This window comes from Tursiops truncatus, chromosome 4 (assembly GCF_011762595.2).
Source record: "Tursiops truncatus isolate mTurTru1 chromosome 4, mTurTru1.mat.Y, whole genome shotgun sequence".
Classification (NCBI taxonomy): Eukaryota; Metazoa; Chordata; class Mammalia; order Artiodactyla; family Delphinidae; genus Tursiops; species Tursiops truncatus.
In genome coordinates, this window is record NC_047037.1 from 121,247,849 (window position 1) to 121,536,206 (window position 288,358).

At 33.8% G+C, this 288,358-nt stretch overlaps 1 protein-coding gene across 1 annotated transcript; it reads left to right on the forward strand.

Moving 5' to 3' along the window:
* The first annotated feature begins 8,658 nt into the window (after positions 1-8,658).
* On the forward strand, positions 8,659-224,392 carry NCAM2 (neural cell adhesion molecule 2). Its single transcript, XM_073804651.1, has 18 exons — positions 8,659-8,710; positions 16,188-16,262; positions 20,030-20,236; positions 22,178-22,321; positions 28,697-28,834; positions 53,034-53,151; positions 58,354-58,514; positions 61,461-61,606; positions 94,743-94,893; positions 120,177-120,364; positions 123,723-123,819; positions 139,169-139,342; positions 173,021-173,140; positions 175,397-175,518; positions 185,962-186,142; positions 214,022-214,226; positions 222,146-222,265; positions 224,281-224,392. Exons 1-18 carry the CDS (start codon positions 8,659-8,661, stop codon positions 224,390-224,392), a joined length of 2,511 nt encoding a protein of 836 aa, XP_073660752.1.
* The last annotated feature ends 63,966 nt before the right edge of the window (positions 224,393-288,358 follow it).

Consider the following 288,358-nt stretch of genomic DNA (forward strand, 5'->3'; position numbering starts at 1 on the left):
TGTTCACATGTGAAATGCATGTTTGAATTTGAAAAACACACCCCCCCACACACAATTACTGAACAATCCATGGCAGCAAAACTTTTTACTCAAATGTCCCTTAATATGTCACTAATTTAATTTACGCAAACTTTTATAAATTTAGGAAATATACCTTCTCAAAAATAGAATAGTCTACAGAGAATAAAACTGATTTAAACTGCTTTTTATTGGATTCAACCAACAGAAACATTCATGGAGTGACACGAATAAGAAATTTTTCATTTGTTTCGGTTTACCATAGTATCACTTCATTTATGCACACATGTTTTAGCATGGACTCTCTTTAAGACAGTCTGCTGGGCGGACAGCCTAAGATGGATAAGCTATGCTCCTTTTTCCAAGTCTAGATACGTTATGGGCCCATCAAGGGTCTTTCTGCTTGGTGTTGCTCGCGCCAGTGCCAATAGAAGGAGTTTGGCTCAGAAGCAAAGGAAAGCTTTATTCTCTGACCGAGAATGCAGAGGAGCAAGCCGGCCCTAGACCACACTCTCTCCTGAACAGGCCGTAGGCAGGGCTGCTTTATAAGGATCCCCTCGGCAGGGAGAGGAAGGGGCGGAGTTCTCTCAGGGCCGCTGCGGCTGCGCTGGATTGAGTGTTGTGCGCGGCTGCGCTGCATTGAGTGTTGTGCGCGGCTGCTGCGCGTGGTCCCCAAGCTGAGGAAGGTATTGGTGTAGCCGGTTCACATGAGGAACTCCGGCCTGAAGGGTCGGGTGTGAGGTCTGTGCACGCAGCACCGTATGAGCAAGTGAGACTGGACTAACAACCAAGGAAAAAAAAAACAAGGTTAGACGTTATTACCTAGATCCTATTGTTATTCCCTGGGAGTTGTTCATGGGCTTTGCCAGTGACAAATCTCCCCTCTGTCTTTTATCCTGTTCCTCATTCTTGAGGGGCAGAGGTCTGTTCCCTGCTGATTTTAGGCCTGGTCATAACCCCAGGTAGAGCAGCAGAACTTCTCCCCAGCTGCCCTTCGAAGTGTTTGGTTGTCTGCACACCTCAGCCCTAACTCTTCATCTCCCTGAGCGGCCACCACTTGTCTAACCTTTTGGAGACAAAGGACACCAGACGATTTAGGAATTGCGGCCCAAATATTAGCAAGAATAATACATGTCAAATTTTTTTTCCTAAAAATGAAGTTATCTAGGTCCTTTGCCTGCAGGGAAGTGTTCCCTGATGTCGAGGCTCACTGCGGGGCTGAATCTCCCTGGTCACACTTCTCTTGTTTTTTGGAAGGAAAGCTTCAGATCAGAGAGAGGTTCACACAAGCAGTCAAGGGAGTCCATTGTCCCAGGTTGTGTCTTTGGAGTTTGGGGCTTGGAGGCCTCTTCCCTCGAGTGCGATGTGCCCACAGAGTGATCCCTGCAACATCAGGGCAGAATGGGCGTTGAGACTCACCAGGTGGGGTCTGTTCCATGTAGTAGTGAATTGACCCTGCAGCTGCCAGTTTCCCAGGTTTTTAGGTGTACCCAGTCTTCTGGCCGCAAGGGATGGAGGGCCAGGTTGGTGGGTGTGGGCAGCACCTGGTTACTGTATTCCGTGAGAGTTTCTCCTACCTGGAAGGCACACTTGAGTTGTTCCATTTCAAGGGGGCTCAGGTGTCCCTTCTCTTGGGCTTGGGTAATGGGTCTACCATACATGAGTTCAAATGCACTGAACTTTAACTTATCTCTTGGAGCTAACTGCATGCAGAGCAGAGGAATAAGGAGTAAGTTAACCCACTTTTCTTGAGTCTCCTGGCATAACTTGGCTAAGGTTCATTTTAAAGTCTGATTGGATTGCTCTACTTTCTCTGATGATTGGGGGTCTCCAGGCTGAGTGCAAGGTCTATTTTTTGCCTGGGGAACTTGCCATCCCTTTTGTCACTTGAGACTGGAATGCTAGGCCGTTATCACTTTGTAGGGATCCTGGGAGCCCAAATCTGGAGATTATTTCTTTTAGTAATATTTTAGCTACTTCGGCTGCCATTTCACTTCTAGTGGGAAACGCTTCTAACCGTTTCCCCCAGCACCAAGAGATACCTAAGACTGCCTGATGTTCTTGGCATGACAGTGAAGTCAACCTGCCAGTCTTCCCCAGGATATGCCTCTCAGATCTGAATGGGCCTTATCTAGGGGCCTCTGGTGGTGGTGGTGGTGGGGGGGTTCTGTGCAGATGGGGCATGTTTCAACTATCTGACTGATTATGCTTTTCATCCCAGGAGTTACTGTGACCTCAACTAACCAATTATATTGGGCTTCCTTCCCATAGTGAGTTCCTTGATGAACCTCCCTAATGGCTTGACAAGCTGCAGTTTGGAGAAAGAAGTATTACACATGTTCATTAATTAGTCACCCATGGCTTCCTAGATCTCTACTGAAGCCCCATTTCTGGACTTTGTCTAATTCTTTCTTTGTAGAGACTACGGAGTAATTGGATGGATTTGGCCTCTTAGTATGAGGGGTAATTGCCAAGTTACTTTGGGCCACCCTTTTGGCAGTTCTGTTCCCTTTGTTGTTTTCCTTTATTACCTCTGCATTCCCTTTTTGATGACCCCTACAGTGAATCACTGACACTTTTTTTTTGGAAGCTGCACTGCTTCTAGGAGTTTTAGTATGTTTATGCCACGTTTCACCTGCTTATTCTCTGCAGTAACCATACCCCTTTCCTTCCAAATACCCCTGTGTGCATGTAGGATGGCATACACATACCACAAAACTGTGTGAACATTTAAGATTTTCCCTGTCCAGAGCTTTAAGGCCAGGTGAGGGCTATAAGCTCCACCTTTTGGGCAGAAGTCCCTGGGGGTAAGCTTTGTGCCTCTATGAGTTTGGTTTAGGCGATTACTACATATCCTGCCAGCCTTTTCTCTCTCTCATAAAGCTTCTCCTGTCTGTGAACAATTCCTCCTCAGCATTTTGGAGAGGCTCACTTCCTAGGTTAGGGCAGTTGGAATAGATCATGTCTGTGGTTTCTACACAGTGATGCTCCAGGGGTCCCATTTCTGTGGGTAGCAGGGTGGCAAGATTTAGCCTGTGACAGTTTTTTATGGTAACCACTGTGCTGTCTAAAAGCATAGCAGGAACTTGAATCAGCCATCTGGGGGAGAGCCATTCTGTTCCCTTAGAGCTTACTTCCTCGTAAGTTAGTAAAGCCTCCCGGTGTGGAGTCCATGCAGTGATTGGCTGACCAAACATTAACTTCTCAGCCTCTTTTAGCAGGGTTGTAGTAGCTGCTACTGCTGTAGGCAAGGAGGCCATCTCTTCGCATTCTGATCTAATTGTTTAGAGAAATAAGCAACACCCAAGTAAGGGTCCACATTTTTGAGCTAATACCCCAAGGACAATTACCCTTCTCTCAGGAATATAAAGGTCTTAAGAATTTAGCTAAATCTGGGAGGGTTGGGAAAGGGGCATGAAGTAATGGCATTTTTAATACTTGAAAGGTCCTTTCACATTCTGAAATCCATTCAAAATTATCATCATCTTTCCTTTCACCTTTTCATGTAGAGGCCTAGCTAGTTAGGGATCCAGATACAGCAAAACCTGGCCATCCGCAGGAAACCCCGTAAGCTGTCTGCTAGTTTTAGGAGAGGCAAGGCTGCAAAAGGCTTCCTTCTTTTCCTGTGGTAGGCTTCTGTGACCTTCTGTGAGAATGAAGCCTAGGTGGGTCACCCTAGTTTGTGATATTTGGGCCTTTTTCTTGGCCACCTTATATCCCTTATCAGCTAGGTGGTTCAGAGTGGTTACAGTACTTTCATCAGAGGTCTCCTTAGTGAAGCTAGCAGTTAGAATGTCATCTACATCCTGGAGGAGGGAAGCCTCCTCCAGGATGTAGATTTTTTAGGTCGTCTTTAGCTAAAGTTTCCACAAAGACAATGGGGGTGTTTTTGAATCCTCGGGGCAGGACTGTCCAGTGGTATTGTTAATGGAATACAGAGGAAGGCATCTTTTCAATTTAATACACATTACTGGGTCCTGGTGGACAGTAGAATCCCAGCAGGGTATAGGAATTGGTAACTACTGAATGTATATTTTTGGTGGCTTCATTGACTGCCCTGAGGTCTTACCATCCAGTATTCTCCATTGGGTTTCTTTATGGGGAGAACAGGGGTATTACATGATGATTGGCATGGTCCAGTAAGAGTGGTCAATTAGGCCCTGTATAACAGGGACAATGACCAATAAGGCCTCTCAATGGAGAGTGTACTGTTTTCTGTCGGGCCATGGATGTCCAGGTTTTAGATGGACTGTCACAGGACTGGCTCCCATAGCTTGTTCCACCCATCCCTAGGCGCTGAGTTTGAGATTTACTCCTGGGAGATCAACCTGCTCTGTCCTGGAAGGTTTGTCCTCAGCCATTAACATTATTATCTTGTGCTCCCTGTCTAGGGGAACAGCAGTCTTCAGTCTGTCTCCCATTAGGTGGATAGTAGCTCCCAATTATATAAGGACATAGGGAACATGTGGGAAGGAATGGGTGAGAATATGTTCATCCAATTTACGTCCTAATGGCTCTGTGAATGCCTGTTCTTAGGCCTTCCCTGATACCCCCATAATTTTACAACTCTTGTGACTGAGTTTGCCTGATCTGGTGTTCAGAACCAGTTAAGTGGCAACAGCGTTGACTAAGAATTTGACGGGTGGGCATCCCTGGTGGTGCAGTGGTTGAGAGTCCGCCTGCTGATGCAGGGGACACGAGTTCGTGCCCTGATCTGGGAGGATCCCACATGCTGCAAAGCGGCTGGGCCCGTGCGCCATGGCCGCTGAGTCTGCACATCCAGAGCCTGTGCTCCGCAACGGGAGAGGCCACAACAGTGAGAGGCCTGCGTAACGCAAAAAAAAAAAAAAATAATAATAATAATAAAAAAAGAATTTGACGGGCTTTTTTCCTATGTCCAATGTCAGGCTGGGCTCCTTGGGGGTCAATTGGAGTGCCAGTTTAGGAGCCCCCTGGCCCCATCATTCTTCATCTATTTGGACCATCTGCCCTTGAGAATAGTAACCAGGATCTGCCATTTCCATCCCCCTTCGAGGGAGTGAGGGCATTCTTCCTTCCAGTGTCCCTCTTGTTTACATGTGGCACACTGATTGGGTCCTAATTTCCTTGGCTTGCTATCCCGGTGATCCAGGGGTCACTCACTGGAGTCGAGAGTCTCCGTGGGTGTTTAGTTCAGGTTTCCGTGTCAACCAGTTGATATTGGAGGGCAACAGCCGTTAGGCAGGCTTGCCTCTGGGCCTTTTTATCCTCTGACTTTTCCTCCTCTACGTCTCACGTACAAAACACGTGGTAGGCAACCTCCACCAGGCAGGAGGTAGGGGTATCTGGCTGTATTTTCAGTTTCTGAAGTTTACACCTAATGTTGAGGGCAGTTTGGGAACTGAAATACTACCTCAGGATTGCATTCCCTTCCAATGACTGAGGGTCATTAGTATAGAATCAGAGGCATTCCTTAAGGCTCTCTAGGAATGCCGAAGGGTTTTCCACTTGTTGTGATTGATTGCCTTTTTCTTATTCCAACTGACAGGTTTCTTTCCTGCTGCCTGGATTCCCTTTAGGATCATATTTTTATAATTGGGCAGCCTCTATTTTCCACCCCTTTCTCCATTGTCTCAGTTGTTATCTGGGACTGCTTGATTCTCTGGTCTGAAAATAGCATGACCTGCATTGCTTTTGTTCTCTTTGTCTGCTTCCTCTTGGGCTTTTAAAAGGATTATGGCCTTTTCTTCCCCTGTTAGGAGTACATTGAGGAGGCTCTGGATTTCAGCCCAGGTGGGGCCATGGGTCTGAAAGATTCCCCTAATCAGATTCAGGAACCCTTTGGATCTTCCCTCAACCCTTAATTATGACTCTTCTAGTTATGCAGATCAGAAGTGGTAAATGACAGGTATCTGTGTGAGCCCTTCTTCTCCATCCGGAACCTGCCTCACAAGGAGTATTTTCCTGGCAGGTTGTTGGACACTGGCTGGTAATGAGTCCCATTTCATATACTTACTGGACAGGTTCTGGGAGAGGGGACTGGTGTGGAAGGGACCTCTTGGGCCTGTGACCCAACTCGGGCTATATGAAGCAAATGGGTATGGAGGGAACAGTAGGAGGAGTGCTAGGGAGGAGATCAAGAAGGTCATCAGGGAGCAGGTCAAGCACTGATGGAAGGCTTAGTCTCCTTTACTATTACCTCAGTGGAGGAGAGCCCACATCCCTTCTAAAGGCCTGTGCTCTGATATAAGACCATAAAAAAACTAGACATAGGGAATTTCATCCCATTACTTTTGTCTCTGGCATAGCAGGTCCAATTGCAAAATGATGATATAATTTAGAGATCCAACTACTGAGGGGAGAGTTGGAGTGATTTGTTGGCATGCAAATCCTACAAAATTGGATCCAAATAGATTTTGGTTTGGGAAATTTGGAGCCAGCATTAAACTGTTAATTGATGCCTCAGCGACCAAAAAAGGAGGCACCCAAGTGCCCAAACCTTAGCCATCGTCCTGCTGAAGCTTGAGCATGTCTGTAGTCTAGTGGGTGAGTGCAGGCAGAAGGGCCACAGTCAGTCCCATCTGGGTTGTCAAAAATTTGTTACCAATCCCCTCCCCCAAACCTCCAATGAGTTGATCCTCAATAAGAGTCCTTCTTCTCGATGTTGCTTGTACAAATAGAAGAGATCAAGTTTGGTTCAGAAACAAAGGAAAGCTTTATTCTTTGATCAAAGAATGTAGAGGCGTGAGTTCATGCTTTAGAGTACACACTCTTTGCAAAAGGCCGTTGGTGGGGATGCTTTATAGGATTCTTGTCAGCAGGGGAGGGGATGGCATTCTTGCTGGCTGGGCACAGCTGTGTTGCTCAGGGCACTCCAGATCAGAGTGCTGGGTGCAGCATTTCTGCACAGGGTCAGCCAACTGAAGCGTCAGGTGCAGCAATTTCACACTGGGAATTCTGGTCTGAAGTGCCAGGTGCAAGCCTTCTGCACAGGGTACCCTATGAACAGGTGAAATTAGACTAAGCACAAAGGAAAAAAAAGGTTAGACTTCATTGCACAGATTCTATTTTTATTTCCCAGGAATTGTTGTGGGCTTTGCCGGTATATATAGTCCGGTGGAGAAACAGATGTGTGAACAAAATTGAGTATATGTTAATTGCTACTGGGAAATAGTACAGAAACTCAAAACAAACAACCTTCCTCAGTTTTACATTAATTTTAAATAAAATAGCAATAAGTTGACTTGAACAAGGGAATATAAAGTTTTTATAAATTACATATATTTATATAATTGCATATGAAGAATTTCTGCTTATTAAAAATTATAAAATACTTATTAACATACATCACTGTAATATTTTAAGTGCTCTAAGAGAAAATACTGCAGGATTTTAGAAGACATTGAAGTGTGTGGTTTACTGCCTGGAGGAGGACTCATATAAGTCTTTAATAGAAAGTAATAAGCATGCCCTTAGAGGAGAAAAAGGAGAAGGGCTCTATTGAATAAGAAAAAACAATTCAAAAAGAAATAGGAAAATAGAGCCTATTTGCAGAGTTTCTTGATATTTAACTATTGTGTGTGTTTTGTTTTGTTTGATTTTTCTCCCATACTTGGAATGTGGCAGGAAATAAAGTTGAATTAAGTCATATCCAGCTTGTTAAATATCTTTCATGTCAAGTGTGAAAGTTTGGATTTTATCCTACTCAACGGGAAATATATTGTACTACGAATGATAAACATGTTGGATTGTCACAACCCAGTGTTGACCACATTTTAATGCGCACATGGAACTGTTGGGGGTCTTATTAAGTTATAGATTATGATTCAGTCAGTATGAAATAAAACCTGAGATCCTATATTATAAACAAGTTCCTAATTGAGGTCAATGGTTTTGGACTGGCAACTACATTCTACATAGCAATGCTTAGCACCTGGAAGCTACTTAAAATAGAAAATCTTAGGCCCTACATCAGATATATTGAATCAGGATTTTCAGGAATGGGGCCAGAAGCAAATAAAAACAAAACACATGCATACATAAACACACACACACACACACACACACACACACACACACACACACACTCAGATTTTTCTGATAAACCCAATACCTGACCTTGTTCAATTTTACAGATCACTCACTATACCAGGCTAACAGTGGTGAGAAATAAAACTAAAGCAATGAGGATGCAAAACAAAAGCAGATTTGAGAGATATTTAAAGGAAGAATGAGTTGAACTTTATGAGTTTTCTATTAGAGGCAAGAGTGAGAGAACTTTTAGATATTTCTTTTTTTTCTGGCAAAATAGATTCAATAGATAATAATAGGATAATTTACAGTAAAGATTAAGCATGGGATAATACAGCATATCTTGAGTTTTAATATGCTGACTTTGAGAAATAGAAACTTTTTTTTTTTAAGTAAAGAGGCATAATAGCTATTAGCAAATATGTTTCTAGACCTCAAAAATGATGATAGGGGGATAATACACATAAATACACATTCTGTCTATAATTAATATATAGGAGATGGAATGGTGAGCAAATAGAAGCTGACTTTTGTTTGACGGCTTATAATAGCCCAGATTATACTGGGCATAATTATTTTTTTTTAATGAAGGATATAGGAAGTAGTTAAGATCATAGACACTGGGCACAAATGGCTGGATTCAAATCTGACTTCACCATATACATTGGACGAGTGACCTTTAGTAAGTCCTGACACCATCCTTTGCCTCAATTTTCTTATCTTTATAATAGGAATGAAAATATCTACTTAGTAGGACTGTTTAAGGATTAAATGAGATATTTTAGGTACACTGCTTAAACCAGTGCTCTGCATATAGAAAATAGTATTACACATGTGCTCAAAGTAGAAGAAGGTATACAGAATTCCAAGAAAATAAAATAAGTAAAAGATTACTAAGAAACACAAATATTTAAGGTATATGTGGAAAAAGAGATGTAACCAAAAAGACTGAAATAGAAATACCATCATCAGAAAAATGAGTCGAGGATAAATATGTAAGGGATCAAGGAATGGGACTGGTAAAGAACAAAATAATCAGCAGTATCTCATCCTTTATCAAATCAAATGTAAAAAGAAATCTGAAAATTGTTATTGGATTTGAAAACTAGAAGTTTGTGGTTGACCTTAGGAACAGCAAGCTTGTTAGTTGAATGGAGAATAAAGAGTAATTTGTGATAGAATAAAAAATGGGGACCTGGAGTGTTCTTTTTTTCTATTTTTTCTTTCTATTTTTTCCCTTTTTTGGGGGGAAATAATATAATGAAGCAAAGTAGAATATACCATAGTAATTTGAGAGACAAGAAGCGGAAAGATGTTTTTTCTCTTTATATTATTTGGCTGTTCTGTTTTCTTTTTCATTTGTTTCATTTATTATTATTATATTTTTTTTAGGATGGGAAGCTGTAGTGTCTATAGCTTAACAGGAAGGAGTCAATAGAAAGAGAAGCATTAAGGAGGTAGACCAGTTGCTCTTAAAAAGACCCACGTGATCTAGCAACTGAGACTTTGTTTTCCTAACTTCGTACAGGAAGATTGAAGACAATTGAGTTTAAATACGAAAAAAGTACAGTGATGAAAAGGAATTATACTAAAATGTTTAACTTTGTCTTGGTAAACTTAGGTGAACCAATTTATTTAAAAAATAGTTTTTAAAAAAAAGTTATTTATTTTTTTGGCTGCGTTGGGTCTTTCTCTAGTTGCGGAGAGCAGGGGCTACTCTTCTTTGCAGTGCGTGGGCTTCTCATTGCGGTGGCTTCTCTTGTGCAGGAGCATGGGCTCTAGGCACGCGGGCTCAGTAGTTGTGGCACACAGGCTTAGTTGCTCTGGGGCATTTGGGATCTTCCCGGACCAGGGCTGGAACCCATGTCCCTGCATTGGCAGGCAGATTCTTAACCACTGCACCACCAGAGAAGACCCTAAAAAATAGTTTTGATCAAATGTTCACAGTCGTCAGAGTTCCTAAAACGTTTGATGATGGAGTATTTCTCTCTTAAATGTTCCAAAAGTTCTGAATTTTCTTGAACATTGTAGCAATTAAAAAAAAATCAACTAGATCACACATAGACTGTTTTAATATATGGACATGAAAATTTAATAATAAAAAAGTGAGTAATTAATAAATTACATACATAATTTTCTTGAAGTGGGTACAGTTTAAAAGTGGGTACAGTTTTCAATGAAAAAATGAGGAAATCATATTCATTTGATATAATCAGTAATTTATAAGAACATTTTATGAGTAAGACTCTTTGAGAGTTTTTATAATTATTAGATATCTTAATTCTCTTAACTCCCTTGATGTGGAAGCCAAGGGAAAAAAAATTCTTGCTTTATAAATGTTACAAGTCATCCTACAAAAATAAATCAGTACCTTAAGTTATCTGTGCATGTCTGTTAGAATTTTAAGTGAATTCAACTCTGCTTTGTGTCAGGCATGTAGTAGACTAATTAAGTTGTCAGTTTTAAAATTTCTGCAGGTGATAAACTGGCCACTTTAAATGCCACTCTTAAATATTGTATCAAATTACAGTGGGCTCTCTAGGTCCCTTGATGGAACTTAGAAACACCAAACACTTCATTCTATTTATATTCCTGTAAATTAAGAAAGTCCCCTTTGAATATCTGCTATTTAATCTGCATGCTTACTTAAATTACAAATATTAATTTAAGCTTTGTTATGATAGCAGTTATCTTTGTTAAAATGTTATCTATGTTCTATTTTGAGAAGTAATTTTCATTTATGATATAAATTATGGCTCCATATTTTTTCCTCTATTCCTGAAATTCTTTACGTTGGTGACGCTTGTTTCACTGAAGCAGAAAACCTTAACATCTTTGACTTTTTCCCCTTTTTCAGTAATGTTCTAATTGATCCAGAGATAACTACTATTTTTACTTTTTTTGTTACATCCATTCCTACCTTTCCATGTTCTTTGCCACCAGCCAACTCAGATACTTATCATAACATACCCTAAATTTTCCCCTAAATTCAATTTGTCAGCCATCCTATCTTCTGACTAATCTTTACTAAATGCCAATTTTGTCATGTTGGTTTCTATTTATAAATAATTAATGGACAAAAATTTAAGTCCAGAAATTTTACCATGGCATTTGAGATCCTCCAATGTATTTTCAAAACTATTTCTCCAATTATATTACCAATATTCTACATGAGATCAACTTCATCTATATTGATCTACTAATTATTCCCTGAATATTCCTTGAACTTTTTTGCCTTACCTGGAATGTCTACCCTCTTTCTGTCCTTTTATTACAACATCTATTCCAACTTTTTTTTTCAAGTTTTATTGCCCTCTATGCAGCATTCTTGATCATAAAGCTCATAATGGTCATAATTGATAAACATCATCTTGTTTTATCATTCTTCTTTTTATGTAGTGTTGTTGCCTTACCAAATAAATTAGAAATACTTTGACATTAGGAATTGTAACTTATTATTTTTGTATACCATAGTATCTAAAAAGAGTGATTTGAAAAATTTATATATTCAATAAATACTATTGATTTTGGTAAACAATTTTTAATTTACCCAACTCTACATTTAAGGTTATTATTACATATATTTCTTTGAGGATAGTTCAAAAAAGACAGATTTATCATGCCTCTAACTTTTCATTCTATGAGTTTAAAATGATTTCTTACTTTAATGAGAATCTCTTGCGGAGATACTGACTATCCAATCCCAATTCTAATACAAAAATATGATTTATTGATTGGTTTTAAGTAATGCCATCATTTAATCAATAATGTTGCTAATATCAAGTGATTCAATCTATATAACATTATATCCTTCTCAATTTTCTTCAAAGTTATTGTATCTATTCCAAATACCTAAGAAGAGTAAAATATCAAAATTAGATTTTTCAGCATCAGTGAATGCCATTCTATTTTTCGAATTCCACCCAATCCTATATAGAAATTTTGATTAGAAATATTTAGTATCTTTTTTTCTAAATGACGTAAAGGCCCCACATCACATCCACTTTCATTTGTTGTGCCTAAATTGAAACATCAGAAATGAATGAGAGATTAACTGGATAGATATAAATATATCAGTCCTGCCCAGCTTTCTCTGAACACAACTTTTGGCATTAGAAAATTATTTCATTTTCTCCTGACATTTGGGTCCAAAATGAGTCTGTTGGAGGTGGCCACAGGTCAGGAATGATCACAAGAAATGATGTTAAATCACTAGAGCAATGATTAAGGCATGACCTTAAATTTTAGTTCTTCACGTTTTTCCTAATATGCACATGTTTTAATGTATCTGTAGAGGTCAGTTAGAGCAAATCTAGCCTTTGGGAAATGTATTAAACTAGAGAAATATGTTTTCTTTTTATTATATACTTTTAATCCCTGATTTATAACCATGTGCCCTGACACCAAAATGCCCATAAAAATATGGGCTTGATTAATGGGTGAATTGATAGTTTGTACTGAATAAAAAAAATTGCCAAGTATTTTAATATAAATTAATTAATTTCAAGCTTAATTTCATTGTATTGCAATGAATATAAGTTATTTATTATACCCATCAGCAAATCTGCGTAAAATTGTTCAGAACTCTATTTGAATTTTAAAATGCCTACATCTTTCAAGTTTTGTCTTTTCTGTAAGCTCCAAAGGTCAAAGGTGGGAATTACTTATATAATAATTGGCAGACATTTCTCAAAACCTCTGATATCTTTAAATTCAATTTAAGTCAATGAAGTAATTCCAAAATTTTATATTGTCAGTACTGTCTGTACCTAGTGTACAATAAGCTCTTGGTAAGTGTTTGTTCACTATTCTGCCATGCATTTATATATTATCAGTTTAGGAGAAACAGAAGTGAGGGTGATGAGCTTTCACTTCTAGAAATTCACATTTAAATATAGTAGAGAAGTGAATATCATTAACAACAATGTACGTTTCATTTGTTTAGTGAGCATGTCTCTGGATCAAAGATATTTATTTGTTGATATTATAGATGGAACTATCCAAGAATGTTTTGTAAATGTATTGATATTTTAGTTTTATTTTGAAGATAGAATGTAGCCAGCGATGGGGAGATAAGAGAAAGGGAGATGAAGGGAAAGGAAATATTTTGAGCAAACACACATTGGTGAGGAAGTGTGCGTCAGTGGGGAAGCGGGGGATGATTAATTGTAGCTGTCTATAGCCACAAAAGCATTAAGGAGTAATTGGAAATAAACTTGGAAAAGTTAGTTTTCTTTCTATGAAAATGTATATAATATTGATAATTAATTGGACAAAGCAAATGCACTTTGAAGATTTTTGAGTAGGCAGGTAAAATTGAACAGTTTAGAAACGTATGCTTGCAGCAGCCTGAAAAAATGCTCCCATGGGAAGAAACGTTGAAGAGGTAAACGTCAGAAAAAGAAATATAGAATTTGATACATCACTATCTCGGAGTAAAAGAAATATCTCAGGTTAAAATTAATGAGTGCATGTATTAGGGAAACAGTGTTGGAAATAAACAAGAATGCATACAAGTAATGTTTCAGAGGTTATATCCAAGATTTTACAATTGATTGGTGATGAACAAAAATGGAATAGTGAACAGTGAGCAATTTTTGGTGGAAGGGGAAGGGTTTAGTTTGCACATGGAGAGTTTGAAATTAAAATATGCTATCCAATTGAATGCTAGTTGAGGATTAGAAATTGCAGGATTAGACTTTGGGAAAGCACAGACTGAAGATCCAAAGAGAAAAGGAAGTTGATGCCATGAAATAAGGTGATGTCTAAAAGGAGAAAGTAAGAGGAGTGAAAAGAGAATGAGAAACTGAATCACAATTCCCTTTTTTCTTTCAACAATATAACCTCTTTTCTGCCTCTTTCCCTTCTATCCATAAGTATGAGTAAACTTTCCCCAATTTATAAAATCCCTGACCACATGCCCAGAATTGCGGATCCCCAAAACCCTGTACATCTTTATAGATTCAAGTTTCTTAAGAGGACAATCTCAAATTCCTTGACTTTTCTGCAGTTTTCCTCTATTGTCCTCATTACACTTAAGCTAAGTTCATCAAGGGGATTCGTTACTTCTCAAAGAAAAAGTCCTCTTCTGTCAATTTGCACTAGAATTGACATTGTTTATAGTAGACACTCTCTTGTTTCTTCTAGTTTTCTCCTTATTCTTTCTGAATTCTTTGCTCTTCTTTACATGTTTTTCTCTGAAATATTAGAGTTACTAGAACACTTTTTGAGCCCCTATAATGTGCCAAGTACCCTCTGAGTTTTGATGAAATTATCAATAAAAATAGGACCAAGACCGACATGAGAGAAGATAGCCATGCAGCCCATCCTGTTTCTCAGGGAGGTTTCCAGAAAAAGAAGGAATTCATCAATCAAGTATGGGACATTCAAGGAAATATTTTAAAGAGCTTAAATAGCATGTTTGACAAGTTTTTCTTGAGAAATATTTTCTTCTGTTCTCATATTTTTTGATTTCACATTTTATTTCTTTAAACATTGTCAACATAGCTATGTTACATTCTTAGTCTAATTCCCTGTTTTGAAATTTCATGGGTCTGTTTCTCCTCTAGGTTATTTCAACTAATTCTTGCTCACAGTGCCTTATTTCACCATGTATTTTATAATGTCAGAATGTGAGTTTAGGTTAAAGAGAGGTTCATTTATGAAAATCTTGGGGAGTCTGGGCCTATTAGATAGCTCTTCTGAATTTTCTGAAGGGCTTTTATGTTTGCTTCTGCCACTTAGCTGTGAGCCCTACATGTGAGAGTGCTTTTTAATTTAATTTTCAGCTTGGGGTTTCCCAAGGAACATGTATCTACAATTTTAAAATCCCAAACCTGGAATATGGCAGAACCATGGTTAACCTATTTAAGAAGAAACATTTGTCCGTTACATGGGCCAGAAAAGACAGCTCTCCTTGTCATTCCCTTTTGTCAGTAGGCTAATTTATTCTATACCCTTCTTATACTAAGGGTGAATCTTATCCTGGTCTAGTGTTTGGTGGTATTCTGTAGCATCCCCTCTTCTAGCCAAGCTTGGATCCATTCTCTGCAATCTGTGAGCCTTTCAGTTACTATGATCCACAAATTCCCAGTGTAGGCTTGTACTCTAGTTTTTAGATTTTTCTTCTTCTTTTTTTTTTTTTTTCCTTGAGGCACCATTACTTTCCTGAAAAGTTAGCTATGTATTTCGGGGGGAAAAGGATGGTGGAACAAGGTTTTGGGGAGTGGTAACACTATCTTGTCCACCATATTATTAGAAACATAAATAGTTTAATTAATGTTAAAACATAATTTTAATTATCTTCTAAAGTTTTAGGATATTCTGCTGTTTTATTTCAAATTTGACAACAAACTTTTTGAACATCTCCTCTATTTTATTGCCATTGCCCTGGATACTTCACTTAACTTATTTATCATGTGGAAAAAAAAAATGCTTATTCTGCTTTCCTTATGTGGTAGTACTCCCTCTCTTCCCTGTGTTTCTCTCCTTTTTTTTTTTTTTTTTTGCGGTACGCGGGCCTCTCACTGTTGTGGCCTCTCCCGTTGAGGAGGAGCACAGGCTCCGGACGCGCAGGCTCAGTGGCCATGGCTCATGGGCCCAGCCGCTCCGCGGCATGTGGGATCTTCCCCGACCGGGGCACGAACCCGTGTCCCCTGCATCGGCAGGCGGACTCTCAACCACTGCGCCACCCGGGAAGCCCTGCTTGTCTCCTTTCATGGAAATATTTTAGTAGGTAGTCAAAAAGTATTTGACTTAAATTTTTAATTGTAATAACAGTGTAGGATTTACTCTTTTTAAGCAAGTTTACAAAATTTGAGCAAAAATTTTACGTAGCTATTGTCCAATCTGGTAGTACACAGAATGCCTAGTCTGTGAATATGGAACAGCTGTCTATGAATTTGATCATTTTCTTAACTAAAAATTTCAACATAGCTTGAATGAGTCCTGTATTTGGTCTGTTTGTAAGGTGCATAATAATATAATGTATATAATTTGTTAAATTGTATTTTACAAAACTTTCATTTCTTTTTACAGGTAATAAAAGCATAAGAGGGTAAATAATTGCTATTTCAATCATGTGGTATAGACACCATGTATTAAAATCTTAGTATCCATGTTTAAAACCATAATTAATTTTACTCAAATATTTTTTTCAGCTCTTCTTCAAGTGACAATTTCACTTAGCAAAGTAGAGCTTAGTGTGGGAGAATCTAAATTCTTCACATGTACAGGTATGTATTTCTACAAATATTTTCAGATAACTTGTTTTATTGTTTATTAATATAATATATTGACTAAATTTAAGTAGTTAAATGTCAATTCTCTAGAAATAAAATTGTATATTATCATTGGGCTTATAATGATTGGAAAAGTGTTAATGAACATATTTTACCTATTAAACACTGAATTTTATTTGTTGCTTTCAAGTTACTAATTTTGACTACTAAATAAACTAGATTATTTATTTTGAAAATAACTTATCAAATATAGTGTATGCATGATAACTTTTACATCAATTTAAATATTATTTCTATCTAAATAGTAACCTTAGTATGAATGTAAATGTTATAATTTAACCATTTTCATAAATATGCTATGAATAAGTTAGATATGGTACCCTGCATTATAGTTTCACTTCAATGAAAAGTTTAGGACAAAGCATATCACATCCTTCCTTATGAAAAGTGACCTTTAAAAAGTAGATATTTAATCAGCAAAGGTTTTGCAAGATTTTTGTGACTATTAATTAGAAGTATTATATATCATAGTGCCTATGGGAAATTATTATGGACCTCATCTAGTTTAATCATGCACATGTAGAATTCTTCTAGAAGATATTAACTACTTAAGCAACAAATTCCTATTCAACATATTGTAAAACTCACAAATGAGCACATTCTACTGCTGTTTAGATTCATCGTATTCATTTTCATCATACAAGTCTTCATATATAAAGTTTTTCAAATATTCATTTAGTGCCAAAATTTAAATTCATCATATTCATTTTCATGCATATAAGCCTTCATATATAAAGTTTTAAAAATATTCATTTAGTGACAAAATTGCTTTTTAGTATATTTTAAAATTGTTTCCATTCCTGATTATACTTAGCAATTCAAAACTGGATTAAATACGCATTTCTGACATAAAATGCATTATAAAAGTTGTCTTCAGAATTGCATGGCTTATTTAAATTATTATGACAATTAAAAAAATAGAAGCAGTTATAATAACATATCTAAAAATAATATCAGATAATATGAACAACTAATTGAGGCCATGATTCTTCACATATTTGCCTTCTTAATAAAGGTCTGAATTGATAGGTCTTGTTGACACATGTTTTTATATATTGGCAAATATAAAAGTAGAGAGTAGGGGAGAGACTGGTTCAACATCATTTACTATGTCAGTACAGCTTTGGCATAAGAATATAGTTCATTGTTTCTAAACCCTATCCATATTTTATATGCACAGATGCACACACACAGCTCAATTAAATCACAAGATCACAGAATAATGAAATAGTTTAAAAATGAATTGAAAAATAAAATTGTATTATTTTCTTGGATTTGCATTATCTTTGTGATATAAATTATATGATGTATATAATTCATAAGGTCAAATTAAGACATAATTTAAAAGTACGAATTAACGTCATTCAGTGGTGCTGAGTTTTGCCCTTAATAATAAGGCAGAACAATTAAACATTTTTTCCTTTTATATAAAGACGTATAATCAAGAGCTGTACTGTTGTCATGTAAGTGGCCTTATTTATCTTAAATACAGTAGTAAAACAAAAATCTAAAAATAAAGATGTGGGAAACCAATGCAAATCAAAACGCTTGCATGTACTTTTCTATCACAATGGTGACTATGTTGATATGATTCTAAAGTTTCTTGAACACAGACATCTAAAATTCAATAAAATAAATATGTCTTAAAATTCAACTAGAAGTTAGTCATGTTACTGACCTGGGTTCTTGGACTCTTTAATCAATAGAAATTGGTAAGAGGCCAGAGGGGGAATTCAGGCAGGGCTTTGTAGGGACTCTTGATGCAGCACAAGGGAGTGAAAACAAGTAACAAGTTCCCTTGCTCGCTCCCTGAGGTGGAGTGAGCTGATCCCTTAAATGGGATGAGGGTAATGGTGGATCAGTGGGTCCGGCTGGTGGGCTGGCTTAGGTATAGTGGTCTGCCCACCCCCTTGGTGGTCTGCCCACCCCTTTGGTGGTGCTGTGTGCAGGAATCACGCATAGTTCGGCATAGTACCATGCTTTTGCTCCCAGCACCTCAGATGTAGCAATTGGGATTTGGCCTTTTTGTATCTTGTTCATAATTTGTCCCAGCTGGACATGCTTGCAGTTATTTTTAGTCCCTTATAGTTTCTTTGTATATTGTTGCTCCAGGAGAGGTTTGTTCAGGTGCAAGCTCTGCAGCAAAGTGTCCCAGGTTCCAGAACTCAGCCTAGTTCCGTCATACCCTCACAGAACTAAATAAGAATGTGTCATGTATAGCAAATGAATTTTTATATTACATTTTCAAGAAAATAAGTTTAATGCTACTTATTAATTAATCCAAGAGCTCAGTCTTTTCAGTAAAATAACATGCAAAGTTTTATTGGAAATTATTATTTGAGTTGCCAGAAAAAAGAGAATTATGACTGCTCTATGAAAATACAGAATAAACTCTCCATGAAATTTTATTCCGTATCATTAAGAATGAAAATGTCCAAAATATTTCACAGAATATCCTGCACAATTTACTGTATAAAGTGAGGTTTTCTATTGCTGAAACTTAAAGTAATGCACATTTAAATTATTCTTTTGTAACTTCTCGATAGAGGAGGGAATTAAAACAAATACCTCCCCCAAATGAATTATCCTGTAACTACTATGGTTTTATGGTTCTGTTCAGAAAAACTGAAGATAACATAACTAAGATTCATTTAAGATTTAACTAAACTTCTTTCATACTTTTTTCTCCATCATGTCTAATTTGATATAGGAAGGAAGACAATTTGTTTCTAAAGCCATATCTTGGAAAAAAAATGAGAAGGAATAATTTTCTTATAAAAGGTCCTGAAGATGTTATATAACTTTATGCATTTTCTCCTGATACTTTTGAGTTACTAGTGTATGCTGCTTCCACAAATTATCTCTCAAGTAATTAGGTGAAATACATCCTTTTGGTGACTAAAAGAAAACATAGAAAGCTTCAGCTTTTACAAAGAGGATAATAACCTAGATTCTGAATTGGAAAACTTAAATAAATGTTTACCCTGTAATGATTTGGTTGTAATTGCCTAGCACTATAAGTATCATTTCAATGCATTCTAATTATCATATGAGTAAATAGTTAACAGTTTTAGATTAAAATGGTGAAACTACTCATCTCAGTTGGGAAAAGAGAAGATTAGGGCTCCATTTAAAAAATAGTCATTGGCCTTATCTATACAAGTTTAACAACTTGGGAGATTAATTCAAAATTCTGTATTAACAAAAGCCAAAGTTTATTTCATAAATGATTTACGTTGTTATGAGCTCTGCTGTATCAGGGGAAAAAGTGCTATTTCCTGACCCTAGCAAAAAGAATTGAGCAGGTGAAATCACGTTAGTAATCGTGTTTCTGTTTCGATTATGCCTATTAAGTGGAATTAATGTTGGACTCAGTTGCCAAGGCACTTTCAGTACTTGTGTGGTAATAATCCATAGATTTCCGTGGTAAAGTTTACACTCTCATAGCTTAAATACCATACTGGAAGTTTCCTCTGGGTTTTGTTACTCAAACGAGATTGAAACCTCAATGTTGGATAAATAAGGATAACATGTGTGCTAGCATTTGTGTTTACTTTCAATATTGTAAGATTTTCAGACTTCCAGTCTTCCATTTACATTTTTTTCTAAATTGTTAAAATTGTTACACGATAGTAAATGCCAGTGTCAAAACAAACACTTGGAACATATTTTCAAAATTTCTTTTCCATGGCTCTTTGCAGCAGTTGGTGAACCTGAGAGTATAGACTGGTATAATCCTCAAGGAGAGAAGATAATTTCAACACAGAGGGTATCAGTGCAAAAGGAAGGTATTAGATCACGATTAACCATCTACAACGCAAATATAGAAGATGCAGGGATATATCGTTGTCAAGCAACAGATGCCAAAGGACAGACACAAGAAGCCACAGTTGTTTTGGAAATTTACCGTAAGTCATGTATTTATAAGTTTTATTGATTGAAATTATACGTTCTTATAAAAAATACAAATTAAAATGTACTTAACAATAGAAACTAACACTCATTAAGAACTAACTATGTGATGGACAATGTGCTAAGACTTTTACAGATATCAGCTTATTTCTATTTTACCACAGTACATCTCTAAAATAAAATCTATAATAGGTTATAGTGGATTATAAATACATAGATGGAGCCAATTCTGTTGGTTAAATAATATAGATGAAAATGTTTTAGTTTTTTGATGCCATTAAGAATCTGTTGGGTAAATAGAAACCAGTACTTTATTTAGTGATATAAAATTTATTGGGAGTGCTTTTTTTCACTTTCAAAAAAAAAGATCATGACTAGAACAAATAAAATTACCTATGGGATAACAGTGACCAATCTAGAATGAGAACTGGGGAAGGGTCAGCTGACAGGCTTTAGACAGAGTAAAAACTGAAAAACTCATCTAATGAAGAATAATATCTAACCAGATTCTTCAACTCCAGGCATTTTTAGTAACAAGGTTTTCTACACTTACACTTCATTTTACGACTTGAGATTGATTGCTTCCTACATTCCTTTCCAACTTCTCACTTTTAGGAATTGTTAACCTGTTTAGGAACACTGAAGCTCATTGACTCCCAGGGTTTGAAACCAGGCTCTATCACTTACACTTGTGGCCTTGAGCAATCGCGTACACTCTCTGTTTCAATTTCCTCATCTATAAAATAGATATAATTGTAGTACCCACATCATACATAGAGTTGCTTTGAGGACTACATTACCTCATGCTTAGAACTTTGCCTTACAATTAATTTGTAGTAGTTAGCATTTCTACCAGTGAAAAATTATAAAAAGTTTTAGAATATTAGCTCATAAGACATCTCTTCCTTATAGCTTTGTTTTTTGTTATTCTAGAAATAGCATACGGGGAAAAAAGGCCAAAGCAGCACCAGAGCAAGGCTTCCTCTTAGATGAGTGGGGCAATCTGTTGGAGTATTGTTGCCCTCATTTTTCCTGATTTGACCTCTTTTTTTTTTTTTCTTTTTCCCTCCTGTTAGTTTCTAAGCTCCTCAAGGAAAGATGTTTTACTTATTTATACATTTACTGTACCAATTTCATAAATAACAAAGAATTAAGTTGAAATCATCATTTCATAGACTAGTATCTGGAAAGAAGTGTCCTTTGAAATGACACAAAAGAAGATCCCTAGTGCTTTATTTGTGAAGGTAAAAAAAAATTGTTTTTTCTTAGCAAGAACAATGAATTACTTTTGTGAAAATGTCTCATCAAGCATAAATATCCATATTCATGCATTCATTCAATACACTTATTGTATGTCTACTGCATGGCAGACAATATTCTAATTCCTAAAGACATTAGTGACTGAAACAGAAAATATCACTGGCCACTTGGTGCCAACATTTTAGTGGGTAGAGACAGACAAAAAGTAAGCAAAAACTAATGCTTAAATGCTAGATATATATGCTATAGAATTCTATAGGAAAGAAATTAAGTGGTTTAGAAACGTAGGGAGATGGCTATTTTGTATGTGGAGGTTGAGCAGAAATTTGAAGGAATTTAAGAGAGTGCAAATGCCCCGGAATGAGAACAAATGTGGAGTGTTCAAGGAACTGCCCAAAGCAGCAGCTAGGAGGAGAGAAGAAAAATTGGGATCAGAATTGTGGGGCAGATTCCAGTTCATACAGGACTTAGTGTGGCATTGTAAGGACTTTGGATTTTATTATCAGTGAGTTGGAATTTATTGGGTAGGAGAATTAGATGATCTGGTTTAAGGTTTTAAAGGATCTAAATTTACCTAATTATTTTATTACAGCATCAATAAACACGGATTCTGAAATATGCTATGGGAAGAAATAAGCAATAATACTTGTATGGTTTGTTTTACTTTCTTCATACAGAAAAACTCACTTTCAGAGAAGTGGTGTCTCCTCAAGAGTTCAAACAAGGAGAGAATGCAGAAGTGGTTTGCCGAGTCAGTAGTTCGCCTGCACCTGTTGTCAGCTGGTTGCATCATAATGAGGAAGTCACCGCTATTTCCGACAGTTAGTATTTTGGTAACTCTCTAAGTTATATGTTCTAAAAATATTGCAATTTTTTAAAAGACTGAATCTACCTAAGTAAATATAGCAATTAGATTGTTTGACCCTAAGCCTCAAACAACTGTTTTTTGAGAACCTCAGAGCTCTAAACTAGAGGTTGGCAAACTATGGCCCTCAGGCTAAATTCAGCTCCTGTGCTGTTTTTTTAAGGTGTTATGAAAATTCGGCCAAACCCAATTGTTACATATTGTCTATGGCTACTTTGGGAACAAAGCTGAACAGCTGTGACACAGATGGTTTGTCCTACAAAGCCTACAATAGTTATTTTCTGAAGATTACAGAAAAAGTTTGCTGACTCCTGCTCTAGATCAAGAAAAAATTATATACAAACAGTTCAAGGATACTAAACAAATAAAGGAATCAATCCTGATCTATTGAAATTCTACATATTATAGTTCAAACAATCCCATGGGCTTATTATGTGTAAACTTATAATAATATCTATGTGAATCCTATTTATTTTTCTGTCACTGTTCTTTCAAAGATACCTACATATTCTAAATATTATAAGATGAATATGGATAATAGAAAGAAGAGTACATTCATTTCAATTGTCTTCATGATTTTGATTCAGACTGAGCTGAAATTCCAGAATAAAATGACATCTGAAATTGACGCATGATTTGCTTACATTATGCTACTTTATCATTGTGAATTGGGAGCATTTTCGATTTAGAATATTTTTCATTGCACTTACATTGCAGAGAGGTACAAAATAATTGAATCTTTTAAAATACTTTCTATCTTGGATGATTTTGTTTTGTGTTTCTAAGAGATAAAACTTCTACAACATAAAGGAGAGAAGGCAGAGGGTTTCTGTTTTTGAATATATACAGAGAAAGTATCATGATGATGATAGTAATTTTTTTTTAATTTTGAGAGAATTTTTCTGGACTTGGCATTTTCACTGCTTGTCAGTTATTTACTAAAACCCTCTTTTCTATTATAGTAAGTTAATGAGATATAATACTTTATTTCCTCTTACTTTATTTTCAGAAAACTGCTTTAGGTTTTACTAATAAATTTCATGAGTAAATTGTACAGTATATTTTCTGCTTTCTTCCCCTCAATAATAAAGAAAAGGCAATTCTTTCATAGCAGTTAAATGACAATGTCTAAACATTTTCAGATTACCTACATCTTAGGCTTCAAGTGTACATCTGGTTTACTGTAAACCATAATTACAAGATGGTTTTGAAATGAGTTTTATTTTAAAAGACAGTTAAGTCGATGCTGACTGTAGGCCTTTGGGCAGAGAGTGTGTGCAGCAGGCACTGGCAAGGTCTTGACTGAATGGGCCCAGGGCACCAATCAGCATCTCCATCTTCCCTGAGCAGATGATCCCTCCAGTTAAGTAGCCAGATGGAATTCAAGCCTAAAGACAGTTCATTCATTGGCATCCATGGACACTGGAGGTTGCCCTATAATATCTACTTTTTGTAATTTATTTGGGGATAAAATCTAATGATTAATTGTCTGAAAAAAAAAAAAAAGACAGTTAAATCCTCAAAGCAAAGATTGATGGTCAAGTACAGTGCTGATGGAGGAGTGACGCTTCTATTGCTACAGCTTACACATTTTTCCCAGTACCCAAGGATGAAATGCTGTGAAGTTGGAATTCCATTACGGCTCTACTCTTTCCTTGTCCCTAAAGCTTCAAACAACTTTTCTAACTGCTCTGTATCTAATTCGGATTCTTCATCTGTAAACAGTAAATTATTATATGCATTTTGAACAACGGTTTGAGTTTTAAGTAAGATAGGCTTATAAATATTTGTTAACTGAATGAATAAAATATTTGACTCTATATCAGATTCTCAATAAATAACATTTATTTTTCTTGTTCCTTCTCATTGAGCTTTTAATTCTTGGGAATCAGTTAAACATAGGAACTTAACGCTGAGTTGCAGGGAAGACAAAATCGATTTTTTTAAAAAGGACGTAAAATTTGTTCTGACTTTGGGATGTAAAGGATGTAGGGGAATTGTGAAGATGAACAAACTTTTCTAACCTTTTAATATTTGGGAAACTTGCCACATACTTCATTATCAAACACTTTGTACATTCATAACAGATTTATAAGAAGTAATATTCTTCAGATTTTTATACTTTATGTGATCCTTTTATTAAAACTAATGAAATAAGATTAGGTTTACAACCATGAAAGGAACATATATGGGGATTTAGAATAATGCAGTGTGTACAGATAACTTTCTGAAGCCTTAGTGTGGCATAGGAATAAAGTTTAAAGTCTCCATACAAAACAATGAAGGTTTGAAAATGTCCATCTTATTAACCATACTTTTGGTAGCAGCTGTGTGACAAATATGCATTATTAATGTTCCCACAGACTACTCAAAGTGGAGGTTTACCATGTTGTTTGTTGAAAGGAAATCCATATGCTAAAGAATCCAAGTATTTAGGGAGTAAAGGTGACATTTTGTTATAAAAGTTGAATATCCTGACTTTTAGTCTCAACCCTGATGGAAGGATATGCTATTGCAGTTGCCATTCTACCTCAGCCATTTTTAAAGTTATCTCTAAAACTTCCTAAATGTTTTGAGCATTTTCTAATGAAGTACCCTTTAGGCATCAAAAAACTATGGGTAAAATCATCTTGTTCAATAAAATTTGTATGAAATCTACTTCCAGTATAAAAAGTCATTCAACAGTTATTGAACACTTAGTATATTTCATCTAGTGTACTAGAAGGTGGCAATTCATGGTTTAAACGATGAACAAGTCCACTACCCTCAACATATTAATAATCTAGTGGAAAAATCAATCAATGAAAGCAATGTATATTGAGGTATATTATAAGGAAAGTGCAGTGATAGAAGATGATAAAGAAAGAGCACCTGAACTAGTTAGGGCAGAGGAGAGTGTTCAAGGTGTCTGCTGAGAGAGAAAAGCAACCCTTAAAAATGAAAAGGGATTAGCCAGCTAGAGAATGGTGGGGACTTTTCAAGAGGAGAGGACACCATATGCAATGGCCCAGAGGTGAAAGCATAAGTGACACATTTCAGAAACTGAATTAAGTTCATTATAACTAGAATTTATGAATAAGTACAACTAGAACACTTACAATAACTAGGATTTGTAAATAAAGACTAATAAGAAAGGAAACTGGAAAAGAAGGTTGAGCCAAGTCAATATGGCCTTGACGTCTCTATTGAGAAGTTTAGAATCTATCCAAAGGTGACATCACTAAAGGGTTTTAATTAAGGCAGTGACATGACCTAATATTTATTGAGAAGGATATCAGTGCTTCAGTGAGAATTAATTGGATGAGAGTCAAGGCCAAGCTCCAGGCAATGAGAACAGTTCAAATCCAAATGAAATAATTGCTGAGGGAAAAGTAGATTCTAGACTAAGAAATGATAAAGGGAGAAGTGATAGGATATGGGTTTGATTGGACATGCACACTAAGAGAGATGGAGAAGTCAAAGATGACTCAAGGAATTTGCCTTGGGCAACTAGCTCAATGTAAAGACCTGTGAAGACAGAACTGGAGAGTACCGTATGAGAAATTTCAGGTGGAGCTAGTGAGCCAAATTTTAAACATGCTGAGATTGAAGTATTTACAACCCTTCTAAGTTCATACATCTGGTTGACTCTTGCACAATTCTGGAATCACAGGAATCATCTGGTCTGAAGAAAAATTGTGAATCATCAAAATATAGGTTGAAGGCATAGGAGTAGATGAAGCAAACCATTCAGTGGCTGTGGAATGAGAAGAAGAGGGGACTTTTAAAAAATAACCTGCTTAAAGAAACATAAAGCAGACACCTTATTGTGTATTATTTGATTTCATTTATTTTCTTACTGCAATAATGAAAATGTGGATGTCTGTAAAACTGAGATAAATAGATCATCTCTAATAGTTAAATAGTTCCAATATCCATAGTTATGTGTGATTGATTGAAGCAGTGCTTTCTTCAAATGCTTTTTGTAAATACATATTAATAATGCTCTTTGGTTTGAGAGTTTGCTAACATCATTCCATGGACTTTACACATATACTTAGAATTTTTAGATACATATTTTAGTGAGTTAGAAAATATAATATTACAATGATTTAGTTATGACTCATTGCATCCCTCTCTAAATTTGAACTTTTTAATTCATACAGGTGACCCATGAAAAACACAGGGGTTAGGGTGCCGACTTGACATGCAAAAATTCAAGTATAATTTATAGTTGGTCCTCCTTATCTGAGATTCCTTCATATCTGTGATTCAGTTCTGCATCCTCAGATTCAGTCAACTTCGGATTGTGTAGTACTGTATTTACTATTGAAAAAGATTCCCATATAAGTGGATCTGCACAGTTCAAACCTGTGTTGTTCAAGGGTCAACTGTAATTGCTGCTCATTCTAATTTCCAGCAACACACTTGAATAGAGTTTTTTTACATTTACTTTGAAATATCATGCATTTTTAAGAGTTCTGAGTTATTCCAGGACTTATTATAAGTTATATTTCTTGCAGATTGCCTTTATTTCTCTCCAGCCTCTTCTTTGGTGAGAAAATTTACCAGGGGAAAGCATCTGCATAAACATTTTTGTATCTCTTCTTAGGGTCACCCAAAAGGTGAAATAAATATTTTGGGAAAGTTTATACTTCCTGGGCTGAAAATTATGTATCTGTAGACTTGTAACTGGTATTTTCTTTCTGAGGTAGCCTCAGAATCTACACATTTCCATGCCTTATTAACTATCTCTTAGACAATCAGTAACCACATGCTCACCTATTTTAATGACCTTCTATAGTCTGATAACTTCCTTATTTGTATATAAAACCCAAACTTCTACTTTGACTTAAGGAATTGCTGTGAAAAATGAACCCCAAATACGAATGGCTTAATGTCATAGCAATTTATTTCTCACTCACGCAAAGTCCAATTGGCAGCAGGGGGAGAGGCAGGATTCTACCCTTCCATCCTTTCAGTGATCCAGGTTGAGGGAGGCTGGACCATTTTCTCATGCGGCTTCTGTGTTTGCCCTAATACCTCTATTAAGCCAGCAAATAGGGGAAGAGCAATAAATACTGGAACAGTCCCCAAAAGTAGCTTTAACAGTAGATATCCAGAGGTGGGTACCTTAAATTAATGACATTTCTACCTTACCAAAAGTCCCAAAGGGGTCAAGGATGTTTTCTCTTATTCATCAATGTATCCAAATACAGTACCTAGCAAACAGATGATGTTCGATGATATCTATGGATGAATTGATTAATGAAATTTAGGATATTACATTTATAACATGTATCAAAACAACTGGATATGAGAACATTCTTTACTTGATAGGAAGGGGAAAGGTGTTAAGACTGCAAAGACTGCAACAAAATTGTGATGATTAAAAACTGAGCCAGGCATTATGGAAAATACTGTCAGGCTGAGATGCTACTTAGGCTAGCCAGGTTATTTTCAACAATCAGCTAATGCATGCCCTATAACAGCTTAGTTTTGTATTTCTGCATGTGCATATACTCACACATAAAATGGAATCTATGTAAAATTAATGAAGTCTAATCTGTTCCTTCCTAAAATGGATTATCTTGCATTTAGAAAAATAATTTTTCAAATAAATCTGAGATATGACGATTTTATATGCCCTCTACATGACTTGAATATTATTATATATTTTAGCTGTCTTCTCAGGGTATGTGCAATTATTAGTTTAATTATTGTGTGAGGAAGGATATTCAATCAATTTTCTAACCCTTTTCCTTACCCAAGTTGCTACATATTTACAGTCAAAACGTCTTTGTGTCTGCTATATCTGATCTCTCAGCTTTGTTCTTTTGTGTATCATTTCTGCGTTCAAAGCACCAAAGGCAAAATAATAGCCTAACCATTTTATGTGGAAATAAAGTCTTGAATGTTTTTTTTTTTTTTTTTTTTTTTTTTGCGGTACGCGGGCCTCTCACTGTTGTGGCCTCTCCCATTGTGGAGCACAGGCTCCGGACGCTCAGACTCAGCGGCCATGGCTCACGGGCCCAGCCGCTCTGCGGCATGTGGGATCCTCCCAGACCGGGGCGTGAACCCGTGTCCCCTGCATCGGCTGGTGGACTCTCAACCACTGTGCCACCAGGGAAGGCCTTGAATGTATTTTTGAAAAAAATGTGTAACCAGGCAGTGTAGAGTGGAAAAATTGAAGTCATGAAATTATATTTTACTTTCAAATTTAAATTTGTTTGTTGATGAAAAGTTTGATAGTGTCAGACAAGTTCCATATTTTAACACTTAGCAATTTAAAGCATGCTGGACTCTGCCTTCAATTACTGATATCATTTCCTCCCCTTTGCTTACCTTACAGATCGGTTTGCTATCTTAGCCAACAGTAATCTGCAGATTCTTAACATCAATAAAAGTGATGAAGGTATATACAGGTGTGAAGGAAGAGTGGAGGCTAGGGGAGAAATTGACTTCCGTGATATCATCGTTATTGTTAATGGTAAGCAGATAATAATTAGTATGTATCTTTGTGTTGCATTTAGCAATATGTTTATTAAAAGGGCAACCATGTAAACTCAGCACTCAAGACTTCCCTAATGAACCTCTTCTATACCTAGAGGAAATCTCCTCAGCTCTAGGGTAGAATCTGTTACATTGTATTATAGCCTCAAGGGCAGGATCTGTGACTTATTTAACATTGTCATCCTCCTTTACAAAGAGTCTATAAGGGAGTAGTTGCCTTTTTCTGGCTTTGTAGTTGTTGAAAGTATGTCAAATGAAATACAGTAAAGTATGATACTAGATTTTACTTTTAAATTACATTAATTACTTGCTTCAACTAATTAACAGTATTTGCAAGTTTTACCAAATTAAATAATTGAATACATGGTTACCCTTTGAAATATTAATGGACGTTATTAGCTAAGTTTATGACATCAAGATGACATCTCTTCCTCCAAATTTGGCTACTTTACTCTATTGCATGGCTGGGTTAACATGACATTCTGTGAGGCAGAAGATAGATTAATGTTATCCTAGTTATCTCCACTTTGGTAATTTAATGTGTCACCAAGATGCGCACTGTATTTCTTTGACATCTATCAAATATACTCTATTTTCCCTACCATGCCTTCCATGAGTGCTGCCCTTTACAATTCTTTTTTGTATTTTTCTTGTGTAGCTGTAAGTTGTTTGTTTTCTCTACTCTCAATTTCACAATTCCAACTTTCTGTCCTATCAACCTTTCAACACTTAAAATTGTCAGTGTTTCCCATTACCTTCAAGACAAAATAAAAACCACTCTTCGTGGCATAGGAAGTCTTTTATGATCATCAGCTACCTTCTCTAACCATCTGCTCATAGGTAGCCCGTGCTTCAGCCATATGGAAATACTAGTAGTAACACTACACAAATGCACTTTGACTTTTTTTTCTATTTTAAAATAAATTAGAAATAACCATAATCACAGGATTCTAGAAGCAGAATGTAATTTGTTCTTTCTGGAATAGACAAAATATGAATTTAAAGAGTTAGCCATGAGTTTTCTATCACTTAGGGCTGGGAAGGGGAAACATAAATCAGTATCTTCTTCCATATCCTATGCACCTCCCACCATGATCTATCTCTCCAGTTTCTTGAAGAGACTGGAGAACAACACCAGGAATAGCATATAGATCTAAAAGAGTTATTTGTTTTTTCCTTTCCTGGAGTGAAGGTATTTTAACCACAAAATTCATGCTGAAAGGTAAAGAGAATATTAAATCACTGAGATTTTTTTCTCTCCTTCTCTAAGTCTATAATTAATTGAGATGTATGGATAACATAATGGAATAGATCAGATGGTTATTAGGCAGGTGGGTAGAAACTGCACATGCTCATGGGTGAGTCCAAAGTGCCAGGCCTTCTGAGAGAAGACTTTGAGAGCCTTTTTTTGGTGTGCAGAATCTGGTATTTATCGAGTGCTATCGTTGATGGAAGTTTTGGCCTTCAGCCCAAGAGGAAGATTTCAGTGCATGAAGAATAGGTTTAAATATGGAGATAAGTACTATGTTTGTAACTGTATCTATATATCTATTTTTATATCTATAAGTATTTCTAATATCTTTCCCTCTTTATTATGTACAATAAACAAAGGTAACTTACAGTGGCTATTTAGTTTCTTCAGTATTGACTTAACCATCTACTGTCCTTTGTTTCCGAAAGAATCTAAGGTAGGAAATATACGTGTATTTTGTCACGGGCAAGACCTTGTGCTCAGTATGCTCTTATGAAAATGTGGGTTATAATATTAGTTAATAATATAAAGTTTTTTAGAAAGGACTAAGTTTATAGGAAGCAGTATATAAATATGTACTATGCTGTATGTTATATATGTATGTATATGTAAAATTATGCATATATTTTTACACTAAAACATTAATTTGAGTCTGATGTGAAAAAGGGAATGTCATCTGGCAGGTGTAGCATATTTAGCCTTTATTATCCATTCTGCTATTGTAATTTCTACTTTAATATAGTTATAACATGTTCTAATCTATCTCCACACTAGATTATCTGTGAGTGTTTAAATGTGATTACATTTTTCTTGAAGGATTATTTGGGTATGAGTGGGTTCAATTAACAAAGTTTGAATCTTCAAGTCTATCATGATCTGCATTCAATCTGGAATATTTATTTCTATGTCTATACTTATTATTTTGGGGTTCATAAGGAGATAAACACTGGAATGTGTTCTTTGTGCAACTCACATCAATCATGTATGTAATATCCTGTTGTGACTGCATCACACTGGCCTCCAAAGCAAACCATCCTCCTTCCACTCCCACTTTTCCTCTAACAGAATCAATTATATGTCCTAATCTGACCTTCTTTACTAGAACACTGCTTTATCTCCATTTCTTCTTATTAGTCACATTTCCCTGTTATGGTCACAAACTCCCATATCTTAGAATTCCTGGAACCAATTTCTTCAAAGTAACAGTGTTCACAAAATCAACCTTCGATTTATTCGCCTTTCTGGATGATGCATTTGGACCCTGTCAAGGGAATGCATTGACTAATGCCACCAGACAGCTGTGCTTTTCTCTCACATTTTGCCTTTACTTCAGTCAGAAAAATCATTCTCTCCAGTCTTATTGACTCTTGCCCTGCTTACCTACTCCTTTTAAATCTTGAGCCCTCTCTAAAAGTATCCTTTATTATTTACCTCCTACAAAACCTCTTGCAGACGTTCAATGAAAACTTTGAGGTTGCAAAAATTAATAATAAAATAAAAGCACCAACTTTATCCACATTATCTTATTTTTCTTCAGTTACAATATTTGACTTATTACATGCTTTTCTCCCCAGTTTATAATGCATACCTCTCTCTTATTTGATACTAATTTTTATTCTTGCTAATTTGGACTTTATCATGGACCTTTTTCAACCCCTTTCATCTCTAAGTATATTGAAGTCCCAACCAAATACTCCATTCAAATGTTTCTTCACATTCACTGCTTTCTTGCCAAGTCCTGCCTCTGGAAGAAGCTCTTCTTTTTTCCATTGTTTGCTCTTTGCAACTTTTCCCTCACATTTCCTTTCTTCCAATGCATAGTCTATTTTTTCAACAATTAGTTAAAAGGTATCCTTGCTAGTTTATAGTACCAGCCATACCAAATATTAAGGATCTTTTTTTTCCCTTAACTCCCTTTATGAATTTATTACGATATTTCTCAATGCCTGTGTATAGTTTTTCACAAATCTTTATCCCCCCTCCCTTTAAGAGGTTATACATCACTGCTCATTGCCATGTGAAGTGTGGTGCTTCCAGTGGAAGGATTTTGCATCTCCACCCAATTGATGATATGACTTGCTCTGGCCATTGGCATATAAGCAAGCATGATATACACTATGGATGAAATTAAGCTTCAAGAAGAATCACATATTACTTCTCTTGTACTTTCCTTCTGCCATGAAACTAGCATGACCCTAACAGAGACTTCTCCTTTACCTTGGGCATCATGGAGAAGACATGTGGAGCAGAGTCACAGCTGATCTGCAGGTGCAAACACATAACATAAATAAGAAGTAAAACACATTTTTAAGCCCTGAGATTTTAGAGTTATTTGTTATCACAGAAAAGCAGACAAATTCAATGCCAGTGGCTTTTTCTTACTTAAGGAATTTAAATGCTGTCTGACTTAGGAATACATTTGAAATTACTTCCCTGAGTGTGCCTCAGACATCTTATAATCCCACTTTCCCCTGACGGTGATCATTTCTTACAAATTTTTTAATTCCCTTATCAATATATTGGGAATTCAACTGAATGAATATTTTTGACTATAGTTTTGATGTTATTTTGTCTTGCACTTATATATTTATTCAGCAGATAAATGAGAAGTGCTGGCTATATTTTTCATACTTTGTTAGGCTCAGAATACTAACAGATCTAATAGCATTGTATCCCTCAAGGCACTTACAGTTTTATCTCAAACACTTAAAATAATCAACTTTCCTAAAGTCCCTGATTGTTTATGGTGCTGCTGAATACAAAAGCATATAGTAAAAGCATTTTTTATAGATATTTACAGCCTCTTTTATAATAATAAGGGGAACCTAATGTAGCACAAGAAGAGACTTGGTATTTGGGATAAATCTATTGATGAAAAAGTATTATTTTGTAGAACAAAGAGGGGAAATTATTGTAGACAGATAAAATAGCATCTGCAAAAGCAAAAACAGTGTAGGATGTGAGAAAAGATCTAATACCTTAACTGTTACAGGAATATGAAAGTTTTAGGGAGGGAGTGATGGTGATGTTAGCCAGTTGGTTTGGGGATTAGGTGGAGATGTAGCTGCAAAGCAGGAGGGGCCAGATAATGCAGGGCTATGGACTTTCTTCTAAGAGACAAAGATGAGCTGCCATTTAGGAGCAGGGTACCTGAGAGAGAGAGAAGGATGGAGGCAGGGAGAAGAAATGAGTTCAAGTCAGAGATAAGTAGGGTCTGTGCTGAAAGACAAAGAAATGAAGAGGAAGGTATATAATCAGATAGTGTTTGAAACAAAGTCGTCGTGTTTACAAGTGTGTCACAGAGGCAAGAGCAATAAAGGCTTAATTTCAAGACTTCTAATGTGGGTTCTAGGCTTCCAAAGTAGTAAATGCAAGCAGAAGTGATCAATAAGTAGTGAACTGAAATATATCTGGTGAATTTGGCAATTATGAGTTTACAAGAGACAGCATGGTGAACAATATCATTTGCATGGATGGGTAACATTCAGACTGCAATGACTTAAAGAATAAATTTGCATGTACATTAACTGAATAAGAAAAGTATTGAAGGTACAGCACCTATTACCTCAGCTTGTTGGAACCAGCTATTAAATGGGAAACATTAAAAAGTTGAATGAGGGGCTTCCCTGGTGGCGCAGTGGTTGAGAGTCCACCTGTCGATGCAGGGGACGCGGGTTCCAGCCCCGGTCTGGGAGGATCCCACAGGCCGCGGAGCGGCTGGGCCTGTGAGCCATGGCCGCTGAGCCTGCGTGTCTGGAGCCTGTGCTCCGCAGCGGGAGAGGCCACATCAGTGAGAGGCCCACATACCGCAAAACAAACAAACAAACAAAAAAACGTTTAATGAGGACCAGAGGAAGTGACTGGAGTGTTAGGACATTTGTAAGGAAGATATTCCTTGAACATAAAGAGGATATATTTTATGCTGAGCCTGGAGGAAATGAATCAAAAATGGGTGAGAATGTGGGTTAATTTACAGGTAGGTCTGGTTGATAATTTGAGAGAAATCTTGCCCCATGACTTCAGTATTCTGTTTCTAATCACTGACTTCACTCATCTACCAAACATTGATGTACTACTGGTATTTTCCCAATATTTTTCAACATATGTATATGTGTTCATACCTGCTTTTTACTGGATCTTAGGTAAGTTTTCCAAATGCCTAAAACCTTTCTTTTCATTAACTTCCCATTGGCTACATTGATTTTATTATTATACCTTATTACATTTTTATTAACTTGCTGAATTTGCTGGCCATCTTTTCTATACATTTCTGAACTCTTTTTACTAGATAATTGACTACACACACACACACACACACACACACACGCACACACTTATACACAAATCATGGGTAAATTTTTAAAAAGAGGATCAAAATTACTTCTCTTGCTTTAACCCATGCCCATCCTGCATCAGATTCCTAGCCCTTAGTTAAATAAAATGCTCTCCCAAACTACTCAAAAAATGATGAAAAGACCTGGAAATAACTTTTAAATTAAAAAATACAGCCAATAGAGTGTGTTTTTTTTTGTTTTGTTTTGTTTTGTTTTTGCGGTACGCGGGCCTCTCACTGTTGTGGCCTCTCCCGTTGCGGAGCACAGGCTCCGGACGCGCAGGCTCAGTGGCCATGGCTCACGGGCCCAGCCGCTCCGCGGCATGTGGGATCCTCCCGGACCGGGACATGAACCCACGTCCCCTGCATCGGCAGGCAGACTCTCAACCACTGCGCCACCAGGGAAGCCCTAGAGTGTTATTTTTGTAAAATGTTCTTTTAAAGTATAATGATTCATTATTTTCTGAATCTTTTGTAAATTTGTGAAGAATGATCCACTAACTGCTGGCTCAGACTTGGGATAATGGAAGCAGGGACAATTGAGAATAGATGAAAAACACCTAGAAGTATAATTTTAAAGCATTTGCGTCTTTAGTTTTCCTTCGAACATTAAAATCAACAGTTGATGACAATGGCCAGAGATATTTTTGCAAGTAGGTATCTCAATGTATACCTCTATTCCCTCAGACAGTGTATTTTATATTCCTAACTATTTCTAACCAGTTCTTAAAGTTAAGAAAATTAGGAGAAAATACTTTTCTTTTTATTAAAAATGAAAAGTCAGACTTTTTCTCTTTAACTTTTATGCAATGTTATATAATGTAAAACATATATACAAACATAAAAGACAGTAAACCAACCTCTTGTATATCAGTAATATAATTGACTCAAACATGCAGAGAGATATTTTAAGTCAGTTTAATGACTGCAAGTTATGAGAGGATTGGTAATTTATAACAATATTATATAATATATAATTCACCGAAAGGTCAAAAAGTAAGCATTTATCAAAACCAGAATATTTTCTAATTTGATAAAACATTTTTCTTCCTAATTATCCCACTTAATTTCAAAGATTAGCAATCTGGGAATACAAGGAAAGAAAAAATATATTTTTTTCTCCTTAATACTTATCCAATCATTATTTTAGAATTTTTAGATAATAGAAAATTAGGTAGATTGATAGATAACCTACAAATATCTAGGCATGTCTTTGTCTTCTCAGCACCAACAATTAGTTGGTGTGAACAGTTAATATAGCTTCTTACCTTTTCTTCTATCTTTATTTCTCTTCTGCCCAGAGTTTCCTGAGTACACTTAAAGTGGAACAATGTCATATTTGAAAGCCTATAGAGAAGTATGTATTTATTTTACAACATATTATTTTTAATCCCCAATTAAAAGAGAAGGCAGAATTTTCTCATTGTTTGAATCAGAACCCTACTCTGAACTCACCTATCTTCTGAATGGCACCTCTTGGTCATGTAGGAATTGTTCCTTTTTATTTTTTCTCTAACATTTGGTCAATAAATACAGAAGTGAATCCTATCATTTGTAAAATAATAACACTATCTGAACAACAATACCAACGACAACAACAAAACTTCAAGAAATCTGTAGAGGGCCAGGAGATATTGTAATAATGAAAATTTTTTAAATTCCATGGAATCAAACAGTAACTAAAAGTTACTACCAACCTACCACCTGACATTGTGGAAATGATTGACCTTCAGTACAATTAATGTCTAAATTACTTTGGAGAGACATGCTCTGGATACTTACACTTTTACAAAAATCATAGAATATGATGCAAATAAATAATAAAGTCAAGAGTAACTTTAGTAACGTTAGTTACCCTTTAGTGCAGCCCATTTTGAAAAACAAACGTCTTGAATGGTTCTCTTGCTCTTTTGGTCGGCCACACTCTCACTGTCCTTTATTCCCTATTTTCTGATCAGTATGGCCAGAGTTTTATCAGTTATATTGGTCTCTCAAAGAAACAGATTTAGTTTTTTTTTAATTTTACTTGTTTATATTTTATCAATTTCCAGTCTGATCTTTATTGTTTTATCTTATCTGTGATTTAACTTGATCTTCTTTTTATGTTTTTTTAAATTTAAACCTCAAGGCACTGATTTGAATCCTTTCTTCTCTCCTAATGAATACATTTGATGCTCAAGAATCCGCTATATGTACTGCTTTAATTTCCTTCCACAACTTTCAACATGTTGTGAACACTTTGCCATTCAGTTCAAAACATTTGTAATTTCCCTTTTATTATTTGTCCTATAGGTTATTTAGAATTGTGTTATTTAGTTTCCAAATATTATACATGGGGATTTTTCAAATACTATTCTGTCATAATTTCTAATTTGGTTCTAATGTTATCGAAAAGACACTTTTTGGATTTAGATCTTTTCAAATGTATTTGCTGTACAGTAGAACAGAAAGTGTAATCTGCTGGCTTGGTTGGAGTTTTGGTAACCATCAGTAGTTAGGGTCAATTGATAATGTTGATCTAGTCTTTTCTATCCTTTTTTAACTTCTTGTCTACTTGCTCAATAAGTTATTAAGAGGAGGCTGTTTACTCTCTAATGAAAGTTTATAGATTTGTCTATTTTTCCTTGTAATTATAGCAGTTTCTGCTTCATGAGTTTGGAAGCTCTGTTACTATATGCATAGAAGTTTAGAATTATATCCTCTTGACTTCTTTTTTAATAAGAAGTGATCCTGTTTATCCTTGGTAATATTCTTTGCTCTGAAACCTACTTTGATATCAGTAAAACTAACCACCTGTCTTTTAATTAGCATTTCCATGGCATATGTTTTTCCTTCCTTTTAATCTTAACCTTAACCTAATTGTTTCTCAAGGACAGTATATAGTTGGGTCTATTTCTTTTTTTGTATTAATTCTAACAGTCCCTGCCTTTGTATTGGAATGTTTACACAATTTATATTAAATATCTTATTGATTTAGTTGGATTTAAGTCTTGCTATTCTTCTTCTATTTTTCTTATCTGTTTTTTGTTCCCTTTTTCTTCTATTTCTGCCTTATTTAGATTTCAGAGTATTTTTAATCCATCATTAATTTTCTATTTTGGCTCATTAGTTATAGTTTATTGTTCTGTTATTTTAGCAGTTGATTTTCACAGTCATTTTTCAAGTGATATGATACTATTTCACATATTGAATAATAATACCCTCTTCTAGCCCTTGTGCTGTTGTCATCAGATTTTTTTATATCAAATCATGTATTAGTTTTCTATTTCTGTGGTAACAAATTACTACAGATTCAGTTGCTTGAAGCAATGCAACTTTATTATTTTCCAGTTTCTGTAAGTCAGAAATCCAAGTAGACTCATCTGGGATCTGCTCAGGGTATTAAAAAATATAATAATACTATAATTAGTTTTGCAATTTTTATAAAATCAAGGTGGTGGAAGGATTGTGTTCCTTGCTGCAGGCTCTTGGGAAGAAGCTCTTCTAAATATCATTTAGGTTGTCGGCAAAATTCACCCTCTTTCCACTGTGGGATGGAGGTTCTCTTTCCTTGCTGTCTGTCACCTGGAGGGCCTGTGCTTAGCTTTCAGAGGCTTTCCCCTGGGTTCTTCCTCCAGTGCCAAAAACAGTGCCTTAAAAGCCTTCTCAGACCTGGAATATTTCTGACTTCCCTTCTGCTGCATCTCCTGACTTCCTCTTCCAGCTGGAGTTCTCTTTGTTTTAGGGCTCATTGATTGAATAATATAGGATACTCTTCCATTTCAACGTCTAGGATCTTAATTATATCTGCAAAGTCCCTTTGCCCTGTAACTTAATGTATTCATAGATGGCTAAGCTTAGGGCACTGACATCTTTGCAGAGGAAGGGGCATTATTCTGCCTACCATATCTTCATACTATATGTTTCTTGTTGTTGCTGTTGTTGTTTTCTGCTTTAAATCAATTAGCTCTTAACATGGCTTAATTAATAAATAAAACAAGGCTTTTACATCTATCTACATAGTTACCATTTCCACAGCGCTTTATTTCTTTATGCATATCAAGATTTCCAACTGGTGTCTGTTCCCAAATGCCTGAATGACTTCTTTTAGCATTTCTTACAGTGAAGGTCTGCTGGAGATGATTAACTTCACATACTGAATGTATAAGAAAATGTTTATTTCACCTTCATATTTGAAATGAATGTTTGCTGGCTATAGAATTCTAAATTAACAATATTTTAAATTTCAGTAAATTAAAAATTCTGAGCCATTATTATTGACCTGTGTGATTTCAGATCAAAAGTTTGTTCTCATTCTTATTTTGTGCTCTGTACATAAAGTGTACCACCCACTTGGTCCTTGCAGATTCTTTTGTTTTTGTTTTTTGCGGTACGCGGGCCTCTCACTGTTGTGGCCTCTCCCGTTGCGGAGCACAGGCTCCAGACGCGCAGGCTCAGCGGCCATGGCTCACGGGCCCAGCCGCTCTGCGGCATGTGGGATTTTCCCGGACCGGGGCACGAACCCGTGTCCCCTGAATCGGCAGGCGGACTCTCAACCACTGTGCCACCAGGGAAGCCCCTTGCAGATTCTTGAATGTTCTTTATAACTTGTTTTAAGCAATTTGGATACAATATACCTTGGTGTAATTTTCTTCATTCTGGTACTTGGGTTTTCTTGACAAACTTGAGTTATACTTTTTACCAAATTTGGAAGTGTTTTGGTCATTAGTTCTTCATATATTGTTTTTTTGTCCCACACTCCTGTGAGACTCCAATTTCACATATTTGAGGCCACTTGAACTTATTCCACAGTTCCCGGATGTTCTGTTATTTGTTTTGGGGGTTTTTTTTAGTTAGTTTTTTTTTTTTTTCTTTCTGTATTACTTTTGGGATAGTTTCTATTGCTATATGTTCAAGTTCGTTAATCTTTTCTTCTGCAGTGTTTAATCTACTGTTAGTCCTATCTCATGTACATTTGATTTCAGACAGTAGTTTTAATATGTACAAATTTATTTTTTAATTATCTTCTAAGTCTCTGACATGATCAATTTTTCTGTAGATTCTTGAACATATGCAGTTATAATAATTTGACGTTTTTGTCTAATTCTATCATCTGTGTCATTTCTGGGTCAGTTTTGGTTGACTATTTTTTCCTCCGTCATCATGTCTCATGTTTCCTGCTTCTTTGCATGTTTCCTGCATCTTTTCATATGCTTATTTCTCACTTGTATATCCTCTTGAGTGAAATGTCTCTTCATATCCTTCCCATGTTCTAATTGGATTTTTTCACTATTATAGTTCAAGAGTCCTTTATAAATTCTATAAATGCATTTTTGCCTTCCAAACAGCCTCTTTAGTGATGTTTCTGTTTGTCTTTTGCACATTTTCTTACTGTTGAATTTAGATTATTTTATATATTTGAATACAATTCCTTGCTCAGATTTGTGATTTGTAGGTTCTTTTTCCCGACACTGTGGCTTATCTTTTCATTCTCTTAGTGTCATTCAGAAAGCAAGAAAAAATTTAATTTTGAAGTCCAATTATTAATCTTCTTCTTTTATGGACCATTCTTTTGGTACCATGTCTAAGACGTCTACACCTAACCCCAAGTTACAAAGACTTTTTTCTCAAGTTTCTTTTAAACTTTTTATACTTTCATGTTTTAAATTTAGGTCTTTGATCCATTTGGGGTTCATTTTTTGATGCTTCAATGATTTTAATAAAGCACAGTCAGCCAGTGAGACTGAGAATCCCCCTAAATGTTGCCTCCATGATCCACTCTAAAAAACTTCAGCCCAATACGGGGCAGTTCAATAATTAAGATTAGCCTTTTGGCTTTTTTTGTCTTCCAGAGTGGTAGTTTCTTATCTTCCTCACATGCATATAATGGGCCACTTTGTAGAAAACTTAGCAGGACTCTTGTCTCACGCATTATTATTATTTTTAATTGGTGTATAGTTGCTTTACAATGTTGTGTTAGTTTCTGCTGTACAACGAACTGAATCAGCTATATGTATACATATATCCCCTCCCTCTGGCACCTCCCCCCCCCCCCCCATCCCACCAATCTAGGTCACCACAGAGCACTGAACTGAGCTCCCTGTGCTATGTAGCAGGCTCCCACTAGCTATCTGTTGTACACTTGGCAGTGTATATATGTCAATCCCAATCTCCCACTTCATCCCCCCGTTCCCCCCTTCCTGTATCCACATGTCCGTTCTCTGTGTCTGTGTCTCTATTCCTGCCCTGCAAATTGGTTCATCTGTACTATTTTTCTAGATTCCACATATATGTGTTAATATATGATTGGGGCTCATTTTTATGTAAGAAATGAGTTCTGTGCTTCAATTCACCTATTTGCATATAGATATCCAATTGTGGAAAAGCCATTGTTAGAAGACTATCCTTTCTCCATTGAATTGCCTTTGCACTTTGTAAAATAAAACTTTTAAAACATAGTTGGATTATAGGCATCTATTTCTGGACTCTTCCATTCCACTAATCTATGTTTCTATCTGTGTACCATTATCATACTGCCCTAATTATCATAAGTTTACATATACCTTAAAATCAAGTAGTATGATTTGTATGACTTTACTCTTCTTCTACAAAAACGTTTTGCAAAATCTAGTTTCTTTGCCTTCCATTTAAACTTTAGAACATGTCTGTCTACGAAACAATATACTGCTGAGATTTTCATTAGAATTCTATAGAGTCGATATCAGTTTTGGAAAATTTTATACTTTTTTTGTTGATTCTACAAATGCATGAACAAGGTATGTCTCTCCATTTATTAATGTATTTTGTTCTTTTGCTTCTTCATTTGACTTTTTGTAGTTTTCAGCATTCAGATCCCATACATGAGTTTTGTTTGATTAGTATCTAAGCATTATATTTTTGGAACTATTGATATGTTTTTTTAAAAAAAGAATTGGTTTCAGTTGTTTCTTGCAAGTATGTATATTGAAATATGATTTTTTGTGTATTTTTCTTATATTCTGTGACTGTACTGCATACATTTTTTAGTTCTAGGAATATTTTTGTAGATTCTTGGATTTTCAATGAAATCAATAGTGCATCTGCAACTTGTATGAAAGTTATTTATTCTTTTCCAATTGTATGCTTTTTATTTTTATCTCTTACTTAGGACTGCATTTGCCTTCCAGTATGATGTTAAATAGGAGGGTTGAGTGAGGACTTCCTTACTTGTTCCCAATTTTAGAAAAAAAGTATTCATTCTTTTACCTGAATGTTGCCTGTTAGCTGGAAATTTTTGGCAAGATATCTTTTATCAGGATAAAGAAGTCTTTTCCATTCATGGCTTGTGAAGGGTTTTTATCTTGAATGGATGTTGAATTTTGTCAAATGCTTTTTCAGCATCAATTAACATTATTGAATACTTTTTCTTCTTTAAACTGTTAATAAGTTGAATTATATTAATTGATTTTTCAGTATCATGCCAGTTTTACAATTCACAGAATAAACCCCACTTGACGGTGATGTATTTTTTTGTATGTGTATTGCAGAATTTTGTTTTCTAAAATTTCATTGAATACATTTGTGCTTACCTAAATGAATGATATTGGTTTGTGTAGTTTTCTTTTCCTGTACTATCTTTGGTTAAGTTATCCTTATAATGCTGGCCTCATAAAATGAGTCAAGAAATATTCCCTCCTCATGTTTTTTAAAAGAGATTGTGTAGAAATTGTATTATTTCTTTAACTTTTTGATAAAGTTCAGAGGATAAACAATCTGCTTCTATAGATTTTTTTTCAGAAGGATTTTAGCCACATATTACATTCTTTTAGTAGTTAAAGAACTATTTGAGTTACCTATTTCATCTTGAGTTAGTTTCACTAGTTTGTGATTTTCAAGGAAACGTCCCATTTCTTCAGCATTGTTGAATTTGTGTACATAGGCTTGTCTGTATTATTCATTTTTTAAAATTCTTTTACTGTATGTTGTATCTGTAGTGAAATACCTTCAATTCCTGATATTAGCATTCTGTGTTATCTCTCCTTTTATCCTGGTGAGTCTTGCTAGAGGTTTATTAATTGTATTGATCTTTGAAAGAATCTTCATTGGTTTCTTTGAATTCTCTCTTGTTTGTTTTCTGTTTTTTATTTTACTGATATCTGTTCTTATTTGTAGTATTCTTTTTTCCTTCTGTTTGATATGGATTTATTGTGCTCTTCTTCTTCTAGTTTCTTAGATTTGAAGTCACAAAGAGTGATTGTGAATTCATCTAATTCTTGTTTCCGTTCTGTCAGTTTTTGCTTCATATACTTTTTTGTGAGATGAATGCACATGTAAAGATTGTCATTTTACTTCCTTTGGAAAATTGGCTCTTTTATCATTATGAAGTATTCCCCTTTATATCATGTAATTTTATTTGCTTTGAAATCTACTTTGTTTGATATTAACATAGCTCCTCCAACTTTCTTTGGATTGGTGTTTGAACGATATATATTTGTCCATTCTTTTACTTTTAATCTACCTATATTATTATATTTTAAATAGCTTCCTTATAGAGAACATACAGTTGAGTTAATTACTTTATTCATTCTGATAGTATATATTTTTTAATTCATGAGATTAGACCATTTACATTTATCTTAGACCTGCAATTTTTGTTTTGATTTGTTTTCAGTTTATTCTTTCTGTTTCCTATCCTTCTATTTCCCCTTCTCTGCCTTCTCCTGGGTTTTGTGAATATTTTTAGTGTTCTAATTTATTTTATCTATTATGTTTCTGTCTATACATTTTTCTGTTTTTTTGTGATTGTGCCTGCTATTGTGAATATGATGTGCCTCTTTAACTTAGAGCCAATGTTTTACCACTATAATTGGATTGTAAAAATTGTAGCACCATACAGATCCTTATACTCCTCTCTTCTTTATGTCTTAGTAGTCTTCTATATTACATCCGAATTTAGTGAAAACCTTGTAGGCAATGTTAAGTGTTTTTATTTCAATCATTAACTGTATTTTGAAGAACTCAAGGGGAGAATAGTCTATTATATTTACCTAGATATTTAACATTTCTCCTGCTCTTTCTTCATCCCTGAAGTCTGATGTTTCCTCTGATAGAATTTCTCTTTGTATGAATTTCTCTTTTGTCTGAAGAGGTCCCTTTAGCAATTGTTTCAGATCAGGTTTACTGGCAGACATTGTATTACTCATCCTTTTATCTGAGAGCTATAATGTCTTTACCTTCATTTGTGAAAGATATCTTCGCTGAACACAGAACTTTATTTTGAAAGATCATTTTTGACACTTTAAAAATATCATTTCACCTTCTTTTGGCCTCCATTTGTTTCTGATAAGAAATCCACAGTTATTTGAATTACTGTTGTACTATAAATAACACACTTTTGTGTTTGTATATCTTTAGTTTTTAGCAGTTTGATTATGCCATGCCTGCAGCATGAACGTCTTTGGACTTATCTGTTTGGGTTTCAAGGCTACAGCTGGTTTTGAATCTGTGTTTTCAAAATCTTGCCAATTTGGGAAGTTTTCAGACATTAGTTCTATAGATACATGTACATAGGTATACATATACAAATGTAGATGCATACATTTTCTATGATGTTTATTTCTCCTTTCCTTCTTAGATTTGATGACATTTTGGTGTTGTCTCACACGTTCCTGAAGCTCTGTTTTTTTTTTTTCTTTCTTTAATATTTTCTCCTTCTGTTTTGAAGATTGGACAATTTTTATTGGTAATTCATCAAGTTCAGAAACTCTTCCCTCTGTCATATCCATTTATCACACCCATGAATATCTTTGTTATTATAAATTTGGTTCTAATATTTATTCATTTATTCTTAATATACTGTGTGTCTTTACGGGAACTGTCTTTCCATTTATTCTGAGGTGGTTCACCCTTACCCTTTGGAAGATGTTTAAAATAGTTACTTTAAAGTAGTTTTTAGATAATAAAGCATGTTTCAATATGTCACTGGCATTTAACACTAACATGAGATTTTCCTAGTTCTACATAGGCCAACATTTTTAGATTATATCCTGGATTTTGAATATTATGAGATTCTGGGTTTTATTTCAGTTCTTTGGAGAATGTTGATATTTTTATTTTTGCAGGCGATCAATTGATTTAAATTCAGACCACTTACTGTGACCAGCCTTCTGTGGTTTGTGGATTCAAAATCAGTTTAATTTTAAAAACTTTTGCACTAATTTTCAGATCTGTCTCACATATGAACCAATGGCCATTCCAGGACCTGTGGGGTAAGATGTCTCTTAGTTCAGTTCTCAACGTCTTTGTGCTGTTTAAGATTATATCCACACATTGATAGCTCAGGGCTGAGCTCAAGATTTCATAAATAACTTGATGTGGTTCCTTTTCCAAGCTCTTCCTACTCTTTTTTTTTTTTTTTTTTGGCGGTACTCGGGCCTCTCACTGTTGTGGCCTCTCCCGTTGCAGAGTACAGGCTCCAGAAGCACAGGTTCAGTGGCTATGGCTCACGGGCCTAGCCGCTCCGTGGCATGTGGGATCTTCCCGGATCGGGACACGAACCCGTGTCCCCTGCATCGGCAGGCGGACTCTCAACCACTGCGCCACCAGGGAAGCCCTCTTCCTACTCTTTTATCTCTCACCTACTTACCTATTTTTGAGTCTTCATTTTTCAGTCCTATAATGAGAAAACTGGGGTTTATTTATCCCCTCTCTACCACCAATGTGCCCTCATTCAGGGTCAGTTAGCCAGAGGAAAGAGAAAGATAAAAGCAGTAGATATATTTGCTTTGCCATCTTGGGACCATAACTCTTCTGATTAAAGAGGAAGATGGTCCTGTCTCAGACAGACACTTACAAGCTCCCTCCCTGCTGCCATTGTCACTACCAGGAGACTTCTTTCCTGCTTGTTGAACCTGAACTAGAAGGCTTCTCTTGGACCTCTCTCAGGCCATGCTGATTCCCACTTCTGAGTTTTGGACTGCCTTCAGTTCAGTCCAGGGATTCTGAAGAAAAAAAAAAAAAAATTCTCTGATAGATTGTGTCCTAGTATTTCAAATTCTGATATTTTTCAATTAGCAATATGCCTGCTACCATTTATATTTCAGAATCCTCAAACAGATTATCCATGCATGTTTTCTAAGTGTTACAGACAAATTGAGTGATAGAGACAAATGTAGAGGAGATTCTCCAATTTACCCAGAACTGGAACTCTGTAATATTATTTTTAATCTTATTGACATGTATGAGATCGGGGTTTCTTCCTCATTTCTTAACTCTAAAGAATTATTAAAGACATTAACAGGAATGGTGTACAGCAGCTCTTTTTTTTATTTTACTTCTTCTTTTTTTAGGTTTTTTTTTTTTTTTAACATCTCTATTGGGGTATAATTGCTTTACAATGGTGTATTAGTTTCTGCTTTATAACAAAGTGAATCAATTATACATATACATATGTTCCCATATCTCTTCCCTCTTGCATCTTCCTCCCTCCCACCCTCCCTATCCCACCCCTCCAGGTGATCACAAAGCACAGAGCTGATATCCCTGTGCTATGCGGCTGCTTCCCACTAGCTATCTACCTTACGTTTGGTAGTATATATATGTCCATGCCTTTCTCTTGCTTTGTCACAGCTCACCCTTCCCCCTCCCCATATCCTCAAGTCCGTTCTCCAGTAGGTCTGTGTCTTTATTCCTGTCTTACCCCTAGGTTCTTCATGACATATTTTTTTCTTAAATTCCATATATATGTGTTACCATACGGTATTTTTCTTTCTCTTTCTGACTTACTTCACTCTGTATGACAGACTCTAGGTCCATCCACCTCATTACAAATAGCTCAATTTCACTTCTTTTTATGGCTGAGTAATATTCCATTGTATATATGTGCCACATCTTCTTTATCCATTCATCTAATGATGGGCACTTAGGTTGTTTCCATCTGTGGGCTAGTGTAAATAGAGCTGCAATGAACATTTTGGTACATGACTCTTTTTGAATTATGGTTTTCTCAGGGTATATGCCCAGTAGTGGGATTGCTGGGTCATATGGTAGTTCTATTTGTAGTTTTTTAAGGAACCTCCATACTGTTGTCCATAGTGGCTGTACCAATTCACATTCCCACCAGCAGTGCAGGAGTGTTCCCTTGTTGTTGAAGGTTGTGCACCAGTCACTACCATCCATCCTCATAACTCTTTTCATCTTGCAAAACTGAAACTGTATACTCATTTAACAGTAACTCCCATTCACCTCTCCCTCCAGCCTCTAGCAGCCACCATTCCACTTCCTGTATCTGTGTTTTTGACTACTCTAAGTGCACAATAAGTGGAATTATAGAGTATTTGTCTCTATGTGACCGATTTATTTCACTTAGCGTAATGTCCTCAAGGCTCATTCATGTTGTAGATACACTACAACAAGTAGTTAGAATTTTCTTTTCTTTTTCGAGGCTGGATAGTATGCCATTTTATGCATATACAAGATTTTGTTTATCCATTTATTAGTCTATGGACATTTGTATTGCTTCCACTTTTTAAATATTATGGATAATGCTGCCATGAACGTGGATGAGCAAATATCTCTTTGAGGCCTTGTTCAAAATCCTTTTGAGTATATACCCATAAATGAAATGGCTGGATCACATGGCAATTGTATTTTTAAGTTTTTGAGGAACCACCATACTGTTTTCCATTTTCCATTTTACCAATAATGCAAAAAGTTCCAATTTCTCCACATCCTCACTAACGCTTGCTATTGTATTTTATTTTTTTAATAGTAGCCTTCCTATTAGATATGAGGTGGTATTTCAGTGTAGCTTTGACTTGCAGTTCCCTAAGGGTGCTGTTGAGGATCTTTTCATGTGCTTATCTGCCACTTGTGCATCTGCTTTGGATAAATGTCTATTTAAGTCCTCTTGCTCATTTTTGAATTGAGTTATGTATTTTTTTGTTGTTGCTGAATTCTAGGAGTTCATTATCTATTCTGGATGTTAATCCCTTATCAGATATACAATTTTTAAATATTCCCCCATTCTGCATGTTGCCTTTTTACTCTCTTTTTTTTGTTGTTGCCTACACCTTTGGTATCATATTGAAGAAAACATTGCGAAATCCAGTGTCACGCAGCTCTTGCCTTATATTTTTTCCTAAGAGTTTTAGTTTGTAGGTCTGATTCTTTCTGAGTTAATTTTTTATAGTGTCCTCTTATAATCCTTTTCTATTCCTTTGGAATTGTTAACGTTGTTTTGTTTCTGATTTTAATAATTTGAGTTTTATCTTTTCAAATCTTAATCCATCTAGCTAAAGTTTTGTCAATTCTGTTGATCATTTTAATAAACCAACTTATAGTTTCATTAATTTTGTCTATTATTTTCTATTCTCAATTTAAAAAAAATTTGTTCTAATATTTATTATTAATTTTCTTCTGCTAGCTTGGGTTGTGTTTATTCTTTTATTCTAGTTCTTTATGTTAAGATTAATTTTTGACATAACATATGGGCTTTCTGGGGAATGTCCTACATGCTCTTGAGAAAATGTGTTTACTCTCTTTTTTTGGATAGAGTATGCTGTATATTCATGAGAACTAGTTGGTATATTTTCTTACTTATCTTCTGTCTGGTCATTCAATGCATTATCAAGACTGTATTGTTGAAGTCTCCAACTATTATTGTAGGACTATTTCTTCCTTCAGTTATGTCAGTTTTTGTTTCATGTATTTTGATGGTCTACTATTAGGAGCATAAATATTTACAATTGTTACATTTTCTTGCTATATTGAAACATTTGTTAATATACAATGTTTTTTTCCTCTTATAAACTTTTCGATTCAAAGTCTATTTTGTCTATTCGTATAGTCACCCCTTTTCTTTTTTGGTTATTATATCTTTATCTTTTCACTTTCAATCTATTTGTGTCTTCATTATTGACAGTGAATCTCTTATAGATAGGACATAATTTTGTCATGTGTTTTTAGCCATTGTGCCAATCTCTGTTTGTTTATTGAAAAATTTAATCTATTTCCATTTAAAGTAATTATTGATAAGGAATGACTTACTTCTGTCATTTTGCTGTTTTTCTAAATGTCTTATAGATTTTCTTGTCTCTCATTTCCTGCATTACTATCTTCTTTTTGTTTAGTCAATTTTTTGTAGTGGAACTTTAAAATTCTTTTCTCATTTCTTTTTGTGTATATTCTATACTTATTTTCTTTGTGGTTATTGGTGGTATTGCATTTAATGTCCTAAAGTTATAACACTCTATTTTAAATTTATACTAACTTAACTTCAATAAATATAAAAAACTCTGCTCCTTTAAAGCTTAACTCCATTCCTTTCAGTTGTTGATATCACAAAATTACAACTTTATGCATTTTGTGTCTCAAAACATGAACTGACAATTCTTTAAATTGCATTAATCTCTTAAATTATGTAGAAACCAAAATCTGGAATTATAAGACATAGTTAAAATCATACTAATATCTTTTTAAAATATATATTAGTCTCAAATCATATGGAAAAAAGTGCAGTTACAAACTGTTGTTGCAGTAGTACTAGCTTTTTTATTGCCCATATATTTACCTTTATTGAGCTCTTTATTTCTTTATATGGCTTTGAATTACTCTCTAGTGTCCTTTTATTTCATCTTGTAGGACTCCCTTGAGCATTTCTTGCAGGACAGGTCTAGTGGTAACAAACTCCTCCAGCTTTTACTTATCTGAAATGTCTTAATTTCTCCCTCACTGTTGAAAGACAGTTGTCCAGGATATAGTTTTCTTGGTTGACAGTTTTTTTTTTTTTTTCTTTTAGCACTTTCAATATATCCACCCAATGTCATCTGTCCTCCAAAGTTTTTGATGCAAAATCTGCTGATAATTACTGAGGATCCCTTGTATGTGATGAGTCACTCTTCTCTTGCTGCTTTCCAAGATTTTCTCTTTGCCTTTGCCTTTTGAAAATTTCATTATAATGTGTCTTGGCCTGGTCCTCTTTGAATTCATCTTAGTTGTAGTTTGTTGAGCTTCTTGGATGTTTATATACATAGCTAAACTTTTCAGCCATTATTTCTTCAAATATTCACTCTGTCCCTTTCTCTCTCACTTCCCTTCTGGGACTCCCACTGTGTGATTGTTGGTCTACGTGATTATGTCCCACTGGTCTTTTAGGCTGTATTCACTTTTCTTCAATCTTTTGTTTTTCTGTTTCTCAGATTCAAGAATTTTCATTGCCTTATTTCGTATTCACTGATTCTTTCTTCTGCTTACTCAGATTTGCTTGTGAATCCCTCTAATGAATTTTTCATTTCAGTGATTATAATTTTAAGATTCAGAATTTCTTTTTGGCTTTTTTTTAGGTTTTCTATATCTTTATAGGTATTTCCATTTTCTTCATATATTGTTTCCTTGAGTTTTTCCACTTCTTTCTTGAGTTCTTTGAGCATCTTTTAGACAGTTGTTTGAAAGTCTTTATCAAGCATATCTTCCCTCAGGTCTTTTTCAGGGACAGTTTCTATTGATTTAACTTTTCTTTTGAATGGGCCATACTTTCCTATTTCTTTGTATGCCTTGTGATATTTTTTTCTGAAAACTGGATATTTGAACATAATAAGTGCTTCCTATGGAAATCAGATTCTTTCTCAATCCCAGGGTTTACTGTTATTTATTATTATTATTATTATTATTATTATTGAAGGCTGTCTCTATGCCAAAGATCAGCCTGAGATGTAAATTTAAGGTATCCTCAGGTATTTTCTAAGCCTACACCTTTCCCTGGACATGCATGGTCACTTTCTAATATGTCCGTTATATGCAGTTGTTTTTGAATGTCCTAGTCTTTAATGTCTGCCTCCCAAAATGGTAGAAAGAGAAAAATGAAGTGGGCACTAAAAGAATGAGAGTTCATTAAATCCCCTGGATCTCACCATTGTGGGAGGTATAACAACAATGGCCACTACCTCTTTATCTGCACCTTTGTGATCAAAAGCATCAGTCAGTGATCAGTGCACAGATCCTTGATATCTGAATGACAAAGTCCTTTTTGCCTATCCTGGCTTTCTTTGTGCAACCTACTCTAGGAACACGTGCACAGCTTCCTGCCTCAGATGGGGAGGGGGATAGGTAGCTGCCAGTGTACTAACAGCTGAAACTGACCAGTATTAACAACAGTTTATCTTCCATGTCTTTGCCTGGAAGTTGTAAGCATTCAATAGACTCCACAGTTTCAAGATAGTTGCATTAGACAGATTCTGACAGTGCAGTTGCCATGTAGGTGTGGAGACAGATGCCTGGTACTTCCTACTCTGCTATCTTCCCCAAGTCCTCTCTTATGTGAATGTCTAAGTGTCATGCAGCCTTAAAAGTAAAAACAAGAAAAAGTAATTATGAAAAGGCTGAGTCTTAAGATGAGCAGTCCTCTGCCAGTTAAAGGATCTACATGTGAATATATTTGATGATATACATTTAGGACAGATCTGAATAATCAATAAATTAGAAAAGAGTTGCTTTCCTGACAATGGTAGAGTGGAGTTTGTTATCCCTATCCTGAATAAATTTGTAGAAATTATTGGTATTTGTTAATCAGAACCATACAAGTATTTCATGGTTAATACTGTATTCTTTATCTTCCAAAAAACATTTGAAGGAAAGTGGGTGGAGAAAAAGACTGCAAGGCACAGAAGACACATAGACTAGCTGGATTCCACTGTTGATGAAGGGGGGTTAAGATGTCAAGTTAGTGATGTCTTTGGTGCATAAGCAGCCAGTGAGGGGAATTATAACTTGAAGGTGAACCAAAGCTTCCATGTAAGTAAATTATGGAGCTACTTCTCTACGCATCCCCATGCTTCTTGAAGCTAAAATATAAAAACAGAAATTTACAAAGGATTGACTACTTAATGGGTACAGAACATAAATCTTGGTAAAGTTATTAAAACTGGACATTTCAGATATAGTCAAATGCCAAAAGTATTTTTAAAAAGATAAAATAGAGTAGATACTGGTCTTGTGAGAAAAAAATAATCAGATGAAATATAATTGTTACCTCTTTTGAAATTATTTAATCCAACTCAACAGTGAGTTCAGAAGCAATAAGGTAATATATGTAAAAATGCTGTACAGTCGAAACAGTAGCTAGCAAACTGCCTGAACATCTTGACATCTGAACTAGTGAAAACCTCTGCAGATTTTGATGCTATTTTTCTTCAGAATTACTAGAATTACTCTTCAAAGTACCTCAAAGTATCTAAACATGTAATATTAATATTTTTCTACTAATCTACACTACAAGTAAGAACACATATGTCATTAGCAGAGTCAACATATCATAAAACACAGAGATTAAGATTTGTTAATTCTTAGAGATTATCCAGCATATACAGTTCACTTTATAGATAAGAAAATTATGATAAAGAATAAATAACTTGTTTAGGTTAGTAACAATAACAGGAAAAGAACTGGAGCATATGGCTCTCCGTTTGAAAATGTTTCTATCTACATGAATACTATAGAATACTATAGTCAAATTTCAATGACTTAAAATGCAGAGTTAACATCTGAAAAAGAAAAGTCCATCCTACTGTAGTACTAGTAATTATTATGTTACTTTACAGACAGCATGACACGTCATGCACCTTGTATCTAAATTCATAAAGGCAGAAACTTGATTAATTGTGCTTAATTACTAAGATACATATCAGTTCCTATCCCCACCATCAATTGTGATAATCAACAACAGTGTTGACCTGAATGCTATTGTAGAGATATTTAATTAAAATCACATTTCTAAATGCCTGTCTGGTCATGTTGTTTAGGATATGTAAAATCAAATATATTAAATAATTATAGGAATATCATTTCATCATATTCAATTAAAAAATCATAAAAGTGTACATTAAATAAAAATTTATGCTTTACTTTGAAATTTTAGCTTCTGTTATGGATGTCATTGATTTGTTTATTGCAAACAGTGCATTTCAGTAACAGTTTCAACGTGTTCAAAATGTGCAACATATACAGTTTTTGCAATGTAATTAGTTAGAAATTGGGGAAGCTTAATTTTAAAATTGAATTGTTCATGAAAATCTATTTCATACTCTCTATGGATTAAGCAATTTCTCTTCATAAAATGTTCTATAGTTGTTTGAAGAAATTAAGTGTAGTTAATCAGAAAGAACATTATGGTTTGACACTTAATTTAAAAGCCCTGTCTTGAATGCTTGCTTATAGAAGTACATACACCGATGAGAACCTAAATAGGAAATCCATTTATGCTCCGAGTAGATCTCAGTATTTATGTAAGTCAGGGTGGTATTGTCTGTCTTTATGTAAGATATAGTTCATAAAAGTGTGTGTATATGTAAATATATATATATATATATATATATTTGCTAAAATGTCTATTTTTAGTCTAGTTTAATAGATTAAAAATAGTAAAACAGAATTACAGTGAATTATCTAATTATTGTACATTAGAAGGCAGATCAGTGATTTTAGTCATTTTACTATGCAACCAAGTCAGTCCTCTTGATATAAGTGCAGAAGTTGTAAAGCTTAGCTTTAAAAGAAAAAAAAAACAACAGTAAAAATGTCCCAGTGGTGTTGGTGAAATGTTTTTCATCTCTATTTAATCTACATTCATCTGTTTTTCAGTGCCACCAGCAATCACAATGCCTCAGAAATCCTTTAATGCCACAGCAGAGAGAGGAGAGGAGATGACATTTTCCTGCAGAGCCTCTGGCTCTCCTGAGCCCACCATTTCCTGGTACAGGTAGGTTATGCACCCACATCCCTTTGGCTTGTGTCCATAGTCAGGCTTCCGGAAAAATATTTACAGTCTTATCATTCTGTCCAGAATGGAAACATTGTTTTTGAATTTCAGTTGAAAATGATTTTTGTTTTCAGTTAAGTTGGTTAAATTAACTTGTTAAAGAGAGCAACAGAATGATTTAACACAAGTCAAAGGCTGCGCTCATAGCCCTGGTCATTTTATCTAAAAGACATGTTTCTGGCCAAAATGGGCCCAGGAGCCCTGTGACAAATTCATCCATTTTATTGTTCCTACTAGAGAGTACCCACAAGTGGGAATTCTAGTATGAATGGCACCACTGTTGTATGTGTACATAATTATATTTTATTAAATATAATTGTATATTTTATTTGTGTACCATATTATTACAGAAAAAGCTAGTTGTGTAGAGTTAAATTTCAATAAATTTAATGTTATGTAACAAAATGTTCAAATGAATAAATTCTCTATTCTAAATCTATTGTTTTACAGTTGACTTTTATATTTTTTTTGAATTTTAAATGCTATTTGATTTCTATTAACATCAAACAGATAACAAAATATTCCACTCTTTTAGGTTGTGTCTCACACTGTTAAAAGGGAGACAATTAAAGTTTAAAAATGGACAGTTTTTAAATATGTATTAGTTATTAATTGAGGTTACTACTCAAGCAAATATGTAAATATTTATAGAATCACTTCTATACTTCATAAATCATATACTATAAGAATAGTCACAAGAAAACAATTAGAAATTTATATTCAAATTGGCAAAAGTGTCCATAATAAGGATTAGGTTTAAAAAAAATGTTTTAAGGAGAATAATTGAAATTCAAAACTATTTTTTATTACTTTCTGAACATTTACTGATACTATCTTCAAGTTTCAAATCTTTATCGCTTTAACATAGCAGGTAGCAATAAACAAGATGTTTCTTCAGACAGGTGTTTCTAGAAGTTCTTTGCAGACAATAATTCCTTTCTGACTCACTGTTGGTATTTTTAAAGGGATTACACATCAAGCATTAACACATTCACCCCAGATAATTATCATGTATCTCAGAGACTTCTGGTTTCTAATGTGTATCCTTAACAGTCAATATTAGATCTAATCACAGCAAGGAAAAGCTCCTGGATCATTCATTACAATGAACAAATATTGGTCTAGAGTCTTATCCTCATCATTTTATCTTTCCGGAGAGACTGACTTTCAGTTTAGACTATTTTCTTAAAGTTTAACATTTGTTTAAAATTCTCATATGTAAGTGGAAATATAATTATCATACAGACTAGAATAAATCAGATTCAGAGGCTAATATAACTGAATAATTTAAATTCATGATTTTGCACCTCCATTTTTTCACATGGCATTAGCCTCATCGTTTGGATGGAATAAAATAATAATTATCCTAGTAGCTGGATATATAATATATAATGCGAGAATGGGAGTATGTGATAGTGTTCTTAACAGAGGTAAAATTGGTATCAGAGGGAAGTTTTCATTGTGACATATTTATCTGTAGATATAGACATGTTATCTTTGTGAAAAAAATTCCAAAAAGTATTAGGGCAGCAGTGCAGAGAGAAAAATCCAGACACTACCCATTGCATAGAGATAATATTTCCAAGAGGTATGAGTAAAACCAGTAAAGAAGGTAGTTGAAGACCAAACATTGAGGAAAAATAAGAAATTTTCACAAAGAGAACCGGGAAACCAAAGTGGGAGTAAAAGCAGAAACTCTTAATATCACTTTCTTCATTTCCATTCAAATGTTTCTTCTACTTCTTTTGAGAATACCATATGGATTTTTATTGTTAGCCCTTTAAATTGGTGAATTCCATTGATTTTCAAATGCTAGAACAACCTTGAGTTCCTTGGAATGAACTCACTTGTAATGTCTAATCTGATTTTAATCCCACCAGAGTATTTTTCTTCATTCTATTTTTTATGTCTATAAGTTTGATGAAGGCCTTTTTTCCTCTTCCATTTCTCTCTTACCATGCCCATATTTTAATTCCTTTAACATATAGAATTATTTTAATAGCTATTTTAATGGTCTTGTCTACTAATTCTATCATCTGTATCGTTTCTGGATTTTTTTAATTGATTGATTTTTTTTTCCTTGTTATAGGTCATATTTTCCTACCTATTTACTATCCTGTCAACTTTTTACTGGGTTTCGGACAAGGAGAATTTTATGTTTTGAGGAGTTGGATATTTTCATGTTCTTTTACTTTAGCTTTGAATGGAGTTAAGTTACATGGGGAAAGTTTGATCTTCTTGAGGTTGCTTTTAGGCTGTTTTAGGAGGATACAGAACAAGCTGCAGTCTAAGATTAACTTGGCTTCATTACTGAAGCAGTATTCTTGTAAGGAGGCAATTTAATGTGTTTAAATTTGTGTTTTAGGAGGTCTTTCTACTCTGGATGATAAGGATGCAAATTATTCCTGGTCTTTTATGAGCTCCTGGGATTGTTGTGCTTTATCTTTTCCAATGGTCCTTGCTTTACTCTTGGAAAATCTTACTGGAGTACACTCACTGATTAGTACTCAGAGATTGGTTGGAAACCTCTGCAGATCTCTGTAGTTCTCTTTCTTGTGCCTTCTTCTCACATTTTCTTACCTGGAAATTCTAGCCACTTTAACTTCTATCAACTGAGAATTCTGTCTTCCAATTCAGATACACTGCCTGACTCTGTATGGGTTCTTCCTCTCTAAGGGGCAACCTGGAAACTGCCTTCAGGTAGTAAACTATGGTGGTCCTCAGAGGTCACTGTCATGTGCTACCTGTTGACCAATGGTTGAAAACTGTTATTTAATCTCTGTGTCCAGTGTTTGTGTTGTTTAAAATGAGAGAGTAAATATGGTTTTGTTACTCCACTATGGTCAAGAGTGGAATTGTTCTCCCTTTTTTATCATTTCCATGAATCCTCTAATCCTAACCCTTACTTTCTTTTGCCTGGAAAAGTGGCATTTAGAGAAGTGGTTAGAATTTCAAAGGATGGCCCAGTGGAATTTCATCAGAATCCATTGGGAGTCTTTTTCAGACATTGACATTCCACAGAAATGTACTATGAATAACAATGAGTACTTTCTGTATAATGGGTTTGTTGAGAGAGAAGTATTAAGACCTATTACCTGAGTTATTATTCTTTAATGATGTTTTTAAATTGAACTCTTTAAGGGAACATAATCTTTACAACCTGACTTCCTTTAAATTCTTCAAGACCTAACTATCCACTTCAAAGCTCAGATCATGGATTATTTTCCCACGAAAATTCCCAGAGTATTCCAGCCATCATCTTTTCCATTCTCTTCTATTATAATAGATCTCCTACTCCACCCCTCCCAACACACACACAAAGTTATGAATAAATGCATTAATGGGATCTATATTACCCTCTATTGCTATCAATCAGACTGAATTCTTCATGATAGGTGACCCTGTCTCACTCATTTGCTATACTTCAGACCTTTAGCACAATATTTCACATGAAGTACAGAAATAATCTCTTTATCATAAAGAACACTAGAACTTAGTTAACCTGCTGATTATATTACAAACTAAACCTGTCTCTTCATCTGTGAATTGATGGGTGAGGAAATCATACTTAAAATTTAGTTATCTGATCTGTGAATGAAGGTGGAGAGGGAAAATGCACATCTGTGAGCTAATTGTATTTAACCAGGTTAATAATATAGGGAAAATGTTTCCTAAGCCACAAATTGCTGAAACTTCTAGATGATGATGATAATGATGATAATGAGACAAATTAATTCTTTTTTATTGACTAGATTAAGAAATATATTGTATCACTAATTGTGGTGAAAGCCTTATCCATACATAAAATTCTAGGCAAAATTCTGAAATCTTGTCATTATTTATACTTCTAAATATTTGATTAGTGAAAATATGAAAAAAAAAACAGAAAAGTACAGAGCACTATATACTTTTGTCACTAGTATTTATTAAGGCCTAATTTTTCACCACTCATGAATTTTTGCACATTTCATGTTGTATTTACACATGTCAATAAAAACTGGAAAAATAGATGTTACTGAGTCATAGAAAGACAAGGACTGTGTTAAGATATGTGGCAGTACTTTCTAGAAAGAAGAACTAGAATTCACTGCAAAGATCATTTAGAGTATCAGAAAAATATTCTGTTTCATTCTAGGTAAGATTTTTAATAATCCTTTTAGATATTCCTCTTTTTTAATTTATACTTGTATGGACAAGTAAATCCCCCTAAATTTTTACATTAGTGGGTCTTAAAATCAATTAATTGTCCATTTTACCATGTTGACAAGTAAAAAAGGAGAAAGAAAAGGAGAAGGAGGAAGTGGAGATGAGGAAAATAAAATAACATGAAAAAGAATGTACAATATAAGACTTCACACATATTAAGGGGAATTGTAGAAATTGTTTCAGATTTAAATGCATGTAAAATATTTTTTTTTACTATAAGTTATTGTAAAGTTCAAAAGATGTTGTTTTAATGAACAACAAAACTAGAATTGAAAAAAAAATTGAACACTATTTCAGTCCAGAAAGACCTTGGAAACTACTTAAAAATACTTATATCTGAGAAAAATTTCTTCTCCTCACTAATGAATTAAATTGTTATCACAGCATAATTTCTATAACTTTTTTCATGTAATTCTTTCCTCTTACCCTTTTATTGGCAGTACCTATGTGCAATATAAATTCACTATTTATTTAAATGGCATTTACTTTGTCTTTGAAGGGTGTTTCTGTAGAAATTATATTAAACATGTCCCTGGAACCTAGTAAAGAAGTACATTTCATAAATATGTGTTGACTCACCAACATGAAATGTGTGTTTGGAATTTAAATCAGAAAATAAAACTTTTTTTTTTTGCTAATAATCAAAGTGAAAATTGAATAAAAGTGTTTTTTGCCTAAGATGAGTGTCAAGATTTCAACACAGCTCAAACGTTATTTTTGTCTCTAAAGTCAAAACAACTTACAAGTATAATTTTAATATTTATGCATTAAATTCTGTTGAGCTAGTAAAAGTGTATGTTTGACTGGAATATAACTTTATCTGTCAATGACAGTAGCCATGAAATATTGACAGTTACAGGTCAAAAAGTTGAGTATGATCTGCTCTTAAGTTATGAAGTCAGGTTTATGAAGATCAACCTCTGTTTTCTTCTTTAGGAATGGCAAGTTTATTGAAGAAAATGAAAAGTACATACTGAAGGGAAGCAATAAAGAACTCACTGTCAGGAACATAATCAATAGTGATGGGGGCCCGTATGTCTGCAGGGCCACAAACAAGGCAGGAGAAGATGAAAAACAGGTACTTCTCCAAGTCTTTGGTAAGTATTATAGCATAGTAGTTAAAACTGTAATGTCTAGAGGGGGGTCTGAGTCAAATTCTACTCTGTCACTTATATGAACTGTTTAAATTTCTAAACCTAAGTCTCAGTTTTCTCATCTCTAAAATATATTTTAAAATTGCAGCAACCAGATAGAATTATTTTAAGAATTATATGAGATTATACATGTAAATTTTTGTAAAATATTTGCTGACTAATAACAGAGGCTGAAAGAAAATTCATTTAAATTACACATATTGGGATTTATTATATTATATATGGGTTGATCTTCATAAATCTTTAAATGACATATGTTGGGATCAGTTTTACTTTTAATATATTAATACTTCAAAAGAGCTCACCTATAAGGCTATAATTTGGAAACATTGACCTGTAACCATAATTAAATACTCCCTTTTCATTTTATTAAAAGGAAATGTACATAAATATCTTCCATATTTACCAAGAGCCATATTGCCTTCTTTGGGGAGCTTACAAAGAGTAGAAAACCGGTAAATTAATTTTTAATTATTGATTTATCCCCTATTATATTTGCAAGAGGAAAAAAAATTGCTGGTAAATGTTTAGAATGTGATTGTTCTCTTTAAAAAGCAAACACTAAAAATTATAGGCATTACTAATATTTAGTATGCTTTCTCCATTTTTAAAAACATTGTTATCAAAAAGCTTTCACAACAAAGAAAGGGGAAGGAAGGAGGGAGTACTCCATAAGAGTAAATGTTCTTTGGTGACCTAAATGAGAAGGAAATCCAAAAAAGAAGAGGGGATATATATATATGTATAGCTGATTCACTTTGCTGTACAGTAGAAACTAACATGGCATCGTAAAGCAACTATATTCCAATTAAAAAAAAGAATAAAATAATACATGAATCTGGTATTGAACTTTAAAAAAAAAAGAAACTACAGGACAAACAAACAACTACAGGATTTCTTTAACAAATAAATTGGGTGGGGGCAGTAACTAAATATGGGTCAAAGTAGACATAAGAGGAACCTCAATCACAATATATAGGCCTCATTTGGATCTTGATTCAAACAAATCAACTGTATAAGGTTTTATGAGACAACCGGGGAAATTTGAACACTGAGTAATTGGTTACTAATAAAGTTGTGTTATGTGTTATAACAGCAACAAAAAGAGTAAGAAGGACCAGTGGTTGCAGTTGGCAGAAGCAGGCATATTACTTAGACCAAAAGACAAATGGTAATACATGTGTGGACACACCCTCTGACAGCTGGTCCTGTAGTAGCTGTAACAGAAATGTTTTTCTATACTAGGGAGATTTTCATAAAGCTTATATTCAAACAAAATAAGACAGACAATAAATAATATACCAAAGTATATTAAAAAAGAAAATTGGAATAAGATGTTCTAAGAAGAAAGTAAAACTAGATTAATCAGGTAGTGTTGGGTAAAAAGAGCTGTTATTTTGGAGATCATGGTGTTGGAAAGTTACTCAGAAGGGTAATGTTTAGATGTGTTTACATAAAAATCTTTAATGATGAGAAATCAGCAAAGCTATGAGCCAGGAGAAAATTGTTCACATAGAGGGAAGAGTAAACAAACTTAAAATTATTAAAAATTATAGAAAGCATCTAATTTGTTCCATCAGTATTTCCCACTTAAGAAAATGTTCTCTATAAAATGTAAATGCTAAATATGACTCAGTATAAAAATAAATTAATAATTAGAAATGATAGTGTTTGAGATAATTCCAAAGGATAAATAATCTCAATCTATCTCAATGAGCTCATATGAAATATTTAGTTACTTTTAAAAATTAATCTGGCAGTAAGAACACAGACAAAGAAAGTTTCTAATATTTATGTCCTTTCAAATAGAAAATAATGAATGAAATATATATATATATATGTTATATATATGTAACATGCCATATCACTGTATAATCACTTTGTATAGTAACACTGAACAGATATGTATTGTGTTTGACACAAAAGCATGTATATAAAGTGGAAATAAAACTAAATCCATTAAAGTCAATGGAGTAAACACTGAATTGTAAAAATATATATGCCATGTTTCTGATATCAGGAATCTAATTTTCTAGGATTAAGAACAATTTATTTATATTTCATAATTGATTGCATTTGGTGATCAAAAAGAAACCTGTTACTTGTTCTGAAATAGTAAGTGCTGGCTTTTATCACTTTTAGGTTCAAACAAATAAAAACTTAAGAAATGCCAATAATACAGAATTTAAAAACTTAAAACTTTTTGGTATATATAAATTTGTGGAGGGATGTAACTTTTAATATTAATATAATTTAAATTACTAGACATGATGTTTTGGTTTTTATAGAAGTCATAACTGTAAAGAAACAATTATCTACAGTATGGAATAATATTAAGGTAGTCTGAGGTCAAAATAAATCAGCTAGAATAATAAAGGTAAATAGTATGTATATATATTTACTTGATAAATATTTTAAACATTGCACATAATTACACTTACTATATATTCAGAATACAATCATTATTTTTCTTCTTTGGTTTTTGTTTTTAAAGTTTAAGAGATAATCACTACATAAGCAGATGTCATACACAGACATACACACAGAAGTGCTCATGTGACTTTACAAGAGGAAAATTTTATTTTTTAGCTTGAGGAAAAACTAATAAAGTGGCTTTTAATTGACAAAATCTTGGAAGAGGAATTATACTTTTTTATGTTGGTTTCTAAACCACTTAAAATTATTTTTGTAATCATAATCAATAGCATTATTTTCTAGTTTTTTCTCCTACAATTTGCAACTCTCCTGGTGCTCTTATAAAGCAAAGCATGACACTAGATCTGCTCAAAGTTAGTAATTCCATCCTATGCTAAAGGGTACTTAAATTGTCACCATGAATAGTAATATTTTCCTCCAATACAGATTGAGTAATGTATATATTTTTTACAGTACAGCCTCACATAATACAGCTTAAAAATGAGACTACATATGAGAATGGTCAAGTCACACTAATATGTGAAGCAGAAGGGGAGCCTATTCCAGAAATCACGTGGAAAAGAGCAGTGGATGGCATCACTTTTTCTGAAGGCGATAAGGTAACAGCAATTTAATATATAGTGTTTTTCAAAACTATTGTATTGGATTGGCCAAAAAGTTCGTTCAGGTTTTTCCATACCATCTTAAGGAACTTTTGGGCAAAACCAATATTTTCAGTGTTTTGCATATAATTAAATATCACATTGGACTCCAATTTATCAAGTAACTTGTAGGAATGCAATAAATGGTTTAATTCTTAAAAAGGTGACTCTACCACAGTTAGCCTAAAAATAAATTCAGAGGAGAAAAAAGTCAAATTGTAATATTTAAAGTTGTTTTTCATTGAGCCAAAAATCTTAGGTTTTTAATATTGTTTCTTAAGTTTACCTACATGCAAACTTTTGGTATAAACTGTATCTATAAAATATCTTATTGCAATTTCAATTCCTCCACCTTGTGCTGTGAAAATGAAAATAATTTAAATTCACAAAATTCTGGCTGTCATTTACCTCTTAACTCTTTAGTATTATCTTTATGCAGTAGGACAGTAGGTTTCTGCCTTTATACAATCTATAACCTGATAAAGACCAATAAGTACAAACACAACAAAATACAGCATTTTGGTAAATGTCACTCTCATGTAAATTGGTGACTTTTCATCAAATACATTCAAGTTCCTAAGAAATCAAGTAAACATTATCATATATTTCACTGCACTCCATAGATTTTCATTATCGTTATTTTTTGTAACTATTTATATAAGGCCCCAAGTATAAACCAAACTGAAACAGAAAGAAAAAGGCAGTGGATTAATAATATGATGGAATTGGCATTTTCACACATGTAAAAATTATTGGATTAAACACATAGATCTCTTTTCTTTCTCAGTGTTAAAGAGCAACCTTTTAAAACCTCTTTGATTTGTTGAAATCAATTTCTGTTGAAGAAAATGATTTCTAAAATATAAGTACCTTTGACTTACCAACATTGATAGCAGTAAAATTTGAAATCAGTTTATTCAAAATATGCTTTCTATCCCTCCAACTCATCATGTAATTTTAACAACATGCTAACTCCATAAATTGACAAAAGAGGCTTCTCCCTGGCCATTTACTATTTATCATTTGAAATAATGTATTCCTGCATATCACCCTTCTTAGCCCCATTTCCTCCTCATGATGGCATTTTTAAGAGCATATTTCTTTTGGCAATAGTTACAGTATTTTGATATACTTGTTTTATATATGAAAGTTGAAAATCAAATTTATAAAATGTGAATGACATTGGCATTCTTCTGGCAACCCAGAAAAATGACATAGAGTTTGCTTTTATATTTTTTTAACTACTACGGTGCATTGCCAAATCTGGAAAGGAGTTATATCTCCATAAACTTCTTTAAAATTTTCCAAAAAAATTAGATATATGTATATATAACTGTAGATAACTGTTTTCATTGTCAGTTTAGTACTTTTCTTTGGACAAAATCACTCAAGAATAATGATTTTCATATTTAGGCACCCTTATTAATTATACGTTCATATTCCTAACTCATACTTTAATTATTTTTTTGTACTATATATTTCCTGAAAGTTCTCTTCTCAAACATAGCTTTTACTCTTCATTTAATAGATGTTTCCTTATGTTCATACCAATAATGAGAGGTACATTATATTCAGTTATTTTATCAATAAAAAGTTATCAAGTAACCAGAAGACCATGATATTTTATTCTATGCCCCAAGCCACCAAAACTACATACAGAAATTTCCTTGATAACAGTTGTGAAAAAATAATCACCTAGTTTTTGTTTGCTAAGGATTATGTCTATTAAAGCACACATCTTTTTGTTTTTCTTTTGCTTTGTCACAAAACCATTATAGAAGCCCTAATACACTTTTGTTTTTCCAAACACAACTATTATCCAGTAGATATACAAATTAAGACTACTCACTTCCTATCCTGACTTTTCTCCAAAATTTTTTTAACAACACTGCCTTATTTCCTGGATGGTAAGCCTCCTTTCTCCTAACATTCCTAGTTTCTTCAACAGCCGAAATTCAAAAATGGAAGAGTTGAGCTGAGCCTTGAAGTAAGTCACATGTAGTTTTGAATCTCAGCTCAGCCATTTATGTTGCTTCAGCTTTGGCAATACTATGTGAAGTCTTTTTAATATGAGTTTCTTCATCTTTAAAATATGGATAACAATACTTATTTCACTTATTGGTATTAGATGAAGAGTACATTGTAAAATGCATATGAAAGTCTTTAGGATATTGTAAATATTCAATAAACTTTGTTTCTTTATCATATTGCATAAATACTGAAGCATAATTTATCTTGTTTCTATTATTTTGAGTAAACTCAAATTGTTAATAGACTCCATAAAGTCTGATAACTAAAGTCTGATTAAACATTACCATAGAGTATATTGTGATTATATCTCTCTTGTCATGAAAAGTAACATGAGATTGTATTTGCCTTAAGAATCACTTGGAGAGCCTGTTAAAATGCAGACTCTAGAATCCCACTTTCTGAGGTTAATTTAGTATGTCAAGCACAGGACCTAGGAGTACTTTAATAAACTCATCAGTTGGTGTTATATGGATGCTCTCCAAGTCATCCATACATTGAAAAGCAGTTCTCAAGCTCTAAGTCAAATGAAATTGAACAACTTATCCTTTCAACAGAAAAATACTCTTGACAAATTACTTGGCACCTTGGCACCTTGATAGGGGCTTGGAAATCACAGAATAAAACAATCAAAACTTTTCATTACTATCAATGAAAATGATAATTGTGTAGGTCATAGTGAAATATCATCAATAATATACTTCAAACTAATAACTCCATCCAAAAATAGGAAAATATATTTAGCAAATATGTTCATCATTGTAGATTTTCAAAGAAAGGGGTCTCAATTAATGTAGTCACATGTAGATATTTTCTGCAGCTATAGTTCTGTAGCACTATTGGACTATGCATGTTAATGGTGTAGTGTAAAGTATCTTTGCATAATATATCCTTCAGAAACAACAACAAAAAGTATAGTGCTTAAAAACAGAACTCTTTTAAACTCATAACTATTTTCTCTATAATCCACTTTAATGCATCTTCCCTACATTTAAAATAATATATGTAATTTAAAAAACTCTCCTGAAAAATTAAAAAAATACATGTAATATGTAAGAAAAATACAGTATACACTTGCTTTGGAAATATTTTTGTAATATCCATTGTTATTTTAAGATATTTTGTTCATTTTACTTTTTAAAAAATTTACAGTTTTACCTCACTAACTTTTAATTATACATTTATTGAAAAAATATGGGCAATTTATTTTAGTGATAACTTGATAATTTTTCATTAAAATATCAATTTACTTGGGTTATCAAAAATTTTATTAAATTGATAGCTCAATTTTAGCACATTATTTTTTTGGAGTCATCCTAAGATACATTTGTGTATAAAAATTAGAAAGCCCTGACCTCTTCATTTAATAGATGCTATATACATAACTATAATAATAGTTAAATGCACACAATAAAGTTTAAGACAGAACCAAAGCTAATATCATGGAATGTGTTTAATTCAGCTATGACTCAAAAGTTGTAAATTGTTTTGCAATTTAAACACTAAGCAATCTAAATTTTTTACATTAAAAATCTTTATTTTCTAAATAAAACCATGCTTTTTCACAGGGTTGATTTGAGGATTATGTGAGATTGTATGACTAGAGTGTTTTGAAATCCCTGGTATAAACCTGTGTCATCTATTTTGAATCATTTTCCTTAAATGATCCCTTATTATCATTCTTATTGATCAATAAATATTAGTAGATGTACAATTATGAGTATTGTTAAATTAGTATGGGAAGGCATGAAGTGTCATTCAAGTCAAAATTTAATCCCAAATTTGTCACTTTGACGTGTCATTTACCATGTTAATTCTCCTGCCTGATTTCAGTTTCTGCACGTCTATATTAGGGTAATAATAAAACCTCCCTGGAAAAGTTTCTAAAGATGAAATGAGAGCATGCAGATCAATATCTTAGACCCAGATTTAACTTAAAAGTGTTATCTTCTCTTTTCCTTGGAGGTATTTAGTCTTTAGATACTTTAGAAATGAGACAATGATCATATTAATTCTGTGACAATGACTGCTGCCCCAAAGAAACCAGATAAAAACTAGTATGAGCATAGTCATATGTATTGTATGAATAATATCATCCACAAAACAATAGAATGTTGTTACAGTTGTTGTAGATTTTGCATCTTTGACATAGCTTTATGTAGAAGTTTACTATGATATAATCTCTAGCAATGTCATTTCAATGACTCATATATGAACTTGTTTTACCATACTAAATTCCAAATCTTGTAACTATATATTGCATTCCTCTTGGAAGTTGACAATGTTGGGAATCTGCATTTGAGTGTCATCTTAATCACTGTATGTGTCAATCTCTATCATTGCAGGGAAATACTACAGATGAGGGCTGTAACTTACTATCCTGCATAAGGATAGACTTTCAGATTACTCTGAGAGGTAAAGCCTGGTCTTTACTCGGTGAGACACAATATCAGACTAGAAATACCACAGATTTATTACATCATCATCTTCTTTTTCCCTCTTTCCCAGGTCTATCTTCTCCCACTCTCCCCAGAATTTTCCTTTGTAGGAAGTAGGTCATTTTTTTGCTTCCTCTTGGGCCCTATTTCACCTCCGATATTATGTAGAAATGAATATTGATTTGGAAGAAACACTTCCACATTCTAAGAAGTACCTAAACAAGTCATTAAGATAGGAAGAAAAAGAAATTGTACGCCCCACAAAGCCAGGTTGCTTAAGAATGCCAGTTCTTCATCAATTTTCAAGATATGATTTCATATTCATATGATAAAATTAGTTAATTTTGAACATTTTTTAGAAATTTTGTTGCTTGTCATTTTGGGAGTAAATGGAAGTAAAAGATCTACAGGAAGTGATTTTTATCTCTAAAATTTCTTACAAAAATGTAAACATAACAGTAACCAATCTCATCTATGTGAATAGACTGTTTTATGTAATAATTCTAAAGTGTTTATAATATTGTTTGGTGGATGACATCTCACATGAGTCGTGTATCTACTCTTAAGATACAGAATCTATAATTATTTTATTTCTGGTATATTTGTCCTACAGAGTAAATTTTAGTCCTACCTCCACTAGAAATTAATCTCACTCTACATTGAATAAGAAGTATTTGAACTGTTTAGCAATAATTTGTAACTGTTTTAAAGCAGAATTTCTCAAACTTCAGTCATTTGACCATCAGTTTCATTTCTTTTCCATATTCATGTGCATCCTGGACTGTTATACACTTAATTTTTTTTCTTTAAATTAAATTAGCTTTTTCTTCATTCTAATTCTAACCAAAAATATCAGTTACATTTTAAAGTGCACATCAAGGTAAATATAAAACTATAAAATAAAATTTGTTGTAGGGGCTTCCCTGGTGGCGCAGTGGTTGAGAGTCCGCCTGCCGATGCAGGGGACACGGGTTCGTTCCCCAGTCTGGGAAGATCCCACATGCTGCGGAGCGGCTGGGCCCGTGAGCCATGGCTGCTGAGCCTGCGCGTCCTGAGCCTGTGCTCCGCAACGGGAGAGGCCACAGCAGTGAGAGACCCGCGTACCGCCAAAAAAAAAAAATTGTTTTAAAAATAATACCTAAACTTAGCATGTGCACCTTTCCTGGTACACACACCATGCTTTTAAAACACTGCTTTTATTTCAAACATACTTTGAATTAACGTGATACAAAGTTTAGCTACAAAATTTTGAGGACAGACCCTGTTATGCTTTCTTTTATTTGGGGGGTCAAGCACTTCCCTCCAGTAAATAAATATGCTACATTTTTAGGAAAGTTCACAAATCATAGTAACAAAAACCCATTTAATTTCAATCCTTAACACCAAATGATCTTTTCAAAATGATGCTAATAAACTCAATAACTAAAGCATAGTGATTTAACTTCAAAAACAATGTTTTTCTATTTTGCTGAAGTAAAATATGAAATGCTGGTAATGGTCTAAGTTTAGATCAACTCAAACTTTGTGATTAAAATAATAGGACTTTCTGTTCTTTTACATTCATTTGAAAAATGTGTTTTTCTGTGTCAAAGAAAACAAGCCTACTGATTCAACATTAACTTTAGTACTTTAAGTCCATTTTGCTTTCTGTTCCTTTGAATAAATAGATGTATTTAAACTGAAATTTAAGATAAAAAAATACAAATTATAGTTTACTTTAACATTTAGCTTTGCACTTACATACAGAAGTCATAGTTGTACCAGAGTGTTTCTATTTTAATTGTATATAAGTAGTAAACATTTTTCTCCATGAATTGAGGCACTATGATCTGGACAATACTTACTTCAAATGTTCTTGCAGAATAAACTACCAAGACAAAAGGAATTTCTAGTAATAATAAAGATGGGCAGTTCTTTGATACAAGCACCTGAATAAAATATGTTTTAAATTTTATAACAAATTAAATTCCTAGTGTAAAAATATTTATAATTACATTACTGTATTCATTATTATATTGTTTTATGCTCTAGGATATTATTTTTTATTGCATAGGTACAGCTTTGGACCTAAGGAAAGTTCATGTTTTTAAATGATTTATTTAAACCACTTTTAATGGAGGGCAGAGGATAATGGAGTAAACTTTTCACATTATATGAAAATCTCTACTAAAAATTCTTAGATATTTTTATATATAAACTGTGAAAATTACATTAGCCTTTCTGTATTTCCCCCTTTTTTCATTCTAAAGCAAATACAAGTTCTTGAAAATTAAATTTAATAAAATGTAACAGTAAAATTATCTTTACAGTGACAGGAATTTATGTCACTAACGTTTCCTTTATCATTTGCCCAAGTTCTTTTGACAACCATCAACAAATATTTTTGAGGGATTTTGTGTTTACATGTGCTATACTATGCACAAAGAATATAGCAATGTAAAAAAAGTTTTCTGACTCATAATGCATACAATTTAGGAGAGGAGATGGAATCAAAGCATATTTAAAATTAGCAGTATTTTATTTATGAATATGCAATTTTGATATATGAAAACTCATATGCAAAATATCAATTTTAAGTATATAAGTAGACTTCTACAAGGCTACACATATAGCTGTGGCATAGTTTTCTGTGCTATCACAGACCCAGTTCAACTTGTTCTTCTGAAAGTCCTCTGTATTGGTGCATTTTGGAAAGTATATCTATCTACTCTCATTAGAATATCTCATTTCAATTTGCTCTAGGCTGAAAATTGCTTCGACTCTGATTTAAAAAGAAACTTTAAAAAATATTTAATGGTGTAATTGGCAACACCTTTGTATTACAGGAGACAACTTAAAATTTTCAACTTCTTTTTACTCTTTAAATAGAAATTACAAAATGAGACTAACAAATCCACAGTTACTGATTTAAGAAAGAGAGACTGTAGTGTTTCAGGTATCTGTGCATTATTATAAAAGCTCCAGTTCAAATATTTTAAAAACAGTCATGTACAGTTGAACTAGACAGATTGCTTGCTGTGGGTAGTAGTATGATAAAATAGTAGATGGAAGTTACAAAAATGCAGAAACTTTCGAAGACTCAGGGGTTATAGATAATGGAATGTATTAAATTCCAAATGACAGAATGTCCAGTCCCATGAACTTCTCTATCACAATTTGTAAGATCATCAATGTCTAAAAAAAAAAAATCCTTTCATTTGATGTGACATTGTATTAGAAGATCTTAAATAATCTTTGTTACCCTGATATTCTGCCTTGCTGTGAAATTAAATCTTTGAGTTAATATTTGGGGAAGGGGATGAGTGGTACTGAACCAAAGTTGTACATCAGAATCACATAAGGAGCTGTATACACATGTACCTGACTGAGCCTTACTCCCTGGGAAATGTCTGAGCCTCTCTCCCAGAGTTCTAACTGCACCTGACTCCTAGATATTCTTATCCAGTATCTTTGACAGGGATTAGAGAGTTATATTTTGAAAAGCCCCAGAAATTGCTCCTGTGTTTGTACCCTGTAGAGAACCACTACCTTTAAAATTACTATGTGTCTTGCATCACAAACCCACACACACACACACACACACACACACACACACACACATAAAAATACACACAGTCAACTTAATGTGATCTTGATATCCAATACATATATAAGATATATAAAAGGAATTAGTTTGTCTAACTCATGGATTTCTAGTCATGTTAGCATTGGTATTCCCAGTTGGTATAAAACAGAGCTTAATGAATTGAAATTATGTGGTAGTTGCAACACTGATTCTTTGTTTCAATTTCTGGATTTGCCATTTACCTTCTCTGTGACTTCAGGGAAGTTGTATTTTTCAGTTCCATCATTGATAAAATAAATCCCCTTCAAACTCTATTTCCCTATTCTATAAATCTTTCTATTGATTCAGTAGATAATCACATATTTTAAGATACAGTTTTTATTTCCATGCTAAGCCCTTTTTAAATTCATGTATTTACTAATTTTTCAATTCATAATTTTCTAATAACTTAATATAGTGAGGCAGTGTGTTTGCAATTTCCTTCTTCTATATAGCTTTTCCATATAACAATTATAAGAAAAGCTAAGATTACTTTGGCAATGTCTTTACATTGGAAAAACAATGTCAGTTTCTGGTTGTAGAGAGGAATGCTAAAGAGCATACTCCTGGCACCTGTAGATTTTAATGCCTGTATTATTTTTTTTTTTTTCTTTTCAGAGGTAATGGGCTTTTCTGAAGGATTTTGTATTTGAATGACATTTTTAAGGTCTTTCTAATGCAGTTTTTCCTACTAGTGTTCTGAGAGCAGTATTATAGATCCCTGCTGGGCAATAGGCAAAATGGATACTTCTATTCCTCATCTGACATACGTAGGGCGTAGATTATAATTAGGCATGTTGGAAATCTTCCTGGATGCTTCTGAGCTTGCTCAGAGGTGGGTTTTCAATCATTTACAACTCTCAGAAATTTCTTTTCCAGCCCACACCTCAAATAAAAATTATCAAAGAAGTCTAGTCATAAGTTCAACATGTAATTTTAAAAAAACATTTTTGAGAAAATTCTGGGAAATAGTTAAAAACTAAAAATTTCATTGTTCTTTTAAAAAAACATCAGTTATTAATGAACTATTATTTTAAAATATATATAAGTATATCCACTTGAAAGAAACTATCATCTTGTTTGTAGGATGATATGATATTAGTTCACAATTTTACCATAATTGTTCTGGGAAAAAAACATTATTTACATACTGAAAGTGATTTTTCTTTGGCTTTGTAGCAGAAAATATATTATTTTTTCTTGTAAATGCCATATTCTGTTACAGACTTCATGTGGTACTTACTTTATCTTATGAAGAAATTTACCACTGAAGAAAATATAAAATAATGTAGCTACAAAAAAATGTAGATTTTAATGAATATTAATCGACTGAACAAAAATAACAAATTTTCTGCTAAATGTAATTTTGATTTATTTATGTGAAATTTTAGTGGAAAACAGGAACTAAATTCAAAAAACAAAATGAAATAAATTTGAATGAAGTGCTGTACAAGTAGACACAGTATATCTGAAAATATTTCAATAAACATTCTAATAAACAACTTGCAAAAAAAATAATACATTTGATGACTTCCATTGTCAAGTTTAAGCATGAAGCAAAAACAAGTGCTTAAAAAAATGTTAGTTACACAATAATTAATTTGTAAAATTGAATACATTTTCATGAAAGGTACTTTAACACAGTTATTATAATGCCCTCATTGCTTTGACTAATGGATTAACAGATAATAAATTTAAATAAAATATATTAAACAAAGTTATCTTCAGTAATAACTCTGTTCAGCCATCTATTGAGTAGTTGTGTTTACTGAGGGGATAAAACCTTCTTAGTGAGGCTCTTCCTTGGCTACTATGTATTGTCATGATCTATATCTTAGAGCAGCATCATTGCTGTTGTTTTGTAATCCACAAAATTTCTTATTCAACTTTCTAAGTTCTTCATTCTTGGAAGCCAGATTATTTTGGATGCATATTTAATAGTGTATCTACTTATAAGAAAAACATTTATACTCTATCAAATATATAAAAATTATGTAATTTTAATATCTGTGGATCCTACCATCTTTTCCCTTGCCCAAATCACCCACCTTGTTCACTTCTTTTAGTCCCCAGCTTAAATTTCATTGTCTATTATAATCACTATCACATATATACTCCTGGATCTTTTTTTGCTTTGTGAACTGTTTCTAGCAAAATGTCAGTCATGGTTTAATTAACCTCAATACCTATTCCACACATGTTGCAAGACAGCTGAAGTTAGCTGGAGGAAAACTACAATCATTCTGAATGATCTTCCTTTAAAATTGTGACCCATAGCTTAATGCATGCTCTTTGTGTTTTGCAGTACTCATGCCACATTTTCCTGGCTCATTTTCTTCACCAGTTTTAGATACATTTCCTCTATCCTCAAGTTCATAAGCCTCCTCTGTTCTAAAAAAGCTCAGCTGGTGAACTGGTTCCTCTTTACTAAGAAAATAAAAACAATCAAAAGAAAACTGTAACAAATTCCTATTACTACATCTACATCAAACATAGCTGAACCTATATATTACCATGAAGGTAATATTCAAGTTTTTATGTGGATGCTAGTTCCAATCCTCTCTAACATATTATAGACATTAATCCAATAATTTATCTCTCTATTCCCAACATTTTTTTACTCTCCACCTTATTTATTATTCCCATCAACATTCAAAAATATTTTATTTCTTTTATATATATTATAGCATATAATATATAATTAACATAATATGTAACTTATACACAACGTACATTTATGTATTTTTAAAATTTATTTATTTTAGTTTATTTATTTTAGTTTTGGCTGCATTGGGTCTTCGTTGCTGCATGAGGGCTTTTCTCTGGTTGCGGTGATGGGGGGTACTCTTCTTGGCCATGCACAAGCTTCTCGTTGCAGTGGCCTCTCTTGTTGCGGAGCACGGGCTCTAGACGTGTGGACTTCAGTAGTCGTGGCACACAGGCTCAGTAGTTGTGGCTTGTGGGCTCTAGAGTGCAGGCTCAGTTGTTGCGGCACATGGGCTTAGTTGCTCCACAGCATGTGTGATCTTCCCGGACCAGGGCTTGAACCCGTGTCCCCTGCATTGGCAGGTGTATTCTTAACCACTGAGCCACCAGGGAAGTCCCTTTTCCTGTATTTCTAATTTTATTTTTTTCTTCCAGTTTTATTGAGATATAATTCCCATACAGCACTGTATAAGTTTAAGTTATACAGCATAATTATTTGACCTATATACATCATGAAGTGATTATTATAATAAATTTAGTGAACACCCAACTTCTCATATAGATACAAAATTAAAGAAATAGAAAAAAATATTTTCCCTGTGATGAGAACTCACAGGATTTGCTCTCTTAATGTTCATATATAACATACAGCAGTGTTAATTACATTTATCATGTTGTATCTTACATCCTTAGTACTTACCTTATAACTGGACGTTTGTGCCTTTTGACTGCCTTCATCCACTCCTGCCTCTGGTAACCACAAATCTAAATATGAACTCTTTTTCTATGAATTTGTTTGTTTTTGAAATATAATTGACTTTCAATACTATGTTAGGTTCTATTAAACAATATAGTGACTCAGCAGTTCTACACATTTCACAATTATCTCCACAATAAGTCTAGTTATGGTCTGTACCCATACTTAGATATTACATAGTTATACAGGCACCTGTGGATCTGACCCCACCCACCAGTGTGCCAACACCAACTTTAGGACACCCTGGGCCCTGCAGCCAGCCATGACAGGAACCAACCCAGTGCACCAGGGGACTGAAACCAGCACTAGGGCCCCCAGGGTCCTGTAGCCAGAGATCCCAGGACATGACTCCACCCACTCACAGGTAAGCACTAGCCCCAGGACACCCTGGGCCCTGGCCCCACACATCAGCAAGTTGACATAGAGATCCAGGACCCTGGCTCAACAACCACTCACCCTAGACCCAGGTCTGCCAATCAGTAGGTCAGAACTACCCTCAGGAACCACTGGGTCTCTGTAGCCAGCCACCTTGTGACCCATCCTGCCCCAGAGGCCAGCATTCTCTGCACAAGGCAGAGCCTGGCAACCAACCAGACCCAAGCCAGACACACCTACCAGACCATTCACAGTAGTCATCCTACCATAAGAGAAGGACCCAGGCATCTCACATGGGGGCACCCCTAGAGCATATAGGTCTGGTGAATAGAGGGGAGTGTGCTGCTGGGACACATAATACGTCTCCTGCAAAAGGCCACTTCTCCAAGGTCAGGAAATGCAACCAACCTACCAAATACATAGAAATAAAAATAGAAAATTAGACAAAATGAGGTGACAGAGTAATATGTTCCAAACAGATGAACAAGATAACACCCCAGAAGAAGAATTAAATGAAGTGGAGATAGGCAATCTACCCTATAAAGAGTTCAAATTAATGATTATAAAGGTGTTCAAAGAACTTGGGAGAAGATTGGATAAACAGAATGAGAAGTTAGAAGTTTTTAACAAAGAGTTAAAAAATATAAAGAAGAACCAAACAGTGATGAAGAATATAATAATTGAAATGAAAAGTACAATAGAGGAATCAACAGTAGATTAGATGATGCAGAGGAACAGAAAAGCGAGCTGGAAGACAGAATAGTGGAAATCACTGAAGCGAACAGAAAAAAGAATAAAGAATAAAAAGAAATGAGGACAGTTTAAGAGACCTCTGGGATAGCATCAAGTGTACTAACATTTGCATTATTGGGATTCCAGAAGGAGAAGAGAGAGGGAAATGGGCATAGAATATATTTGAAGATATAATAGCTGAAAATTTCCCTATCTTGGGAAAGGAAACAAACATCTAGGTCCAGGAAGCACAAAGAGTCTCAAACAGGATAAACCCAAAAAGGATCACATCAAGACACATTGCAATAAAAGTGGCACAAATTAAAGATGAAGAGAGAATATTAAAAGCAGCAAGGGAAAAGTAAGAAGTTACACGCAAGGGAACTCATGTAGTCTATCAGCTGACATGAGTTTCAGCAGAAATTCCATAGCCCATAAAAGAGTGGCATAATATTTAAAGTGATGAAAAGGAAACATCTACAACCAGGAGTGCTCTACCCAGCAAGGCTTTCTTTCAGATTTGATGGAGAGATCAAAAGATTTTCAGACAAGCAAAAGCTAAAAAGGTTCAGCACCATCAAACCAGCTTTAAAATAAATGTTAAAGGGACTTCTCTAAGCAAAAAAGAAAAGTCCACAACTAGAAATATGATAATTCTAAAAGGAAAAAAATCTCATTGGTAAAGACATATATACAGTAAAGTAAGTAAACCAACCATGTATAAAGCTACTAAGAAGGTTAAAAGACAAAAGTAATAAAACCATCTAAATCCACAATAAGTAGTTAAGAGATACACAAAACAAAAAGATGTAAAATATGATGTTAAAAACAGTAAGCATGTGGGGTGGGGTGTAAAAGTGCAAGGTTGTTAAAATGCATTTGAACTTAAGAGATCATCAACTTAAAATAATGTATATTTATATATTGCTATATATAAAACTCATGGTAACCACAAACCAAAAATATCTATAATAGATACACAAAAAGCAACAGGAATCCAAACATAACATAACATAACATAACATAACTAATGGATCACTGAAGAAATCAAAGAAGAAATCAAAAGATACCTGGAGAAAAATGAAAACAAAAACATAACAATCCAAAATCCATGGGATGGAGCAAAAGTAGTGTAAGAGGGAAGTTTATAGCAATAGAAGCCTACCTCAGGAAACAAGAAAAGTCTCAAATAAACAACCTAACCTTATTTATAATGAAAGTAGAAAAATAAGAGCAAGCACAACCAAAGTTAGCAGAAGAAAAGAAGTCAAAATATCAGAATAGAAATGAATAAATAGAGAATAAAAAAATGGAAAGATCAATGAAGTTAAGAGCTGGTTTTTTGAAAAGATAAATAAAGTTGATAAACCTTTAGTCAGACTCATCAAGAAAAACAGAGCGAGGGCCCAAATAAATAAAATTGGAAATAAAAAAGAATTTACAACCAATACCATCAAAATACAAGGGACAATAATAAATTATAAAGAACAATTAAATATGCCAATAAAATATACAACATGAATTGGACAAGTTCATATAAATGTATAATCTTCCAAGACTGAACCAAGAAGAAATAGAAAATAGGAACAGACCAGTTATCAGCAATGAGATTAAGTGAGTAATAAAATAGCTCCCAACAAACAGAAGTCCAGGACCAGATGGTTTTACAGGTGAATTCTACTAAACATTTAGAGAAGAGGTAACTTTTATCCTTCTCAAACTATTCCAAAAATTTGCAGAGAAAGGATTGCTTTTGAACTCATTCTACAAGGGCAGAATCAGCCTGATACAAACACCAGACAAAGATATCACAAAAAAGAAAATTACAGACCAATATCACTGATGAACATAAATGCAAAAATACTCAACAAGCTATTAGCAAACTGAATTTAACAATACATTAAAAGGATCATACACCATGATCAAGTGGTATTTATCCCAGGGGTGCAAGGATGGTTCCATATCTGCAAATCAATGTGATACACCACATTAACAAACTGAAAAATAAAAATCATATTCTCTCAATAGATTTGGAAAAGGTTTTGAAAAAAACTCAACATCCATTTTTGATAAAAACTCTTAATATAGTGGGTTTCATGGGAACATACCTCAACATAACAAAGGCCATATATGGCAAGCCCACAGCTAGTAGAAAACCTGAAAGCATTTTCTCTAAGATTAGAAACAAAACAAGGATGCTTCTTCTCATCACTTTTATTAAACATAGTATTGGAAGTCCTAGACACAGTAATCAGAAAAGAAAAATAAGATCAACCCTAATTGGAAAGGAAGAAGTTAAGCTATCACTGTTTGCAGATGACATGATACAATGCATAGAAAATCCTAAAGATGCCTCTTAAAAACTACTAGAACTCATCAGTGAATTCAGTAAAATTACAGGACACATGATTAAATACAGAAATCTGTTGCACGTCTGTACACTAACGATGAACTATCAAGAAGTGAAATTAAGAAAACAATCTCATTCACCATTGCACCAAAAATAATAAAATACATAGGAATAATGTAACTAAGAAGATAAAAGATCTGTACTCAGAAAACTATAAAACACTGATGAAATAAATTGAAGATGATGCAAACGGATGGAAAGATATACTGGGTTCAGTATATCTTTGGATTGGAAGAATTAATATTGTTAAAATGACCATTCTATCCAAGGCAATTTACAGATTCAATTCTATTCCTATCAAAATATCAATGGCATTTTTCACAGAACTAGAACAAATAATTCTAAAATTTGTATGAGAACACAAAAGGCCTAAAGTAGCCAAAATGATCTTGAGAAAGAATAACAACGCTGGAGTTTTAATGCTCCCTGATTTCAATCCTACAAAGCTTCAGTAATCAAAACCATATGGTATTAGCACAAAAACATATACATAGATCAATGGAACAGAATAGAGAGCCTAAACAGGAACACACACTTATATGGTCAATTAATCAATGACACAGTAGGCAAGAATATGCAATACAGAAAAGATAGCCTAAATGGTTTTGGGAAAACTGAACAGGTACATGCAAAAGAATCAAACTGGACTACTCTCACGCCATGCCCAAAAATAAATTTAAAATGGATTAAAGACTAAATGTAAGACCTGAAGTCATAAAACTTCTAGAAGAAAATGTAGGCAGTAAACTCTTTGACATTGATCTTAGTAATATTTCTTTGGATATGTCTCTTCAGGCAAGGGAAACAAAAGCAAACCTAAACAAATGGGACTATATCAAACTCAAAAACTTTTGCACAGAGATGGAAACTATCAAAACCCAAAAAGGTCACCTGCTTAATGGGAGAAGATATTTGCAAACCATATATCTGATAAGAAGTTAATATCTAATACAAATAACTCATACATCTCAACATCAAAAAAACCCAAACAACCCAATTTTAAAAATGGACAGAGTACCAGAATAGACATTTTTCCAAAGAAGACATACAGATGGCCAACAGGCACATGAAAACATTCTCAACATCACTAATCATCAGGGAAATGCAAATCAAAACCACAATGAGATATCACCTCACACCCGTTGGAATGGCTGTTATCAAAAAGGCAGCAGGGCTTCCCTGGTGGCTCAGTGGTTGAGAGTCGGCCTGCGGATGCAGGGGACACGGGTTCATGCCCCGGTCTGGGAAAATCCCACATGCTGCGGAGCGGCTGGGCCCATGAGCCATGGCCTCTGAGCCTGTGCGTCCGGAGCCTGTGCTCTGCAACGGGAGAGGCCACAACAGTGAGAGGCCTGCGTACCGCAAAAAAAAAAAAAAAAAAAAAGGCAGAAAATACCAAGTGTTGGAGAAGATGTGTAGAAAAGGGAGCACTTGTGCACTGTTGGTGGGAATGTAAATTGGTGCAGCCACTATGAAAAGCAGTATGGAGGGTCCTCAAAGAACTAAAAATAGAACTACTGTATGATACAGCAATTCCACTCCTGGGTATTTATCCACAGAAAATGTAAACACTAATTTGAAAAGATATATGCATCCCTATGTTCATTGCACCTTTATTTACAAGAGCCAAGATATGGAAGCAACCTAAGTGCCCATCCATATATAAATGGATAAAGGAGACATGACATATCAATATTTCTTAGTCATAAAGAAAGAATGAACTCTTGCCAACATGGATGGCCCTAGAGGGTATCATGCTAAGAGAAATAATTCAGACAGAGAAAGACAAAAATACTATTTCACTTGTATGTGGAATCTAAAAATCAAAACAAATGAACAAACATAACAAAGCAGAAACAGACTTACAGATGCAAAGAACAAACAGGTGGTTGCCAGAGGGGAATTGGGTGGGGGAGGAAATAAATAGGTGAGGGAGATTAAGAGGTACAAGCTTCCAGTCCAAAATAAATGAGTCATAGATATGAAATGCACAGTGTGGTTAATTATAGTTATACCCACATATCCTTCATATATGAGTATATATTTTTGTCTGTGCAAATATCAGAAAGGTAGATAGCTACTACATTTGGCTTCCAAATCCAATCTGATTTCTATCCTCTATTCATAGCAAAATCCCTTGAAAATGTTGTTTAATCTTGTTCTCTCTAAATTCTTCCTAGAATTATCTCTTGAATATACTCCAGTCAGGCTTTGACCACATGGCTCCACTAAAACTCTTTGGAAAGCTTGTTACTAATAACATTCACTTTTCTAAATTTTATCACAAATTAGCAGTCCTGATTTTACTTTTCTGCTTAAGAGAAGCATTGATCCAATTAAATGATCTTTTCTGCTTGTTGCATGGTCTTTGGCTTATGGTATACTTTCCTGTTTTTTCTCTTATCAGTCTTTGTCTTCTAATTGATCTCTAAATTATCAAGGGCCCTAGTTTGGGGTCTATTCTTGGATTCCTTTCTCTAACTATGTTTATTCCCTTGACTTATTCATCTAGTCTCATCATGGCTTTAATTACCAGCTGGATTCAGTAAAATCCAAATTTTAAACATGAACCTCTCCACTAAATCCTAGTTGTCTGTATCCAGTGGTCTACCAGGTAGCTCCATTTGGATATTAAATAAGTATCTTGGACTGAAAGTATCCAGTCCAACTCTATACATTATCTCTACTTCTGCTTCTCCGTCAGTCATCCAAATTTCATTAAATGGTGATTCCTTCCCTCCAGTAATATAGTCTAAAATACTTTATGTAATCTTTGACTTACTGATTGTTATACACACATTCAAATTTTGTAAATCCTGTTAGCCTTGTTTTAAATATATTTAAAAAATTGATAATTTCTCAAAACACAGCTGTTACTGCTCTAGTCCAAGCCAGCATAGTGACTTGCCTAGACTATTGCAATAACTTTTAAGAGGTTTTAATGCGTTCACCTTTGCTCCCTGTTATTCTCATTAAAATATCTAAATTGGTCTATTTGAAATAAGTCAGATAATATCACTCTTTTTTTCAGAAGCCTCCAATAGCTTCTCATATCATTTGGAAATCCCTTTTATTACCTACACTGCTCTATATGATAGGCCATTCTTCAAATCTCTATTACCTTCACTTTTTCCTCAAATCCTACTATTAAGATCAATTAATTTCAACCAAATAAGATTTCACATTTCCTCCATCAATCCTTGGTGCTGGAAGATTTTCAATAGTGTATGTACTTTATCCATCTACAACTTTGAATGTACATTGTGAGTCATAAGTGTAGTGAAAACTATCACAAATCTTTGACGTACTAATTGCAGTTTCCAGCACTTTTGAGTTTGCTGAGAGAGTCCTTGATTGCCAACCTGAAGTCTATGTAGTAAGACTATTGATTTTTAACTATGTGTATGTTTAGGTTAATTGTTGAATTCTTTAGGTAAACTAAGTATAAATTGCAGACCACTATTCTTTTAATTACAAAATCTGAAACCAGATAAGAACTTAAACTGTGTACAGAACACTAGAGTTGACTTACTATATGGATATTTGCATTCAGTTTTGAAGTACACTGCATCTATCTGAATCATAGGAGGTGTGAAGCTACTGGGACAAAAATTTAAAAGAAAAAAAACATAATGCTAAAGACATAGTAGCATACTCAGTGATAATTTGAATAAATTTATATATCCTCTGATTGCTTAGTGAATTAATAGTTTGCTTATTCATAAATTAAATATCCTCTGAGACCAAATGAGAGAAATGGTGATAATTAAAGAGTTTCCATAGACAAATTTTATAGAAGCAGGAGGTTAGCAAGCAATAGAACTGCATACATTTCCTGTGTGTACCATAGAGAGATGTTGGATCTCCTTTTCCTATATTACAGAAACATGTCTGGCTGGCTCTTTGTTTTTTTTGTTTGTTTTTTTGTGGTACGCGGGCCTCTCACTGTTGTGGCCTCTCCCATTGCGGAGCACAGGCTCCGGACGCGCAGGCTCAGCGGCCATGGCTCACGGGCCCAGCCGCTCCGCGGCATGTGGGATCCTCCCAGACCGGGGCACGAACCCGCGTCCCCTGCATCGGCAGGTGGACTCCCAACCACTGTGCTACCAGGGAAGACCCTGGCTGGCTGTTTTGATCAGCATCTTGAGATAGCACATTGTGCTAAGAAGTATACTATTCTAACACCTTCTCATATAATTTACAACAAGCTGCCCTGTAGTATAATTATTTACTACACATCCCATACCTGCATATCCCAACACACAATTAGAAACTTGTTGAGGGCTGTTTCTTATCATTTTTGATTGTTGTAGCAAAGGTAATATAACTTCCCAGACCGTCTCTGCTTCTTGGCTCTCTGTTTACACCATGCCCCCCTTTAATGATAATGTCTGTAAATTTTTATCTCCTGATGATTGATACATATCAATGTAAAGATTCATCACAGACCTGTCTGAGCCATAATTTTGTTTTATTATAAAATAATATAATATAGAAATATAGGCTTTACCGTCTCTTTTAATGTTTTGACAAAGACCACACTGTATCTTTTCCTTTCTGTGGTTTAGAGTTGTATCACTGATTCATTTATTCCACACTTTGAAAGTGTCTTAATACACCATTTGGAGTTTGGTAAAAAATAAATTTTGTTAACATTTCCACCTTTCTTTCTCCTATGCATTATTTTATTATCTTGATAACTTAGATCCTTTCTGGAGAGTACCTTCTCATTTAATTGAAGACTTCTAAACTATAAAAAGTTTAGTTTGTATATGCAGTATTTGTTTTAATTTGTCTTTTCTTTATGAATAGATACTTTACCACAAAGCAAACAAAATCCAAAACCAAAACCAAACTAAAGCAGCTCACTGGATTTCGTGTATATTATACACAGTTTTAATTTTTAGCCATCTTTTAGAGGTAGCTTGTTTCTTTGTCTATGTAGCAAAATAATTTGATTAAACTGTGTTTTTATGTATTGTTAGTTTTTGGTGTTTATGTGCATGTATAATATAAAACGTTTCCAATAAATAAAGTGCTTTTTATTTAAAATAATTAGGTTAATTGCATAATTGTCAGACTGTAAGACAGCCTGAGAAGAGTTCAAAACACAGAGATAAGAAATATTTTTTATCTTCTTGAGCCTCCCACCTAAAATGAGGCACTGAAGTAAAGTATATGAGTCACTCAGCATAGCTCTGTGTTAAAAAAGGAGCATATATTTGCTATAACACTGCCAGTACATATGACAGTAATTATACACATTATTTTCATAACATTTCTTATATATCCTACGTTGTATATACTTTAATATGTATTTGAAATGATGTGATTTTTTAAAAGAAGGAAAAATATACACATACATTTCCAGGTACTATTCTGCTTTGTGGTATTAGTCTGATAAAAGCGATGCTGTTAATAGCGATGTGTTGTATACCATAAGAATTCTCATATATGTGACAAAAGTTGATCACTAGATGGTAAATGCATTGCATTTTCTGATGTTAAGTGTGGGACTAGTGACAATTTAAAATACTTGTTAGAACGTATATTTCCAGGCATATTAGATAAAAAAAGGGCTTGATTTATACTCTGACTTTAAACAATGACAACAGACAAAATTTATGTCATGATGGATAGCATATTGATCCATGAGAGGAGAGAACCAAATGACGTGACCCCTATGATTGGTAGAGTGTACTTTGTAGAGAGTTTCCAGGCTGTAGCACAGGGATGAAGAGTCTGACTCTTTTATTTGAGGAGACGGTGTTCTGAGTTTGAATGACTTAGGGTGCTAGAAATCACAGGATGGGGTACCAGAGAGGGAGAGCCCTGTAGAGAAGAAATTCACACAGATAGAGCTCCAGAGATCTTCAGCACTTTCCCCAAGAGCCTTTAGCTGAGTATTGATAAGTGTATGTGTGTGTGAGGAAACTATGCAAGGCCACAGAAAGAACTACTGGAATACTGAAGTATGTTGCTTCAGTAGTGTAGTCGAATTAGTCCTAAACTAAAGATTGCTCCCAGCTCGCCTAACAAAGTCTAAAAGCCTCAAAAGAATAAAACCGTTTTCATGTAACTCAAAGTATATAATTCACAATGTTTGGCATCCAATAAAGAATTATGAGGTATACAAGGTACATGAAAATATAACCCATAATAGGGAAAAAACCAAATCAATCAATAGAAACAGATCCATTGACACAAATAACAGTAGATAGGAACATCTTTTTTTTTATATATATATACTGCATATGTACTACAAGGTAAAAGGAAAGCAGGAACATAATACAGAGAAACATGACAAAGTAAAAGACTAAATCAAAATTCTAGAGATCAAAAAAATGTCAAGTAAAAAAGACATTGGATTGGATTAACAGAAGATTAGATACTGCAGAAGAAAACTCTAGTAAAATCAAAGACAGAAAAATACAATTTATCCAAATGAAACATAGACAGGAAGAAAACATACATATACTTAGAGCAGTCCTGTGTCTTTTTCATGCTTTGAGTGAGTGTTGGCCAAAGAAGGCTCAGAACAGGGCCCTTATTTGTCTCACTAGATAGAGCAAAGAAAGAATGTTCCCAAAATATTTTGTATTTCTTCACACTGTAGTTTTTCCCTTACAGAACATGTTGTAGGAATTTGTATAAAGATATACTGTAGGAAAAGGATAATAACTATTGTTAACATTGAATATATACTATGTGTCAGGCATTTTTTAAACATTTCATTTAACATTATTGTACTAATTGCTGTTGCATATTGTGCTTTTTGCTTTGCAAAAATCTTTCATTTGTCTCTAATTTGGACAAGATTGCCATACCGCTGAGACACTTGTTACTAACTACATCACTGATTATTAAAACATTTATCATGTATCTAGCACTGAGGCTACACAAACTTAAGTAATTCTAACCAGACCTAGGGAAAAGTAACAAAAGTTATGTACTGTGTATTAGGCAACTTGCACTGTGATAACTCTGTAAAATAATGAAAGCAAAACCTCAGGACTTTCAATACAAAAATCTATGGGTTTGTAAGTAGGCTGTAGCAGCATGCTCTAGACTTTAATTTGGGTTCTGCTCTGCTCTGTATGTTCTAACAATTGAGAAAATCGGATGAAGGAACATATCCCATCTTGGTTATGCTGTTTAAAAATTCCCATGATAAAATGTGTGATGTATATTTAAAACAAAGACTGGAGAATTGTATAATGAAACCCCACGTTCTATCACAGCCTCAGGCATTATCAATGTTATGCCTTTCCAATTCTAATATTTTTAGTATTGCACTTCATCTGTTTTCCAATTGGTTATGTTTGTTATAAAGAAAAACATTTTAAAATCTGAATTAAAAAAACATTGAACCAAACCTATGGCTTCTTCAAAGCTTTGAACCAATGGAGTCTATATTTTAGTCATTATGTTACTTCCAGAGCAGTATGGTATAATAATGTGATATCAGTATTCACAAGGTAAGTTCAATTATGTGCATAAATCACCACAATACACCTGACCATCTTATAATAAATGTTGAATAGGAAGAATTTCAGTGTATAATGTGCCTCATTCTTTCAGACTTCCTTTCTATCTTCTCATTTTTGTGTGCCATGAAACTAAATTTTAACTCAAGATAGGAGGTGACTTTTAGATTTAAGTTTCTTCTTGGCTTCTTTATCCCTTATTGATTTTTTAATAAGGAGCTTTCTTTCTTTGCTTATTTTCCATTATGAAGGATATACAGAAAAATTGGAAATTCAGAAACAATAGTGATCAACCTCTTTTTCATGGTTTCTTAACCTTGGGGGAAGCAATGACATTTTAAATGGATTGAAAGCCTACTGGCTTTCTACACTAGCCCCATACTTATGGCTTGAATTCCTATGTCCTGAGTTTTCTGAACAACACTCAAATATTTTGTTCTATTATCTTCATATTTTGTTCTGTTATCTTCATATTTGATTAAAATTGCACATACACTCAAGAAACAACAAAAAAATAAGTATCTTGTCATTCAGAGTCAACAACAGTGTTGCCAAAATTAAAATGATCAGCCATACTACAAGCACATTCCTCTCCTAATTTATTTGCTTAGAACTCCAATCACAATGAATGACCATAAGTAATAGTGATATAGACATGGGATCAGGATACTTAATACAGCTTTAACTAATATATACATTTTGGAAATGATACATAGTCATTAGAATCCACAAATTTAAAACCATTGAATAGTGACACAGAGCCTATGTCTGTATAAAGCCTACAAGACAAGGCTTTTGACACCAAAGTCATGGCATTTGAGCAGGGAAGGTACTTCTGATGAAGGGCAGGGTCAAGGATACAGTCAAACCATCCACAAACATAGTGGCAATTACAGATAAATTCAATATCTAGGGATTTGTTATTAGTATTATGGATGAAATAAAATATAAATCTCATTATTTGGCAATTTAATCATTTATATGTGAAATGTTTTATCATTTATTTAGTAATTTTGCTGTCCTATAGTAGCTTTTCATCCTAATTTTAATTTTGTTTTTTTTACTATCTTACATATTTTCATTGATAAAATATTATAAATATTTTATAACATTATAAATAAATAACTGGCATGTGGTTCAAGGAATCATGAGAAAAGTCTAGCAACAGTAATGCACTGTTAAGTAAGAAGATAGGAGAGGTGTCATTTCCCTTTGAGACAGAATGCCTTTGGACCTCACAATGAAATGGATATTGTGTAAACTCACATATTTATCTTTTAGATCTGGATATCAGATGTTTTGTGCCAATTTATTTGCCAGGTGCTGAGCTCTTTTCAAATATTCAAATCATTAATCTCCCTCATAATACTATAAAGGCTGTACTTTTAAACCCATTATACAGAGAGAGAAACTGAGGTACAGCTAAATTAAGTAGTTGACTCCAAGTTACAAAGCTTATAGATGGCGCGAACAGGATGTAAAGTTTCCCATTTGGTTCTGTAGTCTCTCGTCTTACCTACTATTAAGGTAAAGAAGGCAGCACGCACAGGCACCAATACAAAATATTCAGGTCATATTCTGAAAACCAGCATTTTGACAATTATCAGTTGGAATTCACCTTTTCTAATTTTTTTTAGTTAAAATATCTGAAAAGTTTATTCTGCTTTTGGTCTGATTATCATAGCATTTCAATTTCCAATAGTAAAGTACTGGGTATATGATATGGAATATAATGTATGCTGGTTATTAAAATATGATTTGTTATGGTCAAATGTGAATATATGCATATATATGTATAATTTTATATACCTACAGCAATCTACTAATAATAAATCAGATTTCCCATCCAGGGATCTGTGACAGAAACTTGAAAATATCCTTTTCCTCCTTTCTTTCATCACCAGCTCCCATCTAAACATTCACTGAATGCTGTGGATTCTTCCTCAGTATGTTTCTAGAATGCACTCACTTCTCTCCATCTCATCTACCTCTACCTTTTCCCAGAACACTATCATTGCAGTATGTTTCTTGGTGTTTTCTCTTCCCCTTTCAAAGTTATTCTCTACCCTGAGGCATGAATGATGCTCTCAAATAACAAATGCATTCTCCCTACTCCTTTGCCCGAAACCTTGCCTATCCTTTCCAGTTCTTTATAGAACACTCATTCTTTCTTTTGGCTTTAATATTTCCTAACATATAATTCACGTAGCATGCAATTTACCCATCAAAGGGTAAAATTAAATAAATTGCCTTTTAGTATATTCACAGAGTTGTGCAATCATCAATGCAATAAATTTGGGGACATTTTCATCACCTCAAAAAACAAGTCCCGCTCCACTTGACTGTCACTCCCCTGTCACCTTACCACCACCTGCCAGCCTTAGGCAATCACTTTCGTATCTATAGATTTGTCTGTTCTGGAAATTCTGTATAAATGGAAGCATTCAAAATGCGGACTTCGTTACTAACTTCTATTCACTTAGCATAGTGATTTCAAGGTTCATCTATGTTGTGGATTGTGTAAGTACCTCATATTTTTTATTGACAAATAATATTTCATTATATAGAAATAGTACATTTTATTTATCCATGCATTAGTAGATGGATATTTGTGTTGCTTTCACTTTTTGGATTTATTAATAATGCTCTTATGGACATTTATGTAGTACATGCTTTTGTGTGGACATAGATCTTTAATTCTCTTGGGAGTGTAATGGCTGAATCATACGGTAACTCTGTGTTTAACATTTTGAGTACCTGTCAGACATTTTATCAAAAGCACCTGCACCGTTCTACATTCCTATCACATGTGCACTAAAGTTCCATTTTCTCCAGATCCTATCCAATGCTTGTTATTACCTGTCTTTTTGTTCATAGCCATCCCTGGGGGCATGAAGTAGTATGGAGTTTTGGTATGCATTTTCATGATGACTAAGGATGTTGAGCATCCTTTCATGTTTTTGTCAATGTTCCTTTGACTTTTGAGGCTCTTTTGGGCATTCTTGTCTGTCTCTCCAGCCACTTCACATCTTACCTCTACTCCACCTTATATTGGATATGCCAGCTCTAGGGAGCTTCTTTCAACTCTTTGAACATGTCATTTTCCCCTCTAGTCCAGGCCTATGTAGTTCCCATTTCCTTCCTAACTTTCCTCCTATTTGCTTGGCCAGGGCTGACTTCATGGATATGTGACATGTACAGTTGCACAGAGCCCAACACTCAGCAGGGCCCTGCATTGGGTTTAAAGTGCTGCTGTGGTTGTCTTAAAATTCATAGTAACTTTTGAACAAAAGACCTCACATTTCAGTTTTCAGTGGGCCCTGCAAATTATGCAGCCAATCTGCTGCCTTACTTATCCTTCAGGACCCTGTTCAGGCAGAAATATCTGCAAGTAATTGTTCCTCACCTCTGTAGACTGTACTAGGTGTTCTTCCTTAATTTCATCTATGTCAGATGAAATTTATGATTTTCCTCTAAGCCTTTTAACCTTTGAGACTAAAGGCTTTGCCTTTCTTATCCATCTTTCTGTCCTCAGAACCCAGCATAGTGCTGGTCACATAGCTATGGTACAGTATGTAACTCAGCCACATAGTTATGGCCCAGGTAGTGAGCCATATGGCAAAAGGAATTCAGAATATGAACTCCAGGGCCGGACAGCCTGGGCATCCCACTGTTATCACTTATAAGCTGTGTGGGACCTGGGCAAGTTATCTAATGTTTCTGTGCCTCATTTTGCTCATCTTTAAAATGGGGATGATATTAGTCCCAATCTCATAGCACTATTAAGAGGATCATAGCAGTATTATGAACTAATAAATGTAAAATATTTAGTATGTATCTAACTATCACCTATTGTATGTGTTAGCAGTTATTCATTCCTATATTCAATTCCTATTTGTTGAATAAATTACTGACTGTATGTGCAAAGAGAAGAAAAGGGCCCTAGAGCCAGTGAAGAAACTACAAAAGTTAAGAAATTTTATTGGACATATTACTCTTTGTTTCATCAATTTACATTGCTAGGAGGAATGGTGATTGTACAAAAGTTTATTTCATGACATCAAAATAGGAGTACACTTAGGAAGGTGGGATCAAGCCCAGAGGAAAAAGACTTTAAAACTAAGAGTAAATGTAGAAATCTTAAAAGAGCAAGACAATCTTTCTGCTTAAATTTCTTTGCAGAAATTAGTGAATGTAATGAAACTTTATCATGATTTTGAGAAGTCAGTTTGGGTAAATTAATGCCAATAATGTTTGGAAAGAGTCTGTTTTCTTTTTTTATACATTTAGCAGTTATGCCTTGCTGCTACTGCTATGTATTTGAAGCTGTTTAATTTGCATTCAATAGAGATTTAATGCCATTGAAAATAATTCAAACATAATATATAATAAAAAAGAATCGCTCCCCCAAAACTGCATATCATACAATGAGAAAAAAATAACATTTAGTCAAAGGGTAAAATTTGTTGTGTGTCTGCATGTGTCTTGGGTCCTGCATGTGTTCTCTATCAGCCTGCCCAATGTCAGGAGAGCCCACGTTCTCACAGTCTCTTCTCTGCACCTACTGGGTTCTCTCAGTTCTCTCATAAGCCTTCTGGTGGCATATGCCCAGAATTCTCTGTACAACACTACCCCTCTTTCACCATTTCCAGATCCCAATCCACACTTCGGTTTAACAAGGAACATACCTCTGACTCTAACCCACCCCTCCATTAACACCCCCAAAATGAAACTGTGGTGTTCCCACATTGTATTTTTTTTAACATTTTTATTTTTTTTAACATTTTTTTTAACATTTTTATTGGGGTATAATTGCTTTACAATGGTGTGTTAGTTTCTGCTTTATAACAAAGTGAATCAGTTATACATATATATATGTTCCCATATCTCTTCCCTCTTGCATCTCCCTCCCTCCCACCCTCCCTATCCCACCCCTCCAGGCGGTCACAAAGCACCCAGCTGATCTCCCTGTGCCATGCGGCTGCTTCCCACTAGCTATCTACCTTACGTTTGTTAGTGTATATATGTTCATGACTCTCTCTCGCCCTGTCACAGCTCACCCTTCCCCCTCCCCATATCCTCAAGTCCGTTTTCCAGTAGGTCTGTGTCTTTACTCCTGTCTTACCCCTAGGTTCTTCATGACATTGTTTTTTCTTAAATTCCATATATATGTGTTAGCATACAGTATTTGTCTTTTTCTTTCTGACTTACTTCACTCTGTATGACAGACTCTAGGTCTATCCACCTCATTACAAATAGCTCAATTTCATTTCTTTTTATGGCTGAGTAATATTCCATTGTATACATGTGCCACATCTTCTTTATCCATTCATCCGATGATGGACACTTAGGTTGTTTCCATCTCCGGGCTATTGTAAATAGAGCTGCAATGAACATTTTGGTACATGACTCTTTTTGAATTTTGGTTTTCTCAGGGTACATGCCCAGTAGTGAGATTGCTGGGTCATATGTAGGTCTATTTGTAGTTTTTTAAGGAACCTCCATACTGTTCTCCATAGTGGCTGAACCAATTCACATTCCCACCAGCAGTGCAAGATTGTTCCCTTTTCTCCACACCCTCTCCAGCATTTATTGTTTCTAGATTTTTTGATGATGACCATTCTGACTGGTGTGAGATGATATCTCATTGTAGTTTTGATTTGCATTTCTCTAATGATTAATGATGTTGAGCATTCTTTCATGTGTTTGTTGGCAGTCTGTATATCTTCTTTGGAGAAATGTCTATTTAGGTCTTCTGCCCGTTTTTGTATTGGGTTGTTTGTTTTTTGTTATTGAACTGCATGAGCTGCTTGTACATTTTGGAGATTAATCCTTTGTGAGTTGCTTCATTTGCAAATATTTTATCCCATTGTGAGGGTTGTCTTTTGGTCTTGTTTATGGTTTCCTTTGCTGTATAAAAGCTTTGAAGTTTCATTAGGTCCCATTTGTTTATTTTTGGTTTTATTTCCATTACTCTAGGAGGTGGGTCAGAAAGGATCTTGCTGTGATTTATGTCATAGAGTGTTCTGCCTATGTTTTCTCTAAGAGTTTGATGGTTTCTGGCCTTACATTTAGGTCTTTAATCCATTTTGAGCTTATTTTTGTGTATGGTGTTAGGGAGTGATCTAATCTCATACTTTTACATGTATCTGTCCAATTTTCCCAGCACCACTTATTGAAGAGGCTGTCCTTTCTCCACTGTACATTCCTGCCACCTTTATCAAAGATAAGGTGTCCATATGTGTGTGGGTTTATCTCTGGGCTTTCCATCCTGTTCCATCCTACATTGTATTTTTGAGTTTATTTGTATTATATCTTAGAAGTAATATCTGTCTTCTTGGTTAATCTTAAATTCCATGAAGAGCGGAAGTTATTGTATTTTGCTCAGCTTATATCCCCAGCGCCTGGATGCTTATTGTGAAACAAGTGCACATATACAGAAAAAAATGTTGAGTAACTAAGTGACATGATCCACAATTTTCTCAAAAGGCCAAAGGGTTAATGACTCTAAAAAGGTTCAAAGACAAGAGTGTGAGGAAGAAGAAAGAAAGGAATACTGTCCAACTCAGATGTGTTGTGCACTACAATTGGATCCCAAATTTGACAGTAAATGTCTAGTCAGGTAAAGCCACAAAAAATAAACAGGACACATTATATAAATTCAAATGCCCAACAGTTAAAATTTACAACAAAATATTTATTTTTGAACTAAACTGAAGATGGTAGTTATCACATAGATATTTGATTAAGGGATTATTGAAAGGACGATAAACTCTATAAATAATTATTTTATCAAAATATTGAAATACTATTCAAGCAGTTCTTAAGCTGACCTTCCAGAAAGGCAAAAGATATAATATCAAGTTAAATTTCAGAGAGTCCTTCTGTAAAGGACTGGAATAATAATGTACAGTCAGACACTTTCTAATCATGTTAGTGCAGTGATAGAATCTGAAAATACTAGACGGAGAACTAATATGCCCATTAACCTGTCTCAATCAAATATCAGATGTCTTAAATGAATCTTCAGTAGGTAGTGAATCAAAGCCAAGATATAATGAATTTTCTTTCAGATATGTGTAATGCCTTTTTGTAGCACAAAGAGAAAGATGTCCTTTGGAATGTCAGAAATGAGGAGAAATGACTTTGGTTTTCTAGTCAATGCATATTGTGCATTATTACAAAGCCAATGCCAACTGTGAAAATGACTTACAATTTCTCAATGAATCACACACATTCCAGAAGAAATTCTATTCTTCCGGAATTTCTATTAATTTTAGATATATTATTAAAAACTTTTAAATAAAACCATTTTTACTGATAGCATGTTAACTTTACACACATGGATAGTTTTCCACAAGTCAAAAACCGTATCATAATAACAAAAGTACCTGTTGATTTTTAAGGTGGGTAAATTTACTTTTTAATGTGCAAAAGAACAATATTTTCCCTAATGAAAGAAGGAACAATTTGCTTCGCATCATTATTAATGTATCTTGCCACATTCTAATTAAGGTATTAAATGTCACGTTTTTAATCCATAGTAAAGTATAGCTGAAGGATTACATTTCCTTTATTCAATTATATGTACATTTCACTATATCTTAATTTGCTTTATAAAAATTTTAGAATGTAATGATTCTGTCCTAGGTACTAGTCCGGGTGACTTTCACACAAAGTACCATAAAAATATTCTCGCATTTGTACAACTATAATATCAAACTGCAGGATAAAATCTGAAGTTCCAGTAAGACTAGAAAAAGCAATGTGTCCCAAGAAAAGCACAGGGACATTATATCTGTATGTATAGTAGTCAACCAGGGATTATTTTGACTATAAATTGATATCTGGCCAAGAAATTGAAAGAATGATGGTAGAATACTGCCACGTAAATATGGAAGAGAGAAAGGAGGAAAGATTTGAGAAAGATGTGTGAAGGCTGCTTAGAAAGCACAGGACATTCATGACAATACAAATAATTCACATTAAATGGAATCCAAATTAACAATATCCAAATTGTAAACTGTGCTTAAACAGAAAGGTAATACCATATGGAAATCCGTAAACATCAGGCTAATGGATTGGGGTTTTACTTGGGAGGCAATACAATGTTATTTGTAATTATAGAGTATGAGGTCCAGGGATGTGAAACCTTCATAAAGTTGTTATGAGAAATAAAAGTTTGCTTTAAAAAAAAAAGACTTATTCTTAGTTACACAAGAAATAATTTCTGCAGCTGGAATGATTTTTTGCTAAGAGAAACATAGGAAATAACATAATGTTGAAGGCTTTTGCAGAGTCAGGGAGTCTTTTTTGGTCACATTCAGCCTGAATGTGATTGTTCTCTCTGAAATCCAGAGACGCCTGTCAATATCCTTCCAACTTAACAGCACAACTAAAACTGTAAATGGAGAGGCAGAGAGCAGATAGGTCTATGGAAACACAGTTGCTGAAAATTGGAAATCATAATGTCGAGAAAGATGATAAACTGAGATTTATCATTATTCAGAATATAAATAGATGAATAAATGTTCAGCAACTGATCCAAGACTGAGGACATGGTATAGCATGGGGCATGGGAAAGAATTAGTATCATTCATAGAAAGACAACTGGGAGAGGGCAGGTGATGCTGGGTAAGGCGTGATGTATTCATCTGCACATGCTAGTTTGAGATATACATCAAATGGACTTGCCCTGCATATGATATATCTAGTTATGTAGCTCCAGGGAAAGAAGGACCCTGGGTGGAGAAAGCGTGACTAGAGATCATCAGTGTAGATGTGGGCAGGGATAAGAGTGCCTAAGTGGATTGTATTGACTGAAAAGACACTAGAGTCCAGAACAGAATACAGAGGTCCCGAGGAAGAAAGGAGGCTGTAACCAAAACCAAACCCAAGGAAACTACAACCAAAACTGGGAGAAAAATCAGGATCATGTGAGTGTCTTGAAAGCCAAGGGAAGTCGGCACACAAGAAAGGAAGGATATAGTTCAATAGGATTTAATGATGAACAGAGTTGCAGTGAGATAAGGACCAAAGAATACCTATTTAGTTATGGAACAGCAGTTAGTTACCTTGTATAACAATTGTCCATTTTGCTTTTGGGTTTATTCATTCTGATTTTTAACTTCTGTGGATTCTTACATTTTGCTTTCTTTCAATTAAGTAAATGGGTTTGGCAACTGAACTTCTTCAAAATTGGCAGAAGAGAATGTCCTTCTGCTTGAAAACTTCACTTTACTATTTCTTTAGCAATACTTGGGAGGTGGGGAACATATTTTTGACATAGAAATCTTGATCTAAGTTGCATAATACATCCCTAATATGCTTTTGTTTATTTCTTTGTTTTTGAAGACCATTTTCCAGATAGTGAATTATGAGTGAGTGATAGGATTGTATAATGATTGCATTCCTATATAAAATTAAAAAGCAAAAAAAAGTAACCATATTGTGCCCCAATCAACATGTTTGAAAAAGAGCTTTAAGATAGTCTTTTAATATTAATAAAGGAAAATAGTTAAACATAATTTTAATAATGCAAAGTACACACATGCATTGAAATTTGTTCAAATCTGTCATATAGAAAATTAAACAACCATTATACTGTTTATAGTAACATACATATTTCAATTGAATGTATGATATACAATATTTTGTTGAACACTAAAACCTCAACTATTAAAAAGAATCAATTCAATAATGGTAGAGCAGATGTTTCCAATGAGTTATAAAGTGCTAAAAGTTCACTATATTTCTTGATAGTACAGAGTAAAATTCAATGAATAAACTATTCTTGTTTTAAATATGTGTGCTATAAAGGTATTTGATTTAAGAAAATTCTATAATTATGTTGCACACAATAATTCTTATTTGAAATATAATCTATATGTTATTGGATTATAAGCAATTCCTTGATTTGAGTCATATTTGTGGAGTTAAGTGATTAATAATTTCCATATTGTTTCCAATGACTTCCTAAGAATGCTGTGTTTTTAATAGTGTATCTATGATGCATATGGTACCAATTATGCTTATGAGCAATGCTGTTGCATTCATTCAAAAATGAAAACTATAAATTCCTCTTAAAGTCTTTAATTGTCATACATCTTGATACATTCTCCTTATTTAGTGAAATAGAAAACTAAAATACAGCAGGAATATCATTTTCACTGGTAGGTTTTAGCCAGAATTGAATAGGCATTATTGTCATTTTGCTATGTTTGTAAAGAACACAATTGAAAGACAACAAAATCCTTCCGAGAAGAACATACTAGCTTTATAAAAAGCAAAAAGCATAATAAATAAAAGAGGTTGATATAACTTATGTTTAAGTTTTTACTACTTACAAGTCAGTGTTCCTGTAAGCAAGTGGGCTGGTAAAATGGATTAGCTAAAAATAGTAAAGTATAAATAAACACTGCTTTTTTGAAATAAAAAATGAATACAGGTAAGAGTTTATTTTCATTTATTGTGTCTATGATAAATGCAATATGTTTCATCATCATTTTACACAAAATACGCATAAAATCTTTATTTTTCCTGAATCAATGTAAACAGAGCCCAGATGGACGTATCGAAGTCAGAGGGCAGCACAGAAGCTCATCACTGCATATTAAAGATGTGAAGTTGTCAGATTCAGGGAGATATGACTGTGAAGCTGCAAGTAGAATCGGAGGGCACCAGAAAAGCATGTACCTTGATATTGAATGTAAGTTATTTTCATTTTGTATGTTTATTAAAACAACTTTTCTGCTTTGAAAAACATGTATTTTTGTGGGAAAATCAAAATACAGTAGTTCATTTTGTAGTATGTAATGCATAACTTTAGAAGGAATGCAGCCAAAGTCAGTTATTAGAGACATCTAGTGGCGGTTATGGGAGATTTCACAGTGCTATATGTTTAATGGTCTTAATGTTGCTTATCCTGAAAATTGTGGCCTTTTATTACACAGCGTTTAACCCAAAACACAATGTAAACTGAATTATATTAGTTATAAGTAATTGATCAACATCACCTTAGATTTTTATCTGTTTATTCCTAATATTAATGGTCCTGTGTTTCACATATGTAGTGAGAATTTCATTTCTCATTTCAAGTTGTTTTGTTGAATTATTTTACATCCTCATAAGTTATTGTATAGTATTTAAAATACAGTACTTAGGATACTCTATTTTTCAAGGGCTGATTGCTAACAAACTATAAGTTGTTTTTTTGATCACAGATGCACTCCTCCTTTGCTGTTAAAGTCTTGCATATTGGTTTATTCAGCTTTTTCTGGAATTTCTCTCTAAGTAGCATTTTAACTGCATGCCACAAATAGTGATATGTTGTCTTTCTCTTGGCTTTCAGTTGAAAATATTTTCTACATTTCTTTGTGATTTCATCACTGGTCAATAGTTATTTATGAAGATATGTTTAGCTTCCAGATATTTATTGTTTTCATAGATATTTTGCTGTTACTTATTTCTAATTTAATACAGTTGTGCTTAGAAAATACATTCTATATGATTTTGATGTTTTCATATTTATTGAGGTTTATTTTATGTCCCAGCGTTATGATCTACCTAGTGAATACATAATGTGTACTTGAAAAACATATATATTCTGCAGATATTGTGCTCTATACATATACATTAGATCAAGGTGGGTGTTAGTGTTCTTTAATCTTCTGTGTCTTTACTGAATTTGTTTTGTTCTATTAGAGTGATGGTTGTTAAAATCCTCCACCATGATTGTGAACTTTTTTCTCTCTCTGTAATCCTGTTGATTTTTGCATCATATATTTTGAGGCTCAGTGACACAGTACACATTTATAGTTATCTTCTCTTAGTTTCCTATTGTCACTATAACTAATGACCAAGAATTTTATTGCTGTAAACAACACAATATATTATTTTAAGCTCTTGAGGTCAGAGGTTGGAAATGATTCTCACTGGGATAAAATCAAGTGTCCGTAGGGTTGTGTTTCTTTCTGGAAGCCCTACAGGAGATTCCCTTTTCTTGTCTTTTCCATTTCTAGAATCTGCCCACCTTCCTTGGCTTGCAGTCTCCTTCCAACTTCAAAGCCAGCTTTGGCAGATTGAGTCTTTCTCGCATCGTATCACTTTGACTCTGCTTCCTTCCTCACATCTTCTCTATATTTGACTTCCCTGCAATTACATTGGACCCACATTGGGTAATCCAGGATAATTCTCTCAACTCAACATCCTTTACATCACAGTTGCAAAGTTCTTTTTTCCCATGTGAAGTAACATGCTCAAAAGGTCTGGAGATTATGATATGAATATCACTGGGGGATCATTATTCTCTCTCCCATTCTCTCTCTCCATATGTCTTCCTCATGAATTATTCATTTTCTGCACTAATCTCTGACTCGATGTACTTTAACGTTCAATAGCTGTTCATGTTCTCTCAGAGTTAATTATCTGACACTTTACATTAAATGTAGAAACCTGACAACCATATAGGTGCCTTTACAAGCGCTCCACACTGATCTTTTTTTTTTATTATTAATATCATATGTATTATATCTGCATTCATATTAATTGAGAATCTCACCAGAAATTATAATGATTTTTGTTTTAAGAGTTATAGCTATATTAAGGAACTGAAGAGGAAAAAAAATGTTATTTACTCATCTCTTTACCATTTCCTTTTACTCTTCCTCCATCCTTAAAGATTCAGATTTTCCTCTGATATTATTGTCCTCCAGTCTGAAGAAATTTCTTCCCCATTTATTGTAGGTCATATTTGTTAGGGATAGAGTCTATTACTTTTTTTTAAATTTTCATCTGAAAATGGCCTCTCTGTTATTCCTGATGATTTTTTTTTTCCCCTGGGAAGAATTCTGGGTTGTCATTTCTTTAAAGATATGGCTCCACTGTCTTCTAGCCCCCTTGGTTTCTGATGATAAATCCGTGGTAATTTGAATTGTTTATCCCTGTATGCCATGTGTCTTTTTTTTTAATTTTTCTTTTTAAATTTATTTATTTTTGGCTGTGTTGGGTTTTCGTTGCTGCGTGCGGGCTTTCTCTAGCTGCGGCGAGCGGGGGCCACTCTTCGTTGCGGTGCGCAGGCTTCTCGTTGTGGCTTCTCTTGTTGCGGAGCGTGGGCTCTAGGCACACGGGCTTCAGTAGTTGTGTCCCGCGGGCTCAGTAGTTGTGGCTCGCAGGCTCTAGAGCACAGGCTCAGCAGTTGTGGTCCATGGGCTTAGCTGCTCCGTGGCATGTGGGATCTTCCAGGACCAGGGTTCGAACCCATGTCCCCTGCACTGGCAGGTGGATTCCTAACCACTGCGCTTCCAGGGAAGCCCATGTGTCATTTTTCTAAAGCTGCTTTCAAGTTATTTTATTCATCTTTGTTATTCATAGCTTTGACTAGGATATGCCCAGGTATGGTTTTCTTTGGGTTTATCCTGTTTGAGGTATACTGAATTTCTTGAATCTGTAAATTTTGTATTTGTCAATATATTTGGCAGTTTTTTATCATATGTCTTCAAACATCTGTCCTGTCCTAATCTCTTTTTCATCTCTAGGACTTTACTTACACACATTAGACGTTTTGGCTCAAAGATCTCTGAGACACTGTTCAGTTTTATCTATCTTATTTCTCATTGTTCTTCAGATTAGATGATTTCTGTTGTTTGCTTTTCAAGTTGACGGATTCTTTACTGCATTATCTCTTTTCTGCTACTGAGTCCATCCAGTAAGGTTTCTGTTTTATTTAAGATATTATTTTTTTAGCTCTAAATTTCTAATTTTGTTCTGTTTTATATTTTTTGTTTCTCTGCTGAGATTTCTTATATATTCATTAATTCTATATGTGTTTTTTCTTTACCTCATGTAACATAGTTAAATTAGCTGCTCTAAAATCTCTATCTGGTAGATTCAACATCTGAATCATCTTGGGATGTGCATATGTTAATTGTCTTTTCCCTTTAGAATTGGTCATATTCTCCTGGTTTGTTGAATGTTGAGAAATATTGCATCATGTCCTGGACACTGTAAATATTATGTTGTGCAGACTCTGGGTCTTGAAAACCATATGGGAAAAATGTATTTTTAAGTAGATAATCACCTCTAAGTTCTGTGTTGCCCCCTGTAATCAGGGATTCACATCTCACAGTTGATTTCTTAATGCCTTTGCTATACATTTTTGTATCTGCTCTATGCATGCCAAGCTCAGACTTTAGGCTGAGATTTCTGTGGTTTTATTTACAGAATTATGGCGTCTCCTTCTCTGACTCCTGTCTGGGATTACCCCCACAGTATTCAACCTGTATTGGCTTCTTTCCAGCATACCCTCTATATTTCTGGATGTGTTTTAGGTCCAGAATCACTTTGACGCTCCTTGTCTAGTACCTGCCCTCTAGACAAAGCAATGAGGGTGAAAACAAAACAAAACAAAACAAAGAAACTAGTTTTCATTCCCCTCCACAATCCCTGATTTTGTTTACTTTCCAGAAGCCTTAGGGGAGTGTTGTTGTTGTTGTTGTTGTTTTGCTTGATTTGTGCTATTTCTAGTCCTTTTAATTATTACCAGTAGGGGAGTTGGGCTATCACAGGCTTGTCCTGCCATTATGGAAACAGAAAGGTATATATATTCTGCTTTTAAGAAAACTTTGTCATAAGAATTTTTGGTTTCACTAGTTCCTGGAAACAAGAGTATGAATGTCTTAGTTTCAGTTTTCAGCAATTTTTAATTTATTTCCTCCCTTCATTTTCTTTTCAAATTTTATATTTATTTTTCATAATCATACATCCTTAAAGAAACCATTACCCTGATCAAAAGATTGTTCAATTGCAAAGTCCTGAAAAGTAAGTTGTTGAGCTTCTTTTTTCTCCTGCTGTATATCAATCTTCTGTGTAGTCAATTTTATTTAATTTGACATTTTTATCTATACCCACACTTAATCTACCTAGAAAGTATAGTAAGTTCTACATATGTGAATCATTTCAAATTTTAAATTGAGAGATAGGGGATTTCCCTAGAGGTCTAGTGGTTAGGATTCCCCGTTGCCTGGGTTCAGTCCTGGTCAGGGAACTGAGATACTGCAAGCCCTGCAATGTGGCAAAAAAAAATTAATAATAATAAATTAAAATAAATAAATAGAGAGATAGGATGGCTTTAGCTGAGTTTTAGAGTTTAGAGGTTCAGAATTTTAATAGTATCCTTTACCTATAAAGGGAATAATTCTCCTGATATAGGCTGAATTTCATGTGAAGCAAAGGAAAATGTTTTATATTTTAAGATTAATAAACACACTATCAAACTTTATTCGTGCATTCTATTGACATACTTCCTTTTTTGTTTTTTCAATCTTCAAATGAAAGGAGTTTCTCTTGTGGATTTAACCTATACATGAATCCTGTATTTAAGCTATGGCCTCTTGTTTTCTCCCCATGATGAATCTCTTTTAAATATCTGTTACAAATTACTTGAAAATCTCTGACAGTCTAGCTTCCTCTTTGATTAACCCAGACTCTTACAATATTGCTTCATATGCCTTACTCAAGATGCTCCATTTTTCACAATCAAATTTACTGATGAATTCCAGAACGCTGGGAGCCCAGCTCACTTTTCAAACTTTATGCTACATTTAGCAAGATACAAGTTTGCCCATATATGTGCCCAACGTCTACTCTATTGTAGGTAATGAGATTATTACCTTCTAAGTACTTAACGATAATTTATTAAAACTGAATCATGTAAAAAATGCTTAAAGTGGATGAATATTATGATGCAAATTTATTTATGTTATATAAATATTCTAGTAAAAGATACTTAAGTATCTTTTCTACTTAAGTAGAAAATAAAATAATTATTCATCTTAATATCATTAATAGCTAAGATTCAGATTTTATTCATGTGGTAGGAGCAGAGTAAATGCCATTATGTTATCTTTTGTCTATAGTTATTATTATTTTTGAGTATAGAATTAAATAATTGTTTGGAACATGTGACCATGGTTGTAATTTAAAATTTAGCCTGTTCTTCTCTTTCACTTGCAAGTAACTTCCTTGTTAGTGTCATTGTATTATGAAGGTTGGAACACTTTTTTATGCCTGCAGTGCTACTATTTGTAAAATATCTTATTATCTTCTCATATGAAGACTAGTAGAAATTTTGGTTGGATAGGGCAGCATAACAACCATGATAAATACTTAGCTTATCAAATAAGCTTATTTCTTGATAATTAAAGCCTGTGTTGTTATAAAATAGGATATTTTATTTAGTGACAAATTTATAGTAGTAATAATTTAATGCAATGACATGTAATACCTTGAAAAGTTATTGATGTAAATAAATATTTGTATGTTAGAAATAGTAAGAATGTTTTTATTTTCCATCTTTGATTCAAAACAGTACAGAAATTATGAGCATCACAAAGAAATTATACAATGTCACAAAACATTTACCATTCTTTACTATGTGATTCAAGAAACTACAGTGTAATATTGTTAAGAATGAGTGAAAAAGAACTGAGCCATTTATAATTTGATACCAACCACATTTATTATAGTACCACTAAACTTAAGGTGCTTAGGAGATTATCTCTTTTTTTTTGTTCAAAACCTCTTTTGTATTTCAGTTTAAGCAGACTCCTTGGCATCCTGCCAGTTCATTTTCAACATTCCAAAGGCATTACCCTTTCTAAGAAGCATGAGTTGAACTAAAGTTCCAATTTATAAAACAAAGGAGATAACAAGCATGTGATATGTAGTTGAATGCAATAAGCACCGATTACATAGTACATTTGATGGCAATTAGAATCAAGTTTTGTGAGTAGGTACTCATTACTTATTACCTATTAATTAGACTTAATTATTTTATGTGATTAATTTAAGAGTTACATGGTAAAAATGCCTGCTAAGAAATATTGAATTTTTAATTTGCATTTTTTTCTCATTGAGCTCTCTGCACCTGCTTTTATTTCTTGTTAGAGATAATAGCAATATTCAAATGAATTTTCTCCTGTGTAAAAGTTGTTAGCAATATCAGAAACCTCTTAAGGATATAGAGATATTAATTAACCTTATAACACATATTCATGTTACTTCTAGACTTAACATGTATTCCATATAATTAACAAAACTTTGTTTTATTGCACAATTATTTCCTCAAGTTTTGCAGTCTTTCAAAATAACTAATTCCAGTAGCATGCTCTGCTACATGTACAGGATGAAGTAGGTAAGATGTGACCATAGTTTTAACATTTAAAGAAAGTATCTCAATAACACTTAGGAAAACTCCTTGTTCATAGCAGACAAACATTTTATATCTGTGATTAAAATCTTGTCTTATGAACATACCCTATACACTCACCATAATACATTTAAATTGTTCAGACTTTAAAGAAGATGGCTTATTTGCAGAAGTAAATTGGTTCTAATGTCAGCAATTATTTAGATTTTATACCCTTCATGATAATTTCAAGGAACATCTGAAAGAAATATAAAGTCTATGTCTACATGCAGAAGATAAGAATAGATCATTAAAAGAGAAAGGTGAAAATATCTTTTACCGCTCACCTGTATTATTTTAACCCAGACTTTACATGGACCTCCTGGGGAAATTTGAAATATCACATTCTTCATGTGTACAGATACTATAACTTACTCTAGTTTTTTTTTTTTTTTTTTCTTTTGCATTACACGGGCCTCTCACTGCTGTGGCTTTTCCCGTTGCAGAGCACAGGCTCCGGACGCGCAGGCTCAGCAGCCATGGCTCACAGGCCCAACCGCTCTGCGGCATGTGGGGTCTTCCTGGACCCGGGCAGGAACCCATGTCCCCTGCATCAGCAGGCGGAATCTAAACCACTGCGCCACCAGGGAAGCCCAACTTACTCTAGTTTTATCACATTTTGTCTGTCTCTGACAGATATAATCTGATTCAGATTAAATTTTGTGAAAATGTACTTCAGAGATTATGATGATGAAAAGTTGTTAAGGAATTTTAGGAAATATCTAACCCTTGAGAGGATAAATCTTAGAAATGAACCAATATCAGACAAACAAATGAAATAGTCATTGTGTTTAACTACTGGATTTATCACTACCTCTTGGCACCTGCTTAACCTAATTGTCCCGAAATACCAGTCTCTACATCCAATTTGCCACAGCTTTCTGCCCTTCCTCTGGAATGAAGACCTTATGCAGTGATCTCACTTCCCACTAGTACAGTGAACGTCCTAGCTTGGGCAGCTGTAACTAAATATCTTAGACTGGGAGGCTTTCACAGAACCATTTATTTCTCATGGTTCTGGAGGCTGGAAGGCCGAGATCAGGATGCCAGAATTGTCAGGTCCCTGGTGAGTGCTCTTTTGCTGGTATGTCTTCACATGGCCTTTCCTTGGTGCATGCTCGCAGGAGATATACCTCCTCTCTCTTCCTCTTTCACTAAGGACATTAATCCCATGATGGGGATTTTACTCTCATGACTTCATCTAAAATTAATTACTTCCAAAGGCCCCACCTCCAAATACCATCACATTGAGAATTAGGGATCAACATATCAATTTGGAGGAGATACAAAAATTCATTCATAGGAATGAGCTTTATGTATTGGACAGAGAAGACCACCTCACAGATGGAACTAATGCAGAACTTCACAGGGTGAGGCTGCACATTGCGATCACATCATATCAAGCCTTTACTGACATCACTGAGTTGTGTCTTTTTTTTTTTTTTTTTTTTTTTTTTTTGTGGTACGCGGGCCTCTCACTGTTGTGGCCTCTCCCATCGCAGAGCACAGGCTCCGGACGCGCAGGCTTAGCAGCCATGGCTCACAGGCCTAGTCGCTCCGCGACATGTGGGATCTTCCCGGACTGGGGCACGAACCCATGTCCCCTGCATCGGCAGGCGGACTCTCAACCAAGGCACCACCAGGCACACCACCACCCAGTTGTGTCTTCTTGAAGATCCTGAAAACTGTGCTAAGACCTTGTGACAGACTGCTTACAGTCTGTCTTAGTCTGCTTGGGCTGCTATAATAAAATACCATAGACTGGTGACTTATAAAAAAACAGAAATTAATTTCTCACAGTTCTGGAGACTGGAAGTCTGAGATCAGGGGACCAGCATGTTTGGGTTCTGGTGAGGACCTTTTCCAGTTACAGACTGCTGTCTTCTACTTCTATCCTCATATGATGGAGAGTAGAGCAGAGGAAAAAGCTCTCTCCTGAGTCCTAAGGGCACTGATCCCATTCATGGTAGCTCCTCCCTATGACCTCATCTAATCCTGATCCCCTCTCCAAAGCCACAAGTCCTAATACCATCACACTGCAACATATGAATTTTGTGGAGGCACAAACATTCAGTCCATAACAGGGCTCTCCCACCTTCCTCCCCCTCCTTAGGATGTGGTGCCAGTAGGTTTACCTTGCTGGACTTATTACCTGACACCATAGTCCAGAATAGCATGACCATCCAAAGTCAAGGTACTTAATTCTTGAAAAAGACCAGTCCAACAACTTGAATCCAATCAGCCAGAACTCTGTGGCCATAAATCCTTAAATCCTCTAAATTTCATTATCTAACTTCAGTGGAGCAAAGGCAAGGACAGCTTTTCTTCATACTGTCCATGGGTTGTTGATACCTATCCATGGACTTAAGCCAGCTCACAGTTTGTGACGATGTAAACTAGTTTTTTATATATTGGGCTTTACTAAAATAATGTTTAAATGTCATAGTATTATGAGCTATTCTTAGATTTTAATGAATCTGCTGGGTCTAATCCTAGGACATTGGTCAACTCATTTAAATTACCCAAGCTTTAGTGTCCTGATGTGTAAAGAGGAAAAGATGGATCTAAACTTATTATTTTATGAATTTAAGCATACTAAAGTTAGGATCTTAATTATATTTTTTTCATTCAACAGTATTTATCAGGCATGTATTACACACCAAGCACTTTTTCAGGTGTTGAGCATGTAGAATTATAATAAAGCAAACAAAAACACTTGACTTTATGAACCTTACATTCTAGCAAGGAAAATCAATGATAAAAAAGACAAAATAGGGACTTCCCTGGTGGTGCAATGGTTAAGAATCCACCTGCCAATGCAGGGGACACGGGTTCGAGCCCTGGTCCGGGAAGATCCCACATGCCACGGAGCAACTAAGCCTGTGCGCCACAACTACTGAACCTGCACTCTAGAGCCCGCAAGCCACAACTACTGAAGCCCAGGCTCCACAACTACTGAAGCCCACGTGCCTACAGTCCGTGCTCCGCAACAAGAGAAGCCACTGCAATGAGAAGCACGGGCACCGTAACGAAAAGTCTGCAACTAGAAAAAGCCCGCATGCAGCAACAAAGACCCAACGCAGCCAAAAATAAATAAAATAAATAAATTTATGTTAAGAAAAACAGACAAAATAGCAACATACATAAGAATCAGTGAAAATGGCTAAGGAGAAGAAAATAAAGCCGTGCAGTGAGATACATCATCAGCTAATGTCACAATAAATATACATAATAAACATTCCCAAACTCAGTGACATACAGTAGTAATCTCATACTCAACTGTAACTGGCTGACCCAGGTGGTCCTTGAATAGGGAGCTCTGCTTCAAGCAGCAGTGCTTAACTCCATGTTATGGGTCCAGTAACACTTGAAACCAGACCAAAGAGGCAGCAACTGTATGGAAGAAGGCTACACCGTGGTGATGGCAGAAGCACAAGAGGACAACTGAATAATGAAAGGACATTTCAAGCGTTTGCTCGTGTCACATTCAAAAAGTCACATGGATAAGCCTAACATCAATCCAGCAGGGAAATGCACTCCTGTCCTACTGGGAGGGCTTTTGGAGAGAATATTCACTGAATAAAATAAGCCGTATCTGAAGTTCATGCCTATGAGTGAAATTTCAGATAGTTAATTTTAAAATAATATTTTGGTTGTAAAAATACGTGTATTTGCACGTTTCTCTAAATTGCTTTAGACTTGCTTGTATAGTCATCGCATATGGAATAAGAAAAAACAACATACTTTTCAAGAAGTTGTTTTAAAGACATTAAAGATGTAAATGACACTTTTGTATCTTCATCTAAGAAGCTTCATAATAATTACTTGATTTCATAATATTTATTGTATAACACTAGAAATAGTGTATTAATAGTGCTTTACAAAGATTCAAAATATTTGAAAGATATAAAATAATGCAATATATCTAGGAAGCTGGAATCTACTTATATGGAACAGCTTAGAAAGTATAAGACAACATATAATTTAATGCACCTATAATTAAATATGTGTCATAGAGATTATACAACTGAGCAGTTATATAAAAGCAGTTCTTTTATACAATAAAGAAAAAAAATCCTCTTAGAAATGTAAAATTTTCCACAGTATCTTAAAGAAGTGGAACCTGAAAATCCCATAATATTGATTCAGTATCTATGCAATTTTAAAACCTGTATGGCTCATTTGACGTACTCTGTTTATTCAGATATATCCCTTTATTTCATATTTATATGGTCATCTGGAGTAAAATGTCCTCTCTCCTTTAGTATTGATGACAAGATAAACTGTTTCTGTCCCAGTGATGAAGATGAAGCCTTGATAAGAGCAATTAACCTCTTTAAACAATTATTTTTATCACTATTAGTATCTCATAATGCTTCATAAGCAGTAGAATTTCAAATAGTTCTTGTTAGATACAAATAATTCCATGACAATCCTGTTTGTTTAGGAAATTTTGATTTTTCTTGGACCTCCTAAAAAAGTCTTTTAAGGTAATAAGAGCAATTACCAATGCAGTCAGTTCAATACCATAAAAGGTAGCCTATTTTTGATACTTTTATATTTTTCTGTGATTTTCTCAGACTTCATAATGTGACTAATTTTTGTTTCCAGTACTCTTGAGTCATCAGTGCTAAAACAATTGATTTAAACATTTTTCTTGCCCTGAGCAATATTCCTCAATATGATTGCTTATTTTATTCATTTAAAAAAGATCTTTATATTAGGTCTTTACTCAAAAATAAGAATTAGATGTGTAAAAATTCCAGCTCGTATCCTAATAAACCAAGATAAAAATTTCATTTGAATATATGCACATTTATTTTGAAATTTTATTTAAAATGTTTTGATTTCACACAACTACATGTTCTTTCCCAGAACGAGTAAAAACTTTTCCACTATAATGTAATGTCCACAGAGACAAACCTAATTTTTTCTAACATCTCTCTTTATTCTGAAGAAAAAAGAAACACATATTTGTGATTTTTCGGAAGCTCTTGGGGAAATCCCAAAGATGTTTTTGCATGTAATAGACATTCTAAAATGTTTACTTTGTTTTTTTTTTCTAAGTTTAGAGTTCTACTTTGGGAAAGCAAAATCAAAGTCACTTTCACAGATTTGTTCACTTGGTGAATTAAAATTGTAGGTGACTGAGAGACTATGTGGTTACCTATTTAATTAAACTGTCAATAAACTTTTTAAAATAAAAAAGGTTAAGGAAATGCTTCCTTGATTAATTTTTGTTATCTATGGTGGTTTTCATTCACACTATGGTTTACAATGGGTTCTTGCTTCTATATACTTTTAATTTAATTTAACTGACTTCTAAATCTAATTTAATTTAACTGATTTTTAAAACTATCAATTATTTGTAATATAAATGTTGTACATAATAGTATAGGACCAGCTGCTTTATATTTATTGGCAGTATATTCATCGTGGGGAAACCAAAAAAAAAGAAGAGTACACATTTTTTAGCTAAAAAAAAAAATGCTGTTAAAAGAGGAAACTCATATCAATAAACTGCTATTTTAGGAGAGGCTGTACATTTTTTGGTTTCATTTACTATAATTCAATGCTCTGAAAAGGTATCACATATGATTCATTTCTAATCATAACTTGAATTGCTTTATTTATTCCATCTGCACAAATTATTTTGCTCGATTATGTAAAAAATTAAATTTTGGTGATAGTTTATCACCCCTTTAAGTAAAATAGTGTTCTAATTAAGTATGCATTAAAGATATAAAATATTTGTCAACATAAACAATAGTTAAGCAGAAAGAAGTTGTGATCTAAGTCCTATTAAATAATACTGTGGTTGTTCGAAAGTTAAAAAATATGTGCCAATTTGTTACCAATTTTCAATTAAGAGACCTAAAGGGATGTAGAAAAGGTTTATATAATTCCTTACTTTTCAGTCTTTCAGTTAAAAGGGGATAAATTTAAAGGTTAAATGGTGATAATAATAATAATAATGTGATCTCATTGTGATTAAATTTGCTAATTATATAACATGCTTAAAATAATAACTAAGTCATAAGCACCATGTTAGCTATTATCATCATCATTATTTCCAGTCTTGTTTTTATTAGGATGATGATGATGATGATGATGTTGATGTTGATGATGTGATGATGATGAAGACAATAATACTGAGTTTTTCTTGCTTGTTTTCTACTGTTGTGACCTAGTCATTGCATTATGCATAAAATAAGCAACATTCTAGAATGCACAATCAAGGACTTTAAGATACAATAGTGGAAGTGTTTTTATTTGCTTTTGATTTTTTTTTTTAAGTCATCAGGGTTTGATAGACTTGGGGAGTTTAAGAAATGAATTAAATTTGTGGAGCTATTTTATTTTATTTTATTTTATTTTTTTGCGGTACGCGGGCCTCTCACTGTTGTGGCCTCTCCCGTTGCGGAGCACAGGCTCCGGACGCTCAGGCTCAGCGTTCATGGCTCACGGGCCCAGCCGCTCCGCGGCATGTGGGATCCTCCCGGTCCGGGGCACGAACCCATGTCCCCTGCATCGGCAGTCGGACTCTCAACCACTGCGCCACCAGGGAAGCCCTGTGGAACTATTTTTACCTCATATAAAATTAACAACCTAGACATGAAATTAAATCACTAGATAAACAATTTACATTTTACTTATAGTTTTCTTTTCAATTTTAATGATAGTGACCAACTTTAAATTTGTTTGACATTAATAAGCACAAATTACATAAGTTACAGAATGTGCTACTGCTAAATCAGATTCTGAAGAAACTAATATTATTGTTATTTGTAAAATGAATTTAATACTGTATATCTGTATGACCAATCATCCTTCTTTTGATAATTCAGAATTTTTTATGAAAGAGATTCACTTAAGCTTTGTATCCTAAATTTACACATGAAATTGTGCATAATAATAATAATAATATAATCTTTAAAATACTGTAGCCTTTTCTGGAGATTTCAATTATATAAAGCAACAATAGGGAACAGAATAGCCATAAGTAGTACAATACTTTTATTAGTATTTGTATGTATGCTTTATGGAGGAAAGAGATTAGGACAAGAGAAAAGAACAGTAATAGTAGAAGGAGGAATAATTCACCTTACTTATGATCAAACTTTTCTTATGATCAGTAGAAAAGTTAAACAGTGATTTAATACTTAAATCACTAACAACAAATTAAAGAGAAACCCAGCATATGCTAAGAAGTCACATATAGGTATATCTTAATATAAATGACACTTATGACTCCAGAGTTATAAAATATGCTGAGATTTATGCATAACTTGGCTGTTCAAATTTAGTACAGAAAATGCACACCCAGTGCTATGGTTAGTTGGCAGTAAGCACACATCTAATTTAGTATTCCGTGTAACCATTAGAATTCCCATGACACATGGACTGAACCCAGTTAATTGCCATAGCTGATTCTGCATATGAGTGAACATACAGTAGAACTGAATCTATTAAATTATTAATTGAATTATCCTCTAAATGTGCCAACGGATATATTAGTTTTCATTCCCTTGGTAGTTTCCTTCTGCATAAATTAAATGAGAAAATTCAATGACTGAAAAAAGTGTAAAAAAAAAGTGTCAAGGTATTTTAGACATTTGAAAGAAAAAACATGTGCAGTTAATTCTTAGCTAATTTAAAGGGCTGGCTTCTTCACAAAATAGGCAATAAGAGTCTGTGAAAAGCAAGGTATTACTGTAGATTAACGCAGGATTGAAGTACTAAGTTCTGTGATGTTAGGAGAGTCAAGCAAACATTGGCACACTTTTCTTCCTCTGTTAAATGGAGTGATAGTATCTAGAATACATACTTGTCCTGGGTTTTCATTCATTGAGTTAACTATAATTTACTGAGTATCTACTGAGTGTCAAATATAAATTCAGGTGCTGTACAGACTGTGAGAAAAGCAACATCATCCTTATTCTCATGGAACTTATGTTTTAATTAGGGGGATGGAACACACACAACCACATTAAGATGAAATATACAAAAAAGTGATTAGACGGGGTACAAAGGACTGAAAGCAGGAAAGAGTCAGGGATGGTTAGGGTTTAAGGAACAAAGTTAATTTGGATCTGGATGGAGACAAGGTCACAGAAGTAGGCATAGGCCAGCTAGTGTCGAACTTTATAAACCATCATAAATGTTTTTGATTTAAGAGGTGTGAAAAGAATCTTTCGGAAAGGTTTAAGCATTATCTTAAAATAGAAACTAGTAGGCCAGTAAGCCAGTAAGGATGGGGTTTCTAAAATTGACCAGGTAATGAATATGGCTTTGACCAGATATATAATAGCATGGAGAGAAGCAAATGGTATCTTTATATACTGTGATTTATGGTGAGGAATGAATGTCAAAACTTTTAAAATCGAAGATTCTATTACAAAATAAAAGTATTGTTGCTAGTATTTGTAGTTCTTAAACTTTAATATTAAAGAAAAATTTGAAAATTTTATACCATGAAGTATGATGACTACAAGAGAGGACAGTGTTTTCACTGAAGTCTGTAAATTTTCTGGAGAGCATGCAAGACAGATTTGCTGTAATCCCAATACTGTTTTACAAGGACCATACATATTTATGTTAACAATATGATTTTAAAAGACTTAAATTTATTTTTCATTGATTGTAAAGCTTACCCTAATAATGCTTTTCAATTTTATTCACAAAATGGATAGTACTGTAGATAGTGAGGTTGTAAAGTGAGCTGCCTGATTTAATTAATTATGAACCTGTAAAAATTCAAGTAAAAGATTTTTATATTTCAGTTCCCACAGCTTGTGTTGTGTTTTGTGATCAGCTCCAGCCTTCTCACGCACCGGCAGAATTCAGGAATCCAGCTAGCACTCAGCAAGAGCTAAAACAGGTCACAGGTACCAACCACCCTGTGTTTTCAGGAAAAAAGAAAAAAGAAAAAAAGACTTCAGAGCCTCAGAGGAAATGACAAGAGAAGGTGAAAAGATTGTATTAAGCAAGTAATCAAGTCAGCAAATCCTGTATAGTGACAGGAATGCAGTGATGACTGCTGTCAGCTCTAAGTCTCAGTAATAAGGAGAGAAAGAGAAACAGAGAGAGAGAGGAAAGGAAAGGAAAGGAAAGGAAAGGAAAGGAATAAAATAAGATAGGGCATTTATCAAAGCAGGAGTAACTCAGCATCAAGTCTGAAGGCAGTCTTAAAAGTTTCTTTAACGTCTCCTGATGTGCCTGGAATATGAGTTTCCTGGTTCCAACTTTGAGGAAGTGACAGATTCAGATCCTGACAAGCTTTGCTGTTTCTTCTTAGGCTGGCAACTTTAAATAGAGATTTAGTCAAGGTCATGGATAGAAGTATGTTGAAATGCTCTAGTCTATACAGCTACCATTTAATTAAATCTAAATAATGTCTCCTTAGCTCTTTCCATTGTGATAATAGCAAAGAGAACACAGTTCCTTGATTTTTAAAGTCTGTGTTCACTTTACATCCAATTTTACAAAATCTCCTTCTTACAATCTATGCAGTAATATGTACATTTTTATTAATCATATAACCATTAAGTAGAAGATATGGAAGCCTAAAAATAATCTACTTTCCAATATTTTCACCACCTAGGACCTCTTGTATTATTTTCTCTTGTGAATTCTCTGGTTTTAAAGATATTAACTTATTAAAATGATATTTAGTAAAGTGGGATTATTCTTCATTTTCATTATATATTCATGAATACATATATATATTCAATATATTCAATACCTATATATATATTCATATGAGTACATGTACCAGAGACTAAAAAACATGAAACAATTAGCATTACCCAAGAGATTTATATAATTCTAGCCAAAAGCAAATGTCACCTTTTATATGGTTCACTGCCAAAGATAATATTTACCAATATGTGGTAAATATAATATTGGTAAATATTATAACTCTCTCTACATTTTTAAAATTTGTGCCAGACTCACATTTTCTATGTTAGTAGATTCTTAGAGATTAAGGAAACCAGTTCAACTCAATAATTGTATAATAAAAAAGAAAGAAAGAAAAGAAAACCTAAAGTCCAAATTAATAAACAGAAAACAAAGGTAACTTCATTGTTATCTGGCAGAGGTGGAACTTAAATTCAATGGCAGGCCTGAAGCTATTTCTAATACAGTATTTTACTTATAAGCAGCAACTGCAAAATTCTCTTTTCCAGTGTAGTTCATCCACTATTGTGTGTGTGTGTGTCCAGATTCTGATTGTAAGACTTGTGACAATCCATGGGAAGCACTTAGCACTGTGTTCAACACATTTCATGTGCTCACAAATGTTAGAGGTTAAAATTCATACTCTTTCGGGAAGATTTCCCTGTGCCTCCTCTGCACATCCTAATTAGGGCCAATGCTAATGCCTTTTGAGACAGGAACCTTATGCATTCCACTTCAATTGTGCTATGCATTGCCTTGCCGTATAGTTATTTATTTTTGCATCTGCCTGATCCACTAGAAAGGATTCCCTGTTGGCCTGAATTCCCCACACTTAAACAGTGCTTAGTATAAAATAGACACACAATAATAATTTTGGATAATTAGTGCAGTGGCTGCCCTTCCCAGAGGTTCACATTCAGAATCTTTAAGAGGAAGCCTTAGGCATCTGATTCTTTCCCCTATAAACTCAAAGTACGCTGTTGAGGAAAAGCCAGGGTGACAAAACCTTTATAGATAAACAATTATATCCAGCATTTGCTAAGGGCTTAGTGTCAGTAGACACAAACTTTGATATTATTTTGATTAAAAATGTGTAATCAGTTCAATCATTAATATTTAGAAAATTTTTACTATTTTGTTTTGCAAGACACCTTACGATAGCAGTGTTTGAAATGGATGATGGAATAAATGGAAAAATAAACAGTTAAAATATCAAACCAAATACAACCAAAACATAAACAAAATGCAAATTACTCTCAATATCCTATAGAAAATACTTAAATTTTAAACCAGTTATTGTAAGAGTAAGGTATGTAGAAAAAACAGAATTGCATCACCCTTTTCATGGTAACATGGATCTAATTTAGAAATTCAAATAAAAATAAGGCCATTGTTTAAGGGATCGAGTACAATATATGATACCACTATACTGTCAGAATTAAAGATGAATTTAGCTTTCTTGAAAACATAAGAAAAAATATAATACTGTTTTTTTTTTCTCTCAAGCATATTACTTCATGTGCAGTGACTTAAATTTTTAAAACATGAAAATTAAAGCATTTACAATTTAATTCTGAATAATTAATGTCTCCCCAAAAATAAAACAGGTAACTCAAAATTCCCCTGAAATAATGCATATTTGTGTTCACTGTAGAATGAATTCATATATATATATGAATATACGAATATACATATATATTCATTTACATATGAAAGAATCAGAATTTCACTGCTGAGAAAGGTGCAGAATGAGAAACATGCTAGTATTTATTTTTGACATTTTTAGAATATGGAAGATATTTTTGCAGCTGTATCTAGCATTTTTTGCTATATCCTATGTATGGTATTTTTATTAACAAAATCCCCTTAGTCTTCATTATAGTCTAGAGCATTCTTTTAATAGGGGCAGTATATACTCAAGTAAAATACATGTGAAATATAATTTAACAAAATATCTATAAACTGTAACTATCAGGTTCAGATATGAAGACACCATACTCAAATTGGCGATTGCCCAGCACATGTTGGAATTAACAATGATGGAAACAATGTAATATATTTTCACATCTTAATGTTTCAACAGTGATTTGGAAACAGATAATAACCTAATTTATTAATCAATATCCTAATAAGTTGAATATTGAGCTCTACTTGGGAAATTCCTGTGAATTTTCTTGATGTAAAAATTATATAGTAAATTCATTTTTAAATAAAAAATATAATTAAGTGTTTTAAAAGGCAATTATATTTTAAGATATTAGTAAATATGCCCACTTGGGGATGAAATTTATTTTTTATTGAGCTGTCAGATGATAGCTTCCATTTACTTTAGGCAATTGTTTTTTTTTTTTGTTTTTTTTTTTTTTAGTGCAAGAATTTACTTGTCATGATCAAGAGCAAAAGTACTATGAGTTAGCGTATTCATAATTTCTTAATCACAAGAAAGCTAGACAGCACTATTTTAAAATTACCTTTGAAATACAAATATTGTATATAAGCAGTAACCAAATTAACTTTATACACTAGATTATATTTCTTATTAATTCAAAATAGATGGTATATTAAAGTTACCAAACTGGAATCTAGGGGATTGTCTTTGACTTTCTGATATGGAAACAATGTGTTATCTCTCTGCTCACAATCTTAAACTTATAGTTTATTATTTCAGTTTTTTGTGTCTTGTTGCTGAGATTGATGTAAACATACCTGTGAATTATCTCAAGTTACCTTCAGTTATAAAATAAATAATCTTGAGAGAACATATATAATAGAGTAAAACTCCAAGATGGTGAGGGAAACTTCTCTTTCATGTTCAATGTTTGATTCCCAATACCCAGAAGAGAACATAGAATGAAATCAGGAAATATTTGTAAAATGTAAATTATACAACTAGGCGAAAATATATTTTATTGTCTTCTTGTCCTGGTTCTTCTTTTCCTCCTCCTTTCTTCCCATCCTCCCTCCCTCTCCCTCTTTCTCTTTCTCCTACTCTAGTTTTAGATTATATTTTTTCATATGTAAGATTAATTTTCCTGAGTTTTTATCTAAGCACTGTTTATTCAAGGATATTTTGCCAAAACATGGTTCTAGCCATAAAATCCAGGGTGGGGAAAATGACTGGCATTCCCCAGAGTATATTTCTTTTTATATCTTAGCTTCTTGTACATCAGCATGGAAATTGGAAAACTGATGATTTTAATTATCTCACATTCTTGGCATCACCTGGACATAAGTGGGTGTACTAATGTGCAGTGTTTTCACTAAAATCATTCTAATCTGCATTAAATGTTTACTTTATTGCTTAAATATAGTATACAGAACATAATAAAATGCTTCCTTGGTTACTTGTTATAATCACTTCAAACATTAATTCCAATGTTGAGTAACATTGTTAATGATCTATAGAAACTAGTCCCTGAGAATATATTTATACTTAGTAATATAATAACTGGCATAGCGGTATGATTTCATGAAATGAATATAAAGAGCCAGAGTGTGATCTTGGTTCTGCCACAGCCTTCCCAAGTATCCCAGAACAAAGTTTCTCGTATGTAAAATAGAGATTCCCATGTTCCTTTCCAGATATTAGATCTTATGAGATCTGTCCAGTTCTGCAGAACTTACAATGACCGTGTGCACAAGTGTTGCAAGTTTAGCTTGGTTCACATTTAGATACTATAAATACAAAGATCTCTTCTTCTTGCAATGAGAACTTGGTGAATTCACTCAGTTGGGTATAAATCTCCCATCTTTCCTGTCTGAAAGTCTGGTTGGGGTATACTTTTTATTGTGTGTGTGATACATTTAAAAAATAATTCTAACTCTAACAAACACTTCACATGTACAAAATTACAGAAAACAACTCAATGGTTCTTATCAGGGTCACATTTGCTTCAGATCTGTCTTTGTCATTTCCTCTTAAAGAGAGGGAAGCAAGTATTTTTGTTTGTTTTTAATTACCTTTCTTGGGAGTACCCTTTCTTTTGTCAAAGAGAAATTATTCTGACACTTGTTAAAAATGGCAAGCAAAACTTTATTCAAAACTGTTGCAGTAGGGGTCAAGACTGCTGCAATGGAGCAGAAAGATTAAACACAACTTTGAGTACAAGGACAAGTAGGGATTTATAGCCAATGAGCAGAATGACAAGAGTCAATGGATGGAAAATTACTAACAGGAACTTGATTAAATTTCAAGGATAATGTTATTCTTATTAAACTGGCCTAATAGGATTCTTGCTAAAAGCAGGCCATGGACATAGACAGTAAGGAGCTTGAATGGCATATTTGGAATTTGTTACTTTTCAAGTTTCTCTTATTTTTCTTCTCAACTCTTCTCAGATAAAAAATTTGTTCTTCCAATAACGTTATTTATATTCATGATAATTTGTAAAATATTTTAATTTGGAAGTTAATATGATTGAGGGGACATACAGTACCTTAAGAGATGTTTCCATAACTTTATAGTTCATGTAGTCAGGAATCAATTTTCCCAATGCATAGAATACAGGGCACAAAACCTAGACAAAGAATGCAAAGAATGCAACTTCAAGGTGAAACTTTGTCTATGCCTATCTTCCTATCTGCATATATATATATATATATATATATATATATATATATATATATATATCATCAATTCTGATCTTTGCACAGTTCTACTCATGGCATATTCCTCTTCCTTCCTCTAGGCTTTTTGTTTTTCTTTTTAACCGCCAAAATGTATTTCCTCCATACAACATTTCAAGCCTCTCATGATGTGAAAGCCTTACTCTTCTGAAAAGACCTAATTTTCTGAAAATTACAATTTTGTGTTTACCAACCCGAGATCCGGCTACATTTGTTTAGCCTGAAGTCTTCACGTGTTGCCTCTGCCAGAGGCACATCCTTTTCCAAGAAGCGACCCAATATCAATTGTTCGATTTCATTAACATGCCAACCTTGTGGCAGTGACTACGGCTGCCTTGCTACTGGTTTGATATTTACAAAGCATACAATGTACAGGAATTTAGTTTCTGTTTTATTGTAGAGAGGAGTTATCAGTACTTTCCTGCCTCACACCTCAAATACATTTTTAAATGTAGCTTTCAGTATAGCATGTTTTGCCTGTAGCACGTTTGCATGCAGCATCAGTAATTCCAAATTAAATTCCCACTGAGATCATCAGGCAAGCAATTAGTGGCAATTGCTTGTTTTTACAGAAAAGCCAAATTATGCCCTAAGTTTATGGTTAAGTTATAATAATATAATACACATACACACAGATGCTATATTGCGGACAGAGTAGACTGTGAGTCAGGTATTAATAGTTACATTAATGTGTGTGATTTTCATATTGAGGTATATATATTACATGCAAATACATTATTTATAAACCTCTCTCTAGCATATTATAATGCTAAAGAGGTTATAGTTCATATAGATTAAGCAATAATAAAATATCTTATAGATAGAGCTAGAGCTAGAAATGGATATAGATATAGCTTAACTTTTGACTTTGAATATCGGGAAGTTTGGCTTCTCTTACGGTTGCACCCTAATTAGTTATACATTCTTAGGTTTTGCACTTAAGCTTCCCAGGTCTTGAAAAAGTTTTTCCTTTCCTTTTCTCCTTGAAAATACCTTCTGTTCAATTTAACTGAACCACTGAATTAAAAATTAACTGACAGTTTAATATCCAGTAAATTTAATGTACAGTTTTAGAGAACCAAGTAAGCATCTTACATCGTGTAAGCCATCAGGTATATAATTGTGACCAAGACAAATCTTATTTTATTAAAGTATAATTGACTTACAATATTTCATTAGTTTCAGCTGTACAACATAGTGATTTGATATTTTTACACATCAGGAGAAGATCACCAGGATAAGTCTAATTATCACCATAAAAATTACTATTAGATTATTACTACTGTCTATATTCCTCAGGCCATCCATACACACATTACATTCTTGAGACTTATTCATTTTATAACTTGAAGTTTGTTCCTCTTAATCTCCTTCCCCATGGCAACTGAAAATTTTTTCTCTGTATCTATGAGTCTGTTTCTGTTTTGTTATGTTTGTTTATTTGTTTTGTTTCTCAGATTTCACATGTAAGTGAAGTCATATGGTAATTGTCTTTTTCTGTCTCACTTACATCACTTAGCATACTACCCTCTAGGTTCATACATGTTGTCACAAATGGCAAGATTTCATTTTTTTATGGCTGAGTTATATTTCATTTTGTGTATATATATATATATATCAATAACATATCTTCTTTTTTTTTTTAAACGTAGTCAATTTTATTCTCCTTAAAGCACAAAATAGAGTCTTTGGTTGTACAAACATCACTAGTTATAGTCTTACCAGGAGGTCCTGGCTGGGGTCGGGCCGTTAGTCAGCAGCCAGAACTCCTGAAGGGACCTCTTTTTTTTTACATTTTTTTTGGAGTATAATTGCTTTACAATGGTGTGTTAGTTTCTGCTTTATAACAAAGTGAATCAGTTATACATATACATATGTTCCCATATCTCTTCCCTCTTGCATCTCCCTCCCTCCCACCCTCCCTATCCCACCCCTCCAGGCGGTCACAAAGCACCCAGCTGATCTCCCTGTGCTATGCGGCTGCTTCCCACTAGCTATCTATTTTACGTTTGGTAGTGTATATATGTCCATGCCTCTCTCTCGCTTTGTCACAGCTTACCCTTCCCCCTCCCCATATCCTCAAGTCCATTCTCTGGTAGGTCTGTGTCTTTATTCCTGTCTTACCCTAGGTTCTTCATGACATTTTTTTTTCTTAAATTCCATATATATGTGTTAGCATATGGTAATTGTCTTTCTCTTTCTGACTTACTTCACTCTGTATGACAGACTCTAGGTCTATTCACCTCATTACAAATAGTTCAATTTTGTTTCTTTTTATGGCTGAGTAATATTCCATTGTATATATGTGCCACATCTTCTTTATCCATTCATCTGATGATGGACACTTAGGTTGTTTCCATCTCCGGGCTATTGTAAATAGAACTGCAATGAACATTTTGGTACATGATTCTTTTTGAGTTATGGTTTTCTCAGGGTATATGCCCAGTAGTGGGATTGCTAACAGCTGGGTTAAACGACTTGAGGCAAGGGTGGCGTTGGAGCTGGCAGGGACCCCACCCCAATATACCATATCTTCTTTATCTGTTAAACCCATAAGATTCAGAATATTTGGTGGAGAAACAATCATATATCAATAGATCATTCAAATTTCTATGATCATGCTGAGGGAGAACATAGGATCTGTGGGAACACAAAGTAAGGGAACTAACCCACAATTGAAGGTTGTGGAAAGGCTGTGTTAAGTTAGCGTGGAGCTTAGTTTTGAACGCAGCCAGGTAAAGGGAAGGACAGACACATTGCAGCTAAGGGAAAACCATAAGCAGATACATCTGTGTAATATTAGCACACTTAAGTGCCAATATGTGTCACTATTTATTTGATCCTCTTTTGTGGGACATTAAGTTGTTTTGAGATTTTGTTATTAAAATAACAATGTGCTAAAAGTCCTTTATATTAACATTTGATAATATTTCTACTTATTTCTCTGGAGAGATATCTAAGACTAGTTTGCAGAATCAAGATTACAAAGTTTTTTTTAAGGCTTTTGTGTTCCTGAGGAATTGTCCCAAATATATTCTCCTCAATAATGTATGATAAAGTCCGCATCACCAACACATTGCTAGCAGTGAATATTATAATATTCCTGGGTTGAATAGAAATTCAATGGACCCTAGTTAAAATTGCCCCAGATTCACATACCACGCCTACAACTTTGTACTAGAATAAGCTTGATAGCTCTTACTCCGGATCCCTCATGCTTATGACAAAGTAACACCTTCCTCACAAAGTCATGAAAAAGATGAAATGAAATAAAATGTATAAGCTTATTGTCATATAGAAAGCATTCAATAAACATTTCATGCTTCTATGTGAGATTGGCATTTAAAACATACAGTAAAACATGTATAGGACAATAATATTTAAATAATTATTTGTGCGTTTGTACTGAAGATTATAATTCTTATATTACATATCTGATATATAATCTGTTGATGTAACAAAATTGGTAGAAGATCATCTTTAAGTAATTTGAGTAGTAAAACGAAAGGTTTAATTAAGGCAGTTTGAAATTGATAACTTATGAGGGATATTAAGTTTTAAATAGTTAATATTAGTAGCAACAATAATCTTTATAAATACCAGCAACGTTTTAGCTACCACTTAAGAGTATGTTATGTAGAAATTTGTAAAATGAATCCTCTCAATTATACAGTCAAGATATTGAGACTCAGAGAAGTTATGGTTGCTTGGCATTTGGGCTATGTCATAGTTCTTGAATGGAACATGACTAAAAACCGTGTCTGTGTCTTCAAAATTAGGTTTCTTCAATAAAATGATATAATGCATTTATAATGTCTTTTCTATTTTCTCTTACCTATCATTACAGAGGTCTGGTGTAGGGACCTGACAGTTGACACAGCATTATAGAAACTGATTAATATTCAAATTAAATTAAACATACCTGGTTATTAAAAACTGGAAATGACATTTCAGGAAAATATTTGTTGTTTAGTTGTGATATTGCCATTTCAATTTAGATTTTATATCTGCCTTAAAATATTTTATAGAAGAAATTATATGACTAGGACAAAGTTAAAAAAATGACACAAGACCACAAATTTTGTTTTATCCTAAACTCTTACTTTATGAGTTGTTTCAGAAATATATTTCACATATGTAGAGAGCCATTAATTTACTTCATGGAAATTTTTGTCAGATTATTAAAAGCAAACAACTTTGAGTGTCAATATTTCATATTTTAATAATTGGCTGACTGAATATTTTATATTAATATTAAAATGATTTGATGAAACAGTCAAATGATATATTTTCATTATTTCTGATATCACATATTAAATATATGAAATTAGAATTGCTGTGGCTTCTTTTTGTAGTCAGTAATGATTACTATTGTTTATACTAATTAAATGACTCTCTTAAATAAAAGGTCTGTAATGTTATATTATATTGCTTTACAGATGCTCCCAAGTTCATATCAAACCAAACAATTTATTACTCTTGGGAAGGAAATCCAATCAATATAAGCTGTGATGTGAAATCTAATCCACCAGCATCAGTCCATTGGAGAAGAGAGAAATTAGTCTTGCCAGCTAAAAACACCACTAATTTAAAGACATATAGTGCAGGGAGAAAAATAATATTAGAGGTAAGTCTTCATGTACATATCAACAAATTGTATTACTTTAGCAGTTATCTACTATTTTAGAACATGTTTAAATATCTTAGTATCTTAATATATAATATATATTTCTATCCTATAATATACATATACCCTATTGTATATATTTCATGTTTACTTACTCGAGGGAAATTTTATGCATTTGGATTATGGTTCATTAATGGTTAATGTCTCACTACTTATATAGTAATATGGGTATATAACAAAAGCCATTATTTTTCATGAATTTATTTTTGGAAAAAAAACACAATTATATCAGGAAAAATATAGGGAGAAGGAATGAGTAATTTGTCAGTTATTGAGTGCCAAATGTTTAATTTCAGTGTTGCTACTGGACACTGAGTCTGTGGTTACACCTTCCTGCTCCTTAGACTGGTATATATAAATGCTATCTACTGGCTACATATTTACACGTTCCTAAATAAACCAGATTTACTTGTTCATTGCCTCATTTTATTTTATTATTTTACATTAAGATTGTAGATAATTGTTTTTATACTGCCAAGTGCCTGGCCTTTAAATTCTGTTTGAATACAATACCTTTAATTTAATAATTGCAGATTATGTGTGTGTATATCAATTTCCAAAGTTTATATAAGTCTATGACAATGATCATCAAGCCTCCCAATTTATGATGCTTTCATAAAAATTAGGAATCTTCCTCAAACAACCTTTTTAGCTAAAAAGATGCTACATTTTCTCTACTAATTCAATATATATAAATTTTAAAGATGCATGTTTTCGAATAACATTTGAGATCCATACTACATTAACTTAAAGGTATTCACATTGGTGCCATATTAACACTTCCACCCGATAAATGGACTTAGTGAAACGTTTAGTTGATAGAATGATTTAGCTATCACGTCTCCCAAATGTTTGGATAGCTGACTGTTTGGTAATTAAGCCACTTTGTCTAAAGCTATTTCAATTTAAATTTTTTTTTTTTGGTTTGTTTGTTTTTTTGTACCTGTATTAGAAAAACTATTTGCAAATTGACAGGGAGCTCAATTTCACAAAGACTTTGGCCAGATTCAATTGAAATTTTAGGTATTTAACCATAGCAGAAAACTGAGGTTCTTTGATTAAATACATATACTCATTTTTTAATTTACGATTTTTTGAAAGTAACAAAACAGTCTATAAATCCTTTGGGTTATTGCCAATAAATGCATTTCTAAAGGACATCCAAATTTGTTCATTTGTTTTGCCTAGGCACTCCCCTGAGGTAAGAGGACAACTTTCAATATATGAACAAAATTTGATGCAGGAGGTTTCTAATAGGTTGATTGGAATAATATTCTGCTCTGGATCATCTGTATTGTTCCTTGCCCTGAGTAAAGATGCTAACTGTTAAATAAATGATTTTCTCACCATGGAATATACAAAAAGAGGAAATCAAGTTTTTGAAGGTTTAGGAAAAAGACTTGCAAACTCCTTTATTAACACTGTACTCTCAGTTTATATTTTGGTGTTCAAAACCACATTTGTTATTCTGTTATATTCTATCAAAGCCCAACATCTGAAGTAAACTTGAATTATTTTGACTGCATATTAAAATATGAATAAGTGGTATCATAAGTAGATGTTTATAGCACTTATTAGATAAATATCAACAATAATTTGCATATTTTAAACATTTAAATATTTAAAATAAATATATATTATGTATCTTTGTTGTATATTATTTTGATAAAATTATCTATTATTTCACTGTGCTGGAATTGAGTGTACAACCACTATTGGACTTTACTGCTTTCCTAGAATACACCAGATATACTGCAGGGCACATGATTTGGCCCAGGTGTCTAGATCTGTGTGTTTTTAATAGTCTGTGCTACTAGGGGTATTTTCTGTATTTGTTAATCATAAAACACGATAAAGAAATTATTTCAGATAGAATTATAAAGCTTTTATCTTTTGATAGGCAAACTCCCAGGAACAGAAAAAACAACTGAATTGAGCTTTTTAAAGTTTTATTCCAGTTAAAATAGGTATATTTACGTTACTTCATTAATCTTGAGGAGCTGTGCAATAGTCAGGATTCTTTGTCACGGCCATCCTGTCTTTGCATTGCATTGATTCAGTACACATTCTTCCCTATGGGGTATACAAATGACTTTCTCATATGCCTGTAGAATAAAGACATTTTTTTGGTCAAATTCATTTCTCAGTAGTAAAATTATTTTAGAGTTAAATTAACCTAATTTATTAAAACCTGAATGTATGAAAAATGAATATTTTAGTCACTTAGAAGTACTTATATAAGAGCTGATTAAGCCTCTAGTCCTTAAACGTATGATCTATTCCTAGATGGACAGCTGACTAGAAGATGAATGACACAGCTTTTTTGTACTCTTTCAGAATTATCATCTTCAATGGACCTCAAAATTGCACTTTTAGTTAATAGCCTTCCATTATCACAAAACCATTTCCCCCTTTGGGGACAGACTTGAAATTAACAGCAACTCTTGTTGTAAGCATATTCTCTCTTAATAATAGTAACTGGGATTGAAAATTATATCTTTACTATCATCAAATCTCTTTTCTGAATTGATACTTCAGAATTTCGGTACATTATAATTACAGGGTTGGTCCCACCATTCAGCAATAGAATCCCAGAATGTTAACTTAATTATGGATTTCAAATGTGTAAGGACTGAGGTCAGCTATTTTCCACCTAAACTGAAAGAGAATTATAGGAATTGAACAGAAATGGAGGCAAGATACTGTTATTAGATATCAAGATAATGTGCCTATCTACAGGAATTGCTACACAAGGGCAGTATTTCCTTGCAAAATGCCTTCCTGGAAAGATTTTTCTTTTCAATGGGTCCTTGTCTTTTGTTAGTATTTTATGTTCAATAAAGTCATAAGAGGAAGAGAAAGCTGACATATTTTGAGCCTTTCTTAACTTTAAATCTGCCTGATCTTAGGCTACAACCTAGAAAACAAAGAGTTAACAATGCTTTTAGTACAAGATTCCTATTTTCAAAGTCAGGTCTGTAGCAATTATAGAATACATATTTTCCAAACTGTGTACTACTTTCTGAACTTTCATAGGTAAATATCTAATGATTTTTCTTTTCAATATATGTAACAAAATACGGGCATTTACTTAATAAATTGGTAGACTATAATTTACCTGGGCCTATGGATAGTACAGATCCATGGATTACATCTTGAAAGGACAGAAAAAATAGTTACAGCAGGGAGTTGTGAATAATTGAATATGTGTAAAGATGGTAAGGCATGCTAGAGGCTATTTTAAAATTTCTGTGATATTGTTTTAAAATTGTGAATTTTTATTTTATAATTATTTTAGATTGCACCTACATCTGACAATGACTTTGGACGATATAATTGCACAGCCACTAACCGTATAGGAACAAGATTTCAAGAATATATTCTTGCTTTGGCTGGTAAGTATAGCACAGTAATTTCTGAGAATTCATAAAATATTTCTGGAAGCAAATAGAGTTTACATTTTGATAATCCTGATACAGGTTATTATTAGAAACAAAGAACTGCTGCTTAAAAATTTAGAACAGTTGTATCTGATATATAGTGAGGACTTCAAGATTAATTTTAACCCTGATTCTAATTCTCCTAACTTTATATATGACACATCTATGAAAGAAGTAGGAAACGTATGTCTTAAGACATCAAATTGCATTTCATGTAAAGTAAGAATCTTGTCAAAAAATAAAAACAAAAGATATCTTTAGAGAAAATGAAATTAATCTATTTTAAAATTCTAAATTTAAAAGAACAAATAGTAACCTTATTTTTAAGCTAAATAGAAAATTTAGACTTATGTAACTTACTGAAATATTTCATTTTGTATATATAAAAGCATTCCAGTTCTTCCCTTAAAACTTAAAGATATAAAAATAATATCATGTAGATTAAAATTTACTTTAACTAGAAACCCTGATATGTTTTTATTTATATTTATGTGAATATATACAAGCACATATAGTTATAGAATTTGCCATTATGTTTTACAAGACTGATTAGGAATCTGGAAATATCCATTTTTATGCTTTGCAGAGTTCAGATGATGCAAATATATGATCTGTTGTCTTCTAAGTCCAGGTCAAGAAATATCAGAAAATTACTGTAATCTTATATTTTGATAGAATAAATAACTTCCATGAAAATATTTTAAAACTTTTTCAGAGTTCAAATATGTAGCTATTCTTTTATATTGTTATGAATGATATTTATTTCTTTTGATTTGTAAATATATCTCAAAATAAATCATTAGTTGTAAAGTTCAAAAGGGAACTTTAAAAGTTACAAAGCTAATAATAATCAAATTATTATGTAACTGGAAAACCTGCTATACTCCAATTCAAGTTTTATTTTACTACACTGGGGGAAAAAGGAGAGAAAGATTGTGTGAAAGGGTTTTAGGGAAGGAAACAAGAAGGAAAAAGTTAAGATGAGAGGTAAAGATAGAAGGGAAAGGAGACCAGAGGGATGAAATAAGGAAGGAAATAAACCACTGTGCACTGTCTGCCAGGAAGTCATTAGAAAACTAATCTCAGTGAAAGTCATTGGAAGTAGATGCTACACATTTAGGCATCTGAATAAACCATAATACAAGCAAATTAAATTCAAGGAAAATGAAACATGTTAATCACATCAAATTCATTGACAGTAAATTGAAGTATCAACTGTAATGGTGAGAAGAATCTATTACTCATATTAATTCCAAACCTTAGTAAATTAGGCAATGTTCTTGTAATTAGTATGAACTTTTTATAAATAATAACTAAACATATGATTATTATATTACTATATATATTATGTATAATTATATTAATACTGATGTACTGTTATATATTGCCTTTTTTTATGAGGCAATGTATATGACCCAGTTTTCTATAAGGTAAAACTTGATAAATGACCAAATATTTTTTTTCAGTTTTTGAGAGTTCATAATTCTAAGAAAATATGAAAAATAGAGCATTATACTGTTGATATTTAAACAATCTTATTAAATTCAAGGAAATACTAATGTCTGTGTACCTTCATATCTCACATTACTTACAGTAGTATTTTTCATTAAAAAATATATTTTATACATATCTTTCTAATGAAGATATGAAATTAGTGAGTTTCCCTCTTTCCCACCATAATAAAAAACAGAAAATGTTCCTTCAAGATAAGAGTTATTATGTTATTGGAAATATTTCTCAAATACTGCAGTTATCCTCATATTCCAAAATTTTATGACTAATACAGGCTAAAATTTTGTTTCAGAAAATATATATTCAACTGAAATTGTTATGAAGATATAAAAATGAATTAGACACTGTATCTTAGGTGGGAAACATACCTTTAAATATCACTATTTATGAATATGATTCCTTTGAGCAGACTACTTTATTTAATGCTTATAAAATTAAATCTTTCCTACAGAATTGAAACACTAAAAGTATAATGTGATTTTAAATGAAATATTATGAGAAACATTATATAGAAATTTAAATATTTCAAAATATATGTTAATACCACCATTCAATATGTCATTGGCCTATTTGACCTAGTAAAAGGTCAATCTTATTTGACTTATTTTATTTTACACTGTAACATATTACTTTGTTCCCAAAGAGCAATAAATTAGGCAAAATTTAGCATGGAATTTTGTACTACATATTCAGTGAAAAAAGGAAAAGCTACATTTTAAATTATTTTGCATCAAAACTATTTTTTTCTTCCCTCCTTTCTTCCTTCTTTCCTTCCTTTTTTTCCCTCCTGAATAATTAAGTCCTACCTCTGAGCAAAGTAGGCATTTGTATGTGAATGGGGTACGGCATAGCAGCCTGGCATAGGGTGCTAGATCCTGAAGGGAGTGAAATGGAGTTAAGGGATCTTCAGTGGTTCAGTGTTGGAGCCCTGGCTGTGTGAAAAGGATGTGCCTGTTTTAAAACAGAAACAGCAACTCAGAGAGGAGTATTAGAACCTGATCAGAGTAAGGACAGTTTTAAATAAAGGAGTGGGGGCAGTGATGGATGATTCATTTCTGCAAAGTTGGTAGGGTTAGCATGGCTAATATAGCTATTTCACCTTTGGAGAAGAGATAGGGAAAAGGCAAAAATTAGAATGACCCTGGGCTGATGATTGGTTATTGGGGGTACTCTGGTCTTATGTACATAGATGAATAGAGAAAAGAAGTGAAGGTGGTGTGTGTGTGTGTGTGTGTGTGTGTGTGCGCGTGCGTGTGTGTGTGTGTTCAGCCACTTCTACAAGGAGCTTCCTTTGCCAGGAATGTGATTTAGAAAACAATTTCTGAGCAAATTCTACACACTGAGATGATTTGGGAGCTACAGCATCCCAATAACAAAAGAGCACACTTGGCAGATAGATCTTGGTTTCTAAGTACCCTTCTTCACTGGGAGTAACCAGGGCTGTTTGTAAAATTGGCTGATTCTAGGAGTGAGACAGAGAAGTACAAGATAAGCCTGGAATAATGTGTTGAGCCATAAAGAAAGGATTTTTTTTTAAAAAAAGGATGGCTGTATGTTAAAAACATCCATTATCCAACTTTAACAAACATCAGAATATACATTAATTCAGCTAAGGAACATCAATAGTTGGTAAAGAGGTTGTGAGAGTTAGAAGAGAAAAAAATCAATATAGTCTTAAAATACCTACTCCCAAATTATTAGTTAATTACAAAGGGAAAAATAGTAACTTTACAGTTGATAAAACTAGCAGATCCCATTTTGATTAAGTGATCAAAGTTAATGTCATTAGCAATGAGAAAATTAAACTTTCATACTATCAAAAAGAGGCAATGGGAAGAACACAGAATAACAGCTGTGATATTCTTGCCAAAAATGCATAATCAGAATATAGTGTGAGGAAATATAAGACAAATCCAAATTGAGGTACCATCTACAAAATAACTAGCCTTCAAAGTGTAAAAGCCATGAAAAGCAAGGAATGATTAAGGAAAAGACACATAACAAATAAATTCCATGCATACATCCTTTTGTTATAAAGGACATTATTGGAATAAGGGTAAAATTTGGTTGTGGTCTTTGGATTAGATGGCAATTTAATTATTTCATAGATCTTATGTAGGAGGATGTGTTGCAGAAAGTAAATGCTAAAGCTAGCATCATGTCAACTTTAAATAGTTCAGATTAAAAGGAAAAGTTCCATGTACTATTCTTGCATTTTTTTAATAAATATACATTTATTTTAAAAGGAAAAAGAATAAAAAGGAAAGAAACTAAGGCCAATAAACAAATATGCATAAAATAGAGCCGCTTTAGAAAAGCAACATAACTTGTGAACACAGGTGACTATCTTAATAAATAGCCACATCTTTTGCATATGTGCATACATACTTTGATATATGATCCTGTAAGTTGCTTCAAAATATTAAGAAGAGCATTTTTCATATTAAATAATCATTTATTCACACACTACTAATGTTTTAAAATATGCAGGTATAATTTTCACTCTAAAATATAGCAATTTATTTAGACATTTCTTTTAAATCTCTTAATAAGTGTGATGATAGCATTGTTCTTAACAATGGAGATACAGTCTTCAGTAACAGTGAAAATATAACAGGGTATAGAAATAGGCATATGGATGCCACTCATACTCATGAGCTGGATATTTCACCTCCATGCCTCCCACTTATTTTGCCATTATCTCTGTTGGGAAAGAACAGCTATATAAAGTTATAGTAAGAAGAGATAGAAATGATTAGCTAAATTGAATCATGAGTACTCATCTTCATAATTGTCATAGTAGTTCAATGAATTACGTGTGATATTTATACCTATTTTATAGAAGAAAGTTGCATTCACAAATTAGGAAAAAATATGTAAAAACACATTTGTTCTTATAGCTATCATTATAACAATTTAAATAATGAGTAGACTAAAATATTGGCTAGATCAAAGTGCTCCAGAGGGCAGCATTCCTTTTTATGGTACCATTTCCTACGTATGACCTTAATGGGTCAAGTCCTATTATTTAACCCCATCTTTGTTTTTACATTTTCACAAAAGTAATACCAAGGAACCTATGATTGTTCATTTCTAGAATGATTTTTTTTTAAATAAGAGATATTTCACTGTGCTTTGATTAAATCACAAAAACCCTTCTATTAAACTCTGGCTTCATATTCATGGGCAAAGATTGGTCCAGTCCTCTCTGGTCTAGTTCTCATCTTCAGAAAACTGAAATAAATACTTTTTTTCTATAATTTTATGGGAAACACAACATTTTTTACATGTGACTGATAACTAATTTTGTTAGATTAATGTTTTATCAACATGCCAAATAAAAATAAAATTAGATAGAGACTGAGACAGAAAGAGATTTTTTTTAAGGATTTCATCATAAAATTTTAAAAAATGTACCTCCTGGTGACTTTCTAGCTAGGAAGCATACTTTGGTTTTTTTTTTAATTTAAATGCCTATCTTGGAGCAAATTAAAAATGTAGAACACATAAGGATAAATGAAATTGCAACCATATAGTTAACAATTATCATTTCTTCTTTATAGTTTTCTACTTCCAATAGATCATAATCTGACAAGCCATTCTGCATATGTACATGTGTATTTTAAAGAGCTTTTCCTGAAAGACTTTATCTTTTCAACCTCATCAAATGATTTTATGCATAATTTTCTTAACTTTCTTAATTCATTTCATCATTGCTATACTTAGTTTTTAACTGTAAACTTTTCATAGTAAACTTTAATATGGAGATCTCACCTTTGCTTCATTAATTGACACCCTTTTCTGATCAAGTTACCTTCTCCTGGGCAGTTTCAGGGGAGGGACTCTGCTGTAAGCTGTCAGCAGTTAACACTTCCAGCACTGGGGAAAGGGAGCCTTGGATCTGAAGGGGGTTTCAGCATGCCACAGAAGCCTCTCCAAGATCTACCTGAGAAGACCATTGCGAGGACTAAGTGAGGAAATGCAGCCAAAGCACTAGCACACGGTGTGTGCTCGACAAGTGTTAGTGACTTACTATTATAGCCAAATTATAGTTTATATTTGTCACTTTTCTTATGGATATAAGAAATAAACTATAAACAATAATCCATATTGTGGAGGTCTCTTTAGATATAATACCCAGATCTGGACATCACAGATGAATGCACAGTAAAATCTGATAATGGGATAATGACCTTGTTTATTCTGAACACTGTATTTTATTAAGTAATATAAAATTTAATTTGATTTTGCCACATTTTTTCTTCCAGTGTTTTTTCCTACATCTTTTTCACACAAACTGCTATTAAATGAGGTCTCCTCTGCTATGTTTCACAATTGATTTCTTTTTTTAACCTCAGTTCAGGACTCTGTACTTACCCCTATTAAATTTCATCGTGCCTATTTGAGCTCATCATTTTAACCTACTGAGACCCTGTCAAATCCAATATTTTTGTTCTCTTTCTCAGATTGATTTAATTCAAAAATATCATGAAGCAGTCATCTTTATTTTCACCTAGGTCATAGGTAAGCCTATACAAGTCATTTTTGTGAATAGAGACCATCTTATAGGTTAAACTGGATCAATTGAACAGAATTCTGTAGATATGGAATTATAGTCAATCTACTTGCCCTTGTACCTGGACAGCGTTTTATCCAGACCCTTGTTCTGTAAAACTTGAAAGCAGGTTAAAAGTAGTTCACTTGAAAACACACTTTCTTCAACTGAATACAAAACTAGATTTCTCCTACATGATCAGTTTTATGATCTAGCCTGGAAAATCTTCATCTTTCTCTTTTTTTCCTATATTGTAAGGCAAGCTTTTATTTGTCTTCAAAAACTATTTATGACATCCTTTTAATTTCCTCATTCCCATACTCCTCTGAAAAAAATTAAACTAATATAACTAGATATTATTTTTAGGAATCCATGCTTGTATCAATTCTGAATCACTTGTTAATCTACTCACTCAGCATACATAAAGTGTGATTCTGGTAGGTGCTAAGCACTGGTTTAGATCTTGGGAATACAAAGATGAATAATACTTAGCAACTGATTTTCACAAGTAAGCTATAGTATAAAAGATATGAGTTGCAATAGAAGTGTGAATCAAATGCTTAGGAACACAAAATGATTGTAATTCTTGGGGAAAGCTTCAAACAGGTATCAACTTTTGAACTGAATCTGAAGGAGTAGAAACAGATCCAGTGAAGAAGTAGTAGAAAGATGGAAAGAATCAAGATGGGAAAAGGCATGAGCATTTAATGGAGTACTGGATGGCATATCCTGTGGGTGGGTCAGTGGTGGTGATATGAATAGAAAGTCAGTAAGAAAACAAATTATGGATCTCCTTAAAAACATTCATCATGTTTACATTCTGTTACATCATATATACAGCAAGGGAAGTTTGGAGTTTTTAGTCATAAAGCAACACGATCCATTTATCATGAAACAACTATCTTGATTTCTATGTTTCTATTTCTATCTTTCTCTAAATAGCCTAATATATAAATGTATATGTGCATATATATATATATATATATATATATAGAGAGAGAGAGAGAGAGAGAGAGAGTATATATATATATATTATATATATATATATAAAATTAGGGAATTGGATTGCTTTTCTTTTGCTCTGGTGAATGTCAATATAAAAAATAAGCCTTTTTTTCTTTCTTTTCTTTTCTGTTTTCCTATTTCTTTTTTTCTCCCTCCCTCCCTTTCTTTCTTTCTTTTTTTTAAATAAATTTATTTATTTATTTATTTATCTATCTATCTATCTACCTATCTATCTTTGACTGTGTTGGGTCTTCATAGCTGCTCGTGGGATTTCTCTAGTTACAGCGAGCGGGGACTACTCTTTGTTGCAGTGCGAAGGCTTCCCACTGCAGTGTTTTCTCTTGTTATAGAGCATGGGCTCTAGGTACATGGACTCAGTAGTTGTGGTGCATGGGCTTAGTAGTTGTGGCTCACGGGCTCTAGGGCGCACGCTCAGTAGTTGTGGCACACAGGCTTAGTTGCTCTGCAGCATGTGGGATTTTCCCGGATCAGGACTCAAACCCATGTCCCCTGCGTTTGCAGGCAGATTCTTGACCACTGAACCACCAGGGAAGTCCTTTTCTTCCTTCCTTCCTTCCTTTCTTCCTTCCTTCCTTCCTTCCTTCCTTTCTTTCTTTCTTTCTTATTCTAGAGTGGAAAATAATTCCTTCTGTCTTAAATAAAATTATTGTGACCTTATGAATCCTTCTGGCTACTGCATCATTTCTCCACTTCTGCATCATTTCTGTTAATAAAGTTCACAAAATAAGTGACTATATTTGCTGCACCTAATTACTTTCCTCTCATTCTGTCACAAACACTTTCAGTCTTGTTTTTACCTCCACTGCTCTGTAAAACCTACTATTATCAAGGTATCCACTGAGCTTATTATGCTCTATCCAGTGGTCAATTCTCAATCCTCATACTTCTTCATCTAGCAACAAATTACACAGTTGAGTGTGTCTTTCTCCTTGAGTCATCTCCCTAACCCACAACATAGCAGTCATGCTTTCCTGGTTTTTCTTCTTCCTCATCGGGCTCTTTTTGGTCTTCATTCCTAGTAGTTCCCTATTTCTCTGAACTTTAAAAATCACTGTACTTCAGTTTGGGGGTCTCTTTTACTTTATCTACACTCACACCTTTGTTATTCTAATTTTTATGATTTAAATACCACCTATACTCTAAAACTCCAAAATATGTCATCAGCTTGGATATTTTCCCGGAATTTTATACTTTTATATCAAGCTTAATTACCTCTCCACAAAGATGTTCTAGAGCCAATGCAGATCTCCAAATGTCCAGATATCAAAAGCTAATCTGTATTCACCTCTACATATCTTCCTTTGGCATTCTTTCCTATCTCAGTAAGTGGCAACTGTCTCCAGCTGTTCAGGTCAAGAGACTCACAGTCATCGTTGATCAACTTGTTTACTCAGACCATACACCCAACACTTTAGCAAGTTTTATTGACTCTTTTACCAACAAGGTGTTTACAGGGTCTTACTATTCTCATGAAATTTCTATATTCTATACTCTAGTTGTTTTTGTTGGTTTGGTTTGGTTTTGCTTTTAATGTATATTTTTGCATAAAGTCCTAAACTGGCTTTCCCATTTGGCTTATGCCCCCCCTGGAGTATAGCCTAAATAAAAGATCTCAAGGGCTTCTTATTATTAAACAAATAGTTAAGTAATTAAGGCATAATTCTCTTCTGCTGAAAGCATTCCAGTGGCTTCCTACTTTGTTCAGAGATGAAGCCATAGTGATTATAAGGACCTATCATGCTTCACAAGGTTTCTCTTCACTCCACCTCCAGTGGCCTTCTCTGAACTCCATCTCCTTTCCCCACACCTTGGTCATCTTGCTCTCCACAGACTGCCCCCCCTTCTTTAAACCCTCAAGGCACATTTCATCTTTGTACTTACAATTTTCTCTTCGTAGCAGTTTCATATGAGTTGTTTTCTTATCCTTTAAGTCCTTGATCAAATATTACTTTTTAAACAAAGAGATTTCTGTCCACAAAATTCAAAATTACAACACTCCAACTCTGCTCCCATCCCCACCTAAACTATCTCACTTGTCTGCTTAATTTTGACCACAGTGTTTGTACAAAATAATTTATACATTACAATTATTTTTATGTAGTTAGCATGTAATCTCTATAAGAGAAGTGATGGCTGTCTCAATTTTCATCCCAGAACATAGAAAATTGCCTGGCTTACAGTAGATTTACATGAATTATTGAATGTATAAAGGATTCAGTGTGTTTCATTTGATTTGCCTATGAATCATAGTTGAAATGCACAATTAATAATGGGACATGGGACTCCATGAATTTTGACAAGGGTCAAGACTTGGGTATAATTGAGGAAATCATTAATAATTAATACCTCGGATTAAATGGAGAATATAAGAGGTAAATGATGTAATCAAGGACAGATCCCTGGAGTACCTCAGTTTAATTGATGGATTTTTAAGTATATGAACAAATAAAATTGAAAACAATTATTTAGAGAGTTAGTGTAACTACCTGCGAGGAGAAAATTTTAAACATATGTGATCAAATTCTGTTAAAAGATCAATAGGATAATGATTTGATTTGGCATTTGGGTAATGAAGTGAGGAATTTGCAGGGTCTCAGATGTGCTACAGATTGGCTATAACATTAGATTAACCTCACAATTGAAATAGGAAAAAATATATAAAATTTATTGGAAATAAGGTGGCTGCTCCAAGCAGAAGTAGATGGAACCCATCTCAGCATCATCCCTGAGGTGCATGCAGTGATAGCTACACTCTGCATGTTAGGGTCTTGCTAAATCTAGGAAGTTCAATTCTTTATACAATAATTCCCTTAATATTTGAGACTTTTTATCGGGTGGAGACTGATGAACAAACCTAGGAGAAAAGAATTTAATATAGAGAATTGGGTGGTTATAAAGTCATTTGAGAAGCAGGGAAAAGGGAAGGCACGAGATAGCCACCAATCTTCTGGCTTCAAGGTCATAATATACCTCAAGTGAGGTGCAAGGTCAAGTCTGCAACTGCTAATCAGAGGTCAGAAAGCCCTGCAGCCAAGCTGTCCTGCTTCTGATATCACAGCCACCAGCACCATGAACTGTGTGATTAGACTGTGGAATAGGGAGTCCAGCTGCTTCCATCATCCACATCTGTAGGTCTCCTTGTCCATGGGCACCTCCTCAGAAGAGTAGGGATGTCACACACGCTCTTTCAGCGTGTTAAACCACTAAGATGTGCAGCTCATCCTAAGTGCCTCCATGGTTCTAACAACCTTAGCAACAAGTGAACCTGGGAAATAAAGATTTTAGCCTTCCATTTCTTATGATAAAGGGGAGTAGCATAGATGATAGAAATGGATGTGGAGTATCATTAGAAAATATTTAAGATAAGGTTTCAAACACCATTCTAGAAAAATATTCACTTCAGTACTTTCACTTGCAAAGGCTGACAAATATCAAACTGTTCCTATTGGTATAAGTTTAGCAAGACCACATCCTCACCTGTGGGGAAAGAGTTGAATCAGTGACTCTGAACCCTACCTTAGTTGCCAGCTTCCCAGCATTCTAGGAAACTAAAGTTCCAGAAGTAAAGATATTGGGACAGAAATTAGGAACAATCTATTCAAGCAGTGTGACAGGGAAACAAAAGAAGAGTTTGTTGCCTGAGAATGGAGTAGAACAGAAGAAAGTTTGTCATTTGGGAGATTTTTATAGTTCATGGTAATAAGGCAGAGAAGAAAGAGAGACTGAAACTCCAAAAGAGAAGAAAAAGGGATGAGAAGAACTACCTGGTGATGCAGTGTTCTGCAGAAGAAAAAAAGTAAAAGTAACACCATTCAGAGATGGAGGATTTGGCCTTGGGAAAGAGGAGAGTGTACGTCCATTAATCCAAAAGTGATAGAATACAATTTGAGTGAACTTACTTGATGATTTCTGTTTTTCACTTTTGATATCAAGGTCTATTTATTCTCTGATAATTGAGGACACAGTTGAGGAAGAGAGTTTAAAGATCTAAAATACACACACATGCATACACATCCACAAATCATCTTTTATATTGCTGTTGTATTCAACATTTTTGACTCTCACCTTATCCTGAATCCTGAGGAAATACTGTTTTGTAATCCGATGATTCATCTTCAATTTGAAATTTTTCAACTTAAAATATTTACTCATCCAAGATATCCTTTGCAGGTGCATTATATTCTTCAACTCTCTTTCTTTTCTTCTACATGAATATCTTTGGGCATATGCTTTCAGAATTTTGCCTTATAGGGGCATCTTCACTTTGGGATGCTTTTTTTTGTTAGACAGGGGAACATAATATTTGATGTATTATTTTCACTTTATTTCCAAACATCTATGCATATATCTGCTCATTGCCCCCTTCCTTTTTCATAAAGTTTCTTGTACTTTTACTTTACTTATTAGTTCTTTTTTATTTAATTGTATTCTTTTATTTTATCAGAATTAAAGTCAGAGGAGCAACTCCTCTTATTGTTCCTTTACCTGTTACAAGATAAAGTAATTACCAAGGCAGACTTTTTATAAGTTTTCTCATTTATACTTTGATCAAACTATGACTTAGGCATATGTTTAAATATCAAAATGCTTATCAATGTTATTTAGACCCTGAGAGTCATTTTAAAGAAAGGGTAACTGAGAATAATATTTGTAAATGTCCTGTGATGTATATCCATCAACTCACCCTTACAACAGCAGCTTTAATGTTATTATTATTAACATTTTGCTTATAAGAAAACTGGTACCCAATAAGTTTAATTTGCCTAGAATCATACAGCAAGTCCAGAGACTGTTCCTATCTGACTCTTAGACCGTGACACCCAGTCTTTGCTATTATACACAGCAAATATTTCTAAGCTGAACCTCAGTATTGTATCTTTTGCCTACCATTTGACTAAAATATTGATAGATGCCAATTAATACAAAATAAAGTGATAGTAAGAGGATGGTTACCAGAGAAGGATAGTTACCAGAGTTACCAGAGAAGGATATGATGACTAATATTTACTAAGTGCTTAGTATATTTCAAGTTTTGTTTTATGTGTTCTTCATTATTTAATACTCATAGCATCCTAGCAGTGGATATTATTCTAATTTCCATTTTAGGGAGAAAAATACTGATGATTGAAAAGATTAAGAGACTTGTCCAAGGCTGAAGTTGACAAAAGTAGCAAGACCAGACTTTGGATCCATAGATTCTGATTATATATATCCAGGCTCTTCATTGAACCCTATATTGGTACCAGTCGAGGTGAAAAGGAAGAGTAAATAAATACGTGTTTGCATCATTGTCCTATTTATTCATTCAGGGATAGGTGGCATTCATTAATTATTAAGATGGAAGGTGCTACGAAGTAATTTAGAAAAATATGCTAACAATGATGGGAGCACTGCATATGGAATTCACATCAACAAGCCCTATTTGAAACACTGGACTGCGTTTGATTATCTTTTACAATATGCTTGCATACACCCAGTGAAGTTAAATATTTCAGGATCTTGAAAGCCAGACTGAAAAGTCTAAGTTTGCTGTTGTAAAGAGGAGGAAGCTCCTGAATATCTTCTTCAGGGAAGTGACGTGATCAGAATGGTACTTAGAAAAATTAATTTTGCATTACCTGCCATATGGGTTGAAATTTGGTGGGCTGTCCATAGAAAAGGAAGCTGAGAGCCAATAATGGCATTGCAGGTAGAAGCAGATAGGGCCTGGGCTTGGGAGTTAACAGTAGAAACAGGAAGGAAAAGATGGATATAAGAATTATAATGCAGGAAAGATGAAAATAACTTTGTGACTAATTTTGATGTATATCAGAGGTAGAATCAAGGATGAATGTGATTACAAAACAATTGAGAAAGTGGAGAGAAGAATTAGAGATGTTGGTTCTACATCAGGCACTATTCACTTGGACATACTCTGTACCTTTGTGTACTGTTTTTAATTACTGAAATATTTAATACATCATGTATTTCCTGAGGACTGAGTATAGTCTATCAGTATTTTCAATGATACATGTATGTATATATGTATGTATGCATGCATGTATAAATTGTGTATATCAAATATTTTGTCCCTTTCTACAAGAAATTCATAATTTAGTAGTCAGTGGGTGGTTGGACATGTAAAATCAGAATGGAAACAAATATTTAGGAAGATTTTAGAGTTGCAAATCATAAGCACACTTTGCTTTTTAGTCAGGTAACAGAAAGAAGAGGCCAATAAAAAATAAATGTAAATGAAAAACCAAGGTAAGAGTCAACTGGTCTGAAAATAGACTATATGGCTAGAAAAAGATGCTCACTGGCTTATATTTTGGTGATGGTACTTTTGTGCTATGAATAAAAACCTGGTTGGTGTACAATATCAGGGTGTACAGCTTAGCAAATGGTGTATACTTCTGCCCTGAGGGTAAGAACCCAGAACCATGTACATGCCATATGGTCAAAAGTAAAAGCCCAGAAGAATCACATTTCTTTCTTCTTCCCTAGTACTTAAAACCTTTCCTTTTGAAGTGTATCCTCAAGCTAAAGGTTATCATTGCTGTGATGTCCAACCTAGACCTAGTTGACATTAGGGAGTCACTCAGCATGAGGTGAGGAATTGGTAGTGTTATTCAGAACAATCAATGTGTGTGTGTTTTTTCCTCCTCTTCAAACTTTAGATCAAACCTACAGATGAAAAGAACCTATAGTTATAACCCAGGGATTAAAGAAACTTTTAAAACTATGATCATGTTTATGACAACTTTAATAAATTATTAAGATAATTTAAAATGTTTACTTCCAGATAAGATTTTAATAGCAATAGGACTTTGGGATGCATCAGTATTCTGCACATTTATTTCTGAACCTTAGAGTTACAGCATAATGCACTTCATAGGATCTCCAAATAATTTACAGTTACTAATTAGAGCTGAACTATACACTGTTGCATTTCTTTACAATATTAATATCTAAAAGGCCATAAACCTGCCTTCTTGGCTCTTGCCCAGTACCATTTATAAGGTGTATTTTTATTTGACCTACAGTGCTCTCTTTTAACTTTAGCAAATAAGGCACATTTGACTTTTGACAGCCATTAGAGATTTTTATATGAATGTTTGGTTATATCAGAATAAAAATTTACGATTACTGCATTATTTTCAATCAAGTGTTTTTTTTCTTTTTGTAGAGCTAATTCTAGAGATGGAACTATATATTTTATTTACATATTTATATAACACATGCATATAATTTATATAAACTAAGTGTAAATTTCCAATCTTTATGATTTTCTTCAAATGTGATATTGAAAAAAGAGAGAGAGAGATTGAGAGACAGAAAGGACCGAGAGAAATTCCTTTAATGTTTAACATGCCTCTAATTACTCATGTTTCCAGAGCAAAGGTTTCATCGATTTCCTCATCAAGACTTTTTTCCCTCTTATTTTCTCCTGTTGCCTGTTTGACCTTTCAGATAATTCTTTATAAAGCTTTGCGTACTAGAAAATAAAATGAAATTTCACCCAGGATATCTTCTTGAGTTTGAAATAATGTGAGTAATGGATTAATACAAAAACACATAGAAGAAGAATTTTGTAGCTGTCTCCTTTAAATACAGGGATTAAACTTAAATATCTAATTTATTTTAATTAACTGATACTTAAATAAAATTTTAAAAGATAGTTTACAGTTTTATTTAGTTCATAATGACAATTTATCTAAACTTAACACTTGCCACCAAGTTATTAATATAATTTTAATAAACAAAATGGAAATAAATCTCACATTTTCACAAAAGATAATTCTTTATGCTAATGATTCAGTAAAATCTATTCTTATGTTTTAATTGTGCCTGCATTTTCTCTCTCACACACACAAACACACACACACACACACACTCACACATGCACACTCATGAGATTGTTTCCTTGAATGGAAATAAAATGTTTATATTGTATAGTAAAGGCAGAAGTAAAATTATTCTCTCAATAAATGAAATTTGATATTGAATATTTTACTCTTTATTTTCTATAGTAATAAAGATTGACTAATGTATACCTTCTTGCAATTTGAAGAGATCATTCAGCGGTTTATGCAAGCTTTGCGATTCAAATATATTAAGTGATATAGGCAGCAATTTTCTTTTATTCCTAGTGCTCAGAGCATCATAAGTCTTAATAATGGCCATCCACATTACCTGGGTTATATTTCCTTTGTTTTTATTCCTTTGTAGATGTGCCATCCAATCCCTATGGAGTGAAGATTATAGAGCTGTCACAGACCACAGCCAAGGTTTCTTTCAGCAAGCCGGACTCCCATGGAGGTGTGCCTATTAATCACTATCAAGTGGATGTTAAAGAAGTGGCATCAGAAACCTGGAAAATAGTACGCTCCCATGGAGTTCAAAGTAAGTCAATGATTTCAAAGTGTGTTGGTTAATTCAAGCTGATCTTCAACATACCTGTGTGATTAGCTTTTTAGTTTCCTTCAACATGCTATTTTTCTTTCTTTTCATGAGATAGGATTGGAAAGACGTTCCCACTGTCTTATTCTTCTTAAGAATACTTTAATAAAGAGTAGAAAAGTTTCCATCTTTAGTAAAGATTAAAGAGTTTTGGGAATTCCCTGGCAGTCCAGTGGTTTGGACTTGGCACTTTCACTGCCATGAGCCTGGGTTCACTCCCTGGTCAGGGAACTGAGATCCTGTAAGCCTTTTGGCTCGGCCAAAAATAAAATTAAAAAAAAAAAAAAAAAAGTTTAGCAAAATCACCAAAGTTTAATTCCAGGGGAAAAGTTAGTATTTAAAATTTGGGTGTTTGAAAACAAATTGCTGACATGTTACATTTGATGGCTGAATATTATCAAGTGTGTGTTTTCTATTTATTAATAATATTTCTTTCATAAGTAGGTGTGAAAGTCATACTGTAAAATGTATGTCTTGTATATATACTCATAAAGCCATCTATAAAAATTGACCTTGCATACAAAAATCTCCTTCAAAATTATGTTTTGAAAACTCAAATTTTTACTGTGTGTCATAAGATTTTGAATAATAGAATTAGCTAGCTATGAGAAGTTAGAACACTTTGCAACAGTTCTTTTCACTTACGTAGAATTTCATCATGTGAATATGTGATTTTTTTCTCCATTATTAGAAGAAACTAAATTAGGGAATAATACTAAATTACCAGAGTTGGACTCTGTTAATTGCACACACACTTATGAGCTTGTTTCCTTGAATGGAAATAAAATGCTTATATTGTACAGTAAAGGCAATACGTGGTCCAAAACGACAGTATAAAATAGTGAGGAAAGTACTGCTGCAGAGTGTTCCTCCTTTGCTGGCTCTGCCTTGACCCTAACATGTAGTGTGAAGGTTCTATAAAAGGCATGAGCCCTCCTGGGAAGAATTGTCCTAGTGGACAATGGAGACAGAACAGATAAAATCATTTGAGGCTCACCTGTGTTGGCACCTGTTTGTTCAGTTTTGACTAAGAGTAACTATAGGTTTTGATAGAAGTGTTGGGAATTTTGTCAATCAATCATGAATCATTTACACATTCTTCAAATAATGCCCTCAAACAGGTCAGCTCTTACCACTGCTTTTAATGATGAGAAATTCTGGATAGTTAATGTTCTTTGTATACATGCTATGTGGTTCAGGAGAGAAGATGCATAAAGGTCATGCCCAAAAAGAATGAATGAGTGAGTTCAAGGACGCTAGTAAAAGAAATGATTATCCTAGATGTAGGAGTCATATTTTTTTTAAGAAAGAGAAAACAAGAGAGGGTGAAAGGCGAGAGACAGAAAGAGAAGATATTTCTGACAGTAGAGAATATTTATAGTGAGCACTCCATCACAGACATGAAGAAACGGAATGTGAGGTCTGAACACGATAGAAATTACACTCGGCAGAATAGTACTGCCACACCCTGCCCCTCAACCCTGGGTTAGAGGGAGGAGGTGAGTAGATTTTCCCAAGACTTCTTACAAAGTTGCAACACCATGGAGAATTTATCATGGCTTTGGACTGGCCAAGTTTTTCAAGTTCAAAAACCTGATTTTGTACCCCATGTATACATCGCTCAGAAGCAAATTTCCATGCTTATAACAGTGGTATATAATAGCAAAGAACATTTGGTGATTTGCTGTGAGAAATCACTATCCCAGAAATGAGGCATTCAGAGTCTATACAATGAGTACGTGTGTATATTACATAGGAAAGAAAATGTGTCCGAAGCGTGTTTGGTGAGTCTCTAATGTCAGAAGCAAAGTTACATGAATATGGCATTTAATGGTTTCAGACTAGGACAGCCTAAAGCTTGCCAATAAGTCCAAAATACTTTAAGTCCCATGGCTGGAGCTTTCTCCCCTTTACATAAGGGAAATATCTGCACTGATACATTTTTTTTCTTTTTTGCGGCTTACTCTTCTTTCAAAGATATGTTAATAAGTTCCTTGAATCAGGTTACAATCATGTAACCAAACTACTGCATGATCTCAACTCAGTGTAGTACAAACACGATTTTTTAATCCAATTACTCATTTCATCATTTTTTGGGAAATCTCCCTTTCTGTTATTTAACATCTTTAGCAGACACTATAGATTTATGGTCCTCTTCAAGTACAAATACATTCAGTTAAATCCCGCACAACTTAAAACTTATAAAGTCCAGTTTAGCACTCATATTTTCTCTGGCCCCCATACAGCTGGGTCTTATCCTGGGGAGCTGAGAGTGGGAAGGTGGCATGAACTACATCTTCTCTCGGAGAGAAAAAAGGAGTCAAATACCTCTTATTTTTCTGTTGCTGTAATTCTCCTCGGGCTGTGCCTGCCACCTGTGCTCTCTGTGAGACCACATCTAAGTACCTGTCTCCTGGGGATGCATGTGTGGGGTGCAAGCACACCAGAAGACTTTTTGGAGAGAGAGTGTCCTCAGATGGAACACTGCTCAGCTTGACCTCCTCACCCTTGTCTCAGTAGGTTTTGCTCTGAGTGTAACTGTAGTCCATCAACTTTATGGAGTATCCATTTGACCTGGGGAAAAGTTCCACATCCTTATTAAGCTGAAATATAAGAACCTAGACTGCCTCACAGGTTTCCTCTTCCAGAAGACAGATTAATGTTCTGTAAAAACAAGAATTCCAAATGAGGATGGAAATGCCAAAGTCCCTCCACCTCCACTTTTTGCTGACAAATCCAATGGATCTGTTCATCCATTTGCGTTATCCTCACCTGCCAGAAGGGAAGAGAGATCTCTCCTGGGAGGAAGGTACACTATTCCAATGGAATTCTTCTCTGTGTCGCCTTCTGCTTATAGAGTGTGATGCAGTGAGCTTGGGGGTTGGAATGTTGGGACTGAGGTTCCAGAGCCAGTTCAGCCTCTTATTCAACTCTGCGGGGGATGCCTAACATTTTCTCAATTGCTTAGTATTTTCCATCTCTTTCTTCTCTTTATGAATTATCGCAGTTGAAAATTCCAAGACAGCAGAAGCAGGCCCATGCATTTCCACACAACTTCCTGTTGCTGGACTGGTGTCATTTTTTCTTCTTGAGATTAAGTGCACTTTAGTAATCTGATTTATTTAATGTTGAATTTACACTGTATATCTCAAATGAGAAGGTGATCTCATTTCATGTATAAAAACTCAAATCTTTAAGTGTTTCATCTTGTAGCCCTAGTATTTGGTTAACAGGCAGGAATGTAAATATGTAACTAAGAGAAAAACATAAATGCAAAGGTTAGCCAGGGACAAGCTGGACAATCCCACTGGAACCAATCCTAACAATCTAGAAAATGTGTGTCTGGCATTTGCTCTTCCTTTAGCTAAGAGATGTACCATTTTTGTAAAGATATAGTAAAGATATAGAATAACATAAAGAGATATAGTAAAGATCAGAATAGCAAATGCTTTATGCTGATAGAAATATGAAATATGGAATGCATAATCATAGTCATGTTTTCTGTAAAATTTAAATCAATAATTTGAATGTTAGAATATATAACATAGTTTAGATTTAAACTTTCTACCTTAAGCACACATATTTTCATTGAGTCACTACGGTTTCCTTTAAAAGTGATGCTTCAACCTTGCTCACATTTTTCCAACCAGACAGGCTTACGTCCTTTTAACAATGCCTAGAATTACCCTTTTACCCTGGCCAACCTACAATGTGCTCTCACAATCAGTCCTTCTTGGAAGTGCTTTCACACTAAAATTCTCTCTTCCCCCAGAATGAGTCTCCAGCAAGCAACAATATATTTCTTACATTATATTGTATTTATATTTTAATATATTACATTATATCATATTCTACTTCTTATACTACAAATCTCTGATTTATCTTTTCTCCTAGCTTATAAATTCCATGAGTGGAACTAGTATGCCCATTCATTTCAGTATTTCAAGTGCCAAAATATACAAGAGTAGAGGGTAGAGGGAATGATGAAATTTGGTAGAGGTGGGAGAAGGGAAAGGGTTATTTTATAGCACCTTATTATTGAGTCTCTGTAAGGTGAATCTGTTATATATCCCCCTTTCAATACATTTGTGTCTACAGAAGCAGCAAGGTGTTTATTAGAGATAGACATCTTTGAAAGAAGAGGGGAGAAAAAAAGCGGGGAAAATGGAATCATTGAACTGCAACGCAGGCTCCACAAAACCTCAATCAACTGGATGAGGATCTCTCAAGGCAACATTGTCCATCTTGGATGGACCACTTCACTTATAATAAATGGTTATTGAGCAACGTGACCTTAAGATGTAGTGCGTCAGTAGGCAGGTCTTGATGGGCAGCTCCAGTTACATGGCCATGTGGTCTGACTGTGATACCTTAGCCGGTCATTTCTTCTTGCTCAATTACATGCCAGGAATTTTTTAAAAAGGTATATAATTCTGCACAGAATATGGTATTACCTTGCTCATGAAATCTGGAGACTTCATTGTGATTCTCCCCTGGGAATGACCACAAATGCCACAGAATATTTCTTCCCATCCCTAATACATCAAACAACATTAGGTTCACTGCATCAGTCATATGACCCAAGTGGCAGGGCAACTTGAACCACTGCTTGGACCTGTTGCAGTGCCCTTTTCTGCTGAGGTCCCAGTTCAATGCTGGCATGGCAGCCTTGTGCACCATTTAGTGCCTAAGCTCCATTTTCCTCTGTACATCTCAAAAGCCTAATGCATCAAACTCACTGATGAATACCCTATCAAATCTCCTGCCTCATCAGAGACCTCTACTTTTGGTATCAACTGTTCCATATTTTATTATCCAGTAGCAGACACAGAGATCTAGTTTGGACTGCAGGGTATCTTGTAAAAGGAATTAGGGCTTTGATCAGGCAGGAGGGAAGTTGGACTGTACTGGAGGCATGATAATGCCTCAGCCCACCCATCAAGGAAGTCTGGAATGAGGAGTATTACATTCTGTATAATGTCCACCTTAGGCTAAAATGGCCAGTCCTTTATACCCTTGCTTCTTTCTTTACTCAGATGCAAGCTTGTCTGGGAACAGTACAACTGTGTTAGAGACAGCTTTTTGCACCTGAGACAGACCCTAACCGTCTGCAGCCTGAATTATCCCCAGCTAGGCAGCAAATGGGAATCTTAGCTGACAACTCCATATTTCCTATAATATCCTCTTTATTATGTATCTATTTTAAACAAAATCCCAAAAGCTGATCTAATTTCATAGATCAAAATCTTGTTGAAGTTTGAATTGTGAGGTATAATAAATTCTGCAATGTATGTATCTATATATAGTTATGAATATGTGTATACACAAAACTAAGAATTTATGATCTTATTTTATTTAGCACTATTTCTGATTTTTTTCTATTGAAAAATATTTCTGTCAAATAAATCATCAGAACATTTAAATATGGTTCCTTTGCCCTCAAAATGTTTTCTAGGATATTTCCAAGTCATCTATTAGCTGACTTGAGAAACAAAATTGGTTTATATTAATAAGCGAGCAAATTCTCATTTAGTACATGAAGATTTGTCAATGATGTTTTGAGTGAAATTACTCTGAAAATATATTCATTCCACCTCACACTGTATATAGATAGTCTTCTAAAATGATCATGTTGTTCCTCCTTGCTGAGGCAAAATATCAGTGATTAGGCAATTAATGTAACATTAAAGATAGCTAACATTTCTGTCTTAGTTTAGGCTGCTGTAACAAAATGTCTTAGATCAGGTGGATTAAACAACAGATACTTATTTCCCACAGTTCTGGAGACTGGGAAGTGCAAGATCAAGGTGCCATATGATTTGATTCCTAGGAGGACCCTCTCTCTGGCCTGCAGGTGGCCGCCTTCTCACCATGTCCAGACAGAGAAGAGAGAGGGAGACAGAGAAAGAGAGAGAAAGTGTGCAGCGTGCTCAGGTTTCTAGTCCTCTTGTTATAAGAACACTAATTTCTCCACCCTCATAACCTCATCTAAACCTAATTACCTCCCAAAGGCCCCACCTCCAAAAGGATCACATTAGGGCTTCAACATATAAATTTGGGGGGGAAGGAATACAATTCAGTCCCAAATATTCACTCTTTTGCAATCATTGTGGTGAGAACTGAAAATAAAGTCAATAGTCAACAAACTGAAGAATTTGGTAGTATCAATATATTCTGTTTTACAGAGAATAAAGCTGAGGGCAATCCATATAAAGGAGAAAACTGAGACTATAACGTGTAGTGTCTTATCCCTACGTCATATGGATGAATAATATTGAAACTAAAATTCAAACCCAGATAGGAAATCTGGTTCCAAAGCCTACACTATTAACTATTATGGACTTTGTATCTTTCATTCAGTTAAGACTTGAGAAAGTGGAACACAAATTACTGCCTTGTAGAATATGAGTTATATATGTGTGTGTGTGTGTGTGTGTGTGTGTGTGTGTGTGTGTGTGTGTGTGATTGTTGTGATGTGTTTTCGATAGCTAATGGGAGGTAGTTTTATAGATAATTTAAGGGGTAATTTGCCTGACAGAGTTAAATATGAATTAGAAAGGTGAAATATCACTGTTATTTGAAAGTTTATTATTAGAAAAGAATAAAGCTGAAGGGAAGGGAAGGGAGGAAAAACAAGGCAGACATTTTAAGCATGTTTGTTCATTCCACCCCATATATGGATGGTTGACTAGACTACAGCATGACAGTAAAGTCCAGAAAATATATGGTAAATATTGTGTGTGCGTGAGTTGTGAGACTATATGATGTAGTAATTGATGATTTCAAAAGGATATCAATTGAGACAAAAATAATTACATAGTAGCTTATTTCCTTTGTGCTTCAATGCATTACAGACATAAGAATCAGGGTACTTTACTAAAAACATTATTATAAGGGAGCTAGAGAATGTGGCCCAAGTACACCCTCTCTGGTGTAGCTTGATTTAAGGGTGAAAGTTATATGAACTGTAGCAGAGAACAGGCTTCAGAGATAGTGAGAATCTCAAAAATTGTATTCAACTTTGTAATTGTCCATATATACATATTCTGGAGGGGAGATCCATAGCTTTCATTCATTCTCAAAAGATTTATATTAAAAATGTTCTTATTTCAACTTTGTTTTCAAATTACAGTTCAGCTGAGTATACAATCAAACTTGATAGTTACTTTCCTTTTGTAATCTAAGGAGAATATTTTATTCTCTTCCGGCTTCCGTTGTTACTGTTTTGAAGTCTGCTGTTAGTTGTCATTTTTTTAATAAATAGTACATGTCTTAATGTGGATTTCTGTATTTGTTCTGCTTGGGGTTCAGTTTGATTTCTGAATCTGAAAATCCCTATCTTTCATCAGCTGTGGAAAATATTATATCATTACCTTCTTGAATATTCTCTTCTCCCATTCTCTCTATTCCTTTATTCTGAAAATCTAAGTAACATGCTAAACTTGTTATTTGAAAGCTTAGAATACCATATCTCCTTACATATATTTTATTATGTTTCATTCTTTTATTATGCTATTCAGCTCTGTCTACTAGCTCACTCATTCTTTGTTCACTTATGTTTAATCTGCCATTCAACCTCTTATTAAGTTTTTAATTCAATGATCACATTTTAATTTACATAATTTCTATTAGTTCATTGGCTTGTTTCAGCAGACTCTCACTCAGAGTGGCTTATTTACTAGTATATTTTATGGCTTTAGGTTGTGATCTCTTATTTTGCTTATCTTCTTTACTGGGAATCCTGCAAGGCCTTAGGTTTGGATGTATTCTTCCACAGAAGATATTGTTTGCCTCTGGAAATTACCCTGGAGCATTACAAAGCTGGAAGCACCAGAGCACCCTAAATTAATTTCTTGATTTGCGGTATTCTATGAGAGTACTATGAGACCAGGTTTATAGTTACTGATTGTCAAACAAATATTTATCTACCCACCTCACCCCGCCCAATCAAACTAGGATTTGGTTCAAGGCCAAGCCAGACAAATTGTAGTTGCCAGTAGTCTTCTGTGTGTGTGTGTGTGTGTGTGTGTGTGTGTGTGTGTGTTTTCTAGCTCACACTTTGAGTTTCATCCAAGAACTCAGACGTTCCTGGCTCCATGCAGGAGTCCCATCCTCAAATCTCTCTCATATCTTCTTTTCCCAGTGATGATATTCAAAATCAGTCTGTGTGAAAGCTCTCAGTTATCTGAATACCAGTGATGTTTTCAACAGGACTGCAGAATTGATAGAAATGCAGTTCCATTGCTACTCCTCTAGTTTCATATCTCCCTGTCCACTTCAATTTTGATAGTTTAGAGTTTGCCTTTCTTTTCTGTGAGATAATATGTACATTTACACAGACTTTTGAAAATGATATGTATAATCTGTAATTGTACTTAGAAAACTTGTTTCTCTGGCTGTGTAAGTAACCCTATGCTGAAACTCTGAAGATATATTTTAAGGCACTCATATACTTTTAAATAGTGAAAAAAATGCTAATTTTGTGTATTCGTTTTATAGTTTGTGCTAATCATTCATCTTAAACTTTAAGAGCTTTTTAAAACATAATTATACTCATTGCCTTTTAGGCATTTGTTAAAAGATAGATTTAGGTTTATCTATGAAAAGACACGTGCATATGGTCATGAACGTTTCAGCTACTACTTTTTTTTTGCCCTCAGAGTGGCTTTATGTTTTTCTAATTTACATTAGTTTAGTGGATGTTTAGTTACTTTTCCTTGTTCATAAATATCTGTAATTCATTATATACTGTTCATGTATCTGCTTCTAATTGCTGATATCATGACATAGAAATAAATATCAGTTCTCACTTGATTGTAATGTCATTCAGCAGGAAAATTTTAGCATCATAATTTTCCTGTTAGTAGATTCTGATTCTAAATGACTCACTAATTAATTTCCTATGAATTACACTTGCTCACTCTGTACCTGGTCCTAGGCTTAGGGGTCAGTTGAAGCCTAGACCTATTACTATATTCTCCAAGATTTAGCTGAAGCCTTACTGACCATCCCAATCACTGATGTGACACAAAACTAATTTTCAAAGCATAGATAATTGTGAATAAATCATAAATCAAAAACTTAAACTATTCAAATATAGAATGTGAGTCATTCTGACATTTAATTTTGAGTGAAAATCATGTTTTACAGGTGTAGCACTGTTTGGCTGGGAGGGCTACATGACATTCATTACCATATCATTTAACATTTTGTAAGTGTGTTCTATACACCTCATTGGGCACAAATGAAGAGAAAATCATAATCTTGCAAAACAGCTACTCATTTTTCAGTCTTCAAATTCAAAATGAAAAATTAATATTTTAAAATATCAAGTTATTTTTAACAGAACATAAAACAGTTCTCTCAAATAACATAATCTCTTTCTTTTGATTTGTGAAATGGTTAGCCAGCTAGAATCACACATAGAGGTCCTTCCATGTCTACCAAAATTATTACATGCTCTGCTTTATTTGGGTCTTAGCTTATAGCAGAATTTCCCTTTGTTCCTGAAAATAAGGGAGATAACATTTATTTGAAAATAAGAGCATTATCTAAATAAAATTCCATTGAAACTTTTATTTTTCCAAATTCTTGCCATTTTCACTAATAAAGGGATATAGTTATTGATTACAATTTGGAAATAAATACACAGTTGGATTTTTTAGTCCTGTCATTGTGTAGTTCCACTGAACCTTCAATGTGGCTTTGCAGGATGCAATTTCAGTGTGTATATTTAAATTTTAGATGTAATTTTAACATTATAGTATTTAGTTTGTAAACACTATAGTTAAAATTATGAGCATGCGGGCTTCCCTGGTGGTGCAGCGGTTGAGAGTCCGCCTGCCGATGCAGGGGACACGGGTTCGTGCCCCGGTCTGGGAAAATCCCACATGCCGCGGAGAGGCTTGGGCCCATGAGCCATGGACGCTAAGCCTGCGTGTCCGGAGCCTGTGCTCCGCAACGGGAGAGGCCACAACAGTGAGAGGCCCGCGTACCACACACACACACACACAAAATTATGAGCATGCTTCATTATTACATATAATTCCAAACTTTTTATCCAGGCTTTAATTTTAGCAAAGAATCTGTTTAAGTAAAATTTGAAAGAAAAAAATCAATTTATATGGTAGAGAAAGCCATTTTCTTTTTTTTTGAAAAGTAGTATTCAATAAGCATCTTTTCCAAGATTGTTTTGAAGTGTGTGTTTGGATTTATACAATACATGCCTGTGTCTGATAGATCAGCAAACTGGTTTTGAATAGAAGTTTAAATTGAAATAGGTTGAAGATTAGTGCTACTCTACTATATTTTTTTTCATTTTAACATTTATATTTTTCAATTTTTCTGTCAATTTTAAAATTTCTAAATCTTTCATTCTCTGATCATTTCATATTTCATGAGTACTATATATTCTCTCTCTGTTAATTGTAATTATAGTCTGTTTTCAAAGTTGTTTCTGTTCCCTAATTTTTTTCCTAGACTTATTTTGTTGTTATTATTGTTATTGATTTTATTCTCTGTCATTCATATTGGAAACTTTTCTCAAATATTTGGTGATCCTTGTCTGGATGTGTATACCTCAAAGAGAAAAAAACACCACTAGGCTCCGTTTGCAAGGGCAGGGCTTCTCAAGCTTTGTGATCAGATGGGTTTATGATTCCCCATCAACAAAGGTTTGTGAAGTGTCAGCTGTTTGTAGATATCTTTTTTGAGGATTTTTAGTTATTATCTACATATTTGACTACTGGAGCTTTGTGGAAAAGCAGTTTATGTTAGATGGTATCCCACAAATTTTTGCCAGCTCATCAGCTCCAAACTCCCTCATATTTATAACCCCATAGTCTAAGCTTTCTTGGTTCATTTTATCTAGTTAATAAACCTTTCATCTTCTGTTGAGAGAGAGGAATTCACCTTCCCTTAAATCTGAGACAAGAACGTGAAAGTACAGTTGTTCAAATGTTTGGTGATCATCCATTTCTTTGTTCCCATGTTTTGGACTTAAAATTTCTGAGACTTTCCTGAGTTCTGTAGGTCTAATCAGTTTACCTCCACTTGCCATCTCATCTTTATATACAGATATTTATTGTTTTTGTGTAATAATTTTTACATTTGGGCTTTTTCAAGTTTTAAAGCACAGACAATATTATATTAAAATTAATTCATTAATATATTGATGGTTATAATATTGACAATTCCCCTTTAGAAAAATGAGCATATCAATGTTTCTTACTGAGTAATGATTAGTACCTATAATAAGCTAAATTCCCTGCTTTATTGCGTGGCTAGTGAGGAAAAAATACCACAATTATCTTGGAAACTGGCTAGTGTCATATGCATACTCAGAGGAAATTTTGAATATAAGCTTAAACTTCAAAACTTGACAGTTTTTCTCAACAAGGACCAGAATAACAAAGGCCATTCGCTATGGACACAGTGTAAGGTTGCATATATTGTATCATATACAACTACAAGAAGAGCTATTTACATTTATTATGAGGTCAGTATTATTCAATATGGCAGCTCTGCTTATTGGTAGATATTTCTGCATTGCATAAAAGAACCTATTAGAATCCATAAAGTAATTTGATCCAACCAGTTCTATAATGGGAAGCATGCTATTTGATATCCACCTAATATTTTATTGTTTAAGACCCCACTAGTTATGCAGTAGATTTCAGGTTATTCAATAGCTCCTGGATTCTTCATTGGTAATTGAGGAACATGTTGTATATGTACAGTGCTACATCTCTAAACGGAGTACATAATAATGTAAGAGGTCATATTTTCATTAATTGTCAATTAATTTTTTAATGAAAATATACAGGATTGGGCTTCTTTTAATCTGAATTACAAAACTCAAAAAGAAAGTAATTGTTAATGGAAACATTTTGTGAAAGTTATTGCCTATAAAATTTCTTCCTTGATCATTGTTGAGTATGAAACATTTTGCTTTTGTTAGTATTTAAAAAGAAGGCCAGTGATTATTTAAAATATAGAGTAGGGCTTCCCTGGTGGCCCAGTGGTTGAGAGTCCGCCTGCCGATGCAGGGGACGTGGGTTCGTGCCCCGGTCCGGGAAGATCCCACATGCCGCGGAGCGGTTGGGCCCGTGAGCCATGGCCGCTGAGCCTGCGTGTCTGGAGCCTGTGCTCCGCAACAGGAGAGGCCACAACAGAGAGAAGCCCGTGTACCACAAAAAAATAAATAAATAAAAATAAAATAAAATATAGATTAAAAATAATGAGAATGAGTATCAAACTTTAACTAGAGTAAGCCCACACAAATATTTCTTCACATGCATTTTGCCATATTATGATGTTATCTAAGTTGTGACTTTCCTAAATTTATGGGGAGTTTTCTATGTTGTGTTATGGTGCCACTAAAAATAAAGAAATAATCGATATGTCTTTATGTTACTTAAAAACTTCCTTTTTAATTTTTTTTTGGAAATGCACCTCGGGAGATATCACTGCATATAACATGATGATACTTTTAGGTCTTTTCTGTCGCCTCTCCTTTCAAACCACACACACAGAGTGGTTTAACTATAAAAAATGAATTTTCTTTTTTTCTTTTTCTCTTATCTTTGTGTTTTTTCTTTTATGTGTGTTCTCAAAACATATATTGCTATACATTTTCTTTTGTGATGTATTAGCAGATATCTTTCATAAACAATGATTAAAGAATTCATGTGATCCAATGACATGAATCTGTGATAGCTACTTCATGTAATATATCATTTCTCAGCAAACTTTTTTGCCTACCACTTGTGATGAAATGGGTCTAAAAGGGTGTTCTGGTTTGCTTGCTTGTTTTCTGTTTTTTGTGGGTTTTTAAAAATAATTTTGTAGTTTCCCAATAGCTAAAAGATATTTTAACATCATTTCAAATTACACTTTAAGATTTTTATTCCAATGTTTCTTTGAATCCATGTTACTTATAGTTGCCTGAGTGAAACTGGATTTCCCTCCACATGTCATACTATTCAGTTTCACAATTTTAGAAATAATTTAAAATAATCATTATTTAGTGTCAGCTCTAAGCTGCTAAAGATTTTTAAAACTTAATAAGCTCCAATGCTTTTTTAAGATTCTTTACAATAAATATTTTTATGATTATACTATTTCCAACATAAATATGCCTAAATAAAATTGGCTATCATTTCTAAATGGCTATATTTCACATGGTGAAAGGCAAAAGAAAAATTGACTGCAAAAATCATCTATGTTAAATACAAGTGCAATAAACTCTTATGAATTGCAAAAAAAGGAAGAAAAATGTAATCCACAGTCATTTCACATTTTAAGTTAAAGGAAATCTGTTAGAATTTGCATGTAGGGGAAAGAGGTCTGTATGTTAAAATTCAAAACAAGAATGTCTTGGACTGTTTCCAGTGCGCCCATAAAAAGAACCCGAACTAAATTACAAACATATATAATTGAAATCTTAATGAATTTAAATTATGTAGAAAAAAGTATAGAGGGAACTAAACTAAGGGGAAAATTGTGTGAAATAGCAGTATTAAGTAAAATTACTTGTCTGCTGGAAACTTCCTCACATATGTCAAGATGAAGACACAAATTCATACAAAATTCTGTACTCAGCCTTGTCTCTGCTGTAATGACAGAGCTTTTATACAAATAATTAAAAAAATTTTTTTTAGTAAAATAAAGAGCTTTTCTGTGTAGTTATAATTTTATGAATCACAGATATAAAGGTTATGAAGAAATGAAATTAATTTATATAGGGAAGATGTTTGTGAGGAGTGAGAAAAGAAACATGAATATTTCATGAGTGCCTTATAGGAATTTAATCCACAGGTGGATGAAAGTATTCATAGATCCTAGACACTTTAAAACATTAGAACCCATCTCACTGCTGAAAAATACACTCTTCTGGACACTTTAGTGTTTAGTGTAAATAAGATCTTTGCTAGAATATAGCTTACAAATTCTTCTTAATTTCAGTGAGAAATCCCTATGGGCTAACCATCATGATTATTTGTATAGTGAATTTAAATGATAGGGATCTTTAGAAGACATATTTAAATTTTGTTCCCCTAAAATTTTTGAAATCATGTCCAACAATATTTAACTATATTAAAAATTATTTTATTTTATATTATTAAAATTTTTATTATGAACACTATTTTCTCTATTATTGTATATAAATATACTCAGAGTTTAAAGAGAGTATAGAGCTTTTCCTTTATAGACTAAATGGCTCAAGATTCTTTCATTGGAAATGTTCTAATGCCTTCTTCAGTAGTACCATCTTCCAAGGGGAGGATGAACACCGTGGACTGGCATGATCAGAAGTGGTTTCAGAGACTGGTACCACTCTGGTTCTCAGCTCTTTAGTATCATGTGTGTACCATGGAGATAATGCTCTTACTTTTTCCTACTGTTGCCACCTCATGTGCTCCTTTTTCTACATATTAAGGTCTGGTAAACATTTTAAACTACTAATGTACTGCTTTGATTTTTTCTCCTGTCCTTTTTTAAAAATCACTATTGTATACAGCAGTGATATTTAAAATAGGATTCTCATATTCAAAGAAATATAAAAGATCAGCCATTAGTATGCATAAAGGTAAGCTGAAAAATAATTCTCTTTCTCCAATTGAATGATATAAATTATGATTCAAATAATCACATTTAATAAATGAGTGGCAATACTAAGTATACATATATGTATATGCAAATATGTATTATGTGTTCGTGTGTATGTGTGTGCTTCATGTGTCTTTGCTTCTTTATCTCAAAATGTTCCCTTAAAAAAACACTTGGCACATCAAAACCAGTCCACTCATTGTGCCAAATGTGCATTCTACTTTCTTATGGCCATGCTTGAGTTTCTGTTACTCCTTCTACTCTTTTTTATCCATCCTTCAAGGCCCAATATAAATTTGAGCTTCTTTGTAACAATTTATTTGATTATCTTTTAGTAGAAATATTTTACATTCTTTTGCAACTCTTTAGTAAATATTGCTTATATCAGTCTTTTCCAGTGATCACCTCATAATATAAGTATTAAGATATGAGTCGTATCTCTCCATCTTGACTGCACATCTGAGAACCTGTGTACCATATTGTATAGACCTTTGAATATTCTGTATCACCTAAGATGAATTAATGTACCACTTAATTACGAACTTTGCTTATACTAAAATAAAATTATGTTATTAACTGTTTCCGAACATCTGTGAATTATCACCATAACCAAGCTAAATTAAATAAAACCACCTAAGCAAGTTGGTTGTTTTCTTCGTTCTTTGGAGTCTCCAGAGATTCCACAAGCTTTTCTGGGAATTAATGTTATGTAATTATAACCTAATTATCTGTCTTATAAAACCTAATTCTGTTTATATTAATAAACCTTCATGCCATCTACTAAAATTTTTAAAATACATGTTGTAGCATTTTTAAGTTTAGACTTAAGTAGACTATTGAGAAAATAGAGATAATTATCTTCCTCTAAAAAGCAGTCATAATTATTCCTAATTTTCTGCCCACTCTTCATACCAAAAGGCATTGTCCAAACACTTATGACATGTGCTGCTGCAACTGGCTCACCTAACATTAAAGAAGAAAGGAGATCTCCTTAGGTAAAAGATCATGCTTGTGCAATTGGACATGTCAATGGACAGCGTATTTTTCACAAGACAGAAAAATGAATGTATTCCATAAATCTGCCTCAATCTGGAGTATTTTGCCAGAGATCTTAATTTCCACAGCTGGTTCCTGTTGTGACACAGGAACACATAGAAAGAACTTTTCTTGCCTAATTGCTCTAGCTAGAACTCCCAGAACTGTGTTAAACAGACATGGTGAAAGCAGGCATCCTTGCCTTATGCCTCCTGATCTTAGAGGAAATATTTCAATCTTTTATCATTGAGGATGATTCACTGTAGGTTTTTAACATATGGCTTTTATTATGTTGAGTTAGTTTCTTTCCATTCCTAGTTTTTGAGTATTTTTATCATGAGAGAGTGTTGAGTTTTGTCAAATGATTTTTCTACATCAATTGAGATGATCATGGTGGGGTTTTTTTTCCTTCATCCTATAATTATGGTGTACTACATTGATTAATTTTTGTGTGTTGAAACATGCTTGCATTCCAGGAATGAATCCTGCTCGTCATTTTATATATTCCTTTTAATATGCTGCTGAATTTGATTTGTTAGTATTTTGTTGAGGATTTTTGCATCAATGTTCATGAAGAATAGTGGTTTGTAGTTTTATTTTGATAGTATCTGTCTGATTTTCTGTTTTGTGGTGGTTTTTTTTTTTTTGGCCATGCCATGCCGCATGTGGGATCTGTTCCCCAAACCAGGGATTGAACCCTTGCCCCGTGCAGTGGAAACATGGAGTCTTAACCACTGGACCACCAGGGAAGTCCCAATATCTGTCTGGTTTTGATATTAGATTAACGCTGGCCTCATAGAATTAGTTATGAAGTGTTTCCTGCTCTTTTTAAAGAAAATTTACCAAAAAATTAGTATTAGTCCTTCTTTAAATATAAATTTATCAGTGAAGCCATTGAGTTCACAGCTTTTCCTTTGCCATGAAATATTTTGTATTTCGGACTCAATTTTCTTACTAGCTATAAGTATTTTCATTCTATTACTTCATGATTTAGCCTTGGTAGATTTTGTGTTTCTAGGAATTTGTCCATTTCATCTAGGTTATCCAATTGGTTGACATACAGTTGTTCATAGTACTCTCTTATAATCTGTTTTATTTCTGTAGAATCAGTAGTAATGTCTCCACTTTCATTTTTAATCTTATTTTTCAACTATTTTTAGCCATAGTCTATGTAGCTAAAGGTTTTTCAACTTTATTGATCTTTTTTTGTGTGTGTGGTACGCGGGCCTCTCACTGCTGTGGCCCCTCCCATGGCGGAGCACAGGCTCCGGACGCGCAGGCTCAGTGGCCATGGCCCACGGGCCGAGCCGCTCCGCGGCATGTGGGACCCTCCTGGACTGGGGCACAAACCCGTGTCCCCTGCATTGGCAGGCGGACTCTCAACCACTGCACCACCAGGGAAGCCCTGTTGATCTTTTTGAAGAACCAATTTTGATAGCATTAATTTTCTCTGTTGTTTTTCTATTCGCTGTTTCATTTATCTCTCTTCTAATCTTTATTATTTCCTTAATTCTGCTAGCTTTGAGTTTAGTCAGTTCTTTTTCTTATTCCTTTTGTTGTAAAGCTAGGTTGTTGATTTGACATCTTCCCTGTTTTTTTTTTTTAATGTAAGCATTTAGAGCTATAAATTTCCCCCTTAGCTCTGCTTTCCCTATGTTTTTGGTATATGTTGTTTTCATTTACATTCATCTCTAAGTATTTTCTAGCTGCCCTTATGATTTCTTTTTTAACTCCTTGGTTTTCAGAATGTGATGTTTAATTTCCACTATTTTGTGAATTTTTGAGGTTTTCTCTGTTACCAATTTCTAACATCATCTTGTTATGGTCATAGAAGGTACTTTGCATGCTGTTTGTCTTTTTAAATTTCCTAAGTCTTAATTTGTGGCCTGACATATGGTGTATCTTGAAACATGCCCCATTGCACTTGAAAATGTTTTGCTGTTGTTTTGAGGTAGTGTTCTGTATATGTCTGTTAGATCTAGTTGGTTTATTTTGTTGTTTAAGTCCTCTATTTCCTTACTTATCATCTGTTTGATTATTCCATTATTGAGTAGTATATTGAAGTCTCCAACTCTTATTTTAAAACTATTGTTCCCTTCATTTCTGTCAGTTTTTGTTTCACATATGATGATATTTCAGTAGTATGTAAATGTTTATAATAGTTACATCTTCTTGCTGTATTGTAAATTTTATTAGTGCATAATGTCATTCTTTTTCTCTTGTAACATTTTTGGACTTAAAGTCTATTTTGTCTGATATTAATATAGCCATCCCTGCTCTCTTTTGGTTATTATTTGCATTGATAATCTTTTTCCATCCCTTCACTGTCAACCTAGTCTCTGTTTAGTCTTTGAATCTAAAGTGATTCCCTAGAGACAGCTTAAAGTTGGGTAATATGATGTTAGTCATTCTGCCTACTCTGTCATTTCATTGGAGAGTTTGATCCATTTACATTTAAAGTAATTACCAACAAGGAGTTACTTCTATCATTTTTCTATTTGTTTTCTATATGCCTTATAGCTTTTTTTGGTCCTCATTTTCTGCATTGTTGTCTTCTTTTGTGTTTAGTCAATTTCTTTTTGTACTGAGATATTTAAATTCCTTTTGCATTTCCTTTTATGTTTATCCTATAGCTATTTTAGTTTTTGGTTACCATGGGATTTCACTTATTCTAAAATTGTAACAGTCTAATTTGAATTCATACCAGCTTAACTTCAATAATGTACAAACACTCAGTTCCTTTACAGCTCCATCCCCATTCTTTTGATTGTTGATATCACAACTTTACATCTTTATACATTGTGTGCCCAAACATGAACTGGGATAATTATTTTAAACACATTAGTCTGTTAAATTGTGTAGAAAACAAAATTTGGAGTTACAGAAAAAAGTCACAATAATACTAGCTATTAGAAAAATATTTCTGAATGTAATAGTCTCTTAATGTCAAAAACAATCAGTGCAGTTACAAACCATTTCTACAGTAGTACTATTTTATAATTGTCCATGTATTTATCTTCATTGAGAACTGTATTTGTTCATATGGCTTTAGTTACTGTCTAGTGTCCTTTCATTTCATCTTGCAGGACTCCCTTGAGTATTTTTTTCAGGGCAAGTCTAGTGGTAACAAACTTCCTCAACCTTTGTTTATCTGGAATGTCTTAATTTCTCCCTCATTTTTGATAGACAGGTTTGCCAGATACACAACAGTTTTTTTTTTCCTTTCAGTGCTTTAAATAATTTATTCCACTGCCTTTTGTTCTCTAAAGTTTCTGATGAGAAATATGCTGATGATGTTATTGAGGATCCCCTATATGTGATGAGTCACTTCTTTCTTGCTGCTTTGAAGATTCTCTCTTTTTCTTTGTGTTTTGAAAATTTGATTATAATGTGTCTTGGTGTGGCCTTCTTTGAGTTCCTCTGCCATGAAATTCATTGAGCTTCTTGAATGTTAATATTCATGACTGAAATTTTCAGGAGTTATTTCTCCAGTATTCTCTGTCTCTTTCTCTCAGTTTTCTTTCTGGAACTCTTACAGTGTGCTATTTGTCCACTTGGTTGTGTCCATGTCCACTGGTCCCTGGGACAGTGGGCTCTGTTTACTTGTCTTCAATCTTTCATTTCTCTCCCTCTAATTCAAGGATTTCCATTGTCTTATCTTTAAATTCATTGATTCTTCTGCTCTTTCATATCTGCCTGTGAATCCATCTGATGAATCTTTCATTTCAGTTACTGCAGTTTTAAGCTTCAGAATTATGTTTTGGTTTCTTTTTAGGTTTTCTCTCTTTATTGGTATTTCCATTTTGGTCATACATTGTTTTCTTGACTTTGTCCACATCTTCCTGTAGTTATTTAAGCATGTCTAACACAGTTGTTTCAATGTCTTTGTCTAGTATATCTGCCATGAGGTCTTTTTCAGGGACAATTTCTGCTGATTTCCTTTAAATGGACCATGTTTCCCTGTTTCTTTGCAAGCCTTGTGATTTTATGTTGAAAATCGGACATTTGAATGTAATAATGTGGTAACTCTGGAAATCAGATCCTCCTTCTTCCCCATGGTTAACTCTTATTGTTATTGGTTATTTTGATTTTTTAAAAATTATTGTTGTAGGTTGGGTCTGTGCCAAGATGTAAACCTAAGGTCTTTTCAGTGTGCCAGTCTTCTAAATCACCAGGGAGTCATTTCAGCCAGAGGAGAAGGGGCAGCAACAAATGTGGGGAATTGCAACAACAGTGGCTGCCCACCTCTGTGATCAAAGGCAGCAACCAAAGATCAGAGCAAGATCTCAATATTTGCAAAACAGGGTGCTTTTTACCAACCCTGGCTCCCACAAGCTGTGTACGAGTTGCTGCAGGAGCACATGTACAGCTACTACTTGGCTGAGGTGGGGATGGTAGCTGCTGACACCTGAAATGACCAAAATTTACCATAATTTACTGTCCATGTCTTCTTCTAGAAGTTTCAGGACTTTAATAGTGTCCAGAATTCCAAACTATCTTCATCAAACAGATTCTTCCAGTACAATTGTTGTCTAGGTGGGGAGACAGATACCTGGTGCTTCTGACTCCACCTCTTTCCTAGAATCCTCCCTTAACAGTTGCATTTCTTAATATTCATTGAAACTTTAACATATAGACACTCTTTCTCTGTGCTTTAAAAGTTAAGATTCAGATTATTTTTTAAAACAATTTTTATGATGGATTCCAGTGGAATTGTTCAGATGAGCATTTTCAGTTTGTAGGAAGTATTCATAAGAAAGTGAATTATGCACATGGATGTTTAACCATGTAATTATCTGCTTCATAATTTAAATTCTCCAAAAAAGACATATTTTAAAATGCTCCAAGTCAAAAGATCTTAATACCTTTCAAAATAGCTATATAGAAATATAATGTAATATTTGTGTTGAATGCTGAAAATATTATTTACAAATAAAATTTTTGTCACTAGATTTTAGGGATCTGAAAACAGCTAAAATATAAATGGCAAGCATTCATATTAATATATTTGACCTTGAAAATGGAGAAAGAAAAAAGTTTAGAAAAACTAAAAACTCTGGGGAAAAAAACTGCCCAAGTTGCACTTGCTGCATTAGTTCAGAATCTTACTTGCATTGTAAGGGAATTTCTGGACTGTCTGTATGGTTTGGTGCAACAGAGAACATAAATGATACAGCAAGACCAGTTCATTCCTCTTTATTTGGAAATGTGTCTAGGAACCTTTAATGAGATACATAAAATAAACTTTTTAATTTAGTATTTAAAAATACATAAAAATGAAAGAATAAATTGGCCAAAATGCACAATAGGCAGAAGTGACTGGTAAATGTCTCTTTTCTAAAGTGAAAGGCTTAAGAATCAGAACTCTTTTTTTTGTTGTTTTTTTGTTTTTGTTTTTGTTTTTTTTTTTTGCAGTACGCGGGCCTCTCACTGCTGTGGCCTCTCCCGTTGCGGAGCACAGGCTCCGGACATACAGACTCAGCAGCCATGGCTCACGGGCCCAGCCGCTCCACGGCATGTGGGATCTTCCTGGACCGGGGCACGAACCCACGTCCCCTACATCGGCAGGTGGACTCTCAACCACTGTGCCACCAGGGAAGCCCAGAATCAGAACTCTTAATAATCAGATTGTTTAATCTGATTTGCCCTGAATTCTCATTATTGCATCTTGCTGTAAATATAATATGCTCCTGTGAACTATAAAGAAAAAAAATCACTGAGTTGTATCCAGCTTATAGTGACGAGAATTTATGAAGATCATCAGCATGGATTTACATTGTTCATTCTGATGAGAATCCAAGAATACAGGAATAAGTAAAATATTCTAAGAAAGAGGTTGTGCCCTCTAAAAGCTTAGGTTAAATCTTGAAAAGTATATACAGAATTATCATTTTTATTATAGTTTTTATTTTTATATGTAATTAATGTCTTTGAGAAGAGAGAATACATATTTCTCATGTTCAGGTTTATGAGGACTTTTTAGATTCCTTGCTTACAAGTGATTTTCTGTACTCTGGTTTTACAGGCTGAGATACAAATGTGGGACAATACAAAGCTTTAACTTTAAGATAGAATTCAAGCTTTGCATTTATTGGCTGGTTGATCTTCTGAGCCTCCATTTATTTATCTATGATATCTAGAGTACACCCAAACTGGTCAAGTCTAAGTATTCAATGACACACCCTCAAATGGGAATTGAATGGTGGATTTTTTGCACAGGCAAAAAGTTTTACTTGGAGAAGTAAAATGTGCTTTAATTATTCAGCAACACAAGAAGAGAGTCAATAAATTAATGATAAAGGATAACAACTGTAGATTTAGCAAGTGTCCTTTATTGGATCACTTTTTTCTTTCTTTTTAACATTTTTATTGGAGTATAATTGCTTTACAATGTTGAGTTAGTTTCTGCTGTATAACAAAGTGAATCAGCTATGTGTATACATATATCCCCATATCCCTTCCTTCTTGTGTCTCCCTCCCACCCTCCTTATCCCACCCCTCTAGGTGGGCACAAAGAACTGAGCTGATCTCCCTGTGCTATGCAGCTGCGTCCAACTAGCTATCTATTTTATATTTGGTAGTGTATAAATGTCAATGCTACTCTCTTACTTCGTTTCAGCTTACCCTTTCCCTCCCTGTGTCCTCAAGTCCATACTCTACGTCAGCATCTTTATTCCTGCCCTGCCACTAGGTTCTTCAGGACCATATATATTTTTTTTAGATTCCATATATATGTGTTAGCATACGGTATTTTTCTCTTTCTGACTTACTTCACTCTGTATGACACACTCTAGGTCCATCCACGTCTCAACAAATGACCCAATTTCATTCATTTTTTGGCTGAGTAATATTCCACTGTATATATGTGTCACATCTTCTTTATCCATTCATCTGTTGATGGAAACTTAGGTTGATTCCATGACCTGGCTATTGTAAATAGTGCTGCAATGAACAATGTGGTACATGACTTTTTGAATTGTGGTTTTCTCAGGGTATATGCCCAGTACTGGTATTACTGGGTCATAGGGTAGTCCTATTTTTAATTTTTTAAGGAACATCCAGACTGTTCTCCATAGTGGCTGTATCAATTTACATTTCCACCAACAGTGCAGGAGGGTTCCTTTTTCTCCACACCCTCTTCAGCATTTATTATTGGTAGATTTTTTTTATGATGGCTATTCTGACCAGTGTGAGTTGATACCTCATTGTAGTATTGATTTGCATCTCTCTAATGATTAGTGATGTTGAGCATCCTTTCATGTTTGTTGGCAATCTGTATATCTTCTTGGAGAAATGTCTATTTAGGTCTTCTGCCCGTTTTTGGATTGGGTTGTTTGTTTTTTTGATATTTAGCTGCATGAGCTGCTTGTATATTTTTGGAGATTAATCCTTTGTCAGTTGCTTCATTTGCAAATATTTTCTCCCACTCTGAGGGTTGTCTTTTGTCTTATTTATGGTTTCCTTTGCTATGCAAAGGCTTTTAAGTGTCATTAGGTCCCATTTGTTTATTTCTGTTTTTATTTCCATTTCTCTAGGAGGTGGGTCAAAAAGGATCTTGCTGTGATTTACATCATAGAGTGTGCTGCCTATGTTTTCCTCTAAGAGATTTATAGTGTCTGGCCTTACATTTAGGTCTTTAATCCATTTTGAGTTTATTTTTTCTGTATGGTGTTAGGAAGTGTTCTAACTTCATTTTTTTACATTTAGCTGTCCAGTTTTCCCAACACTATTTATTGAAGAGGTTGTCTTTTCTCCACTGTATATTCTTGCCTCCTTTATCAAAGATAAGGTGACCATATGTGTGTGGGTTTATCTCTGGGCTTTCTATCCTGTTCCATTGATCTATATTTCTGTTTTTTGGCCAGTAGCCTACAATCTTGATTACTGTACCTTTGTAGTATAGTCTGAAGTCAGGGAGCCTGATTCCTCAAGCTCCACTTTTCTTTCTCAAGATTGCTTTGGCTATTTGGGGTCTTTTGTGTTTCCATACAAATTGTGAAATTCTTTGTTTTAGTTCTGTGAAAAATGACATTAGTAGTTTGATAGGGATTTCATTCAATCTGTAGATTGCTTTGGGTAGTATAGTCATTTTCAAAATGTTGATTCTTCCAATCCAGGAACATGGTATATCTCTCCATCCGTTTGTATTGTCTTTAATTTCTTTTATCAGTGTCATATAGTTTTCTGCATACAAGTCTTTTGTCTCCTTAGGTAGGTTTATTCCTAGGAATTTTATTGTTTTTGTTGCAATGGCAAATGGGAGTGTTTCCTTAATTTCTCTTTCAGATTTTTTGCCATTAATGTACAGGAATGCAAGAGATTTCTGTGCATTAATTTTGTATCTTGCTACTTTACCAAATTCACTGATTAGCTCTAGTGGTTTTCTGGTAGCATCCTTAGGATTCTCTGTGTATAGTACCATGTTATCTGCAAAGAGTGACAGTTATACTTCTTTTCCAATTTGCATTCCTTTGATTTCTTTTTCTTCTCTGGTTGCTGTGGCTAAAACTTCCAAAACTATTTTAATAATAGTGGTGAGAGTGGGCAACCTTGTCTTGTTCCTGATCTTAGAGGAAATGTTTTCAGTTTTTCCCACTGAGAATGATGTTGTCTGTGGATTTGTCGTACATGGCCTTAATTATGTTGAGGTAGGTTCCCTCTATGCCTACTTTCTGGAGAGATTTTATCATAAATGGGTGTTGAATTTTGTCAAAAGCTTTTTCTGCATCTATTGAGATTATCATATTATTTTTTATCCTTCATTTTCTTAATATGGTGTTTCACACTGATTGATTTTTGTATATTGAAGAATCCCTGTGCTCCTAGGATAAACCCCACTTGATCATGGTGTATGATCCTTTTAATGTGCTGTTGGATTCTGTCTGCTAGTATTTTGTTGAGAATTTTTACATCTATGTTCATCAGTGATATTGGCCTGTTGTTTTCTTTTTTTGTGACATCTTTATATGGTTTTGGTATCAGGGTGATACCAAACTCTTCAAAACTCTTCTATATTTTGGAAGAGTTTGAGAAGGATAGGTGTTAGCTCTCCTCTAGAAGTTTGATAGAATTCGCTTTTGAAGCCATCTGTTCCTGGACTTCTTGTTGTTGGAAGATTTTTCATCACAGTTTGAATTTCAGTGCTTGTGTTTGGTCTGTTTATATTTTCTATTTCTTCCTGGTCCAGTTTCAGAAGGTTGTGCTTTTCTAAGAATTTGTCCATTTTTTCTAGGTTGTCCATTTTATTGGCATATAGTTGCTTGTAGTAATCTATCATGATCTTTTGTATTTCTGCAGTGTCAGTTGTTCCTTCTCCTTTTTTCATTTCTAATTCTGTTGACTTGAGTCTTCTCCCTTTTTTTCTTGATGAGTCTGGCTAATGGTTTATCAATTTTGTTTATCTTCTCCAAGAACCAGCTTTCAGTTTTATTGATCTTTGCTATTGTTTCCTTCATTTCTTTTTTATTTATTTCTGATCTGAACTTTATGTTTTCTTTCCTTCTGCTAACTTTGGGATTTTTTTGTTCTTCTTTTTCTAATTGCTTTAGGTGTAAGATTAGATTGTTTATTTGAGATGTTTCCTGTTTCTTGAGGTAGGATTGTATTGCTCTAAACTTCCCTCTTAGAACTGCTTTTGTTGCATCCCATAGGCTTTGGGTTGTCGTGTTTTTGTTGTCATTTGTTTCTAAATATTTTTTGATTTCCTCTTTGATTTCATCGGTGAGCTCTTGGTTTTTCAGTATTGTATTGTTTAGCCTCTATGCGTTTGTATTTTTTACAGTTTTTTTTCCTGTAATTGATATCTGGTCTTACAGCATTGTGGTTGGAAAGGATACTTGATATGATTTCAATTTTCTTAAATTTACCACAGATTGATTTGTCACCCAAGATATAATCTATCCTGGAGAATGTTCCATGAGCACTTGAGAAGAAAGTGTATTGTTGTTTTTGGATGGAATGTTCTATAAATATAAATTAAGTCCATTTGTCTAATGTGTCATTTAAAGTTTGTGTTTTCTTGTTTATTTTCATTTTGGATGATCTGTCCATTGGTGAAAGTGTGGTGTTAAAGTCCCCTAGTATGATTTCCCCTTTTATGGCTGTTAGCATTTGCCTTATGTATTGAGGTGCTCCTATGTTGGGTGCATAAATATTTACAATTGTTATATCTTCTTCTTGGATTGATCCCTTGATCATTATGTAGTGTTCTTCTTTGTCTCTTGTAACAGTCTTTATTTTAAAGTCTATTTTGTCTGATATGAGAATTGCTACTCCAGCTTTCTTTTGATTTCCATTTACATGGAATATCTTTTTCCGTCCTCTCATTTTCAGTCTGTATGTGTCCCTAGGTCTGAAGTGAGTCTCTTGTAGACAGCATATGTACAGGTCTTGTTTTTGTATCCATTCTGCCCCTCTCTTTCTTTTGGTTGGAGTGTTTAATCCATTTACATTTAAGGTAATTATCAATATGTATGTTCCTATTAAAATAAAATAAAAAAGAAGAGAGCAACCAAACCAATAAACAAATCCACCAGTAATAACAAGCTCTAAAAACTAAACTAAGATATACATAAAAATCAGAAACAAATCAGTCACAGACAGCAAACTCCAAGTCTACCATTGCTCCCAAAGTCCACCGCCTCAATTTTGGGACTATTCATTGTCTATTCAGGTATTCCACAGATTCAGGGTACAGCAAGTTGATTGTGGGATTTAATCTACTGCTCCTGAGGCTGCAAGGAGAAATTTCCATTTCTCTTCTTTGCACAGCTACTGGTGTTCAGCTTTGGCTTTGGTCCTGCCTCTGCATGTAGGCTGCCCTCAGGCATCTGTTGTCCACCCAGACAGGAGGGGGTAAAGCAGTGGCTGATTAGGGGGCTCTGGCTCACTCAGGCCAGGGGTAGGGAGGGGTACTGAATGCGGCATGAGCCAATGTGGTAGAGGCCAGTGTGGCATTGCAACAGCCTGAGGCATGCTGTGTGTTCTCCTGGGGAAGTTGTCCCTGGATCACAGGACCCTGGCAGGGGTGAGCTGCACAGGCTCCCAGGGGTGGGGGTGTATGGATAGTGACCAGTGCTTGCACACAGGATTCTTGGTGGCAGTGGCAGCAGCCTTAGCGTTACATGCCCATCTCTGTGGTCTGGGCTGATAGCCGTGGCTTATGTCCATCTCTGAAGCTCCTTCAGATGGTGCTCTGCCTTCTGTGGGCAGACAGGGAAGGAACCCCCTCTCCTCGTGCACCCCAAAACCATGGTCTCTTGACTCTTAGGCAGGTCCAGACTTTTTCCTGGACTGCCTGCAGGCTATATGTGGCACACTCACCCCCTCAGGCTGTCTTCACATAGGCAACCCCTGTCCTCTCCCTGGGATCTGACCTCTGAAGCCTGAGCCTCAGCTCCCAGCACCCACCCACCCCAGCGGCTGAGCAGACAAGCCTCTCAGGCTGGTGAGTGCTGGTCAGCTCTGATCCTCTGTCTAGGAATCTCTCTGCTTTGCCCTCTGCACCCCTGTTGCTACATTCTCCTCCATGGCTCCAAAGCTTCCCCACCACCACCCCCTGTCTCCACCAGTTAAGGGGCTTCCTAGTGTGTGGAAACGTTTCCTCCTTCACAGCTCCGTCTCAGAGGTGCAGGTCCTGTCCCTATTCTTTTGTCTCTGTTTTTTCTTTTTTCTTTTGCCCTACTTGGGGGAGTTTCTTGCCTTTTGGGAAGTTGCAGGTCTTCTGCCAGCATTCAGTAGGTGTTCTGTAGGAGTTGTTCCACATGTAGATGTATTTCTGGGGAGGAAGGTGATCTCCACGTCTTACTCCTCTGCCATACTGAAGGTCCCCCCCGATCAGTTTTTTAAATGATCTTTTGTTTAGCATATTTTTTTAAAAATGTCAATTCAAAAACTCTTTATTGACTTCTCATTCTGCATTTGAAATATCTAGGCTTTGTGAGGATTGGAGATAATATGTATGATATGTATGATGTATGTTCTGCTCATAAGATTCTTACAATAAAATCTTCTCACAGTGAAGCATTCAAATACAAAAATAGGGGACATATCAATAACAGAAAAAAATATTTATAAATATTATTAAGAGGTTAAATAACTAAAATGAGGCTTAGAGTTTTTATAGCCATGGTACAGAGAGGAGTATTTAATCACAAAAACTTAACTTATGCTCCCTGCCAAAAAAAAACAAAAAAGCTTATAACATAAAAAAGAATGTTGTTCGTATAGACATTTGGAGAAATTAGCATATTTGTGAGTGAAAAATAATATTCTGATTACTTTTAATCATCAAGAGATTTCATGGGTATTTTATAAAAACCTATTGTTTTAGACTATAGAAGAAAATTTTTGGTAATTATATAGCTCTCATATTTTCCATACTAAGTGGATCTTAAAAAAATCAATTGAACTCCCCTTAGATGAATAATTTCTATGTGATAATAAATATTATATTTTAAATTTAAAAAGTATGATTAGTTTATGAAAATAATTTTGATGGAACTTTTCTGTTTTCAAATCAAGGTTTTTACAAAGAGAGTATATTTCAAGAAGAAGCCATTTAATTTCAAGGAACAACAAGTACTTCTGTGTAAAATCTTGCATCAGTTAAAACTCAATTATTAAATGACCATATTGTTTTTATACATAGTTTATACTCATGTTGAAAAAGAACATAAAGAGAAATATAGTAAAGAAATAATTATGAAGATTCAGAAATGATGAGCTGTGATTTTAAGATAGTGTCATCAATACATTGAATAAAAGCCCCACGCAAATAGCACATAATCATGTGGTTAATTTTTCTTTCTCCTGTTCATCAATGTATATATTCATATGAATTTTTTATTATAAAAATATATCCACAAATGTTATTTATATTATAATATATATTTATACAAGTTCTATATTATGATCCATAAAAGTCTCCAAGGTACTTTTAAAAAGGTGAGATCATATTCTTTTGCAACTAATGGAATCTTGAAACATAGTGTAATTTGTACAAAAATAAAAATTTATATTTTCAAAAATAAATGAAAATACAATTGAACTGAGATGATTATTTACATAAACCTCTTAAGAAAACTTAAAGACACTTTTCATTAATAATGAAACTATCCCTGAATTCATTCTTATGTATGTAAAGAATAACTGGAGTCAAAGTACTAAAAAATTCTACATTAGGGATAAAAAAGTAAAAAATTACTTTTTTTTTTTTCAAGCCTATTGCAAACTTCTGCAGAAAGGAGTCAGAATTCTCTCCCTCAAAAAGAAAGCTTTTTTTGTCTTGTTTTAATTGTTTAGAGAACAAAAGCTGAATCTCAGGTGAGAAACTTCAGGGATTTCATTATGTTTTCAGATTTATCTAAGGAGATTAACAAGAAGTGTAATTTCGAATGATCAGTTCTATCCTAGCCAAGCTTTGTATTTTCCCATAGCTATCTGACATGTTTCACAGTTCTTGACAACCTGAACAGTTCCATTTTGGGTGGATGATACAACAGTTCTACATCAAGGGAGTCCTTATCTCCCTACATTGATTGACAGGAAAAATGCATGGAGACATCTGGGGTTTAGGAGAGTTAAGAAAACATGGCTAAATTTAATCTCACTTTAGACCTTTGCTCAGCATAATTAGTTTGTAAATATGTAATTTATTTTGCTCCAAGGGTTGTAAATATTCTGTAGCCTCTGCTTCTCTTGACAGCCAAAGGGAGGAATTTATAATTCATTATCTGAACAAACTAAACTTATTGTGTTCAACTTCTTTTAATAAAGTTTGATTCCCTTCTTAAAGAGAGAATACAACTTCAGATTTTTCTCTCTAGTAATATCATTTCCATACTTGTAAAAATAATATTTAAAAAGTTCCTATTTCCCTTTCATTTGCCAGTTAAAATGTCATTGTTTTTATGCATTTCGGTATTTTGCTGTACTTTTTACATTTATAGCCAGGTGACAAAATGGCCATTTATGAAACTCAATTATATTTAAATCAAGCAGAAACATTATATTAGTGAGGGAAATTAGCTTTTTTATAGAACCTGTCCCTGTTGCCATGTCAAAGAAAAATTCATGATTGTTTATAATTTTCAGAATTGCAGTATGGTTTCCAAATCATGCTGACTGAATATAACTATGAAAGACCTTAATGTATGCCGTTTGTCCTTAAAGAACTTTTAATGGTTTGTAATCTAGAACTACTTTCACCTAATTTTTGAGTTTGAATTTCTAATAAATTGTAGAGAAAGAACCCATTCCCACACCTTAGTTTGTGGTTCTGTTGTTCTATTGTATGGACACACTTGGGGAAAGAACATCTTTCATTAACTAACTTCATAATTTGAGGTGCTCTATTATAGAGTACACAGCATTTGAATTTCAAGTGGTGGTTTGCTTTCAAGCCCTACCTTGTGTATTCAGAAACCCTATGTTTGGTAATATGCCAGTAAATTATGGATGATTTCATGTATACATCCTCTCATTAAAGAAAGACAAGCCAAATTACAGACGTAGGCTTTGCCTCCCCTGAATCTTTTCTTTTCCCTCTCTTTAAATTAGTCCCAATTTATGGAGTTGTTTCTATTTCACACAGTAATCTTTATGTTCACACAATGTTAATAAGCCTCATAACAAGGGTTATTGTACCAAAACCTTTAGAGTCAGAACTCAAAAACAGACTGATTTCTTGTATATCATTTTGTAAAACTCGCATTAATAGGCTTATTTCCAAACCTCTCCCCTATAATTTGGAAGGTCCTCTATAAGGCCTCCCTCATCCACTTTACATTTAAGTGTTTTAGCCCAATGTTGTAATAACAGCTCCATCATCATTTTGCCCTCTTTTCTCCTCTCCTTGGCAAACTGCCTTGCTGTGAAACTCAGTCAGTAAAGAGGAGAGTCTTGACACAGAACAGAAAAATAAGAGGAAACACGGGGAAAATCAGCTCTGACTTGATCAGAACGCAATTAAAGAAATAGATTTCCCCTTGGCAGAGGTAGAGGGACACCCAAAACTCACAATCCCTATGAAATGTTAGAGAAAGAGGAATGCTGGCAACCCAAGCCAGAAAGAGGTTTGTCTAGAATCACTCAGATAATTCAAGTAAAATATGGAGTTGCTTTGCTTTGTGTTGTGTGTGTATGTGTTGTTTTAATTGTTTAATCCAAGTAATTTCCTCAATTTTCCCTGATTTGATCTGCTCTGATACTTTGATAGCTCTATTGTTATGCATTTTTAACCTAAAAAAATGAACAGTCTGATCTCTACACTTCTGATGAAATGAAGAATTTTATTTACAATTAAAATTGTGTGCTTTAAATTCTGTTGCTTTTCTTGTTTGATTACATAAAGACAATTGAATCTAAGCATTACTAGTTCCACACAGCTGAGTTACAGTCTATCTCATAATATTAAAATGATGGTAACAGCTGCATCTTTACATCATAGAATATGGAGAGGCATGTCACATACCAAAGTTATCTGTAGCAGTAAAAGCATCTATGGCAAACTCATATATTCTTGTAGAGACTCTCTGTATAGATTATCTGTGTAAATGTTAAGATTTATAAATATCACTAAGACTATTTTGCCTGTAAACATAAAATATTTTTCCATTAAACAGAAAGTTAAGGATGAATAAATTTTAGATGATCCATTATTCTGTATTATTTCACAGTCTATAGATAATATCCCCACTTGCATAAATAATTGATATACAGGGGTGATTATTTCATGAATCACAATTTTTTATCTATACCTTCTTTAAACTTATTTTTATACTTTGTTTCTATTACATTTAATAAAAGTGTCTTTTTAGAAGTTGAGAGACCACCTCAGTCCTAAGACCTGGTTGAATCTCAGTCAGTGGTGGAATCTGGCCCAGAGCCACACGACTTCTTTCATGAGTCTAAAGTCTGCATCACTAAATGTCTTATTACAAAGGTTATTGCAGTCTGGTTACTTCCTGCTGGAGTCTCTCATATGTCCATGCGACATCAAGTCATTCTTCATTAGGGTAAAGAAGAGGATAATCAGATACAAACTACTCCATGACAGTATTGATTGTCCAACGGCCCAAGCATTTTTGTTACAAGCCCTGAAGAATAAACACACTTTTATAAGGCATTAATTTCTGCAGCTCTAGCTCACTTTGGCTTTAAATTTGCTATATTTATTAACTGATTAAATGATAAAATATGATGAATTTTTAACTCTTGAATTCCTTCGTATGCTGACCTTGAGTGGAAACTTTCTCTCATAAGGTCAATAGGATTCCAACTTCTTAGCATTTTAGCTGCCTAACTCTTAGTTTGATTCCCTCTCCCTTTCCATAATCTTCATGACCAGTGTCATCTGTCCACTAACGGTCTCTCCATTGTAGTCGTCTTCTTTTTCTTGGGCTGATATTATGTATTTCACTGACTCCAGGACAACTGGGTTTGGATTTCCTGAAAAAGCTCCCAGGTTGTTAGCTTGTCAGAACTAATTGAATTCAAGTCTTAATTTTCTGATTTACCTTGCAGCTTCTAATCAGTTGTATTTCCCTGCCAATCCAGTTTTCCCCAGTTGGCCTCCTTAGCTTTGACACCATGTGTTTTCATCTGAGGCTTGACAAGGCCATGCACTCTCAAAAGCAAGTTCAGTTTTCTTACAAGGTAGAGAAACTGAGAAATGCAAACATAAATTTCACTAATTGGAAATGTATCCTTTCTTATGATTTTGAAACATCTGTACTGGATTAAATAAGGTCTGGTTGATATCTGAACCGTATTTTGGCCATTAATATTTATCTGGTATACATGATAATATTAGGGAAAAGAAGGGAGCACAAGGAAGTATCAAAACAAATTCATTAAGTATATTCATTCAACATAAAATGAAAAATGTTATTTAGTGAATATATATTAATTATCAGAAACATGTTAATAAATTCTATTGGAATTTTATTGACTGTGTATCATCTTCAGTCATTGTTCATGTTAATCAATAGTCCTACAAATGTGATCCTGGTTACTTATGGTTTAATCTTTTATTTTATGATTGATTATGTCTTCTATTATGAATTGATCATCTGACTTTAAGTTATTTTGTAAGCCAGACATAACTTCCTTTTGATTGTTCATCAAGGCATTGCCATTTCCACTAGTTAATTTTTGCCCTTTTTAGCAAAAACAGTAAGGATAGAAGCAACTATGGAATTTTTTTAGCTCCACCATAGGAATTTGTAAAGATGCAAAATTTTGAAATCTGCAATTGTATTTAAAACTTTCTCGCAAATTAAAGGGGCTGACACTCCCAAGAGATGTTTATAATAAACTTTTATATCCCTGTACTTTTTCAGATTCTTTCTTCTCCTTTGTGTCATGTTGAATCCAGGCTTGGTATGGTATATAATTGAGAAGAAATTCAGAAAGAAAATACAAGAGATGACAAGCTCCAAGCTAGTGTTAAAAATAATTTGATTTGATTTGAGATTATTGAACAAATGATCCACTATTATAGTAGTCAACTTAGTGACACATCTTTGATGTGACTCAAACACCTTATACTGGAGGCCAGACTTCTAGATATTGAATTCTATATCTCCATTAACTTCTGTAGAAATCATCTGTTTTGAGTAGGCAAAGTATTTGAGAATGCATTCTGTAAAGATGCTTTATTTAAATCCTTTTTCAAAAATTGAATATTAAAAAGATGAAAGAAAATATTTTACTTTCTACTTTGTGAGTTGTAAGTATCACAAAAGGAGCTACTAATTTTCATCTTTGAAAGTTACTGCATGTGGGTAGAAAGCTGAAATAGAGATGAAGAAGAGGATTGTTCACAAATCATTCTCTTCTTCTGTGTATTTCTTATTTTTTTCAGGTATTTCATGGAAAGATTTACAGTGATATTGTTCACTCAGCTTTGTAATAGTTTGATTTGTTTTACTTATTAAAATGCATTAATCATAGGCCTATTTTTTTTTCTTTTAGCAATTGTTGTTTTGAGCAACCTGGAACCAAATACAACTTATGAAATCAGAGTTGCAGCTGTAAATGGAAAAGGACAAGGAGACTACAGTAAAATAGAAATTTTCCAAACATTACCAGTTCGTAAGTAATCTTCTCTGTTTTGCTCTTTGTTGCTATGCTCTTCACTTGCAAATTTAAGTGGAATTTTAAAATGCAGGGAGACATTTCAACACTTTGAGGAAGTGAATTATGTCCTTGTTGAAGTGGTTTCTGGAGATGGTGTCATCTCAGATTTATAAAAAGTAACATTGTGCTGGAGCAAAGGAAAAAGAAAAGTGCACTGCAATATATACAGTAAAATTGCTCTCAGGAAATTGTCCAGTCAGGAAGGTGTCCTACTTATTCAGTCTGATTAATTAAATTGTAGTGCTCAGACTATATTCTGTGAGAGAGTAGAAAAGTATCTATGTAACATGTATAATGTTCTAGTCTTTTGCTGAAGCATGACCATTGCCTTTATTCCATGAATTACATAGACCCTAAGTGTGAGAAAAAGGTACTAGTAAATTAATCCATTGCAGTGGTGACTGCAGAAGAATAACTATTGCAGCCTCCTTCTTGTTACTATCCTCTTTTGGAGTGAAGTCAACTGCATTTACATGAAGTTAGACAGACTTAAAACAGTATAGATTTCCTTTATGTTGAATAAATTGTTTAAAAATGTGAGAAAACTTGAGTGTGACTAAACAAACACCATTATATAATCTATACATAACCCTGTCTATCATATACTTATATTAGGGCAGGCAAATTGACAGCAATAATTATCTTATCCTAATTTGTGACCAGTACTTTTCTGTTGGTTATCGTAAAATGTCAGATGTGTTCTCTTGTCTCCGTTCCTGATGCCAGTGTCTTTTTCAGTTCCTCTTTATTATTATCACCAGGATGACTGCAAGTACATCTTGACTTATAATCCTACTTTCAGACTAAAATGATTCTAGAACAACTTTGCCTTATTTAAATAGAGACCTATCCCTTCTCTGCTTGTAGTCCTCAGCAGCACCACCCTTCATAGTTTTTCTCATATTCTCTTATTGAATTATTTTAAGGCATTATTATACTGTTTTGTGGAGTAGTTTTAATTCATTTATGGAAAATATATTATGTTGCATGTAAATCATGTCATAATACCTTCACACTAATTTAATTAACTTTAATGAACAATCACTGTATAATTTCTCCATTTACCTTACTTCTATATGGTTGTACTATATACACAAGGCTATTTTACTATTTACTTGCATGCCAGCACTCTCAATTGTCATATTTCTTTAATGATTTGCCTTTTCTCAAATAAAATACTCACTTGCTTAAGTTTATCAACACTGTATTGGAAATAAAGGTAATCTGCTGAGAAAAACCCCAGATTCTCTAGTTTGGGAGGCATGCCATCCTCTTCACTATATTCTGTTTAGTTTGTCTGTCTTGGCATTCCTCTGAGTAGGCCAGGTACTACAGTTTTCTGGAACCTTGCAAATTAGATCATGTCCACTAAAAGTTTCTTAGTGTTACCTTATCATATCCATATCCATATCCATAGGGAATTGGAGGAAACAGAGGCAAAGGATGCCAGTGCGTGCCAAGGACATCACATACGTGACACAGGACAGAGAATTCCCATTCCAAGTTGCCAAGCAGTGATGGCACCCTTCATATAGAAAATTCTTCCACTTCAGTAGATCCCTGTTCATATTAAGAATATTACAAATATCTTTATTATAAGACCATCTCCATATGAATAATAACACTAAAAGGAAGTATTTTCATGAAACTAGAATTAAAAAAAAAAGAAAAAAGACAGATTTGAAACCCGCCTATGGATTGGATACTACAAAATTTCTTTATTAAAATCTGCATCTAGCTAAAATCTGTTTATTAAAGCAGGTAACTAATTGCTAAGCTATTGTAGTTCCTGGTAGGTATATATTTTATATAGTTTGATGACAATATGTTTATATTCATAAATATTTACAAAATGTTTACAAACTACTTAATTAGAAAAAAGATAGTAGACTATTAATATAAGAAATAAAATTGTACACTTGTGTAATGTAATGAGTTCTATTCTCAGAGCATTTGCAATATAAACATTATGTTTAGTTCTGAGTTTTCACAATTTTGGCATGATACTTCCAGATTTATGAATGTTTCTATTTCTTGGATGGGTAAAAAGAGGATAGAGTTTATATCACAATAAAGGGCAAATAGAAAGTGATAAACCCAGGATAACATCATACATTTTGATTACATGACAGTGTTTTTTTAATTAAAATTCAGTTGCTCTACATATATGAGGTCTGTGCAAATATCAAGAATATTGTATTACATATGTAGGTGAACCAAGTCCTCCGTCGATACATGGACAGCCAAGCAGTGGGAAGAGCTTTAAACTCAGTATCACCAAACAAGATGATGGAGGGGCCCCTATTTTGGAATACATCGTGAAATATAGAAGTGTAAGTACCCTGTTTATTATCACTTTGCATAGTGTTTTCAAGTTGCATTAAATTTGCATTGAATTCATAGATATATCAGAAGTGAATGCATATTAGGTAACAACAATGACAAAGTGTTTTCATAGGAATTCAAATGCTAATTTTCCATTGCTGAAATTCATCATTATATGTTGTAGAATGTTTGCTTGTTTGTTTGTTTTTTGTAAAATCTAAGCATAGATAATCAAAATAATGCTATGGTTTTCATCTTGTGATTTCTAAACTTAGCAACATTTCAGCAATGAGATATCACTTTCCCTGTTTTCTGACAAGGTTAGCAGGATATTTCACCTTCCACTATGCTTGATTTTGGTAACTTCAAGCTAAGCTATCTTCTCAACTTTAGTTACTGTAGGTAGGATGAACAAATCACATCTCAAATTTACTTTATTATTCATTTTCATGAATTATTAAATTATTATTAAATCAAAATACATTTATTATTTAATATGGATTTTACAAAATAAATCACCTTAATCAACATTTTAAAAAGAATGGCCACATTTAACTTGAGAAAGAGGGAATAGATTTCTTCAAGTTTAATTAGCACTAATATGGGATTTTGGACAGCTCAAAGCTGCCTTGGGACTTGTCTTCTATGCAGGGGATGAAGGATGTCCTCTAGTTGCCTAGTGATGAAGAAAGTCACCTGATAGATTTTGCCTTCATCTGAAAATGACTTCAAAGTCCACTAGAAGTGATTTCTGTTAACAACTTTGCCATAAGAACCATTGAGTATTTGTGTCTACTATGGAATATGTTAAAAGTGAAAGACAATTTTAATTAAACTTTGTAAAGTTTATTTACTAATGATTATGATTATCTCCATAATACTGTGTCAATTCTATTTATTTTTTTTTCCTTTTCCATCCTTTCAAAATTCACTTTAATACATTTAATAAATTCCCTTAAATTTGTTTCCATGACAAAATTATGTGCAGCTATCATTTTTAATTCACATACATCTTTTTGTATTCCAACACCTACTCATTTCTTGCAATTTTTGAAATGTAACACCAAATTTTAAAATTTTTCTGGCTTCCAGTTTGCATGATTACTTTTTTGTGTTTGTTTGTTTTATAGTGTCAATGTAATGGTGGCCTCACAAAACAGATTGAAAAATATTCCTTATTTTTTTTCTCCACATCAGGCAAACCTTGGAAATTTAGGGATCATTTTATTTTTAATTTATTTTTTTTACCTTCTGTTTTACTAATGTTTATGATTAGGCGCATAATGTCTCAATTTCATGTTTATATTTACTGAACACTTATTAATACTTTCCAAGTTTATTACATTTTAGAAAATAGTGTAATTGCTCCTTAATAGTACATAGATGAATTTTAACTATTTTCCCACAAATCCACAATTTTCTAAATTATAATGTTGTTGCTTTTAAATTCAAACATCTAAATATTTTCATTTTTTAAAATAATTTTTATTGGAGTATGGTTGCTTTACAATGTTGTGTTAGCCTTTACTGCACAATAAAATGAATCAGCCATACACATACAGATATCCCCTCCCTTTTGGACTTCTCTTCCATTTAGGTTACCACAGTGCATTAGGTAGAGTTCCCTGTGCTGTACAGTATGTTTCCATCAGTTGTCTATTTTATACGTAGTATCCAAACATCTCAATTCTGAGGGATAGTAAAAAGGAGTCTAATTTTGAGTAGCACATGTCAACAATTAATTTTAGACACCAGTTCAGTCTTTTACATTTCCAACTGATATCCCCTTCCCAGGACCCCTCTTTGTTGCAGGTTTCAATCTGGGGATGATGAACAGCTGTGTGTGTTTTATGGCTAATCTGCTATGGAGGCTTCATGCCTCCTTTCCAAAACAACTCTGAAAGGATCACTCATCTCTCTATGAATCTGATGGTGTTTCAGTAGTCAAGCCAGGTTTCTTGGCCATTCTTATTTGACCATCTGGAAACTCTTTGGAAGGCAAAGAGTCTCTCTGCAAGGGTCACACACTTAAATCAAATTAGTGTGAATTAAACTGGGAGAAAACAACTTGAATGCAGATTGTGGCCTATAGTTGCACCCAGAAAAATGTATGGTACTAAATCCAGATGAATGGTAAGAATTTGTAGGTAACCTCAATAAAATCCCATGGTGAACCCTGAGATTCAATGACCAGTTGTAAAAATATGCTTAATATACTCTCTATATGTATAATTTCTACCTAAAACTAAAAGCTGTGCTTGTCTTGGCCTTTTGAAGAGTTGATATTGGAAATAACACAAATGTTATATTGAGTTTAACCAGAATCACTCATTTCAATTGATGATGGCAAATATTTATTCTTTCAAATTGTATCTTTTCTTCATCTATTAGTGAGTTTTATTAATACAGCCTGCATATGTAGGAATGCTGTGACTTTGTTCAGCTATACAGTCAGGTGTCCAAATTGTTTTTCCTGATGTTCTTTCATCCTTAGCATGTTGGCTTTTGTCTTCATACAGATTATCTTGTGTTCCTAAGATGTTGCCCTCACATCTACCTTTAGAACGTGAAGAGAGCAAAAAGAACAAAAGGAGCAATAGGCTGTTTAAGCTTAATTTGTCTGTTTTTCCAGCAATACCATACACATTTTTCAAAAACTCCACCAAGCAGAATGAGAATTATGTCTCATTAGATAGAATATGTGTCATGACCACCACTAAAATAAAGGTGTTATAGTTGGGAGTTGGGTCAGCTAAACAATGGAGTCTTCAACATACCGTTAAAGTAATTACCTTTATCATTATAAAGGCTGTCTTAGTCTGCTAGGGCTGCCATAACAAAATGCCACAGACCAAGTGGCTTTAACAACACAAATGTGTTTTCTCACAGTTCTGGAGTCTGGAAGACCAAGATCAAAGTTTCATCAGGTTTAGTTTTTCCCAAGGCCTCTCTCCTTGGCTTGTGGATGGCTACCTTCTTGCTGTGTCCTCACATGGCCTTTTGTCTGTGCACACACATCTCTGGTATTTCTTCCTCGTCTTATGAAAATACAAGTCCTGTTGGATTAGGGCTCCATCCTAAGGACCTCATGTAACCATAATTACCTCTTTAAAGGCTACATCTCCTAATAGAATCACATTGGAGATTAGAACTTTAACATATGAATTTGTGAGGGTGTACACAATTTAGTCCATAACAGTGCACCTGTCATGAATCCTATGTATCTAAAAAGGCACATTATTGGCACTTTGGGTGGCATAACAGTGGTCCATCCAGAACCACCCATTACAGTATGTTTAGCTTCTCCCACCGCCACTCACTCCATTGCAAATAGTGGTCCCAGTCATTGTTGAAACGAAAATGTTCACTGGAGTATCACTACATCTGTTTAGAGCCAATTAGATTCATGAAATGGAAATAGACATTCAAGGGGAAATATATGTATATATTTGAAAACATAAATTGCTGTTTAAAATGCTGACCAAGTTTACTTTGGTTTCCTTAATGTGTATTAGAATTAGTCTTCTATGAGAAGTTAAGTGTGAAACATACAAGGACACAGATAGTAAAGTGTTACAGATAAGTAAAGTGTTAACTATAAGATTAGAAAATTTTGAGTGATTCAAATTTAGATAGGTCATCAATATATTTTACCTTTACATGTAGCTAATGTGACTCCGCCTCAGATTAAAACTTGAAAAAGAAAAAGTTTTGTTTTCAATAAATCTCTAGCTTCCATTATTTTGCCTTTCTTCCCCCCACCCTGCCCCCAACCAGCCTAATGTTAGCAATGCCCTGCTTTTGCCTATTTACTCAATATCTGTGTTTACTCTACCAATAAAAGAAAGTTTTAGTTTCTCCCCAATTCCATCTTATTTCTGTCTTGCCAACCCTCTCCTCTTAATTTCCAAGAGCCAGCTTTATCTAACTACAAAAATTACTAGTGAATCTCATTTTAAATATCGTAATGAAAATGATGGGTTGCATAATTCAAACATAGCTATAATTGATGGATAATCAATTACTGGGTTACTGCTCTAAAGCTTATTAGCATTTTAGCAGGGAACACTGTTTTATTAGTAGAACTTTGGGCTTCTACGGTAAGATTTGTAAAAGTAATTCCTCATATCCTTTGTATTTCAAGGAAGGTATTGCTAACTCTTGGAAGAAAAAAAAAGAAAAAAATATATAATCATACATAAAGTGATTTTTTTTTCCCATTTTTTAATGGACAAACTGAACCTTACAGAATTGGGGTGACTTGGTCACCTGTGGGGATGGGGAACAAAACATGAGACTTTATAGCAGAAACGCTTTTGCAGCAGTAAGGGCTGAATTGAAATTTGCCTGTGGAGATTGTATTGACTCCTCATTCACTGTCCCATCTTAATCGTCTAGGACCTGTGCCTCCAAATACAACCATTCTGATCCAGTTCATCTTTACTATATCATTTAGTGGTATGCCTTGTACTCCAATACACTAAAATCATCTCCATATTCCTATGTTTTTCTTTCTCTCCCTTTATCACCTCCTCCATCCTGCAAATATCATGCTCTGCAGACCCAATTTGCAAATTCCAAGATTCAGTATAAAGTTATATTTATGTGGTCAAACAACAGCCCATCTTGGGGAGGAATAATTTTCTCCACATTTTCTTTCTAAACAGGTTACTTCTTCACATTAAAAACTTTCATGTTCAAGATTCAGTTGCTAAATGTTTATAGCTGCATTTACCTTGATATTTGTAATTGAAATAATAACTATTTCAAAAATAACTTATTACTGTTCTTTGTATGATTCCGAGCTACTTCATCTATTAGTTCTTCAAACTGCATGAATTCCACAGTGGAGTAAAGTGCAGCTGAACAACTTAAAATTTTATTTAGCTATATGCAATGCATTTTTTAGTTGGATAACCTCTATGGAAATAAAATAGGTACATTTGGAAAGTAAGGAACACTCTTATGAGTTTTAGTTGATTGCTTCTTTGACCCTACCTTTCAACTCCCCTGTGCACAGGACTATACATTTTATAAGCTAGGAAACAAAATTGAGATAATATATTCCTTATGTGAGTGTTGATTTATAGCAGACATTGAATCTGAATATTTAAACCTGCATTCCACTGGAAAAGGAAGACTAATCATATTGTAATATAGAGAATGTTTAACTTCCTATAGATTATGAATCAGGAAACACATTATTCTGTTATCTTGTAGTAGATAGAGCACACAACTTTGTTCAGTGGCCTATTAAGAAGACAGAATCTATTAGAACAGAACTAGAGTAATAAAAGCAGAATTAGATGCCTCCATGGACCCATTGTGAAAATTAACATCTCTAATAAGTCAAGATTAAACAATGTATTTGGAGAATAAAGATAAACATTAATCTCATAACATGTATAGAAAAAATTAAAGGAGTTATTCTATGTACAGAATATTTTTACTTACTTCATATTGTAATGTCAAAAGAACTCTGTATAATTTAATAAATAGTTTTGTACATGCTTCCATTAGTTTTTCACTGTTTTCTCTCAAATTTGATGATAGGTATCGGATCATAACTATCACTTAGTGTTGGTACATTAAATAAATTTCCTCAGCTAAGTCGGGTTAAATAAAATTAGTGACCTAACATCAATTTTGAGGAATATACTATAGGGACTAGAAACACTGCTCTAGCATGTGTTTCTAGGTCATAATTGACCTTCTTAAGCCTGACTCAAAGTCTGGAAAGTTGTATCTCAATGGCCATAGAAAAAGAAAAGTATATTTTGAAAAGGGTATTAAAATAATAAGTAGAATTGAGGTTTTGTTGTTGAGGGAACTTATTTTCTAATAAATTATTAATAGTTTATTAATAACTTTTTTCTCATTTAATTATGTCTAGGTGTGTATATTGACATTTCTTTAAAGCCATCAGTTTAAGTTTTGAAATATTTTCCAACATTGAATAGGTATGGACATTAAAGGGTACTAAACATTTTGGTATTTTTTTCTTTGCTGTTAGTGAAAATGATGATTTTTATTCATCCTTGTATTGTTAGCATCAAATAGACTAATTGTTATCTGAATGAATAAATGCATCGATGACAATAAATGAGTTAGTCTACGTTGTACAATTATAAATGATCCTGTATCTAGATTAATAAATACAAGAATTAATAAATGCAAGGGAAAACACTTGCACTGTGTGAATTTTCATGGGATGTGAGAACACAGAAGGTGATGAATAGGAAAAATTAGATCTTATTTTTCCCTAAAGAAGTACCTCGGTGATGGAGAGTAGGAATCGATAAAATAGGGTCCAGTTTACAAAATTTTACCAAGCTTCAGGACCTGGAACAAAGGCAGTTTGAATCAACTATAATAACGTTAAAAAAGAGATTAGAATTTGAAACTCTCCTAAAATCTCCAAACCTTGCATTTTTCCCAATCACAGCAGAGTGTGTGTGTGTGTGTGTGTGTGTGTGTGTATGAGTGTGTGTGTGTAAATTATCCAGATTGCTAAATCACCTCTCATATTCAGAGTAGCAAACAGAGCTTTAGAGAATTCTGGGGCCTTCTGTAAGGTCATACAAGTAGTGAATAGCTGAACCAGGCTACTGGAAGTCCAGGCAGCTTGCATGGGAACACACAATCTTAAATTGTAACACAGTGCAATCACAGGAACTTTAAAATTAATCAGGTTAATACAAGCTCACCTCCTCTCTTGTCCTCTCTTTTTATAATTATTCAGTTTTTACTTAAGATGATGTTGACCATATATATCCTGAGACTTTGAAAAGAAAGTTAGTAGATATTTTCTTATTATGAATAAAAGCAGTCAAGGAGTCTACATATAAGCAGACCAAAACCCTCTCCATCTCTCCTCCACTCTTCTCTCTATACAGCTGATAGCAACTATTTCCCTATATGCTGATATTATGATTTTAGAATAACTTTTAAGGAGTCCCCTTAATGGTCATATGGCCCTGCTATCTATGTTTTGACAAAAAGGATTGCTTAAAAGAAACTACATCAAAGCAAAATGACCATATTTTTTGCAGTAGCTGCCCTTCAACATTTAACTGGCTTATTAATAATAGCCATATTCAGCAAATCATCTCATTAAATTACCTAGGGGAACTTTTTGCAACTTGATTATCTTAAATTGTTCCCTCAGCACTTAAGTTCTGTAAATTAGGTACTCTACAAATGCATAAATGAGATTTTGATGCCTAGGAAAGTATTTGGTAACACCCACTTATTTTTTTCCCCTATTCCCTAGGAATAGCAATTAAGGGATTAAAAAGCCTCCTTGTCTAATGGTGAATGGAAAATGAAATTGATTCAAATTGGGGAAATTATTAGAACTCCTTTTGGTTCCTTATGCCATCAGTCCAACTATCTAAAATGATGGAGGGACTTTTAATTTATCAGGCTAAGAGCTTCAACAATTGAAAGTTAAGTGACTGGATATTCACAAGAGACTATCTGCATGCCTTGGGCTTGTCAGGAAGTTTCACTTCAAATGCTCAATTCTCAGAAATAGTATTTTTGGAGAATAACCTAAAGGACGTGAAGTCTCTTTGTCCCTCTGAATAATAAATTGTATCCTAGGGTAACCCAGATATCAGCTGTTGGCTTATTTCTGGCTCTTTCATGCACATCTCCACTCAGATCCAAAGCAAAACTCAACTCTGGATTTCCACGCAAATATTCACTTTCACCAAGCACTTGATAATAAATTAGAACTTATACTTAATTATTGAGGTAAGGGGACATCCACAGGGGCAACTCTTTACTTCTTTGTGTAACTTTGTCCTTATCTGATCATTCAGTCTTCCTACTCCTTATCTCCTCCTTTCTGTATATGTGTCTATATACAATTTACAATATATCAATGATTTATATATGTATTTTACTCTTTATATGTATGTTTGTGTATATATGTCATATATCATATATGATCTAAAATTACTTTTCAGTGGAGATTTTTTTTTTTTTTTTTTGCGGTACACGGGCCTCTCACTGTTGTGGCCTCTCCCGTTGCGGAGCACAGGCTCCGGACGCGCAGGCTCAGCGGCCATGGCTCACGGGCCCAGCCACTCCACGGCATGTGGGATCTTCCCGGACCGGGGTACGAACCCCTGTCCCCTGCATCGGCAGGCAGACTCTCAACCACTGCATCACCAGGGAAGCCCTTCAGTGGAGATTTTTGTAAGCTTTTTATTTCTTTTGGTCAATGCCTTTGAAGTGCTTTTATATGTACTTAAAACAATACACATACAGTGTCTGTTTTTACATCTCCCAGTGATTGTGCATCTTTCTGAGGTTTTCAGTCATTTTGCCTATTTTTTTGGATCTAAACTTCTGTGAAGGAATCACATCTTCATTCACTAGGTGAGGATGAATGAAAAGAAAAATGGTACTGGAGTTTCTTATTTGCAGCAAAGTTGGCATTACTTCCCCAGAGAAAACCTTCCTGATTCCTGGACTCTATTAGTTCTCCCTATTATATGCTCCCAAAACACCCTCTTGTTTTTCAAAGAACTCATGTCTTCCTTCTGTGTTGGTTTGTAAACTCCAAAATAAGGATTTGTACATGTTTTATTCACTGTTGTGTTCATAGTTCTAGAACAATCTCACTATCCACTAAAGACTGAATAATTGATGAATGAACTGATGAAGAAAGCGGATGTTGGGACAATCCTGGCTAATGACACAGCTATTCTAAGCAATTCAAAAACACACCTAGATTCCTTTCTTAACTTTACTAGTCATTTAATGACTTAGACAAGTTACAAGGTTTCTGGTCCAAACTGTTGTTTTCCAATGGCTTTTCAGTACACTTCATAACACTGGACACCAGCCCAGTCTAATAAATTAGTCAGTTTATAAGTTTCAGAAAGCAAGGGAATTTACCTCTTGTTTATATGATAATTTTAAGTGCTTGTCCGAAACACTTGGAGGAGGGTAGTATCTCCAGTTTTAGATGAAGCAACAAAAGAGGCCAGCCGAATTCCTCTGTAATAAAAGTTCTATGGAACCAATTAAGTCGGAAAAGAGAATCACAGTATGGTACCAGAACTGTAATGTGGTCTTATATCCTTTTGAAGGATACTTAATATTTGTAGTACCATCAATTTAATGCAATCATGAATTTAACTTCCACAATTTGATTTTAGATAACAAATCCTCATTTTTCACTATAAATGTGGAAAACATTATTATTCTTTCTAGTCAAATAAACATTGTAAAATATTGGCTCAACATAACGTAATATTGAGCTGAGCTCTGAGGTTAAAAAAAGATTGACTAATCGATCTATTGATCTGTCTATATATCTATATGTCTATCACTATTTCCAGGTTACAATTTATTTATAATTACACCTCTGGGAAATTGAGGTTTTCAATGGCAGTGATGGATTATTGGATTATTAGATATGTGATTTCAGAGAAAATATCATTTCATTTCTGTATAGTTATTATGGAAATAGTTTCTTTTTAATAATAGCTGTCATTTGTTAAGTGGTTATGATTCTTAATGCCTTGGAATATACAATTTACTCAGTTTTCCTCTTTGCTTCCTGATGAAAGCTAACAGAGGCAGCTGCTATCCTCATTTCTGTAATAGAGATGAGGGACACAGGCAGAGGTTACCATTTAAACTTTAAGTGGTTAAAATATGGCTCAGCTGAATGTTCACATTGCTTAGGATAGTTTAATCCATAAAATTATTTCAATTATTTGTAACTGTAGTCATAGTATTTTTTTTAAAGGGGTTATTCAAATAGCATGTTGTCCAAAACATTTATTTTAGAAAAAGAATCTGGATTTAAGTGTAGAATGTTCAGGATAGGGTAACATATTTTATTTTCTTATGTTAATAACTTGTTTAACAGGTAATATTTTTTCTTGTATGTTGCTTCATTATAAGTCCAAAACATCATAGTAATAAAAAATGATAATGGAAATTTAAATCTATTTTAAAAATCCAGACTTTGTTTGTAAGACACTTTACTACCCACTGCCTGCCCTGCCCCAAACATTAAACAATAGTCTCTGGAAATTATTTTAATGGGTATGTTAAGCTTTTTCTATATATAATATTTTGTTTTCCCTGTTCACATGATTATTAATAATCAACAAAGTGGCTAAACAGCAAACTGATATATGTGAAATTTTAAAAAATCTTTATGGAGGTGAATTATCATTTGAATCATCAAGGATTCATTATGAATTATCACTCTTCAGCTAATTTAAAAACAATTACATTTTTTATGGAAAAATCTTATAAATAACTTCATCTATCTACAACTTCATTTATCCCAGTGGATGAGAAAATAGCCTTTTTTCGATTTAATAAACCCACTTGCTCCATTTCAAGATAAATTATTTTTTTTAAAGATCACAACTTTAGTGTATGGGTATTTACAAAATATATTTGTATTGCCTTTACAGAAAGATAAAGAAGACCAGTGGCTAGAGAAAAAAGTGCAGGGAAATAAAGACCACATTATTTTAGAGCATCTACAGTGGACAATGGGGTATGAAGTTCAAATTACAGCTGCCAATAGATTGGGATATTCAGAACCAACAGTCTATGAGTTCAGCATGCCACCAAAACCCAACATTATTAAAGGTAAGAAAACTATATGCTTTCTTAGGCTGAAAATAAATATGACAGTATCTTTTATAACCCCTCTGGATTTTTTTCTTAATATTGAAAACATAATTTTATAAAGGAAGTATAAATTCTAGGTTCTAATCATGATTATTTACATGTCTTAATAAAGATTTCTCAGTTGCTCTTGCCATAAAAGATTGGTTCATTTGTAAATGCACTTTGACAACTTTAGTGGTTGAAGTGGTAGAGAGAGAATGAGCAGAGGGGGAGGATGGAGGATAAGAGAAACTGTTGAAAATCAACATGAAAAATATTCGTTGAGCCCAGAAAAAACTTTTGCAAATGAGAAAACTTCTCTGCCAAACACATGGGGCCTGGGCCTCCGCTTCTGGGAAAATGAGCCCCTTCATGCCTGACTAAGCAAGTTGAGTTTGGAAAGATAAAATTTCTCACACAATGAGGCAGTAACAACCACAGATACACCTGCAGAAAGAACTATGAATAGAGTTTCAAAGAAGCTCAAAAAGTTGCAGGACACTCATTATTGGTGGTCACAGCGCACTGGTGGCTACCTTTATTAGGGAATAGTGCTTACATTATTTTATGTTAGTGATATTGTCAAAGTCTACAGGAGGGATATTAAATTTTTTTCAGATACAGGCTATAGAGGTGAAGATGCAAGAATTTGTCCTGATTCATAGTCAATTAACTCTGTTAATGAGTTGTCATATTGGTCATATTTTAACATTCATCATTCCTTTACATATTTAAAATTTTTAAATTTAAAATTTATACATACATGTATATATACACATATTCTCTCTATATAGATAGAGACATCAGAGCTGCATATTCATAAACATGATTTATTTAAGTCATATTATAATAGAGTATCAGTATTACGTAATATTTTTGAGACTGGAAAAAAATTTGTCAGTTCAGTCATGCTATTTAATCCTCTTGTAATTTCAAATTAATATTAATTTCATTAGTAAGACTTTGTTATACATCATCTTTTAATTGAAAGCAGCTTTATACAATTAATCTTTCTATAAAAAAGTAATTGCTATTGGTTTTATGGTTTAAAAGTAATTTATATCATGGCTTTGTATTGCTAGTATTAATTAGTAAGTTCTTCCAATTATAATTTGAAATTAGGAAGTTGGAAGTATCTAGAAATAATATGGATAGCTGGGTATCATATTGTACTGGCACTTTTTATAATTTACAAAGTACTTCTGCACTTATTGTCTCATTTTATTCTTGAATCTGAGTTGAGCAACAAAGAGTTATCCTCATTTCACAGATACAGTTTTGAGAGGCTAAAGTATTTGTTCAAGGTCAGAGCTATTTTAAATCGTATGACAAATCCCATGTCCTTACAAGATGATACACCTAATAAAAAGAACGGTTGAATGAACTATTAAGTTCATTGTTTCTGTGAGTTTTAAACATCAATAAATGCTTCTACAATTATAACGCATTATGTTTGTAGTAATTATCCTCTCTGCATATATCAGGAACATGGTATAAATATGATTTTTAATCTGAGTCAGAATCTTCAAAGGAGGATTGCAAGAGCAAACTTCATCCTCGTACATCTTTTTTTTTTTAAAATAGATCTTTATTGGAGTATAATTGCTTCACAATGTTATGTTAGTTTCTGTTGTACACCAGAGTGAATCAACCATATGCATACATATATCCCCATATCCCCTCTCTCTTGAGCCTCCCTCCCACCCTCCCTATCCCACCCCTCTAGGTCGTCGCAGAGCACCGCGCTGATCTCCCCGTGCTATGCTGCTGAAGAGACATGTACCACAATGTTCATTATAGCACTATTTACAACATCCTCCTACATCTTTAATTTAGTTCATACACTTGGAGGGAATAATTATTTTTATCAAGATAAAAATGAATATTTTTTGAAATGGAAAGCAATATTTTAGTTATATTTTATAGATAAAATGCAAACTGTAAAAAAAATAGATTTCAGGCATGTTACTTTACATTATACTCCCAGAGTCCCTGTTATGCTGTTTTTATAAGAAACTGTTGTTAATAAAACCAATAGTAAGTATAAACTGAAAGATAAATAAATAAAGATAGACTATATATGAAGAATATATATATATATATATGCACAAAAATAACTAAAGTATGCTATGATGCACTTACTATAAAAATATTTTGTTTCAGTTTTGGAAAGTTAGTTTGTGGACAGTGCTTAGAAGGAAAATGGTTTATAGTTTCAACTTTGCTCTTGTCATTTAACTTCTCTTGGATTTCCTAATCCCTAAGCTAGTTTCTTCTGGTTCTGCAATATTAAGATTCATTCATTCATTCATTTCAGTTATTCACTGGGGTCTTGCTTTGTGGAAAGTACTGTGATGAGTGCAAAGGAATTATCTGTGAAAAGTACAGAACTGGTTCTTGCACTGAAAGACTATACAATCTAGTAGGGAAGATAGACATTAATCAAGAGTTAGAATATCCACAAAGTAATTACAACTAAGAGATATGCTGGTGCAGTGTGCTGCCATGAGAGCCTTTGGCAAGTATACCTAACTTATAGGGGTAGGTGAGGCTTGAGAAAGGATTCCCTTGGAAAGTGACCTTCTGAAAGAAACTTGTAAGGAAGAAGACTTCCAGGGAAAGTGTCTTATATGGAAGAAGTCTCTGAAAGAAGAAGGAATTTGATTTGCTTTAAGAACCAGGAAAACGATGGCTGGGAGAGAACCTGGAGGTGTGTGAACAAAACTAAGGATACCGAGAGATCTGTGACCCAACCAATCCAGGGTCTTCTAAATACCATGTAAATAATTTTAAAACAGATCCTGAAAGTCATAAGAAATCATTTGAAGCAGGGAAATTATATGAATCGATAGACATTACAGACAGATTAATCTTGCTCATCGGGATAGAAGCAAGAGATGGATGAACACGAATGCTTGAAAAATGTGATAACAGTAGAAAAAGAAAGCAATGAATAAATTCCAGACACATTGTAGATGTAGATTAACCTGCCTGTGTAACAGAATGGATTCAGTAGATATTGATGACTTTCTCACGGTAAAGAATCTTATAAACAGAGCAGGATTTGGAGAGTAAGGGTCAAACATAAATTGATTTGGTATTTGTTAGGTTTGAAATGTCAAATAGATGTTAAATATGTGTGTATGGAGATGAGAAGACAGCCAGGGCTTGGAAATATACATTATGACATTTTCAGACTTAACAGATAATTGATATTTAAAGCCTGGATGGGGATAAAACCACACAGTGAATAATGTCTAAGCTCTATGAGAAATAGTTGATGTCTGTGATACTCATAGATGTTTCCCAGTACCCAATACCAGTACTTAGAAGGGTGACTGGCACAGCATTAATGTTCAAGGGGTGCTTCTTTAGTTACTGAAGAATAGAGTGTTAAGAACCATGTCCTGTATAACCATGTTATACAGGACAAGGAAACCCCTCCCTTCCCCAATGAGACTAGAGTTCCTGGAAAAACACAAGACTGTAGTATCTTGTAAGTTAAAAGACAGTCATATTTCCAGAAGAAATGTATCAATCACATTTGCCCCTTCAGACGCTGCTGAGTGGTCAACAACTCAACTGAAAGAGATGTGAAATGTGCTTATTACATACAGCTCTGCTGAAGTGCTTGGGAGAGAAATTAGGTAGGAATGAGCTGAGGATTGTATGGGAGGTTAGCAGGTTTAGAGTCCATGTTAATTTATGCTTTCAAGAAGCTCTGTATGAAAGTGAGCAGAGGGGGAAAAATAGTCAGTGTTAGAAGGACTTTTATGATGAAAAAGGCTAGCACGTGTTTCACAGCTGATGAAACAGATCAAGCAGTCAAGGAAAAGTCAGACATACAGATGTACAGACAAAGCTATCTGAGAAGGTAGGAGACAGAATTCATCCCCTCTAAACTGTACAGATGACACAAAACCAGAGCATCTTACTGGAAAAAGGAAAGATAAAATATTTATTTTATCTATAAAAATGTCACAGAATAATGTCTAATTTACTGTGACTGAATCCAGAGACTGCTAAGGTCTCATGGAAAGCCAGATCAAAGACGTGCCCTTTTAGTTCAAGAATTGTTTGATTTAGCTCTGGGAAGATTCTTGGGACAATTTTAGAAGCTGTGATAGTTGACAGTGAATTTGGGAGCCTTTAAACCCACAAAATACTATAGAGTTAAAATTATGTATCGGCAAAATAATCTTCATATGCCTTCATTATAATTACTCTTATAGTTATACAATTTCTTATTCCATTTTAAAATACACATTATAAATTCAAACATATTTTAAATTAGTTATGTATAATAAACTAGCAACTCTTAAGCCTTATTTAATTTGGAGAATATATGGAGTTTACAAGTTAATTTCATTTTAATTTATGTTTTAAATAGCATGCATTGTAAACTGTCCAAATAAAGTTTATGGACTTTGAATTTAAAAACCCATTACTTATGTGCATTCAGATATATTTAACTCTTTGAGTAAAGCAGCTAGCTAAATCTAGGGTACACTTATTTGTTGGACTGAGGGACTATTTTTTAACAATAGGCTTACCTTACATTTATATGTCATATATTCTATTAATAATAATGGCTTTTCTATGTACGTATCTTAGTGGATACCGCATTTCTCCATAGTTCATGATTCTGATGTGAAAACTATTTTATGATTAATAATATTTTCCTTTCTTCACTTATTAAATGTGTTTATTTTGAAAGTGGTGTTCCTTGATTCACATAGAAACAGAGTGTGCAAAATCACAATTATGTTCTCTTTTGGAATATTCATACAGCATAATTCCATCTCATTTTATTTTATAAACAATGAAAATATTGGGTAGTGATGACAAATTAATTCTTGTAAAACTGATCACAAAACCATCTATGGAACTAGAGGCTGTTAAAATGATATTTATTGATTTGTTCTGTAATTTTAATGACTAAAAATATTCCTAACTTGGTAGAATGAGTATAATCTAATGCTTTAAAAAATTCTTGGAGATAAAATGACTCTGAAAAATAATTTCACCATTTCTTTTGGCTTTAGGACATGTTTAATATTGTTTGTTTTAACCAAAAACAAAACAAAATAAAACAAAACAAAACCCTTCATAAATTGCTTCCTTTTTCTTCTCTTGTTACTATGAATTGAAAACATGCCTAATTTTAACATAGACTCTCAATATAATTTGATGGAAAATAATTTCATCCATACCAAGAAGTGACATAGATCACCACCAATAAATATATTGCTAAGATTTTTCAGTTAATTTTTATTTTAATGGACTTTTTTGATTATACTTATAATGAACAGTAGAGTAAAATTATTTTGATAGCATTCAAGTCTAGTTCCAGCAAGACTAGTATACCCTTTCATCTCCAAATAACTCAACATGAATGGAAAACAAAACATTCAAGTGCATGGCAAATACTAAAATGCTTTCTTAAGGTTATGATTGTTTTAGAATTTAAATTAAAGAAATTCTAAAACAATGGTGAAATTGAAGTTCAGTTAATTGGGAAAAACTTCATTTTAACTATCTGAAAATCTCAGTCAAATCTAAATACTAATGATACATGCAAAACAATATTTATTTGGTTTAGTACATAATGCGAAAGTAAATTTCTGTAAATTATTTTCATGATCTTTGTTTCTCAAAATTATTTTAAATGAGCAACGATAACGTATGTCTAGAGTATACCTATGGCCAGTTGAGTTAATGTTCCTTGCTTTTATTCTTTTGAAAATTTTCACTGTGTGAACTTATCATTTTCAATTATATTTCTTGGTACTTCATTCATTATTAAAAATATAACTACTTTTATTAAATATGTTTTACAGGAAAATACGATAGCAGAAAAAAACTAGCAGCAAACATTGCAGAATATGATGAGCTCATATTTAAGTAACAGTGTGAATTTATCAGTAGCACAGTGGAATGACTGGTGACCTTTCTCTAATAAGTTGTATCTTCATTAAAAAATATTTAAGATGTTCACATTTAAGTAATCAATGATAGAACTGAGTTATGTTTTTAATATGTGACAACTATTTAGAAGCATCTTATACTAGATTTTTAAAATTCTTTGTCTTGTATCAAAATAATTTTTTGTAAGTAATTAGTAATGGCTTTGTGTACATCTTGTATTAATTATTTTCTCTTTTTTTCTTTCCTACTGTCACTTTTTTCTTTTCCTTTATTTTCATGTTTGTAACTCTATTCTTTATTCCTTAATTATTTCATTCTTGTTCTACTTTCAAAAATAATTTTCATCATGCAGATAAATGCTGTGAAGCGAATAAAGGTGAAAATGGAAGCCAGTCATGGCAGCGGAATGCTGCTGGGTTATCTTTCATTATAGCCATAAGTTTGTCTTGCATGTTTTAATGTTGCTATATCATCTATTTCCTTTTATTCCCTGCAAATTTACAAAGCTAATCTAAAATTATAATAAAATATTTTCTAAGGTCCAACTAATTATGCACCTATCCTTACCCATGAATAGTTAGCCTTTTCTCCCTTCCCCAAATTGTTGACCTTTAAAGTATTTGTCAGAAAATCACAGAAGGAAACTGAACCAGGATTGTTTCTTCCAAATATTAGCTCACAGCGTAACTTGTTTCATTCTAATTTTTTCTTTAATTTCTAAAGTTGAGCTTATTAAATATCATGTCACTTTTATTTGGAACTCAAGCGTTTGCTATATATAATCTTTCATTTGATTATTTTACAAATATAACTCAATATCCATGGCCATACATTGTATAAGTATAAATTTTGTTATGTAGAATTATGGACCTTTTATATTGGTTTGGATTGTTATTCTTTTAAATGTAAGTTTCCAACTTTATAAACATTTATAATATTTCATTGTGTTTACCATTTATATAAAATATAAACCTGATAACTTTTATTATATTAGATGTGTATCCTATTGTGCTGCCTTATTTTCTTTTTATTGACTTAAAATGTCATAAGGAATAAAAGTGAAATGGAGTTTTTTTTCTTCAATTTGAAAACCAATTTTTAAAAATCCAAACTTTTTTTTCATTAAGTGAAAATATCTTCTGAAGTTGCCCCAAAATAAATAAAAATTAAGTTTGAATATGTTTAAAAAGTTGCACCCCGTGCACTAGATTGGAATTGTGTTTTGAAGTGGCATCAAGTATTCATGGTCTAACAATATGGATACTTATTTATTACTTTTTCCTGGACACCTGAGTCAATTTCTTTGCAAGGATCAGAGAGAGAAGTAAATATTTTAGCTACTACTTTCAAGAAGAGGAAATTGAGATGAGAAGGAGGTGTTACTAGATTCCAGCTCTTAGAGTAGATTCCTCTGGATTTGAGGGAGTAACATGAATAATGATTTTTGTTTTCACATTTTCATTCATCACAAAATGAGAAAAGAGTGTTTTGTGCTTTTTACTCCCAGCCACATGCTAGCAAGTGATTCTTACTACTCACTCAGGACAATTAGCAGGCAATCAGATTTATATATATTAACAAGAGTGACTGTAGCTTACATGGTAAATCAAATTATTGGTTTCTGGGCTTTGAGATTCATTCATCAAAATCAATTTGTTTGGTTGCATGAAAGTATGTTCTGTCTTTAAAAAATACCTACAGGAGCCTATCACATAACGTCTAAAGATAGACCTGCCTTCGGTAGTCTGTTTTCTGTAATTTATCTTTTCCATACTCTTTGCTGTCCACTGCTGTACTTTTTTCTTCTGAGCTAGCAACAGACCTGTAGAATGCAGAAGTGACCCGTCCACAGATTAAACACACTTCTTTCTCCCCTACTGAGACAAAGGGATTTCCCAATTCCAATTTTTGCAGTGTGGGGACTTAGCCTATTTATTGGGAATGTTTGATTTTTAAAATTAAAAGAGCCAATGTTCTGTTTATTGAAGAACTAATTATAATTGCATACTACATCCATGAGTGCATATCATATTCCATGAGTTTGGATAAGACTTGTAGATATGTTGATTACTAACATGTAACAAGTGCTGGGAAAGAAAGGAGTTCCAATAACACTTCCATGAACAATTTTTCCCATTCATTATAACCTGACTGGATCTCTCCAATAAATTGTAAATATTTCCGTGAGAAAGTCATAGAAATTATTTTGATTTAGTTCATGATTACAAAATGCTTTTGTGAAGAACATGTAATATGTCTTTAGTAAGATAACAAAGTTGATTTTTATTTGAAATTTTATATTCTGTAACTCAAAGTCACCAGTGATAAGAAGAACACTCAGTCTGGTTTGCATGATACCTAGACTGACATTTGGACAGTTCAGAAAAGAACCTAAAATTGAAATTCTCATATCTTAGCAGAATGATTTACACTTAATGAGTGGTTCATTTAGATTTTTTAAACATCTAAGTACAGATCAAGATATTAATTCTAAAATTAATGAGCTATTTATCCTTTGGCTAAACATTTATTCTTAGATTAACAGTTATTTTACAGTTCTAAGATATGCATAAAGTTTAAAAAATTCTCAGACATAAAATAATCGACTCTGTGCTTTGTCTTACGTCTATAAGAAATAGGAAAGCACAAAACTATAAACAATTCAGCTATTGCATTTCATAAAATGAAACCTTAGAGATTGTAAATTACCTTCCTGGATTTTTTTTATATCTTAATAATATGTAAGTGTCGCTGAATTATCTTTTTTATTACTTGAGCTTTACTCTTGTTATATGCAACCATAAAGTCTAACTGACAGCACATTTTTGTCTAATTAATGTCTGCTGTAGGTCTAAGTAAATGTGACTGATAAGCAAGACATAAAAATTCTCCCTAGTATCACCCAATAATTCATTTTCATTCAGTGGATTTTTAAATAAAATTCTGTGTCTGAAATGTATAAATATGAACTTGTGTGTAAGGTGAGTTTTGTTATTCATTGTGTATAATCATAAATATGTACCTATGTTTATTGATGTGTATATCTTATCAGCCAATGTTAAAATCATTTTAAAAGTTTGTTTTGACCATATTATACCAGTTGTAAAGTTAGGTTGATTTGCTTATGCATAATCACCATTATCTGCATGTGAAGTATCATGATTAATTTTTTTATGTAAACCTGAAATCTCCTTTTTTCTTCTCCCAGTTTTTTGAAGTCTATCTTCTTTTCTCCATTTATCCTTCAGCCTTACATGTCTCTCTACCCCAATTCAAACTCTAATTATATAGCTATAAGGCCCATCACACCACATTTTAGATATGCTAACAGATTAAGACTAGGAGGTAGTAGTAAAATCTTTTTCCTATGAAATTTTTTCTTACATGGAAGAACTTTAAATTGTCATTTTTATTTTTCTGTCCTAATACTATTATTCATTGGGAATAAGTAGATTTTATAAACTCTATACCCATACTCTTTCCCAAACCATTATGCAAGTGTACATATGTGCATCAATTACTGGTAGACAAGAACAAGGCTGAAACACTTAAAGACTTGCTTCATTTTTCTTAAATTTTTTTTTCTTTTTTTTCCCTTAGCCTAAAATATCTCAAGTGTTAACAATTTTAAATAAATAAATAAATCTTAGACATCTGATTAACATTATATATGTCAATTACATAAAACATATAATTGCACAAATAATTTTATTGCAGATAATTTTGACTTTTTAAGTATTCAGCATTTCTTTTAAAATTAATAATTAAAATTAAAACTATGCATAGTAGTTCATAGGTTATACAATTTGGGTTAATTTGGAAATCATTATACAACTCAAACATTTTCTATTTAAGAATTCCCATTAATTATATTTAACTTAAAACTTAAATAAGGAAAACTCCACAATGTTTTCAAGTCTGGACAGTTGGATTTATGGTTATTCATTTATATTGAACAAAATAGAATATGCAAGGGAGAATTAGGCAAGGTACTTTTGGATCTGGATGAGTACTTTCAGATACATGAAAAGTATTTTATTTATTCATATGGTATACCTACACTAAGAATGAAGGAATAAAATTTTTAGATTACAAATCATTTTAGATTACAAATCATTTTAGTAATTCAAGATGGATATTTACATCACCAATACAATAGTTAAGTGTGTTTGGACCTAGCTTTCAAAAATAGCTAATATTATATATAATATTTTCAGTTTATAGTAGTAGTAGTTAACTAAGAAATATCTCTAGTCATGTAAAATTATCTGAAAATCTCCACCCATTTGTTTTTGCTTATGATATTAGCAGCATTAAGAGCTTTAAATAAATAAGCTGTTATGACACTACCTAAATTAAATATTGCCATTTATATATTTTTTAGCCCTTATGCATTAGGATTTCGCTCAATGAATAAAGATACAGGATCACGAAGTTCATATTTAAATGTGTCATTTTATGTATTTTATTATGGTTCAAATCTGTGGGGCACAATGTAATATCCTTTAAACCGCTTTTGAATAAGTACAAATTAAGTAGGCTTTCTCTTACTTGGTTTTATACCCTTTCATTCTTCCTTCCAATTGTTTCTTCCTAATATTCTCTCCCTCCCACTCTCATTCCCCCTATCCTTCCTCTCTCTCTTCCTCCCTCTCAATTTCTGGTCATGAATAAATACAACGCATTTCTTCTTTTTCTGTTAATCTCTGTTAAATTGTTAAATTTCAGAATTTGTGATATGTATATATGTCACAAATCCTTCCACAAGGCTAATGCGTTGAATGGGTAGCTTAAATTTATATATTTCAAATGATTAGTGATATGAATATCCTACAAATAGCACTGAAATAATTTCAATATAAATTGAAATTGGTAAAAACTATATCTAAATTGGCTGATTATGTCATTTTTAAAAAGGAGTGTTATTTAATCACTATCAACACTCGATAGATAATCTTAGAATTCAGAAAATATTAACAGAGTAAATTTTAGGTCTTAACTAAAGAAAAAAAATCTAATATCTAATTAACATATTATTTTCCAAATCACCATCTAAACTAGAGTATTTTTCTAGAGTTAACATTTTTAATGTTTAAAAGTGGTAGTATCTCTCTTTACTACATGGTGCTTAAAAACTTGTTATAATACATAAAGATTATAAAAGCAAGCAGCATCTCAATATTTATGTAAGGGAATGGATTCAGTAAGTAGAAATCTAATTTAATTGTTCTGAAATAAAGCAGAGACGGGAGCATAATATCAATTCTTTGTTTTCCAAATACCTTTAGTTTCTTTATCTTACCTAAGATTATGAACCAGATAAACATCTCTTATAGTCATCCTCCCTTCCTTCATGGCTATTAACTAATTGGAAGCCTAAAATACTTGTCCCTAAATATTACAGAAAGAGTGGATTATTCTATAATATCAATTTTTAGCTACTATTTAGCAAAATTGAAAAACAGAATATCCAAGGAAAGCACATATGTTCAGAAGCTCTTTTAGTATATCTGAGGTGATTTGAACTGCAAAAGATGTCCTCATGTCTTTGTTAGTAGACTATTATTTGACCTACTTTTTAAAGATATGCTCATTCAAGTGTAATTAAATTTTGTGTGAATGAATCTAATGTTGGTTGTATTAAGCCTAGATATATTGCAAAGTTTCTTAATTTGTGTATGTTCAAATTAAATTCAGTTATTCTTTATCACTCCATTTTAAGTAATAGAAATATAGTTACATTGCAAATATTGCATAATATTCAGAGGTAGCATAATTTTAAATTATACCATATTTATTTTATTTTATCTATGTACTAAATGGGACTACAAAATAAATCTCCAGCAAATCCTTTTTTTTTCCCCTAAAAGCAAGCAATTAAAAATTACTGTTTTAAAGAACATCCATAATTCATGAATTTTTTTCAAGAATATTTTTATCTCACATCTTACATTGATTTTATGTGTAACACTTCTGTTTTAAAGTGACTATTGCTGATCATTTTAATTGCATTTGTTTTCATCATAGCTTATTTTCTTGAAATAAAATGTATGTTATATATGTATTGTCCTCAGTATCATCTCTTATTTAAAATCCCTGACATAATATCCAGCACTATGTGTAATCCTATGCATGAGTTTCATAGTATATTAAATGTCATTTTATTTTCTGTATTTCTGTGTCTTCATTGTTGTAATAAAGAAAACTGAGGAAAACCTTTGTTATATGTGTTTTCTTTATTACTGGTATAAACGTTTTCTGTCTTGTGTGTTTTCATTTCTAACTTGATCAGATTCAATATCTCAATGTAATAAACATATGATCATTGAGTGATTTCTTTTTTGGTTTAAATAATAAATCATCAGCCGGCTCATACTGGAAAAATAATTTAGGAACAATACCAAATACTGTTACTTTTGTAGTAAACTAGTTCTAAGGTCTTCTTAGAAACTTTTATTACTAGTGGAGACCATAATAATCAGATGGTATCTTAATAAAACACATTAGTGTAATCATTTAAATAATGTAATAATTGGAGAGTAGTCTCGTTTGCCAGCAAAAATTTATGAAAGCAGACATAAATCCTTAAAGTGATTTTCTCCAATTCCTTTGGTTAACATATTGCTATAATTCAGTTTGAGCACCATGAGAATAAAGTTGTATAAAGTTGTATAAAGAATAAAATTGTATAAAGTTGAATAAAGTTCTCAGTTCATCCACAGCCAAAGTATGAAAGAAAAATGGCTTTGGAAGTTTACAAATAATAACAATAATATGAAAACAGAGCAGCTTCTATTTCTTAACATGTACTGTGATACACACTGTATGGGATGCCTTAAGTGCAATATTTCATTTACTATGAAGTAACATTTCTCCCATATTTTAGATGAGAAAAGTGAGGCCTAAAGAGGTTGAGGGATTTACATAGTGAAGTCACAGAACGGAGTTCCAGTGCCCTCTATAAAACATCATATTACTTTGTGTTTGTTTGTTTTAGCGCTGAACCTGGGTTCAAATGATAATTCTTTTTTATCTTAAGATTTTTTTGATGTGGACCATTTTTAGAGTCTTTATTTAATTTGTTACAATATTGCTTCTGTTTTATGTTTTGGTTTTTTTCGCCCTGAGGCATATGGGATTTTAGCTCCCTGACCAGGGATCGAACCCGGACCCCCTGCAGTGGAAGGTAAAGTCTTAACCACTGGACTGCCAGGGACGTCCCTCCAATGATAATTCTTTAATAAGTAGATTATTCAGTTATTTTTTATAAAGTGAAATAAAACTGGTGGTTTAGACATGAATATATATTTCTCTTTTACAAACACAGTCAAGTGTTGCATTGCCAGTTAAAAATTAAATAGTGTAGAAATTACAAAAGGGAAAATATTCGTTTTCAAGATTTGCATTATTTTAAGGCACACTTAATCTTTTTTACTCCAGAACAGCCCTCTCCCAAATGCATGTCTTAATATGTATAGCACTCATTAAAAATGTTTGCATACATTTCAAAGTGAAAATTTTCATATAATATCTATATGTTGTTATAATATTGAACTTCTTTCAATTGATACATTAGTTACAGAAGTTTTATATATTGGGGGAGAGAGAAAGGTAAGCTGATTTTTTCTGTTGTTCTTGTATTTATTTTTCCTGAAGCTCCTTAACAATGATATGGTATCAAATGGGAACTATCTGGGGATTGTTGGAAATTTTTATGGTGACTGTCACAGTATTATATTACTTTGTTAGCTTTATATTACTTTGTTGTTTGGGGCCACTGTGAGGAAACTAAAGAGATTTGAGAAAATGTATTCTAATATTCTAATCAAACACCATTATTTTATTATATCAACAATCTGAGGATTAGAGAAGAAGAATGACTAGTCATTGACACAGTCAAGGAACTTACACCCTCAGTTTTCCTCATATGTTTGTTTTATCAAATTACACCAAATCAAAGAAGGCATACCTAAATCTCTTGTCTATCACTTATATGGTCTTATATCTTTAACCTAGTTTCTTTGATTTCTTCTTGATTGAACAATAGAAAAAAAACTTTGTGGCAAAGGAAAGGCTGTGTATTCACCAACTACCATTCCTTTGAGTAGTCATGGTACTTCTCTTAAGCAGCTATTAAGGTTCTCAGGTCAACTTGTACATATAGCTGCATTCCCAACATCAGTGTGATAAACTCACAGTGAGTTTATAGCCTTAAAAGAATATCAAGTTAAATTTTACTATTTTCTTATTTTTATACATTGCCTGAAAACACTTTATAAAATGCCTTTATTTATATTTTTATAGAAATAAATGATATTTAATTAATATAAAATAATATTTTTAGTTACTATCTAATAAAAAACAAAATAAATATTTCCATTTCAGCGTCTATTTCATTTTAAGAAATCATAACAAACAACTTCAATACATAATTTGCATAGTGGCTATATGCTTGCTTCTCTACTGATTTCTCATTTATTATTACAAAGAGAAATATTAAATTATTTTAAAAGTCATATTAAAATGTACCCTTTTCTTCTGTTTAAATGTGATTAAAACAAAACTAAAAATTATCTCTTCAAATTAGCATTTCTGTTTTGAAGAATCTCTGAATGACAAACTTCAATTTGCTGTTGTTTCTATATAATTTCACCACAGCTAAACTGGATATGTATGTTACATGGAAGATTAAATGCAAAACTCACTGATGCTCTTGAAAAATGACAGGAAAAATATTCTACTTCTTGGTGCTTATTGGTGGAAAACAGAAAACAATTTATTGGATTTTCATATGCTATCCTGAGACTTACTGTTCCATCAAATGGCTCAGACATGAAGGAAGGTTTACTTAAGGAAATAGAAATATTTCTCTACAGCAGGGTCCAGTATGGTTCATTGGTGGATTTCTTCACACAAAAACAGGTAGCTGAAAATAATTGACTTGCCTGTATGTTATTCATAACTTAATATGTCATCTTTTTTTTAGTACTTATGAATATTGTACTTATGGACACTCTCAGTTGATTCAGGCACGTTAGCCAGTCCCATGAAGATTTTAAAGATACTAACTTTGTGTGGTTTTTTTTTCTGCTCTTAAATATGCTCTATTTTTTCGAGCAGTTCCAAGTGTGCACCAAAATTGAGAGAAATGTACAGAGTTCTTATATACTTCCAATCCTGATGTATGCATAGCCTCCCCCATTATTAACATGCAGAATGGTACATTTGTTACCATCAATGAATCTACATTGACACACCATTTTTACCCAGAGTTCATAATTTGTATTAAGGTTCACTCTTGGTGTTGCACATTCTGTGGGTTTTGATGAATGTATAATGACATTCATCCACCATTATAGAGTAATACAAAATAGTTCCAATGCCCTAAAAATCCTCTGTGCTCTGCCTGCCTCTTTATCTCTCCCTCTCTCCTAATCTCTGGCAATCTCTGATCTTTATAACTGTCTTCATAATTTTGCTTTTTCCACAGTGTCATATAGTTGGAATCATACAGTAAGTAGTCTTTTCAGATTGGCTTATTTCACTTAGTAATATGCCTTTAAAGTTCCTCCATGTCTTCTCATGATGTTATGGCTCATTTCTTTTTAGCATTGAATGATATTCCATTGCCCGGATGTCTCATGTTTTATCCATTCACCAAATGAATAATATCTTGCCTCTATTTTTCTTAAGTGAAAATCTACATTTCTATTTTATGGTTGATGGTATACAATATATTCATTCAGTTGCAGTGGGTAATAATATATAAGTGGCCCTACATGTTTAGAATGTTTAGTTTTAATAATGTAACTTAATTTTGTATTAAACCCCAATGCAGAAATTGAAGTTTCTAAGACACAATAAAGTGAGTGTGTAAAAACAGAAATTTTGTAAACCTAATATGTTATAAATTCCTTAGAAAATAATACCATCCATATATTTGTTCACATTTTCCATTTACTGTCTTATACATTTATAAAATTCAAAGGTATATATATTTAAGAATTTTATAAATAGGTTAACAGTTTGGAATTTCAACAAGTAATTTGTAAAATATCAGTTGTAGTTTAATCTTATATGGGTGTAATTCAATTTTGTAATATAGTCTTTAAGAAAAAAAGTATTTTCTGTTTGTGCAGAGAAAGTTTAATTTCCTTTTTTTTAACTATATGGAATAGCCTTTTAACATTAACAGAAAAAAATGAAATTGGCCAGTTAATGGTTGAAACAAGGACATAAAATTTAAACTACTCAATTTTTTAACACTGGCCAATATCTGTTTTGATCATATTCACTTCAATCTAAGATGCTCCCTTTCCTACTAACCAGTAAAAATTTCATTATCTTATGGGAAATAACTGAATCAATTCCACCATAGCAAACTGAACATATACCATAAGATTTAAACTGCATATGGAGAAAGTATACAGTTAGTGAGGTGAGAATAAACTTCAAATGTATCAGTTTGAATAAGTATCACATATAGAAGTATTTTATATCTCTTTATCCCATTTTTTTGACAGGGTTTTGTGACAAGTGTTCTCCATTCCAACATACTTAGCAATTTGAAATGTCAATGTAGATAAAAGCCTAGATATTCTGCTGCGCAAGGACTATAGATATTTCACAATTTCCCACAATTTATAGTTGCACCAGATTTGTAACAATTATTAAAAACGTTCATTTCTAAGTTTTCAGTTATTCGAAACATTTATCAAAAAAGTGCTGTTATCGACAATACTATTTCTTTTTAGCCAACTTTTTTTTTAAATAACACAGTTTATTTTAATTTCCTTTCTTACATTAAACTATGTTACTTTACCTCATACTGACATTTGACAAGGTCCCATCAATATTCCCATAGAAGAATAATAATTTCATATTCTAGATTATTCACTTTTTACAAGGAATTGTTTTAAAAAGATAGATACTAAAACCTTAAGGGGGATTGGGTGGATATTAAAAAAAAAAACAACTAACGGTGAAAATTATGAACCACTTGAAATGTTATTCCATTTAGAAGTATATAGAATCATTATACTAATTATGAATATATTTTATATAAATTTATAGTATTATATTATACAGTGTCTATTTTTGAAATATATAGACATAAATTATCTAATGTTAATTCAGTCACAAATCACATATAAGAGACTGAGTCTATTTCCTACTTTCTTAAATCTAAACATCAAGCAGGGATTGACATGTCTACATGTATTATGGAAATGGGTATGGAATCAGAGACAGGGAAGGCTGGACAGATATATATAGATAGATAGATAGATAGATATATATATTTATTTTTTTATTATTATTTTTTTTTTTGCGGTACGCGGGCCTCTCACTGTTGTGGCCTCTCCCGTTACGGAGCACAGGCTCTGGACACGCAGGCTCAGCGGCCATGGCTCACGGGCCCAGCCACTCCACAGCATGTGGGATCTTCCCGGACCGGGGTGCAAACCCGAGTCCCCTGCATCGGCAGGCCGACTCTCAACCACTGCACCACCAGAGAAGCCCTGGACAGATATTTTACAACCATAGCCCAGGCCTCTACCAGCTCCCTCTTAACCATTGAAACAGGCTCTATTTCCCTATGTATCTCTAGCAACTCCCTATACCGTCTTTTAGGAAAAGATCAGAGTTAGGTTTTTTTTTAGTGGTGTTTATTTATTTTGTTTTTGTTGATTTATTTATTTGTTTATTCAATTACAGAGTCCATTTTTTTAACCTAATAATTTATCACTTAATCAACATCCTCCACCAGTTACCCCCAATATCATCTCTAATATCCATAAATATCTGTTAATTTCAAAATATACTGTATTATCTCATACATCTCCATCTTTGCTCACATCATGTTCTGGCTGAAAGGGACTCATCATCAGACAGAAAGCTTCTTATTCTTCAACATCATCATAGAATTTATCTTCTCTATCATGCCTTCCTTGACCACTAACTATCAACTCATATGCTTCTTCCACCTATTTGCTCAGGTCACATTATTTTTCACCACTAGGAAAGCATTCAACTGTACATGTCTTACTCACCCTTCTCAATACATTAAGAACTCCCAAGGAGTTCTATCATATCATCTATAAAGGACTAGATGATATTTTGAAAAGATACTTAACTTATAATTCCACCTTTGTAAACAAACATCTATAGAAAAAGACACTTTTAGGAAAAAAGTATACGGCTTTACAATTATTAATGTCAGTTGTATTATAAACATGTTTATGATTCCCTTTCCATTACTAAACCAATTTTCCACACTTAGCTACTTTTTCTTCCCCCAAATCAGATATTTAGTTTAAAAAAAAGTCTGGTTTATCAGTGCTACCTCCTGACCCCATCTTCTTCTAAAGAATACCTCTTAGTAGGGAGAAGTGACTTGAAGGGAAATTTTGGATTCACATTGTTTTTATATTAAAAAATTAGTTATACATGTAAAATCATTTTGACAAAAAAAATCAAAATGACTAGAGAATAGAGACACAGTAGTAAGGAATAGGTGAAGTAAAATGCAATCTTCACCCCATCCCCAAATAATAGGGTTGTATGAAAAGAAAATTGGAAGTAAGCAATAAACTGTCTACATCAATATTGTTTAACTGAGTACACACAGAAAAGACATGACCACCTTTTGAAGATGTACCAAAAATAGCCTGAAGATTTTAAACATATCTAAACAATAGCACAAGGTTTATTGATATATTTGAGTAATGTTGAAAAATTATTGGTGAATTTTACTTATATCTTTTGAAATCTGAAAATTTTAAATTCCTAAGTGAATGTGTGGATACTACAAAAAGTTTTATCAAAGAACAAGAAAGCTAGAAAATCACAATGAACTTCCACATAAGTATTAATCTCCAGCATGACTTTTATAATTTGTTTCGAGATATATAAAGAGCTCCAATGAATGCAATACATGTTCATTTAAAACACAGCTAATTACCTCTGTGTGATACTAAAAACTAAAAATCCCTCAGACAGGTCACAAAGCACTTATAAATTGGTATAATTACATATAAGTATGTACTTTTCTCAAGGTTCTAACAGTTTTGATTTTTAATATATTTTTTAAGATTTTTCATTTTAGGGCTTCCCTGGTGGCACAGTGGTTAAGAATCCGCCTGCCAATGTAGAAGACACAGGTTCGAGCCTGTGTCTGGGAAGATCCCACATGCCGCGGAGCAACTAAGCCCGTGCGCCACAACTACTGAGCCTGCGCTCTAGAGCCTGCGAGCCACAACTACTGAAGCCCGCGTGCCTAGAGCCCGTGCTCCACAACAAGAGAAGCCACTGCAATGAGAAGCCCGCTCGCAGCAATGAAGACACAACACAGCCAAAAAATAAATAAATAAAAATAAAATAAAATATTTTTTCATTTTAAAATTCCAATATTCTTTTCCCAAAATTCAATCCTTTATAAAAGATGCTGCAGTTTTCTCTTCACTGATGACAATACTCTTCACAGCCATCACAGATTTACTCACATTATGTACTTTTTTCTTTAAATTGTTCACTGAAAAACGTGAGATTACACATTGTACCCACAGTTTTCATACAGTTAGTTCAGTAAGCAATTAAATATCTGAATAAAATGAACATAAATGCACTTAAAAATTTGCTAATAAGTGCATTTTGTCAGAAAGCTGAATGATGTAAATGCTTTATCTCATAAATACTATGAATTGTCCAAAAGGAAACCGATATTTCAGAGTAAAAGACTTGAACACAAAGAAAGTACAGTCTTAATTTAGGAAGGAGACTTTGATCCACTCTGTAATAATCTTTTGAGAGTTTTAATCTTAATTTTTACTAAAATGAACATGAATGTGCCTAAAATATTGTGCAAAATAGCCACCACAATAAAAGTAACAATAAAGATAACCAAAAAACTAAAAATTAATGGTGAGCTAAAGAGGAAAAAATGAATTACAGAAGAAAAGAATACCAAAATATATGTATAGATATTCTTGTCCCCGAACTGAGCAAAAGTCAATGTCACCTGTCAGATACAATAAGAACATTATGAATAATTATCTTTCTGTCATTCATTTTAACATCAGTCTTTCAAAGTTCAAAAAAAATGATTTTAATTTGACATGTAGAAGTAAGGGAGGGACCAAAAAATAATTTACGATATGAATAATTAATAAATTAAAAAAGAATGGGGCTTCCCTGGTGACGCAGTGGTTGAGAGACCGCCTGCCGATGCAGGACACAGATTTGTGCCCCGGTCCAGGAAGATCCCACATGCCACGGAGCAGCTGGGCCCATGAGCCATGGCTGCTGGGCCTGCGCGTCCGGAGCCTGTGCTCCGCAACGGGAGAGGCCACAACAGTGAGAGGCCCGCGTACCGCAAAAAAAAAAAAAAAAAAAAAGAATGATATTAAACTAAAATCTTCTTGAGTTCTGGTCACAGTGGAATGCACATCTAAAACTAGAAGAATGAAAATATACTTAAACCTTAGGCCTTAATGAAGTGTGTTTATCAAAAACAAGAAAAAATACTTGTAAAATATAAACATGTATTTACAGTTATTTTATGCATCCTAGTTCATGTATGCTAGCAATATTCAAATATTTATACTTGCTAAAATCTAAGAAGGTTTTGGGTAAAAGAAGTTCTAATTTTTTAAAAGAAAATACTATAAACAAATGATGAGTAATGAGAGGTAGCTATAAACAAAGTGAGCGTAAAGTAATATATGTACAGTGTCTTGGAATTCCCAAAGTACCCTTCATATATGATTCTCAAAGAATATTTTAGCTAGGATACATGGGAACTGTTATCCACATTTCATCAGTAATGAAATGGAATAAAATTATAATTATGATTTCGATATAACCGATTGTAGTGTGTAGGCCACAAAATGAGTGAGCAATACCATGGTAGAGATAAAAAAATATTAGAATTTCAACCAATATTTATTTTATATCATTTTAATTTTTTTTTATGTTTTGTAATTGTACATTGCATCTTTCTCAAAGGATTGATACATTGTAAAATACTTTTAAAAGAAAAACACATATCATAGGAGGAGAGACTCAATTTTTCTCTGGATGTACATGGGGAAGCAATAAAAAAAAGGAGTTCGGATTGGAGGAAGAATATAAACTCCAATCATAGTTGCTCTTGAGTTTGTTGTTTGAATTTTTTAAACATTTTGGATTAATGGAAAATGATATAATCATCCTTGCTGATGCAGTTTGCCATGATTTTCTCCTTCTTTCCATTTAATACAATTAAAGGGGTATTGACCAGACATTGGAAACCTCAGAAGTTCAAACATTTGTTTCAAACAAACATGTTAAATATGAATGAAAATTGAATGGATCTTAGCACAGGGAGATCAGCTCGGTGCTTTTTGACCACCTAGAGGGATAGGATAGGGAGGGTGGGAGGGAGACACAAGAGGGAGGGGATATGGGGATATAAGTATACGTATAGCTGATTCACTTTTTTATATGGCAGAAAATAACACAACAATGTAAAGCAATTATACTCTAATAAAGATGTTAAAAAAATGGAATGGATCCATCAATTCAGGGATTAACAGCAGTCACTATAAATGCTGGAGATCCATGGTCATGACATAGAAGAAAAATGTGGTACGTGGAGAAATGGAAAGAGTGGGACATTGTGCTCAGTTTGTTATAACAGCAGTTTTCAACATTTCCCTCTTTAATAGTGAATTTTATAACATGCTTGAATCAAAGTTTTCTTTGTTTTTTCTACTTGTGATTACACCTGCAGAAGTGATTTGAAAGTCATGTTGTTTCAAATATATAAAAGTAGATACTTGGAATCATCTTTCTAAAAACCTAAAATACATAAATATGGCACTTCTATGAATATAGCTGATTCCTCATTTAGTATAACTGAGAGAAGTCTATCAATCCTAAAGGCAAATCATACCTAATTTAGGTAATGTTTAGCAGGTCAAGTATTCCCCGTAGGAAATAGAAAGTCTTATAAATGTGACTTTTCTCTACACAGCTCCTCAGGGTTGGAAAATATTATTTTCTTTCTTGACAAGTGGATTATGTCAAGGATTGTAAAGCCTGCAGCTTCATCTATGCTGGGGGAATATTGTGATTATATTTCATTTTCACTATCCCCACTGTTTTTAAAGCTGTTAAAGTTTATCAAAATTTTAAAGCTTTAAAAAAATTTTTTTTTATGTTGACATAGTCTAGACCCTAGTCTCACTTTTACACTTTGGCTCTTTTTATTATATTTTCTTATTCTTTGTTGATTTGGGGGTTCCTAGGAAAAATATCACAGAACATTAACTTATCAATTTAAGATAATTTCCAAGTATGTAAGTGGCAAGTGATTTTGGAAAACAGCTGTCTAACATAACACAACAAGAAACTGTGAAATCTTTAGTTGGTTTTTAAATTAGTGCAATGCATTTTCTTTTAAAAGTATGTATTACTCTAGAGCATATCTTTTATAGTGCATGGAGATTACCATAATTTTAGAAGCTCTTACTATTAAATCTAGGCCCTTCTTAATCTAAAAATCTTACCCTTTTATTCCTTTGTTGTGTTTTGGGAAATCCAATGAATGAAACTTAATTTGGGGAATTTATGCTTCATAAGTAAAATGGGACTTAAATAGCTGTATGATAAGCCCAAAGATGTATGTTAATTTTTAACTTATTTTAGTACGTATCAGGAAACCCCTCTAATACTGCACTAATTTTGTAGCACTCAATAAATGTTTGTGAAGCCTAAGTGAATAAATAGTCCTTTAAAAAAAATAATGAAACTGTGTAGACACAAAAGTCTTTAGATAACCCAAATGTTTGATTTTAAAGTAGTTGAATGGCTGACCATCACTGCTTAGATGGAGCTCAAATGCAGCAAGCCGTCTGCTTCATCTTTCCACATAGGATGAACCATACGTGTGTATAGATTTATACCTAGATTTTCCAGAAATCATTTGATATTTGAAAATATGTTACACTAGGCAGAATGAAGGAAGAATGTATAAACAGGAGACAAATAGACCTACCTCTATTGTGGAAAGGTATAGCATCTAGTTAATGTCATGATGAACACCAAAAAGGGCTTTTCTTTTTATCTTTTATACACTTAAACTCACTGTATTTAGCGATATCCCTTATGAAAATAACTACCACTATTTTGGAAGTAACAAACAAATCTCCATTTTAGGACACTTTAAATTAAGAAAAAAGTTTTTTCTCCATATCTTTATCACAACTTTCCACATCTAAAAGTAATTCTCAAACTATAGAAAAAGAGTTAACTAAAAAACTGAACTACTTATGGAGTCAGAAAGCAATGCTACTTTTTAAATTGTAGTGGTTTTTGAAAAACTAATATAAGCATAGTATATTTAATGGGAAATTAATGTAGTGTTTTAGCAATGAGTTAATTTCTACAACAGAAACATGAAAACACATGCATACGATGGATTTGAAATGAAGTTTTTTTTTCTTATTTTCTTGCTTTGATTTTATATTTTGATGACTGTTAACTTGCAAGTACATAAAGCTCTGGGGATACATACTGGTTTAGTTAGCCAATTTTTAAATTTCACGGTGTGGGAGGTACAGCTTGGAGGGAGATTGTAAAAACACATTTAGTCTGATTTTCATATTTGCTTTCAATAATAACATCTGTACCTAAAAATAGATGTTTAAATTTTTGATTCCTAAATTATTTATTCTTATTCAATTCTAATATGAAATCCCTTTTCAAAAGAGCAATGCAAAAGATCACTAAAATAGAAGCTGAAAATAAGAATTCAAGAAAAGTACATAAAAGCAAGAAATAATTACTTGCAAAATTATACCTCATTTAAATAGTTGTTTTTCCACTAGTTGTATGGGAAAAAATGGATATTGACATTTTTATGCAAGCAAATTATACATTTTAATTTAGTCACTTAATTTTATTTCTATCTTTTGATTATTTGAAGCTTAGTATCCAGTACAAAATGTTGACTTGAACACAGGTATAAAACCAGGGAATGCCCTGGTGGTCTAGTGGTTAGGACTTGGTGCTTTCACTCCTGTGGTCCAGGTTCAACTCCTGGTTAGGGAACTAAGATCCCAGAAGCCATGTGGTGAGGCCAATATATTTATATAGAACCGGAAGCTAAATATTCTTCATTTGTACAGGTCTAATATTAAGGGTATTAAGGGTTATCTTGTGACTTAGGTCACTGTACTCTCTGGATATCATTTTTCTTATCTAGAAGATAGACCTAAAAATATTTTTGTTTAGGTAATGGAGTTTAATAAAAATTATATCATAAAACACACATGTAAGTATTCTGGGAAACTGAAAAGATTAATTTAAAATCCTTTAAAAATAAATAAATTAAATAAATAAAATCCTTTAAATGATTGCTATGCTCAGTTTCAATTTGTTAAGTTATTAAAACCATAATTTAAAGAAAGATCTTTTGTATGTTATTGAGGAAATAAATTATTGCTAGTCCCCAAATCCTAGTGATGTAATGTTACACATGATGATTATGACTTTGTGAAAAGTCCAAAGACAAATAAGTGAACTTTCACAATAGATTAAATTGGTGTCAAAAGAGAAAAAGAACAGAAAATTTAGCTTTTATATTATAGCCTACTTTCATGGGATATGAGAATGTGTGAGCATTTAAATACATTCTTAAGCTGAAATATTTTTTTTAAATCTTTCAAAAGAAAATGTAATTAAATATTTATAACATAAATCTATTTGACGTCCATGCCTATTCTATGCAATGACAAAAATATATTTGGTTTTTCATAAAAAATAACTTCTAGTAATCTTCCAAGATTGTAATCTTGTTAAGATTGTTAAGAAGGTATAATATTGTTTCTCTAGAAAAAAAATAATAGCTATTTTAGCGTCAATATTCCCTTACTATAAGGTGCTTTACAAATATAATGTTTCTAAGAGCTTTTTCTAACTTGGGAATGGAGAAGATCAATATACTGGTTTAATGCTTAAAAAGTCACGAATAAAATATTTATCATTTAAAAGCTAACTAGCTAAAACTAAGTCATTTTTTTAAAAATGATCTTTTTCTCAGGAGAATAGTCAATGCTTAACAAGAGATTCTGAAAGTTGCTGATGAAGAAACATATTTACTGGACTAATTTAACTTTAAATGGTCTATTTTTTTCACCAAAATCTCATTTCACTAGAATTTTGTAATAATAATAATAATAATATAGTAATAATATTCTTTAAATTTTTACTTAGTGTTGGGCAAAAGTGTTTGAGGTGTTATTATATTCACAAAAATCTTTCCAACAACCTCATGACTTAGTTTGTGGTGGTTGTTTTCCTAAATGTACCCATTTCAATAAAGAGGCATCTCAGCCTTAGAGAAAAGTTAAATGACTCAACCAAGGACATATAGGAGTAAGTGATGGAGTCAGGATTTTCTGACACCAGATCCAGTACATTTAAATACAAAGCAAGAGTCTTCACATTTTAAAAGGGTAAATGGGGTTTTATATATTGGGCCAGATATATCATAACTGAGTTGTGGGATTTATTGTCTAGAACTATGTCTGCATGTGAGAGGAACCTAAATGAAGTAAGAAAGAAGTGATTAACGTTCAAATGTCGTTTGAGTCAATATATCCAGATGGACTAAAGCTCAAATGGAGATGTATTTTTCTACTATTCTTGTCTGAGCTTTGGTTGTTGAATCATGTGAAGTACATCCAAAATAATTACTTTTGAACACTGTAAAACATATTTTTGCTTTACATATAAACAAAGATATTTCATAGCTGAGTTGTCTTCATTATATTATAATAGTATATTCAAATGAGAATCATTTATATTTGAAAAAGGATAATGGAAGAAAATGCATAAAATGATTTCTTAAATCACTAAACGAAATCCTGGTGTGCTTGATATATTATTTTTATAGCATGAGGCACTAGATTTTTAAAAATGATGTATATAGATACAACTTTGAAAATTATTAAATAATATTTAGAATCTCATTGTCCATTTGTATATTGGAACTTTGCATAAAAAAAGATACTAAAATTCCATGGTTGAAAAATATTTTTGTTTCTCTAGTTTTTCCTTAATATGGATTCATGTGATAACAGTTGTGTGGAAGCTAACAATTTCTCTGGATATGAGCTAGGCAATTTTTCTACACTGAAAGCATCTAAATAGCATGTTAAAATTTGATAGGGGAAGGAGATTCTGAAAATGGCATGAAAATTTTTTTTCCTCCACCACTGTCATGTGTTTATCACCTGTTTTCTCATTATCAGAAATAAAATAATTATAATCAAAATCACACTTTTCTTGGGCATGTGAGTTCCAAGTTTTTTGATTCAGTGCTTAAAGAGTTCTTATGTGCAACATCATGGGGACACTGTAGAATATGTGTGTTCTAGCACACGTGAAGAACAAAGCGCTTGTGTAAGTACCAGGCACCATGTAACAAATAGAATGATTTTTATTAATCTATCTGCAAGCTCTGAGAGTGTTAAGAAATATAAATAACATGTATTTCCTGGAAAAAATAAAATAAGTTTAGACATTAGACTCAGAAAAATAAACTAGGATTCAGACAGCTGTGACATATTCAAGACTGGCCTGTTAGTGGAAGATTCAACATAAGGACAGTTACATCAGTTCCTTTGGATCACAATTTCTTCAGTCATGATTAAAATATATTGGACCTAACTTTAAAAATACAACTTACAAAATCTTTGTTTTACATATACATTTTTTTCAGAAGTGGTTTTCTCAAAACTCAAATTTGCATCTCTCCCTGTATCTGTCACTTGTATTGCACACCACTCACAGACTGAGCATGTGATTATGATGCTGAGTGAAAATTATATTTTATGATTAAAAATGATAATTATAATTTTATAATGTTACATAAGCAAATTTTAACATGATCATGTTGATCATTTTGAACAATTCTATAAAATTGTCATATAATTCTCTTTTTTCCCTCTAGATAACACAGTATCACCAGTCACCAGTTTAATCCTGTGTCTTTCCATTGTGCTCATTTTCCTATCTACATTGTTATAGCTGTGTAATCTACCCTCATATTCAACTACAGGCATATAAAGTTTGATTCATTTTTGCTGTACTAGCCACTCTTGCCATTTTTACTCTGTCAGTCAGCCTATTCCACCCTATTCTCCATCACCTGTTTCATGAATTCCATGGCTCTTGGAATTTCCTGCAACCATATGTCACAGAAAAGTGGCTCCCATCTTCCCCTACCTTTTCACGATATGACTTCAGAAAGGTCATAATTACCACAACTCTGTAAAAGTTTGCTTCTAGTCTAATATAATTTGTTAAAATATTAACTGGAAAAATACAAGTAAACCATTTATTCTGAAATGATGATTTCTAAAATATTTCTAGCCAGATATTTTAAAGAGCATTCTTTGTCAAAGCAAAGTGCTCCAGCATCATTTTCAAGCCCAAATCTTAAAACTAAAATGATTCCATATAGAGCATTTATTTAACACTTCTCTTACAGGAGTTTTAACTATATTTTTTTCTTTTAACAAAGTGATGATCTATTTAATGGCTCTGACTTTCTGGTAGAGTATAGTTAGGGTTATGATAAAATATTCATCATCTTCCCCAAAGATAATCAAGGAGTATATTGGAAAGAAGAGTTACTTAGGGTGTTTTTTCTAAAGAAAGTTTGTAAGAAATATTTCAAATCCTTAACATGTCAGTTGCTTAAAACATTGTTTGAAAACCAGAAAATAGCTCCCAGCAATCATGAAATTGAAGTATGCTAATGAAGATATTTTTTCCTGTCTCTTAAGTTGAATATTTCTTGGATAAGATGATTTCTTTTTTTAAATAACTGTATAAACTTTTCTAATTTGGGGTTTAATAAAATTATTTTCTTTTATTTTTAAGACACACTTTTTAATGGTCTTGGGCTTGGAGCGGTCATTGGTCTGGGAGTCGCTGCACTCTTGTTAATTCTTGTGGTAACAGACGTCAGCTGCTTCTTTATTCGACAATGTGGGTTATTGATGTGCATCACCAGGAGAATGTGCGGGAAGAAAAGTGGCTCCAGTGGTAAAAGTAAAGAACTTGAAGAAGGAAAAGCTGCATATCTGTGAGTATCAGACATCTGCATCAAAGTAATATTAGACTCTTTGTATATCACTACAAAGAGCTCAAAATTTATGTTTTCTTCATGCAAAACTTAGAGTGAAATGCAAAAACCTTTCCATATTAACATCATCTTCAAAAGTTCTCTCATGTTCCTACGCAGACAACCCACACTACTCCAGGTAACTCCCCCTGCCCCAGGCAACTAATAATCTGATTTCTTTTATCATAGATAATTTTTAGCTCTTATAAAGCTTGATATAGTTTCCTACAATGTGTATTTTTTGTGTCTGCCTTCTTTCACTCAGCATAATGTTTTAGAATTCATTCATGATATTCTATGTGTCAGCAATTCATTTCATTTTATTGTTGAGTCATTTCTATTCATTTTTGATACATACATTTAGGCATGTATGGTCTCATACATTATTTTCTAGGCTTAGGGATATAGGAGAATCCATTTTGCATGGCCACATTGTTTTGTTTTGTTTTTATATTGTTTTTTGTTTTGTTTTGTTTCTCCAAAGCCCATTTCAGTCTTTCTAGACAATTTGTCTATGGCCATTTTTCATGGATATTCTGTAAGGAATATTTTCACTTCATGGGATAATAACTTAAATAGTATACATTTTCAATTAAAAAATTACGTTAAATATTACAATCAAAATGTCACCTGCTTACTTGTTGGACACAGCACATAGCAAAGAACAAACAGAAATTAGGCTCTACTTCATACTTGAAAGAGATATTAATGTATGACATAGTAAATATAGTGGAAACAATTCACTATTCAATATCTCTTGCTTTCCTCATAGAAACATATTGTACTTCCTAATAACTTGTTGTATTTTTAAATTGTCTTGTTAACTAAATAAACATATCACCAAATTTAGTTTTAGTTACTTTTTCACATATCAAGAAAACAATGTACTATATAACATAATTATACATATATACATATGATATATATATGCACACATTGACTCAAAACTGAATTTTATATATCTTCATTTTTGCTTTGCTATTAACTAAATGGAATAAATATTAGGTAACAAGCACTTCTATACAATCTAGGGATAAAGTGGTGAATAAAACAAACAAGAATTTTGTTCACATGGAGTTCGTGTTTCAATGTAGGAAGACAGATAATCAACACTAAAATTGAAAATGTCTGGTAGTGATAAGCACTAAGAAAAATGAAAAACAGAATGACAATTGTTACTAGAGGTTGGGTCCTTAAAGACTTCTCCAGGGAGATGAAACTTAGGCTGAAGAGTGAGTGATAAAGAGTCAGAAATATAATGATCAAGGGGAGGAATGTTCTAAGCAATGTAACAATAAATACAAAAGCCATTAAGTCAGGAATGAGCTTGTTACTTAAAGGCAAAATGGATCTGAGTGGAATGAGACAGGGAAAGAGAGTGGTACCAATCAGGTGGGAGAATTATCTGAGTACAAAAGTGTTAAATCTTCTTGGTCAAAGTAAGGAAATATTTTTAAAATAGAAAGCAACTAAAAGTTTTTTTAATGGTTTATTTAGCTACTTGTGAAGAAGGATAACTGGAGGGTTGGTAGGTGAAAAGGAAAGATTTAGAATGAGGGAGACTGGGTAGGAAAATCTTGAAATATTCCAGGTAGAAAATGATGGTCTTCTGTACCAAGCCTGTAGTACTATAGGCATATAAAAGTGTATAGCACCCAAATATAGATGAGGTAGAGTCAAGTACTGCTGACTGATTCAACTTTGGGGTGAAAGAAAGAGAGAAATCAAAAAGGACCTTCACTTTTTTGTCTTAATTAATTACAGGGATGTTGATGACCATGTGCAAAATAATGAGGTACATCTAAGTTCTGCTGTTTGTTTTTATTTGACTTTATTAATTGGTAATTTATCCACCAACACTTTTGTTTGTAATTCCTGCCAAGTTTAATTAACCTTAAAGACTTGGAAAGATGAAAACACATGGTTCATTCCATGCTTGTTGCCCATCATAGGTTTTTAAATCACAATTTCCTCTGCCTTAGGAAAACAGTTTTCAACTCTTTTTCAAAAATTCATTATTCAAATTGGAAAAAATAAAATAAAACCTCAATGAGAAATAGGGCATAATTGATTTGATTAATTGGATATATACTAGCTTCTAAATATGACCCCAAGCATTCTAAGACTAGTCCTTTCATGTTATCACAAGTTATAAGACTATGTAGATTTCTTACAAAACACATTAACTAAACACTTAGAGCATTCTTATTTAAAGAACGTTATATTGCAGAAAAAAAGAGAAATTAAAGTCAATGGCATACAGGATGGCATTGTGTAAAGTCCTAGAATATTCCATTATTTGGCTTTCAATGTAAATTAACATTTATCTTGAATTCTCATAGTTTATGTTATAAAATGGTTAAAGATTACTATTTTACCAAACTTTATGTATACTCTTATTTACCCAAGCATTAATTTGCAATAGCAAATATTTATTGAACACCTCAATAACCAGGCACTATCTAAGCTCCAGAGATACAACTGTGAGGAAGCAAACTAGTCCCTGCCATCAACTAGTTACTGTGATGGGAAACACATTTCGATTAAAAAACAATCAAATAGATAAATTAATAAGAAATTTCTGTTGTAAATACTACTTTTCAAAAAAGAATGAATTTACTTAATCAGACTTAGCTGAGCAAGTTGTGAAAGAACTAAAATATAAAAAAGAATAGGAAGTAACTAGTCAAGTGTGTGTGTGTGTGTGTGTGTGTGTGTGTGTGTGTCTGTAAATGACTTTTCAGCATGCAGAAAGAGGGATACATAGCTCTGGCCCCCTTTACTGCCACATGGGAGAAGGGAAATACCCAACTCAAGTCCACTCTAACCATTCTGTTCCACTTAAAGGGGAAAAAATAAGAAAAAATTATGAAGTTCACAGTGTGGGGCCACAGACTCACTAAAAGACAGAGACCGAATCATGGGACTATGGAATGCATCCTCTTTACACCATAATTTACCACCTCATTACTAAAGACCTATATTTAGCAGTTCCTTCTAGCCAGTACATCATGTCCCACTATCAAGAAAAAACTTACAAGGCATACTGAAGGCAAAAATCAGTTTGAAGAGATGGAGCAATCATCAGAACCAGATTCGATAAGGCAGGGATGTTGGAATCATCAGACCAATATATTTCTTTTTTTATGGTAAGAACTCTGATGGATAAAGTAGACAGCATGGAATAAGGGATGGGAAATGTAAACAGAGGTGAAAATTCTAAGAAAGAATCTGAAATAAATGCTAGAGATCAAAAACACCATAACAGAAATGAAAAATCCCTTTGATCAGCTTATTAGCAAGACTAGACATGGCTGTGGAAAGAATCTTGAGAAGATCTTAACAGAAAAGTCAAAACTAAAAAGCAAACAAAAAAAAAGACTGAAAAAAAAAAGAAAACAGAATACCTAATTCTGTAGGACAACTACAAAAGGCTAAACATATGCACAATAGGAATACCAGAAGAAGAAAGAAAGAAAGAAAGGAACAGGAGAAATATTTGAAACAATAATAACAGAGAACATCCCCAAATTAATATCAGACATGAAACCACAGATCCAGGAAGTTCAGAAGATACCAAGAAGGATAAAAATCAAAATTAAGCAAAAAAACCTACACTTAAGCATATAATTTTCAAACTACAGAAATTCAAAAATAAAGAAAAAATCATGAAAAAAGCTAGAGAAGCAAAGGTAAGAATTACATCTGACTTCACACAACACACAAACATACACCTCCCCTCACACATACACACACTGCTTTTTATATGTACATGTGTATATATGTATGTGTGTGTGTGCAATTTTTCTCACATAACAATGCAGCTTCAAAATGTCCCATTTCAGTACATGAATTTCTGACTCTTTTTTAAAATAAATAAGCAGTATTCCATAATATTATATATCATAGTGTATTTTTCCACTTCTCTATTATTAAAGTTTAGATAAGACTTTCAATATCTTTATAATATTAAAGTATATTATGCTGTTTTGAACTTCGTTTTTACATCAATTCTGTTGTAAATGTATGAATATGTATTTCCCAATTCTCATCCCAAATAATCACAGAACATATATTTCCTACAGTGCTTCTCAAACACTGACTATTATCAGTTTATTTTTCAATACAATAAGTGAAAATTATCATTTAAAATTTGCATTTTTCTAATTGGGGTTGAGTCTGAGCTTATTTGTTTTATGATTTTCTTTTGGTCACTTTATTCTTCTTGGAATTTCCTGTTCATATTTTTTACACATTTTCATAGAGTCGTTTGACTTTTCTTTCACTTGTTGATTATATAATGTGACCCTTAATCATTTGATGTTGCATTTGTTGCAAATATTTTCCCCAATCTATCCCAAAGTTTGGATTATGCTAGTGATGCCATTATTTATATGAACTTTACATTTTCATTTAAGAATTGATCAACTGTATAAAATATTCTTTCTCAGTTTGCATCAAGATATTTTCACTTTGCTCTTATTTAATTTGTTCAAGTTGCAAGTTTTAGTAGTATATTTCCTAACATAAATCCTCCTTGCCCTCCTAGGATGGTGATGACAGTTAACAATGATTGAGTACTGCATGTATGTAAGGCACTATTCTAAGGACAAAGCAGAAATTAGTTTGGTATCTTTATCTTCTCTGTTTTACTAACCAAGCCAGAAATGTTTATGCAGGGAGTTGGGAGAGCCAGCCAGGTTGGTTCTAGGACACATCCTCTCAACTGCTCTGCTACACTTGTCATCATTTTCTGCTTAATAATCAGTTCTAGAAATCTGGCCAGAATTTCTATGTTTACCAGTTTATAAATTGTAAAATTTTCTATAAATTTTAGCATATATTTTATGCCAACTTAAACAAAATATTGTTTTGTCGCTCTATAATTCCATATTGGTAATTATTCTGATATCACTAGAAGAATAATTAAGTGTAATTTATACAGAATAGGAATTTAGACTCATGTAGGTTATATGTGTGCTTCAGATAGTATTTATTGTAATAGGAAAGGTTGGAAACAACCTAAATGTTTGTCAGTTAAAGACTTCAAATACATCATGGTGAATATATACAAGGGGAAAGTATGCACCATGAAAAAGATTGAGGCAGCTCTAAATGCTCTTTTATGTCTTCCAGCTAATACCTAGTGTAAACTGAAAAGGCAAAATTACACACAGTTAGTATGCTATCCTTTGTTTAAAAATAATTCACTTTCACACATACATGCTGGCATATGCCTACAGTATCTCTTGGAAACAAGGCAAAAATTTGCAACAGTAATTGTCTCTCTGATAGATAACTAAATATCCTACAGACAGTGGAAGGGAGAGTCACTTTTCCCTCTCCACCCTTTTGTATTATTCTGTACTGTATGCTAACAAGCTAAAAATCAAAAAAGATCATTAAAACCAAAAATAAAGATTTTAGGACAACTCACAATTTTCTCATATTACTCCTTCATTTCTTTTCGATAATGTTTATTTTATCCTTTCTAGTTTAAAGTTCTTTGCTTATCCGTTTATTTTTGGTAAGAAAGTATACAATTAAAATCCAAATTCACTATCTTTTCTATCTTTTCTTTGCATTCTGTTTCATTTCATCACAGATCTGTACCTGTTATTAAAATAATTAAAAGTATAATCTGTTTTTTGAATCACTTTTCTGCTCATCTTGATGATGTTTTGAATCATCAGTAGCCATGCTTTTCAAACAGTATCATCTACTATGTCATCAAGAGCATTGGTATCATGAAGAATGTTTTAAAAGAATCAATTGAAGAATAACAACAACAGCAAACAACCAAGAAAAAAAAAAAAAACTAAAATCTAATGGTGAAGTGCTTCGTCATCATCTCTACTATTATACAGATCTTGCTTCCTTGGAGCCCCAAAACAGCGGATGTTGTTAAATATGTTTGAACCACCAACTCCAACAGACATTTGAATTTTAAAGGTGTAAAAAGAGTTCTTCACTGTTGACTTCTAGATTTTCTTCAAAATTTTATGTGTTTATGTGAGGTACCTACATACTCAAACAAAAGCAAAAACCTGCCACTTGATCAAAGTGTTTTATTAGCCTTAACATTTTTCTTTTCAGGTTTCAGCATTTGTGAGGTCTGTTAAATATTTGAGTCATTGTTGGTTTTTTTTTTTTGTTTGCATTATTTTAAATGTAATCCTAGTTTACTTGACTTTAAAGAACTAATTCCATCATCATATGATGATGAAACCACTACAGTATCAAATAGGATACGCTCACTGCCCTAATATGATCAGTGCTTCACCATTATGTCCTGCCCTCACTCCCTCATCCTGAACCCCTGACAACCACTGATCTTTCTACTGTCTCTATAGTTTTGTTTTGTTTTTTTCCAGAATGTCATTTAGTTGGAATTACACAGTATGTAACCTTTTCAGACTGGCTTATTTACCTTAGCAATATGCATTTAAAGTTCTTCTATGTCTTTCTTTGGCTTAATAGTTCACTTCTCTTTATTGCTGAGTAATATTCAACTATATGGATGTACCACAGTTTGTTTATCCATTTACCTGTTGAAAGACATCTCAGTTTGTTCCAATTTTTGGCAATTATGAATAGGACTTCTGTACAGATTCATGCACAGATTTTTTTGTGGATATAAATTTTCAGCTCATTTGGGTAAATACATAGGGCACAACTGTGGGATTGTATGGTAAGACTATATTCCTGGGTAATTGAAAACACCCATTCCTTCCTAATTTTTTTTTCGTGTGCCATATTTGAAATCTGTATGATGAGTACATCATTCTCAACCCTTATATCTCACTTCATTCTTTATCATCAGCAAATGGTTTCCTTGTTTTTCTTTCTTTTGTTTATTTTTTGTGCTACAAAACCTTGTAGTAAAATTTCTACTCACAATTATAAATTACACTTAATTTTAGATTTTAGACATCTAACAAAATGACATGGATAAGAAATTATAAGTGAAAATAATAATGCATACATGTTACAATATTATTCTTTTTAAACTATTTTCTTAAAAACATAAATATATTAAATATGTCAATGGTTACATTATAGTTAAAATCATATAAATTCAGAGACATTTGAAACTAAAAGTATCTTATATAAAGATATATAAAGTATCTTATATAAATTTTATCTTCCAAATTTTGATATAGAAGCAATGTTATTTTTCAAATAAAACATGTTTTTATTTGATGTTATTTTTAAAATAGCATCATTTTATTTTTAAAATAAAAATATATGGGCTTCCCTGGTGGCGCAGTGGTTGAGAGTCCGCCTGCCGATGCAGGGGACATGGGTTCGTGCCCCGGTCCGGGAAGATCCCACATGCCGCGGAGCGGCTGGACCCGTGAGCCATGGCCGCTGAGCCTGTGCGTCCGGAGCCTGTGCTCCGCAATGGGAGAGGCCACAACAGAGAGAGGCCCGCGTACCGCAAAAAAAAAAGAATAAATAAATAAATAAAAAAATAAAAATAAAAATATATATTTAAATGTGTATGTGTATGGCTAATTAGGGGGAAGAAGCTACTTCATATCATAACTTTTATTTAATGAAATAATTTTCATTTATTTTCCAAAAGAAACTGCATAAACAAATTGAAAATTTGAACTACTTTTGTGAAATATTTAACAAAATTTTGATGAGGAAAAGAATTCTAGACAAAATGGAATTTCTTCTTTCTATTTTTTCTGAACAATATATGGCTAGATGAATTTAAATGGAAAAAATATTCTTAGTGGTATTCTTATTCTGACCAAGCTGGATCAGAATCCATGGGTAGCAAGATTTTGTAGAGATTTTAACCATGTTCCATAATGCATCTTTTTTTACATTTCATAGGTAAGTGTTTTTTTTTTTCTTTATTTTTCTAGGAAAGATGGATCAAAAGAACCAATAGTGGAGATGAGAACAGAGGATGAAAGAATTACTAATCATGAAGATGGGAGCCCAGTAAATGAGCCAAATGAAACCACACCACTAACAGAACCTGAGTATGTAGCTTGAAATGCTTAATTATTCTTGGATAAGTATTTGTAAAATGATGAACACATTGTCATTATTTGTAGCACATATTGACAAATAACATCATTTTAAAAACAGTGTTGTTTCTTCTTCAATGAAAGTACATGTGAATATCTAAAATCCATTTTCTATTGCGATATTTCACATGAAGATTTTGTATCGTCAGAGAAAAATCTCCTGTTCACACATATACTCATAAGTTTATGTAAAAATATCAAAATGATGCAAGCATGTCAAAAAGTTGGATTTTCCTACACTAATCTTATTGTTTAAGAAAGTGATACTTGCAAAATGTGATTGATTTTTACTGAAATAAAAATGTGTCAGAAAATTAGTTATTGATTTGAATATGAATATGACAGTCTAAAATAGAAATAGTATGAAATAAACACATCTATACACTTCCCTTTGGAAATCAGAAGTCTTTTCAATGAAGCAAAATATTACACAGCAAAACAAATTCCTATCTATTAATTAACACTGACTATGATATAATGGTGTGTATGAAGACTAGTTAAGAAAATGCCCTTACATAAAACGGGCCGTATTTTGAAACCAAACCAAACCAAAACAAGATGATTTAATAACTACTCTGGTTCTCAATTAAAGAAAAGAATACTCAACATAAAAATAATAGCATTAACAGTAATCTTTAAAAATACAATTTAACATAAATATAGTGAAAAAATATATATGCAAAAATACACCATCCAAGAAGTAGTTGAAAACACTGGTTAATTACAAATTTAATACATAGTTTTGTGAGTAAGAGATATATTAAGCATTATGCTAACCTCCCATTCAAGCTCTAAATTTCTGTATACTTTGCTGCTAGAAATAACCCATTGTTTTTATAATCCTTTATTATCAATGTTTTCAGTATTTGGGAATGGGAGAAAAGAACTCTGAATGCACTACTTATAATAAACATAAAAGAGAGCCTGCCCTGGTAGGTACAAAGTAGATGTTACTTCACTCCAGCATTGAAATAACTTACTTTCGATTGGTTAGTTTTCACATAATAGCTTTGACTTTCAGAAGACATGGCTTTCTCTTCTCATTCAGAAACATAAAAGAAATTACAAATAAACCCCAGAGGACCTAGCATAGTAGCATTCACTACTCCATAAAATGGTGAGGCTGCACTCACAGAGGTGAGTTAGAATTCTATTTGTAACTTAATTTTTTTGATGTGAAAAAATTATTTTGTCAAAGGAGGAAATACTGCCTTCAAAGCCATATGCACGAGATGTAATAACAAAGCATTGAGTTTAGGCTGGTAGAAAAAACTCGAAATCTTGATTTATTGTCATCATAGTATGATTTGTAAAGCTGTCTTAATATTAAGAAACAAAGGTTGTTATTGCTTCATAGGTTACAATTGGAAACTCTCAACAAATTGCTATAAATATTACAAAAGTATCAAGAAAAAATAATAGTGAAAAGAGACCAATTAAAGAAACATATATAATAAATATAAAAAAGTGGAAAAGTCCTGAAATATATCTATTTGCATTAAGTTCCAAAGAATATTGCTAATTCACCCAGCTTTTGAATTTTATGTAACAGATATGGCAGCATCTGTTGATTGTTTTTACTTAAAAAACCGGAGTACTAGTAAATCAGCTAGTTAACATATAAAATTATTTTGGCTTTTTCATATTCCAAAACACTTCATTATATTTTTAATACATCAGAGGGTTATTAAACCAAAGCCACCCTATAATGAACAACTTGGTGCATTCAAATCTAAAAATATATTGTTTCATTCATTATTATTCATTACATCACATTTTCACAGTAGACAATATTGTATTATTATCTTTTAGATTATATTTCTGTCAATTTGATATTTAACAAATCTGATGTTTTTCATTCTAATAATGGTACTCTATTTTCTTCTACAAAACAATAACTTAAATGTTAAGAGATACCACTTAAAGTGCCTCAGCCAATTGTTTATTATTTTTCTATTCTCTTTCAGAAAATTGCCTTTAAAAGAAGAAAATGGGAAAGAAGTCCTAAATCCAGAAACTATAGAAATTAAGGTTTCTAATGACATCATTCAATCAAAAGAAGATGACAGCAAAGCATAACACCAAGATCACAGAGTCTTTAACAACGAATGCTACAAAGAGCATTTAGATTGCAGTGACCCTATGACCAAAACTATTCCATTGACCTTAATTTCTTGGGAAACTTCTAGCTTGGAATAGCTTGTACACATATACATATGATCAAATACTCCTGCCCATGGTCCATTTCCTTTTGTTGTTGTGTTGTTGCTGTTGTTGTTTCTTTTGTTATGAATTTCAATATAGAGACCTGACCGGCACCAACTCTTGGGTATCAATTTGACTCTATGATTGAAGTACTGCAATTTATTATATGGATAAAGTGCTCTATTTCTTAAGAACTATATTTCATAACACAACCTCTCCACAAGTAGGGGTTTAAGAAAAAACAAAGAAAACAAAATCTTTGTGAGCTAAATATATAAGAAAGCCCTGCATGTTTTTTAATCCAATCTTGGGCAAATAGATTATTAAAGTGGATTTCAGTTAAAATGAAAATACTTAATAAAAGTTACACTTTTCATCCAGAGAATTTCAGGGAACTTAGGTTTGAAGGAGCCAGTTATCTTTAGCAGATGTTAAATATTGAGAGAAACTTTGGAAAACTCTTTTTAAGTTATAATTACAATGCTACTTCAAAGTTGAATTTTTAATAGACTGAAGTGCCAGATCAAAATTATTACCCATTTAAATGAATATTAGTTGTGTGTAAAATTAGATCAGAAAGATTCCATAAATCTCTATCTCTTATATATGCCATATTCACTCACAATGGATTACACACAAGGAAAATGTATTGCAAGTGAAAATAATATTGATTTCTGCCCTCAGCTTCAAATAAAGTAAATTGAAATGGGAACAATATCAATGTTGTCTTGATATACTTATAAATATGTGATTACCTTTTACTCTTTAAAATAATTTTATCAATAAATGAGTCTTTAATGTTCAAATACTTTGAATCATATCCTCAGATACATTTTTGCCCATTGTTTTAGATAATCTTTGTTTAAAAAATCATTTTCCCAGTGTTATAGGTCAATCCTTATATGTAACTGGCTAATGGGAATTAAAATCCTTAGTGCTTAAATTACGGAGAAATTGACATTTAGACATTGCCATAAAAGTGTCAATGATAAACAATTGAATTGCCACTATCTGTTTTTATTCTGGATGTTGTAGCTAGAAGTCATTTTAAGACTTTTATAAACAACTTGGGTTGAAGAAATTCCTGAACTATTCAACACAAACTTTCTAATGTCATTTATTAGTAATATATACCAGAATAAAATATTTATTAACTTCCAAGCTATGCAAGCTCCCAGAGGTAAAAGGCTGAAACATGATTTTCAATTATATGTAAGGTAAAAAAAAATGTATTTATGGTTATAAATATACATACCAATTGGGAGCAGGTTTTAGATTATTTCTTACCCTAGAGAGCCAAAGGTTTCTTTAGGCCCCATCACATTCATAACTTCTCGTTTCAGGTGGTATCATAGCTCAAACATGCACTGGTTATGGAATGCAGACCAATAGAACATTGGAGGAAAGTCTTAACAGTGCAGAGTGACCTGATTTAGGGTATCTCTCTATGGAGATTATTTGACAAATATTAAATGTAATATTAATGTCACTCATGAACACTTTTATTTACAAAGTACTTGAAACTGTCAACCAAGGAGAGACAACTAACTCATTCTCCAAAACTATGGTTATCAGAGGACAGAACCTGCCCATCTGCATGTTCAGACACTAAATCTCTACAGTGTCCTTGCCATAATTTACAGGGTTATATGATGTAGGAATCTCTCCTTGCTATATTTTCAGGAATATTCTGAAGAAAAAAATTCCTGTGCCTACCTAGGAATTTGCATAGGAATTATCCAACTGGTCTTTTGATGGATTTGACTGTTGCCATTTAAGTTATGTTTGTCCGATCATCTGTTTGCTTTATTTTACTGTTTTTTTCTCTTTTGTATGAATGTGTTAAAACTAATCAAAATACTTGAATTGGTTTGTGCAGAGTAACCAAGCTTAGCAAAGTGTCCATAAAGCAATAGGCATGGACATTAATTTTTCCTGGATAGGGCTACGAGGTTTTAAAGTAATTATGGTAAAAGAATTAGGAAAACTGAGAAAGCAATTTAGCATGTTTACTATTGTTATATCCACACTATACTTCAAAACAGAGAAATCATAATAAAAAGCAAAGATTGTTTTTCCCTCAATGTGAAAGTTCTGTTTCTCGCATTTCTTTGGACTTTCTATGTAAAGCAGTTTAATTAAATATTTCATATATATATATATATATATATATATATATACACACACACACACACATATATATATACATATGTATGCTGTTAAATTTCTTGCCACTAATGTGGAGTAATGATCTGAAGTTAACAGATAATCTGGAACTAACTGTAAACAGACTGTTTCAAATGCACTGTTTCAATTGTCTGAGTGGTCCTTATCTCTTGTCCTTGAACTCTAGGCCCCACAGGAGCAAGGCAATACTGTGATAAACATCTTTTTTTTCTTTTTACATTTCAATGGAATGCTCCAAATGACTCTACTTATAAAAGTTTCCAAATAAGAGCTGGCGTGTAGTAAATTGTAAAATATGAGTAGAACTAAAATGATCTGTTTCTTATTTTTCATTGTTATTCTAGACTAAACATATCCATACAACTGTATAAATGCCATTTTTACAGTCTAAGAGTACACTTAAACATTAGTATAAAATGTCAAAATATTGAACTGAATATAAGTAATGTTAAATAATCAGAACACTATGCTACTTTAAACAAAGAAGCAAAGATATCACTGAAAATATTGGTATTTCTTGATAGGTTATGTGCAATTAGGCAATGACAATCTATATTCAATAAAATATAAGAGGGAACAATAATATCAGCATTTTAGCAGTATTTTGTTTCTAAAACTGGCACAAATTAATGTATCAACATATTTTACAATGATCTGCAAAGAAATGTAAGAATTTTGATTTATTATTTTCATGGGTTGATTTATGGCCATTCTATTGATACTAATGTCTAACATTAATGTAATGTTTCTCGAGTTTTACTTCAGTTTTTACTATTAATACCTATAAAAACATTTTTTCAAAGACTATTTGATCCAGCAAAGTTTACATTACCCTTGATCTTTGAATGAAACATTTATATAAACAGAAAGTTTTTATTAATCAAATTATTTGAGTGCCAACAATTAATTGGAACTTTATACTCACACCTTAAGTTTATGTTTCTTATTTTAAATATTTAAGATGTATTTGTGCCTTTGGATTAGCATGACATTCTGCTTTATTAAAAGAAAAAAATACTGCAATCTTTCTTGATATATTTTGCTTATATCTATGACACTTGTATGATACTCTCTTATTTACAGTTAGTGAATAAGCTCAGTTCAGACTACTTCACCTTCAATACAAAATCTCAATGAAACAAATTATACTGTGTAACTTATTTCCACTTATGGCAAAGCAATTCTTTTAATGCACACACAAAATATACTTAATTTGTTCTTGTTCTAGACAATAAATACATTCTAGATATTGTTGAAATTGAGTTTTACTAGTTGTAAGACAAAGACAACAGACACTTTTTAAAATAGGGTAAATTATTGTGGTGTCACTTGAGTCTACATTATTCCTGTTCTGTATTTGATTGGGGATCATAAATCATCCTTCATTGTTGATGATAAGATACACTGATGAAAATATCTACAACTGAAACAATAGGAAGAATAATCTCCATTTCTTAATTTTAGGAAATAGTGGAATAGCATATTACAATTACTTATTAAATTTGCAATATTCTTTTTCACAGAGAATAATGTAAATGCTCAACTTCAATCCCTCCAAGTGCTTATTCAACAGACTTTATGAGTAGATGAAAATACATTTTTTAAATGAGATGGTTTGCATTACTTATCTTCAGAGAGAAAAGATTTGCATCTTCTTATTAACCTTTGAAGCATTATTGCATTGTCTTTCACACTGAAATCACATATGTATGTGTTAGCATATGCCAAAATTCAACTGTGGAAGGTCACAGAAATGAAGTGCTTCAATCCTGAAATGAAAATCTCTCAAAAAATCTACTCACAGGCTTAATAATGTTCTGAGGTGCAATGACTACACGTGTAACTGAGCCTAGATGTAGTAGTTGCTGAACAAATATAATTTCCTTCCAAGTCCCTCTTCTCCTTTGTTAAAAATTGCATTTTCCCATGTCGATGCAGCTATTTAACAACATTATACAGAGTGCTAATAATTTCTCCTCATAGATTCATATTATATGCAATGCTTAATATTTATTTGATAACATATTTAATATTCTTAGAAAAATAGTTTATTATTCACTATAGGATTTTATCAATACCTTAACTACATTAACTGGTGCCACCACTTTAATTTTTTAATAATATTTTCAGGATTTTGATCACATGATGTTCATAATTAATATAAAGATTGCCCATACAAATTTAATATTACCACTTATTTTAATTGTTTTCCAAAATTAAAATGTATATCTTTTAGCATCTGGTTTTAGCCTTCCTTGGAAAAGAATAAGCAAAGCAATGACTGTTGGAGCATTTCAAATCACAACCAGGCATAGGAGAATAGAGGAGCAAATAACTGAAAGAATCCAGAAAGGCAAGCAGACCATTTGGAGTAGGTAAGAAGGATCTTAGTATGAGAAGTGTTGGAGCAGGGACAAGGAAGATTGTGTAGATAAAAATTAAGGCCAATTATACTGACCCAAAGGAGAAATCCAGAGGAGAGGGTTAACATAGATAGAACCTATGATTTAGTTTTGCAAGTAGGATTTTTATTTTTTTTTTACAGAACAACAAGCATTGTGTAAAATAAATGGTACTGTTAAGAGGAAACATATCTGTTCCAATTCTTAAAGGAATGTTCATGGTTTAGCATTTGCCTCTAAACTCTGTTAGGTATCTGTGAACTTAGAAATAAAGATTAAAAAAAAATCTTATTTTTTGGTATGTGAATTCTATGCTGTGTTCAGTATGCATTAAAACATGCTGCCTTTTATTTTCTTTAACTTATATATGCCATTCAAATTCTATATTCTTAAGTTAGCTACCACAAAGTTTTCTTATTGTTTCAATAGAGTATGTTCCTATGAAATGCTGTATATATATGTCTAAACTGTAAAAATTATACTGCAAATGTTGAAGTTTTGTATTTATGAGAGACATTGAAAGTATGGCTTACAGTATATCAAAATTGTCACTCTTTGCCATTTGTATATTAATAGTAAAAATACTTTTACTTTAATAAAGTGTTGCATTTATATTTATTTTGAATAATATCTCTGCAGTGAGAGAGCTTATGACTTGGCAAATATTTTGTATTAAAAAAAAAAAAGTCAAACCTATCTCTATATAGTCAAAAGAAGAGAATGCTTTATGTCATCTTGCCTCACCCCGAGTCACAGTCTTTTGGCTTCTACACTACACTGTGCCCAGTCAGAGAATTTAATGAATAAACAGTTGGTAAGAGCAGTGGTTCTCAGAACGTGGTCCCCAGATGAGCAGCATCAGCACCACCTGGGAACTTGTTAGAAATGTCAGCTTCTGGACCCAACCATGGACCTAGTAAATCCAAATAATCTGGGAGAAGGGCCCAGGGTCTGTCTTTTAATAAACCTTTCTGGTAATTCTGACGTACACAAAAATTTGATACGCACTGGGTTAAAAGACACACTTTTTTTGTTTTTGTTTTTTTGCGGTACTCGGGCCTCTCACTGCTGCGGCCTCTCCCCCCACGGAGCACAGGCTCCGGACGCGCAGGCTCAGCGGCCATGGCTCATGGGCCCAGCCGCTCCGAGGCATGTGAGATCTTCCCAGACCGGGACACAAACCCGTGTCCCCTGCATCGGCAGGAGGACTCTCAACCACTGCGCCACCAGGGAAGCCCTAAAAGACACACTTTTTTTCTTAATGTGTATTTATTATTTTTTTTTAAGACACACTTTTAATGATAAACCAGTATTCACTTCTAGTTCATGTTGGAATTTTATTTCTCATATAGATTATCTTCTTTTAGGATTTTGTGAGTTAAAAGAGAGGAGAAGCTAATAACATCTCACAAGTTTTTACAAAGTGTTTTCTTTCTTTTTATTTTTATAACCAGTGTAAATTTAACTCATTCTTAAAATGAAAAAAAAAAAGCTGAATTTTCACAAGGGGGCGATTTTCAATATAAGGTTTACAAATTGCCCAAAGTACATATACATATAGAATAAAAATAACATTAAATAAGCTTTGAACAGTGAAAAATGGGGACAGATATATTTTGTGTTTTTTCTCTTAGTATCTTATATTTAATGAAAGAATAGCTGTAATAAAATGCAAAATATGTCATGAGAATTAGACCAAAACAAAATCGCTGATATATGAAGAGAATTGACTAGTTAATCCTGTTAATATCAATATTTTAGAGTTTCTTCTATTTCTTTCTAACCCAAGCCACTGCCTCCATAAATCCTCTTTACTTGTGGTGCAAGTAATGAATGTATGTCTCCTAAGATTCATGTCATACATGGAGTCAGCACTTTAAATTTGTTTTTAAATTTCTTTTTTTTTGAAAGATATTTTTCAAAACACAACTTAGAATGTTCTCAAAATAAAAATAATATTCTCTATGTGCACTGTCTTGTATACGTACTTATCCTTGGCATAGCTTTGCTCTCCAAAACAAAATATATACATTTGAGTATTACAACTTACCTGGATAACTTAAGTTGGGAGAGACAACTGTACTAGAATAATATAAAATTTAATCAAAATTTACTTTACTGTGACTTTTTATTAATCCAGCAGGCTATCAAGGCAGATGTTTCTAGTATTAAGGCATGTTAGTGTTTGGAAAAAGATTAACTTGATGATTCAGTTCATATCAACGTCTCCTCTTCCATCTCCAATTTTCACATTCCCTACTGGATCAGTTTAATCTTCCTTTCACCTATCACAAGCATGATCGATGTCTGAAACTGACTGGCAAGATTGAAGAAAGAATATATAGAAGAAAAAATGATTACCAAAATCAATCCAAAACATTTGTATACTATCACATCTGGAGATCAAGTCATTACAAATTCTCATGGAAGGGTCGTTTATAAATGGAGAGTTTTAGATGGAAGTTGTAATTTTCTTTATACTTGGTGGCATTGACTGGGAGAAGAAAACAATCATCTTATTTGTAAGCAAGGACCCAAACTTCGTAAAATACATACTCAAGATCACTCAAGGGTGTTTGCAGAAGTGTTATCATCAAGTTTGATTATGTGAAGCTCCCCTTCCAATTCTAATGAAAACACTCTCTTAAAAGCATAAATGTAACTTTCACTAACTCAGAAATCAAGAAATTCACATTTTTACTCACCAGGAAAGAAAAACAAAAAAAAAAAGAAAGAAAAAGATGAAGGAAGAATTGCCCACAAAATTGCGGTGGGAATAGAACTGGGATCATTGAAGTAATACTAGGAAATAGGTAAGAACCTAGATATTCGAATTAGAATACACCCAGTCTCACATACAAATTCCTACTACCTATTGCTAGCTCTGAACTTAAGCAATTTATAAACAAATTTAGAATTTGACTTTCTCATCAATAAAATAATGATTCTAAAGTGAGTAATATTTATCTCCAAGTGTTGATGTAAGGATTTATTTTTATTTATTTATTTATTTATTTATTTTTGCAGTATGCAGGCCTCTCACTGTTGTGGCCTCTCCTGCCACGGAGCACAGGCTCCGGACACGCAGGCTTAGCGGCCATGGCTCATGGGTCCAGCCACTCCGCGGCATGTGGGATCTTCCCGGACCGGGGCATGAACCCGTGTCCCCTGCATCGGCAGGCAGACTCTCAACCACTGCGCCACCAGGGAAGCCCCTATGTAAGGATTTATTGAGATAATGTTTATGAAGTTCTTTAGGCAGTGTCCACCACACAAAATGCCAAAAGAATGGCAGCTATGATTATCTCTATACCTGCCATATTTCAACACTGTGTTAGGCAGCTATTTCATATCCTTTAGAGACAAACCATAAGTAAAGTCAATGGTTTCATAATATATAACTTCATAAATTATTTAACAGACTAAATTTGAGCCTGAAAAAGTAGAAAGAATGGCTATCCATTTTATTACTTCTATTTTTGTTTCAGTTATCTATTGCTGAATAACAAATCAAACCCAAATGTAGTGGCATAAAACATCAACAGTGTAATATTTGTCATGACTATGTGTGCTACCTTGACTTAGCTTGACAATTATTTTGTTCCATGTGGCGTAGTGGAGCTCATTTATGTGACTACTGGCTTCTAAGAGGGAATCTTATAAATGGAAGCTCCGATGTGTACATACTTACCAAGACTTTTTTCATCACACTTGCAATGTCCAACTGGTTAAATAAAGTCATGTGAATAAACACATCATCAAAGTGTGAGCATAGGAGTTGTAAACAAGAGTATGATTTGTTGAATACCAGCTGTTATATAGTATGGAATTATCCTCCTTTTGTTTCCTAATGCTTCATGTCTTTTCCACATACAAAATTCACTCACCCCTTCCCAAGATTCCAAAACCTTATCTCATCATGTTATCAGGGTCAGGTTTAAATTTCAGAATTTATTCAACTAAATGAATTCCAGCTTCTGATAAGGTTCCTCAAGCTATATACCTAAAGAGCACCTTTTTAATGCTGAAGCCTGGACAAGAAAAAGACAACTGCTCCCAGAAAACCCTACAGAGAGTTGTGAGACAGGGGCAGGGAAATAACAATAGACCAATAGACGCTGCCATCCAAAAATTAAGGAGGGAGGAAATGAGGGCATTTGACAATTTCTTCTCTGTAGAAAATCTGAAGTCCAGCCAATCAAGACTTACTACTGACAGTCTCCAACTTACTACCGTTTGACTTAGGATTTTTTGACCGTATGGTGGTTCAAAAGCGATAAGCATTCAGTATCTACTGTACTTCCAATTCTGAATTTTATCTTTGCCCCGGCTAGCAATATGCAATACAATCCTCTCAGGTGATGCTGGACAGCTGCAGGAGCCACAGCTCACACTCAGCCACAGGATCATGAGGGTACACACGAATACACTTACAATCATTCTGTACCCATACAACTGTTCTGTTTTTCACTTTCAGTACAGTATTCAATAAATTACATAAAATACTCAACACTTTATTATCAAATAGGCTTTGTGTTACATGACTTTGCCCAAGTGTAGGCTCATGTAAATATTCTGAGTGTATTTAAGGTAGGCTAGGCTAAGCTATGATGTTTTGTAGGTTAGGTGTATTAAATGCATTTTCAATTTATGATACTTAACAATAGATTTATTAGGACCTAACCACTTGGTAAGTCCAGGAAGAAATGTAGTTCCCCCTTCCTTCACTATAGGGGATTTTCCACAAGTTAGATCTGGTTCTACTCCCTGGAAGTGGTTACTAAAATTATTCTTCTCAGTAACTCTTAGGGTGACTTTTGATATCTTTGCTTTTATGTAGAAAATGATGTGTGGTTATGAGTAAATTTTTTGGCCTGCCTCCTGACCAGATGTATTTAGTACGTAGAAATCTATTTTCATTTAAACTAAGCCCATTGAGTTCAAGCTGATACAAGTCCTTTAAAAACAGTGTGAGTTTTGTATGTGTTTGTATGTGTTAAATTGTATGTGTTAAATTGTATGTGTTAAATTGTAATCCACCACATTAGACAAAATTCACACTTTCAAATGTATGTGTTAAATTGTATGTGTTAAATTGTAATCCACCACATTAGACAAAATTCACACTTTCAAATCTCTTTGAGACAGTTCCCTCTCTATATAGGGATACAAAATGGGATGAATTGTAAATTCCCTTAAGATTCTTTAAAGCTCATTTGTCCAGTTAAGAAACTTTACAAGGCACTTCATTAAATTACTGATGCCTGAACAAGGACACATTTGATTTGATTTTGCATCTCAAGACTATGTTTTACTAGTAATACCCTGACTTTGATGTTTGTCTTTATGTTATGTATTAGTTTTTAACATCTTTATTGGAGTATAATTGCTTTACAATGTTCTTACTTACTGCTGTATATAACAAAGTGAATCAGCTATACGTATACATATATCCCCATATCCCCTCCCTCTTGCATCTCCCTCCCACCCTCCCTATCCCACCCCTCTAGGTGGACACAAAGCCTTGAGCTGATCTCCCTGTACTATGTGGCTGCTTCCCATTAACTATTTTACATTTGGTAGTGTATATATGTCCATGCCACTCTCTCACTTCATCCCAGCTTACCCTTACCAAACCCCATGACCTCAAGTCCATTATCTACATCTTCATCTTTTTCCCTGTCCTGCCCCTAGGTTCTTAAGAACCATTTTCTATATTTTTAGTTTTTTAGATTCCATATATATGTGTTAGTATCCGGTATTTGTTTTTCTCTTTCTGACTTACTTCACTCTGCATGACAGTCTCTAGGTCCATCCACCTCACTAAAGGCATGCCCGGGCGGAGAGCAGCAGGGTTAGGGAACCCAAGAGAACTTCTCTGCCACATGGCTCGCAGTCTCAGATTTTATGGTAATGGGGTTAGTGTCTGGCTTTTCTCTGGCCAATCACCTTGCTTGACCCAGTATGACTCAGTGTCCTTCCTAGTGGCATGCACATCTCTCTGCCAAGATGGATTCCAGCGAGAAGGACTCTGGGAGGTTGGCCATCTCCTCCCTCTTTTGGCCCCTCCTGAATTCTCCTGGTTAGCTTTTGGGTCAGCACCATGTTCCTTATTGGCACCTCCTGTTGTGAGACAACTCAGGCAAATGGTCCTGGCCAAGGTGGCTGGTTTTGGTCAACAGTTCCCTAACAGAAGTCTGAGAACAAGGTGTCAGCATGGTTGGAAAGGACCTTCTTCCTAGTAATGTCCTCACATGATCTTTCCTTGGTGAAGAATCAGAGAGAGAGAGGGAGAGATTTAGTTCTTATTTCTCATCCTCTTTTTAAAAGGACATTAATCTCATTATGATGGTCCCACCCTCATGATCTAATCTAACTCTAATTATCTCCCAAAGACCTCACCTCCAGATACCATTGGGGATTAGGTTTTAACACATGAATTTTGGGGGGATACAAAAGTTCAGTCCATAGCACAAAGGCTGCCCACATTCCTTGACTTATTGTCCCTTTCCATCTGCAAAGCCAGTAATTGCATCACTCGGACCTCTGCTTCTGTCAACATACTTCCTTCTCTGATTCACACTCTCTGCCTCATTGGGTCCATGTGAATAAACCAACATAATTTCCCCTTCTCATGTTTCTTAATTAAGTCTGCAAAGTCTTTTTGTTAATGTAAGTCAATATATTTGTAGGTGTTAGAGATTAGAACCTGGGCATACTTTAGGGACCATTATTCTGCCCACCAGTCTATGTAACAAACTATTGAAAAATATAATGCCACACTTTATTTTATCATGATTTTGTGTGTTGACTTTGCTCAATTTGACGTTTTTTGTTTTGTTTTGCTTTGCCTTGTTGATGTCTGGAGATCAGTTAGACAGTTGCAGTCAGCTGGAAGCTTGGGAGAAACTGGAATGTAGACAGTGAATGGCCTCTTATCCTCTGGGTTTTTCATCACTTGACCTCAAGTCATTCTGTAGTAAAATACAAAGGTCTTTAGAGTATGGTGAATGGCTTTCAAAAGGAAGTTTTTCAGGAGCACAGGTTCCAATGTGCAATTATTTATCAAGCCTTTGCTCACATAACTTTTGTTAATATGACAACAGCTTCCAAATTTTGTAACCACCTGTCACTGTGAGAGAGAATTTCACCAAAAGATATTATTTATTAGCAGCAACAAATAGAAGAGATTCTACCCGAGCAGTGAAATGCCTCAAAATATTAAAACTGCAATAGATAGAGGTTCTACAATTAGGAAATCATGTAATAGAAAAAATAAATAATAATAGTAATATACATATATACTATATAATTTATCATTCATTCCCATTACATTTAGAACTAAAATTCTGATAAGCAGAAGGATGAATGAATTTTCTCAGTTTGTAAATCTGGAAAGTGGCAGACACCAGATTCTAATTTAGATCAGTCAACTCTTATTCATTTATTTTTCATTAAGCATCACCTATAAACAAACAATATAGATTAATAAAGTTTAAAATTAATCTCAGAATATAACTGGTTTAATATACTCTCCATATAGACACTGGACTTGGTGATAAAACAACATTATTAGAATCACTATATGGTTTAAAAATATACTTGATTATGATATATTTAAGTATAAGAAATAAAATATGTATATATAATAAATATAAGGAACAACATTATAGAACATACATTAAAACACTGTTATTTAAAAATTGGACAAAAATTTATCAGCCTTAAGTAAAATTGATTTGGATAATCACCTACCTTGCTTTCACTCTGAAGTGGTAAGGACCAAAGTCTAATTCTTCATTCTATGAAAACCTGGTTACTTTTAAATAGAAAATCAGTAACTTTTAAAAGGAGAGAATTGCCTACTTTTTTATTATCTCTATTCTATCTCCTCCTATTTAAAAGAGGTTATTCATAAGTCACTGATCTAAAGACACATTTTTAATAATCCATGTTTCTTGGGGATTTCACATTAGCTTTTTTATCAATTATCCAGATTTTTAAATATACTATACCTTATAAATTGAGAAATATTTGTGATTTTTAAATTGTATATGAACAGGTGAAAGAACAAATTATGTTTTAAAAATGCATTTTGTATAACTTGAATAATTTTCAATTTATTGAAACTTGCTTTACGACCCAGAATATGATCTATTTGGCAAATGTTCCTTTTAAATTTTAAAAGAATGTATTTGCTGCTGCAGTTTTGTGGAGTGTTGAAACTCTGATAAACCCTGACAAAACTCTGCTCTGAAATCTGCTTTGTCTGGTCTTAAGACAACCATTAGTTTAGCTACTGGTAAAAGAAATGAACAATTGTGAATAGCACTGCAATAAACATGGGAGTGCAGATATCTTTTCAATACCATTCTCATTTCCTTTGGATATATAACCAGAAGTGAAATTTTTGGATCATAAGGTAGTTTTATTTTTAGTTTTCTGAAGAACCTGTACACTATTTTCCACAGTGGTTGTACCAATTTACATTCCCACTAATAGCAAGTGCACAAGGCTTCCTTGTTATCCACATTCTTGCCAATACTTGTTATCTCTCCTCTTCTTGATGATAGCCATTCTAACAGGTTAGAGATGATATCTCATTTTGGTTTTGATTTGCATTTCCCTGATTGTTAGTGATGTTGAGCATCTTTTCATGTACCTGTTGGCCATTTGTATGTCTTCATTGGAGAAATGTCTGTTCAGTTCTAGTGCAGTGTTTTAATCAGATTTTTGTCTTTTGTCATTGAGTTGTATAAACAAGATTTGGAAATAACATAAGTGTCTGTCAATGGATGATTGGATAACAAAGATGTGGGTACACACAGATGTGTACACACATAATGAAATATTATTCAGCTATAAGAAAGAAGTATTTTCTGCCATTTGCAACAACATGGATAAAACTTAAGGGCATTATGCTAAATGAAATCAGTCAGACAGAGAAAGACAAATACTGTATGACATCACATATATAGAATCTACAAAAGCTGAACGTTTAGAAACAAGAGAGTAGAATGATGTTATCAAGGGCTGTGGAGTGGGGAAAGTGGGAATATGTTCGTCAAAGCATACAAACTTGCAATCAGAAGATAAATAAGTTCTGGAGATCTAATGAAGAGCATTGTGGTTATGGTCAACAGTATTACATTATACACCACAAAGTTGTTAAGAAAATAGATCTTACATATTCTCACCACAAAATAAAATAATAATTATATAACCTGAAGGAGGTGTTAGCTAATGCTATAGTGGTAATCACATTGCAATATACAAATGTGTCAAATAAACACTCTGTACACTTTATACTTACATGATATTATATATCAATTATATCTGAATTTAAAAGAAGAGTGAACTTTTGACACAAACAATATAGATGATTCTCAAAATTATTTCACTAAGTAAAAAAAAATAAAAAACAAAAGACCAAGCTCTGTGACATCATTTATTAAAAAAATAATAATATTTTTCGAGAGAAGATGGTGGAGGAGTAAGACGCGGAGATCACCTTCCTCCGCACAGAAACATCAGAAATACATCTACACGTGGAACAACTCCTACAGAACACCTACTGAATGCTGGCAGAAGACCTCAGACCTCCCAAAAGGAAAGAAACTCCCCACGTACCTGGGTAGGGCAAAAGAAAAAAGAATAAACAGAGACAAATGAATAGGGACGGGACCTGCACCAGTGGGAGGGAGCTGTGAAGGAGGAAAGGTTTCCACACACTAGGAAGCCCCTTCGCGTGTGGAGACTGCGGTGGCAGAAGCGGGAAGCTTCGGAACCCCGGAGGAGAGCACAGCAACAGGGGTGCGGAGGGCAAAGTGGACAGATTTCCGTACAGAGGATCAGGGCTGTCCGGCACTCACCAGCCTGAGAGGCTTGCCTGTTCACCCGCCGGGGCGCGTGGGGCTGGGAGCTGAGGCTCGGGCTTTGGTCTGATTACAGGGAGAGGACTGGGGTTGGCGGCGTGAACACAGCCTGCAGGGGGTTAGTGCACCACGGCTAGCTGGGAGGGAGTCTGGGGAAAAGTCTGGACCTGTTGAAGAGGCAAGAGACTTTTTCTTCCCTCTTTGTTTCCTGGTGCGCCAGGAGAGGAGATTAAGAGCGCTGCTTAAAGGAGCTCCAGAGATGGGCGGGAGCCACCACTAAAAGCGTGGACCCCAGAGACGGGCATGAGACGCTAAGGCTGCTGCTGCCACCACCAAGAAGCCTGTGTGAGAGCACAGGTCACTCTCCACACCTCCCCTCCCGGGAGCCTGTGCAGCCCGCCACTGCCATGTTCCCGGGATCCAGGAACAACTTCCCCGGGAGAACGCACGGTGCGCCACAGGCTGGTGCAACGTCACGCCGGCCTCTGCCGCCCCAGGCTCGCTATGCACGCCGTACCCCTCCCTCCCCCACCGCCTGAGTGAGCCAGAGCCCCCGAAGCAGCTGCTCCTTTAACTGCCTCCTGTCTGAGCGAAGAACAGACACCCTCCAGCGACCTACACGCACAGGCGGGGCCAAATGCAAAGCTGAGCCCCGGGAGCTATGAGAACAAAGAAGAGAAAGTGAAATCCCTCCCAGCAGCCTCAGAAGCAGCGGATTAAAGCTCCACAATCAACTTGATGTACCCTGCATCTGTGGAATACAGGAATAGACAACAAACGATCCCAAATTGAGGAGGTGGACTTTGAGAGCAAGATTTATGATTTTTCCCCCTTTTCCTCTTTTTGTGAGTGTATGTGTATTCTTCTGTGTGAGATTTTGTCTCTATAGCTTTGCTTTCACCATTTGTCCTAGGGTTCTGACAGTCTGCTTTTCTTTTATTTATTTACTTTTACTTCATAATTTTTTTCTTAATAATTATATTTTATTTTAATAAATTTATTTTATTTTATCCTACTTTATTTATCTTCTTTCTTTCCTTCTATTTTTTCTCCCTTTTATTCTGAGCGATGTGGATGAAAGGCTGTTGGTACTCCAGCCAGGAGTCAGTGCTGTGCCTCTGAGGTGGGAGAGCCAACTTCAGGACACTGGTCCACAAGAGACCGCCCAGCTCCCTGTAATATCAAACGGTGAAAATCTCCCAGAGATCTCCATCTCAACACCAACACCCAGCTTCACTCAACGACCAGCAAGTTACAGTGCTGGACACCCTATGCCAAACAACTAGCAAGACAGGAACGCAGCCCCATCCATTAGCAGAGAGGCTGCCTAAAATCATAATAAGTCCACAGACACCCCAAAACACACCACCAGACGTGGACCTGCTCACCAGAAAGACAGATCCAGCCTCATCCACCAGAACACAGGCACTAGATCCCTCCACCAGGAAACATAAACGACTCACTGAACCAACCTTAGCCACTGGAGACAGACACTAAAAACAACAGGAACTATGCACCGGTGGCCTGAGGAAAGGAGACCCCAAACACAGTAAGATAAGCAAAATGAAAAGACAGAAAAACACACAGCAGATGAAGGAGCGAGGTAAACACCCACCAGACCTAACAAATGAAAAGGAAATAGGCAGTCTACCTGAAAAAGAATTCAGAATAATGGTAGTAAAGATGATCCAAAATCTTGGAAATAGAATAGACAATATGCAAGAAACATTTAACAAGGACCTAGAAGAACTAAAGATGAAACAAGCAACAATGAACAACACAACAAATGAAACTAAAAATACTCTAGATGGGATCAATAGCAGAATAACTGAGGCAGAAGAACGGATAAGTGACCTGGAAGACAAAATAGTGGAAATAACTACTGCAGAGCAGAATAAGGAAAAAAGAATGAAAAGAACTGAGGACAGTCTCAGAGCCCTCAGGGACAACATTAAACACACCAACATTCGAATTATAGGGGTTCCAGAAGAAGAAGAGAAAAAGAAAGTGAGAAGATATTTGAAGAAATTATAGTTGAAAACTTCCCTAATATGGGAAAGGAAATAGTTAATCAAGTCCAGGAAGCACAGAGAGTCCCATACAGGATAAATCCAAGGAAAAACACGCCAAAACACATATTAATCAAACTATCAAAAATTAAATACAAAGAAAACATATTAAAAGCAGCAAGGGAAAAACAACAAATAACACACAAGGGAATCCCCATAAGGTTAACAGCTGATCTTGCAGCAGAAACTCTGCAAGCCAGAAAGGAGTGGCAGGACATATTTAAAGTGATGAAAGAGAAAAGTCTATAACCAAGATTACTCTACCCAGCAAAGATCTCAATCAGATTTGATGGAGAAATTTAAACCTTTACAGACAAGCAAAAGGTAAGAGAGTTCAGCACCACCAAACCAGCTTTACAACAAATGCTAAAGGAACTTCTCTAGGCAAGAAACACAAGAGAAGGAAAAGACCTACAATAACAAACCCAAAACAATTAAGTAAATGGGAATAGGAACATACATATTGATAATTACCTTAAATGTAAATGGACTAAATGCCCCCACCAAAAGACACAGACTGGCTGAATGGATACAAAAACAAGAGCCATATATATGCTGTCTACAAGAGACCCACATCAGACCTAGGGACACATACTGACTGAAAGTGAGGGGATGGAAAAATATATTCCAGGCAAATGGAAATCAGAAGAAAGCTGCAATAGCAATTGTCATATCAGACAAAATAGACTTTAAAACAAAGACTATTACAAGAGACAATGAAGGACACTACATAATGATCAAGGGTTCATTCCAAGATGAAGATATAACAATTGTAAATATTTATGCACCCAACATAGGAGCACCTCAATATAAGGCAAATACTAACAGCCATAAAATGGGAAATCAACAGTAACACAATCATAGTAGGGGACTTTAACACCCGACTTTCACTAATGGACAGATCACCCAAAATGAAAATAAATAAGGAAACACAAGCTTCAAATTTTACATTAAACAAGATGGACTTAATTGATAATTATAGGTCATTCCATCTGAAAACAACAGAATACACATTTTTCTCAAGTGCTCATGGAACATTCTCGAGGATAGATCATATCTTGGGTCACAAATCTAGCCTTGGGTAATTTAAGAAAATTGAAATCATATCAAGTATCCTTTCCGACCACAACGCTATGACACTAGATATCAATTACAGGAAAAGATCTGTAAAAAATACAAACACATGGAGGCTAAACAATACACTATTTAATAATGAAGTGATCACTGAAGAAATCAAAGAAGTAAAAAAAATACCTAAAAACAAATGACAATGGAGACATGATGACCCAAAACCTATGGGATGCAGCAAAAGTAGTTCTAAGAGGGAAGTTTACAGCAATTCACTCTTACCTTAAGAAACAGGAAGCATCTCGAATAAACACCTTAACCATGCACCTAAAGCAATTAGAGAAAGAAGAACAAAAAAACCCCAAAGTTAGCAGAAGGAAATAAATCATAAAAATCAGATCAGAAATAAATGAAAAAGAAATGAAGGAAATGATAGCAAAGATCAATAAAACTAGAAGCTGGTTCTTTGAGAAGATAAACAAAATTGATAAACCATGAGCCAGACTCATCAAGAAAGAAAGGGAGAAGACTCAAGTCAACAGAATTAGAAATGAAAAAGGAGGTGTAACAACTGACACTGCAGAAATACAAAAGATCATAAGAGATTACTACAAGAAACTCTATGCCAATAAAATGGACAACCTGGAAGAAATGGACAAATTCTTAGAAATGCACAAACTGCGGAGACTGAACCAGGAAGAAATAGAAAATATGAACAGACTAATCACAAGCACTGAAATTGAAACTGTGATTAAACATCTTCCAACAAACAAAAGCCCAGTATCAGATGGTTTCACAGGCGAATTCCATCAAACATTTAGAGAACAGCTAACACCTATCCTTCTCAAACTCTTTCAAAATATAGCAGAGAGAGGAGTACTCCCAAACTCATTCTATGAGGCCACCATCACTCTGATACCAAAACCAGACAAAGATTCCACAAAGAAAGGTAACTACAGGACAATATCACTGATGAACATAGATGCAAAAATCCTCAACAAAATACTAGCAAACAGAATCCAACAGCACATTAAAAGGATCACACACCATGGTCAAGTGGGGTTTATTCCAGGAATGCAAGGATTCTTCAATATACACAAATCAATCAACTTGATACACCATATTAACAAGTTGAAGGAGAAAAACCATATGATCATCTCAATAAATGCAGAGAAATCTTTCAACAAAATTCAACACCATTTATGATAAAAACCCTGCAGAAAGTAGGCATAGAGGGAACTTTCCTCAACATAATAAAGGCCATATATGACAAACTCACAGGCAACATCGTCCTCAATGGTGAAAAACTGAAACCATTTCAAGTAAGATCAGGATCAAGAAAGGTTGCCCACTCTCACCACTCTTATACAACATAGTTTTGGAAGCTTTAGACACAGCAATAAGAGAAGAAAAAGAAATAAAAGGAATCCAAATTGGAAAAGAAGAAGTAAAGCTGTCACTGTTTGCAGATGACATGATACTATACCTAGAGTATCCTAAAGATGTTACCAGAAAACTACTAGTGCTAACCAATGAATTTGGTAAAGTAGCAGGATACAAAATTAATGCACAGAAATGTCTTGCATTCCTGTACACTAATGATGAAAAATCTGGAAGTGAAATTAAGAAAACACTCCCATTTAGCATTGCAACAAAAAGACTAAAATATGTAGGAGTAAAGCTACCTAAGGAGAAAAAAGACCTGTATGCAGAAAATTATAAGACACTGATGAAAGAAATTAAAGGTGATACAAACAGATGGAGAGATATACCATGTTCTTGGATTGGAAGAATCAACATTGTGAAAATGACTATCCTACCCAAAGCAATCTACAGAATCAATGCAATGCCTATCAAACTACCAATAACATTTTTCTCATAACTAGAACAAAAAACTGCAAAATTTGTACAGAAACACAAAAGACACAGAATAATCAAAGTAATTTTGAGAAAGAAAAATGGAGGAATCAAGCTCCCTGACTTCAGACTATACTACAAATCTACAGTAATCAAGATAGTATGGTACTGGCACAAAAACAAAAAATATAGATCAATGGAACATGATAGAAAACCCACAGATAAACTCACACACATATGGTCACCTTATCTTTGATAAAGGAGACAAGAATATACAGTGGAGAAAAGACAGCCTCTTCAATAAGTGGTGCTGGGAAAATTGGACAGATACATGTAAAAGTATGAAATTATAACACTCCCTAACACCATACACAAAAAATAAACTCAAAATGGATTAAAGACCTAAATGTAAGGCCAGACACTATCAAACTCTTAGAGGAAAACATAGGCAGAACACTCTATGACATAAATCACAGCAAGATCCTTTTTGACCCACCTCATTGAGAAATGGAAGTAAAACCAAAAATAAACAAATAGGACCTAATGAAACTTAAAATCTTTTGCACAGCAAAGGAAACCATAAATAAGACAAAAAGACCCTCAGAATGGGAGAAAATATTTGCAAATGAAGCAACTGACAAAGGATTAATCTCTAAAATTCACAAGCAGCTCATGCAGCTCAATAACAAAAAATCAAACAACCCAATCCAAAAATGGGCAGAAGACCTAAACAGACATTTCTCCAAAGAAGATATACAGATTGCCAACAAACTCATGAAATAATACTCAACATCATTAATCATTAGAGAAATGCAAATCAAAACTACAATGAGATATCATCTTACACCGGTCAGAATGGCCATCCTCATAAAATCTAGAAACAATAAACGCTGGAGAGGATGTGGTGAAAAGGGAACACTCTTGCACTGTTGGTGGGAATGTAAATTGATACAGCTACTACGGAGAACAGTATGGAGGTTCCTTAAAAAACTAAAAATAGAACTACCATACGACCCAGGAATCCCACTACTGGGCATATACCCTGAGAAAACCATAATTCAAAAAGAGTCATGTACCAAAATGTTCATTGCAGCTCTGTTTACAATAGTCAGGACATGGAAGCAACCTAAGTGTGCATCAACATATGAATGGATAAAGAAGATGTGGCACATGTATACATTGGAATATTACTCAGCCATAAAAAGAAACAAAATTTAGTTATTTGTAGTGAAGTGGATGGACCTGGAGTCTGTCATACAGAGTGAAGTAAGTCAGAAGGAGAAAAACAAAATCCGTATGCTAACACATATATATATGAAATCTAAGAGAAAAAAAAAAGTCATGAAAAGCCTAGGGGTAGGATGGGAATAAAGACACAGACCTACTAGAGAATGGACTTGAGGCTATGGGGAGGGGCAAGGGTAAGCTGTGACAAAGTGAGAGAGTGGCATAGACATATATACACTACCAAACGTAGGGTGGATAGCTAGTGGGAAGCAACCGCATGGCACAGGGAAATCAGCTAGGTGGTTTGTGACCACCTAGAGGGGTGGGATAGGGAGGGTGGGAGGGAGGGAGACACAAGAGGGAAGAGATATGGGAACATATGTATATGTATAACTGATTCACTGTGTTGTAAAGCAGAAACTAACACACAATTGTAAAGCCATTATACTGCAATAAAGATGTTAATAATAATAATAATAATAAAATTTAAAAGTAAAATCTCAACTAGGCAAAGATAAGTTACAGAGAAAGAAAAACATGATTATATTGGGTTTATTACCTTTCAAAAACTCAGAAAACAGACTTTTCTTTACCATGAGATACCTGTAATTGAGAAAACTAAATTTCTTCCTAAAAAATATTAAATATAAAGCTCAAAATTAAATTACTTGTCTCAAAGATAAACAATTTCATCATACTTGAAAAAAAATTCTGCAAAATAGTAAACCTTTCTACTTCACATCCATGAGACTGTTTCAATGAAAAACTGACCAAACCAAATGTTGATAGGAAGTAGAGCTACTGGAATCCTCATGCATTACTTCTTGGAATTTAAAAACAGTATAGTTAACTCTAAAAAAGTCATTTTTAAAGTTAAACGTTTAAAGTGTGACATAACAGTTGCCCTCCTGGGAGAAAACTCATCCGAGAAAAATGAAAACATATGTCCTTACAAACACATGTACAAGAGTCTTTAGAGCAGCTTTACTGATAAGAGCCAAAACCTAAAAGTAACATGTATGTGAGCATGAAAATGGACAAAATATTTAGGTTACATTCAAATAATGGATTACTACTCAGCAATACGTAAGAATGAACTTCTAAGATACACAGCAAAATGGATGAATCTCATAGCTATAATATTATGCTGAGCCAAAAAGATAGACACAAATGAGTCCATAATGTATGATTTTATGTATGTGAAGTTCAAGAACAGGCAAAACAAATACATGCTGGTAGAAATGAAGACAGAGGTTGCTTATTGAATTGACTAAACGGCGAGTAAGGAAACTTTCTATATGATGCAAAATGTTTTATTTGGATAATATTACCCCTGTCAATACTCACCCAGTTTAACAGCGACAAGCTATGTATTTCTTGCTCTGTATAAAAATTTTACCCCAATAAAAGGGAAATATATATATATATATATATATATATATATATAGAATTTTGAATGAAAATAAAAGAATGAAAGATCTTAACCAAATAAAAGTTTTATCAAAAGCAGAATTTAACAGATTCTCATCAAATGTTCAATTATTTTTAAACATAAGTAGAAATGACAGCACAAAGCAGAAACTGAAGGAAAGCAGGCAGTCATTGTCCAAAAGTATTACATATGTTTCTGATTTATTATGATTTTTTAGGTAATTTTATTTTTAAGGTTTATTTTAATGCTACAGATTAACTTGACTCTTAACATTCAAGATTAAACCACTGATGGCTGAGAGGTAACTGTTGTTTGGGAAATGATTACAACAAAGGTTAAATCTCCAAACTTTAGAAATGCCTATTCTTAAAATAAGTGATGACTTGCCTTATTGATCATTTCTGTCATTTTTTTCTTACATGTTTATGTAGATATCTTCCTCCAGTTACAAGTGTCCATATGCTAAATAAACACATAGAATTTCTTCAACAAAAGGTTACTGAATGTTGTAAGTAACCACTTAGATCACTGGTTCTCAAACTTGGCTACACATTAGAATCTCTTGGAAAAATTTAACTGTAGTAATACCTGAGTCTCACCCGAATATCACCCCCGGAAATTCTGGCTTAGTTCGTCCAATTAAAAGCTCTTTAAGTCATGCTGATAAACAATAAGATTTGGAGACCATTGACTGGGAGCTGCAGTGTGTGGTAGGAAAAGGAAAAGAAACTGTTAGAGCCTCAAATACCTTATCCCTGAGATAGGTAGGTTTTCAGCAATGATTCTAAGGCTCCCTTAATGGGAACTTGGGATTTAAAAAATTGATGTCAATACATGTGTGGAAGAGACAAGAGTAAAAATGGGAGGAGGGAGTACCAAAATTAAGAAAAATTACTTTAATCAGATTGCTTTGAAAGTACCTTTAAGTTCTCACTTTATTTACAGTGTTTTTGGATATATTTCTTCATATAGTTTTCTAGTGGTTGCTCTGGGTATTACAAAATGCATAAGTGATGTATAACAATCTACTGGTATCAACATTTTTCCACTTGGTGTGAAGTATGGAAACCTCATTTTCATTTAGGTTCCTTTACCTTTAGTTTTCCAAAATTTAATTATGATATCTGTGTTCTAGATTTTTGGGGGGTTTATTCTTATAGAGATACACTCAGCTTCTTGGATCTGTTGGTTTGTATATTTTTCCAGTTTGGGAAAATGTTCAGCCATTATTTATTCACACACTCTTTTAGCTCCATTCTCTTTCTCATCTCCTTCTGGGACTCTGAAGAAACACATGTGGCATCTTTTATTCTTGTTCTACAGTTCCCTATGATCTCTACTATTGAGTACATCTAGTAAGTTTATAAAAATTTGTTTTACTCTATTTTTTAGTTGTATAATATCAATTTGACTCTAATTTTTAGTTCTATAGTATCCATTTGATTCTTTTTATAACTTTTAGTTATTTTCTGAGATTTTCTTTTAAAAAAATTATTTCAAGAGAATCTGCAATTGATCATTGAAGCATTTTTATGATAGCTGCTTTAAGATCCTCATAAGATTACTCCAACATCTGATTCAGTTAAGTATTAGGATCAGTTAATTGTCTTTTATTATTTAAGCTATAATTTTCTTATTTATTATGTGGTGGGGGGATTTTCAATTGAATCCTGAACATTTTAAATATTATATTAGTAGAGTGTCTTTAATATCCATTTAAATAATTCTAATAATTCATACATAAGGTGTTCTGAGTCAGTGACAGATTTTTTCATTAAACACATCATAATACATAATAAAGGATCAGACCCCCTAAGGAACTTTATTTTACTTCTAGGGTGACAAGATGAGAGTGTTGGGAATTTTTCCTACATGAGACCTAGATATGCTATAGGTGAGAAAGGAAAATTTTTTTCTCTACTTATAAAAAGGGGAAAGAGGCTGACACTTCCACCTTCCTAAAAGTTTTGTACATAAATAAAATGTTTGATGGGCACCAGATAGCACAATGTCTCAGATACTACAGACAAGAGCTCTTTCCAATGTCCATGTCCTCATTCTTTCTTAAAATGTAAATATGGCAGAAGATACCCTCAGTCTTCCAGGCTCCTTGGTGGCTTAATCTAGGAATATAGCAAGAGTGTAACTATTCGGACCCCAGAGAGAGAGGAGAACTTTTACTATCTTTCAGATCAGAACAATCAAGTAGACAAATGGCTCCAGGTCTAATTTTCAAGGTGTATAAAATCTTAGGAACTAAGATCTATTTATAGGAATACTGAAAAATCCAGGGAAATTTTGTTTCCTCACAGTTAAAAGGTTCTGGGCTTTTAAAATTATTTTTATTTATTATTTTAGCAGTCACCTTCTTTAGGTTTAGCTCACTGGTCTTGGCCAACTTTAGTAGACTTTCAGAGCTTTTGAAGTTCTGTTTTTGTCTATTTGGTTTATCTGTTGCAGCTGGTCTTCTCCTTTTCCCCAGTAATACTGCCTAAAGGGGCAGAAGGGGGCTCCTCAGATTGGGAGGGGTAGGGGAGAGGCATGACAGGATCTCAGTGGTAACTCCCATTCCCTCCTACCACAAGATGGCCAAAGTCTCTGGAAAAAGGAGGAATCAGGTCCATGTAGACAAAGAGACTCCCAGGAGGGTTGTCTCAAATTTTATGGAAAAGAGGAATGATTCCCCTGCTGGCCCTTATTGTCTGTGGAGATACTGATTGATCACCCCTACTCATGATGTTGTCAGAGAGCTTCTCTTTTGATCTGGGGGAGAATGAACACACCCAGGTCACCTTCGGTTGCTAAGCTGGTGGTTGGAAGATAATGAGTCTTGGTGGCCTTTCTTGTGTGGGGGGTGGGGGATGCTGCCATCTGTCTCTGGGATATTTCTCAGGTCTCTAACCCATTTACCTATTGAAAACCTGTCCAAGCTCTTTTTGGGTTGAGTCTTGGGTTGTTTCCAGAGTTTACAGTTGTACTTAGTGGAGAGGAACTGGAAAGAACAGAGAGAAACAGGAGTACACCATCTTGTCTGGGCTGGAAGTCCTTCACTGCACTTTAAAGAAAGTAAACATGGAAACCTAAGAATATGTACTTTGGGTGTGCTTTAGAAAAAGAAGACGACCATGCTCTATGAGTGTCTAAAAATAAATCAGTATTGACACAAGTATGGGAGACAACTGTAAAATTAAAGGAAATATTGGCTAAAAACAATAATTGTGCCTTCAGATTATTTTGCAAGTTTCTTTAAAAATTTACTTTACTTTAAAAAAGCAGAAATTGAAATTAGAATATGTATTGTGTGTGTGCTTTAGGAAAGAAAGATACTCTTGAGAACACCATGAATTAAGAGCATTCTTGGGACTAGATCAAAATAATAGTGAAAAATATATACCTTTATAAGTTTTATTTTTTTAATTTAATCTTTTTTATTGAAGTATACTTAATTTAAAATGTTGTGTTAGTTTCAGGTGTACAACAAAGTGACTCAGTTATACATATGTATGTATGTATATACACACATATATACTTTTTCAGATTCTTTTCCATTATAAGTTATTATAAGATATTGCATATAATTCTCTTTGTTATACAATAGGTCCTTGTTGATTATCTATTTTATATATAGTAGTGTATATATGTTAATCCCAAACTCCTAATTTACCTTCCCCTACCCAACTGTCCCCTTTGGTAACCATAAGTTTGTGTTTTCTATGTGAGTTTATTTTTGTTTTGTAAATAAGTTCCTTTGTATCATTTTTCTTAGATTCCACATATAAGTGATATCATATGATATTTGTCTTTCTCTGACTTACTTCATTTAATATGATCATTTCTAGGTCCATCCATGTTGCTGCAAAAGGCATTATTTCATTCTTTTTTATGGCTAATAGTCCATTTTTTGTCTATTCATCTGTTGATGGACATTTAGTTCCTTCAATGTCTTGGCTATTATAAATAGTGCTGCAGTGAACATTGTGGTGTATGTATCTTTTAGGATTAGACTTTCTCTGAATATATGCCCAGAGTGGGATAACAGGATCATATGGTAACTCTATTTTTATTTTTTTAAGGAACCTCCATACTATTCTCCATATTGGCTGCACCAAGTTACATTCCCAACAACAGTGTAGAAGGTTTCCTTTTTCTCCACACCCTCTCCAGTATTTATTATTTGTAGACTTTTTAATCATGGGCATTCTGACTGGTGTGAGGTGATACCCCATTGTAGTTTTGATTTGTGTGTAATGTTTACTTTTTCAAAAAATATATGTTTTTATGATTTGTAAAGGCATTAGCTTTAATTGACTTTGACGACCTTATCCACTACTGATGTCAATCACATCAGGGTTATTTTTTAACTGTATTTTATTATGGTTGTGGTAATTTGTTGCTTTAGCTAACTCTAGCTTCTTTTCCTTTTTCTCTTCTTTTAGCACATATGCAATATTTGAGCCAGAAGTAGAACAATCAGTTTTCACACTACTGAGAAAACTGCTCTATCTTCAGGGCTGGGCCTGAGATACTATCCTACTCAAGGAGATGTACTTGGACTTTGTCAGGGAATGTTAGGGTAAGTGTTCTTTCCTATTAAATGTGGATGTAATCCCAAGAGTTGGGCAGCAATCTTGCAACCACATGGAGTTTTCTGTCTGAAAGGGAAGTAACCCAGTGAAACAGAGTCAAGTGATGGAGAAAAAACAAATTTAATTACATTATTTGAAGCCATCACTTTCTCTGGAATTTTCAGTTATAGAAGTCAACACATTCTTTGGCATAAACCAAGTTTGAGTAAGGTCTTTTTTGTCATCTGTATCCTAAAATTCCCAAATAATGAACAATTGCGAGTGCTTTCACATTTATTTAACTCATTATCTTTATCCACATCTTCCCTGGTAGATTAAAGTTTAAAGAATATGGTTACAGTCTGTTTAACTGCACCGGTTTCTTTGTGAGGTGTGGTCAATTGCTAATCTCTCTCCAAATATAATTTCTCTTTCCACTAGCTCTTTACTTACAGATTGGGCACCCCTGGAGGACCTATAAAAATAATGATCATTCTTCTTTAAGGGGATCAGAAGGATATTAGGCCATCTGTGGTGTTCTCAGTGGTAAATAATAAACGGATGTCAAGCAAATAACAATGAGAAGCCCCGACGGTCTTTAACGTTCTGATAATAACAGAAGCTGTGAGTGACCTATGCTGTAATGGCCATAAATGATCATGAATGGGAATGAGTCATTAAGGTTTTGCTATTAAAATTTTTACTCTAAATAAAGGACATCCTAAGATACAATTGAGGTTGAGGGAGAATATGCTTGTATTATGAACCATAAAATTTTATTCCTCAACATACATTATATCAAAATTTGAGCATTTAAAAGATAGTTATGCTGGTTAAATTCTTAGTCTTTCCAAATTTGCAATTCTAAAATAACTAAAAGATGTTTTAAAAACTATCATATAGCTGACTTCTGGCTCTATAGTTACATGCTTTCAAATGGATATTGCTTGTAGATTATTAGATAGGTCACCAATAAAACCAAATACCTGATGTGTTCTCACATTTTATGTCTTCATAATGTCATACAGCCAGAGCAACAAGCTCAGTGACAAGCTTTTACTCCATAGGGGAACTGAATGATCACATTCACATTTCCCATAGTGGTGATCCTGCAGATGTGCTCAGTAGCAAACCAAGTACATTATTTCTATTGCCAGCAGTGAGCTCATTTGTAAGAGATTCAACTCCATGCTGAGAACAATAACCTTCATTTTTCAGCCTGTCCATTTCCATCCCTTTTTGTGGTGGCCTCCATGACTGGTTCCACATGCCACAGGCTGATACATACAAAGCTGTTTAATCCCCTCCCAGTCTCTTCTGTGTCCATTCTCCTAACCTCTAAATCTCTATATGTTCCATTCAAGAGGGAATACCTGCTCTCATCGCCTACCCCATAGACCCTCTCACAACCTTGCCTGTGGTCAAAATCTTCTTCATCTCTTTTCTATCTGTAAAGCTCCTTTCCATTCTCAATGGTCTGGCTCGTATTTTAGATTCTGTCTTTTCCTGTCTTTACTCAATTCCTCCTCACTACTTCCACAGTAATCCATCCATGCCTTTTATTTATTTGGTTCTGATTCCTCAAAAAAATTGAACTGGGTAAGAAGATGGGTTGTTCATTTTGAATGGCATAGTTTTTTGTTTGTTTGATGATTTGTTCTGTTTTGTTTTCCATTAGATATGTTTCTTTAATGATTCAATGAATTGAAAATGGTTCCAAGATTATTCTAAGGGGAAAGTCCTTTCTGAGGCTCAAAGATACACTAAAGGATGTCTATGAAACCTATGAAATTATTCAAAATATTGTGCATGTTTGCTCATGTACACAAAGAAAACATTGTTTGATCAGAAAGATTCTTAAACGTGTCTTAAAAAATAATAGAGTCTGAGGACCATAGCACTAAGAGATTTGGAAGGAAAGCTGAAGATCAAGGAACTGTAGGGCAATCCTCTCTGTTATATTTTCATATATTTCTTAGGATGTCTTTTTTTTCTTTTTTATATTGTGGTAGAATATACATAAGGTTAAATTTACCATTTTAACCATTGAAATGAATGGTTCTGTGGCATTAAATACACTCACATTGTTGTGTGTCTCAAGTTTTTTACTGGATAACATTTCCACAAAGATCAAACTATATTGTAATACTTTAATTTGATAATAAAATGACCATAAAATTATATTACTAATCCCATATATGATTTTCAGAAATGTTAGCATGAATTAGCACTCTCAAAGAAAAAACTAAAATTGTAGTTCAACTATAAACTTTAACATTTAAAATAAAAGCAGCCACCCTATGTCTTTTGTATAATGCTCAGTACTGAAATCTGAATGATTCAGAGGAAAATGCAAAGGAATATCAGCATGTGAAATACATTTTATCTCCAGTAAAATCATTAATCCATCTGTTTCTGACCCAAACTGAAAACGAACTAAAAAAACAAAACCAAAAAACTCAGGACGTAAGTGTAGAAAATAATAAACTGCTCTACTTGTGTGATTACAGAGTAAAGTTAGACAAATTCTAAGGCTTAGTTTTCTATACCTTCTTTTCTTACCTGGTGGTTCAAACATGTTTAGTGAGCAGCAGGTACAAGAGTAGGTGCCCTTGTTTTCTTTGATAGAGATTAAAATTAATGATATATTAAAATTTGCTTGTTCATTTGTTTATCTCTTCTACTAGACTAAGCAAAGTGTTCAATTTTTTCCCTAGTACATACCCAGTGTCTACCTCAGGGCCAGCACATAAACAGAGCTCGATATGTTCTTGGTAAACTAGTGTATCATATGTTACATGACTGAGTGAATCAGTGAAAAAATAAACAAATGGAGGATTCTTTTCCCTCCCTTTGTTCCCTCCTTGCTTCCTTCTTCCCATATTCCTCTCTCTCTCCTCTAATTTCTTCTTACCCAACAAGTCTTGATCCATCCTCTGCTCTCTGTCCTTTCTGTTTCCAACATCTTTTTTTTATCTCCCTCAGAATCTTCTTTTCTTCTTGTTAATGTGCACTTTTCCTAAATTGTATGTATATTTCACACTACAATTGTAAAGGAGGACATTGTCCTTCCTCTTTTTTTACAACCAGAATATGCAATAAACATCTTATTGTTATACAATATCACTTTGTCCCACTACCAAATTATTCAAAAGGTGAGATAAATGTTATAAATATTATTTTTTATTCCTAAAAGGGGAACACGTCGTTCCTTTTCCTTTTTTATTTTACTTGACTCTAGATTTTTTTATCCTGTGGGTTTGGAAATACTTGACACAGAAATGAAATTTATGCCAGAAACGCAGGGTGAGAAAAACATTACTGACAGAGAGATGAATCTTGCCAACTTAAACAAAAACTAACAAATATAAACACCTAAAATTCTTGCATTACATAGTTTTCCAAGGTGCTAAAAACAAAATATGATATTGTGTAGTTGCTTCAATTATTAGAAAATGATTTGTCTGTATACCAAACATCTTGAAGATTATTGTTAATATTTTTATACAATGTTATTTACATAGCCACAAAATACAATGAATAAAAACTTGAAGGTTTAAGTTTCTTAGTCACATACACGACCAAACAAATGCACTAATTGCAAACAAAATTGCAACCTCAATAAAATTTGACTCAGTAACATTATACTAATATAATGGATGCTACTGATATATTGAAATTGTATTGTTACGAGTTTGGCAGTGAAGTGCAGTTTTTGCATTTCACTTTCTTCCTTGCTGTTCAGTACATATTTCCACTTGAGATACCTCTATTATTGTTATGATTATATATCCTTTAAAACAACTAACTAGATTATTTTTAATCAGTTCCCAATATTTTAAGGGAACAATAAATTTGACAATACATTCACCAAATGCAATGATTATACATTATTCACTACTTCAATTTTTTTTTTTTTTTTTTTTGGCTGTACTTCGTTCCCTGATCAGGGATCGAACCCACACCTCCTGCAGTGGAAGCATAGAGTCTTAACAACTGGACAGCCAGATAAGTCCATTATTTACTACTTCTAAAGAACAGTTACAAGTTAGTGAGTAAAAGAACAACAGTCAGGTAACAGTCTACTTGAAATGTAAATGTTTTGCAGATTGCTTTCATTTGTTCAGTTTTTTTGTTTTGTTTTGTTTTCGTTTATTATGCCTATACTTGTTTGCACTTTCAGATGATTTAAATCTCTTAACTTTTCCACTTTTTTTTTTCTGAACTTAAACCACAGTGAAATCTACTTAAACTGTGAAACAGTATGATTTTGCTTTTACCTGCTACACAGCAGCAAATAAATACAAAAATCACAAGGCCATGTTTTCTTATGAAGTTTATATCTCTCTGATGAAGAATATTTTGACACTTTTTTTTAATATTACTACACAATTCAAAAATCATAACTGACATATGCTAGAAATGTATAGCTTCCTAAAACTTTTTAGAAACATGTAAGGAGCACCTTTTGTACACTAATAAGTTAAATGCTCAGTAAAATCCTATGAGACATGATGATATCTTCACATTACAGATTCTGAAAAAAGATTTGGAAGAATTAAATATATTACAGCATCACACAGTAATAATCTGCAAAACTAGGATTCAAAGTCAGTTCTTTCTGATACCATGGCCTTTTTTCTCTGGATCACTATGTTTGTTGATCAGTTTCTCCAATTATCTACTTTGATATATACTAGGAATGCTTATTTCAGTACTTAATAAATGCAGCTCCACATTATGCACCAGCTATCAAACATTTGCAAATATTATATTAAATTCCTAAGATAAAAAATGATCTAAATCTTTCCAGCTGCCACTGATTATGTCTGCAGTAACATCTCAAAAAACAAAAAATATTAACTCAGCAATTCTATATACCTCAGTCATTTGCTTCTCTTTTTGGCCTACAGTGCTCTAGTTTACAATGTTTTTTGTGTGGAACCCCAAAGAAAGGCTTGAGATAAATAATAAAGTTCATTGAAATCTCTATGCTTTATAGATGTGCTATGATTAATAGGACTATGAATTCCCGCAGAGTAGAAAGAGAGGGGAAGGAAAGCATGAAATTGGGAAGAAGGTGATTGCTTATCACAAACTTTTGATTACTCACCTGTCAAATAATCATTGCACCCTGTGGCTAATCATTGCACACCTTTTTTCCCTTTTCAAAGAATACAACATGATACTCTATGAGTCATTTTCTTTCATCCAATGAGTTTGTCAGTCAGTCAATCTGTACTTCCATCTATGCCTTTATTTTGATTGCACTTTGCTCTGTGCTTAGCACTATTAGAATGAGAACTATAATGGTGAATCTGAAATGGTGTGGATGCAATGAGAAAACTGTAGTAAAGCAGGAAAAAAATGATGAGATAGTACATGATCTCAATGGCAGTCAATTTGATATCTTGTATTTAATGGAAAGTAATTGAACATTCCTACTTCTGACCTTTTCAGTTTAAACTGAATTACTGTTATATATTTTCCATTATTAGATTTTACTCTAATCTATTTTTCTCATTAAAAATAAATAATTGACTTGAATAAAATTCCATCTTTTCTGAATTTCAGTATATATCCTTTTGGAGTATTACTAACTATTTTTTTACCTATATTATCTAACATGGTGTTTTTAAATAGCCTCAGGGTAAATGTTAGGGTTTCAAAGGTTTTGGTTTAGTTTTATTTTTATTTCACCCTCAGTCTGCTGTGAGCCATTTTTTTTTTAATTTAGAAAATTCATTCCTTAAAATGTATTGGCACTGACTCGTAAAATAATGTGTCCTTACTTTGGTTGGCATAGTTTATACCAACTATACTGGAAAGAATATTAGGATAATCCAAAGGGAAAAAATGAATAATTAAGTATTGATTAGACAAAAAAATGAAAATATTTCATAGGATATTTGATATTAAATTGAAAGTTAATTTAAAAATGGAAAGAAGTTATTTCACAAATTATAAGTTGAAAAAAAGGAGTCATTATAATAGAAGAATCCTGCTTTGTTTTCATAGGATCGTGAAGTTGCTACAGGAAAAGTAAATATTTGGCATCCTCCACAGATATAATTCCATACGTATGTCACTGGTATGTCCATGTGACAAGGTGGAGAAGCTACCAAGATGTAGGTAGGTCAGTGAGAGTGATATGCCCATTGTGCAGGCAATTAGGGGAAAAGTTTTCCATGGAGAATAAAAAAAAAATAAGAAAGCAAACTAAAATGTGTTCTACTTTTTATCATCGTTATATACTGACAATTCCAAACACTGTCAGTGATAAAATATTCTGGAGACAGGATAGATATTGCTCGGATGGTCTCTCTACCTTGTCATATCAGATCAGGGGTCAAGAATGGAGTGTCTCATGTGTGGTACAAGAGTGCATTTGATCATAGAATAAAAGTGGGATCTAGTGGGCCCGGTGCTCATTTTTTTCTCCTTTACACTCTCATAGGTTGAGGAGGAAAGAGCTGCTGGTATTTCCCTAGGTATTACTTAAATGGATTTCATGATAGTCCAATTTTTCTTGATAAAGTTGGATACTTGTAAAACTTGAAGCTGGAATACTGAGAAATTTTTTCCAGGTGATTTCTTAATATGATAATTTCCTAGAGTTTATTTCTTAGTTTCTTAGTGAGATGGAGAGTTGAGAAAAAAAGAAAAGGACAAAAAAACTGTTTGAATCGTTGGTGAGATAGCTTCTCAAAGTGCCTCAAAGTTACAGAAGTATTTGTGCCTTAGTTGGTTTTGCTTTGGCTCAAAAGTTTCTCATTCTCCATTTTTGTTAATTCCTTCTCATGTTCAAATGTTTTCCCCTTTTCTTTCACATGAGAAAAAAAAGTCACACACTTAGATTTAGGAACAGTAATAAGAAACAAATCTTTTGAGATTTTACTTTAATTGAAAACAACTATGTCTGCTTGCCATCTTTTCTTTCTACCTGCAATGAAATTCTATTACCAGAGTTGCCAGTGGACAGAGAAGTAGAATTAGTGTATCTGAGTGCAGGTGTACCAACAACTAGTTATTTAGTAGTTTTGTATTTCTTGGGAGAATCTATAAATTCTAATATTTCCTATATGATATCTATTAGATATCATATAGGGATATTCAGGTTTTTAAGTATTTTTATTTATTTATTTATGCGGTACCCGGGCCTCTTACTGTTGTGGTCTCTCCCGTTGCAGAGCACAGGCTCCGGACACACAGGCTCAGCAGCCATGGCTCACGGGCCTAGCCGCTCCACGGCATATGGGATCTTCCCAGACCGGGGCACGAACCCGCGTTCCCTGCATCGGCAGGCAGACTCTCAACCACTGTGCCACCAGGGAAGCCCCTATATTTATATTTTTGAAAAGGGAAGGAAATGTTTGGAAAGAGAACCCATGGCTCTCTTTTTAATTTTCTCCCCAAACCACTTTATTTTTAGTGACTGTACATAGTCCTTTTTCAAAGGATTCATGGCTCAAAAGAATTTCAGAAGCCATCTGTTTCAATGTCCACTTATTATTGGGCTCACTGCCTATATCTACAATGATAGAGTAAATAGGGAATCAGCCTCTCATACTATTTTATATTGTCAGTGATATTGGGAATGTTCTGCCTCTGTCCATTACAGGAACCAGTAGCCATGCATGACTAGTTGAACACTTGTAATGTGACTCATAGGGCTAAGTAAAATTTAAATTTTGTAATTTTAATTAATTCAAGCTTAAATTGCTACAGAAAGCTAGTTGCTACTCTATTATTCAGTGCAGCATGTGATATTGCATTTAAAATATACTTGCTCTGTAAGGTGACCTTTCTCTTTGTTATTTAATAATACCAAGATATTTTAGTCAAGACAGACAGACTAGGATGTTTGATTAACCAGTATACTCTGAAGCTCCAGTGGCTTAACAAAGCAAGTGTTCAGTCTCTCATTCTAAGTCTGGTGCTGCTGGGTAGATGTTCACAGCAGACTGTTATGCCTCAGGGTTGGAGCCACATCGGTCTTACAGCCCTGGCGTGTCATCTTATGGCCTCAATGGCTACAGTACTGGTGAGAGAAAATGTGGATGATTCACAAGGTTTCATAACTGCCACTAGAAGTGACACATGCTGCTTTGGCTCACCTCCCATTAGTCAAAATAGTAACATGGTACCAAGAATTTCTGGAAAAGTTTGGGATTCTTCCCAGGACCCGAAGGAAGACAGAGCAGATTTGGTGAGCAGAAGTAGTCCTTATTGCTCTGTACTTTAGCTGTGTGATTGAAACAGGGCAGGACCCTATGGTCCTTGCCTACCATGTCCTCAGCCTGCCTTTTGTCTGTAGAAAAACTTTAGCCAATGAGTAAATTTAATCAGAGAAGTGGGAAAAAATGCAGAAACAAAGGAAAACAGTCAAACAAGACCAAATAATGATAGTTTAGTCATTAAGCAAAGTCAAGGACCTTTAGTTGTTTCTCAAGGGCTATCAATAATATTCTGAGCCATATCCTTTGAGCTGTCTTACAGATACTGAAACCTTCACCAGGTGGAAGAAGTTAACTGCATGATGACCAGACTGTAGCCATTACATAAGCTGCCACAATTCCGAGAATTAACCTCAATGAAATGGGAACAAACTGACCCTGGAATTGAAGATAAACTGTATTTAAAACAATCAAGATGAAGTTGATCAGACCACTGCATGACTAATTTCAAGATGACTGTCAGAGCTGACTGTGCAGTTTCTACATGTATCCTCTTCCCTCTGTCTATGAAAGCTCTTGCCTACTGATTGTTAGTGGGGGGTGGAGGTCGGCCTTTGGAGAGGAGTCCCCCCACCCTGCTGCCGGCATCCAAAATGTTATCCCCACTACTTTCAATAACATGATCACAGATACATCAGTTAGACCCTCCAAGTTCCAGTTTCTTTAGCCCCTTAAAACAGGGGTATTAGAGCTGGTCTGATAAAAGTACTGCCAGGATTAAATAGGATAATCTTATGGAAACTGCATAGCATAGGATCTGCTTCATAGTAAATGCTCAATAAAGGTTAGTTCCATAGCTTTTTTAGGTCATTGTTAACTTTTGGTGCTGAGTTTTTCTCCTTCTCCTTTGACTGTCAGTTTAAATGCCTGCACAATAATATTATCCGCTTTCAGTTTCACTTGGTGCTGTGTTTGCAAATTTTTCTACAAGGATGGGAAGATTATTCACTGAAAAAAAATTTAGAAAGTGAAATATAATAAGTCTCTTAGAATATCTTTTGACTGAAAGCATTTATTACTTACTTATGGTACATACTTGCTAACTGAATTAATATAGACACACATATGAAAATTGAAAACTACAAAAGTTCAATCACCTAGTAAAATAAATTTTTCTCTCTACTCTCTTTCAATAGTAAAATTTTCATAAATCTCCAATGCTCTTCAAAATAGAATCACTCAGGCATGGTGTGGGTAATTTTAGGGAGGGAAGATTAAATGGGGGGTTAACTATGTATAATGAATACTTGTGTAAATATTAAAAAGAAAATATGTTTATATGGCTAGAGGGCAAGTTCCAGCTGCTCCCAGGCAGATTTAAATTATGTATTCTTCTTTCAGAGGATATGTGACCTTTAAATGTGCATTATTCTGGAAATGGCTTCTTTTCATGATTTTGGTAGGAAAATGCTATGTGTGGTTTTATTTAATTGTGTATAATCAGGTTGAAACTAGTATTCAATACAATAAGGCTGCTTGATTAGTGCCTTTCATTTTAATGATGGTTCAACTGCAAGCTGGTTACATTAGAAAGAGAAGCTCACCTTAGTTCTTAAGACCACGACTCCTTCACCAATCTTATGTGTCATTAAGGCATCCTGAGAGCTGAGAAGAGTTTTTTAGTCCATTTTGGTGAGGAATGAAATATTCTGATGAATATTTGAGTGCAGTAGCATATTGTAGCATATTGTGGAGTCACCCGGATATTCCTCTCTTTCTGCCTGCTCTCCCAATTCGCTTCACACCCACTGTCTACACACACCTACCCCCCCACACACACACGCACACACACACCCCTGCTTCTACTCCTTTTTGTATGTATATATTTAATGTATTTTTCTGATGTGATACCTCGGCAGTTGCAATCCTGGTTTGGACATGGATGTGTTCCAAAAGGGCCTACATTATTATCACATGATTTCAGCCACCGTTCTTTTGTCCATGAACAGTTTAAGGCTGAAACAGTGCAAAGAATAAGCAAGTCTAATGCAGACAGATTTTAATTGAAGTACTCCATCTTTAATAATCCCCTTCCCGATAAACTGCTATCTACCTCCAGGTCTCCTACTCCACATTTAATAGCTTTTACCACATCCAAACTGGAGAAAGAAATAAACATTAACAATGTCAAATGTACTGTGCTTATCTGACACAGATTTTACAATGTCTTCATCTACTAAGTTTTACATCCCTTTGAGTATAAGTATTCTTTTTTGAAGCAATATTTTCCCAGCATATAATTAGAAATGGGAATTCATTAAACTTAGTAAATACAATATTAACATAAAGGACTTAATTTTTATTTGGTAGAAAATTGAACCTCCTAGATGCCTCTTTATTTTGTGTATTTGAGTGTGTGTACATGTGTTTTATTAACATATCTGCCCTATTTAAGCACCTTGTTATGCTAAACCTTGAAACTGAAGCACTGCACACCAGAGACAATCATTAACAAGAATTAGCTTCTGTTCCAAGTTCTTATAAAATCTTTTGTCTCTAATTCTCTTGCTATGATTTCTGAAACTTATTAGGATATGTTTTTGTGTCTACCTAAAAATTAATACTAAGTGTGAAATTATGTACAACTTAAGGAATCTTTCATGTATTTATTTTCAAGGTGATAAGATTTTCATATTCAACTATACTCTCTAAACCCAAATTTCATGTTGATGAAAGCAAGGAAAAAACAAACAAATATACCATAGAGTATATGATGATTTTGTAAGAATGGTATTGATAGTATCCAATGAAATATTTTAGCAGGTTGTCCCTTTCAAACCAGTCTATTCTGACATAAGTTTCTAGACCAAATTACTCACTAGCATTTAACCAAGACAGTCCTGGACCTTGCATGTGCCTCCCACATTGGTCAAGATATTGTATTTAAATGATGAATAAAGTGACAATGGGAACATAGGTTCTTCATAGTCTGAAGTGTCAAATTTAGAGTGGAGTATAAACCATTAGTGTTAGACTGTGTGTATATAAGGTTACTATTTCCCTGTCAAATTTTATCACAGCTTCAACATTTATTTCATAGTGAGAAATATATGTGACATATATTTTTAAAAAGAAATATGAAATTCATATTATACAAATGATGCATAAAAGTAAGGAATAACTGTCCATAGTAATATGTATAATTTTAACTCTACATGTTTTATAATTATTCATAAAAAAACATGAATATTTATAGATGAGATATCCGACTGAGTACAAATATCTTCTACTTTCCTTCTCAAGGTCTCATTAAATGTCAAAATTTCTAAAGTTTCATGGAGATGACAAAAAAAATTTTATATTAAATACATTTTAAATATATTTATATAAATATAATATATTTATGTATTTTTACTTTACTGAAAAAATACAGAACGTGTTCCAGGCAAATGTTATTTACAGGTGACAAAAATTATATTATGTACCTTAAGCAGAAAGTATTGAATACAGGTAATTTGGTAACCAGAAAAATTCTGGAAGGTCTAGAAAAGCAGGCTTTAGGTTGGGCCTCTAGTGGACTCCAAGACTACAAAGGAATTCAGCATAATAACTGTTGCCTATTGACTTCAGGCATACACTCCCTTGCTATGATCCAAGGATTCCGAGACCACCCCCAGAACCGAGGGCTTCAGATCAAGTATAACTATAACTCTTAACAGCAAAATGAAGGCTTGAGAACCCAGCCTATCTTGCCCAATCAACTCACATATAAATATGATTTGTAGAACCCAAATTTCAAAGGAATTTAGGAAATTTAGGTTTTTGTTGGTTTTGTTCTGTTTTTAACTTTCCAGCCTCTGCAGCCCAGTAAGACACAGTAGAAGAGTGTAGTCTTCTCTGCTTCAGTGAGCCAGTCTTACATGTCTGTCACAGGATGCTGGCCCAGATATTTGGAAATTTTGAGTAAAATGGGAATTAAAAGAGACCAGATTGTTAGATCAACTGTTGCATAGAACACTGAAAGAAAGAGTAATTCTTTTCTAGTCAGAACTAAAAAAACATGTCAATTCAGAGTAAATATTAAAAAGCAGGAGTGTGATGTGGAAAAATAATAAAAGCAATGAATTAAAAATTGAATTGACACTTCTGATTTGTGTCACCCTTCCTTAACTCATAAAATGAAGCTAAATCTAGTTTAAATACATCTGGAGTATTCTCCTCTAAGTGACATAGATACAGGTTCCAAGTTTACATTTCCATTCCTATGGATCTAATCTTAATAGTTTGATTTTAAAGTAATAAATATTTACATAATCTCAGTTTTGTAATGCCAGTGATAAGTTTACTGTTAGAAACAATCTATTGATAAGAACAAATTTAATTATAGTTTTAGAACAAGATATAAATACTCTTTGAGAGCATAAAGTATAAAAATTGGAAATATAAAAACAGAAAAAGAGACTCAGGTGCTAATTTAATCATCTTTTATTGGGGGATATTAGTGCATCCTGACTAAAGGTTATATATTAACCTTTAAGAAATTGAAGAATAGTCATAAAACTATCCACCAGAGTTAATAAAAACCAATATCATTAACATAAATTACTTCTGTGAATTGAGATTAAAGATAGAATGGAGGAAGAAAGACAATTTTCATTTATATGCTATATATTATTTATAAACTATGATAATCCCAAACCCTCTTGTTGCCACTGAACTCTCAATTATTCCATATTTTTCACCAAAAGTTTAAGACCTGGCTCTCCTGTTTGTACTGATTTCATCTATAAGGAGGAGCAGAATGGCTATTTCAACATTCTCTGGATCCTATACTTACTCATTGTTGTTTTTGTCTACTCATTTATGTTGGGTGACTGTACTCATTGCTTTAATTTAGTAACTGCCTATCGGTGGGAAAGCCCCAAGTCTGTTTGTCTAGCTCTGTAGCATCTCTACATGTCAGACTCAGATACAGAACTTCCTACTGGTCATCTCTACCTGGGTAACCCACAGGCATCTCAAACTCATCATATCCAGTACAGTACTGGTCTCTCAGTCGTTGGAATCACCAGTGACCTAGTAGAACACATGGTGTTAGGTGATACTTCTTCCATACTACAGATCCTTTACCAAGTCCTTTTGATTTTTTTTTTTTCAGGTAGATATTTAGTCTTTTCTCCTCTATGTTCCTCTATTCATTGTGTTACTTTAGGCTTTCATGTTTACGGGTCTAGAACCCTACAGTAGACCCCCCTCTCTATCCCCTATGCTTAGACTTCCCTGTCTCAGAGCCATTTGCGACAAGGCCACCAGAGAGGCCTATCTAAAAATCAAATTTATGTTTCTTTTCTGCTGTAAAGCTTTCAGTGGCTCCTCTTCACCTAGAAAATATGGGCTAAAAGACATTATATAAAGACTAGGTGACCACCCACTTTATCTGTATCTTCAGGCACCTTTTAAATCCCCTCCATTATAGTTTCTATTTCTTCCATCTCAGATAACTTGCCATATCCTACATATATCCAGATACCAGAATGTTTCTCTTTCCTGTCCCTTGTTTGGTCTCTCACTGTTCCTTTGGCTCCTAACCTGCTCTAAAGAGGTCTCCATGACTGGTTTTTCTCTATGCTTACAAAGGTATACTTTCTAAAGACGCATATCCACAAATTACCCTGTATACTTAGTACTTAGAACTTTCCAGATTGTCTTAGAAGGTTCTTTTCTGTAGGTCTGTTTTCCAAGTAGATTGCTAGATTCTTGGGGTCAGCATTTATATCTTAATTACTTCTTATCTTGTAAGCACATCAAATCAACACTTGCCAAACAAATTAATTAGTGAACAAATGACTCATTGGTGATTATGTTATCAGTGGGCATATATACTTCTTATATGTTAGAAGAGATGTTCATAAACTACCAAGTCTATTAAACACCTAAATGAACTTTAAAAAATCATAACTAAGTATATTCCAAATAAATCATTTCCTAAAAATTGAAAACGTTAACTGGTATATTTAATTCAGAGGAAGGTAAACATGAAACTTTTTTCTCATTGTGTGTGTTGCTCCAGCCTTAAGAAAGATGTTTCTTTGAGCAGGTGTCTCCAGGTGTCAGCCTGCAGGAAGTCATTTAAAATTGGGTCACACCAGGGTAGTTCCCATGGTAGCAGAAATTAACCCCCAGGAACCTCATATGTTTTAAGAACCTTCAGGAGCACATCTGGTGCAGCCACCATCAGACAACAACTGAAGCAAATTTTTATTACAAAATACAAGTAGAAGAAAGAGCAATCACCTTAATAATCATTTCCTGTGCTACTACAAATCATCATTTTAGTGATATATGTTTTATATGAATATTCAGGGTAAATAGCCACAATTTCATTTGATTTTTAAAGTGTTCTTTTCCCAAATAAATTATCTTGATTTAAACTGTGAAATACTAGTAATAGATATTTACAATCGATAAACATTATCAAATACTTTATCTATGCTTTTGCTTTTGAACAAGTTTTTCTTTTTTAATATTTGTAAATGTCTTTAGTCATATTTTCTCAGGAAAGATTTCAAAAATTCAGACAAAGATTGGACAAAGACTGTACATTCATCATGAAGAAAAATACTGTGGTCTAATAATTCTCATTGTTAGGAAAAATTCTTTAAGGACTATATTGGATTTATTTAAAAATACATGCTAGGCACGTTTGTAAATCTGCAACTGGTTAAGCTCCTTTTTCATTTTTTCAGCCTTTTATTTCTGTGATTTTCACTGGAATAATATTGGATAGTGAACCTCTATAACATGAAAAAATAATTTTGCTTAATAAGTAGATCCAGACCAAAAGCTTCCTCTTGCTTTAGTTCACCTATTTTAAAATTGACTTTGAGGCGAAGTACAATTAAATAATCAAGAATTTAAGTAGAATCATGGCATTTTATTTGTATTGTAAATGTCAATTTTGTATCACAAAATAAAATAAAATTAAAAATAATATCTTTTACTAATTATGTCCATTGAAAAGTTCCAGGAGCAATTTTAGCCCCATGATTTATCCCAATATCCAGATTCTTGTTCTTCAATACTATCTTTCCACTAAATGGAATCATGATCCTTTGGAGAAATGAATTCATCATGTTTGGAGTTTAAAGGTACAAAGTAAGCTTAAAATGCATTTCTATGTCAGAAAGCAAGACAGCTCTCAAGTTTAACTTGTTCATATTGAAGACCCAGAGATTAACAGATGATCATATTGGCCAAGTGGAGAGTATTTTAGATAAAAAGAATATTGTTTGAAGTTGTCTAACTTACAGTAACTATGAAAAATTTATAAGTCCATGAGGAAACACACTTACAAAACTAATAGCTAACATGTTCATGAAAATGAAGATAATAGAATGCATTCTGCTGAGTTTTGCTAATCAATTATTTTGTTATCACTGACTAATTTATTGTACCAAGAAAGAACACAAAATTAGTAAAAGTAAATATAATAGAAAACATTGTCTAACTCTACTGATTTGAAATTACCCTATTGACTATCATCTTGGACGATTAAAAAGACCTACAAGGTATCCTGAAATCAAATGGATATAATTTTAAGTATCTTTAAGAATGTTATGATCCTAAGATTTTAGAATAGTGAAATTTTATCAAAGGCATTTAAATTTGTATTTTTTTAGGGGTCAGAACTTCCAGATGGCCTTGTCATCTGGCAGAATGGCCTTGTCAGGAGCTCAGTCAACACTCTTAGCTAAACAATCATTTAATAGGTGAAAATCATAAACAACAATTTGAAGTCTCTGGAAATGACGCTAAAGGCATACATCAAATGGAGAAACAATTATTCAAGAAAATCTACTATGTCATAGTAAAAACAGACAGTGTCTGTAACATTTGATCACAACCTGTCCCCTCTACCCAAAGCTTAGTGCGATGGAAGCTCTACACCATGCTTGTATAGCTGGGAAGATGGTGTTCCTTCTCCACATAGCTCTTAGTCTTAGGGCCGCAGTGTCACCATGGGAGGGACAGTAAACCAGAAACTCTTATGCTACCTACCTCTGTTGCAGAAGCTCTATTCTATCAAATGCAATTAAGAAAGCCAGGCCTTACACCTCCGACAATGCCCACAACAATAGGGCAGGACAACGATGTTGGACTTTAATCACCCTGACACAGCTCACACTTAAGATGAAGGTTTCAAGACAGACTAGTTTCCTCCTAAGATTAAAAAAAACAAAGATGTCTGCTCTCAGCACTTTATTCAACATTGTACTGTTACTTCTCTTCAAGGAAATTAGACAATAATGAAATAAAAGGCATTCAAATTGGAAAGAAAGAATTAAAACTATTTCTACTTCTATGTGACATGATATTGTATACACACATGCACATATATACATACATGCACACAAATTAGAACTAATAAATAATCTCAGTATAGTTACAGAATACAAGATCAATATACAAAATCAGTTGTATTTCTATAGACTGCAATAAGAAATTTAAAAATAAAATTAAGACAACAGCATCATTTACAATAGCATGAAGAGGAATAAATTACTTAGAAAAATATTTAACAAGACAAGCTCAAGACTTGTATGCTGAAAACAACAAATCATTATTAAAAGAAATTATAGGATCATCTAAATAAATGGAAACACATCCTGTGCTTTGGATCAGAAAACAATATTGAGATGGTAATATTCCCCAAATTTATGTACAGATGCAACACAATCCACATCAAAATCCCAGGTGTTTTTTGTTTTATGACAAATTGATTCTAAAATTCACATGTTTATGTAAGTGTCATGGAATGAATTGTATTTCCCTTAAATTTATTTGTTGAAGTCTTAGCCTCAGTACCTAAGAATGTGACTATATTTAGAGGTAGGGTCTTTAAAGAGGTAATTAAGTTAAAATGAAGTCATTAAGGTGGACCCTAAAGCAATATGAATGGCAATTTTTGATTCGAGAAAATTTGGATACAAACAGACATCGAGACAAGACCATGTGAAGACACAAGGTGAAGATGGCCATCTACAAGTGAATGAGAAAGATCTCAGAAGAAACTAAATCTGCTAACATCTTGATCTCAGATTCTAGGATCCAGGATAGTGAGAAAATAAATTTCTGTTGTTTAAGTTATCCCAATCCATGGTACTTTGTTATAGCAACCTTAGCAAACTAACACAGAAAAGGACATAGAACAAGCAAAACTACCTTAAGAAAAAATTTGGAGGACTCACTCTTCCAGATTTCAGAACTTACTACAAAGCTACAGTAATCAAGATAGTGTGATATTAGCAAAGAATACACATGTAGATCAATGAAATAGAACTGAGAGTACAGAAATAAGCCCTAATATTTATGGTCAATTGATTCTTGACAAAGGTATCAAAACTTATATTTTAATAAGGAAATGGTGTTGAGACAACCAGATATACACACGGCAAATAATAATATTGAAGTCCTTTTTTATACCAGTCTCCAAAATTAACTAAAATGTATTTTAGACTTAAATGTAAGAACTTAAAATTACAGATCTTAGAAAAATCTTAGGAGTGAATGTTCATGGCCTTGGGTTAAGCAATGATTTCTTAGATGTGACACCAAAACACAAAGTGACAAAAGAAGAAAAAAAGGTAATATTGAACTTCATCATAGTTATAAAGTTTTGTGCTACAGATGATACTATCAAGGCAACCCACAAAACAGGAGTAAATATTTGAAATTCATATATTTGATAAGGGATTTGCATCCAAAATATAAAGAACACTTATAGCTCAATAATAGAAGTAGAAATCATCCGATTAAAACCGGACAAAAGATCTGAATAGAAATTTCTCCAAAGAAGGAATACAAATAGCCAACAAGCTCACAACACTCACTCCACATTATTAGTAAACAATGACATGTAAATCAAAACCTCTTTGAGATGGCATTTTATGTTTTCTAAGATGTTTATGATCAAATACAGATAATAAATGTTGGTGAATATGTGGAGAAATTGTTATCTTCCTTCAGTCCTGTGAGAATGTAAAAAAAAAAAGCTTTGGAGGGCTTCCGCGGTGGCGCAGTGGTTGAGGGTCCGCCTGCCGATTCAGGGGACATGAGTTCGTGCCCCGGTCCGGGAAGATCCCACATGCCGCGGAGCGGCTGGGCCCGTGAGCCATGGCCGCTGAGCCTGCGTGTCCGGAGCCTGTGCTCCACAAACAGGAGAGGCCACAACAGTGAGAGGCCCACGTACCACAAAAAAATAAAAAATAAAAAATAAATAAAAAAGCTTTGGAAAGCAAAGTGTTTTAGAAAACATTTTGTTAGTTCTACAAATGCTTAAACATAGAGTTACCATTTGACCCAGCAATTCCACTCCTAGGTAAACCCAAGAGACATGAAAATATGTCCACACAAAAACTTGCACATGAATGTTTATAGTAGCATTATTCACAATGGCCAAAAAATTGAAGCTGGAGTTCCTGAAAGGCAGTGTTGGAAGACAATGTAATTCAGTTCAAATCCAATGTTATTATAGCCTAATCAAAATGTGCTATAAAATGTGTGGAATTTATATGTGCACAAAAGAAAGAATGATGAGTAATATTTGCATCCTTCCACAGTCAGTAGAATTTTATGTTGCAGATTCTAAAAGTATAAATTTCCACTAACAAATACTCTGTTTTTCTCCTTTAATGTTAAACTTTTGTTTATTCCTTTGAACAAATACTGTGGATCTCTTTTTTCACATATATATGAATCTCTTTCTTTCACAGATATAAGTTTTACAATATTTAACTGACTTGTTTTCAAAGAATGTCCTTCAATACATTTTCAAATGCATAGTTGACCTTGTTTATTCTACCTTCCTTGTTTTCAAAATATATATATTAAATTTCTTTGAAAAATCTATATGTATTTGACTTCATTTCCTGGTGCTTCTCATGTCATCAAACTGTATATACTTCAATCACTTTTTAAATGTATATTATTAGCCAACCCTTTTAAGTTTGTGTATTTGTGAGTAAAAGTGCCTTCCTTCTCTGTGGATCTCAAAATTACTCAACAAAGTAGGAAGTGATTGAAGGTAGCTTGGTTTTTATCTATGTGTAAAATGAAGACCTGTAACAGTGGTGTGTGAAGAAAAGGTGTGAAGTAACCTCCTGCCTTCTGACCTTCTCTTATTTAATGGCTATCTTGCTTCTTCCTGCATGCAGGGTATTTTTGTCGTTTTGGCAAAAGCCTATATGTATAGCATATATAAGTGTGTATACTGTATGTATATATATATGTATATGGCACTCTGAGCATTTGTCTTCCGGGGGTGGTTTATGTAATTTACTTTTTAAAAGCTAGGGGAATGTCATTGCAGTGAAACATAGGTATATTGATGCTGTGCCGTTTGAAGAAGTTAGATGCTTTCCTTCTCCTGGTCATATAGGACAGATGTCATAATTTATGTATTCATTCATTTGTGAATATATTCAAAAGCATTTACTGGCAATTGGTGAATGACAATCCTTCTGCCAACTTACAGTTAAGGAAGCTTCTTCTTGAAGTGATACCCAGTAGAGAAGACAGATGGGCCAACATTTAAGCTTGAGCTTTCTATGAGTGCAATGGGCATTGAGAGTAATTCCAGTAACTAATTAGTTTAACCTTAAAGATGGTCCAATTAAGCTATTAAAATGTGCTTTTAAATCAAATCCCAAAATTCCTTCTTTAAATGTTATATTTTCAACAAATACAAATATGTGTAAAGATTATGCCAAATTTATATAGAAAAAACAGTTTCTGGATTTATGTATTAGCTGAGCTAGAGAAGTCCTTGAAAGGGAATCATATTAATTTTCTCAATCAATAAGTTGATTCTATTACTATTTATGTTGGCAAAACAAAGCTATTGTATTGTTTTCATTTGTTTCAGTTATGGTTAACTCCTAATTTATGTTTAAATACTTCATATACATATGAGCTACCTTGACATGATCCTATTCAATACTATCAATACTTTTCCATCATTTAAAAAATTATTATTCAGAGCATTTATTATCTAGAAGAGTAAAGTCTATCTGCCTCTCCAACTAGAAAATATGTCACGAGCTGCAACATAATAGATGTTCAAGAAACATTTATTTAACAAATCATTGTCTTGGTTGACTGTGCGTTCTGATGGTAGTTTTCCATTCTCTAACTGAGCCTAACTAACCTTCTTTCCATATATTCACACATTCAAATACTGATGTATGCTAATCATACTTCTTGTTTAATTTGTCCCCTTCCCACTGAAATATATTTCACTTTCTTAAAGCTATTTGTAATCAATTATTCTAGTTTTTAATTACTTTCTTTGCCCCAAAGTGAAAGTCTTATTTCTGAAAAATGATGTATTATGCTTGAATATGCTCTACCAATGTATGCAAGTTTAATTAAAGCAGAGAATTCCTGATAATTTGTTTTCCAAAACAAATTTGTAAAACACAATGACAGTTGAATCCACTGAAAAACAAATTTTTGCACAGGTATACTTGGTTCCAAGGATTCTTTTTTTTTTTTTAGTCAGTTTATTTATCGTTGAAACCCAGTTTGAAGTAATATTAAAGTAAAACAATCATAGATCTCCAGGATATCTTAAACATATAATTTAAAATTTGTGATTATCATATTATCCATTATAATTATAATAATATTATACCTATTTAATGAATATAAATTATTATAAAAATATTGTTTTTGTGCTATTAAAATAAATTTTATGCATATTTGTTTTAGTATAAAAATTCTCCTGATTTATAAGCTATATACAATCTCTGAAGTTTTGTATATAAAAACATTTATTGACTGTTGTGTTTCAAAGTATAAGAATTATTCTTATTCATTCATCAAATTTAAATTGACTAATTATAACATTGTAACATCTGGTAGGCAGATTAATCAGGATTTTTTTAGAGTTCATAATGTTAAATTGTATCTCTGTTAATACATTATAATGAAATTAGATGTTTAGTTTGATCCTCAATTGTAGAAGACAAATATGTGAAATACAAAGTCATAGGAAGTAAATGAGGCCATTTTGCCATAACAGGTAGAAATTTTATTTGAATGACAATTTATGTAATGATAAATAATTTGTATAGGATGTAAATCATGAATATAAGCTTTGTTGTCAGCTTACACTTGACCAAAAATATCCAATGGAATATAATTTGGAAAGTTTTGATTTGATATATCAGCTTTTGATATATGTAAATTAAGCTAAGGCATACATATGTGTTATTTCAGTTTTACGAAGTTCCTTCATGTTATAAGAAACTAATAACAAACGCTTATCCAATCTCGTCCCTTGTTTTCATTTTCACTGGTATATTTTACTTTCTGATCATCTTATCTCAGAATTGGATATCATCAACATCTCTAGTTATATTTTTAAAACAAACTGACAGCTCTCTGATGCTATAATATTGCCTTTTTTTTTTCCTTCTGATTTTCCAGAGATTGTAAATTTTATTCCATTGTCAGATCACATTTCTCTTTGTATTCACATTAATGGTAATGATGTTAAACTCTCTTTCAGAAAGAAGTAAAAATTTCTTAAAATGTTAAACAAGGCCCTTTACAAGTTATCTTGAATTTACTTTACTAATCTCTTTCAGTGCTCCATCCTAACTTTCTTACCATCCCTCTAATGCTATTACTAGCAGTACTGAGTTCTGTATTGTGTCTTGAGAAATCAACTCTAGCCTATGTAAGAAGTTGAATTTCTAGGAAGATATTGGGTGGGTTATCAAAGCCTTGAATAATATAAATAAAAAGCAATGACACTGAATGAATTTGGGTCAGTAATTGAATAAACAGGAGGAGTCAAGTTTTTTGCACAGGAATACCTTAAGAACTTGAACTTAGAAGAGTTTTGTGGTGGTAGGGTGGGAAATAGGAGATGATACAAGAGTCACTGCAAGACCCAGGTCAGCAGATCTTTACTTTGGCTGTAAGTAATAACAAACAGATAGTAACAACAAAAGCAACAAAACTGGACTAAACAATTTTTATAAAAGAATTATATTTTGTTTTTGGAAATTCAGAGGTATAGTGGAAGTGAGAGCAATTGCTTAGTCATAAGGAATTGTGAAATCTGATCATAAAAGATCATATTACTTTCATTCCTCTATCCATCCTACAAGGGAGCAGTAATCTATATCTGGTTTCCTTTCTTGTCCAAAATGAATGCTGTTGCAATCATAACTACCTGTTGTATTGGCTCTACTCAACAGATAAGGTTCCAAAGTTCATGCCTTCAGCCAGATTTGTTCAATTTAGGTCATGTGACCACCCTTGGACTACAGTCATTAGCAGAATATCATACATTAATTGGCGTAGAATAAACAAGATACAACTCTGCAGCTAAGGAGGGAGGCCCTGAGTCATATGGAGCATAAGGTCAGTAAATGAACAATTATTTTCCTTCAGGAAGGAAAAAAAAAATGTCTAGGTTGGCTATCAACATTTTCTTGTACAACAAATATATATGCCATGTATAAATAATAAACAAATATGTAAAATGAACTAATAATACATGATGAACAAATGGATAAATAACTAAAAATACATAATAAGAAGGTAATTAATAAAGAAGCTCAGAAGTTTCAGAACAAACAATATGGACCATATTACATTGGGGGAGATTTCCTGTATTGTTTGTAAACAGAAGGTGCAGTAAAACTGACATGGTGTCACTTTTGGAGTCAAAAAATTTGGGTCATTTTACTATTCACCATTTCCTACGTGTACTGTTTCTCCTAAGTAACTTATTCTTTCTCTGAGTTTCATTTTCTTTATCTGTACAGTCTTAATAGTGTTGGTGTGATGAAGAAATGAAAGAATCTATAAAATATATTAAACTTAGAATGATCCCTCTCCTTAATAATATCAAGGAACGTCTTTCCCTCCTCTAATTTATAGACTAAATTCAAGACACAAGTCAAAATCACTTGTTATTTATTATCTGTTATAGCAGATTGTTTGCAAAAATGGCAACAATTATTGCCTTCCCTGTATCCATGCTCCTTTGCAACAGATCTCTGCGGCTCTTCCCATCAAGAGATAGAGTCCATTTTCCTACCCCTTCAGGTCTGAGCTGGACCTGAAAGGTGCTTGGACCAGTAGGATGTTGTGGACATGACGCAATGCCAGTTCCATGTCTAGGTTTCAAGAGCCCCTTCATATTTCTCATTCTCTTTGTCTCCCTGTGTGACTGCCATGTAAACAAGGCTGGGCTAACAATCTGAAGGGTGAGTCACCACATGGACCAGACAGAATTGAGCTAGCTCATTTTCTCAGCTGAGGCCTCAAGTATGTGATAGTAGCCCAGCCAAGATCAGTAATATCCCACCACAGACACGTGAGCAAGGCCACTTGCTAGCTGTTTTGCAAACTTGAGAGTTAAATAAATCTTTGTTGATTTAAGCCAATAAATTTTGGAGTGATTCGTTTTACAGCAATAGCTAACTAGTCCACATGTCCTAATTCCTTAATGCAGATTTATTCCCTCTGGTGGGCGAACAGCACATTGTACTCCCTCATTTGCCACTTATCCCATTATTCTTTAACTTGATATTGTCTTTCTTCTCTGTGGACCATATTTCCCACAGGGACAGAGATTTCTTGCTCATCTTTGTATCCTTCTGACTAGGTTAAACGCCTGACACATAAAAGATATGTAGTAAATGCTATTAACTGGTGAATTCAAAGTGCTCAGGCTATTTGTAACATATTGGCAAAATTTAAAATTCCTCTTATTTCTTTGGGTCTTCCAGATAATGCAGCCATGACTTGTTTTGTGTTTTCTCATAGCTGCAGAAGCTTAAAGCATCCTGAGAGATTCAGTGACATTTGCTATTCAAACATTTTTGTTCCAATTAATAGTAGTGCTTCTCAAGGGGAGTGCAGCACAAATGGCTGGTCTCAGAGCTGTGCTCTCCTTGGAAAACTGAAGTGGAAAATCAAAATATGTCATGATTTTAATGAAAAACAGTCTTCATAACTCTCAGTCGAAGTGGAAAACTGGGAATTATATTGTGAAATAGAGCATGTAAAACACTGTGGCCATTGCTTTCAGCTACTATCTCTGAAATAATTCAATAGCAAAATCAATGTATTGACCTATTTACCTCTTTAACAAACCTGTAAGGATTATATTATTTGACAGTGTTACTCTTTTAAAAATCCAAATGTATGCATTTTTTCTTTAAATTTCCTAGATGTTAGCCATTAAGCAATTATGATTTAAGTATACTGTGTATTCCATTGTTACCATCCCATAGGAACTCAGCACTTAAACACATTCACTCAGATATATTATCATAATATACTTGTAAAGCACTTTAAAGTGTGTAAAGTGCTGTTTTTGTTCTAATGATCAACAATCCAGGGAGGTAGCTCCAACAAGAATTACAATTTCATTTAATAATAGAGGCAGCAAAATCACAAAGAATGAATGTGCTAACTTTTACAAAGCAGTTAAGAATCAGAATTGGAACCAAATTCTTACTTCAAAATCAATGTTGTTTCTTGACCAAAACACATTCAACTTTATATGATTTTTTTTAATATAAATATTTTTTTTATCATCTCCTCCTTTCTTCTTCCTTCTACTACTGAATACCAGGTTACTTATTTGTCTCATGGTTTTGAAACGGAGCCAGATCCTATGGTCCTTCCCTGCCATGTCCTCCACCTGCCTTTTGTCTGTGGAAAAGCTTTAGCCAAAGAATAAGTTTAATCAGAGAAGTGGAAAAATGAAGAAGCAAAGAAAAACTGTCAAACAGATGAAACAATAATAGTTTAGTCAGTAAGGAAATTCAAGGACATTTAGTTCCTTCTCAAGGGCTATAGATAGCATTCTGAGCCATATCCTTTGAGCTGTCTTATAGATACTGAAACCTCCACCAGGTGGAGGAAGTTAACTACATGATGACCAGACTGTAGCCATGACATAACCTGCCACAGTTCTGAGAATTGGCTTTAAGGAAATGGGAACAAACTAACCCTGGAACTGAAGATTAAGTGTACCTAAAACAATCAAGATGACGCTGGTCAGACCACCACATGACCAACTTCAAGATGACTGTCAGAGCTGCCTGTGCTGTTTCTGCATGGAGCCCCCTCCCTCCATCTATAAAAACTCTTGCCCCCTGATTGCTGGAGGTGGTGGGGGGAGTTGACCTTTGGACAGGAATCCACCCTCCCCAGAGCTGCCAGCATCCAAAATAAAGCAAACCTTCCTTTCCACCAATCTTGCCTCTGTATTGACTTTTTTTTTTTTTTTTTTTGGCGGTACGCGGGCCTCTCACTGTTGTGGCCTCTCCCGTTGCAGAGCACAGGCTCCGGACGCGCAGGCTCAGCGGCCATGGCTCACGGGCCCAGCCGCTCTGCGGCATGTGGGATCTTCCCGGAACGGGGCACGAACCCGTGTCTCCTGCATCAGCAGGCGGACTCTCAACCACTGCGCCACCAGGGAAGCCCTGTATTGACTTTTGAGTGGCGAGCAGCCAGACCCCACTTTCGATTACAGTTTTGCTTTAGGGCATAAAAGAGAGTCATGGAAAATTCCTAACCTGATTTCCAATGGTAGCAACTTTGTGCACAGTAAGGATATCATTACCCATGACAGTAAACAACTTTAAGGCAAGGATAATGAGGAAAACACACCTCTTGTCTTCTCAAATAAGTAAGCTAAAGGGGTTTGCAGCCTGAGATGACACCAGACTTTTCAATAACTACATGAGATTTTACTTACTCATTGTCAAATACATGTGTTAAAGAAAAAATATTATTCAACTTCATAGAATGACATCACTCATTCATCCATTTAATCAATATTCACAGAGTGCCTGCTATCTTCCAGGTGCCATGCTAAGTCCTGGCTATATGGTAGTAAACAAAACCGACATGGTGCCTGGCGCATATTTTTAACAAATAAACAGACAAGTATGAAATGTGAAATTGCAATAAATGTTCTAGCGGAAAAGAACAACCAGGTGCTCTGTAAGGAAACAAAGAGAGATATGGATTTAGGTAGAATCTAAGGATGAGCATGCCAGGGAAATAGAATTGCAAAGTCTGAGAGATGGGTGATGGCTTGCAGCCCTGAGGGGCTGCTGGAGGGAAGTGAGTGAACCAAAGAGTGCCAAGACATAACTCTGGGGAGGGCAGAAGAAAATAGGGCATATGTAGCCTTGAAGACCAAAGTAAGAAGCTCAGTTTTATCCCAAGAGGATAGAGAAGCACTCACATTTTAAGTTGAGGAGTAAAATTATTCAGTATTTCTTTTTAATTGAAATATAGCTGACATACAATATTATGTTAGTTTCAGGTGTGCTACATACATTTGCATACATTATAAAATGATCACCACTGTAAGTCTAGTAACAATCTGTCTCCATACAAAGTTATTACAATATTATAGACTATGTTCCTTATGGTGTACCTTACATCTCTGTAGCTTCTTTATTTTATACTTTTTATACTGGAAGTTTGTACCTCTATATCCCCTTCACCTATTTCCCCCAGCACCCGTATCCTCCCCTCTGGCAACCACCGGTTTCTTCTCTATATCTATGAGTCTGTTATTGTTTTGTTTTGTTTGTTTAGTTTTTTAAATTCCACATATAGGTGAGATCATAGGGTATTTGTCTTTTCTCTGACTTATTTCACTTAGCATAATACCCTCTAGGTCCATCCATGTTGCTGCAAATAGCAAGATTTCATTAATTTTTATGGACATATGTATCCATATACATATCATATCTTCTTTACTCATTCATCTATCAGTGGACACAGCTTGCTTCCATATCATGGCTATTGGACATAGTGCTACAGTGAACACTGGTGTGCACATAACTTTTTGAATTCATGTTTTTATTTTCTTGGGATAAATACCCAGAAGTGAAATTGCTGTATCATATGGTAGTTCTATTTTTAATTTTTTGAGCACTCTCTATACTGTTTTCCATAGTGGCTGTGATATGATCCAATTTATTTTTAAAAGGTTACTATGGCTGCTATATGGAGATGGTTGAGGAGACTGGAAATGGAGAAATGAGGTAAAAATGTAATAATACTAGCAGAAGCAAGAGATTTTGTTGATTAGTACTAATGTGGGACCAATGACGATGAGATTGTTTTAAATTATTATTATTCATTACATGTAGTTTAAAATTATTACATAGAATTTTAACTCTTTTAATGAAATAATTTAATGCATGCCCTTATTATTATTATACATAGTTTGTAATTATCTGAGGGGTAGAATGATGCAAGATTGTTGATTGCCTGTGGGAGTACAGAAAACATATATATGTCAAGCATGACTTGCAGCTTTGTTGAGAATGAAGCTTGCCTTTTATTTTGAATATTTCCATGGCTCCTAGGAAAACTGGCATGGATTTTCTCAGGGAGAATTCAACTCTGGAGACATGCTACAACAGGGATTAATCTTGAAGACATTACACAAAGTGAAATAAGCCAGTCACAAAATGACAACTATTGTATGATTTGATTTATATGAGTTTCTCTAGAGTAGTCAAATTCATATACAGGAAAGTAGAATGGTGGTGGCCAGTGACTGGGGGGAGGAGGGAATGGGAGTTAGTGTTTAACGAGTTTTAATTGTGTAGGATAAAAAAGTTCTGGAGATGGATAGTGTGATAGTTGCATGACAATGTGAATGTACTTAAACTTTGCCATTAAACTTTGTATTTAAAAATGATTAAAATGGTAAATGTTATGTTATATGTATTTTACTACAGTAAAAAGTTAGAAAAAAACATTGAACTCAGCAACAGACAGTGAGTCTTCTTACCTTCATGAATATTGGCATAGATATTTAGGAATGTATTACATATCAATTTAATGCATAACATATTGATGTATGTCAACTAAAATATAATGTAAGGAATTGTGCATCATTGCTGTGGCTGCATTTTGAATTTTATTCAGAAATGCTCTGAGAATGTTACACACGCTCTGTGTGTTATGTTTTAGGCATTTTCTTATCCTTGTGAAGAGCTGGTATTCCACTTTTCTTCAATTTAAATAACTTTTGGGTGACTTTCATTTCCATACCAATAAGTTCATTCTAACAATAAAATTTTATTGTCAGTCTTTCCAAGTTTTTATTTTCATCTTTTTATGAATACTATCAGGAGACAAGAAAGAGCTTTACCTTTATATACCAACTTGCCACTCAAATTTATTTCCTAAAGTTCATCAAAAAGTTTTGGAGGATTTATTTCATCTTATGATTATCTAAATGTGTCAGTTCATTAATATATAGGTTTCTAAAATTCAACACCACAAACACTGCATTAAAGCCATTGCAATTACTGAACTGAGTAGATCCCCGAGCTTTTGAATGTAAAGATGATTCCTCTTACCCACTCCCAGTCTGGTTCAATGTCTTATACGTAATAGGTGTGAAAAAATACTTAACTGATACAGCTGATGTATGCCACCTGTCTATCATCTTTTGATTAGCCTTCTTATGTTTGGTTAACCTCTTATGTTATTCAACATAGAAAAGAAATAATTCAAAGTTCCAGCCTTCCTTACAGCCAGGATGTGGGCATGCAGCCTAAGTTTCCCCAATCAGATGTACCTGTGTGAGAAACAGAATACAGATCTGTATCAAGCCATCCTTTGGCTAGAGCAAGCAGTGTAGAGGTTCAGGGGATGGCAGTATTAAAGGTCAAGTTCTCGACCCAGAAGTAGCATTCTTGTTGGGCAGTTGTGGACGCAGAGTAGTCAAGTTCCTTGCCTTGACTGTGACAGGTTGTGGCAGTAGCAACGTCAACAATGTTTTCACAGAACTTTTTCTTTCACATATTTTTCCTAGATGCAGAGCCTCAATCCTGTTTGGTCAGGCCTCATAATGATTCTGTATGCCATCTAACATACTTTTGATTAATTATATTTCTCCTTCAACCAGTGAGTTGATTCCATCGTTTACAACAAAGAACCTGACTGGTGGAATTGCTAGAAACATTCATTCTGTCAGTCAGAAAACCATTTATCATTGGCATTTTTAAATGGCATTTATCATTCATTCATTCACTCATTTGCCAAACACTTATTCATCATCTACTATATCATCTATCTATATCATCTGTATCATCTATATCATCACTATCATCTACTATATCCCAAGAACTGAATTGGCAACCGGGTGAGCAAAGACTAATAACATAAATCTTTGCCTCAAGAATATTGAAACCTAGTCAAGGGGACTGATGAGTCAATGGATAGTCACAGTAATCGTGTGATGGGGATAATAACAAATACTCAGAGAGAGTGGTATGTGAAAACACAAAAGGGATGACTTTGCTAGGCTTGAGAGATCAAAGAAGTCTTCTGAGAAAACAACAGTTTTCCAAATTTGATTCATAGGCCACTCTGCATTAGAGTCACCTGCTGGTGCTTGAACATGTTAAATTACTTGTCCTACTCTATAGCTACTGTATAAAAAAAATTGGCTTTCTATTTAGCAATCTGCATGTGGAACCAACATTCCAAGAATATAAGTTGGGTAAATAAAGGGAATAGCTTTGGGAAGGTGCTTGTTCAAATTCTCAAATGTAAGAGGGAACAGTTGCATGATTAGTCCCCAAGACAAAAAGACTCAAAGGTGCAGACAGCTTCAAACATCTCTAGATTGATATATTTTGACACTGATGTGAAATGCCAAAGTTTTAAGTCAAAGTTATCTAGATTTGAATCCTCTACTGCATTAGCTAGTGTGTCTACCTTGACAAAAGGAGAGTGATACCAAACACATTAGAAGTTGGTGAAAATTAAATTTAATTGTTGTATAAAGCCACAGACTTTCAATTAACTTTTATTGATTTATTAACCTTTAGTAGCATCACATTTATACACTTTTTTGCCAAAAAGAGTTGTCACTTTTTTGGTTTGTTTTTTTTACGGTTATTAGTCTTCAATTATTAAAGGTAAAGGAGTATACTGCCAATTCATGTAGTGCACAGGAGAGCTGCTATGTGGATGGAAGCATAATAAACATCTTTTAACAGTAGTCATGATAGTGATTTATACTTTCTTAAGTCATTTTTAATATTATTAAATTTACATTACATTCATCCAAAGAAACAGAGCACTTTGAAAAGCATATGGGAACATATTTGTTGATTATATGAATATTGGCTCTGATCTAGCTTGCAAAAAATAGCAAATCAGGGAAAGACATATTTGGCTAAATGTCAAAGAAAATGTTTTAAAACATATTGGAAATATGTTAGCAGATGTCTTCCAATGTATAGTACTATTTTTGATGAAGCTTTAGTGTTGGCATAATATCTCCATTCAGATCTAAATTACTTTGTTCCTAAGAAAATAAAAACTGTATCAACCTCTCTGAATATGACCCTTTTGTCACTTACTTGAATAAGAGAGAGGACTAGAACAATTGTGCTTGAAATCTCTCTTTATTGAGGCTTTCTATTTTGGTATTTCATGCTGCCCTTGTTTTCTTGATTTCTCATGAAATCAGATATTATTTTCTAATTATGACAGCAGAATAGCAGCTGAGCTACAATAGGATTTTCCTGTTACTGAGTTTGTTAAACAAGGTAGTCATGATTTCAGCAGATGTCTTCTTTACTTCTTTCTAAGTGGGGGATGATCAAGCTACAGACACAAGTCCATCACACCAGGAACAATGTGCTCATCACAAGGTCAGAAGCCCCAGGATTTTAGCCATTTATTTCTGAGATCTCATCTGCTCATCTACTGCGCTGGCCATGTGCTCCTTTAAAATTGTTTTCATTTCTTTTACCTTGTAGATCACTGCATAAAACTTGTATATCATTTTAGTTGTTGCTTAATACTAATTCCCTCTTGGTTTTATAGTAGTGTTCCTAACGTGACACTACATTGTAAATGTGTCAATACTTGTTCACTAGTATTTGTTATGGCTCTTCTTGCTTTAAGACATGAATAGATATGTCTTCTTGTCTGTGATTGTTTTTGGACTCACTGTTTTTATTATCCACTCTCCATAGACAAAAGCAAGTATTTCTTGCCATGCTATGCAAAGCCTTCCATGGTTTGATGTTAATCAGCCTTTTACAGATATAGCACACATTATACCCTTTACAAATCTCACATTCTAGCTGATGTAGATTGTTTCCAACACATTCCTTTATTTTCCTAGTTTTATGTGTTTGCTGACACTGTTTCTTCTCCCTGTGATATACACGTTTTGCCTGTATTTCCATCTTAATGTTCCATCTTTAAAGCCATTGTAAATTGAATCCTCTTGTCAATGGATGGTGAGAAGTGTTCTAACAGTTTGCTGTAACAAACAAACTACAGTGTATAATCTTTTATATGTCTTCATGCACATACGTGCAAGAGTTTAATTGGGAATATATATATATAATAGACATATATATATATATATATATGTATATATGCATACTATATTGCTCTGCCACTGCCTAGCCCTGTCTGGCTTCCTGGAGGCCTTGGTGGAAGATGTGATGGCCCCCAGCAGGTCTTCCTGCACCCGTTGGTGGAGGTGGTTGTCCCCTTTACCCCTCTGCTGTCTGCTTGTGCTTATCGGAACCGCCTGGCACGGGTGGGAGTATGCCATCTACCACAGACACATTTACACTCTCTGCATGTGCTCCTCTGTCAGGGAACTGCCAGCTGAGTTTTGTCCTGGTGAGAGACAGCAAGAACTGGGACAGCAACTCCTGCAAATCTCTCTCTTCTTTCAGGGAAACCCATGTGAACAACCTCCTTGGGGACAGGAGCTGGCACTGGGCCTGGCCAAGGTCTCTTGCTCTAGAGTTGAACTTTTGCCAGGATTGAAATGTTGGGGGGGACCCCCTGCACAAGCAAGAGTCTTTTTCCCCAGCTCATTAGGTTTTAAGAGAAGATCGCTGGACATCCTGACACCACAGCATTGTGAGCCCTGTCCAGAAGCTGGTTTTAGAGAATGTGCCTCAGGTCAGTACCCTTTGACCTGCACTGTCACTGATTGTTTTGGTTGTATAATTTGTCACAGTTTGAGGACAGTGGGATAATTTGAGTTTAAAAATGTTGGTACCACGTAAAACCAAACATATGTATATATATAGAGAGAGAATTATAGTATGTTAAGTCTTCAATTTTACAAATTACACCAAATTTGGTCTTAAGTAGTTGTACCAATTTATATTTCCACCCAATGGGAATGATAACTACCATAGCTTAATACTCTGTTTAGTGTTGCTAGATTTTAATTATTGCTAAATGTTTAGACATTTTAATTTTGAAAACATTTCACAAAATGTGATACCGAGGACTCATTTTGGGTTTTGGATTTTAATGTTCATTTCCCTGAATTCCAGTGACATTTCCTAAAATTCCATGATCATAAGAATAGATAATTCTTACAATGGAATAAAACAGTGTAATTAAAACAAAGGAACTAGAGCTACGTTAACAACATGGACAATTCTTAAAAATTAAAATGTTTGTAAAAAAGGTATCTATATTTATATATCCTACTTGCCATATAGAAGTATATCACTTATATAAAATCTAAAAATAGGTGTATCAAGCCCATGTATGTTTTATGGATGCATTCATAAACAGCAAAAATGGTAAATTCTGGGAGGAGTCATTGGGTAGGGGTACACCAGACTTCATTTAATTCTGGAATAGTTTATCTCACAGGTGGACTTGCAGGTGTTTTATTTTTCTCTAAAGCTTTCCAGATCAAAAACATTTTTATGATCGAATAAAATATGGATTGCATATCGGTGATTGCTATTTTATTTTCTGATCTTTCATTTTTTCTTCCAAGGCATAGAAGAAAGTGAGCCATGCTTAACTCCATTCCATTGTTACCTTGCTAGTCTGAGCTGCTAGCCTGAGCCCCCATAATCTCTTGTCTGTGTTACTGCAGTTGCATGACAAATGATCTCCCTGTTCCTACCCTTCCCTAATATAGTCTATTTTATTTTGAAAATTGCCATTGGCTCTTCAAATATTTGTCAGATATATCATTTTTCTGTTCAAAAGTTCCCATTTCAATCAGAGCAGCAAATACACTTCATACAAGGGACATAAGACCCCCTGTTAATTCTCTGATCTTATCTCTTACTAATCTACTGACCAGAAAAACAGGAGAATACCTTAGGGCATTTCTGCTTGGAACGCTATTTCCAAAGACATGTGCTTGCCTAATTCCATCACCTCCTTCAGTCTTTTCTCAGATCACACTTTCTCGAAGGAGTCTACCTAAACCACTACTTTAGTGCTGCAACTTGCTCCCCAACTACAGGACAATGTTACTCTTTCCCCATCATTCTGCTCCACTTTTCCCCTTTTCAATAACATTTGTCAATTTCAACATGCTGCAAAATTTACTTATTTATTAGAGTTACCATTTATTATTTGTCTCCTTCTCTAGAACATAAGCTCCCAGAGACAGACAATCTTTATATGGTTCAGCAATAATTTCAAGAAGCTGGAATATGCAGCACTTCTTAAAAGTTTTGGAACTAACGAATAAATAAATAACTGAGAAAACAAGAAATCCCTATATTTCTATCTCATGCTCACTCAGGGAAATTTCTCATGGAGGACAAAAGCAGGCATATTTGGTGGTTCTATGTAAATACTTTCTCTGTGAGTATGTTTGTGTATTTTTCTGACTTCATACAGTGAATTTTGCCAAACGTCAATATGTTTTTGAGATTCAGATCCACTAAGGTATTGCCAGATGTGGTACCAGATATCTGAGGTCCAAGAATTTTGAACTTGCATAAGAAAAGTGTTTTCTCTAGAGAAACCCACAGTTACAATATACTGTAATGACAATAGGAAGTATTACCCTTGGCTTGTCACCTTGTTTCCAATTAGAATTGAAAAGAATACTTGGGAATTCCCTCGTGGTCCAGTGATTAGGACTCCATGCTTTAACTCATGGAGCCCAGGTTCGATCCCTGGTCGGGGAAATAAGAAAATATCATGCAAGCCACATGATGCGGTCAAAAAAAAAAAAAAAAAGAAAAAGAAAAAGAATACTGAAGAATACTGACTCCTCAAATCTCTGCACAGAAAACACACACACACACACACACACACACACAATTTCTAATTACATTATCTAAAGAAAATCATGTGGCCTTACCTAATGTCATGTAGAAAAAGGCAATCCTATTATGTTCCAGAAGAATACCCAGAAATATCTGAAACCATAATAATGACCACCTAATTGGCCTCACGTAACTCTGAGCATTCTTTTTTTTTCCCTCTCCCCCACCTTAACTGTCTCTTCTATAAACTGTGGAGAAGGGAAAAAAGATCAAGTTATGAGCATCTGGTATTGGCTCAGTTCAGCCATTTAAAATCTCTGAGAGCTTCACCCTTACTTGCTAAAGACAAATGCCACTTCAGAATATCACAGCACTGAGTACTCTGGAAACTATCTTTTTGCCATGATTATAACTAGGAAGACATCAAGCCCAGTGATTTCTATTCCTTAATTCCCCTTGGAATTACTTGTAGTACTTGTTAAAGATAAACCTTTGATATCACTTTAGGAGATCAGGATTGAATAGATCTGAGATGAATATCACACATACATGGTTAAAATGGGCATCTCTTCTGATAGGATTCTGATGTTGCCACGGGAGACTACAATTTGTATCCAAAGAAAAAGTTGAGTCTCATGCTTTCCTCACTTCCAAAAGACTATTTCAAATGTAACCTTGGGTCAAGGAATCAGTATTTCTAACCAGTACCTCAAGTGATTCTGATGATCTAACCAGCTTGATAACTGGTAAGTCAACCCGTTACTATAGAAGAAGAAACCAACAACTAAAGAGGGTTAGTCTCTTGTCTCTGAGGCCATATAGCTAGGTAGGGGCAGTGTTGGCACTAGAACTGAAGGATGATAGAGAATATTCAAATGTTTAAAATGTAGAGATAATTAGTCCGCCTCATTTAAAAAAGAGAAAATTGAGTTACAAAAAATGAAGTGGCTTACCCTTAGGACAAAGAGTTTGCAACTCCAGAGTGCCAACTCAACACTATGCCACCGGACATTTATGACTAATTATGACATCAGTGTTTCCTTCCCTTCTTTTGTGTTTTCTCCCTTCCTTTTGTAAAAAATTAATAAACAGAATGTCAATTAAAATAGAGTTGAGAGGCCAGAAGAGGGAGCTCTCATGTCGTAAGACAACAGTAGAGCCCAACAGGAAGAAGGACTCTTCTTTCCTGGCAAGAGCTCAGCTGATGAGACTATCTCAACTCAGCCAATGAAGAGCCACTATACCTCGAACTCTCGATTTCGTGTGATGCACTCTTTGTTTATTATACCCTCCCAACTTCCTTTTCCCCTCTTTAAAAGCATACTCCCCCTGCCTGCCGATGCAGGGGACGCCGGTTTGTGCCCCAGTCCGGGAGGATCCCACGTGCTGCGGAGCGGCTGGGCCCCGTGAGTCATGGCCACTGAGCCTGCACGTCCGGAGCCTGTGCTCCGCAGCGGGAAAGGCCACAGCGGTGAGAGGCCCGCGTACCGAAAAAAAAAAAAAAAAAAGCGTACTCCTCTTTATCTTACTGGGGAATTGCACGTGGCGTGACATTGTTGCAGACTCTGAATTGCAATTCTTTGCTGATCCCAAGTAAACTCGGTTTTTTTTGCTGGAGAAATAATTGGTAGTCTATTTGTTTAAGGTCAATCCTTCAGGTTTTCCTTCCTTCCTTCCTTCCTTCCTTCCTTCCTTCCTCCCTCCCTCCCTCCCTTTCTTCCTTCCTTCCTTCCTCCCTCCCTCCCTCCCTTCCTTTCTTCCTCCCTTCCTTCCTTCTTTCTTTCCTTCCTTCCTTCCTTCCTCCCTCCCTCCCTCCCTTTCTTCCTTCCTTCCTTCCTCCCTCCCTCCCTCCCTTCCTTTCTTCCTCCCTTCCCTCCCTCCCTTCCTTCCTTCCTTCCTTCCTTTCTCCCTCCCTCCCTTCCTTCCTTCCTTCCTTCCCCCTTCGCTCCCTCCCGTTTTTCCTTCTACCCTTCCTTTCTTCCTTCCTTCTTCCTTCTTTCCTTCCTTCCTTCCAGAGTTTTCTATACTATAAAACTCTTTCAATCATTTGCTTATTTGGTAGAGAAAGGAAAGGTTTGAGTCCTAGGATGTGAAATGCATCTGCCATGAGAGGCAGAGAATGTTCATAGGACATTTTCTTCTCCTCACAGCTAGAGCCAGTCTTGGGCTCAACCTGCTGCTTGTACATTTGCTTTGTCTTTGCCACTGGCCCCCAAGTCTCAGTTGTTTATCATTTCCCCTTGACTGCTACCTAATTTTTAGTTTTCTTTTAGACTCAAGACTTCTGCCTGCTGTTAAAGGAAGGAAGTCTCCAGATTAATTTTGTTGAGAATATTTCTGTTAATCATTATGTAAAAGTATGAAATAAATAATATGATGAAATTTTGCAGAGTTATTAAAGCCATCTTTCTGGTCTGGGCTTGCTAATTTCCTAAAGAAATAAGTTGGAATCTCTTGAAGATGCTGTGCCAAACCGTTCTTTACAATGAAGACACTCACAGCCACCACCACAGCCCAATTTCTCCAGCAAGACCAGAAGTCATCACATGCTTCACAATGTGTATCTCCTTCTCTCTCATCACTGTGCATTTGTGAAGATGTGTATTTTAGGTGTCATTTATCTCAAATTAGTCACTTCTGTCACATCCTAACACATACCCATTGACATACAAGATAGTAGCAAAATCTCTAGAATGCTCAATTTCAGTGCCTTGTTCAGTTTTACAGCTTACAAGCCATATGAAACCACTACAATGAAGACTAATGTGTCTTTTCAAAAAATAAATTATAGAAAAAAAGAAAAGAGATATTTGAGAAGTTAATCAACTTCTTTAGTTACATCTCAAATTCTCTTTACTTACTATCTCTCACTTGTAGCCTCTGTA

What these genes read in the sequence shown, in the direction of transcription:
- NCAM2 (XM_073804651.1), top strand. Translation starts at nt 8,659, where the DNA reads ATGGCTGGATTCAAATCTGACTTCACCATATACATTGGACGAGTGACC. An exon ending in ATATATTCTTGCTTTGGCTG is followed by an intron (nt 123,820 to 139,168) that starts GTAAGTATAGCA and finishes ATTCCTTTGTAG; the next exon opens with ATGTGCCATCCAATCCCTAT. An exon ending in ACACCACTAACAGAACCTGA is followed by an intron (nt 222,266 to 224,280) that starts GTATGTAGCTTG and finishes ATTCTCTTTCAG; the next exon opens with AAAATTGCCTTTAAAAGAAG.